Here is a 288,358-nt window from a genome sequence, read left to right on the forward strand (position 1 = left end):
AAGAACAAAATACAGTGAGGTTTTTTTTATATTATATATAATATACATAGTTAATTATACTTATTTATTCTAAGCATACATCCTCACTGTTATTATCATAAATACTCCTCCTTTCTAATAGTAGGTTGTGTTTGCTTTTTGATACTCTCATTTGGTGAAATGGAAAGTTAGCCACTCTGTGTTACTCCTTTACTTTTCAAATTTTACTCACTCCAGAAATCCAAGAGTCTGGAACCCTCCACAACAAAGTGGGGAAGCCCTGTCTTGTTTCCAGTCTACCTCAACATGATAGAGGCTTCCTTTCCTCCACGGCTATGAAGCCAATCATCTTGAGCATATCCAGGGTTCTTAAAGTACAGGCCTGACACAGCAAGGGTTCCCCCAGGTAATATAGGAGTACCTTTTCACTCCAACATCAAAGTATCAAGTTCAAACTTTTATTCTGAGGGCCATTTTATTATATGGTACTTAATTTTTTTAAAATATTGAATTGTGGAGTAGTGTTCAGAAGCCATTTGTCATCTGATGTGTTTGATTCTTTCCATATCCGTGTTGCCCTCCTTCATGTACAGATATGGAAAAGGCAAGAACAATCCAACCAGGATTGGAATTTTACTATGTTTGTACAACAGAGGGAGAGAGGATGAGAGTATTGAGAACATTTGGAAGGGAGAAATTATAATAATGGATCATGAAATCTAAGTTAGAAAGGAAGGGAAGTGATAGGAGAAATGACACAAAGGATTCTGAGTAAGCAAAGGGGTCAGTGGGTTGAATGCCATGAAGTGGGAAGTACCAGAATAATGGGAAGTTGTGGTTGGAGAGAAGGATACATGCATTTGAGACTTTGGAGTGAGTGGAAATGAAAGGTCACTGCAAAGAGAAACGAAGACACTGAGAAGCCAAGTTCCTAAGAATGGTGACAGGAGTGTAGAATGAAATAAAAATACGGAGGCCAGAATTTAATGAAAGAAAGAAAGTGGTTAGGAAGAGATCTGTAAATAATGGTCACAGGAAGAAGATGATGGTCTGTCTAGAGGACTGAGTCTCAAAGATGCAGGGTAGGAGAAAGGAGGGGAATCTTGGTCTAAAGATTGTAGAGGTGTAGAGGAGAACAATTACATCTCCTCCAGGTCCAGAAGGGCTGAGTGTGATAAGGAAACAAAAAACTCTCCAAAACAGCGAGTTTCTGAGTATCGAGATCCTCAGAGGACAGCCAGGTTTCAATCCAAGTGGTGAAGTGGACATTTATTGGAGAGTATGTGGATCTAGAGCTGTCTATCTCCCAAAAGAGAAGTCAAGACTTGAAAATGAGGGGAGTGGAGGGCTGAGCTAGAGTTGTTCAGGGATGAGAGTTGGAAGAATAGAGAATGAGAAGAACAGAACTGTGTGGTGTGATGGAATTGTTCCTAGGTACTGCGTTTTCCATAAACACAGCTACAGTGATGAATGTTATCAAGTATCTGCAACGTATGAGGTAGGCATTTTATATGCATTATCTCATTTAAACTTCACAACAAACTGTGAGGCAAGGTGATTCATTGTCCATTTTACAGAGGATGAGATTGAGATTCACAGAGAGACCATGTAACTTGCCCCAAAATATGCAGTTTTTAATGGCAGAGCTTAACCACTAGTTTATATTGCTCATCATTTGGTAACAGACGACTTTCTGAATGAGTTGATCATAATCTGAATTCTTATAAGTCAAGCCATAGTTGTAATTCATGAGAAGAATTCAACATTTCCAGGAATACTATTGTGAATTCTTTGTCAATGCAAAAATAACTGTCCCAAATGGACACCTCCTCAGTAATCTGTTTGGCCAATCCCAATTTTCTTGAAGCATGATTAATTTTTATTGAAGGGTGTAGTTACATAGTACTCTAGGCCAGAGATGATCAAAGCTTTTTACAGACAATAAGTTTTCTCTCTGATTTAGAAAAAAAAAAAAGGACCCAAAGGTCAGGGGCAAAAGCAAGAATTATACCAAGGCATTATGACACTACTCACTCTAAAAAATTGCAGTTTCTTACTCATTAGCAGAGTTTTATTTTTCATGGGATGTATTTCAAATGAGGATATGCTATAAGTAGAAAACAATACATACGGGTTCATTAGTCTTGCTCTTTTAAAGATAAATGCTGTATGTGGGATAAATGCTGTGAGCAAGAAATTATAAGCAGGTTCCCATATGCTAGATATCTATTTCCACAGCTCCTATCATCATGGTTTCTGGGCACTTTGACAGATAGATGAGGCTAATTCAGGCAACGCAGTACATTCAGAGAGTAGGTGAAAATCTTCTTTCTCTTTAGCTCCCTGCCTCAAAAAAAACAATAATTAATTGGATTATAAAAGAATAAAAGATTTTCTAGGATGGAAACCTAAGAGAAAAGCCATGCAGAAAGGGCAAGTTTTAATCTTTTGGTTAGAAGTAATAATGTTGACTGTATTACCCTTTGATCAAGGTGTTTGGGAATCTATCCTAAGTATATAATCCTCAGTGGGGAAAATGTAGATGCTAATTATCATAGCATTATATAGGGGAAAAATACAATAGCAAACTAGAAAGAAAAGTGTTCAGAAGTAGGAGATGATTTTAAATGACTTATATTTCTCAGAATATTATGCACTGTTAAAATTATATTTGTAAAAAACTATGGAATTCTTTGGAAAAATCCTTATAATGTTGAATGAAGAAAGTAGGCTACAATAGCATATTAATATGAAGAGTGTGATTACAACTGTAAAAAAGAAAAAATACAAAGCATAGAAAAAAGATTCAGCTTGGGTGTTGAGACAAGTACTAATTTTTTTATCCTTTTAACTTGTCTGTATTTTTCAAATTCCCATTAAGGAAAATGTCTTACTTTAAAATATAAATGATAATGTAATGAGTTGGAGGTTTAAGAGTTGAGAATTCTACCAATAATCACATTTTAAAAATCAGTCAGTATGGGTTGCCAATAAGTATAGCATTACTGGCTAACCCTGTAATATTTTTTAATTATCTTTTCATCAAATTTTTCTGATTTTTAAATACCTTAAACTACATTAAAATGTGGACAGTTTGGTGAATTTTGACAGTTGTACAGGGCTATGTAACCACATCACAATCAAGATATAGAATATGTCCATTATTCCAAAAAGTTTCCTTGTGGCTCTTCCCGGTCAAATCCTCCCACACTTCCAGAACAGGCAACTACTGATCTATTTTTTATCACTATAAATTATTCATTTATCCTGTTGTAGAATTTTTATGTATGTGGATCATACAGTTTGTACTCTTTTGTATCTGGCTCCCTCCGCTCAGCATAATGCTTTGAGATTAACCAATGTTGTTGCATATATCAGTACTGTGTTCCTTTCTATTACTGTGTATGCATATACCACATTGTATACATGTACCACATATTTTTATCCATTCACCTGTTGATGGTCATTGAGGTTGTTCCCATTCAAGGGCATTGTGGGTAAAGATGTTATGAACATTTGTGTTCAAATCTTTCTGTGGATATATGTTTTCATTTCTCTTAGCTAAAAAACACCTACCAGAGAAATTCCTGTGTTGTATGATAAGTGTGTGTTTAGGTTTATAAAAAAAACCTTCCAGCTGTGCATGGTGGTACGCCAGAATCGAGGTAGGAGGATTGCTGGAGCCCAGGAGTTTGAGACTGCAATGAGCCATGATCCCACATGTGAATGGTCACTGCACTCCAGCATGGGTGATATAATGAGACTCCATCTCTAACAACGACAAAAAAACCTTCCACGTAGTTTTCCAAAATGCTTTTAATCATAGAGCTTCTAGGAGAAAATCTTTCAACCTTAGAATAGGCAAAAAATTCTTAGAGGGGATACAAAAAGCACAAACCATAAAAGAAAATAATTATATATAGGACCTCATGAAAGTTAAAATTTTGTGTTCTTCTAAAGACAGCAATAAGGAAATAAAAAGACAAGCAGCAGACTGAAAGAAAATATTTACAATACATATATGTGAAAAAGGACTTGCATCTGAATATGTAAATAACTTTTATGACTCAATGATAAGAATTCAAACACCCAACAAAAACATGGGCAAAAGATTTGAACAGATATTTCTACAAAAAAGATAAACAGATGGCATAAAAAGCACATGAATAAATGCTCAATATCATTAGTCATCAGAGAAATGCAAATTAAAACCATGATGAAATGCCACTACACTTCTACTAACATGTCTAAAATTACAAAGATTGATAATACCAAATGTTAGTGAGTATGTGGAGCAACTGGAACTCACAGACATTGTGTTTTTTTAATGGGATGATTCATCTCACATTGGCATCTCAAACAAGTGGAGGGTTGCTTCTTTGAGTCAGGTTCTGAAATTAATTAATATTCATAGGTATTCCCTATCTCATTATGCCTTCAGACTTTGCTAATTTCCAAGGCTGAATTATTATATATAACATAGCTAAATATCAAATACTCTGTACATCAGGAATAAAACAATTATTATTGACCTGATAAGTTATTTTAGGACATCACCTCTAAAACACTACCAATTCTTACATTCAATACCTCATTTCAACTTTGTTCTATTTTAATTTTCATAAACCATTTTGGAAGCCATACTGTATCTCCTTCGTACCATGTAAATCTTGTAATGTTTTTGGCCAAAAGGAATAAAATTCAAACCAAAAACCATTAGCAATTCATGAGCTATCTTTCAGTTTATTCATCAATTCCAAAAGCTAACTTTCCCTTTGACTCAATTTATGGACTCAATTAGAATGTCAACTATGCTAGGTTGTAGGGTTTGAACTGTGAGATTGGGAAAGTTCAAATATGGCTTCATTTACTCTAGAATTTTAATTTCCTATAATCCTCTCACAATATGTAAGACAGCTCAATGGCCTCTTTGAAGTGAAAACAGAGGATTACTCCTAAATTTTAGTGATTATACTTCCCTACAAGTCGTATTTGCTCTATTTTTATGTTATTGTGATTTTCCAAACCTAAAATCAGGTATTTTAGATGCAACTGAGAAGAAAAAAAAATTTCAGATATGTTGTTTGTATGCCAGAATAATCAAATTTTGATGATTTATGGAGATAATTAAATGGACTATTTTAAATCCAATTCTTCCTGGGTCCTCAAAGCATATATCTGCTGGAGCTCAAGCCATACTGAATATTCTCATCACTTCATAGGAGAAATATGCTTTGACAATGTACTATTGAGATCTCCAAGTTTAGACATATCATATGTATTCTATGGTTTTCTAAATTTTCTGTGAATTCTACCCTTTATTAAGTAGTACCAATATTGATGGGCTCTGCTTCACTGTTCACTTATTCCTAAATTTCTTTAAAAGGTAGACAGAGACAGATTAAATCATATGGCAGAACTGTTCACGGTACAGCCTGTACCTTCTTGGAGAAACATATTTAATTAATTAAGGAAAAAATAATAGCGTTCTGCAGGAAAAGAAAAAAATGGCAAGATCAAAACTCCAGCTAAACTCTTTAAGCCATTATAAGTGACCTCTAAGCCACAAATAATGCTGAAGTTCTTGGGAAAACTTTGCTTAACTGGCACTCACAATGCATGTTAACTCAGAAGCACAACCCTGCCAAAAATGTAAACCAGTCACTGTATATAAATGTGAAAAGAAAATTAGCACATGAGCAAAAGGAAAAACACATCTTCGGTGTCAACCTTTCTGTGAACTTTTCTGCAGTTATTACAGTTGTGTTTGCTGGTTTTTGCAGAGGTGTGATGGACAGAGGGAAAGGTACACCTGGAGTGAATGGTGCAGCTGTTTATAGTTGCAGGCTGGAGCTATGGCAGGTAGGACTGTGTTCCTTGTTTGTAATTCCTGATTTACAGAGACCCTTAAAGTCACTGAAAAGGGCACAAATCTTGCAGAGATTCCCAACTCTGGCTGCACATTAGACTCACTACAGTGTTTCCAAAAAACTCCAATGTTTGATTCTTTCTGCAGGTCCACTAAATAAGAACCTCTGAGCATGGTGTCTGGGCATCAGTATTTCCCAATAACACCTGGTGTTCTGTCACACAGTTAGAGCTAAAATACCCTGTGTTAAAGCAAACATCAGCAGCTGTTTCCAATCTAGGATTCTATGCTAGAGAAAGTAGAGACAGGATTGAAGGGCCCAAAGCTATTTCCAATTTATCAAAAAATACGAGAGAACCATACATGAAACCTACAACATCCAGGTTTTTTGTTGGTTTGTGGGTTGTTTGGCTGTTTTGTTAGTCAGTTGGTCTATGATTATACTGGATCAATATTGTGTCATGAAAGACAGTTTCATTTTTTGATGAACATAAAATGAAGAAATGAATTATTATATAAGAAAAAAAATTTTAGTAGACAAATCTCTTTAACTCTGGACTCTATTTGGGCAAAACTAAAAAGAGGATCTCTTAGGGATAACCATGGCTTTTGCCTATATGACAACCATTCTCCTTCTTTGGGAAACAATACTTCAATTTTGTATTGGAGAAAGATTCTCCCCCAGTGTCTAGTTGAGCCTACCACCTGGTTTTAAGATAAGCATGTAACCCAGACCTGGATCATGACAATATCACAACCCCTCAACCAGGATTATTGGTTCAAGTCCATGAAGATGATCCTAGTCAGCCCATCAGAGTAATCAAAGGTCAGCCTGGGACTCCTGAGAGTAGCAAGAAGGAAACATGAGCCATCAAAACCACCGTGAGAGAAAAATCTATGTTAATAAGAAGGCAATGCAGACAAAAGCAGAGACTAGCAAAGAAGACAGATGAAACTGGTCTAGCGCTCACGGATTTGTCAGTTATGCAATAATATATTGAATAAATTTAATTTTGTTAAATTTGTTCATTCATTCAACAAATTTTGGGAGAGAAAATTTGAGTAGGGATTCTGTTACCAGAAGCCAAACAAGTTCTAATGAACATAAGATCCTGTGTTAGTGAAATTATCAGAACCATTAAGACATCTAGAGATGGTTTACTATTCTATGTTTATTAGTTTGTATGAGCAAACTAAAGCTTTAATTTTCCAGAACCAGAACCTCAAGGAAATTTCTAATCAACCACTCAATCCATCAACAAGTATTTAATGACCCTATCTGTGTCCCTCACTCTACTAGGAATGATAGGAAAGTAAAAATAAGTAGACAGTCTGGTCTCTGCCTCCAGTAAGCTTATAATCTAGTCAGAGAAACAAAGCAGGTATATTAAAAATTACTAGGGTGGGGGGTGGGGCAAAGCACATAAGCTCCAGTGGAAAGAAGTATTAACTGGCGTGCTTCAAGTGCTTTATGTGAGCCAATATATGAAATGTTGTAGAAGGAGCCTAAGATATAAATACTACAACCATTGGCCTCAAGGAACTTATAGTCAAGAACATAAAACACAAATACCAGAGATGATTAAGTGCATTACAAAGCAACATGCAGTAATATAATAAAAATGATACCTCAGTATTAAGGTTTTATTGAGTAGCATAGTAATTACTAAATTATTCTGAAAGTTCAACTTCTTCTATGGTTCCCAAGAGCCACCAACTTAAATGTTTACCCCTAAACATTGGATCTGTAGGACTGGGGATGTTCTCTCAACTGTACCACAGATTCTAAGACTTCTCTGTTGAAATATGTCATCCTCTAAAAAATGAAACAACTTTCCATCATTCTCCAATTCTCCATTATTCTCCAACTTTTCATCATTCTCCAATTCTTTGTCATCCTTTAAGTCTTCATCATTGTCTAACTCTCCACCCATTTTCCAAATTGTTTACAGCTCAGTTTCCCAAGTTATCCAAGTGTAGTGCAATCTAGTCTATGTACTGCATGCAGATAGAGAAGGAGGAAGTGGAAGGACGAGCACAGGACAATAGAACTGGATCCATGTTGGCACAAATCTCTGTTTGTTCTTCTTTTTCCTTTTGTTTTCTTTGTCCTTTAAACCTTCAAACCCAGACTTCTTCTTTATTCGCTGGATAAAGACTATCTTTTGTACTCCTGAAAGATTAGTTTGTTAATACGAATGACTCTCCAGCGTATGTGTGTCCATGCCTATGTGTACATGTATGTGTGTGCATGTATGTGCATGCATGCATATGCATTAAAGGTTAAGATTTCAGGGTTTGGAAGGGAGGGGTGCCGGGAAAGGTTGAGAATGAAATTTATCAAATATAGATCTTTGTTTACTTTATGTACTCTTATATCATTTCTTCAGGGGGTGGAAGAGATAGATTAGACTTGTGCTGCAAATATTCAAATACCAAGAACACAAAGAATATATTAATAATAGAATCAGCGGAAATTCAAGAATTAAAGATCCCCTAGTGTCTGTTCTGCTGCCTTACTTCCTTGATCTTCCCTTTGAATTCTTATTAACCCTTCTACTAATGCCTGGATAGGAGAACATGAGGCACTGAAATGGAAATCATATGGTTTGGCTACTTATAATTCATATTTTTAAATAAAAAGTTAATGTTTAATTGAGGGATGGAATAATGTTAAAATATTAGCCAACATGATTCCCACCCACACATCCTGAATGGTCTCTAACCATGTCTTTAGCTTAGTCTCTGCTTAGTCAGCTAGGCTGTCCCCATCTAATTGTTTCAAAGAAGGGATATGACAGCAGAAAACAGAGGAAAAAGTAATCACATCTTAGTTTGGAATTCAGAAGCCTAAACAATGAGGCAAAAAAGTAAAAAGGAGTCATAATATAGCAAAAGATTTAGGATAAAATATCACGAAGCACAAAGCTTTCCCTAGATCCCCGTGGCCAATCTAGAAAACAATGTTCGCTGGATGCTGATAGAAGTCAGAGCAAAGGAAATGCAATGCAAAGATAGACTTCAGTGTGTCCTCAAGGGAGGGGCACTGTCCATACTCCTAGGCCAGGTTCAAGGCAGGAGGCCAAAACCCTGAGAAGTTTGTGGAAGGTTGAACCAAAGGTGGCAAAATCTAAAGAAAAAAATGACTGCTGAGTGCATTTAGGCAGATAGAGTCCTGGACAATAGCAGAATTTCCCACTCTGTAGTGTGGCAGAGAAAAAGGAAAATGACTGACTTTGGCCAAGGGTGTCTCAAAGATAGCAGGAGAACCACTAGTCCTGAAGTGATCGTACATACTGGAAGAAGGCATACCTCCATGGTGACCCAGGTGGACTAACAGCTAAGATCCATACTGGACAAAGTTGCAGCCATTGTAAACAGAGATCATTGAGGATCAGATAAGGCAACGGATGTCTTCAAAGGTACCTGCATGGGCAAATGACATTGAGGACTGGATTTTGCCTTCCCCCACCTCTGCCCATGCAGAGTCACCCATAATGTAAGATCTTAACATTAAATAATTTATAAAGGCAGATGGAATATCTGTTAAGCTCTATAAAAAACTGACATATGTAAGCAATCAAAACCTATTATCCAGCTGAATAATAATGTTCAAGTGACTGTTTCTAATGCAAAAACTTCTCTTTCATATTGATGATCACAAATTTCTGTGAGTGATCTCTTTCTAAAATGAAGCTGATCAAAATTTTACAACTGACAAATATGATCAACAGTCACCACATAACCTTAGAGTAATAAAAGCTGAAACAGTCGCACTTCACCCTCTTAAAAACAGAGACATGACTGAAATATTTACAAGCCAACAGGCACCAAAGTCATCGCTTCAAACAATGCTCAATAATAGTGCCATTTTCCCCATCCCAGAGCAATGAGTGGGTGGCTTAAGACCAGAGCAGAGTAAACCTCTGAGCTTTTATGCTGGGAGTAAATTAAAAAGTATTTATAATGTCACTCATTTGATGTCCCCACACTTGTGTACCATTTACATCATATTGTACTGTGCTGCTTTAAAATGGCTTGTATATTTCCAGGATCTATGCTTTGTGCCAAAAGCTGTTTGAGGACAGGGATTGTGTGAAATTCAATGGATACCTTTTAATTTTATTAAACTTTTCTTTTGTATTTGATATTGTTGCCATTTACTCCTCATAAAGCTCTCTTAGTGCTTTGCTCCTTGTTATGAAACATTTGGTCATTTAATCATTCAATAAATAGTTACTGACCATTCCTTATGTGGGAGGTATGGCCTTAGGCCCTGGGAAAAACTTAGGTAAAGAAGAAAGACAAGGTTTTGACTCTCACTGAGTCTACATCACGGTGCAGAAAAAATGGGCAATTTTTTTTAACAAAGGAAATATATGAATTAAATTCAGATTGTGATGGGTGCTAGGAAGAAAATAAAATTGAACACTATAATAGGATAGTATGGAAAGGTTATTTTTATTTAGAGTTATCAGGAAAGGCTTCTCTGAAGAGGTGTCTTCTGAGTTGAGACTTAAAGGATTGTAATGAATCAGGCTTGCAATGATCTGGAAAGAAAGGTAATTGAAAATGCAAAGGCTCAGAGACAGGATCAATCATGGCTCATGTCAAGAAGACCAGTGTAGCGTAAGCTGGAAAGGCAGGGAGGGGCCAGCTCTTGTAGGGCCCTGCAGGGCGTGTTGCTACTCTCCTGACTCTCCTCCTTCTGACCATTCCATCTTCATCTCCTACATGAGCTCTTCCTGCTCTGCCTGGCTCTCAAATACAGGTGTTCTCCCAGTTTCAATCTTACCTCCATTCTTCCCCTCCTACGCTTTTCCCAGGTTATCAGCACCACCCACCGTTTTCCGAAAACTCCAGAATCATTATGTTCAGTTATATAGTGTATTATTTATGACTCTTAAGCCCCAGTGATGGACAGAGAACTGTATGGGTGTCAACATGTAAGAACTGTCTTTGTTACATATCTGTATGACCTACAGCCAGCTGAGTGGGGCTATCAGAGTCAATATATGTGGCAATGATATTTAGAATCAACATATAAGAGTTTCATATAGCAAGGTTAAGAATAATATCTCCCATAATGAAACCAGTCATGAAGAAAGAAATTTCCTAATATGGAACTGTCACGCATCTATGGCACTTCTCCCATGGCAGGGTACGTGCTTTCTCTCATCTCTTCTAACTCTCATGAAGGTCAAGCTTCCAGTGATGGAGAAAGTACCCATTCCTACAAAATGTATAATGGGCATCGATACTCATCCAGTCATTAAGGTAATGTGTCTTTGTACTCCTACCCCCAAAGAATTCAGAAGTTTAGATAGATGAATGGTTTTATATTGGAACATATCTGTAATGCTGAATAGTCCTATCATAACCACAAGTAGTTTGGAAAAGATGCTGCTGGTCGTTTCCACTTACTGCATGGAAGCTGGTAGAGTGCACACAACACTGTTCGCTGTAAGTCTTAGATTTTGACACCAGCCCTGAACTTTCCCCTGAGCTTTAGATTCATAAATCCAACTTCTTTCTGGGTCTATCCACTTTGATACAGCTAGGAAATGAAAACTCAACAAATCAAAAACTGTACTCATCACTCTTCTCCACAAACCTAACCCTACTCCTCCCATATACTGTTTTATTTTAATGCCAGGATTTTACTTTTAGTCAATCCCAATCAACCTCAGTTTTATACTTCTTAAATATTTCCCCAAATTTCTTTCTCTACATTTTCATGACCTCTGTTCAAGTTAGATCCCATCACCTGTCACTTCTAACTAGCTTCTTTACTTCCAGTTTTACCATCTCTGAATCCCATCTACATACTAATGTCAGACGGACTCACTGAAAACCACTCTCTGCACACACCATTCCCCTGTTGAAATCCTATTAATGATTCCTCATTTCCAACAAAATGTCCATACATCCTCCTATTGCATATAAGGCTCTCAGTGACTGGTCTCTACCCATTTTTCTAGCATCATTTCACCACAACTCTGTCTTACCCTTTATGTTAACAACAGATTCCTTGCATTTTTCCTTTACCTCATACTGTTCTTTATCTCCTTGGAACTATCTTTAATACCTCTATCATTATCCCTTTCATATAAACCATGTCTAATCCTTTAGGAAATTCTTCCAGCTCTACCGTTAGAATTTATCTAACTGCTTTACCCCATCTTCACTGCAATCCTTCTGTTCCAGAAATCATTACCTCTTACTAGATTATCGTGATAGCCTCCTAACTGGGCCTCCGATGCCACCCTTGGTCCCTGCAGTCCATTCTCTTCCAAGAAGTTAGAGTAATACTTTTCAAATGGCAGTCATATCATGTTTTCATCCAGTGTTTGCCCATTTTATTGAAGTATAATCTGAATTCTTTACAATGGTCCACAATCAGCCACCCTGAATTTTCAGATTTCATCTCCTCTTTCTCCCTTTTGCTCATTCTTGTCCAGCCACACTGGCCTCCCTACTCCTCCTTGAGCAAGCCAGGCAAGCCCTCACTCATGACTTTTTCACATGCTGTTCCATCTGCTTTAAAAGCTCTTCCCCTCCATATGCACATGGCTCACTCTCTAACTTCTTTCAGAGTCCTCATGAAAGAGTTCTTTTGTGACCCTCTCACATAAACTAGAACACAAACTCCCCTATCACTTTCTATGGCCCATGCTCTGCTTTATTTTTTCTTTATTACCTTTATTTCTCTCTTGCCAGCCCTTCTATATTAAGTAGGGTTTTTTTTTAATTATCTGTCTCCCTCACTGGCATATAAACTCTATGAGGACAGAGATTATTTTCTTAGTTATTTTCAGTCCTCTGCACCTACAGCAGTACCTAGCACAAAATAGTTGTTCAGTAAATATTCTTCAAATGAATGAGTGAATCTCCATGCCTGTACATAAGCTATTTTTTGTGTCTGACATATTGCACCTTTTCTCTTGTTTTGTTCAGATTAATTTTTCTCAGCATGGACATCATCCCCTACATAAGGCCTTTCCAGAAACTTCAGTTTGGGCTAATTGTTCCTTGTCTCTACACCGATAGCATTGAATGTGTCATCATCCAGCAATTATCTTTCTATTGAAGTGACATGGCTCTATGCCTGTCTCTTGCACTAGACTTCAGTATCCATCATAAAAGTAACCATGTCTTCATTTGACACATTCAATAAGCATACAGCAAGCATATAGTCATAGGCACTGGGAATACAACATTGAACAGACAGGCAAGACCCTCATATTCATGAAGCCTTGCAGTCAAATATCTTACCCTTGAATGTACTCCCAACACTTAACATTACTTGGCACACTAGAATGATTAATGAGTGTCTCTATTTGGACCTATTATCATATATCTTATTTTTGAAAAATGATCTCACCTTATATTACCTCTCTCTTTCAACAGGATAAAAGGCATAAAATTTGGAGATATTAACTTAGATTTTCATGTGTATGTTCTGCGGTTCTGCTCCCCCTCCCAAAAGTCAAAGGCGTTCATGCATTTTCCCCAGGAGAGGGAGGACCAAAAGAGTCTAAAGAGAATAAAGAAATAAAAGCTTCTGGTTTGCTTATTTTGAAATCAACTTTATAGATGTACAATTGACATATGCTAAACTGTACCCATTTTAAGTATACATTTCAATGAGTTTTGGCTAATTTATTAGTTCATGCAACCACCATCACAATGAAGACACAGAATATTTCCATCACCCCAGAAAGTTCCCTTACCTTTTTCCTAGCCAACCCCGTTAACACTCCCAGCCCCAGGCATCCAATAGTCTGCTTTCTGTTCATTTAAACTAGATTTGTTTTTTCTAGTTTTATATAAATGGAATCATTCACTATATATTCTTTTGGGCCTGTCTACTTTTGCATAGCCCAATGTTTTTGAGATGCATCTATACTATTGCTTGTTTCAGTATTTCTTTCCTTTTTATTGCTGAGTTGTACTCCATTATATAGATATAACACAATTTTTTAAATCCATTCATCGCTTGATGAAATTCAGGTTATTTTAATTGGAGTAATTATGAATAAAGCTGCCTAAACAGTTCTATACCTGTCTTTGGTAGATAACTATTTTTATTTCTCTTGGATGAATCATTAGACGTGAAAACGGTGGGTTACATAGTAAATGTGTGGTTAAGAAACTGCCAAACTGTTTTCCAAAGGGACTGAACCATTTTGAATTTCAGTTGCTTTGCATTTTTGCCAGCACTTGACACCATCATTTTTTAAAATTTATGTCCATCTATTTCTTATAGATTTCAGGGCAAGCTAGTGTCTTGATAACTAGGCAGAGTTTCGGGAATATACAAGCCCTGCAGAATATCAAGAACTAATCTGCAAACGTGTTCACATAAGCAGCTTGATGAAGCCTGTGCAGCCAAGCATGGGACAAAGAAGGTAGCCAAGACTTTCTGGGAGCTGAGAGCAAAATCAAAAGGATTTTAGGATTCAAAAAGATAAGGATGCAGAAGATAAGAATGCAAACAGAGATCATGGTCGGGCCACAAGCTGTAGTGAACACCAGCACCAAAACATGGGGAGGTAACGATCTGATTTATAACTCAGAGGAAGTCAAGGATAACTGAATACTGGAGAGAACCGAAAGCCTCCTCCAGACTGGTGCCATGTCCTCACAAAACTTAGATGTTATCCTAAGGAGCAGGGGAAGGGTAAAAAGATATTTTCCTTAGCTTAACTGACAGAGCTTAAATTCTAAGTCCACAAAGTTTATATTCTAAAGTGGCTGAATTTACTCAGGAGTAGCAATATTAAGCTATTGCCCAATAAGTAGCTTATGGGTAAAGAGAAATTAAGATTGTTTACTAAAAAAAAAAAAAACTTCATTTTTGCATACCTGTATTTTCTGTGTGAAAATTCACCCACATTATAGAATATATCTACTTATTTGCATTGTTTCTATTAAGCTGTCCACTTTTGAGTTCCATGTGTATTTTGGTAATGGTGGTGGTATAAATTAGAAAAATGTATAATAAAATAATTTGTTTCAATTAAGGCTTTAAAAACAACTTAACTCTAGTTTTCTGGTTTAGAAAGTATCCCTCCGCAATGGAAATGTTAAGAGATATTATAAAAGTAATAAACATAAGCCTGATGTTTATATAATTATAGTTGAAAAATATAAATCTATAAAGACTTTAAGACTTTATTTGTCAAGTATTTTCATGGATATACCTAAAATGAGAGATCTTAGTGTGTGATGCTTACCTTTGCAAAACAACAATTTTCTCCAAAATATTAGTATCAATCACTTATTATTATATAACCTGTTTGCCAAGCTTAGAAATCTTACTGCTTGGAGTTGGGTCTTTGTGGCCATTCCTTAAGAAACCTCCCAATTTAGGTCTATAAGATTCCTTGTTATATCATATTAATTAGCATCCAGTTTACCTTTTTACTTTCTAACCCCTCCCCAACTCCTTTTGGAAAAGGCCAATTCAATACCTTCCATAAACTTATGTAAATTTTTATCAAATATAAAACTATTTTTATAGTTTTAATATTTTTTCTTGTTGGCTCAGGGAAGATATATAATAATTGCCCATTCATTCACTTATTTTTAAAAATCCTTTAAGAAATGATGATTGAGTGACTATTATGTCCTTGACCAGGATCATGCTCTGTAAAGGAATCCATCATCTACTTAAATGCCATCCAGCCAGCTCTCTGCTAAGTCTAATAATCTTGATTCATATTTCCCAAACTTTCAGTCATCTTCATGTTTCTCTTTTATTACCTTCTTTCTTGTTCTGAAGATCTGCTTCCAACAAACTGAACTGACTCCAATAAACATCTGACCTAGTGCAGATTAAACCAACAAACAATAAAATATCTTGGTATGGAGACAAAAAAGGTATAAATTTTTCTAATTATAAAACTAATAAATTTTAGTGCCCCAAAATACTTTAAATAATAAACTTTCAAGAAAGAAAATAATACAAAATAATAGAAATCACCTCTAATCCCAACATGCAGAGATAATCCTCTTTATAATTTGTTGTATTTCCCTCCTATGCAAATTCTAAACAGTTCCAATAGACAATTTATGCATTTTCTTGCCTTTTCCATTGTCAATAATTTAAATTATTTTTAAATATAGTAATATTCTGTTTTATAATGACATCACAATTTAATCATTCCCTTGATGCAAATATATTTTTTGCAATTAAATGAAATTGCAAAGGATTCACATACTATCCAAGTAAAGCCTTAATCATTTTTGTAATTGTTGAATAGGGCCTGTTATTTCTGATTGGTATGTACAGTGTTAAATTTATTCTTGGAGAATATAATACTCTGTGTTTTTTTACTTCCATTTGTGTTTATCAAGGTCATTTCAAATTTATTTCTACCAAAGGTGTGAATTTAGCAATGAAACTTTAAATGACTATATTACAAATAAGAGACACTTGAACAGAAAATACATAGAAGGACATATCTGCTATAAACAAAACAAACAAAAAAAATACTCTTTTAAAAATAAAGAATGGTAGGATAATACTAAAAATGAGCAGGAAGCTTATGTAGGTTAGAGTTCGAATTGGCCAATGAGGGTAACAACATGGCCTATTTAGGGCAGTTCATTTCACAATAAATTATATATTTTACATCATGCATGATAATTTAAAAAAATAGAGCTTTTATTACTCAGAGCTGGTGCAAGAAGATCAACTTTTTCAAATGTAAACATTTACTTTATAATTTTAATCATAGCGACTATTCTCACCACTTAATATTTCTTGAGCCCCCCCATGTCACCCCAGCAGACATGGCAATGTACCAATTTGCTTCATATTTGCTGTAAATGGCAATTAACAAGTCAAGAGAATTTTTATTTTAAAGAAAATTGTTAATCCATTGCTAATAGGTAAAAGAATGTCTTCTGGAAAGCAATTAATGGGCAAGTGGTTATGAGACAAGCATAAAAACATAGTCATCAAGGAAGGAACACCAACTGGAATGTTGAAAAATATATAAATCTGGGTAATGTTACTTGGAAGCAAATCTCATCCATTATTCCCAGAACATGCACCTGGTAAAATTGTACTTCCCTGCCTCTTTGAAATGAGATGTGGTCATGTGACTTGCATGGGCCCATGAAACCTAAGAGTGTGTGTCACTTCTAGATGACAACTTGAAGAACCATTGCACAATTTGCCATGACTCCTCTTTCTTTCCACTGTGATTGTATATGCACATTTTGACATACAGCCTCTGTCTACCTAGGTTTCTGAGTGACTATAGTGATCAGAGTATCACTGCTAATTTGTTTTGAACATGTGGCATGCATAAGAAATAAACTTTTATTGTTTGAAGCCACTGAGATTTGGGGGTTGTTTCTTACTGTCGCATAACCCTAACTTATCATATCTGGTACCCCTACAAAAAAAATCTCCAGTAAAAAAAAAAATAAAATATTTATTATTTTTCCAGTAACTTCAGTTGAAAAGGATGAAGTAGAATTGTGGTAGGAAGTGGGGTCTTGTGACCCTGGTCATTTCTTCAAAATCAATGAACAGTTGATATTTGAAATTCTCTTTTAACAGACATTAGAAGTATGCTTAACTTTCCCTTATTCTATGAGGTAAAATCTCCTTCCTAATTAATTTTATTTTTTCCCTTTTTCATATCATGCACTCCACAAACATTTATTTGTTACTAATATAAGCAGGTGATCTGGAGAATTCAAAGATGACATGAACTTTATACTTGAGGACTTTATCACCTAAGGATAAGGATAAATATTTTTCATACATTCTTGCATAAAATAGGAAGTGAAGTTCGCCTCCCCGATAATCCCATACTTTGGAAATAATTATTAACTCTGCTATATAGCTTTCAGGATTTTAATGCACATATAAGTATCTTTTTCTTTTATATAATTGGAAATGTACCCTATGTGGTTTTCTGGAACCTGATATTTTCTCCCACTTCTAGAGCATCTTTCCATATGAATATACATAGATCAACTTTATTATTTTTAATAGCTATCTTGTATTACATTTAGAAATATCTCATGTGATTATAAAGTGGATAGTCTTATTATTTATACAATTGTTTTACTACAAAAGTATGTATATTTATTCAAACCGAACATAAGAATGTTAAAGGAAAATAAACCATCCCAGGTAGGTCCTAATTCGAAGTTGCCTAACAAAAAAAAAAAATGGCTTATTTATTTATTTGTTAGTTGACTTGTTTTGTTTAACTGAAACGTCTATGGCTCTAGCTCTGGATGTATCAGCTCTGCTGCTTCTTCATTGCCTGGTTTCCCTTCATAGCGTTCAGATGCTGCAGCAGTTCCAGCATACATCCTCCAGACTCACATCCAAAAGAAAAGTCTCCTATCATCCCAGGGGTTCACATTGGTGTCCCAAGATTCACTCAGATTTGACCAACTTTCAACTTATAACATCGCTGACCAGTCACCGTGGCTGGTAGAATTGGGTGGGCGCTTTGATCAAGCTTGAGTCTCAGGCTCCACCTCTGGAGCTGCGGTGATAAAGCTGCAGTCCCCAACCCTCAGGCCGCAGACCACACGGTCCATGGCCTGTTGGGAACTGGGCCGCACAGCAGAAGGTGAGCACAGGCAAGAGTGCGAAGCTCCATCTGTATTTACAGCCGCTCCCCATCACTCGCATCACCACATAAGCTCCGCCTCCTGTCAGATCAGCGGTGGCATTAGATTCTCATAGGAGCGTGAACCCTCTTGTTAACTGCACATGCGAGGGATCTAGGGATCCCTCCTTATGAGAATCCAATGCCTGATGTGGTGATGCTAGCGCTGGGGAGCAGCTGCAAATACAGATCATCATTAGCAGAGAGGTTTGCACAATAAATGTAATCCGCTTGAATCATCCCCAAACCATTCCCCCGGCCCCTGACCCCATCTGTCGAAAAATTGTTTTCCATGAAACCAGTCCCTGGTGCCAAAAAGGTTGGGAATTGCCGTGATAAGGTACCTCCTTCAAAGTGTGTTACATGATTGAGAGAGAAGGGTTTTTATAAAAAGAAGGAAGAATAAGTGTTCATGGCCAAAAAATAATTAACATTCACTACAGCCCCCATCTAACTCCCTGAATTCTTCTTAGTCCTCCCACAGGCTATCACTTGTTAAGAATATCTCTTGTATCTCTCATGTGTGCTTTCACAAATTTTCTATGCATTTACAAGACATACATAAACAGGATCACATTATAGATTTCTTTTGCTATTTGATTTTTTATTAATACTCCATTCTATATTTTACATAGCAGCCCACAAAAATCTGTCTCATGCTTTTCAAAGGCTACATAATATTGCATTGTAAGTATGTACTATAATTCATTCAGTTAGTCCCTTCTTTATGGACATTTGGGGGTTCTGGGGGGTGTTATAATGACAAATAATGTTTCATTTAACATATTTTACATAAATATGGATGCATTTGTTCAAGTTTATCTCCAGATTAAAATCCTAGACATAAAATTACTGGGTCAAAGAGGATGTGCATTTAAAACGTTAATGTTATATGTTCAAAAATACATAAAATACAATTGGAAGTTGAACCTCTTTGTACTCCCATCCACAGTATAGGAGAATGTATGGAGTCACATTATACCTTTACAGTTTTGTTCAAGTGATAACTGAAAAGCAATATTTCATTTTTATTTTATTTTACATGTCATATATGTTTATTAGCCAATGAATGCCATTATCTGTGAATTGCCTGTTTCTATGCTCATTTTTCTTCTGGGTACAAAATGTATCTTATTGAAGTCTTAGTATATTAAGAAAATTAGCACCTAATCTACTACATTAACACATTTTTTTAGACTTTTGACTGCTTTTTATGGCATTTTTGTCATATCAAACTTTTTTAAAGCTTTAAGCATTTAAATTTGTCAATCTCTTTCTTTTGTAGTTTCTGGATTTGTTCTGTTACTTAGAAATCATTTTAAATTTATACAAAAGTCATTCATGTTTTTTATTTCTTTAATGGCCACTTTTTTGTGTGAGTCATTGATTCATCTGAAATTATTGTTAGTCTTGGAATGTGGTTGTCATTAATCATTTGTTTCTCTCTACTTCCAGGTACTTGGTAGACAGTATGCACACACCTGGTGGTGGACGGGGAGCTGGTGACTATTAATAGTTCTGGGCAACCATTTGTGAGAAGTGGCATAGGTCACTACAGGGTGGACTATTAATTGGCAGTGGAGGACTTCCCGATTCCCTCTGATGCAGCATCAGGCCATGTTTGAGATGGTATTGTTCCATCAGCCTGCGTCTTTGAGTTACATAATCAATAGAGGTCTCCTGAGAAACATGAGTGAAAAGTAAATTTTCGTGTTATTGAGCCATTAATACTTGGTTGCTTGTTAACTGCGGCATAACAAACTCTATCACTTTTTTTCTTTTGGGCACAGTTTTGTAGCAGAGAGTGTAAATACTTCTCATATTACCTCCCTGGTAGGACTTGTTTCCACTTGACCCGACTTCCAACTTCTAGCACCAGCAGTTCTTTGTCGAGGATGTCCTCTCGCATCTGAAACTCACTCTGCCACCTGTTCAACAGGTTGGAAGTTTCTGGAATTAATGCTCCTAGGAACAACTCTCCAGCAATATTAGAGGAATGTTGGCATAAATTCTGTAGCTCCCATACCCCTTGGGTGGGATAACTCTAAGGTGGAATAGCTTATATGGCTTCCAGAGCTTCCCCAGCAGAACTATGCTTCAGTTGTTTCCTGGAACTGGAAGTTGGCTTGATAACACACTCTTTGAGAGTAACCTTCCCTTTCTTGTTTCACTTGCACATTCTCCTACCTCTACCTTCTAATAAACTACTTGATCTTAAAAGCTTATCTCAGTGTTTGCTTCCAGAGTAACCCAAAGTAAGCCAAATTTAAGCAGCAAAAATCTGGGGACAAGAAATGTCAGGGAGAAAAAGAATTATGAGAATAGATTTAGAGGTAGAAAAACAAAGCATTTGAAGAATAGCAAGTAATTTGGTTCATCTAGATTAAACTATTCACAAAGGGAATTAATATGGGACATAGCTGAAAAAATAGATTGGTAAGATCATAAAGGATCTTGAATAATAAACTTAAGTGTTTGGGCATTTAATTATGTGGACTCTTAGCCTATTATGATGTTGCACCTTCCCTCCGTCCTGTCATATTTTCTCCCATATTCTTTTTATCTCCTCTGTTATGGATCAAAAAGAAAAGGTCCTGTCTGCATTAAACACAGAAAAGCAAAGAGAAACAGTAGGCAATTTTCTTGATCAGTCAATCACTTGATAATATTCAACTAATATACAAGAGTCAGACTATAGCAGCTCTGTATTTCTAACCTTCAAGCTGTATTATCTCGCCTTTCAGTTGGAAAAGTATAAAAGGCATTATTCCTTAACAGAGTCACTAATAAAACTTCATACTCCAAAAAAAGAGAAAAAGATCTGACTTAAGAACTTGAGAAACACAGGGCTATTATAAACCCTTTAGGATAAGCAAGTACAAACTCAAGAAGAGAAAAAAAAAACCCTAAGAATTCCTTAGTTTGATGCATCAAAAAGCTAAAATCATCTCTCTCTGGAGATTATAGGCCTCAAAAAGGCAGCATACAGTAATCATAGAGCATTGGATACAACTCAAAAGACAAAGGATTCTAGTTTCTGTATGATCTTAACCAAATCACTTCTTTTCTTTGGGACTTGGTTTTTACATCTCTAAAATAATAGAGTAAGACTAAAAGAATACCTAGAAATTTTTCTCCCTCAAAAATGCTAGGCTTCCAAATAATTGTATTTTGTATATACTTTATTGACAAGCAGAGAAAACACATAAAAGCATTCCTATACCTTTAGCTGGTTCTGCAATTCCAAATTGTAGTGGCAGCTGTGTATATACGGCCTCTACTCTCTTAAATAACCTTTGTCCTCTCTGTTTGCCTTCCTATCCTTTAGACTCCTAGAAAAATGGTGTGCAAATATTTTCCCTAACCACCGTGTTTGAAGATTATGCTGTCCTTGTCCTCAATAAAATAGAAGCTAATGTTTTTAGTTGCTAATGATTGGGTCTTGGGGTTTAATAAGCCCTCTAAGTCTATTGGGAAAGAACAAGAGGATAATAGCTTTGAGAAGAGAGAGAACACCTCTACAGATCCTCCAAAAAGTGGAGTTGGGGTGCTATATAAGCCAAGAGTTACCAGATGAAGCTCCAGGAGTTTAGAACTTGCCAAGAACTTGCCTGAGAATCCCTTGTCTAAAAAGAGATGTGTAATAAGATCTAACTAATCTGCATTATTTGGGTGCCCAACAGTCCCATGGGAAGAGAAGGGGGTTTCTTGGGCAACCATTACCAGTATTCAGGGATCTCTCCATTGGTTCAACTTATCAACACAGTGACAAGAACTAAACTTAGTCAACCTCTGGCACTTAAGGATTTGAGCATCTGATAAAAGAGGCCCTTGACCACTCTTTGCCATAAGACTTTGCTCAGTATTTGTCTGATTACAACTGTGGTAACCCCATTCTCACAACAGCCCAGGATATCCACACTCCAAAAGAAATATGGAGGAGGGAAAATGGCATCTGCCATTGGAGGTTAATGTGAATTTAGACCTGGAAGGTTTCAAGTCTCAAAAAATAGAGTTGATTTTGAAAAATGTAAAAAGCCAGTCAATTATCCCATGCTTATTCACGTTTCTATTTATATTTAACCATTTTTGTTGTTGTTTCTAAATCTATTTGAAATTCTCTTCTAACAAAGATCTCCCAATTTTAAACTGAATGGTTAGATTTTAATAAAAGGTATATTTATGTAAATTAAGAACAGCTAGTATGCTCATGCCAGAAAAGCACTGATACAATCTAGAGATGATGCAGTAATTCTTGATGTGATATTAATTGAATTAAACATTTTAACATTTTTATTGGTGAGAAAAACCAAGAAATTTTTTCTAATGAAAGAGAATATGGTGGTATCCAAAGAATTGCATATTTATTTACATACAGTTAATTCAAAGTCTATTTAATGTCTCCCATGAGAAGAGCATTTCAAGAATGTAGAGGTCTGGGTTGTGAAATTGATACCTTTCTACCAGGAATTAATCAGCATCCTCAGAGTTGAACAGGTGTCAGATGAGAAAGTTCAGGCTTTACTGACCTGAGGCAGCAGGAAACCAACAAATTAAAATTCCTATGATCTATTCCCAGACTACAAATCAAAAATTGAAGCACTATTTCAAATTATGGTTTTTAGTTTTTTATCATTAGCCAATATTACTCTGTATTAGAGAAAAGGAGGCCTGAGAAACTCAGAGAATAAAATTCATTTTTGCAATTTACATGAGATTACAGCTATGGAAGGAATTTTTCCACTACTGGCAAAATTAGGGGAAAAAATCTTTGGTTTTTTTGTTTGTTTGGTTGGTTTTGGTTTTTGCAGATTTTGCAAAAACAATAACTTTAAATCAGCCTTCCCGATCTACCACAGGCTCTGGGTAATTATCCCCAATAGGTTCCTTTATTGAGTCAGTTTCTATTTTTTTCTTCCAAAGTAGTTTCTTTTTGACATTTTTATGCAGTCTTTCTGTTTGCTAAAATAATAGAAGTCTTCTATTACAAAAACATCAACTATTGTCAGGGATTTTGTTTCTCCAAGGCTCAGCTCTCAAGCCTTCTGATATAGTGGCTAATGTGGCAAACTGAACTGTGAATTTCATGCACATCCTTCTTTTTCGTTACCAGATTAATGAAACTGAAATTGAGACTGAGACTGACCTACTGCTCTATTTAATTGTCAAACACCCATGCTGCGTACCCGAGGTCTCTTTGTGAATTCCTAGAAGAATCCTGGAAAATTCTTTTATTTTTCATTCTGATCTTAAAGAATCCAGTGTACGCCAGAAAGAAAAACTAAATAAGGAGAATTTCTGCTTCCTGCTGAGATGGAGAAACAGGAACCAATTTACTCTTCCACCTGAAACAACAAAAAATTAGACAAAATATTTGAAGTAATGGTTTTTAAGACACTGGACCACCAGGCAATGAATGATACTGATCCCTGGAATATGAGAAACAAGTGAGCAGATTCTATTATTTCTCTACCTAACTACCTTAAGGAAATTTCCAGGCTGCAGCCCAGGGAGGGGGAATCCAGGTGGAGAGTAGAAGACTCCATGAGTTGAGAAAATAGAGTCTGTTGAGACCAAAGCAGCTAGGGTTCACAGAACAGAGTGCCAAAGAGCAAAGAGCTGCACACAGAGAGAACTAATCTCTGCAGAATGTCCCTCTTGAGTATGCAGCTGAGTACAGGTCACTGCATTCGTGTGAGAAACTACTTCGGACCAGAGAAAGAACCACCCCAAACAGTGCCCAGTTAACACTCAGTGGGGAGAATAGTGCCTGTACTCATCAGGCAGACTGAAAAATCTGAAGCCCCCCCAGGGTATTGAATACAGTGTTCAGAAGTGACTTTCCTCAACAGGAGGAAATAATTAGTCCATGACTAACACTAATCTGGTCTGCCTAGCAATTCTTAAAAGCAAGACCAGAAGGGATCAAATCGTTTCCAAGTAACTTAACTGAGTCCCGGAACAAAGCTCAAGAATATTTATAGGAACACAAAAATATTCAGCATCCAACAAGGTATAATTTACAATGTCTGGCATCCAATCAAAAATTTCCAGACACACAAAGAAACAGGAAAATATGATCCATAATGAGGAGATAAATCAATCAATTGAATCTGATTAAGAACTAACCACAGATGTTAGAGTTAGCAGAGAAGGATATTAAAATGGTTATTATAACTATATCCCATATGTTCAAAAAGTTAAGCAAAAACATGAGAGGTATAAAAATGATCCAAATCAAACTTGTAGTGATTAAAACTAAAATGTGTAAGATGAAAAATACACTTTCTAGGACTAATATCAGGTTAGACATTGAGGAAGGAAAGATTAGTGAACTTGAAGGCAGAGCAATAGATACAATCCAAAATGAAAAATACAGAAAACATAGCTTTAAAAAATTGGACAGAGTATTAGTGAGGTATTGGACCACTCGAGCAGCCTAATACATGAGTAATTGAAGTGATGATGGAGGGGAATATTTGAAGAAATTATAGATGAAAATTTTCCAAACTTGCTAAAAATTATGAACCCATATGTACAAAAAATTCAATAAATCCTAAGGAAAGAAACATATAGAAGGCAATACTAAGACAGAATAATCAAAGCTATCAAAAACAGTGATAAATATAAAACCTTACAAGCAGTAGGAGAAATAAATATGTACTGAGAAACAAAGATCGCAGTAGATTTATGTTATAAACAATACAACAACAAAAAACAGTAGGGCAACATCTTTAAAGTATTGAAAAAAATCGGTCATTCTAGAATTCTATACCCAGTGAAAAAAGTCTTTCAAAAATGAAAGCAAAACAAAGACTATTGCAGACACACAAAAGCTGAAAGAATTATCACTCTCTTTGATAAAACCCATAAAATTGATAAATCTCTAGCCAGAGAACCGGGAAAAAGAGAGAAGATGCGAATTGTCAATAATAGGAATGGGAGAAGTGATTTCACTGCATTTTAGAAATATTTAAAAGATATTAAGGGAAAAAAATATACAACCTTATACCAATAAACTCTACAATTTAAATAGAATGGACAAATTTCTTAAAAGGTACAAACTACCAAAGCTTACTCAAGAATAACATGAATAGCTCTCCATCTATTAAAGAAATTGAATTAAGAGTTATAAAACTTCACATAAAAATAATGCATAAGTCCAGATAGCTTCACTGGATACTTCTACCAAAGATTTAAGGAATATATAATACCAATTATATGCAAACAATTACAGATGATTTAAAAGGGGGAAATATTCTCTACTTCATTTGATGAAGCCAGAATTACCCTGATATCAAAAATACATGAAGATATTACAAGAATAGAAAACTGTACACCCACATCCTTCATGATCCGAGATGGAAAAGTTGTTGCTAAAATTTGAGCCAACAAAATCCAACACTGGGCAATAAGATAAGACATCATGACCAAGTGTGCAAGTTTGGTTTAACAATAGAAAGTTAATCAATGTGCTTCATTATATAACATTAACAAAGAAACAAACAAAAGAAATATAGAAAACCTATATGGCCATCTCAATAGATGCAGAAGAAAGCATTTGACAAATTTCAACATCCATTCTATATTTAAAAAAAAAAACTCAGACAACTAGGAATAGAAAGGAAATTTCTCAACTTGATAAAAGGTTTCTACAAAAATACAGGTAAAAAACTTTAAATATAGCTTTAAGATCACGAACAAAGCAGGATGTCCACTCTCACCACTTCTCTTTCATATTTTGTTGGAATTTCTAGTCAATGCAATAAAGAGAGAAAAAACAATAAAAGGCGTCTAGATTGAAAACGAAGGAATAAAACTGTCTTTATTCACAAATGATATAATGGTTCATGTAGAAAATCCACTGGAATCTATTCTAAAAGCCACTAGAACTGTTTGAGGTAATGTTCCAGGATAAAAGATCAATACATAAAACATATTGTGTTTATCAGAAATTAAAATTTTAGAGAAAAATGCCATTAAAGATAACTTCAAAAATATAAAATAATTTGGGATGAATCTGACAAAAGATGTGAAATATCTGTGCACCAAAAACTACAAAACATTACTGAGAGAAATTAAAGAAGACTTAAATAAATGGTGAGATATACTGGTTGAGTATCCTTTATCCAAAATGCTTAGGACCAGAAGTGTTTCAGATTTCTAATTGCTTCAGATTTCAGGATATTTGTATATGTGTAATGAGATATCTTAGCAATGGAACCTATGTCTAAACACAAAATTTATGTTCCCTATATACTTTATACAAATAGCCTAAAGGTAATTTTATATGATATTTTTCTTTTCTTTCTTTCTTTGTTTACTTATTTTTGAGACAGGGTCTCGCTCTGTTGCCTGGGCTAGAGTAGAGTGGTGTCATCATAGCTCATTGCAACCTCAAACTCCTGGGCTTGTGCAAGCCTCCTGCATAGCTAGGTCTACAGATTTGTGCCACAACACCCAGCTAACGTTTTTAAATTTTTTGTAGAGAGAGAGTCTCACTATGTTGCTCAGGCTGGTCTCCAACTCCTGGCCTCAAGTGATCCTCCTGCTTCAGCCTCCCAAAGTGGTAGGATTATCAGCATGAGGCATCATGCCTAGCCAATTTTCTACAATATTTTAAATAATTTTGTACATGAAACAAAGTTTTTGTACATTGAACCAGCAGAAAGCAAAGATGTCAGGTGTGGAATTCTCCACTTGTGGAGTCATGTCAGAGCTCAAAAAGCTTCACATTTAAGAGCATTTTGGATTTTGGATTTTCAGATTAAGAATGCTCAACCTGTACTGTGAGAAGACTCAATAATGCTAAGAAATCTATTCTCCCTAAACCAATCCATACATTTAAACCAATCCCAATTAAAATTTTAGCAGACTTTTTTGTAGAAATTAACTAGTTCTAAAATTGATATAAAAATTCAAAGGACCTAGAATAGCCAAAGGAACTTTGAAAAAAAAATGAACATATTTAGAGAACTAACATTTATTATGAGGCTGCAATAATCAAGACAGTTTGGTAGTGGTGTAAAGATAGACAAATAGACGAATGGAACAGAAGACAGTCCAGAAATAGATCCACACATACACAGACAAATGATTTTGACAAAGTTTCAAAGGCAATTCAGTAGAGAAAGATTAGTCTTTTCAACAAATGGTGCTGGAATAATTGGATATATATATATATGCAAGAAAAAAAATAAACTTTGATCCATATCTTGCACCATAAAATTAACTCAACATGATTCATAGACCTAAATGTGAAACTTAAACCTATAAAACTTCTAGGAGAAAACTTTTGCAACTTTGATTAGGTAAAGATTTCTTTAGACATGATGAGGTAAAGATTTCTTAGACATGATGACAAAATCACAATCTATAAAAGAAAATATTGATACATTGGGCATCATCGAAATTTAAAAACTTCTGCTTTTTGAAATACACTGTTAGCAGAATGCAAAGACAAGATACAGACCAGGAGAAAATATTTTCAAACCACATATCTGATTAAAGATTTTATATATATATATATATATATATATATATATACATACATATATATATATATACATATAAACTCAATAATAGACAACAGGCAAAAGATTTGAACAGACACTTCACCAAACAAGACATATAGATGGCAAATAAGCACATGAAAAGATTCTCAATTGCATTAAATTAAAAATCACAATGAGGTGGCATTACAGACCTATTAGAATGGCTAAAATTTAAAAAAAATTGACCATATCTGTTTTTAGCAAAGATTTGGAGCAACTGGAACTCTGATAGGTGCTGATAGGAATGTAAAATGGTTCAATGGCTTTGGAAAACCATTTGTCAGTTTTTTAAAAAGCAAAACATATAGGTACATACAATTCAGACAATCCACTTTCAGGTATTTCTCCAAGAAAATTAAAGTATACATCAATACAAAGACCTATACATAAATGCTCACAGTAAATTTATCTGTACTAGCCAAAACTATAAATAGCACACATGCTTAGCATAGCAAAATGGAAAAACAGCCATACAACAACACAGTGGAATACTACTCAGCAATGAAAAAGAATGACCCATTGATAAGCAACAACATGGATGAGCCTCAAAATAATCATTCTGTGTGAAAGAAGCCATACCCTTCCCCCAAAAAAATGCATACTGCTAGATTCCATTCATCTAAGTTTCTGGAAAACACAAACTAGCCTTATGTGACAAAAACACAGATCAGTGGTTGACCAGGGATGGGATAGGACCCCAAGGAGAGGCAGAAGAAAGGGATACAAAGGAGCATGAGGAAACTTCTAGGAGTAATGGAAATCTTCATTATCCTGATTATGTTGACATTTCATGAGTATAAACATATGTCAAAACTTATCAAATTGTATACTTTAAACATGCACTGTTTGTTTCATGTGAATTATTCCTCAACAATGCTGGTAAAAATATTTTAAATATGAAATGAGTAAATTTGAATCTTCCCTTTATTAATACATAAGGATAAAGACTTGAGGTGATGTCTATGGTGAACCCACAAATAATCATCAGGCAGTAATAGGATTTATTTAGAAGTTGAACTAATTCCTCTTTACCAAAAGCTTTAATAGGCCATGGGCAGAGGTGTCTGGGACTTGAATGTTAGTTTTAGAGGTCTTCTTTAAGAAAAGAAATACATTAGAAATACGATATCAGGTACAAAAGTGATTATTAATATAGAATAAGAAACCCATAAAAATCTTTCAAATGTTAAAAGACTGAAAAAACCCACAAGTAGTACAGAATTCCTAAAAATAAAATAATATTTTAACTAACCACTTAACACATTTCTTTTTTTACAGCTTTACTAAAGCATAACTGATATAAAATAACTGCATATTCTTAATGTATACAATTTGATATGTTTGGGAATATACATATGCCCATGATACCATCACCATAATCAGGGTAAAAAACACATCCATCATCTCCAAAGGTTTCCTTGTGTCCCTTTGCTTTTCTGTGTGTGATAATAACACTTAATGTAAGATCTACCCTTTTAACAAATTTTTAAGTACACAATACCATAATATTAACTATAGGTACTATGTTATATAGCAAATCTCTAAAACTTATCCATCTTGTGTAACTATAACTTTATGTTCATTGCACAACTTAAAAGTAGAAAATAGAATGGAGGTGTGTCCAGGGAATGGGGGAGGGGCAAATGGGAAGTTGTTACACTTCTCAATGCTTTTTTTGTGTGGACTGTTTGTTGACCTCTTCATAGGACAATGGTTTCATAACATTGTCTATAAGAAAATAAAAAGATAATTCAGCTTTTCTCTATATATACATAAAGCATCAATAATTCTATATGTAGTATTATTTATTATATTCCTGACAGGAGCAAACTTTCTGTTTCACTTCATATTGACCAGAGCCGAATCATCAGCTGGCAGCTTTGATAAAAAATGGAAGAATTTCCATAGACCAGCTTCTGTCTCTACATTTCAACTGAGATTTCTCCTTTCTACATATACCATGTCTGTCCGGAAAGTATTCAGCCATTGTTAATATTATGAGAATGGTTTGCCCAACATGGATGTTGCCTGGCAGCCAAGGAGAGTGGACTGGGGTGTGATGTGTGCATGTGTGAACAGTGATGACAACTTCACTGCACTAGTCAGTGGGGCGCTAGATGCCACTGAGTGAGCATGTGTACTGTGTGGCCATCCCATTCAAAGTGACCAAGCGAGTAGAGCAACGAATCTGCATGAAATTTTGCGTTAAGCTAAAACATTCCTCCGTGGAAACTATTCGGATGATTCAGAAAACTTTCAGAAATGATGCAATGAGTGCAGTGCAAATAAAAGTGTAGCACAAACGCTTCAAAGGTGGTTGAGAATCTATTGAAAGTGATCCATATTCTGGAAGGCCTGCAACAAGTAGAACACATGAGAATGTTGAACGTGTACCATGTAGTTTAAGTTAAAAGACGCTGGGAGAACTATGGGAGGTCCCAAGGTGGGTACTTTGAAGGAGACTGAGGCATCGTTGTCCTATGTACAATGTTTCTTGTATCTTGTATCTTCTTCAATAAATGTCTCTATTTTTCATATTACATGGCTGGATACTTTCCGGACAGACCTTGTATATTTCTAGTGCTGGACACCTTAGTATCCATTCATACCCTGATAAAATCTCTGACTAAGTAGGTTCTTGTCACAATGCCAGCTGAGTTGGCACAATGGACAGAATATGTCTTCTTAGAAGGCAATCCTACACTGAGATGCCTAGCAATACCCCAACTAAATATGGAAGTATACATAACCCATATAAATACTTTAATTGCATCCCTTAGCAATTCAATGGCATCCTAATGGAATTTTCCCTTAGCCAGATTCCAAAAATGTCCGTGGTCATCCTGATGCTACCCAACCCAAGCAGAAACATAATGGGGCAGGGAGGATTAGAATGGAGGAGAAAGACAGTAGTCCTGACCAATTACAGTTAAAATATCTAGCTTTTGAAAATTGTGAAAAACCATATAACTATATGAACACATTGCTAGGGTCTCTCTCATAGCCTTGGAAGGGCCTCTAACAAAGCTCCTCGTTCCATAGTGAAATGACTTCTGAAATGAGTCATTATTATCTCTTCCTACACCTTTCTATTTTCTCTGCACTGTTTGCTTTCTCCTTTACAGCCATTCTCCAGTTTTTTCCATTTCTTAGTTTTCTCAGAATATAGTGATAGAGATTTGGATTTATATGTGATCCACATGACACCTTGAGAATTATAACTACATATTCTTATCATACATAGGAGAAGGGACTGATGATAATGAGCAATTATCACAATAAATGGAAATGCATTTTGCTTGAGATATATTTATATATTTTAATCTATTGCCTCAGATGAGAAACTAATGTGTACATATATATTTTTAATTAAGCATATGTAAATAATTTTAAAACTTTGCTTCTCAGACAAACTAAGACCCTGGTTTTTCTTATTCCCACTGGAATTAAAACTTCAATTAACTAGAATTATCAGCGAAAGGCATAATTAAATTAATTCTTTTCTGTCTAACTTAAAATCATTAACCAAAACATTCTTTGTTTTTATTCTGTATTGTTCAGAATCTTTGTAAATTTTAAGTGGAAAACTTTTCTCACTTAGCAAGAATAGCCTGGATGTAATTTAATTTGATTAATTAGGTTGCTGAATTGTTTCAGAAGTGTGATTCTAGAAGTCAATTCTCATCACACCAGAGATTTGGAAGATACAAGAGTTTTCAATGAAGGTACATTTGCTGGGAAACACCTGTGTCACTTATAACTCTTTATGTTGAAAGAGTCACAAATCCCATAAAGCAATTCAAACTACAAATGGTAGTTTGAGCAAATATGTTTATATTGGGTCCAGAAGCAGCTCTTACTTAGGGTAAGGCTTGATGGAGGAGTTCAAAGGTGGTTGCCATGAACCTGAATTCCCTCTGTCTTCTGCCCTGGTAGCTTCAAACTAAGGCTCTGCACAGTGGTTACCACAGCAGAACCATGCTGTCTCCTGTAGGTAGGAAAATACTGCTACCATTTCAGAACTCACATTCTTATACAACACAGTTAAAGAAGGGAGCTTCTCATTCCTAGGGGACCAGCAAACATCTCCTTCTATCTCGTTGGCTTTGATTGAGCTCCCTACCTACCCATCTTTGAACCAGGCAATATGACAGGGGAAATGGGGGAGAGGAATATAATAATACAGTGGTTGACTAAGGTAATCTGGGCTAGTTCCTAAGGCAGGTGGGGGGGTCAATTCCACACAAACTAAATAGCTGTGGTAGGGTGTGCTGTAGGAGACAGGTAGTGAAGACTAAATTCCCCACAAGAAAATAATAGTAACACAAAACCAACAAAAGTCCACCACAGCATCCACTAAATGATTAGGCTTTAGAGTCAGACAGTCCAGAGCTCTTAGGTCATTTTGTGCTGTTATAACAAAATACCAAAGACAGAGTAATTTATAAAGAAAAATAATTTGGCCAGGCATGATAGCTCATGCCTGTAATCCTAGCACCTTGGGAGGTCAAAGCAAGAGCATCGCTTAAGGCCAAGAGTTGGAGACCAGCCTGAGCAACATAGCAAGACCCTGTCTCCACAAAAAATAGAAAAATTAGTCAGACACAGTGACGTGGACCTCTAGTCCCAGCTATTCAGGAGGCTGAGGCAGGAGGATCCTTGAGCCCAGGGGTTTGAGGCTGCAATGAGCTATGATAATGCCACTGCATTCTAACCTAGCAACACAACGAGACCCTGTCTCAAAAAAGAAAAAAAGGAAAGAAAGAAAGAAAGAAAGAAAGAAAGAAAGAAGGAAGGAAGGAAGGAAGGAAGGAAGGAAGGAAGGAAGGAAGGAAGGAAAGAAAGAAAGAAAGAAAGAAAGAAAGAAAGAAAGAAAGAAAGAAAGAAAGAAAGAAAGAAAGAAAGAAAGAAAGAAAGAAAGAAAGAAAAGAAAGAAAGAGAACTTATTTCTCATATTTCTAGAGTCTAACTTCAAGATCGCGAGGCTGGCATCTGGTGAGGCCCTTCTTGCAGCACCATGGCATGGTAGAAGGCAGAAGGGCAGGAGAGAATGAGAGAGAAAGAGGGCCAAACTTGCCCTTTTATAACAAACCCACTCCTATGATAATGGCATTAATCCAGTCATGAGGGCAGCACCCTCATGGCCTAATCTGCCTCTTTAAGATTCTATCCCTGGCCCTGTGTGGTGGCACATGACTTTAGTCCCAACTACCCTGGGAAGCTGAGACTGCAGGATTGCTTGAGCCCAGGAGTTTGAGGTTGCAATGAGCTATGATGACCCCACTGCACTCTAGCCAGAGCAAGACCTTGTCTCAAAAAAAAAAAAAAAGAAGAAGAAGAAGGGCAGGGGTCCTACCCCTTATTAGTGTTACAATGGCAATTAAATTTCAGCACAAATTTGGGAGGAGATATTCAAACCATAGCACAACCTGATTCCATCATCCAGTATTTATAGGACTTCAGGCAAGTTGACTCCTTTAAGTCAGCTTTCTCTTCTGTAAAATGGTGATAATAATACAACATCCCAAGATTGTTATGAAGGCTACCTAAGGTAATATACATATGATGTACTTTATAAATATATACAACTATTATGTACCCATGATAATTAAAAATAAAAAAAAAATTTAATCCTCTTACAAGCTTCAACTGAAAGGTATATTAGAATGGAAATATTCCTGGAATCCCAAATTCAATCTGGATTTCATTTTTCCAGAGAAACAGTAATCTGAATGATGATCATGTTCCTACAATAGCTCAGAAGTATCAATTTAGTTCACATTGTATCTGAAAAATAGTACCTTCACAGATAAATTTGGTGTGATTGCAATGATATTCTACCCAAAATCATAATTTCATCCATGTCAGAGTTTCTATGGGGAAAACACATTCGTAAGTAACTTCTAAATAATTTTTTAGTACACACCCCCAAATAATGAGATGGTTTAGTCTGGCTGCAGTACATATCATCCACATACATCATTAAGAGAGTCTGTGTGTGTGTGTGTGTATGTGTGTGTGTGTGTGTGTGTGTATGTAAGTGTATTTAAATTTAAGAGCTAAATGGAGTTATCCTACACAGAAAATCCTCAGAGGCAGGGGCTGTGGGTAGACAGAGTACACCAAGACATTAGATTATTCAAAGATATATACCACTTCACAAGGTAAACTTTCAAAAATCCTTTCCCTCTGCTATCCAGTCATTGGCTCTATGTCACATTGTAGCATCAATAAATGTTATTTCTCTTTATTTCTCCATAAAATGCTCTTTTACATATACATAATGGCATTTGAGATCTTTATCTTTGGGGGAGAAGGAACAAAGTGAAAAGAGAGCTCCCATTAAGAAGCAAACTACCAGACCAGACCAGTACATATTTCTTCCCTGGCACAAACAATTAACATGATAGTTTCTGGAAGGCCATCAGGTTCCCAAGCACCCTCAGCTACAATGAAGTTTACTGTTTTTTGTTTTTTGTCTTTTTTTTTTTTTTAATTCACAGCTCTCCCTCTGTGGAAGGTTGCAGGTGTAAAGCAGCTGTGTTCAAGGTAACATCTCATACATTTGCACAGCGTGGCAGACTGGGCTCACATATTTTCTTTTCTTCTGTTTTCTTTTCTTTCCTTTCTCTTTTTTTCTTTCTAATTTGTTATAGCATTTCACTCTAGTGCTCAACAGCCCTTTTAGCCATAGAACAATTCTTTCAATCCAACCTAAAATCCTCGTGTTATAATAGCAAGGAGTTTTCTTTTTTATTCTGCTACGTAGAGATTCGAGCACAGCTGGTCAATCTATTCTGTGTTAAAACCTTTCATGAACTTGCAGATCATTATTAAATTTCCTCTCAGTCTCTTCTCCAGGCCATAGAATAATTTCCACTGATTTGCTAGAGCATTTTTTAGTTATAAACTATTTTATCATCTGTTTTTCCTGTTCACCCTATTGCGAGTTCTCCTACCCCTTCCTGAACTGAACCCCCTCACTTTGGTTAGAAGGCTGACCATTAAGGAATGTAATAAGGCAGAAACGTAACTGTGGACATGGTCTTCGAATAGACCAGCATTGGAGACTTGGCTCTGTGGTTGACCTTTTTTGAAAGCTCTTACAATTACTGAACACTTTAGTTTCTCAGTACGTAAAATAGAGGTAATTCACAGGAACATTGTGACAACTAATTGGCATAGGACACACACATAAAAAAGTTTTCCAGGCACTAGCAAAGGCTCAATAAATGTTTTTGATAATGTGGCAGACACTGCACTGCCCCACCCAGATCCCCTTGAATTCCTTTGCTGTTTCCCTGCATGCCCTCCTGGATCCACGACTCTCACATCCAAAGGGCCGCGGATTTGTCTCTTCTTTAGGGGATTACCCTAGGGCTGCTAGAGCAGAAGTACCTGGGAGTTTACAAGGCCCTGGGGTGTCCTTAGCAGTGGCTGATGATTAGAGGGTACAAAAGCCTGGGTTCCTCCCAGTTGCCTTGTGGCAGACAACTCAATTCACCCTCTAGAATTCCCTTGTAGAATCAGGCGAAGCTTCCTGCTATGGGACTTGGCCTGAAATCACACACTTTGCTTGACCTCTCTTTTCCTGCCCTGATGCCCCCACTTCCTTGCTGATTTCTTCTGGAAGCACATCCTTAAATCACTTGTACACAAATTCTCCTCTCAAGATCTGCTTCTGGGTAATTATTAAGACAATTACCAATATAATTATCATTCTTGCTTCCTCATAGCGCAAGTTGTTCAAATGCCTCAGTTTAAGAAAGATAATATTGATTTTTTTCTTGTTCATTTTCCTGAGTTCTATATAGATTCTAGTTATCAGCCCTTTATCACATGTGTAGCATGCGAATATGTTCTCCCATTCTGTAGGTTGTCTGTTTAAGCTCATGATATTCACTCCTAATGGGTGTGGTATATGCTGTCTCAGGGATGGGTAGGCTTGTAGCTCTGACTTGGGCAGGGCAAAAGCAATAAATATAACCTAAACATTTGTATTCCCGTAATATTCTGAAATTTAAAAGATAAAAATTTTAAAAATTTAAAAAATTTTTTAAAGCAAGGTAATGTTGATTTTTGCTCAGGTGGTCAAATATTCTGAAAAAAATTTTCAACAGGGCAACTTCTTTAACTCATCACACCACAGACAAACTGTAGAGCACAGTTGATTATTTGGTGAATTACCAGAAGTAAAGGAAGCTTTAAGCAAGAGGCATGGGCATTTATAAGATAATTTACTCTTTAGAAATTGCTTTGCTTTTCCCTACCTATTTCTGTACTACTGAGCCTGCATGGATTAAATATTTCCTAGCCCATGGACTGGATTCCGCTCTGCATTAAGAAAATGTGGTTTCAATATAACTGATCTCCTTTCCTCCCTTGCAAGTCAGGTGGGACTAGAGAAGGGATCTTGAGTAGTTGAAACAAGGCCTCTTACCTGAGTCACCCTGGAAAAGGAGACATGAGAATCAAACACCTGAGAGACAAGTGCAAACACATGGTGGAGTTGAAATGCGAAGAAAAGAGTTTGAGGTCTTACAGAGCCAGGTTAAGGGCAAGAACAATGAAGAACATTCAAGAAGCATGTGGGGATGCTGTGCCAGGCAGTCTCTTGGGTCATTCATTGCATATGTGTTATGGGAGTATATCAGCCTGGCTTAAAAGTCCATACACAGAGATTTTAAAGCTAAAGACCACCCTGGATGGGAGTTTATTGAATCTCAATGTCAAGCCCACCACTGCTGAGGGGTCATTAAAGCACTTAAAATAAATTAAATTTTTCCTCTGATGGGCTCTTATCTTTGTTTCTACTCTCTCCACTGCACCCCACTCCTGGATTGGTCAGGAATTAGTTAGTAAATCTGCTGTCACTAACAATGAAGGGAAAGTCAAATACCCAACATAAATCCTTGAGTTTAATGTTCCCTTCTGCCCTGAGGGGTAACATCACACCTCTCCTATGTGAGCTTTGTGACAGCCTTCTCTTAAGAGGCTGAATTTCAGTCAGTTAAGACACTGCCAAAAATGCAATCCCAAATTTGTAGAGCCGTACCATCATTACTTTTCATATGTATTTGCCTTTCATGGGTTTTATGGGGAGAAGGTCTACATTTTTCCGCCTTTAAAATTAATCTGATCACTCCCTTTCCTCTTTCTCCCCTTTTACCAATTCTAGTTCAAATCAGATGGAGTTTGGGCTTTCCAAAAATTAAAGGGATATACTTTTGTTTTAGCCAAGATTACCTTCTACTCAGTAGCATAATTAGACTTCCTACCTAATTCACCCACACATCCGCAATCCCATCCATTTTTTTTGAATTGGGTTTTGACATTTAAATTGATAACTACAGAGACAATTTTTAACCACTTATATTAGGCCAGTTTTGTTTTTTTCCAAAAGATGATAAATCAGTTATTTTCTTTTCTCTAGTTCTTGCTCTTGCCAAGGCCATGGCATAATAAATACATTGCGAAAGCAGAGCACACACACACACACACACACACACACACAATTTTTTACAAGGTCTCTTTTCCCTGTTGTCATGGTTTCCAGTGAAGATTATTACCTATGGTAATATTATTCATGTGATGTTCTATCGTTTGTTTGCTTATTTGTTTGTTTTAAATATCACATCAGTTCAATACTTTAGTGTATAGGATGGTAGTGGTAAGAAATTTAGAACTCTCTTCTCAATATCTACTTCCCTCACTCCAAATAAAGTGCTTACATCTGAACACATTTCCTTACTTAATCCATAGAGGTTGATGAGTTGTCTTGAATTACTTCAAACCATGTGCTCAGCAGAAATAAATTCTTCCGAAGGTCACTAATTAACTCTACATTGTTAAATGCAATGGCTAAACCCCATTCAATGAGTCTAATCTTATTTGACCTTCCAGCAACATGTGACACAATTGATCACTCTATCTCCCTTGAAACATGTTTTTTCCTTGTCTTCTAGGACATCATACTCTTTTTGGCCATGTCTTCTCATCTTCATTGGCTGGTTTCTCCTCATCTCCCTGAACCCCAAGGTTTAGTCTATAGACCCCTTCTCTCGAGGTGATCTAAGTGATCTCATCCAGTCTCATGGCTTTAATTACCATCTATATGCTAATGATACTCAAGTTTCTACCCCAACTGGGCCTCTCTCCTCAACTACAGCTTCATATATACAAGTGCTTACCTGATACAGCCACTTGAATGCCTAATGGATATCTTACTCTTAACATGTCCAAAATCAGGATCTTTACACATACATGCCACGAAAATACCTCCTTCCTCAATCTTCCCCATATCAATTAATCAAATCTCCATTCTACCAATTACTCAGATCAATATCTTGGTGGTATCTATAACTCTACTTTTATTCTAACAACTATAATCAAATCCTATTGTCTCCACCTTCAAAATATGTCCAGAACTTGACCGCTTACCACCACCCTGGGCCAGTCCTGTCTTAATAATTTCAGTAACCTTCTAACTGATCTTCTTCTAGCTGCCTTTGTACTCCTTCCATCTATTCTCAGTCAACATAACATCTAGAGTGATCCTATTAAAACATAGATCTGGGCTGGGTGCGATGGCTCATGCCTATAATCCCAGCACTTTGGGAGTCCGAGGGAGGAGGATCACTCAAGGCCAGGAATTTGAAACCAGCCTGGGCAACATACCGAGACTCCATCTTTACAAAAAATTTTAAAAATTAGCTGGGAATGGTGGCCTGTATTCCTAGCTACTTGAGAGGCTAAGGCAGAAGGATCATTCAAGCCAAGGAGTTCAAAGCTACAGTGAGCTATGATCATGCCATTGTACTCCAGCCTAGGTGATAGGCTGTCTCAAAAAACAAAACAAACAAAAAAAACCACATAGCTCTGATCATGTCAGTATTCTGCACAAAACTTTCCAATGGCTTTCCAAGGGACTCAGAGCAAAAGCCAATGTCCTTTTAATGACTTACAAGGTCCTACATGGCCTGGTTTTCATTACCTCTGTGACATCATCTCTTATAATTCTCCCCCTCATTTACTCCACTCTATTAATCCCAGCCTCTTTGGTTTTCTCCACAAAAATGTCAAGCATGTCCCAGCCCCATGGCCTTTGCACTTGCTATTCTCTCTGCCAGGATTGCTAATCCACCAGATATCAGCATGGCTACTTCCCCCACTTTCTTTAGGTCTTTAATCAAAATCACCTTATCAGTGAAGCCACCCTTGGCTACCCAGTCTAAAATTTTCCCTTCTGCCTACTTTATTGACTATTAGCCCTTAGCACTATCTTACTTCACTTACTTTGTTTGCATATTTTGTTTATTATCCCTCTCACCTCACTAGAATGTAAGATCCAGGAAAGCAGAAGTTTTTTGTTCTGTTTTTTTTTTTTTTTTTCCTGTTCTATTCATTACTGAATCCCCAGCTCCTAGTACCTGAAGTATGGTAGATGCTCAATAAATATTTGTTAAATGAATAATGCTCAATAAATACAGAAATAGTTTTACCTAATCATCTCATTTACCTCAAACAAAAAGAAGGTAGGCAGGATAAGATTTGCTCTGGAAATGGATACAAGAGAGGCCACAGGAGGACTATGCCTGATCATTAATTAAGCCACATGAGCTATCAGACTGGCCCCTGTAGGCTTCCAACCTTAATATTGCTGCTGTATGCATCAGTCCTTGGATGCATGTGGTTGGGAAGAAATGGATTTCACCAAATCATCAGGCCTATTAGGCTTCTAAGAGCTGATTTTGTGCTAAATTATCTGCTGAGGCTTTACCAAGCCCTCAACATTCTTGCATGCAGTAGGCTTAGCAAATTTACTAATCGGTAGTGATGATTTGGTTAGAACCTATACTGTTGTCCCCTTCCTTGAGGTGCATGTAAACGTGAAATTTCTTGGCCTTCATATATTGAAAAGCATTATTGAGTTTTGTTTAAAAATGGGTTTTTCATAAACTCATGACAAGATTGATCCCATAGGTTGGAGATTCAAATCTCTCTGCCTGATCCCTCTACCTTTTCTACCCTTTGTTTTTCTGATTTTTACAATTCTCCTCCTTTTTTTTTTTTTTTTTTGCCCTCTCTTTTGTTGTTGTTATTATTATTTTTTAACTTGGAGGTACATCACAGGGATCCTACATAGTTCACCTGAGAGCTACAGGATATTAGTCAAGGAGTGAAGAAGTACCTGCAATTTTATTACTCAGTAGAGACCAATTTAGACAACTTTTCAGAATTGTGGCAAGTCTTCCAGTTTTGTTTGTTTGTTTGTTTGGTTGGTTGGCTGGTTACCTGTTTTTTCTGCTTCTCTGATTTCATCATACCTAAGACCAGGGGAGAACTTCCCTTCCCATATTGTATTACCTACAGGCATGAAGATACCTACAGGCACTTGTGTGTATTTTCTGTTCATTTGGGGATTTGGAATATTACTATTAGGGTGTGGAAGATTTGTTTCATACAGGGAGTTATGTAGCATCTTCAGGGGATCTGAGACCTAGAAAACAGCAGTCCTATTCAAGGAAGACCATGTTACCAGGGAGCCCAGTTATCAATCAATGTACCACAAAAATTAAACTGTCTCTTATAACAGCAGTTGAAGCACTGTGGGCAATGAATTCTTAGGGGGTGGCAAAACAGATGAAATCCAGTCATCACATTTTACAACAGATCTGCTGCTTGATAAAGTACAACTGGAGAGCAGACTGTTAGCAATAAGGCCATTTCTAAGAATAAAATGAGTTTGTAAAAGATCTGTTTGAATTATTAACTCCAAAAAGTGGCTGGAGAAGAAAATGGTTGCTGGTATCACTGGCTTTTCTCCTCACATGTATGATTAGAACAAAGGGAGGCACAGGAGAGCAGGGGAAAGAAGTGAAAGCAAATTTCCCTCCGACATAAGGAGGCACATTTTCACGCAGCGCCTCATCGATACATGGAGAGGCCACCTACCAGGTAAAGAAAAACACTGCGGCCATTGTGAGCGCAAGCAGATGCCGGAGCAGGGGAAAACGACACTCATTTTTACCAAATATTGTCTCTTTTTTTGCTTGCAAAAGCATTCCTTTAATACCAAGTGGACGCATCTAGCTTTCACTCTGCATCCTGTGGATTTCCACTCCCCACTCCCAGACACCCCAATCCAGATTCAATTTAAAATTCGAGCCATGTTGGAGGTCACAGGGAAGCAGCCAAGGTGACCATTAATATCTTCTTCTTGTTCTGAAGTTATAAATGGAAAATGAATCAATACAGAAAGACAATGTTAGTGTTTGCCAATTCAATATTTTTCACCACATTAATGATGAGATTTGAAATCTCTCATCCGAAGCGAAGCAGAGAAACATGTTAAACAGGTCACCGTAGTCAATGCTCTCCTTGGATTTTGTAAGCATGTTTTCTCTGTGTCGTAAGGAGACAAACAGATGCATTTTGACTTCAGAAAATAAGATGCTTAGTATGGAACTTAGTCTTGTGAAGGAAAACACAGCCATGCTACCACTGCTACTGAAGATTCTGGGATATTGTTTATCCCTTTTCTCTATAGAAAGCTGCTCTCAGTGTTACAGCAAGTGTTACAGCAAGTGTTACAGCAGGTGGCCCCCAGGACAAACCAAGCGGCACACGGAGAGTCTGACAATCAAAGTTTATTTGCCAGCGGGCTCCGAGGGGTCTCACCACCAAATTCTGAGCCCTGTCTACCTGATTTTTCACACTTTTATTAAGTTGGGATGGTCCCAGGGGTGGAGTCTCAGGTGGCTGCTGTGCTGAGTAATACATGGGGGTTTTCCTTATCATTGGGATCCTTCCAAGTCTTCCTGTTCAAATCCTTTCTGTAGAAAATCCCAAAGTCTTCTCTAAAAAATGTACAGCCTGACCTTTCAGAACATGTGGATCCCACTGATCATAAATACTCTCAATAATGTCAATGCTTCCTGTTTATTCCATTGTTAAAAATGCATTCCTTTCTTATATAATGCAGTTGAATAACATTTAGGACTGCTAAGGATGAAATTGCCCTTGTATTTTAAAAAAGGAATAGGAGTAGAGTTTACATCTCAAGTGTTGCAGATCTGGTCAGGAAATTTCAAGAAAGACATAGAAAAAGACCCAACATAAGAAAAAAGGAAAAGGCACTTAATGTAAAAATCTGAAAAGTGAGAGGCATATGATCAAAGGCTGAAAAATCACCCTGGATAAATAGACTGGTTTGCCAAATTCTGGAGTAACAAAACTAGAGTACTTGAAAGAAGTAGTTTTAGGTTAAATTATTGCTATTATTTGTCCTTGTTGTTGTTTTTCAAGGGAATTTTTTTATAGCAGGGTACACATAGATTTTAAAAGCCAATGTTTTCTATGAAGTTAAATGTATGATCCAAAGAAGATTTGGGTTTATTTTATTTGTATTTATTTACTATGTGCCAGCCAGTTTCCTAAGCACTTTTTAAAAATTAACTCATTAATCCCCATAAAAGTTCAGTAAGGTAGATATTCTTCTTATCTTCATTTCTAAGATAGAAGCTGAGGCTCAGCAAGGTTAAGTAACCTGGTTGACATCACACAGATGGTAGGTGGTAGAGTCTAGTCCTAAGGTCTGTAATCTTAACCACTCCATTACCTGTCATTCAATTACGCATTTAATAAATGTTTAGTGAGTACCTACTGACTGCAAGGGCCGTGCTATGGTAAATTAAATATTTCCTTTCTTGCAAATGTCTACAGATTTAGAAAAGAGATGAGAAATGGCCACAAATGCCTGCAGCCTAAGGAAGTGTGTGTCAAGCTACCCAACAGAGATCCCTGGAATGTATGAAGCAACTCCACAATCCCTACAGGTAGTACAAAGGAATGGGGAAGTGGGAGAAACAGAGGAGGGACCAACAATATGATGAGGATAATTATGAAGTGAGCCTATGATAATTCCCATTTAAATCTTGAGAAAAAGAAAGTTCTTCATGGGAGAAAAGTGAGTTCTTACAAAGGTGTAGGGTTTTGCCAGTTTCAACGTGCTGTCGTCTCAGGAAGGTCAGGTTTGTTGGAGCAAAACGTGACTCTTTCTTTTTCCCCCTGTGGACAGCAACAAAATTACCAAATATTTCTACATTTTAAAAATACAATTCATAAACCTTAAATGTATACAAAAATATGTGCAATAAAATCACAATTCATGTACTATACACACATGAGGATAGCGAAAATTAATAAAAAAATAGATTGTCAATGCCAAGTGTTGCCAAGAATATGGAGAAAATGGAACTTTCATAGGTTGTAGGTTGAAATGTAAGATGGTAAACCTCTCTGGAAAAAGTTTGAGAAGTTTTTTAAAAACTAGATAAACTAGATATGCCCTTTGACCCAGCAATTTTACTCATAGGTATTTTCCCAAGAGCAATAAAAACACAGGCCCACAAAAAGACTTGTACAAGAATGTTCATAGTACTGAAATGTGGAATAATCTAGATATCCATCAACAGGAAAATGGCTAAACAATCCATACTATATTCATATGATGATGATAAGGAAAACCCCCAACTATTACTCACCACAGCAGCCACCTGAGACCCCCACCCTTCACGGAAGACCCGCATCAGCATAATACTAACCTATTACCTGGCCCATCAACTGATCTATTACCTGGCGCATCAGCATGAGGCTAAACTTATTACCTGGTGCATCAACTAACCTATTACCTGGTGGGCATTAGCCACCTGAGACCCCACCGTTTGGATCACCCCAATTTAATAAAAGTGGGAAAATCAGGTAGACGGGGCTCAGAATTTGGTGGCGAGACCCCTCTGAGCCCGCTGGCGAATAAACTTTGATTGTCCGACTCTCCGTGTGCCACCCAGTTTGTCCTGGGGACCACCTGCTGTAACAATGAAATACAACTCAGCAATAAAAAGATACAAACTATTAAAACATACAACATGGATGAATTGCATAGACATTATGCTAAGTCAAAGTAGCCAGGCTCAAAAATTGTATGATTCCATTCATATGCAGTTCTAGACTGTGGAATGGAATCAGAACAGTGGTTGGCTCTAGGAGGTGCAATGCCAGGACTTCCTGGGAAGAAGCATTAGGGAATTTCCAGTTCTGCAGCTTGACGGGAGTTTGAGTGACACAGATACACATATTTGTCAAAACTCACTGAATGGCAACTAAAGATTTTTACATTCCACGACACATTGCTTACCCCAAAAGCAAGAAGAAAGTGAAAAATACTGAAATCTAGTTAAAGATATGCATGATATAGTATTTAGGAATAAAGCGTACTACTTACTTTGAAACACAAATAAGATGGACTGAGGGATAGATAAATATGTGATAAAAAAACAAATACATTAAAGTGTTAATTATAGAATCTAGCTGGTATAGTTGTTAGTATTCACTGTAATATTTTGTCAACCTTTCTGTGTTTGAAATTTTCCATAATAAAATGTTGAAAAAATACAACTCAAATATATATGTGTGTGTGTGTGTGTGTGTTTAAAGGGGTTTGAAGATTTGAATTACTAACAAGTTAAAGGTACTTTGCCATGAGGAAAGCTTAGGTTTTTTTGAAACTACTCTCCTTTATTAAAGCACAAAAAGAAATAACCAGAGAGGTAACACCACCATAAAGCACAGTTAACAGAGTCCATTGTTATGGGACAAGACATATGTCTTATCTGTATTTTAAAAATAATTTGACTATAGGCTTTTAATGGCTTTTAATTTAAAAAACTGGAATGGGTAAATCAGGGATGTTGGAATATAAGTATGGTCTCTGGGGGCACTGGGAATTTGTTAAAGACATTTTTTGCTTGTTGTGTAGAAAATTTGAAAAAGTTCATAAGTGCACAGAGAAGAAGGAAGAAACCATCCATAATCCTACCATCAAAAGAAAATCACTGTTAGTAGTTTGAAAAATTTATTTCCAATCATTTCTCTTTCCATATTTTAACAGAATTAAAATGGTAAATAAAATATTTCAGTATAGTATAAATATGTTTCATGTAAATAAAATTTTTTTCATAAACAATTTGAAGGACTACATAATAGCATTTTAAATGAGTATGTCACATTTTACTATGGAAATGTGGGCATATATATTATTTTCATTTTATTTTGCTATAAAAACAATGTTGAAAGGAAACATCTTTGGGCAAAAAATTCTTTACATTCCTATTATTTTATTTTTAGGACAAAGAATTTCTGGAGCTGTACATTTAACAGAGCACATTAGCTGGCCTATGGGTTAAGAAGTGTCCTCATGTACTCTTAACAAAGTGCCTTTATTGCTACAGACAGCTCAGTGATACTAAATATAGGTCTAAACCCCATCCTGAGTTTTGTCAGTATTCAGCAGCTCATGGAAAGAGCTCTGTCTACACCTGCAATTCGTACAAATACACACTAATGCACTGGACAGGGGGTAGAATGGGAGGTAGATGATGAACTCGTTTTGAAAGTGTCCTCGTCTTTCTCAGCAAGGGAGGAATAAAATATAATCTTAAATAAGGCAGGAGCCTAGCACTGGAAAAAGTACTGAGAAAATGAAGGGAAGAGGTGCTCTTCTCACTGTGTGAGGCTGTGCTTGAACTCCTCCCAGGTTGAGGCACCTAGGGGCCCCTGGGTATCTCTGGAAGAGCAGACCCTATTTTATGAAAGGGAAGTCCTCTTTAAAAGCAGTGGACATACAAGGATAAAGTATTTTTATACACAGCAGGAGAAAGGCATGAGCTGTAGACAGACACTCAGAAATGGGGATTCATAGCAAAAGAACTCAGTTAAACTCAAAGTATCCCACAGGCAAGAAAACCTGGTGCAAGATGAAAAAAGATTTCTCTCTCTCGTTCTTTGCTTCAGCAGATGACTCAGAACTAGTAGTTTGCCGGAGATGGCAGTCACCAGCTGGAGAAAGATGATTGGTAAATATTCAGGAACTTTGCAAACCGGTTTGGTAACTTGAAATTGGCCATGATGGCAGTATTTACAGCATGGAAATCAGCAAATGCTCTAAGTTATAGCTTTTTATTTTCCTGGTGATCTAGTTTATCAGCTCACCACACCTCAAATCCAAAGCTCCTTTTCTGATTTCTCTCCCAAATTCAAGTCCCATTATTGCCAACTACATTCGGGTCATCTCTACTTGTCTCAAATTCATTAGGTTCAAAAGAGAACTCATATTCACTCTCAGGTATGGTCTTAGTAGTGTGTTCTGGATTTCAGTTAACAATTTGGCATCTTCCCAAACACCAGTGCTCAAAAGCTCACAATCATATTTGACACTTTATTTAGTAACAAACAAGAAGAAAAAGAAAGAGAAGGAGAATTATTCAAGTGGCATTAATTTCTTAACACATAATGTCAGCCTTGTGATAAGCCCTTTACTATGTTCCCATAACATCTCTTAATAGAAGGTATTATTCTAATTCTGCACAGGGAAAACTGAAATTCAGGGAAATTATGTTATTTATTAGACTTTCACAGTTAATAAGTTTTAGAACTATGATTTGAACCCAGAGCCCTCTGAGTACAAAATCCATTCTTAAACCAATATGCCATGTTTCTAACCAATCAGCTGCTAAATTCTGCCTTCTAGGAATTTTTTTTATTGTTTTGTGGAGGTATTATTAACATAAAATGAAATGCACAAATAGTAAATATACATTTCCTGACTGTTGACAAATATAAACAGTTGTGTGACTCACACTCCTCTCAAGATATAGAGCATTTTCACCAGATATAGAACATTTCCTCCTTGCTTGTTCCAGTCAATCCCCCCTTGTCACAATCAATGTGATGCTGCTATAAGAAAATACTATAAATTGGGTAACTTATAAACAACAGAAATTTATTTCTCACAATTCTGAAGACTCGTAAATCCAAGAGAGAGGAGCCAGCAGATTCAGTGTCTGGTGAGGGCTTGCTTTCTGTTTCATAGATGATGCCTTCTTGCTGGGTCCTCACCTGGTGTAAGGGGAAAGGCAGCTTTCTGGGGCCTTTTATTGGAATTAAGTACACTAATCTCAATTATGACGGTTCTGCCCTCATGACCTAATCGCCTCCCAAAGGCCCCACTTCCTGGTGCCTTTACATTGGTCATTATATTTCAACATGTAAATTTGGAGGGACACAAACATTATGACCATAGCACCACTGCTTTGATTTATTTCATCACAGTTGAGTTTTACCTACTCTAGAACTTCATATAAATGAAATTACATAGCACATACTCTTTTGTGGAAGGCTTCTTTAGCTCTGCATTTTGAGAATAATCCATATTATTAATATTTGTATATCAGTAATTTGTATCTTTTTATTGCTGAGTAATATTCTATTGTATGAATAAACCAGTTTGTTTATTCTTTTACGGATGGACATTCTTTTACTGGTGGTTGGCTATTATGAATAAGGATTCTGTGAACATTCTTGTACAAGTCTTTTTTTTGACATTATCTTCATTTCTTTTGAGTAAAATCTACAAGTGTAAGTTCTGAGTCATAGCTTCGATATATATTTACCTATACAAGAAACTGCCAGACTAATTCCCAAAGTGCTTTTGTCATTTTATATTCTCATTAGCAGTGTCTGATGGTTCCACTTGCTCCACATCCTTAACAACACTTAGTATTGTCAGTCTTTTTAGTTTTAGCCATTCTAGTGAGCGTGTAGTAATAACTCATTGGTTTTAATTCACATTCCCCTACTGATACATTGTGTAGACCTAAACATGAAAGAAAACACAGGCATATATCCTAGTGACTTTAGAATAGGCAAAAATTCCTTCGACAAGACACAGAAAGCACTAGCTATAAAAAAAAAAAAAAGCAAAAAGATATAGTGGACTTCATAGAAATTAAAACCTTAAGAAAATAAGTAAACAAGTCACATACTGAAATAAATGTATATGCAAAGGACTTGAGCCCAAACTACATAAACAATTCCTACAACTCAGTAAAAAAAAAAAAATTCAGTGGGAAAATATGGCCAAAAGACTTTAACTCCTGTTCACAAAGGAAGATATGAAATGGCTAAAAATCACATGAGAAAATGCCTCATAGCATGTTATCTTTACCTTTTTTTAGGAGCCATCATTTTCTATTTTGTACTATAGTTTGTGCAGATTTGAGTCCCAACTCAAACTGTACACAACTTGAAAGCAGACTGAACATTTGAGGTATCTTTGTGCCCCCAAGGTATATATATATATATATATATATATATATATATATATATATATACACATTTAGAGACAAGAGAGACTAAGAAATATTTTAAGTGATTGACCAAATGAATTAACAATGTGTATCTGAAGACATTTTGGCAGACTGTTAAAATTGTAAGCAATTGAAGCAGTAATAATAGAGTAGTGCCTATCGAGGAAAAAGAAAACAGATAACAAGAGAAATAAAAAGGGGGAAAAGTACGTCTCACAGACAGATGAAATGACATTAAAATGCTAGTGTAAAATACAAGAGGAAAAAGCATTAGTAGAATAAAACGAAAAAGATAATGTGAAACAAAGCTCTCCAAAAATAAGACACCTACTCTTTTGCATGGGCAACCCAACTCTGTGTGGGTAATTTTGCATCTATGAAAGCCCAGGGGAAGCTATCAGACCAAAACAGGAAGCCGTGCATGTGCCCTCAGGCGGAAGTCACCAAGACAGGTCCCTTGTGTACTCTGATATGCATCCTGCTTGCCAGAAAACTCAGATTCCTTGTCTGAAATTAGACCCAGAAAACGCAGATGGCATCATTACTGCATCATAGTAGTGTTTTCAGATTCTGGTGACATCATCTAGGAATTCCCAGCACATCATAATTTTAACTCCTATATGGCATGTCCTTCCTAAAATAAAATTTGTTCTCTGAGGCATCTGTGAATGACTTGTGTGAAATTTGCTCATCCTCATGATTCATGAACTACTGTTCAGTATTTACAGTAACTCTGTAAGGAATTTTCTAGAACTATAGGCTTACTTGGGCCATCTTTGTAATTCTTTTTAAATAATAATTCACACGTTGTTTCAAATGATGACCTCAAGACCAAATTCTTTTTACTCAAAATCCCTGAATATATTCAAATGATCTTATTTCTATCCCAAATTTCAAAATAATTTGTATAAGTCATTCTATTCCCATGTGAAAGATATTTTTTCTTTCCTGATCAGATATAAATATGTCAGAACTTTGAAACATGTGGAAATTCTGACCAATAGAAGCAACCGTCATGACTTTTTCTTCTTGAAATTCTCAGGAGGAAAGAAATAACCTTACTGAATAAATTACTTTTCGTGACTAGAGCAGTAAACAAGAGTATTAGAGGTATACTCTGGGTGAAGTTCATACAGGTCTGGGAATAGAAAGGAAAACAGAAGTTTTATAAAAAGAGAAAAGAGTTAAAGAATTTAGAGGACCCCGTAAAAAATGGTATTACAGAGGGATATCTTATACTTAACTATAAATTGTGTGTGTGTATATGAGTGTGCGTGTTTGTGTGTGTATTTATGGAGGTGGGGTGGGGTATGGGAGGAGACAGAAAAAGAAAATCTTAAGTGAAAGTTACAATAAACCTTGAAGGCTGGATTTTTTGTCATGAAACCAACATGTAAAGCTACTTTATAAAGCACAGGAGATGGAGCCAGTTAGCTTATAAATAGACATAATTCACATACTCATTCATTCATAATTTAAACTCTCAAATAAGAAATATGAAATGTTCTAAACTTAATCTCCTCCCTGCTTCAATGCATTCTGAAACTCAAAAGACATAGTTTTAGGACAGATTATAGGCATTATCTTTATGTAAAAGATAAAGTTTGTTATTCTACAATATGGTACATAGGTTTGGCTGGTGTGCATCTTATCTTGTATTTTAGTCTCACCCAAAAGTCCTGTATATAAATCCAATGCACCCATAGAATGTCCATAACTACATGCTCACTGGATTTCAGTCTGGCTATGTGGACTTCAGCCCAAACTCTTACTCTTCTCAGCTTCCAGGTTCTACACCTCAGCTCCTGACATTGTGCTAAGTTCTCCTGAGTCTGATGCTCTCGTTTTAGCTCATTGTTCCCGCCATGCTCCCCAGACTTCAGCATTCACTCTGTCACGCCAGATCCCTGGGGTTAGAATCACCCACAAAGCAACCTGACCCAGGTGAAACCAATCAACAACATTTGCTAATTCCAATTGGTCTTCCTTATAGGGAAAGGGCTACGGACAACATTCAGTGATTCTCTTTTCTGTCTTTGTTATGAGTGCTCTTCATTTTCTAGAAAATAAACTCCCGGATACTTTAAATCAAAGGCAAGAGATGGCTTTGCAGTTACCAAGACAAGTCATAAAACTAACTGTTTCAAAGTTGGAAACTGTTGAGGAAGCAGAAACTAAGGACTGGCCATCTGATTTTTTTGTAAGGACTGAACTGAACAAATTTTTGAGCTATTGCTAAGAACTAGAAAGAGTAATTCATTCCATTATACCTTGATAAAGTTGGGAGATGTGAAAGAGTTGACATCAGCTAAAGAAATGAACATGCCCAGGAAGGTTTGAAATGACATTTCAGATTTCAGAGTGAATGTGTAGACACATAGGTGAGCTAAGTATGACATTAGGGTGTTAATATATTAATGATTCATAAAACAACAGCAAACTGTACAAAAATACTGCTTTCCTTGCATACCTTGCTCAAAGAGAATTTCTCATTTTACTTTTAACATTTGGATCCAATTGTTTTTATAGCCATCTTTTTGGTGTTAAAATGGAAGATAAATATATTTATATGCAAGTAAAATGTATCCCGGATTATAAGCAGAACTCCTTAAAAAATATGACACACCTGACATGGCACCTCAGAAGCATTATTCTCCAATTGAAAACCATGATCTAAAACACACACACACACATACACACACACACACACACACACACACACACACACACACACACACACTCTTTAATGCCAGACCTGAAGCCATAGAAACAGACATAAGAAAGAAGGTGGAAATAGCAAAATGGCAGAATGCTCTTCAACACTTCGGGTGAACATATTTAAAACCTTGAAACCACTCCCCAAAGTCTCACTTCTTTCTCAAGTTTTCGCAATGAATAGCTAAAAACAGATAAAAGTGATTGTGGCCAGGAATGGGAGAAAACAAAAGTAAAAGCTTCAAAGTTTTAGAATGACATCAAGGTAAAGGCAAATTGACCCCAGTTATCGCATTCTTGACCCTTTCCAATTTATGAGACATGGGCTCTGAGAATTCAGGCTTGGGGTTCTTCTGCTCTCACTGACTGCCCTCTCAGGGTAGATTAAATTTTCCCACAAATTTTATGCATTCTTATAAACATGTATGTATATCACTTTTTAGATCTGTCATATTTTTAAATACTCAAAAGAGAGCCTCTTATTTAAAGGACTCTCCCTAATTTATATATGTCTAAGTTCTAATTTTGGCGCTTGGGACTTGTATAAAGTGCAGCATATCAGAATAGCATTCCACTCCAGAATCAGTGAATGGGTTTGCTGCACCAGAATGTCAGGCTTCAGCATGTTATTTTTGTATTTTGTTTTACATCGCAATTCAGATCCTTTTTGTGACTACCTATCTCTTTCTATTTTGAATTTCGCTGGGTGGTTTAAAGCTTTTCTGTCCTTTTTCATCCATTCTTTAAGATGCTTAGTTTAGCATCTTACATTTTCCCCTCAGGGTTTTATTCGTGCTTAATTCTTTGGCACCCCAGGCAGCAAGCTCTGAAACAGTTGTTGGGCTTTCTGTGGCCCCAAAGCCTTCCCTAGGAATATGGGCAATTTGGGAGTGTCCTGGAGGATTTGGTGCCGGGGGGGGTAACGTGTGCTGTTTGTTTACTGAATTAGCACCTCAGAAAAAGATGTAAAGGAGGTGTTCCTGATGGCATGGACTGCAAAAATAGGAAGCTGATTCAATCTGTTTCAGCACTATTTGGTGCTCTGTCAGCACAATCAAATTTTAGACTCTGGTTTAAAATTGATAATCTAGAAGATATTTTAGCCATGTTTACAATATTTGAAAATACTATTTAGAAAACGTCAGCTGGAATCTGTGATTTCGGAGAAGATTTTAATGAGAGAGTGGTTTATTTGGTCATGGAGAATTCAGCCACCTAACTTGTTCTCTCAACTGTGCTCCATTGCTAGAATGTGGAGCAAATTTTTCAGGGACGTCAGTTCTGTTATAGATTTTTAAAAATTCTGTACTTTAGCAATAAACCTATAAATGACTATTTTAAGATCTAATACATGAAACAGGTGAAAAGGACACCTGCATTATTATGGCAGTAATAATAATAGCTACCAGTTATGCCACACTAACTACGGCACAGTCACGAGACTGAGCTATTTACATACATCTAATCTTTATAATAATGCTACAACTTAGATACTTTTATCTATATTTTTACAGATAAAGAAACTGAGCATTTATGTCACTAAAAATATATATCTCCTTGACTCCAAAGTCTAAGTTTTTGATCTTTACACTACACTGCCTCTCTCTATAATGCATTTAAGTATACTTTGAAAAGGTATAATATTCTCTATAAATGTCAGATGGTACTATTACCATGGCTGCTGGAAAAGAGTCTTAATCTTGCACTATTCTGACTGCTACCATCTAAAGGAAGTAATACCTTAAAGTGGTATGAATGGTACAGCAATCCTTGTGAGCCATTTAAGCAAGTGTAGTTATACCTTTGAAATTGGGTGCAGTAATACTTCAAAACCAGTGTTTTACAATTTCAAGAACTCAAGATATAGGCCAATGTCACCAGAAGCTGTTGCTACTTATTTCTGAGTGTGAGAAGGAAGAGCCTTGACAAAAAATAGCAAACAAAATAACTACTTCAAGCTTGGCGAAGGCCCACCTTGGATGCCTACATTTTTCTGTTGCCGTTGCAAAGAAAATGTTTGCATTCTGAGAGCACTTCAACATGAGTTCATTTATACGTGCCTTAGAAGATACCAATGTGTTAAGTTCTCTAAGGACAAGATCTTGTTCCCCTGACACCACAAGTTAAAGCTATTATGCATTGCTATTATTCTGAAGTAAGATAATCAATGGATGGTCAAATGTCAAGACTCCTGAAGCAGAAAAGTCAAACAATGGGTTTAGTACTTCAGTAACACTTCTCTAGTTTATGCGGATATGATAGCTCATAGTTTAAGGGTTATTGTTTTCTGATATATGTCTGTGAAAAAATATTATTTATCAGTCTTCCCTGAAGTAGAAGTACACAACACTATTGGGATACGAGATGGCTTTTGCTAACAAGTCGTTGATTTGGGAAGCAATAAGCAATTGCAGGTTATCAATAATTGCTTTGTTAAGCAAACAGATTTCAGCAATTTATCTCCAATAAAATACTGCTTTCACGACATCAATGCTTTAGCTGAAAAGAGGAATTAATCTGTTGTTGAGGCAACCAAAGGATCTTAATTATAGACGTGAATTTGGTTTCATCCACAGATTTGAAGATTTTGTTGATCTCAATGGACTCTTAAATTTTCAAGAATTCTTCTCTCCCTCTCTCCCTCTCTCTCTTTCTCACACACACACACACACACACACACACACACACACACACACACACACACACACATACACACACGCACACAATTATACAAGAATCCTCAGGCCTGAGCTGATGTAGTAAACTCCTACTTAGGAATTCAAATTACATACCCTCTCTACCATCATTAGTAAACACTGCTTTGAGAAAGGCACAACAACAGCCTCTGTCAGTTGAGAGGGGATGTCAATACATCCTTCTTGATGAGGTATGATACCTGCGATCACACACCTTCGGGAGGGAGCAAATGGGGTGTGTTTGGGTGAGAAAGGTGAATAAGCAAACTTGGTGACCATCCAAGCCAAGAGTAACCCAAGAACTGTAATTGGAATATGGAAAAGGGCTACAGTGAATAACTGGTTTCTATCCATCTCTATATTTTAAATTCTTATTTTAAAAACAGTGGGAAAATTGTCCTTGGTATCCTCTTTCAGCACTTTTATTTTTCTTTGCCCTAAGGAAATCTAATTTATTGTTGTATGCAATTCTAACTTGTTTTGTGTTTTCACTAATTTATCCCGTTTTGTTTTAAACTGCACTCTGTTTTATTCTGGAGAAGAAACTGAAATTTTCAGTTCTCCTAAGGACAATGTGGTAGAGAATCTTTAACTTCTATCAACCTATATCTAAACATACAGTTGGAAAAATCACAGGCTTCTATGTAAATTGTTATTGTTGGTTTAATGAGACAATGGCTTTGACCAATTAATACATACTTCCCTGCCTTTAAAACAATGTGGAAAAGTCCTTAAAAGATTTCTGACAAAAATAGCTAAAATATAGTGTGTGTATATTGCACACATGCACACACATCCCTTAGGTTTGGGTTAGAAGCCAGAAAGAGAGGTGAAATTAAAACTAATAGGCTAAGTCTCGAAAGTCTAAGTATTATTTTCAGCTTGAATCTTAAAGAAGGGTTTGAGTGGTTCATATTCTATCTAAAATGGTTTGCTCATAAATAATGAATGATATAAAGGCAGCTTCCATACCTAAAGTCCCTTTCCATCCAAAAGGAAATTTATGATCCCTTCAAAATTTTAAATCATTTTAGACTGTGTAAAAGGAATACCTTTAGGTATTATTCCTGACCAAAGTTCTGCTCAGGAAACTTGCTAGAATTATATTCCATATAAGGCAGGGCTACTCAACCTCAGCACATTTTGGACCAGATAACTCATTGTTGTAGGAAGCTGTCCTATGAATTATAGGATGTTTAGCATCATTCCTGGCCTCTACCCACTAGACACCAGTAGCAACTCTCAACACCAGTTGAGAATCAAAAATGCCTCCAGTTATTGTCAAATGTCCCTTGGGGGGGATAGGAACACAATCACAGGCAATTGAGAACCACTGATATAAGGAATAACTCTGTGGTATGTATGTATTTTGAGAGGAAGAGGGGGAGGCAGGGAGTGAAGTTTCTTACTAAGGAAACCTAATTGAAAGATTATTTCACCATTAAGGTGCTATTGTACATTGAAAGACATGGCCACAGCATTTGGCATCTCCTCTCATAAGAGGTGAAGTCTAGTTCCCCTCCCCCCGAATCTGGCCTTGCCTTGTGAAAAATTTTGACAAGAAGAATTTACAGAAGTGACATTGTGTGACACCTGAAGCTGGGCCTTAAAAGGTCTTGAGGTTTCCAATTTGTTGTATTAGGGTCTTGCCCTGACACCATCACGCAACGAAGCCATTCTAGCCTCCTAGAACATAAGAGGCACATGAAAGCAAAACATTATGCTCCAACCAACAGCAAGTGCCAACTGGCAGATGTGAATGTGGCCACCTTGGTCTTTGTAGGACAGCCAAGTGGTCCTCCTGCTAATTCAGCCACATGAGTGAACCAGATGAAACCAGTGGAGGAAATACCCAACCAACCTGTAGAATCTGGAGAAATACGGTATTATTATTATTTTAAGCCTCTAAGTTTTAGGGTGTTTTCTTATGCAGCAAAGACTAACAAACGGATGATTCCCTGGCTTGGGCCTGAAGTACGCAGCTACCGACAGACTCCCATATGAAGTGTGATGGGTCAGATCCAGAGAAGTGAATGACTGATGAAGGCGTGGTTCCTAGCGTCCTCAGAGATTTCATACAGCTCGTCAAGAGCATATTTATATATTAAAAAATACGTTTATAGAATATCAACAATGTACAAAGTACATAAGGGGAGGGAGGAGGCTATGGTTTCCTATCAGTTTTAAAGCAGGTTAAGACAAAAACCTTGTAATACTACTTTAAAAAGAAATGAAACATGATGTCCTAGAAAAAATAAGAATATATGCACTACACAGATAAAGACTGGGGAGGTTTTATATTGATAACTTATCAACTTGGCTATGCTGGAAGAACTTTTCCAGAATTTCCTTTCACTTATGGTTCCAGACTAAAGCTGACTGAAAGAGAAATTCGCGTGAGGTTTTTGAAAGGTGGAGGTGAAGGTGTAGTCATTCTGCTCTGAAGGTTTCCTTAGGTAGATGCAGCACAGGATGGAAGCAGAGACGCCTGTGGATTCCGGCTTGTTCTTGCTCTCTCCACCTCCACCCTGTGTCCAGCTCTTCTTCCTGTCTGCTGGTGCTGCTCATCTACAGCCGCCCCAGACCCACCGCCCGACACAGGCAACAGCTTTCCACAGCCTTCTCCATCAGCTCTCCTTCACCCTACAACTTCAGCGTCTGGACGTGCTTTGCCTCCCAGATTTTCTTATAAGCTATTAGTTCTCTCATATCAGTGTGTCCGAAGGGTTGGGTAATGGTTTTTATGGGATCCTTCAACTCTTCCTTTTGGACTTCTCTCCAACTTCTCCCCCACATTTGTGTAAGGTCTTCCTATTATGAATTCTGTATATCATTATACTCACAGTGGTTTTGCTTCTCAAGTGAACTCTGACAGATACACAACAGTTCAGAAAGAAGAGATGCTGAGGATTGAGATTTTGCTCTGGCATATTCGATGTGATCACACTTTATGTTGAGGACCCCATGTTAGTTTGATTTTCTAGCATCAATGATGCTGGAAAATGTCTTTACATTGTCACGTACACACAGCTCACCTGTTCTTCACCTGGCGTGGAGAAACAGAAGGTAAGAAAAAAACATTAACATCATTCCTGCCGCTTAGTTGCTCCAGTTATGAATCCAGGAGGATTCAGGAAGTATTTTTACAAAACATCAATGGGTCTCAAGCCACTGTCTAAAGAGACAAAGATCTCATGAGCAAAAACTGTATTGAGGAACAATAATGGAGATATTTTTTAAACAAGAAATAGAGAAAAAGTAACACTGGACATTTTGGTGAGATAAGGAAATGTTTATGGCATTTGAAGGAAAATGTATCTCAGAAATAATTTAAATAGGTTTCTGTGCCCATCGTAAATACCAGAATGCCAGAAGAAAAGTCTGTAGGCAAATGTAACATTGAGAGGTATAAATCACTAAAGAATAAGAAATTTTCTGTAAGACAAATTGAAACGTGTCAGGGAGAAATAAATGCTACAAGCTCTGTGCTTGATAAAATTGAGCTTGGACTTCTGAAAGTATTATATGTGCAGGAAAGTTTTGATGTTTGTGGTGTATTCCATAGTGGTTAGAAGGAGTTTTTGAAATTATAAAAATGAGGCTGCAAGACTGCAATTCTCAACTTTAGATAATTATTTTTATAATCAATGGATCAAGTAAAACAAACTTATGCTACTGGTTTTCACTTACTTTGGGCCCTAAATGCTTACCCCTGGGCCAAAACAGCTGCAAGAACTACACCAGTGATTCTCAAACTCTAAGGTGCACTAGAAATCACCTGGGGACTTACTGAAACTCTACCATCTAGGCTCACACCCAGAGACTCTGATTCAATAGCTCCTGAGCAGAACCAGGAAATTTATACTTTTTCAAAATGTTCTAGGTGATTTTGACCTAGAGAATCCAAGATCACACTTTGGGAAATAGTTATTTGGGTCCAGCAGAATGAAATCTAGTATGTTCTGAGCATACCAAATGAAAATATGTAAATGTTATTTAAAAGTATAAAATATCACATAGCGTCCACCATGCCACTTTGCTGAAGAAAAGAATACTCAAGAACCACACCATTTGGTTTTGTTACCAAGGAAAAGGCATATAAATTTATTGTTCCTGTGTGTGAGTGTGTGTGTCAACATCCTGTACTGATGTCCCTGATGCGGCTGGCAGTTCTGCTTCAGACACGAAGGCATGAGGGTCTCAAATTTGCTAGCAGGCCCAGGAAGATGGCCCCAGACAAAAACAAAATTTTCTCTCATCCTGTATTGCTAATTCCTAAAAAGAGCCTAAAATCAATCATGTGAATTTATGCAAGGAAAATCTATATTTTCGTTCTAATAGAGTATATTTAGGAAAATTATGGAAAACTTTGGTTAATTATAAAGTATTTACTTTCAGCAAAAGAGGTAATGTTCAAACATCCAGCTTTCATACACAGCAGAGGAGTACACATTTTGTGTGTAAGGATTTCTCAGTAATTCAGATGTGAACTGGGATATCAATTTTCCAAACTTGACATCTTGAGTTTGCTTATTTTTCAGTGAGTGAAAGTGGCATATCTGAAACGTCATTGCATTTAACAATGACAAGTGTTTCAAACATTCTTTCTGGCATCTTTGCTTTGTAGACTTTGTTCCCCTTGTCTGAAGTGTCTTCCCTATACCTTCACCTAATTAGGTCCTACTTTTCCTAGAAACTCAGCTCAGACTCCACCTCCTCCTGCGCCTCCCTACTGCCTCTCCCTCCGTGGTAGACATTTCTTCCCACAGGGCCTCATAGCGCCCAGCACTTCCCTCATTCAGTGCACTGTGACAAGGACTTGTGTAGCCCCTTTGCTTCCACCAATAACCTGGGGGCTCGATGAGATCAAAACCCTGCCCTGTTTGTTTCTGTATATTTCTAGGGCTGAGCAAATAGTAGAGGTTAAAAAATATCTGCATAATAAATGGATTTTAAAAATTGAAAATTATTTACCATGCAGTAAATCCTAATAAAGCATAACATTAGTGCCTGAGCATATTAGTTGCATGTATAAAAGAAAACCCAGGTCATTAGTTGTAAGATGTGTAACTATGTCAAGAAAAGCAACTATCATAATATATCACACAGCACCAGACATGTACATCAATACCTAAGTGAGTACCAAGACATGTTCAACTGCTGCACAGTTACAATGTGATTAGTATATGTTTTCCCCATTACACTACAAAATGCACACATATACACAGACACACAAAAGCAATAAAGTTTTCTGCCCTTTTTGTTTGCTATGCATAGCACTGAGCACAGAGCTGAGCAAACACTTGTCTTACTATTTCCTTTGGTCTTATTAGTAGGAACAATCCAGAACTATTCTTTGAGGTAAGTGTACAAATTCTCTTAATCAAAAATAAGAACACAAATAAGAGCTTGATTTTCAAAGAAAAGGCATAAAATATTTTCTTTCATTGATTGATTTATCTAAGATACAACTCTACCACTTAATTAGCATTGCTTATTTGGATATAATTTTTATGTTTGTTTTACTGTTTGGAATTTTTTCATTAATGAAAAAAGTTGCTTATTTGTTTTGTATTCTTTTCTCCCACTGCAAGTTGAGCTGTGCAATGCCAAGCAAACTCTGATTAAGAAAATGAGTTTTGCTTTTAATCAATTAAATTAAAAAGTTGGCACATGGAGCTTGTAGCTCCTTAAAATAATAACTAAATAAAGAAGAGGTAGTTTATTATTTAGCACAGTGAGACAATAATCAGAAGATAATAAAAACAGACATCTTTACATAGATAAAAGTGACAAACCTATATAATGTATAGGGTTTATTCCAACAACCTCCAAAATTAATATCTTATGAAAGTGCACCTTACTCAGTGCAATCGGATTGAATCTGCCATCTGACTATAAAACCATCATTGCAGAGGCATTTATATCCTCAGCAAACAAATATTGTTCAGGTAGGAAGATGAACACATGTGGAAGGGAAAAACATGTAGATATTTCAAAAGGAAAACTATTGAAATAAAAAAAAGACTTCAAATATTTGTGCCCTACATTCATTCAAAAATCTATATATCATTTTATATCATTCTTAGAAATCAAGAAGCTTTATGATTTCAAATATAGTCCAGGTTGAGATGTGAGTGAAGATGCATTTAATCTTTTCAGAGGTACAATACTTAGTTTGTTGGTATATATAAAAAATATGTTTAAAAAAGAGGGGAAACTACATCTCGGATTCTGAGATAGGCATGAACTAATGTGTTGATATAAATTATTCCAAAAGAAGTGGACATTTGTGTGAAAAGAACTTCATTATATTTTAGGGAATAGCTGTGGTAATATGAATTTGATATTTTAACTAATCAAAATAATTTGCCAATTTAAGTAGAAGACAATTTCAAATTTCCCTATAAAAACAAATTTTCCTTTGTGGGGTACTTAGGACTATTCTACTGTTTCACCTCCTTCATGACTTCACGGAAATGTTTCTTGCTCAATGAGGCCCACCCTGAAGACCAATGCAAAATTTAAAATTGAAATATCCCACCCACACTCCTGATCTCTTTCACTTTAGTTTCTTTTTCTGTTTTATTTTCTTCATAATACTTCTTTCTATTTAACTTATATACTATGTTTATTGCTTAGTCTGTCTCCCCACACAAAAATATAAATTCCTCAAGAGAGATGTTTTATCTGATTTGCTCAATAGTATATCCCAAATATCTAGAAAAGTGGCTGGTACGTGGTGGGCACACAATAAATATTAGTTGACTTTCAATTCATTTGTATACTATTTGATAAAATCAAAAATGTTTTAGTAAAACCCATTTTATCAATATATAGAAGTTGTACTTAAGTATTAATATTTTTTTACATCAATTCATGGTACACATTTCAAGCAATTTTTAAATTCTACTAAAATATTCAAAACATTTTTTCAAACATACTTTGTTAATATAAATATGCCAAAATTTCTGTACATTATACTGTAAAACAATTTTATTTACCAGTTTATAGACTTACAAATATGCATCAATGGGGAAATTCACTTTTACAAGAATGTCTTAACAAATCACATAAGTCTGATAAAACTGAAGACATGGTTCACTTTAGGGTCAAAATTCTGAATCCAACAACTTTGCCTTAAATCTGGTATCAGAAAACTTTTGAAAGAAAACAATTGAAAGGCATTTTTATAATGCATTGTTTTACACCCATTTCCTGGATGATCTATTCCATCTCCATTACTGATCTACTGTCTCTATACTATTTCTTCATCTGTTAAATTTCAACACCTGCTCCCAATCTGTCTTGTCAGGATAACCCCAATGCTTCGTCATACATAGGACTATGAGTAGAACAAGTACTTTTATTACTGCAACTTTTGTTAAATTTTCTCAGTGCCTACCATTCTACTCAAAGAAATGTGACTTTGTCAGTAAATTTTACTATAGTGATAGGGTTACCCTAAACCTAAAAATGCTCCTGTTCTTCCAGGGAACATTACGAACTTCAATCATGCAATACATATTTAGAAAGGAAATTTAGAATCTACCTTGGAGTTCAGGGATGAATTGCCTCATCCTCTCAATATCATATCTGGCTACTTCAGCTCATAATTTAGAATTAATACTGATTCCTCATTACCAATATTCAAGTACCCAAACAACCTTAATACAGCTTTATCTAGTAGCAGCCCACGATCCACCCATTATGCATGACATATGTGATCTAAATTTCATACAAAACATAATAGTACCAAAGTTATAGAACTTTACTGACACTACTGGTCCTGACTATAGTGTGGATAAGAAAAAAGTAGCAAAACGAAACAAAATACAAAAAAAAAAAAAAAAGGTGACCATTGTGGTTGTTGGTTAATGATGTAGCTCTTTACATGGGGTCTAATGCCATTTCTAATAAAAGTGCATATAGGGAAAGTATTGGGTCAAGTGTATCATGTTCCTCTTCCAATCTCTAATGCTGTTGCCGAAGCTTAGATGATAATGATCCGTCTGAACTACAGCAATCCCCTCCTAAAGGGTTTCCCCTATCCAGTTCTGCCTCCTTCCTTTTCATCTTTCATTGTATTGACAAAATTATCTTCCTGAAAACATTTAATCCCCTTCTAGCTACCTGCTGTGTATACAATAAAATCCAAATTTGGCCAGGCATGGTGGCTCACGCCTGTAATCCTAGCACTCTGGGAGGCTGAGGTGGCAGGTTCCCTTGAGGCCAGGAGTTGGAGACCAGCCTGAGAAAGAGCAAACACCTTCTCTACTAAAAATAGAAAAATTAGCCAGGCATGGTGTCACGTGCCTGTAGTTCTAGCTATTGGGGAGGCTGAGGCAGGAAGATGGCTTGAGCCCAGGAGCTTGAAGTTGCAGTGAGCTACAAGGATGCCTCTGCACTCTAGCCCAGGTGACAAAGAAAGACCCTGTTTCAAAAAAAAAAAAATCCAAACTCCTTCAGAAAGTATACAGAATGTTGGGGCCACCACTTGCTATTCAGACCACTTCTCTCTCTTCTGTCTCCCACCTTTTCTTGTGTGCCTTAGAGGAAATGCGTGGTGTTTGAAATGTTCATGACGTTCCACCTGACTGGGATCGAGATGTCTGCTTTGTCCATCCAGTGACTAACGTGGAACCTGACACATACAGGCACCGATAAACAGATTCCAGATTCAAGATGGTTGGTTAAAACTTTTAACTGCTACCTTCCATTCCAAATCACAGAAAAAAATAAGAGTAAAAATATATCTAGAGCAGCACTGGAATCACAGAAAGAGCATAAACAGCAAATGAGCTCAGTCAAAAATTTGAGAAAGAAAATAAACATTGCATATACAATCCAATAAAGCTGAGGAATCTGGGACCCAATATATTAATATGTTAAAGAGAAAGTGCTTGTAAATTTTTGTGATTTCCAATTTTTTAGAAAAATCTCAGGTTTTTTTTTAGTGTGGACTCAATGATAAACAGATTAGTGACCTGGCAGATCATTCTCAGAAGGCATTGGAGAGGGTAAAGATGTGGAAAGTGTAAGGAAACAGTTAAGAAAAATAAAGGATAGATTCAGAAATTCCACTTTCTATTTAATAGGGATTCCATAAAGACAGGATAAAGATGTAGGGTTGGAATAATTAAAGAATAATGGAAGAAAATTACCCCAAGCTGGAAAAATAAAAGATGCAAATTTTTTTTATTTCAGCATATTATGGGGATACAAAAGTTTAGGTTACATATATTGCCCTTGCCTCCTCCCAATCAGAGCTTCACGGGTGTCCAACCCCCAGACGGTGGTGCGCATCGCACTCATTATGTATGCATACACCCATCCCCTGCCCCCCAACATCTGCCCGACACCCAATTAATGTTATTCCTAAATGTGCTCTTAGGTGATGATCAGTGAAACCAAGTTGATGGTGAGTACATGTGGTGCTTATTTTTCCATTCTTGGGATATTTCACTTAGTTGAATGGGTTCCAGCTCTATCCAGGAAAATACAAGAGGTGCTGTATCACCATTGTTTCTTATAGCTGAGTAGTACTCCATGGTATACATGTACCACATTTTATTAATCCACTTATGTATTGATGGGCACTTGGGTTATTTCCACATCTTTGCAATTGTGAATTGTGCTGCTATTTAGAACTCAGAAAAATCTGCAAGAAAAAATCAAACAACCCTATCAAAAAGTGGGCAAAGGACATGAATAGAAATTTTTCAAAAGAAGACAGAAGTATGGCCAACAAACATCTGAAAAAATGCTCAACATCTCTAATCATCAGGGAAATGCAAATCAAAATCACAATGAGATATCACTTATCTCCAGTGAGAATGGCCTTTATCAAAAAGTCCCAAAACAACAAATATTGGTGTGAATGTGGAGAGATAGGAACACTCATACACTGCTGGTTGGGACTGCAAACTAGTGCAACCTCTGTGGAAAGCAATATGGAGATACCTTAAACAGATACAAGTAGTCTTACCATTTGATCCAGCAATTCCATTACTGGGCATCTACCCAAAAGAACAAAAGACATTCTATAAAAAAGACATATGCACTTGAAGATGCAAATTTTAATTTGAAAGGACCATCAATTGCCAAGCAGGGATGTTTATAACCTAGTGAAAATTCAAAATTTCAAAAATAAAGAAAAAAATCATAAAATGTTCATGGAAATATTTAAAGAGTTTTCTTCAGCTTCAAAGGAATGAAATTAAAACAAGAATGCAGAACTATCATCTGAAAATCTGAATGCTAGAAAACAATGGAAAAATTTCTTTTTGGGTTCTGAGATTAAATTATTTTGAACCTAGAATTCAATATCCAGAAAATTATCAGTCATGTAACAGGGTAAAAGAAAAACATTGGCAGGCATAAAAAACTCTGACAGCTTAAAATCCATAAACTCTTTCTGTAAGAATTACTTTATTCAGTACTCAAACAAAGCAAAATTTTATATGTATATATAAAATCAAGAAAAAAGCATAGAATAAAAAAAGTAGAAAAGAAAGCTGTTAAACTCTTGATTACTGAATCAAGAAATGATCATTTATTTTAAATGATCATTATTTATTAAGTAACTCAGACATTTAAGGCAATCATATAATTCTTATGCTCTAGAAATGTCAATATTTAAAAAATAGCAAATATATTCACATAAAATTAGAGAATATTATACTACATATTCCTTTATACTGATACATTGGTAAATCTAGAAATCTGGATTCTAGATTATAGTGGATCAATAATCTTGGATGGTAAAATAAATTACATATCCACTCACCTTTAACTGAAATTTAGCATGACCTTCAATTATGAATCTATGCAATAAACATAGTGGCATTAGCAATACCTGTGACTTTCATCAGTAAAAATCACAGAAACTTTTACAGGTGCTCCTCAACTTGCAAAGGGGCTACATCCCAATCAACCCACTGTAAGTGTAAAGTACAGTAAGTTGGAAATGCATCTAACGCACCTAACTGACCAAACACCATAGCTTAGCCTCGCCTACCTTAAACATGTTCAGAACACTTATTTAGCCTACAGTTGAGCAAAATCCTCTAACACAAAGCTTATTTTATAACAAAGTATTGAATATCTCATGTAGTTTATTGAACACTGTACTGAAAGTGAAAAACAGAATGGTTTTATGGGTGCTCAAAGTACAGTTTCTACTAAATGCATATCATTTTCACACCATTATAAAGTCAAAAAATCAGAAGCTAAAACATCGTAAATCGGGGACCATCTGTATATCACTTTTGAGTTGGTGCAGATATGTGAAACTATCATTTATGATAGTCATTAGATCAGCCTGTAGATTCCACATAATCTCTAAGTTCTTGTCTATAGATGCTCCTGCAAATGAGCTGACCACCCATCAGGCAGATGTGTGTACTTACCTGTGTTCTCACATTGGTGACACAGCCACCTAGTTTGCTTTCTAAAATTCTTGTCTACTTCTATTCATCAATACATGAAAGTAGGTGAGCTTTTTTCTATTACTTTTTAAAGTTTTGCAAAACAAGACAGTTGAAATGAGAATTTTTAACTCTCCATAAGGCAGTCTGGTGTATTATAATATAGATAACTGATGAGCTAAAAGTATAAGCCTTGCAAGTTCAAACAAATCACATGATTGAGATAACTGTTGAAGCACTATTTAAAGTAACATTATTATTCACAGATTGTGCAGTGATACAGGGCATGTGTGTTGCAAGTTCTATGGGTAGTACAGTTTCTTTTCTGCATTTGGCTTTCTCTTCAATTCCCTTTTTGAACACTGTGTTATGAGGTAAAGGCAAACACACAGAGTATATTATGCAAGCAGACTTTGTGCATTTTTATTCCATGAAATTACTGAGCATACTGATAATAGCATTGTGAGAAAACTATAAACATAATCAGAAAACACACACACGTAGAAAGGCACAGAAAGTCATGTGACTCCACTCACAAGAAGACTGTTTTTAAAATGATTTTGAGAAGAGGTCCATAGACTTCATCAACTGCCAAAAGGATTCCACATCAAAGAAAAAAAAAGAATCCCTTACCTAGATGAAGTAGATATTTTCTATGAGAATAAAAAGTACCAAAACTAACTACTTAGGAAGTAAGTTAGTCACTGAAATAGAACAATAATTACAAGACAAACTCATAGGAAAGGTAATCAAAGCTTTACAGACACACACACACACACACACACACACACACACACACACACACACACACACCATTACCCTTACCACTTTCCAAGGTGGCATTCCCAAAATGCTGCTACCAAACTTTCAAGAAACAGATCATTTCTATTATTTAAATTATTTGAGCACATAGAAAAAGGAAACAAACAAAAGAAAATTTCCCATTCATTCTACAAGTCAAGCAGAATAACCCTGATAATAAGACTAAGAAAAGCATGTGTATACGGAAAAACTACTAAAGTGATATTATGTATAAATGTGTACAAAATCCTAAATAAAATAACAACAAAGCAAATAAGTTTCCTCCAGTGTAGCAAGAAATAAGACAGAGATAAAATTTATACAATTGAGAAGGTTTAAAAATTGGTTTATGGAAGTTGAGGCTTCAATTTCTCTAAATTAGGAGACACCATCAAACTCTGACAGGGAAAGTTAGAGGAAATTGGGGGAAATTTGAATTTTGAGGGGAATGAGGCAGTTTGAAATAATTATGGCAGACAGTGGGAGGGTGAATTAACCAGGGGAAGGAAGTAGTAGGACTGCCAGGTTGTGTTGAGTGTCTATTTAAAGTGGGATGTAGCTGCTCTATGGCAAGATTTTCTTTAACAGAGCTTATCTGCTTGGTTCTAGGGCATTGAGAGTTGTGGTTTTACAGATAGGGGCAAAAAAGAGACAGAGTCTAATGAAATAACTATTTAAGCTGGAAAAAAAAAAGAGCAGTAAAGAACAGAAAGGAAATAGATCAATAATCTACAAATTCTGCTGTTGGAACAGAAAGGTAAGAATGGTAGTAGTGGATAAGGAAGTGTATTATACAATTCTATTATGGAATACTTTGCAGCAATTTAAAGAATAGAATAGATCTATATGCAATAAAATATAATACTTCCCAAGATATAATGTCAAATGAACAAACAAGAAATAGAAGTGTGTATGTGTGTGTGTATTTGTGTCTGCATGTGTGTTTTCTACCAAATGATGCAGTTGGAGGAAGAAGAGATTACAATTTTTATTTTATTTTCCTATAGTTTGAGATTTCTATACCTACTATGCATTTTAATTTTAAGCACATATAAATAAACAAGGAAATTTGAAAAAAAAATGGGATGCATAATTTTGTTAACATTTCTATTTGTTTTCATCCAATATTTTTTTGGTGCAAATATCTTCTTTTTCTTACAAAATGGAATCACATTGTGCATACTGTTTTTAGTCAGCTTTTTAAAACCTTTTTCATGGTATTAAATATTTCCCTAGTATCATTTCAAATGGCTGAATAGAGCCTGTTTGTTAAATATTTATATTTTATCCAGTTCTTATTTCTACCAAAAACACTTCCATAAAAATCTTGTAGCTATAATTTTGCAAACATCTATGACTATTTTCTTAGCGTGAATCCCCCAAAGTAAAAATGCTGGTTTAAAGGTTTTATGTAAAATTCTGAGGCACTCAATAGATATGGCCAAACTGCCTTCCAGAAAGATTTTAAAAATTTACACTCTCACCAGCAGCATATGACAGTGGTACTTTCCATACCATTTTGCCAACACTGAGATTATGATTTCTTCAAAAAATCTAGTTTTTAGTATCAGGTACCTAAAACTAGATTTATCATGAAGATAAGGATTTTTTCATTCTAACTCTATATTAAATTATATTTGCAAACCCAAATACTATAGTGATAATGACCTGAAAGTCAGTTTGATTCTGTTGGATATAGAAATCAGGAAAATATTTGTGTATCAATTGCAGACTTTTTTCCCCCTAAGCTTCTGTTCTTTGCCAATCAGTTACACTAAAAGATTGACGATTAGGTTTTGAAGAGTCTGGTTCCAACTGCCTCTGATGAGCAAAATTATTAAAATTTAAAGAACTTTAAAAACTGTGCATTGGACCTTTGTGCCATTGAAGAAGGTCAAGTTCAAGCCCCTTATTTAAAAAGACCTCTTCCTAAGAGATCACAAAAGGAAGCCTATTAACATTACATCTTTCTCCTTTCTTTTCCTCTTTGTTCTTTTTAAAACACAGCTAATACTGATTGAAAGCTAAAATTGCAGAAAACAGTCATGGCTTATACTATGTTGATGCAGCATTAAAATTGAGTGTGCTTTCACTGAACTTACTGGACATGATTATTAGTGGAAATCCTTGATGAATTATCCATCTAAACAAAGCCTAGCTGTTTTGTTTTCTAAACAATGCTAGAAAGGGCCCGTTAAATATTGCCATCTTAGGCACTGTGTGTTTTTATTTTCAAACAAGAAATTTAGAGTTTGGTATGGTTGGAGTTTGGTTATTACACCTTCTGTTATTCCTACAAAAGACAGCAGTAAGTTTTCAAACAGGACTGCTATTTGAAATGCTTCAACACTAAATTTCAAGATTCTGAAATGGTCTAATTTTTAAAAAATTATTTCTTTTGGAGGGACAAGATATTTGCTTGCTACTGCTACAGTCATGCTGCATACATGCAAATAAAATAATAATCTACTGAGAAAAAAATGAAGATGATGGTTGCAAATGGTTTTATTGTATAAACACAGCCATACTCTTCAAATTAATTATGACAGTGTTAACTTTTATTGTTTTCATTCTCACTTAAAAATTTCAAAAATGCTACAATGCTGAAAAAAGAGTAGCTGAGAGAGATCAAAGAGGATCAAAAACAATTGAAACCTCTGGTGTCTTAGCAGTTATCAAAGAAAATCACACAGCTCTCAAGACATTCAATACCTATTTATTTCACTGAAAACACACAGCTAAAGTAAAAAAAAAAAAAGAAAGAAAGAAAGAAAGAAAAAAGATACCACAGTAAAACACTATTTTTGCTCTGTAGTTTCACCCAGGATCTTTTCAAACATATAAAGACCTGCTTATCTTATTTAAAAAAATAATTACAAAAGCCTAAAACTGAACTCTTACTTTTTCTACTACTTACCTGGCCACTGACCTATTTCTTTCTTTCATTGCCAAGCTTCAATTATAAAAGGTCTACATTAACTATTTCTATCTCATTTTATTCCCAGTACAACGTTTGGTTCAGCTCTATGAAAATATTAAGTCGGTAGTTTCAGTTGAGTTACCACATTAGAGTGATACGCCATGTGATCAAGGCGGTGCTAGACCACGAGGAAGCCTGCAAAAGGAGATGTACTGAAACCTGGTTATGAGTTTCCTGGAACGCCTCACCCACCTCAAGGATATAAAAGTGTCAGGTTTGGGAGATCAAAGAGGAATTTGTGAAGAGGCTACCTGAAAAATGAACTGCTCTTGAGTCCAGCTTCCAAGGGGGAGGGGGAGACACTGCTACCTTCTTCCCACACCCAACAAGAGGGACTTCAGTGGGGCCTCTTAAGCTGAGGTTTGACACGTGTTCCTTACAGGTGGGGGGGGGTTGCTCCAGAGACCTTCACTTGACTCCCCCATGGGCAAGCTAAAGGAGTTTGGGCTGCACAGTGAGATGGAACACTGCTGGTGGGGCAGGTAATTGCATTTCCACTGACAACAGGTAAAAGGTGCATGAATCCCCCAGTAGGAGAGTCAGTAGAGGAATTTGAAATTCTCTTCCAGAGGACCTCAGAGAGAGTCTGTGTGTAGCAGACGCCAGGGGGCCAGGGCTGAGGGGGAGTGGCTGCAGAAGGAGACACTACCACATCAAGGGAGTTTCAGTCAGAGAGGCCCAGCAAGGAAACACCAAACAACCAAGCAGAGTGCCTGTGAGAGAAAGTGTCAGTTTTAAATGTCTGCAGGGTATAGAGAGGGAATGTCAGTTTTAAAATGGCACCAGTTAAATGGGTGGCCTGCTTCCCTTCTGCCTCTCTGCTCCAGCCCCTGGTGGGTCATACATGGCCACGGCAACGTGGAGGATGAGGAGTGGGGAAAGAAAGAATAGTTAACTTTAAATCAAGTTTGATACGTATCAGGACTGATACTCTAATTTCTGAGAAGAAATTCTGGCTAAAAGTGACCAGAGAGCTTTCAATTATATAAGAAGGACCAGAAAAGTCCATGAACCTTCCCAGGTTTTTAGCCAGGGGCACGGAAGGCTACCACCTGAGCAGGTTTAAAGGGCGTGTGGCGAATAAACATGAAGTTGTTTATTATAATTACATCGCAGGAGTTCTGAGTGCTCCATTGCTTCATTTGGTTTGAAACCACTTTCTCAATAATTGCCACAAATCTTTAAAAGGCAATGTATTACAGTGGGAAAATGAATGGACTTCAAATCATAAGCCCTGAAAATCAGATTCTAAATTCATAGCTAAATAGTTAAGTGGCCTTGACTAAGTCATTGTGCCTCTCTGAACCTTAGTTTTTCCCATCTATAAATTTAACAGGTTAGAATAGTTAATTTCTAATATTCCTTCCTGCTCTTAATGTTATTTTTCTTGGTTTGGGTTGTCTAGAAACAAAACCTGAGAGAAGGATTCTAATGCCAACCTGGGCGGTGATTCCAGGAAACCTAGCAGAGAATCAGGAATGTGAGACAAGGAAGCCAATAAAGGGTGTGTTATCAAGCCAGTTAAAACTGTGAGCAACCCAGGGAGTCCACGTAGACAAGAGCTGTCTAATAGAAACACAATACAAGCCAAATTGGTAGTTTTCAATTTTCTAGTAGCCGAATTAAAAAAGTAAAGAGAAACAGGTAGAATTAATTTTAATACTATATTTTATTTGACCCATGAAATTCATATATCACATTTCAACATGTAATCAATGTAAAAATGATTCATATGATATTCCAAAAAAATTTTTTTGACTAAGTCTTCGAAATCAGGTGTGTATTTTATGCTTACAGTACAGCTTGATTTGGACACTCAATTTTTATCTTGATTTGTATTTAGTTTTCATGAAATTTACAGTGGGAAAAGTAGATTCACAGAGCCAAGATATTTTTCAAAAGTACTTAAAAGTTTTCCAATAACTGAAACAAGTATCATTTTTAACATGGACATTAATTAAAATCAAATAACATTCAAAATTCCATTTCTTAGTCACACTGGTCACATTCCAGATGCTTAATAGCCTCACGTGGCCAGTGGGTACAATGCCGGACAGCACAGGTGTAGAACGTCTCAGAGCTATTCCACCCGAGGAGCAAAGAAGCTGGGGCGTTTATCCTTCTCATGGACCATCCTTGGTTAATGACTATTGCTGGGGCAGTTGACAGCTGTGCATGTGACCTTACCACCAGAACAAGGCTTCAAGCAGATGGTCACAGGTGTTCACAGTAAGAGGCTCTCTGCTCATAGAGGTGAATGCCCAGGGGATGTGGGCAGAACACTGACAGCGTCTGGGGCACTATGCCCATTTTGTCATATATTGTCATTTTATTTGGTCTCTTCTCCTTGATCTCTTGGAAGCATGTGACAAATCAATTTTTTGTTTCAAATATCTCTCACAGTCCACTCTGTCCTTCCACTGCCATGGACGATATACTGTGTGTCAGAGGCCCTGCCTTACCTAGCATGGTTTGCCATATTTGCAGCAATTCCCTTACAACTTAAGTCCAGTAATTCAGGCATGCTGCCAGATTTCGGGGCTGGGTATTTATTATGTGGCTGCCCCCACCCTCGTCTCCAGAACCTAAATTTGATTTTAGGGAGAAAGCATAAGCTCCAACTTAATTCTGTAGGACTTGACATTTATTTATATGTCTCAACACCTAGTTCAGCTCAGAGTTTGATCCTCAGACCCTTGTATGCACGAGAGCCATTCAAATTTATATCACAGTTTGTCTGATTTCTCAAGTCTCTTCCCCTGAGCCCAGCTTCACTAATGTCTCTATTTCCTAATCGTAGACAGAATGCAGTCCAGCCAGCTGACTTCCCTCGTCATTGTGCCCTACCTGCTTGCCCCATGGGCCTCTCAATGCCTGTGTCTCTTCCCCTACCCCTTTATTCCTGAGCACTTCTTGATCTCTGTTGCCCACTGCTTTCTGGGTTGTGTGAGACTAAACCTCCTGGACACCACGTCTGTCTGCCAGACTGAACCTCCTCCCATCTCCTCCCTCCTGGCCTACGCCACCTAACTGGGAGAATCTTATTCCAGTGCCCTGTCTCTACCACTTTATGCCATACCTCTGCACTTAAACAGACCACACAATATCACAGCCCAAAATAGGAGAGCATCTATCTGCAAGCCTAAATTAGTGCATATAAGCTATTATCATTCCTCTTTCTTTCTAGTCTATTCTGCACTGTGAAGTCAGATTCGTTTCCTAAAATCCTATACTTGACATGTCAAAATTTGCTAAAGAAATAATCCATAACTGTCCTACATGGAGTTGGGTGCCAGGGAGACAAAAGAAGTATATGACAATTTTCCAGGCTTCAAGTAGTCTTTAAGCAAATCTGAGAGGCAAGATTCATATGCATGACAGAGTTAGCACATAGTGTAGAACGAAGATTGGCAAACTTCACCTGCAAAGGACCAGGTAGTAAATATTTCAGTCATTGTGGGTCGTATGTTTTCTGTTGCGACTGCTCAGCTCTGTTGTAGCATGGAAGCAGCTATAGACGATACATAGATCAATGGGCATGGCTGCGTTTCAGTGAAACTTTACCGGACACATCATTTTTACATGTCATGAAATATTCTTCTTTTGGTTTTTTTCAACCATTTAAAAATTTAAGCATCATTCTTAGCTTGTGGATCATACAAAAACAGATAGCAGGGCAGGGTATGTTTGGCTTTCGTAGTTTCCCAACCCTTGGTGTAGAACATAAGTTAGTACTCACGTAGTTCAGATAAAATGATCTAGAAGTGAAAGGAAGAAAGAGGCATAGTTGAGATCCCTGCATAGAAAAATCAAAACTTAAACTGAATCTGGAAGGTAGTAAAAGAATTTGGACAATGAAAGAAAGTTTTATTTCCAGTCAGCAACAGCATAATCCAAGAGACATGAGTTGAGTGTGGTAGTTAGTAAGTGATGAGATTACTCTGAATGGAGCAGATGGTCCTTATTATCCACCAACTGTTGGGGATCTGTTACATATCTATATCTATCTTTATCTATCTATCTACATATATATGGCCATAAAGTTGAATAGATAAGATGTAAACATTGCTTCTCCTCTCTCTATTCTATTTTTGTAGAATTGCTTTTAGAAAAATATTGAACCTGCTCCTTCTTGCCTCCATGACTCTTAAACTCTCTTTTCAAAATTTTCTCCTCTGTATTTCTTTGATCTTTATTCTGGATGATTTCCTCAGATATGTTTTCTAGCACCTATTTCTTGTTCTCAATTGTGTCTAATCTACTGTGTAACACTTTCATTGAAGTTTTAATATCAATGGCTGTATCAGTTCTTTCTAAAATTCCATTATTCCCCCAAATCTTCCCTTTCTAGTTTCATATGGACCAATTCTTGAACTACAGTTCTATACTTTAATTTTTATCTTTAAACAAATTAAACATACTTCATAGTGTAGTTTAGATTGTTTTATTATCTCTAGTTTTTAGGATGCTAATTTTCTGGGCTCGTTGCTCATGACAATTTGTTTCTTTGGTTTATAAATTTTGATAGTTAACTGACATTCACTGGGGTTTTTACCTGAGAGAGCCTTGGGCTCAGGATTATGAAAGCATTCCTACAAAGTGGTTTTGCATTTGCCCCTGCTAAGCCCTTAGGATTCTTACCCATTCCATAACAGTTTCTACACTAATCTATTAGCTTCCATATCGTATAGGCAGTATAAATTTGGATCCTGCAACCCCAAAAAGGACAGACTTGAGTTTGATATTTTATGAGTGATTATTTTTCCCATTCGTATCCCCTAGCATAAGGCACACTTCCTTGACTCCTCCCCTAGCTAGTGACTGGCATTGTCCAGACTCTTCGTCTTGGAGTATGCAGAGCTTAGTTCTTGCTCCTTACCTCACTCAGGCCTAAAGCATTCTTCCCTCTCCCAGCAATGGCATTACAACTTCAGCCCCTGCCCTTAGATCCAAGATTTCATGTCTATGGACCATGGCTTTCTGCTCTGGCATTTGGGAATTTCTCTTCCATTTGAGTTTATCTTATGCATTTCTCACTTTTTTTTTTTTTTTTGAGACAGAGTGTCACTTTGTTCCCCGGGCTAGAGTGAGTGCCATGGCATCAGCCTAGCTCACAGCAACCTCAAACTCCTGGGCTTAAGCAATCCTACTGCCTCAGCCTCCCGAGTAGCTGGGACTACAGGCATGCGCTACCATGCCCAGCTAATTTTTTTTTTTCTATATAGATTTTTAGCTGTCCAAATCATTTCTTTCTATTTTTGGTAGAGACGGGGTCTCACTCTTGCTCAGGCTGGTCTCGAACTCCTGACCTCAAGCGATCCACCCGCCTCGGCCTCCCAGAGTGCTAGGATTATAGGCATGAGCCACCGCGCCCGGCCGCATTTCTCACATTTTAAAAATTATATTTTATCCAGTATTTACTTGGAGGGCAAAGGGAGCCTCACCATACACTTCCATCTGACAAATTATCCAGAGGACCCAGTGGTTTTATTTTTCAGATGAGAAGATAAAAGCATGTGAGGAAAAAGGGGGTGAAGATTTTAAATGTGGACAAGAAGAGAGTGAAGATTCTAAAAAGGAGGGAAAATAAGATCTCTCCAAAGACACCAAAGATTGATATTTCTCATATGTTTTCTGTGTATGTTTAATGTTTTTTAATGTTTTATTTTGAAATAATTTTACATTTATAGAAAATCTGCAAAGATATTACAGAGTTCTCATATGCCCTTCACCCAGCTTCTTCTAATGTTAGCATCTTACCTGACCATGGTACAATGATCAAAAGTAAGAAATCAGCATTGGCTCAATATCATTAACTAAATCACAGACTTTTTAAGATTTTGCCAGGTTTCCACTAATGTCAACTTTCTTTTCCTGGGTCCAATCCAGGATTCCACATTGTATTTAGTTGTTGTGTCTCCTTAGTCTCCTCCAATCTGGGACAGTTCTGCAGTTTATCATTGTGTCTCAGGGCACTCTTGGTGAGGACCTGTCAGGTATTTTGTAAAATACTCCTTGATTTGCATTTGTTTGATGTTTTTTCATGATCAGATTGAGGTGATGTATTAATGGGAAAGATACCACAGAGCTCAGTTCCCTTCTCAAGGCATCATATCAGTGGTACCAGTTGTCAGGATGTCTTATCTCTGGTGATGTTGACCCTGATCATTTGGTTAAGGTGGTATCTACCATGCTTTTTAATTACCTTAAAGTTATCCTTTTTTCCTTTGAAAATGATAAATATTTGGGAGGGAGAGACTTTGAGACTACCAAATATACATTTTCTCCTTAAACTTTTGCCCACTAATTTAAGCATGCATATGTGGATGCTCCTGCAGCAATTTTTGTCAATGTTTTAGTGTTCTAATGATCGTTTTCTATTTCCTTCTTCCCTTTTACATTTATTAATTGGAATTCTGTATTGTCCTTTCTCTACCGTTTACTTATATATTCAATCATTTTTTATATTGGTATGTATGGCCTTAAGGATGTTTATTCTGTTTCATAATTCAATATTTTATTTTGTTTTTGAAATTGTTCCGATTGGCCCTTGGGAGCTCTTTTAGTTTGATTCCTGTGTCCTTTCAGTGTGCCCCATGCTTTTCCTGAGTACTTCCTTACATTTGGGTACCACAAGATCCTCCTGGCTCACCCTGTATTATCCCTGCCCCAGTCCTTAGACTCGTGTTTCCAAGGAGCTTTGTAGATGTTTTAAACCATATTGATGGATAGTTTAGAACCCTCTACTCTCATTCAGGGAATGAGAACAGGGACAGAAAAGAAGAAGCTGAAGGAACTATGAGAACTTCAACTGTAAGAGCAAAGGTAACTCCATGACAGGTTAGGCTTCCTGGAGTAGGCCTAAGTTTCGGTTTCCCTGGAATAGGCCTAAGTTTCAGTTTCCCCGGAATAGGCCTAAGTTTCAGTTTCCCCCGGTGGCCCGAAATGACACCGATGACCACCAGAGGATCCTGAGACTTGGAGCTGACCAATCAGGAGTGAACACAACCATGGAACCGACCAATGAGGAGCCGACACGGTCAGCCAGTCTTGAAGGAACAAATGAACTGAGGGAGGGAGGGGGGGATGGTGTGCCCAGCGTATATAGCCCACTGGAAAGTATAAAAGCTTAGTTTTACCGCAGGGCGGGGTCCTAGTTCGTGGAGAGGCCACTGCGTTGGTGCTCTGGGACTTGGACTCTAGCTCGAGCTAGCCAGTAAACTCCTTTGCCTTTTGCAGCCTCGGTGACTCTGCCTCTCTGTTCCTGGGGCCCAGGGAAACTGGTTCTAACATTTTGGGGGCTCGTCCGGGATCCCAAAACCCCCGGAACAGAATCCAGACCCGAGGAGGAGCTGGAACTCTGAAAATCCCTACGGTGCAGGTAACTAGGCCCTGGGAAGTGCCCGGCAGAAGTCCTAGGTGGATGCACTGGAGGGTCGCTGGTCGGGAGCAGAGGGAGACGTCCCTGGCCCCCTCGGTAGGTTTCCGGCGTGGGCCCGATAAGGGTCCGTTTGGGAGGGAGACCAAGTTGGCCATAGGGCCAAGAATCAGGGATTTGTGAAACATCTTGTCATCATTGTCGATCCGTATTATTGTCTTGTTGCCATCATCGTTCCGTATTTGAGTTTTTGGTGTCAGTTTGTTGCTCGCCTCGTCGCTTTTGTCCGTGTTTTATGTTTCTTCTTCATTCATAGGACTGGACTGTGAACTTGATCCAATGTGCAGAGAGACGATTCCCAGTCCCGAAAATTCCTTGGTTAACAAAGGAGTTAGCTGTCCCTATTGTCGCAGAGGGAGCAAAGATGGGTGGACTAAGTCCCCTTCCCCAGTAACTTTTTCTCTTCCTCCGCAGCCTACTACATCACACAATCCTTGGCCTGCGACTTCACCAGGCCCCGGAACTCTGTCCCCTAAAGCCACTTCCTCGCCCTTCTGATATTCCTAACTCCTTTTATACTTGCAGGGATGGGACAGACTCAGATGACGCCTCTGTCTATCCTCATAGACCATTTTAAAGAAGTCAGGGACCGGGCTCATGATCTCTCTTTAGAAATCAGGAAAGGCAAATTTATTAAGTTTTGTGAGACTGAGTGGCCAACCTTTGGGGTTGGGTGGCCCCGGGATGGAACATTCGATCTTGGTATTATTTGTAAGGTGAAAGAAATTGTTTTCAATAAAGGGTCCCATGGCCGCCCTGACCAGATCCCGTACATCATTGTCTGACAGGACTTAGTCCAGGATCCCCCACCCTGGTTGAGGAAGATCCTGCCCCCAATAGGACACAGCAAGATCATGGTAGTGAAGGGGGCCAGGAAAGAGGCAGACTCCAAATCGGGACCCACAAATGGCGCTCCTTTGGACTCGCCCCCTGTTCTTCCGGATTCCACTCCACATCCTGACCTAATAGACCAGGAGTAGAATCCACCCCCTCCTTATAACCCTGCTGAGGCCCCAGCCCCAGCTGCTGCAGCTCCTCTTGTGGACAGCCCGGCGTACGGGACCTAGCAGCAGGCTGCTAGGACATCAGACCCAGAACCAGTAATGACTCTCCCCCTGCGTACAATAGGGCCCCCGCAAGCAGATGGGGAGCAGGCTTACCAATATTGGCCATTCTCGACTAGTGATCTCTGTAACTGGAAGTCTCAAAACGCCAACTTCTTGGAGAACCCTAAAGATCTGATTAACCTCTTAGATTCTGTTTTGTTCACTCACCAGCCCACCTGGGACGATTGTCAGCAACTACTAAAAGTTCTCTTCACTACTGAAGAGAGGGAAAGAATACAGGGGGAAGCACGGAAACTGGTTCCAGTAGATGACGGCAGACCCACTGCTAACCCAGGGATCATAGACCCAGCGTTTCCACTCAAAGGACCCCCCTGGGACTACAACGAGGCTGAAGGTAGGGAGCGTCTCCGGGTCTACCGCCAGACTCTAATGGCGGGTCTCCCAGCAGCGGCACGAAAGCCAACGAATTTGGCTAAGGTAGGAGATGTTCGCCAGGGGGCGGAGGAGAGCCCGGCGAACTATATAGAAAGGCTAATGGAAGCTTTTAGGCAGTATACGCCTATAGATCCCACTGCGGATGGGAGCAAGGCAGCAGTAATGATGGCCTTTGTAAACCAGGCAGCCCCCAATATAAGGAGGAAAGTACAGGAGATAGATAGGTTATGTGAGAAGACACTGCAGGATCTATTAGAGGTGGCTGAGAAGGTCTACAATAATAGGGAGACCCTGGAAGAAAGGCTAGAAAGAATTAGACAAGAGGATAGGAAATTCCAGGCTGGGGAAACTAGAAAAGCTAGCAAAGAGATGGCCAAAATTCTTCTAGCGGCTACAGGGAGCACGTTAGGGAGAAAAGAGTTCGACGAGGAAGGAAAGGGCTGCCCCCGTAGGGGAAGGCTAGACAAGATCAGTGTGCATATTGTAAGGAAAGGGGGCATTGGGCTAGAGAATGCCCCAAGAGAAAGGGGGGCCCAGGGAGGACAGCATCACCTGAGAGTCTTACTAGCAGGGCAAGAGGAAGATAGTGAATAGGGAAGACGGGGTTCGGATCCCCTCCCCGAGCCCAGGGTAACCTTAGATGTGGAGGAGAGCCCAGTCAGTTTCCTGGTAGACACAGAGGCAGAACATTTGGTAACTACTGAAACCACTGGAAAATTGTCCAACAAGACTAGTTGGGTGCAGGGGGCAACCGGAACCAGACCCTACCGGTGGACTACCCGGCGAAAGTTAGACCTGAGCTCAGGGCAAGTGAGCCATGCCTTTATGGTCATTCCGGAATGCCCCACCCCCTTGTTAGGAAGAGACATACTCGCAAAGCTAAGGGCCCGTATCTATTTTGAAGAGGAAGGAATAAAGTAACTGATGCTAAGGTGAACCTTATCAGCAGCCCTGGGGTTACTCAAGTCCTGACCCTGGCCCAGGCGGATGAATACCGACTGTATCAGCCCATGGGGATCCATCAAGAAGGAGAGATGGACCACTGGCTTCAAGAGTTTCCTAAAGCCTGGGCTGAGACAGGGGGAGCAGGATGGGCGAAACATCGGCCTCCTCTCTACATTGAGCTGAAACCAGGAGCTGAACCGGCGCGAGTTAGGCAGTACCCCATGCCCCAAGAAGCTAGAGTGGGAATAACACCCCACATTCGAAGGCTCCTAGATGCTGGGATTCTCTGGAGGTGTCAGTCAGCCTGGAGTACTCCCTTGCTGCCAGTGAGGAAACCGGATGGAAAGGATTATCGGCCTGTGCAGGACCTCAGGGTGGTCAACGCGTGTGTCCTAGACATCCACCCTACGGTTCCCAACCCCTACACCCTGCTAAGCTCCCTTTCTCCAACACAAACCTGGTATACCGTCCTGGATTTAAAGGATGCTTTTTTCAGCTTAGCAGTGGCCTCGTGCAGCCAGGAGATATTTGCTTTTGAGTGGCCGGATGAGGAGAGGGGAATCCAGGGGCAGTTGACATGGACAAGGCTACCCCAGGGGTTAAAGAACTCACCCACCTTGTTCAACCAAGCCCTCCACGATGACTTGGGTGAGTACCGTGCCAGCCATCCAGAGGTGACCCTGTTACAGTATGTAGATGATCTGCTACTAGCTGCCCCAACCCCAGAGACCTGCTTAGAGAGCACCAAGGACCTACTCAGGGTGCTGGGCCAGATGGGATACCGAGCTAGTGCTACGGAGGCGGCCGGTAGGGTACCTGTCCAAGAAGCTAGATCCGGTAGCAGCAGGATGGCTGGCATGCCTGCGAATCATTGCAGCTACTGCTTTGCTGGTCAAAGACGCCAACAAGCTCACCCTGGGTCAGCATTTGCACATTACCACCCCTCACGCCATAGAGGGGATCCTGAAGCAGCCGCCAGGACGATGGATTACAAATGCGAGGCTGGCTCACTACCAGGGACTTCTGTTGGACGCTCCTCGTATGGAGTTCGGACTCCTGCCATCCTGAACCCAGCCACGCTTCTGCCAGATCCTGAGCCGGCAACGCCGGATCATAGCTGCCTTGGGATCCTGGCCAAGACCCAGATGGCCCGGAGGGACCTGCAAGACCACCCCCTCGCGAACAGCGACCTGACCTGGTTCACGGATGGGAGCAGCTTCATCCGGGACGGACACAGGCACGCGGGGGCGGCTATAGTAGATGGACAAGGCAAGCTTATCTGGGCCACATGCCTTCCACAGGGGACGTCTGCCCAGAAGGCTGAGCTGGTTGCATTGATGGAAGCCCTTCACCGGGCCCAAGGGAAATGGCTGACGGCGTATACCGACAGCCGCTATGCCTTTGGGACAGTGCATATACATGGAGCCCTCTATAAGGAAAGGGGCTTCATCACAGCAGAGGGCAAAGAAATCAAGCATAAGCCTGAAATACTTCAATTGCTAGAAGCCACCCTGTTACCAGAGGCAGTGGCTGTAGTCCACACTCCGGGACACCAGAAGGGGGACTCCCTAGAAGCTTGAGGCAACCGGGCTGTGGACGCTGAGGCCAAGAGGGCGGCAGAAGGACCTACACTGACAGATGTCCTGCACTTGAGCCTGCCGCCCCCGGGGATGGGAGAGATACCCCCTCAACTGGACTATTCCAGTACAGACATGAACTGGGCCAGAGAAGAACTGCGGGCGACACAGGATAAGGACGGCTGGTTCCAGGATGGAGAGCACTGCCTAGTAGTTCCCAAAGCCTTGGGGAGCCACCTGCTAGGACACTTGCACCAGACAACGCATCTCAGCAAGAAGAAGATGCTACAGCTGCTGGACACTGCACAACTCCGGTTCAAATCACAAGGAAAGATAGCAGAAAGCATTGCCAGGAACTGTCGTGCCTGCCAGGTCATGCAGCCGGGGAAGATCAGAGGGACCCATGCAGGTACCAGGGAACGGGGGAGGCGGCCAGGATTGTTTTGGGAAATAGATTTTACGAAGGTAAGACCAGGGAAATATGGGTACAAGTACTTGCTGGTCATGGTAGACACCTTCTCAGGGTGAGTAGAGGCTTTTCTTACTAAAGGAGAAACTGCTTTAATAGTGGCAAAGAAAATGTTAAAGAAATAGTTCCCAGATATGGGCTGCCGGAGAGCATAGGGTCTGACAATGGGTCAGCCTTCACAAGTCAAGTTAGTCAGGGGCTAGCCCGGGCTCTGGGGGCAGATTGGAAATTACATTGTGCATATAATTCCCAGAGCTCAGGGCAGGTAGAAAGAACGAACAGAACCCTAAAGGAGACTTTGACTAAATTGGTTCTGGAGACTGGCGGAGACTGGGTGACCCTCCGTCCCTTCGCCCTGTTCCGAGCTCTGAACACCCCCTATCATTTAGGCCTAACCCCCTTTGAGATTGTATACGGCGCTCCTCCACCTGTAATACCAAAAATGATCTCTGGGGCTCTGCCTGAAAACCCTAAAGAAGTGCTGCAGGCTGTACAGGCCCTGCGACGGGTTCAGAGCCAGGTCTGGCCTGCCCTCCGAGCCTTTTACCAGGCAGCTCGACAGGAGGAAGAAAAGGCTAATGGACATCCCTACCAGCCAGGAGATTGGGTATGGGTAAAACGGCATAATAGCAAAACCCTGGAGCCCAGGTGGAAGGGACCTTTTCAGATTATTGTTGTTACCCCCACTGCCCTAAAGGTTGATGGAGTGGCGACCTGGGAACACCACTCCCATGTAAGACCTGCCAACAAGGACGAGCAGGAGCAGCAGCAAGCTCAGTGGAGAGCCTCGGCAGATCTACAGAATCCGCTGAAGACCAGACTGACTCGCGTGACAACCTGACTGACACAGGACTAATGATGAAGACACAGGATAAAAATGCTTGTGGTGACTGTTATATTCATAACCCTTATGGCGAAAGCAATGACTGACCCAGATCCCCACATACCCCATAACCTCACCTGGGAAATCTCTGACTTAGAAACCCATGAAGTTTATAACAGAACCTTTGGAACTGCCCCTCTTAACACCTGGTGGACAGATCTGTACTTCAATTTAGAACAAATAGCCCCGATTCCCCAAGACCATGAATTCACGGGACCGGGGCGGGACTGGTGGAGTAATAACTCATATGGGGGAGGTGGCAGTGGTATGAGGGAACAGAGAGCATCCATGAGTAGAAATGGGTTTTATGCATGTCCTGGGTTTAGGACAGGGGAAATGAGACGCACATGTGAGGAAATTGAGTCTCTTTACTGTGCAGCCTGGAGGTGTGTGACCACCAATGACGGGGAATGGAGATGGCAGGTACCGCCTCTTTTTATGGAAGTGTCTTTTGTCCGGCCATGCTCACAAACCAGGTATGCCTCTGACTGTAACCTGATACGTGTAAGGTTCACAGATGAAGGAAAACGGGACAGACGGTGGGTCTCAGGACCATCTTGGGGAGTTTTGCTCTATCAGCACCCATATTTTGGCACTGTGATACAGCTTGAACTAAGGGTCCCTCCCATCTCAAGCATTGTGGGACCCAATCTGGTGCTGGGGCAGATGCTAGGGGGACAACAAAACGGCCCCCGCCCAACTGTCGGCCCACTTTCACTTTCAACAACCCCCAATGACAGAGGCGGGAGCTCAAGTAGTCCCCAGAGCAGATGAAGCAGGAGCTCAGGTAGCCCCCAGAGCATATGAGTCAGGAGATCCTCTATGGAAAATGCTGACAGCAGCTTATGAGGCATTAAATCAATCCGACCACAACGCTACGGAAGCCTGTTGGTTATGCTATGATATCAGACCCCCTTTCTATGAAGCAGTAGGAGTGGATGCCCCTTTCCACTGTTCGGGAGAAGAGGTCCCTGGGGCCTGCGCGTGGGATTGCGAAGGCTCGGGGCTGACACTTCAGGCAGTCACAGGGAATGGAACCTGCATAGGAAAGTTGCCCCTAGCCATGCACAGTTCTGTAGACTGGACTGGAGGAACAAAATGGGTGGTCCCGGCACTCAGTGGATGGTGGATTTGTTCTAAAACACATCTGACACCATGCCTCAGCCTGTTTGTCTTTGAGGAGTTAGAGGAATTCTGCATCATGGTGCTAGTATTCCCTAGGGTTATTTACCACCAAGAAAATATAATATATGATGCATGGACAAAGGGCACAGAAGGTGCCGGGTTGGCTAGAAAAAAAGAGAGAGCCCTTTACAGCAATAACCTTAGCCCCCCTTTTTGGCCTGAGTGCAATAGGAGCAGGGACAGGTATCTCATCCTTAGCGGTGCAGCATACGAGGCTTGACAGTCTAAGGGCTGCCGTAGATGAAGATATAGCCAGAATCGAGGAGTCCATCTCCCATTTAGAAAAGTCGCTAACTGTCTGAAGTGGTGCTGCAGAACCAGAGGGGACTAGATCTAGTGTTCCCCCAACAGGGAGGGCTATGCACAGCTCTAGGAGAAGAGTGCTGCTTCTACACTGACCATACCGTAGTAAGAGAATCCATGGCTAAAATTAGGGAAGAACTGGCAAAGCGAAAAAGAGAGCGTGAACAAAGAGAAGAATGGTTTGAGTCATGGTTCAATAGCTCCCCTTGGCTGACCACTTTGCTTTCCACTTTGTTAGGACCCCTAATTGTGCTTCTGCTCATCCTCACTTTCGGACCGTGAATTCTGAATAGATTAGTGACATTTGTAAAAGAGCGAGTCAATACCGTGCAATTGATGGTACTGCGGCAACAGTACCAACAGCTGAGTCATGACTCCTACCTAGAAATGGGGGAAATACGGGACCCCATGTACGAGCAAGAATGCTCGCAGGAACAAGAAAAAGGGGGGAATGTAAGAGCAAAGGTAACTCCATGACAGGCTAGGCTTCCTGGAGTAGGCCTAAGTTTCGGTTTCCCCGGCCCATGACCACCGGAGGATCCCGAGACTTGGAGCCAACCAATCAGGAGTGAACACAACCATGGAACCGACCAATGAGGAGCCAATATGGTCAGCCAGTCTTGAAGGAACAAATGAACTGAGGGAGGGAGGGGGGATGGTGTGCCCAGTGTATGTAGCCCACTGGAAAGTATAAAAGCTTAGTTTTACCGCAGGGTGGGGTCCTAGTTCGTGGAGAGGCCACTGCGTTGGTGCTCTGGGACTTGGACCCTAGCTCGAGCTAGCCAGTAAACTCCTTTGCCTTTTGCAGCCTCGGTGACTCTGCCTCTCTGTTCCTGGGGTCGAGGGAAACCGGTTCTAACACAACATTCAGAATTTGAGTAGAGAAAGGATTGGGAGCCAGCAAAGGAGACAGAGAAGGAGCCATCAGAGGAATGCGAGGAAATCAGAGCATTTTATCAGAGAAGCTAAGAGATGATGTCCTCAGCTTTAACTTCAGGGTTCCCATAAAGTTTCCTCCCTAACCTCTGCCACTGTTATCTCACTATTCCCTCATCAGGAAAGCTGAGTCTTTCAGCCGGATATTTTTATTGTCCTGGACTAACCAAATCCCTAACTTTGCTAGGACTGCAGTAAACACAGCCACAACTAACAAATTCAGCTCTATGGGCTTTAGGGCTTCATCTCTCAAGCTGAAATGCTTTTCCCCTCCTCTCTCATACCCAAATCCCACTCATCTTTCCAAAGCCAGGGCAGCTTTTACCTGAACCTTTTATCAAACTCTCAGCCTACATTTATCTTTTGCTCTTTATAAATACCATACTATGGTTCTTATCTCTTCAGCCAATTTAGTACTTGGAAAAAATATATATGTATATGTATACACACACACACACACACACACACACACACACACATGCACACACTTTTTTTTTTTTTTTGAGACAGAGTCTCGCCCTGTTGCCCAGGCTAGAGTGAGTGCCGTGGCATCAGCCTAGCTCACAGCAACCTCAAACGCTTGGGCTTAAGCAATCCTTCTGCCTCAGCCTCCCAAGTAGCTGGGACTATAGGTGCTCACCACCTTGCCCAGCTAATTTTTTTTGTTTCTATTTTTAGTTGCCTGGTTAATTTTTTTTATTTTTATTAGAGATGGTCTCGCTTTTGTTCAGGCTGGTCTTGAACTCCTGACCTCAAGCTTTCCTCCCACTTTGGTCTCCCAGAGTGCTAGAATTACAGGCATGACCCACCATGCCCAGCCAATTATATTCTTTTTAAAAAATGTTCTATTTGTTTCATATTATTTATTCCCCAACAATAATACTGTAGTTCCTTTAGATCAGAGAGCATACCTCATACTCGCCAGCAGCTTAGCAATTAGTAAAATCTAACTACTAACTGACATTTAACAAATATATGTCAGTTTAACATACATATCAACAAATCAACCACTATAGTCATTCAAAAAAAAAAAAAATAGTTGAGCACTGGGAAGATTCCAGTAGCTATCTTATCTATGCAGGAATGTCAAAAACTACACCTTAAGATGCAAAGTTAAAATAGCTATCAAATTGCTTAGGGCTTTGGTGGTATTACAAGAAAATGTAACCCTGAGCCAGGGCAATTCTTATTTCTCACCAGGGAACAATTTACCACGATATTCATGGCTTATCTATTCATAAAGTAAGCACCATGATATTTTACATGACACTTTCTTGCTTTGTTTTAGAACATCTACCTGACCAACTCTATTTTTAAAATCAGGCCGGGCGTGGTGGCTCATTCCTGTAATCCTAGCACCCAGGGAGGCCAATGTGGGAGGATTGCTTGAGCCCAGGAGCTTGAAGTTGCAGTGAGCTATGATGATGCCACTGTACTCTAGCCAGGGAGACAGAACAAGACTCTACCTCAAAAAAAAAAAAGATATTTTAAAAAACAACTACCAGTTATAGAATTATTAGTATATAAAGTCATCAAATTTTCAAATAACAAATGGGAACTTATTAAGAGAATTCATTTTTAAAAAATAAATCATTGTTTTTCTCATTAAAAACAATATTTATTTGTTGGCAAATCAAGAAAGATAAGCAAAAAAAAAAAATCCCATAATTCCACACTCCAAACCAGATACGGTTAACATTTTATAGTATAACACACTATGTGTATATTTAAGGACTGTGCATATGAGACGGTTTTATACAAATTACTTTGTAACTTATCTTTTTCACTTAATGTTTAGTATTTTCTCACATTATTAAACATTTTTATACATTGTCTCTTTATGGTAGTGAATGGAATTTCAGATTGGATATACCATTATTTATTAAACTAGTCTCTATGTTTGGACCTTAGAGTGTTTCCAAATATCTTCAAATATATGCCATGCTGTGAAGAACATTCTTATGCTTGTGAACACAACCATAATTATTTCGTTAGCACAAATTTATAAAAGTGAATGTCTCTGTATGAATACCTTGATACAGCTTAAGGTGTTTTGTTTTGGTTTGTTTTGCTTTTAAATGACCAGTGCCCATCTGCCCACCAGAAAGTTTCTGCCAGTTTACACCCCCAATCATTACTAGTTAAATCACCTTTCAAATAATGTATCATTTCATATTCCTAAAGGAACTATGCATCCCTCTAAAGACTCTCTAAAAAGATGATGATATAATGCTGTATTTTCTTTCTTCTATTATGGGAGTATACTTTTCCCCAGTAACTTTTATAAATTTTTAAATATTTTGCTTCCTGATATAAAAAATGCAAAATGACACTCATTATTTAGTATTAGTTGCAAAGAAAGTATAAGGTCATCTGAAATTATATAGTCTAAGGAAACATTTCTACAGCTAAGAAGAACAATAATGAAATTTATTAATCAAGCTCCTATTTACAAAATCTCTTGTCAAGAAGAATTATTTTCAAGTCAGTTTTCCTGCTTTCTTTGGTATTATTAGTATACTTGAAGGAAAGATAATATTTTGCACTCTTATTTAATGTTTACCAATTTTTCTTATTAAAAATATCAGGTTCAGCCAACACTTGCATGTGTGCAAACCCATAACTGAGGGATAGTTGTCACATTTAAAGAAATAATGATGTTTCTCAGTAGAAATGTGATCATTATTTATTCATTTGTATTTGTTTATACACTCACCTTTACACAAAAAATTTGGAGACAGCGTACTTATGTTTAAATGACAGAATAACAAGTAAAATAATTGGTCAAATCTATTATTTCAAATAAACCAATAGGTCCAAGAAAAAGAGAATTACAAATATGTCAACATACTAACTCTGCTCTGCTTGAACTTCAAATGTGGTTTCCTGAATTGTTTGTTCCTATTTGAAACATAAGCCTTCATTGTTAATACACATGTCAAACTTATATAACATAAAACATTAAAATGACAGTTTAATAATTTTCAAGTATTATTTATTTCAAGAGAAAAATGAACAGGTACTTAAAAGAAACAAGTAGTTAATATATACACTTTCCCAATCTTGTAGATAAAAGTCAGAAGAGCAATGTAGACTAAGACTACATTCAAACAACTTTTCAAACAATTGATCAGGCTGCAGTGGAAGAAAGTAGCCCACTTTTCCCATCAAAGGTCTGAAACACAGGGGATAAAATCAACCTGCTTTTTTTTCCTACTTGCCCAGCATCAATCATGGGTGACTAAATCTCTACAAGGTTGCTTTAAGTTGAACAGTCTTTTTAACTAATACTGTATGCTTAAAGGGAGATGAAGTTGGCATCTAGGAAAAAAGAAACAGTGTGTTGGTCCCCAAAGAGACATTTAAAAAGCCAAAGGTCGCATAAGCAGTCTGGCAGTGGCAATAGCGCAAGGAAAAAGCCTTTACCAAACACAACGGAGGCCCATCAGGATGCAGGGATCTGCACACATAATCTCATTTTACTATTTGTAATATTATTTATATTTTCTGCAAATTGGACAATATATATATTTGGTAAGACAAGCAAAGTTGCATCTTAAAGAAATACAGGCTAAAAGAACTGATAAGGGATTAGCAAAGTCAAGTCTCCCCTGGTATATTTCTAAATCATGTAGAGTCTAAGATTTCTAGAGTGGTCACAGGACTATCGGGCAAGGGCTTGCATTCTAGAAAAATGCCTCACTGTTTAAATGCTAAGACAGTGACACTGTAAATGCATGTTACACCTTGGAAGCTCCTAATAGTGTGGAGTAAAAACACACACAAATACATGCAAAATGCTGTATTCTCTCATCATAATTTTCCAAATTTTAAAATGTATGTTTTTTGATTGGCATGGGTTGTCTCTATGATATAAGCAAATTGTCTGTTTTTCTAACTTAAACTTTTTTTTTTTCTTTTTTTTTTTTTCTATTATTTCATTGTTTGGCTGTACCATAGTTTTTTTTTTTTTTTTTTTTAATTTCAGCTCATCATGGGCTAACTTAAACTTTTGGAAGATTTTTTTGTTTGTGTTTGTTTTGTAGATTGAGTACGCATTGAAAAGTGAAATATTATTTTCCAGGAACCATAATCATTAGAAACTTTTGGAGGAAGGAAACTTTTTACATGAAACATACTCATGTAAATTGTCACTGTGCAACTCAGTAATGCTGGGAGCTTTAGTTCCTTCTTAGTAGAAAATGAACTTTTCCTCTTAAGTAAAGGGATATTACTAGACACAATGACTCTTACTGGGAACTTAAAATTAAACTTCAAAAGCAGCTTCAAGGTTGGGTGTGGTGGCTCATGCCTATAATCCTAGCACTTTGGGAGCCCAAGGCAGGAGGATCACTTGAGGTCAGGAGTTCGAGAACAGTCTGAGTAAGAGTGAGACCCCGTCTCTACTAAAAATGGAAAATTAGCCAGGCGTGGTGACGCATGCCTGTAGTCCCAGCTACTTGGGAGGCTGAGGCAGGAGGATCACTTGGGCCCAGAAGCCTGAGGTTGCTGTGAGCTAGGCTGATGCCATGGCACTCTAGCCAGGGCAACAGAGCATGAATCTGTCTCAAAAAAAAAAAAAAAACAAATTAGCTTCCGTTATATCCAGGGAATGCATAAATGCATAACTAGTTAATAATTCACTCCATCTCAGTGTGTGCAATAATGTGACATTATGATTAATGTGTTTCTTCTTTGTTTAATTTGTTTATTTTGTTTCTGGTCTTGTAGAAGTACTGTGTATTTCCTAGGTCTTTTAAGTCTCTGACCAGTAAGCACTTTCCTTTTGCTGAATGTACAGAGGGGAGAGAAGATGCTTCAGAAAGGACCCTAGACTCTTGCTACTCAGAGATCAGCAGCATGACACCATCTGGGAACTTGTTAAAAAATCAGAATATTGGGCCCCATTCCAAACCAGCTGAATCTGAATCTGCTTTTAAACAAGATCCCCAAGAGATGCAAAATAAATCAGAGTTTAAGAAGCATTGTCTTACAGTAGCTTTACTCCTCCTCATTTAAGTATTTTCTCCCTGACTATTCTTTCATTTAGAAAGAGATGTAGCTATATGAATACTGGCCCATTTTCAGATAGACATGAAAGAAAGGTAATACTTTTAATTTATATTAATCTACTTTGTTTATGACCTCTTTCATTGTCTGGAGACATCTACCTTCAGGGTAGGGGGATTAGAATTGCCAAAGCAAGACTGTGAGAAAAAAAAAGGAAAGAAGAAGTTAATGCTCAGCCTACAATATCCTAAATAGAATGATTTATTCTGCCAAAACATTAATAAAAGGCTTGAAAGTCAAGGTTTATTAAGAGAAATAATGTTTCTACCATCCTTATCTTTCCCCCATTTATCATGTCACAAAGCAGGTGATGTGGATCATGTTTTTTTCTATAGAATAGAGAAGATATCCATTCCACCTGTTACCTAGGCTGTAAATTTTTTCCTTTATTAGTTTTATTTTGAAATAATTTTATATTTACAGAAAAGTTGCAAAGATAGCACAAAGTTCCTGTATGCCTTTCACCCAGCTTTGCCTAAATTTTATATCTTATATAACCATGATACAATGATCAAAATTAAGAATTAACATTAGTACAATACTCAGATTCTATTCTGATGACCCCAGTTTTTCTACTAATGTCCTTTATCTTTTCAGTCCAATTTATGATACCATACTGAACTTAGTGCATCCGTCTTCTCCAGGTTATGATTGTTTCTTGGTCTCTCCTTGTCTTTCATGACCTTGACAGTTTTGAAAAGAATTTATTATATATTTGGTCCCCCAATTCAAGATTGTTTAATGTTTGTCATAATTAGACTATGCTTATAGATTTGGGGGAAGAAAACCAGAAAGGAGATATTAGGCCATAAATGTTTATCCTTAATGTATAAGGATAAGCTGGGGAGGAAATAAAAAGCCAGAAGTTTGCTCCTCTGCTCCCCAGAGATGTTAGGGAAGGCAGAGAGACTGAAGTAGGGCAAATAGATAAGATGATCTTAGGTTTCTAGTTTTCACCCCCTCCTCCACTCACACCCTTTTGGGACTAAGCCTCAGGGGAGAAGCAACTTCTAACATCTAGATAGGTATAGGGTGCCTAGAGGCAACTAAGTTAGTGGCTCACTTTCCCAGATGCCAGTAAATGTTTAACAAGTGCTTTAGGGTGGGGGTGGAGGGGTGGAGGTAAGGGAGGGTGGAGTCCTGATTTGTAATGTTTGCCAACTTCTATGATGTAAATATTCCTACTGTGGCTGATTTCAAGCTACCAAAGTGACATCACTGAATGCAGAGTTGGGAAGAGCTGTGTGGCAGGACACCATGATATAGTATTTCCACCATACACATACAATAAACATAGTAGTGAAGTGTAGAACAAGAAATAGGAAGTGATGATTTTTGACTTTTTGTTTTTAATATGATTTGTCTGAATGTAAGTGCATATCATTAAATTCAATAATGGCTATGTTTACTGGCTCACAAAATTCCTGACAACTGCCTCCAGCACTCCACTGCTTCTAGAAAACTGGCCCTTTGGCTCAGCATCATATCCCATGTAGCTCAGGAGGTACAGAAGTGGCAGTAAAAGGTGGGTAGATATATAGGACTTAGAACACATTCTTGTCTCATCACGGCCTCTGGGTGGTAAGCAGGAACCCTCAGGTTCCTCACCTTCCCACTGAGAGTGCTGGAAGGCTGGCAGAGAGGTCCGGGGGCTTTGACACCCGGGGAAATGTTCAGAACTATGGCGGCAGTAGTAAGGGCCAGCACACATCATCCCAAAAGATCGTATGGAATCTAGTTTACATTTCAGTGGCTAGTTTATATTCAGCCTCTCTATAGTAGACACCATTGGTTATCCAGAGGGCAGCATATGATCCAAGGGTGCCACAGAATACAATAAGACCCCCTCATGTACCCAGATGCTATATTGGGAATGAGAAAGAAGAGGGAGGAGGTAGAGAATCAGAGAAAGACTGCACATTTTCCCAAAAATACTGGGTCATCTACAACAATGTTACTCCCAATATGGTCCAAGGGCCAGTGCCAGTACAAAAACTGTTACTGGTCTGAGATGAGATAAATACAGGTGAGAGGTGATGTTTAGAAATTTTTATTGTAAATTGACATTGCCATGACATCCTAGTTTGTGATCAGTGGACTGTTCTTGTTGAACAGGATATAGACCAGTTCAGGTGTGTTGAACTGGCATGGTGAGTTGCTGGTGGCACAAGCTGAATACTGGTCATGCATAATAGGACTATGTATTTGGTCCATGATTAGAAAAATCAACTTGACAAGCATCATTCTAAAAGACTTTTTAAATCATCTCTTTTGGATGAGAAACTCAAATAGTTTGATTCAGAGGTTCTCGAAACGTGGTCTGTGGACCAACAATATCAGCATCACCTGGGAACTCATTAGAAATGTAAATGCTAGGGTTCCACCCTAGATTTACTGAATCAGAAACCCTGGGGGTGGACCCAGTAATCTGTGTTTTAACAAGTCCTCCAGGTGACTCTGATGGGTGTTTACGTAAATATTTAAGAACCATTGGTTTGAATGTTTAAAGTGAAAGAATTATGGTCAAGCTAGAGGAGAATGAAACACTATTAATTAAGTGTAAATTATCCTTGCTAAACTGCAGCACTGGAGCCAATGAAGATCAGACCTGGTAGAGTAAAAGAAGGAAAACTAAAGTTTCTTTGCATACTGTATTTGAATGATATGAAAGTTAAGGAGGCCAAGACCTAAAGTTGAATACTTTTAGTAGGTGATCATTTTTTATTCCTCTCTAAGTTTGCTGCTTGTGGCTCTACATTTCTAAGCATAACCCATTTCCCAGCACCCATCAGCCTAGAAGTGGTAAAAATAGGGTCACCGTACCAGTAACACAAAAATATTTATCTCGCTTTATTCTCACCACACAATTGTTGGATTTCTGGCTTTCCTCACATTCCCTTCAACAACTACTACTATTAATAGTTCAGGAGACCTCCTCTTGGCTAATCTGTGTCATCCATCCTTCTCCCTCTCTGCCTGGGGTGTTCTCCGTACCTAGTGTGTATTCTTCCCCAGTGCTTCTGCTCCTTCCCAGGGAAGGTTGATCTGGGTATTAGCCATATTGCAGCCAAGAAGAAAGTCTCTCTGCTCTCCATCTATCTTACATAATTTTATCAGAGGATAACACTCAGGGCTCATAGGATCTTCTAAGCTAGTCATTCTCAAACTCAAACATGTATACAAATCACTCAGGTCTCTTGCTAATGTGCAAATTCTGATTCAGCAAATCTAGGCTAGGCCTGAAGACCTGCATTTCTAACAAGCTCCCAGGTGAAGCCTATGCTGCCAGTTTGTGTACAATATTTTGAGAAGCAAGGTTGACAGCAGTGATTTTTCTACTTTTATCATGCCTTCTGCCAGGTATTGAACACAGGGCAGTGAGTGTACTCTTAGCGTTAACAATTGTCCTGGTTTGACAGGGATGGTCCTGAAAATCCTGTATCTCAGGATACTCCTTAGTCCTGGGCACACCAGGATGAATGGTCATCCCAGCAACCTGAACAGCTCACATCCTGAGCCCTCTCCTACCTCCTTCCTAACTGACCCACCCTGCCTCTGTGTCTGGACTCTTCCTTTTACCTTTCCCTTAAGATAAATATTTCCCTTGAGGCTTTTCCTTTCTCCTTCATGCAATGTTCCTCCCCTGTGACAGACCTGTATCCACCAGCCCTAAAGACACAGCTGTGTCTGCAGCCATGTAGTTTGCTTAGTTTTAGGAAGAGCTGCCCACACTTAAATCAGTTTGGAAGGTTCCATTTAATGTTTCCCCACAACTGGTCAGAATTAAGAGGCCTTCTTACTCTCTGCAGAAAGATTGGGGCCATTATTTGACAGTTTGCTCTCATTTTTTCACATAAACACTCTAATTCTCCCTGGGCTCTACAGACAAAGTGGGTTTCCCTGGTGCCTGGGAGCAATGCCTGTTCTGCTTTGCCTCTTAGGGGAGTTTGTGGCTATCTGGAATTAGAAGAAACCGAAATCTTCAACTCTGGAGCTTGGCAAATACAGTGTGTTTTCCAGTATTTTTAATTGTCCTTTCTAAGCTGGAGTCATAAATATTTTTAGGTGCAACCTCAGACCTTGTCATTATGTCCATCCACAGTTGAAAACCTTCATTAGCACATAATTTACAGAAGAAAAGTTTCCAAACTCACCTTAACACAAAGTCATTGTTCTCAAAAGTTTACTATGCATCAGAATGACCTAGAGAGATTGTTAAAAACACAGATTGCTGGGCTCCACCCTGGGTTTCAGATTAGTAGCTCTGGGTGGGGCCCAGGCTTTTGCATTTCTAACAAGTTCCCAGGTGGCTCTCCTGGTCCACAAACCACATAGTGAAAACCACTGGCCTAGGGCACCCATTCCAACTAGCCACATTCACATTGCTAACACCCAGTTCTAGTTCATGCTTCCAAAGAGAACCCCTTGTTCCCTGTTCATATTGTATGTCTTCCTACTCCAGGCCTTTGTTTTGTTTCATTTATTTATTCACTCAATGATTTATTATTTCATCATGCATTTTTTAAATACCACAGTGTCTGGCTCTGTCAAGTGCCACCATGAAGTTTAAGGTGTAAGGGAGAAAAGGAAGAAAACACATCTTTTTCATTTAGAGTGCTTCATGGTTTCCAAAGGACTTCCACATGCAAGCTCCCATTTGATCCTCTCTGGGGCCCTGAAAGACAGAGAGGGCAGGGATTATTCTAACCTCTCACAAGTGAAGAAACTGAAGGTCAGGGAGGGGAAGGGGTTCATCCAAGGTAATGCCAACCCATCTTCCACCCAGGACAATGTTTTTCCACCCAGTCACACTACAATCATCCCTTCCTTTGGTAACCATGGGGAATTGGTTCCAGGACCCTCACAGTATACCAAAATCCAGGTATACTCAAGTCCCTCAGTTAGCCCTGCGAAGCCCACATATACAAAAAGTTGGTCGTCTCTATATGCGGGATTTGCATCCAAGAACACTGTATTTTCCATCTGCTGTAAGTGGACTTGCGCAGTTCAAACCTGTGTTGTTAGGGGTCAACTGGACTTCAGTCCTGGCTCATTGTACTTCCTCTCTCCTTGCTGTCCAAATTGTACCCTTTCTTTAAAGCCCAATCGAACACTACCTCCTCCCTGAAACCTTTCCTGGTAACCCCAGTTAAAATAATTTTTCCCACTTATAAATTATGACAGTACTTTATTTTGTCTATTTTTTTTTTAAATAACCTCCCTTTCTAGGCACCAATCTTCTTGAAAATAGGATCAATTCATTTTGTCTCCCCTACAGCACCTAGATCTTAATTTATAGTAGAATCTGTATAAAGTACTGAGAAATGAAGGAATGAAAGATGAAGAGATGACAATTTCACCTGTTTTCTGAGTTTTATGCATAAGATAGTCAACAAAGAATATATTAGGTCATTATTTCATATTTAATGAAATGTTTATTTCATACTCAATGAAATAAATCAAAAGTTTAGTTTATTATATCTCAAACAAGAAGCAGTACAATCAAAGTATGCACCTAAACTACTGACACAATTTTGCCATCTTAACTGTAGCTTGCTTATGTCACTGGAGAAGAAGCCTGAAGAGTGAGTAGCGATGAAATCTCAAAGGTGTTTTCCACAGCTTGTTGAGAATTGATTATTTTTCCTTGTAAGAAGTGGTCCAAAGCCTGGAAGAAATGGTAGTCAGTTAGTGCAAAGTCTGGTGAATACGGTGGATGACAGAGTTTCCAAGTCCAGCTGCTATAGTTTGAGCAGCGTTGTTTGTGAGACATGTGGTCAAGCAATGTCTTGAAAGAGGATTGGCCTGTCCCTATTGACCAATCTCTGCTGCTTAATCAAAAGCAGTCTGATCATTTCATCCAATTGGTTGTAGTAGACATCTGCTGTAATTGACTGACCAGGTTTCATGAAGCTGTAGTGGATAATACCAGTGCTGGACCACCAAACAGACCCCATTAGCTTTTTTTGATGAATATTTGGTTTTGCACTGTGTTTCAGCACTTCATCTTTATCCAACCATTGTGCTGAACACTTGCGATAGTCAAAAAGAATCCATTTTTCATCACATGTAACAATACGGTATAAAAATGGTTTGCCTTTCTGTTGTGACAGTAAAGAAAGGCAAGCTTCAAGATGATTTCTCTTCTGAGGCTCATTTAATTCATGCGGTACCCATCTATCCAGCTTCTTTACCTTGCTGATTTGTTTCAAATGGTCCAATATTATTGGCATAGGAACATGAAACCTTGCTGCTAATTCCCACATAGGTTGAGATGGATTCATTTCCATTACAGCTTTCAGCTCATCATTATCCACCTTGGTCTCAGGTCACACATATGCCTCATTTTCAAGATTAAAATCACCAGAACGGAACTTCTCATACCATCGACATACTGTGTGTTCATTAGCCACATCCATCCCAAACACTTTGTTGATATTTTGAGCTGTCTGTGCTGCGTTGGTTCCACGACAGAACTCATATTTAAAAATAACATGAGTTTTTGACTTATCCATGGTTTCACAAAAATTGCTCTAAAAAAAAATTTGAAAGATAATCACAAGCCAAGCCATGCTTTTGAAAGAATGAGGATGTAGCTTTGCAATAAACATAAAATAAGAAGTGTCAGAGTGAAATGTCAGAGATTTCAACTGTTAAACTGAGTACTTAAGGAAATCGGACATTTCATACTTAATAACCTAAATATTTGAAAATAAAAGTGGAGTTGTCTGTTAACTCTTTTCTTTCTGTCTCCATAAATAGGGATGGGGAGGACTAGCATTAATTTAGTACTTGCTGGATGACAGTTGTCTTATGTTATGACATTTTTTCCCTCATAACCTAATAGATAAATCATGGATAAATACTATTATTCCAATTTTCAAGTGGATGTACTGAAGCCCAGAACTGTTAAGAAACTTGCTAATTTTAGACACTGAAGGCATGTTAGAGGGGACCACATCCAATTCCATTTAACCTCATGTGCCAACAAGAGTACATGAAATTGCATCAAATTATGCTATGACAATAAGAAACGGTCCAGTAGCTACCTACATAAGAAAGTAATTCATATATAGAAATAATTTTGAGATCACCTTTCAGTAACATTGTTTCTCACCTTGTTACTGCTTTTCATTGATTTACCACTTGCTGGTTGAATCCTTTAATCTGCTTTTTCAAGAGGGAAAAGGAATGCCACTATTGCCATACTCTTCTAGTTCTTCTGGTGACCATTTCTCACTGGTTGTGAAACACTAGCTTGAGACTTAGATGGTAAATCTGCCTTAAGGAGCAGTATTGTGTCATAATGTAACATGCCTGTTAGAAAAGAGAATGTAGAAAGTTTGGGGTAAATCCTGGAATGGGGTGGGGGATAAACCCAGAAATGCCTTCAGGGATAAGGCTGAAAGGAATAACAACTTTACCAAAAATGGAAAACTCATACACTAAATAATGTGTTAAACATTTACTATATGATAGAGCGGAGAATTATTAGGGCATTTAACCAAAAGACTTTGCCAGTGAATGTCAGATGGACTTGACAGCAGTCGTGAAATGGCGCACTCACCTAGGAGGATTCGCACGAGGGTTCTGCAGCTAAACTCCTACAAGAACAGAGGCCTGCAACATCCTGAAAAACAAACAGACACATCAAAGGTGATTGTTCTTACAAATGTAAGAAATGTCAGTTTGTATTTTTTCCTCTTATAGGTACTGCAGTTTCCTACCTGGTGAAAACTTTTCAGTTTAATTGGCAGAGATTATTAAAAAGTTCTTATCATTTTATTAGTCATTAAGATGGCTAACCATACATCTTGGTATCTTAACATATTTCTTAAAAATATATATTTCTTTTACAATTTTAATGAAACTGTTTCAAGTAATGAGGAAATTCAACCAAAAGCTTCCAAATTTTTTGAATCTGCCATGTGGAAAAAAGTTTTAAACCACACTTTCAGGCTCCTGGGAAGAGAGGGCTTTAATTCAGAAAAATCCCTTCATAGCAAATGTTCTATTTCTTAAATAGCTTTCTATCGTTATTCAGTCTGTTAGATAAAAAGTCGTGCATCTAGAGACAGGTGGAATTGGTAAAGTAAATAAACATTTTATCTAATCAGTGCTGAAGATGTTAATGTAATATTGGCTTCAATGGGCAGTTTCAATCACTCATATAGTATGTTCAGACATTTGACAGAAACAGGGAGCCCTGAGCTTCTTGAAAGTAAAAAAACACATCAGTTATTTTAATTTTGTCACTGCTTCTGGGAAAGAATTCAGAAGCAACCCTTCAACCAATAACAGGTAGATTCCTAGAAACCTCTGTATTGGGGAATTCATTGTAAGGGCTAAATAAGATCCACACAGAGAAATGAAATTCATTGCTAATGTGTGTGCCAATCTGGGGATCAGCTGGAGAGAACTGTCATTTTGCCTGGTTACCTAGGGGCTCTAAAACAATGAGGTTTGGTTGTGAAATAACAATAACATAGAATAGCTTGTGGTTGCATATTTTCCAAGGACCAAATACTGTTCAAAATAACATTTTAACGCATATTTAATACTCACACTCACCTTATTAGATTGTTACTATACCTATCCTCATTTTATAGGGTAAACTTGGAAACTTACAGAAACAAAAGGTCAGTAACTCGCCCAAGGTCACACACCTAATAAGGGGTGACTTAGGCAGTCTAGCTTCTGAGCCCATGTTCTTATTCAATATACCCTACTGCTTTTTATATATAGATAATATATTTTTCAACATAAGAAACACACATTACAAAAATTTGAGAAAATAAGAAAAAAACTATTATGCTACTAACCTCACATAATTGCTGTTAGTCTTTTGGGATATTTGCTTTCAATTGTATGTATATGCATATTTTTCCATTCACTATAGTTCTATGATTTTGATTTTTTTCTCTTCACATTATAACAGAAGTATTTCCCATGTTGCTGAAGTGTTCAGAATGTTCATTTTTAATACCTGCAAAATATTACAGATACCAGATATACTGTACTTATTTAGTAAGTCTCTAGTGTTAGTTATTTAGGTTGCTTCCAAAAGCCTAAAGCAGGTTAAAGTGCATGTAGAACCAGACAGCCTGGTTAAAATCCTTGCTATATAATGTTGAGCAAGTTACTTGACCTTTCAATGTTTCAGTTTTCTCATCTGTAGAAGGAGGATAGTAATAGTAACTACCTCCTTGGATTGTTGTAAGGATTAACTACATTAATTGAAAGAAATCACTTAAAACATTGTCTGCAGATACTTATTATTATCATAAATAAGTCTGTAGTCAATATTTTTATAAATGAGGCAATGTATGTTTTAAAAATTACTTTTTCTATTTTTAGTTGCCCAGCTAATTTCTATTTTAGTAGAGACGGGATCTTGCTCTTGCTGAGGCTGGTCTTGAACTCCTGACCTCAAGCAATCCTCCTGCCTCAGCCTCCCAGAATGCTAGGATTTAGGTGTGAGCCACCGCACCTGCCCTAAAAAATTACTTTCTTATGTCATAGTCCCAGAGATAAGATTACTGCATCAAAAAATATAAATATTTTTTGTTCAAATAATTTATTCATGTTGCCAAAGTATTTCCAAAAAGTGTTATATAGATTTATATATTACCAGTGATGTAAGAAGAAACCATTTTTCAAAGCACACTTTCTGAGTTCATTAGGTATTTACATTATATTTTCTATTGCTTTGACTTTCAATTCATAAATATGTTCTTCAACTGTTTCTAATCTGCTCTGCTATCCATCTATTAAGCTTTAATTTCCATCAGCTTATTTCTCAGTTCTGGACTTTCTATTTGATTGTTTATCATAGTTACCTGCTGAAATTTTCTATCTTCTCATCTAATTTTTTAACTTATCAATCATACATATTTTAAAGTCTGTTACTCCTATATCTGAATCTCCTGTAGCTCTGTTTTCAGTCATTTTGTTTTCTGGTATGCCTGGTAAGTATATTGAATGCTAGACATTGCATACAAAAAACTGTGAAGGTAACTTGAGCCTATGGAAGATCATATCTTCATGAGGTGATATTTTACTTTAGCTTCTGACAGGTGGTTAGGTGAGATTTCTCTTGAATTTCCTGCTCTCAGGCCCGCTCCACCGTGGAGCTCTCCAATGCCTTTAAACAAATCTTTGCTAGGTTTTATCCACCTTTTCTTTCCTTTTTGTTCAAAATAAAAACAGGGGCTCACTATGTTGCCCAGACTGAAGTGCAGTGGCTAGTCACAGGCATAGTCATCATGCACTACAGCCTTCAACTCCTGGGCTCAAGTGATCCTCCTGCTTCAGCCTCCTGAGTAGCTAGGACTATGGGCAAGCACCACCACACCCAGCTATCCAGGTTTTCTACTTGTCTTTGGAGGGTGTATTGATCTAAATGTAATAGCTGGGAGTGTAAGTCCTTGACGTTAATTTAAAATAATTGATTAAACCTAAATATAATTTATTTTTGTTTTAGTGTATATTCATTTGATTATTATTAAGGCTAGATGTTTTCATATGTTTGCAAATGTGTTGTATTTCATCTTTTGTGAAATGTGATTCTATTCTCATTTCATGTATTGGTTAAATGTGATTCTATTATTATTTCATATGTGGGTTGGGTGTTATTATGAGTTTGTATGAGTATCTGTGAAATAATCATATTAACTCTCTCTGTTAGTAAGTTCAAATAATTGCACGTAGGCTACTGTTTGCTTGTTATATTGTTGTTTTAATATAATCAAATCTATTTTATTGTTCACTGTGCAATTTGTTACAATAAAATAAAATCCCTTTAGACTTCCTATGATTTAAGTTTTATTTATTATGTATATAATGAGTGTAAAAGTTAATTTTTTTCCCCAAACTGTTACTCAGTCCCTGTATTGCAAAACATTTTCCTCTTCATTGATTTGTGCTACTGCCATTATCAAATATTTCATTTTATATATAACATATTTTGACCACATATTTTGCCTCATTAATCTATCTATTTTGGTGCCAGTTTCATGTGGTTTTAATTACTGTAACTTTATAATATATTTTGATATTTGACAAGACTAGTCTCTTCTCATAACTCTTCTTTCTCAAAACTGAATTTTGCTATTCTGGCCTATTTTTTCTTTCAGATTTATGTTAAAATCAAGTTCCCCTCATGACTACCTCAAAATATAAAAAACAAAAGAGAGATTGTTATTAGATTGCCATTAAACTTACACTTTGAAAAGAATTAACAATGTAAAAATGTTATATTGTAAATTTGAAAGCAGTCTTTTGATCAAGATTTTTATAGCTCTCAAAAAGGTGTGTTTAGATAGGTCATTTTTCTGGTTAAAATCTATCATATAGCTTTATATATTTTGTTGCTCTTGTAAAATGAATCTTTTAAAAGTTTATGTTTGAGTTAATGGTTGCTGATATTCAGAAATACTGTTGATTTATGTTAATGTTTATGTGTCTTCTAATATTTTACCAAATTATTATGTTTATTTATGTTTTCATTGACTCTTTTGGGTTTTCAAACTATAAAAATATTTTTCCAGTGCATAATGATAATGTGTTCTTTTCTTTTTTTCATTCTTGCTATTTTTTTTTTTGAGACAGAGTCTCACTCTCGCCCAGGCTGGAGTGTAGGAGCATGATCATAGCTCACTGCTACCTCAAACTCTTGGGCTTAAGCAATCCTCCCGTCTCAGCCTCTCAGGTAGCTGTGATTACAGCAGGTATGTACCACCATGTGTGGCTCTTGTCCATTCTTCATAGCTCCTCTTTTTTTAGTATATTTTATTACATTAATCCGAGTTTTTAAAATACTATTAAATAACATTATTAAGGCAAAACCATTATAGCACCTTTCATCCCACCCTGTTTTGAAATACGTATATTTTTAGTATTTGACATTTTTAATGTTGATAATAAGTATAAAATATTTATTATCATATTGAAGAAATATCTTATTTTTTCTATTTTTACCACTTTATCAGGAAGAATTATTACATTTTATCTAGTATTTTTAAAAACAACCTATTAAATTAATAATTTACTTTTTGAGGTATTTAACCTACTAACAATAAGTAATTCATTTGTATAGTTTCTAATTTTGTAAGCTTTTGTACTGCTTGGATACACATGGTTTTGCTGTGGTGAGTTCTATATCAAAAAACAGAATATACAAATTATTTTTCATTTAAAGTTATTCAATACATAATCTTTGAGTACTATTATTCCTCCAGTAGCATTACACTACTGCTTATAAAACAGTCCCTTTTGTTATGTTTACTGTTTTTAACAAAAAATTCTGCCTGGTTTGACATTCACATTGGTATGTCTGATTTGGATGTGAACATGTTAGGCTGGAAAAATCTTTGCCATGAAAATGTATTTCTGTGTCATTTTTCTTTAAGTATGACTCTTAAGCACCACCAAATCATTAGACTTTCATTTTAATTTAATATGAGGATCTTTCCATTTGAACTGGAGAATTTAAGCCATTTATACTTGTCATAATTTTTAAGCTTAATTGGACTTATTTTATACTTTCTTCTTCTCATCGTTTCCTTTCCATTTTGTCTTTTGCATGGACTGTTTTGTTTACTTTTTATCTTTGACAATTATTTAGAAAATACATATCCTGTTTCCAATTCAACTAGTGCCTATATTAAATTGTCCACAACTATTCTGAAATGCATACTTATCTAATGATTTTAAAATAAAGCAACAAACCTTTATCTTCAAATACTTTTGTTTCCTTCATCTCCTCTTTCCATATTATGATTAGGTACAGATAATTTATTTAAAAATGTAAAAACTTCCTTTTTAGAAATTTTATTGAAAATACTGCTCCTTTAGTAAAAAAGTATTTAGCTATCAGCATTGATTCTTAATTCACTTTGATTTCACTATACTGTATTCATTTATTATTTTTATCTTCAATGCTTAGCACTTATCTTTTTTACTGAAATTTCTTATGCTTGAGCTTTTATGCTGCCTCACCTTTAAGTGATCTGGATGTATATCTCTGCAATTTTCACAGAAAAGCCTCTTGGTTGTTATATTTTCTAATACCTGAAAGATTTTGTTATTCTGTTTCTTTTACACATAAGCCAATAATTGGGTAGGCATAAAACATTTTATGAAACAACTTTATTTCTACATCAATAGCTATAGGTCTAAATGTGCCATCATATGAAAACTAATAATGGCTGGTACAATGCAAATGATTTATCTTAATGTATCAGTGTTGTTATCTGCAATTCTATCTATAAAACTTCAGCAAGTAGGAGAAGTTATTGAACTCTCATATGGAAACAACCAGAGTTTCTGGTATACTTCAAACTTGTTTCTCTTAAAAATTATGGAGAAATCTACCTGTGTTCTTTAAAAAGTTCTTGTTCTACATAAGAAATATGACAGCAATCTATAAAAGCACATATTTTTTCCTTCATATATACATGAAAACATTTTCTTTGTCCTAGAAATTTAAAAGTTTACTAATCTATGGCTGGCATTTATATCTGTTCCTTTATTTTTGCTCAAAAGAAACTTTACTACTACTTTACAATGTAGTTTTTATATATGGAAAGTTTTCTTCTGTTATAACTTTGATTTTTACTTCTGATCCATCTGCTTTATTTTTTAGAATAACACTTATTATTTTATTTATAAATTCAAGAAATGTTTATTTAATACTGTAGTATATATGTTAAGCCCTCCATTAGGAGTAGGGTTGCAATAAGATGTTTATTGCCCTTAAGGAGCTTACATTCTACATTACTTTACAATTTCTCTATTTAATTTCCTCTTACCCATTTAACTCCTATTCATTTCTTTAGATGTTTAGACTAGTTATGAAGTTTTTCCACTGTATCTCTGATTTATATTTTTGCAAAACAGAAATTTCACCTATTGTATTTTTTCATTAGCCATGATCCATTTTATTTTTAACCATTCTTATTTAATTAAAAACAATATAGTCTGTCCTATCATTTGTTAAAATTACATTCCTGAGAAGACTCATATTATCAAAAGGTTATTATAAAAATAATTATTTCAAAGGGAGTAGGGGATGGGACTAGTTTCAAATGGACAACAGAAGATAATTTTTGCTACGTTAATCTTAATAATAAATGTGTTTTTATATTTCTGTTTTTAACTCAAATTACAACTGATAAATTGGTCTATCAAAACCAATAAATATTACTGATCAAGTAATGTAATACAATGTAAGGTAAGATTAAGTCTTAGACAAGGAGTTTCTAGGACCATAAATAAATTACATCACAGTTTGCAACTGCCCATGGTAAAGAACAGTGTATAACACTAATTGAGTAACCAGCCATTCAAACAAATCAATTCCAAATTTTTTAACAGAAGAACTTCACTTTTTTTTTCATTTTTTTTTTGAGAAAGGGTCTCACTCTGTTGCCTGGGCTAGAGTGTGGTGGTGTCATCAGAGCTCACTGCAACCTCAAACTCCTGGGTTCAAGCAATCCTCCTGCCGCAACCTCCCCAGTACTCTGGGACTACAGGTGTGCACTACAACACCTGGCTAATTTTCCTATTTTTTGTAGAGACAGGGTCTCACTATTACCCTGATCCTCCCACTTCTGCCTCCCAAAGTGCTAGGATTACAGGTGTGTGCCACCACGCTCAGCCAGAACTTAATTTCTACATCAGTGGTTCTAGTTATAAATATGCCATCATGTTAAAACTAGTAATAGCTGGTACAATGCAAATGATGTATCTTAATATATCAATGGTGTTATCTCCTACTTCATCTATAAAAATCTCAGGAAGTAGAAGTGATTGAACTCTCATATGGAAAAAAAAACCAGTTTCTGGTAAACTTCATGTATTGGGGAATGTTAACTGCTCCACCTCCAGAAACTGCAAGGAGACACAACTAAGTAGAAATCCAAGAGGAAGGGCCCTCTGCTTTTGGTGTGCTTCCACAAAATATCCCTTTTCCCATAAGCTCACAGAGTCAGCTTCTAGCACTTACAACCAGAAAGCAAAGGATAAAACAAAAGACCAAAGAAAAACATATTTTGTGGTGCTAACCTATTTCAAGTCACTGGTACATAAGGCTCAAGAAGGTATCAGAGGAGGAAGCTTTGACCATTACACTGCAGAAATAAAGTTCTAGCCAGGAGCAACTTTCATTTTGCTAGCATAGGAAATTCCCAAGGTATGTCAGGATCAGCAACATAGAAGACCACAGGAGCATGTTAGAGAGCAATCTGGATTTGAAGAAGCAGACCATTCATTACTTCCAATAAGTAGAATATGCTTGTTTCTTATATTTTTATTGTTAAATTTTTTTCAGATGGTTCTAAAGCTTTTTAAGAAGTAGTATTTGGAAAAGTGTTCACACACTACAACTCACTTGGTGTCTTTCCAGAAGTTCCCTAAATTGGAATCTTAAAATATGAATATAGGGATGAAAAACCAGCTTAAAAACAGTTTTGTTAAATAAGTCTGTTTTTTTAATTCAATGAATGATTTTAAAAATTAGCTTCATTGTTTTTTAATTTACCATCTGCTAACTCAATAAATATGAGTTCTTAAAGTTAACCTAATTGTCTTGGAATTTGCTGTTTTTGAAGTTGATTAAAGTTATTTAAATTAATTTTATTGTATATCCAGACTAGAACAAAGCATGTCTGCATTTGAATAGATCTTGGCTAATAATTTACAAATAAATGTACCCATTTGTAAAATGAACATTTCTGTTTATAGCACTTAATATACATTAGTTGACATGTAGAATTCAGAGAAGAGATGCTGATATTAGATAATTAGAGATAGTATATAAACACATCAAAAAATGTAGCCACTAAAAACTGTGCCCAAGTACAAAATTTTCATGAACTCCAATCCATCTCATGTCTAATGAGGAGGAAATGTAGAGTGGGCATCATCTGGGATGCAATTTCTTTTCACCCTACATTCCCATGGATGAAAGAAACTGCTATGTTTCTTTAAATATTATCCTGCCTCTGGTCACAGTTTATTGGACTAAGGGTGGTTACTGGACCCAAGTGGGCCAATGAGACTCTTCCCTGAGAATTGTGAAAGATAGAAAGATGGTCCTTTCTCTGCATAGCTTGACTGGAACATCCATGGCTCAAAAACAACTGGAAACCATGATTTTCTGTGTGAACTGAGAACAGGGGGAGAGCTGGACTACTATGAGGAAGAAAAAGATAAGTTATGGAGAAAAAGGCTTGACTTGCTTCCCAATGGTGGTTAAATACTTCTCCTATTCCTGAGGTCCCTTTGCATCCCTGACTTTGGATTACAAGAAAATCCCCCTCCCTTCCTTTTTTTTCTGAGACAGGGTCTTGATCTGTTGCCTGGGCTGGAGTAGTGGAATTGTCATAGCTCACTGCAGGCCTCCAACTCTTGGGCTCAAGCAATCCTCCTGGCTCAGCCTCCCAAATAGCTGGGACCACAGGAACACACCACCACATCAAGCTAATTTTCTTATTTTTTGTAGAGATGGGGTTTATCTATGTTGTTCAGGCTGAAAATCCCTGCTTTGCTTAAGCTTACAGAGCCAGCACCTATCACTTATAGGTCAAAATAGCTTGAACTAAATGCATAAGAGAGGAAATCCTTCTGGCAGTAATGATAGTTTGTTTAATCAGGGATTTCCAGTCTTTGCTCCTCACTCTGTTTTTCTTCAGATAAACATAAATTTTTAATTTTAACCTGTAACTTACCTGTTTTTTCTTTTATGGTTATTGTTTTCTATGGCTTATCAACGAAATCTTTGTCTACAAGTTACATTATGTTTTCCTCTAAAATATTTATATTTTTGTTTTTGTTTCTACATTTAGTCCTATAATCTCTTGCACAGTAGTGGATGGAGATCTATAGTTTTGGCTAACAAGCATCCATTTTCCTTATTTCTGGAAAAATTACCTGCAATTTATCTTGGATAACCATCCCTTTCTCACTCTCAGCCTTGATTTGTGTAGGGTGACTATACCCCCAAATCCAAGGGTGGGCATTTGACCCAAGGCTGCAGAGTTAGAGAATCACAGGTGCTGAGCATCGTGATGACTGCAGGTATGGGTACATGATACCATCTGATGCAGGCACAATCAGGCATGGCTCCTGAGCTGGAAATTCTGAGAAACAAGAATGCTCTTTGTGCTAAGGTGTCTACGGAAGCCAGGAGGAAAGCCAGACTAAGAATGAAGTTAAAACAGGAGTTAACACAGAAGAAGGAAGAACCAAGAGATGATTAGTGACAATTTGAGCAGCTAGAACTAATTATGCCTGAAGCGGTCCTTACATTATATTTTCCAGTTTATGTGTTGGAAGGGGAGGAGAAGTAGGACAAAAAGTGAAGCCAAATCAAAAATAAAACTTTCCTTTATGAGTTGGATTTCTGCTCCTTAAAATCCAAGTCTCCCAAATCCTTGTGGATTATTGAATCCTCCTGGTTCTATCAAACCTGAATTTCTGGCATGGACCCAAGGAATCTGCATTTTTAACAAGCACTTCATCTAATTCCTATATACACTAAAGTTTGAGATCAACTGATCCAACCTCTTTGTTTTATGCCTAAGGAAACTGAGACTTATAAAGACTAAGTGTTTTTCCCAAGATCATTCACCAACATCTGTTTATTCTAGGTGCATAGGGATTCCCAGTGAAACAACAAGGATTTCTGCCCTCATGGACAACAACAAGCCCACTGGCAAGTAGCAGAACAGGACCTAGAATTCAGTTCAGCTCTTTTCTTTGTGGTGACTTGATTTCCCCAAGGTCATGCTCTAATACTTTTCTTCCTTACACCAAAATATTTCTGGTTTAAAATCTGAACATGTACTAATAGCAAAGATTCCACACTTGGGTGGTATTCATAGTACATAAAAATAAAAGATACTTTCACAATTGTAAGGTAAATGTTACCAGTGTAATGGTCTGGTATTCATAAACATTTCCACCAAAGTGGTAGAGGAGAGAAAGCAGCAGAAGGAAGCACATGCAGTACCCACCCTTCCCCCAAAGTCTCAAATAGCCAAAGGTCTTTATAGACTCTTGTTTTTGTTAAAAATTCATGCACAGTGTTGCAGTCAATTCCATTATATGTGTAACTGCTTTAATAGAAAAATAGTTTCTTCTAAAACCTTTAAGTAAAAAAATAAATATTCCAGAAATAGAGGTCATCACTATCCTTTGGCTTGTGCACCTCCAGCACACTAGTATCCAGGAGTACTTACTTATGCCCCACTTACATCCCAGTAAATTCATTTTTTTCTTCTTGTTTATATCCCAGGAGTTCTTTTTTATTAGAACAATAATGACAACAGTATTAACAATAACAATAGAAACAATTGTTGGTCGAAGCACTGTGATCTACTAACTCTGAGAGGTGGGTACTATTAATATCCCTATCACATGGATGAGGAAATTGAGGCAGAAGGAAATTAGGAGACTTGCTCAAGGTCATGCAAGCAGTAACTAGCTTAACCAGGATTAGAATCCAGGCAGTTAGACCTTTAAGGCTGCTTTGTGTACATTATTTACTCTGAAGTTTACTTAAAATATAATTTACTCATGCTGCCCCTTCATATTCAAAACTCATGTAACACATAAAATGGAGGAGTTTTACTGTATATAAATTATATAATAAAAGTCAAGAAAGTTGATTTTCTTTTAGTCAAGAAAGTTGAATAAAAATTTACAAACTGTCAAGCCAAGTTGTTAAGAATTTAAAGACCTGATGGTCCAGTGAATTGAATGACTTTAAGAATATGGATGTGCCCATGGGACCAAACCTACATGAAAATGGTCCGCATGCCTTATGAGAGGATACCTAGTGTTTCCAACATTTTAAAGTTTATAAGACAGTGTGGGATGTTACATACTTCTGACTGTTGAGTGGCAAGCAAGAGTGGCGTCGAAGCAAGAGAGGAGCTAGAAGAATAAGCAATTAGTGGACTCCATTTTTAAAACAACAACAAAAATTAAATATCCTCAAGACACCTGGCTTGGTACCTGGCTAATGGGTAGACTGAACTAAAATATAAATTAGTCCTGTATCTATAGTTTTGCTTTCCAGGGTTTTAGTTACCCGAGGTCAACCATGATCTGAAAATAAGTGAGTGCAGTACAATAAGATATTTTGAAAGAGAGAGAGAGAGACCCCACATTCACATAACTTTTATTATAGTATAATTGTTCAATTTTATTAGTTATCAGATATTAATATCCTACTGTGCCTAATTTACAAATTAAACCTTATCATAGGTATATATGTACAGCAAAAAACAGTATATATGGGGCATCCACTGGGAGTCTTAGAACATATCCTTCATGGATAAGAGGGGACCTACCATATTCTGATGGGTATTAATAAATATTTTTGCCTTCACTAGAAATATACATACATAAGCTATAACAAACATGTCTGCAGGCCAAAATCAGCTTAAGGACTAGAGGCATACTTTAAAATGTGGGTAAGTCATCCACATTTAATATTCAATTTTTCATATAAATCTGAATTTTTAGCCTTTCTCTTGAAATTGGAGATCTGACATTTGATATCACTGGCATTTACTATCCCATTTAGACAGAGAATATATTCTTCAGATTGCCATAGTCCTCACCACTGCTTATAGTCTTTACTTGCTCTGCTTGGTCACATAAATCCACGCCTGGCCCAAGGTAGACATCAGAGTTTGCAATCCCTGATGAACAGAATAACGTCCAAACTCCAGAGAATGTCTGCAAGGTCCTTCACAATTGTCAGCCTTTACAAAGACTCCATGTTCCAGTCTCACTGGATTCCTTAGAGTTCTGTAAACAAGCTTTGCCATCCTCAGTGCCTTTGTCCAGGCTGGTCTCCCTGCTTAAAATATCCTCCCTCCATCTTCCCTTTCTGCCTAAAGAAGTCTCACTTATCCTCACCACTTAGTTCTAGTGTCAGTTCTTCTATGGAACTTTCCTAAATCCTGCCAGCTAGCTATTTGCTTCTTCCTAAGTGTTCCCACAATACTTTCTGCCTCTATTAGCATTGTAATGACTTTTTATGTCTGTTTGCCCAATTGGAAAATACGTTTCATGAAGAGAAAAACTCTTAATCATCTCCATATCCTCAGTCCTTAATAGAGTACCTGGCACCTACTAGGTATGCAATGAATATTTATTGAATGAAAAAGTAGGATAAATGAATGAATGAATGAATTTTTAAAATTTGTGTTACAAGATTATAAAATGCATTTGATCTTTACAATAAGAGAAGTAACTACTCAAGACCACATTTCAAATTAGGTAATAATCATGCTATTTTCAGATATTAGTTGTTAAAGTTCCTGTTTATTATGCCCTTGCCAGGAAAACAAGCCTTGAGAAAATAAAATCTATATAATATTAGCAAATATAAAAGAGTGTACTCAAAAATTGAAGGAGTGCTACACTTTGTGGGGGGTGGTGGTGTGTTGTAGAGCTGCATTCAAAGAGAAGATGGTGAAAGAAGTCATATCGTGTCGGCATTTAAGCTGGTGGCCACTCTGGCAAGGTTTACCCTAAAAAATGGAAGACTTGGGGCATAGGGTGGCAAGAAGGGATTGTTTAGCTGGCAGGGTATCATATGGACACGGGTTACTACCAGTATAGTAGTCAGCTCTCTAACCTTGAGCACAAGATAGGCTGCACTACCTGATCTCCTTGTGATGATTCTTTAGAGCTACACAACTAGTTCTAGTTGTGAGCCCAAAGGACATATATCATTTCTGGGCCACAACATTTAAATGTTAGCATGAAACCCTCTACAGTGATCTTTATTTTTCCATAGCAACATGAAATATTCAAAATGGTGACTCTTCCATTAGCCAGGAATCTAGAATGAGAGACATGGAACAGAGCAGCTGACCTGCAATGAACTCCTAGCACAACCAAAAAAACAACTTTTGCTATATTAGGCCACTAAAAATTGGAATTGTCTGTTATTCACCACAATATAGCCTATCCTGATGGATACAACAGATTTATGTTTGGTTGCAAATGACAGAACTAAGGCTAAGGGTTGGAAGTTTCAGGAAGATCAAGTCTGTGTAACGTAAGAAAAAAAAAAATAAAGTGTACAAAGATGGAATGAACTGCTTTGGAAATTATTCATTCATTCACACAATATATATTTAACTACTCTGTGGTAAGCATTCTGTAGATAAAATCCCTGACTTAATGGAGGTAAGTGGTGAGTTCCCCTTCACCCAAGACGTCTGCCTTGAATGGCCCTTACCCAAGATATCTGAATGGCACTTAAAGGTCGGTTTGACCGGACAAAATAACTTTAGCAATATCTTTCAACTCAGAGTTTCAGGATCCCTACTCCCTCTGGTCTAAAAAGAGAAAGAAAATCTATTTTCTCAAGTATTTCTTTGATTCAAATCACTTACTGATATATTGAGTTGTCTTTTCACATTTTAATGTCATTTTCCCAGCAAATAAGTTCCTTGAAGACCAATACTGATTTATCCCCTACCATTACATCTTTCTCATGTGATTTAGTAGGCAATATTTTATTGTCTATTTTTTAGGGAAATAATCAGTGTAGCTTTTTATATTATTATTGACCATTTGGTATGTTTCAGATTTGTCTTTCAGCCATTTCAGCTAGATTTGGACTTGTTAAAAAATATGGTAGCACAAATGTATTACTGCCTTAGTTCATTCTGGATGCTATAACAAAGTATCTTAGACTCGGTAATTTATAAAGAAAATAAATTTATTGCTAACAGTTCTGGAGGCTGGGAAGTCCAAGATCAAGGCACCAGCAGATTCAGTGTCTGGTGAAGGCTTGCTTTCTGCTTCATAGATGGTGCCCTGTTGCTGTGTCCTCACATGGTGGAAGGGACAAGGTAGATAGCTCAAGCTTCTTTTATAAAGGCACAATCCCATTTGTGCAGGTGGAGCCCTCATGACTCAGTCACTTCCCAAAGGCCCTACCTTTTAATACTATCACACTGGATATTAGGTTCTAACACATGAGTTTTGGGGGAACACCAACACTCAAACCATAAGAATTAACTGATTTACTTTCAGGCAAAATGCCTTTTCTTCTGAAAAATGGTCTTAGCTTTGTGCTCTTAAATTTGTGGCCAACCACACTATTTTATTAATGTCTTAACATTTAATGAATTCCTACTATGTGCTAGGAGTAAAGCTCACATAAGAGCTTACCAAACTATGTCATTTAATGCACTGCACCCAGAATTACATAATTCTGTATTAAAATAGAGCCTGAGCTCTCTGTAAAAGACTACTTGGGAGAAAAAAAGTAAACTCAAAAGGTTGGGGGCAAAATGTTCTCTTGGTTCAACTCAGGGGAGCACAAGGAACCTTAAATTCTGGGGGCTTAGCTGATAACTTGGGAAACCAGATGAGTAAATAAGTGTGTAAGGAAGAAACAATAATCCTTTTTTTAAATATCAAATTTCTGATAAGCTTCATTTCAGGCATTCAGAATTGGAGAATCAGCTGCCTGCTACAAGAAATTACTATTAAGCAGTAATTAAAGACTGAGAATGCATTTTTCCATTTCAAACCTGATGCCTTTCTCAGATGGAGATACTGGTACTGGTTAGGCAACTCAGCATTTTGGTAAACCAAGGCAGGAGAATTTGATGTCTCCTGGAAATTATTGGGACAGAAAGTGATCCTGGAAGTAAAATTTGTGTTTTACTTTGTTTTGCCCATTACAAGTATTTGTATTTTTTGCTTTGCTTTACAGAACTAAGAGTTGAGGTAGGCACTTGTGTCGTAAAAAAAGCAAGGTTAGTTTCCTGAAAGAACACTAACCCATAAATGCTTTATATTCTTGTGTCTTTGGAATTGTTTGCATAAAATGATGATCAACTGAAAAAGATGGATAAATTCCAGTGAATTCAACATCCATTGACAGAAGGAAAAAAGGGCATATCAGAAAGCAGCATGGATATGTATGCAATTCTCCTTTATTTAGAAAAACCACGCAAAAATACAGCACAGTTGATGTTTGTTATCAGGGCTTCAAAGTCAAATCAACCACTGTGTAATAGATAAAATAAGACTGCACGGATATCAGGATTTTCCCAGCGTGCTTTATTCACAGCCATCTGACAGAAGAGGACCTAACAGAGCTTTTAGGAAAAACTGAATTCTCAGCCCACAGTTACTTTCCAGGAACTTCCCTGTAAACAGAGCTCTGTGCTGGCAGGATGGAAATCTTAGCAATCTCCCTCCTGCTTCCATAGTTTCCTCCTCCCTAAATACAATTATTTATGGGGACTTAATGAGAGAGCAAGCCTGGTGTGAAAGGAACTCAAGAAAGTGCAGCTTCTAAAAATACACCTAGGCAGCTCTACGGTCCTTGTTGTTACACCTGACGGTTTGCAGTTCATGCCATGAACCTAACTACACTCTTGCCAAATACACACACACACACACACACACACACGACAAAAAGTAAAAACTGTTTTCTCTTTCTGCAATCCCTTTAACTTTGAGTAAAGAGTAATGATTTTCCGTTGTCATACTCAATGCAAATTTCCCAAAGGCAACACGACACAAAACAAAAGACCTGTTAGCTTCCTCAGAGCTGGGGCAGGAATGGCAGGGGGAGAGGAATAAAGTTGATCGAGTTCCAGTTTCTGCTTAGCTTGGGGTCCTGAACCTCCAGTCACCCTGCTCTAGTACAGGTGTTTGGAGTTTCGGTCTCCCTTTGGAAAGGTTCTCTGGCCTCTTCTCTCCCCTGTCATTGAAATCATCATCTCTTTCCCTTTTTGCACCCCGCTTTTTGGGGGGAAATTGGACCTCAGATTAGGCATCTCACTCCCAGTGGGCTGAAAGAAGTACAGCTGCTGACATGAGAATAAATATTGAAACAACTGGGCTGGGTCACAGCATGAGGGTCTTCAAGGGAGGAGCCCCCTCCTTCCTCCACGTGCTCCTCCGTTGGGGTGCAGCGCTCCTAGATGGGGGTTTAAGAGGGACGAGGGTGGGATGAAGGAGATGGACAGACCAGGCTGTGAGGGAAGGAGGCCCTCTAGGAAAGAACATCTCAACCGAACACTGAGGACGAAAAGAAATTGGCCCACATGCCCCTAGCGGGGGGCGATACACCCCACGTAGGCTAGGTTGGGGCAGGGGGGTGCTTCGAGGCCTCTCACCTGACTTCCTCCTCCGCTGGCACACACTCTACAGTCACCCTCTCTATCCACCGCCCCCCCTCAAAAACCCAGCCAAACAGCGAACAACAAGAGGAAGCCGCAGGCAGCCAGAGGAGGGGTGCGCGCGGTGGGGGCCCCGGAGAGGTGAGGGGGCAGGGTTGGCGGGCGTCGAGAACCGCGCCGCGCACCCCCGGCGCACCCCCAAGCGCCCACACTTACCCCTCGCGTCTGGGAGTCCGGTCCTCGGCGCCAACCCCTGTGCGCGCCCCCTCGCCCACCCTCGCCCCTCCGGCCCGCCGCCCTCCACGCCCGGGCCGGCACGCGGAGAGGGAGCCCGGGAGCAGCGCGCAGCGGCGGCGGTGGCGGTGGCGGCAGCGGCTCGGGCTCGGCTCGGCTCGGGCTCCAGTGCGCTCAGTGTCGCCGGCGGCCGCCGAGGCTCCCACCGCCAGGGGGAGAAGCCGGGCGGGCGCTGGGGAGGCGGGCCCGGCCCTGGCCGCCCCGCCGGCCAGCCCGCGCCGCACAATCTCTGAAGCGGCGGCGGCGCGGGGTCTGCTGAGCCCCCGGGCGCAGCGTGCCCGGCCCGAGGCGCCGCGGCTGGATGCGCGCCCCGGGCGGCTGCGGGCTCCCGCGGGGGGCGCCCCGGCCGCCCCGGTGCGCCTCTAGTCTGCGGGCGCGGCGACCGCCGAGCGGAGAGCAGCTCCCGCCGGCCCCTTCCCCCTCCCGCCCCCGCCGCCCCCTCCCTCTCCCCCTCCCCCCCGCTAACATCTCCTCCCTCCCCCTCCTGCTCTTCCTTCCCTCGGCCCCGCGCGCTCGATCGCTCGCTCCTCGCCTCGCTCTCCCCTTTAAACGCCCACTTCGGATGGGGAAAGAAGACAACTTGAAGTCAAGTTGCAATTAACTTCCGCGGCAGCCGCAGCTCCGGCGGCGGCGGCAGAAGAGGCAGAAGCCGCCGCCTGGGAAGTCCGACGCCGACGCGCCCGCCCGGGGAGCCGTTCCCGGTCTACGGCCCGCACTCGACAGCCACTGCCGCCCCCAACGCCCATGCCTGAGTAAGTTCTGCTCTTTTGCCTCCCCTTCCCCCCTGCTACTCTTGCTCTTTTATCTCCATCTCTCTCTTTCCCCGGAATCCTTGCAAACTTCTCTGTAGCACCCACCCTGCGCTCCTCGTTGGCTCCCCTCTCGGGGGCGCCTGGCGGCAGGGGTCTTCCAAGCCCCTTCTCTCGCACTCAGACCGGTCTCAGAGCAGCGGGGTGATAGAGTGAGGGAGAGCGGTCGGGATGGGGGACTTGAATAAGCCATTCGTTCTCTGTCACTGTAGGAACACATTAGCACACCTGCCCAACAGTCCCTGGCTGAACAAACTCCTTCTGGGCATCGGAATGGCCCCTTTTAGAAGAGAAAAGGGGAGTGGAAATGACCGAAAGAAGCAAATGGGGACGGGGGAGCCTGTCTGTGTGCCCGGAGCCGGGCGGGCAGAGAAGTGCCCGGCGGAGCGGGTGGGGGAGTGGAGACGTTCCCCCGCCGGGTCGCGGGTCCGCTCAGCATCCTTCCCCTGTCCGTCCCCGCCGTCCTCCGCTCCCCGCCGGCGCGGCTGGGTGGAAGCGTCTGCGGAGAGGGGCCTGGGAAGTTTGTGGCAACTTCTCCATCCCGGAGCCACTCGGGCGCCGAGGCGCTCAAGTTGGAGCCCGGAGTTTGAAAGCGGCGGCGCTCCGCGTTTCGAGACTTCGCCGGCTCGAGCGAGGTCGGTGCTGGCGTGACTGTGCCTTTGGAGTTGGGCTGGAGGCAGAAGGACGGGCGGCCTTCTTAGCGAAGGCCGGGACATCACAGGTGCAGCCTCGGGGTCCGCACCGCATTTCCCTCCTGCGGTCCGGACCCGAGTGCGGTGGCCTTCTCCGAGAGCTCCCCTGCCAAGGCTCCCGGGGCGGCGGAACCGGGGTTTGGGAAACCGTGACGAAAGGGACAAAGCAGGTAGGTGGCAGGTCTGGGGAGTGCCACGTGCGTACTGGGGAAACGCAGTGAGCAGAACCCTCTTAGGATGACCCCAGAAGACCGAGAGGGGAGAGGAGTGGAGGGCTGTTGTTGGAGGTTTTGGCCCTGGCCTTCCCTAGGGCGTTGCAAATTTCACTTACAAGTGTCAGCCACCGGGTCGTCTCTCAGAGTGTCCTGGCTGGCAACTTTGACCTCTGCGCCCTTCCTCAGCGAACTTTCTCAGCGGCAATATGGATTTCCAGGCAAATGTTGTATGACTCGGACTCCACATGATTGTAAAAGAGACAGGGAAAACAGAAAGACACCCTATTCCCGGGAGAGAACCTTTCTGCCCTGACTGACTGAAGTTCCATGCTTGCATCCTTGGAGGCCAGGGGACCTGACTTTCTTAAGAGGACAGAGGAAGGGGGTAAGAATGAGTAAAATGCGACTGCTCCTGTCAGGTTTTGTCCTAAGCAATCCCTGAAATTTACAGTGTTTGTGCTGCTGAGGGAGTAGCTCATCCCGTTGGAACTTAATTGAAATTTACACCCTATCTAAAGTGGATTTTTCTGAGATGTCAGGAATGTGAGATTTATTCTATAGTCAAATGTAGCTGCAAAAAAACAAAAACAAAAACACATACTTTAAGTCTGGAGAAAGTAAGGTTGAGGTGTTTGCACTAAAAACCTTTAATCTCGTGTGTAGTACTAGTGCTATGATTTAGCAGCAGTCCTTTATTTCTATTGCATATTATTTTGGTAGAACAGTAGTACATTGATATACTGGCTGCTCCAGTCTGCTGGCAAACATTAGCATTCAAGCTTACATTTTTGACAAATGTGCAGACAGGAATAGCATGAATAGGCATCTTAAATATTAACAACCTAAGCATCTGTTGTGAAACAAATTTAATATATTTACTCTGTTTTTCTCACATTGTTAGAAAAGGTTATAATAAGTGCATAATTTCAACTTTAGTTAGCAGAAGTAACTGGCTGTATCTTTCACTACCTCTCCAAGTGTTTAACACAATCACCAGACATAAATACTTTAATTAACTTGGTTAAGCACATTATTAAATACACTTTAGACAATGGCATAGTATGTAAAATGTAACAGTAGCAAAATATGTATCCTATTTGTGCACATTTTAAATGACCATGCATTTTATAAATATGCCAACTATGTTTATTCTTCATCTTCATTTGACACTTATTACTTCATATTTTTTATAGTGGAAACTATTTTAAATGTAGAATTGTTCAGTCATATGTAATACATAATATGTAAACAGTAGCTATAAAATACAAACCATTGTTAAATTTGAATATGGCTACATGTAACAAGATTATACAAGAGAAATAAAATCACTACTCAATTTTGTATTCCTTTCTGAATTATGAATACAAATGATGGATGAAAAAAGAACATATACGGATTTCCCTCCTAAAGTACTAGCTCCTTAAAATGTGTGTGGGGGGTAGAGAGTAGGGGGGAAAGAGACAGAGAAAGAAGACCTAAAGAACTTCCAAAAGACTGAATAGTTATTTCCAGAATCAATGCATTCCTCACTTTCCCACAAGCTGAAATATGTAATAAATAATAGTGCTTTGTATGTAAAAGTATTCAAAAGGAATGCCTTTTGTTCAGTTGTTGTAATAAATTAATATATTCTTTGGTTGATAATCTACAAAAGTAGTTCTTTTGTATCCCAGCATCTTTAACAAGAACAACAAAATGAATATTGGTTTATTTCTGCAAACAAATCTGTTGCCAGCTATATGAACCTGTGATTGAATAACATATGATATGCTGCATGATGGGTAAGAAATACTACATTAAATTAGTAAAGAGTGAAATATCTGGAGGAGAATTTCAATTATTTTTTTCATGTGACAGGTTGTGGATTGTAAATTAGGCCTAAAAGGTCAGGTGACAGGCACCTGTTCCTCATTATTGTAAAAATCTTTTGGTTACAAACACTATTAAGCTAAACACAACATGGATATACAGCAGGGACTCTATATAGCACTCTAGTGGTTTTTCATCTGCTCTCTAAATTTTCATAAGGGCCATATATAGATATGCCCTTTACACAAATACATCGTTTCTTCCATTCATGTTATCTTGGATGACTGTAACTAATATTATATTAGTGTTTGGAATTGATGAAGTATATAAAATAAATGCTTATGACTAAATCAATCTTCAGACTATGTCTAGACACATTATATTCAAATGCAAAAATATTCTTTTTAAACCCTTCTTTTTCCTTTACAATATATTGATTATTAGAATTTTGTTTGTTTTAAATAGAAACTTCCTCAAATTGCCTTTTATATTTCTTAGATGAGTTCCCATTTTAAATGATGCCATGAAATATTTTGCTCAGTACTCATAAATAAAAAGAAAATTAGTTGCTATATAATGTCATAGCTTTATGGCACACATAAAATAGAAAAAAATACATTTTACATGAATGCTGTTAGGAAGGGTATCATCATTTGATCTCTAAACTTGCTGCTTCTCTCAGGAGAGTTCAGCAATATTTCTATTAGAATTAAAGAGTGTGGTTTTATTTTTATGAATGGTTTGCTTTTAGGTATTTCGGAAAGCAGAATAAGCATACATATTGAAAAGATTAAACTAGCACAAGGTTGCAAAATATTAAAGGTGCCAGTTGCTTTTAATTAGCAAATGAGGAAGATTTTGAGTAAATTAGATAACTTAGATTATTAAATTTTATGTTATTTAAATATGCTTTTGTCTTTTTGGTTTTGTATAGTTTATGCTTATTATATTAAGTATTCATTTTTAGCATTTGTGATCAGATTACAGAATAGTCATTACTCTTGCTTTTCAAATTGATTTGGTTTTCAAACTCCAAAACTCTGTGATGATTTTTACAAATTGGTTTACATTTTGACAGAACAGAGTTAAGTTAATTAATCGATCAGGCACGAAAAATCATCCACAGTAGGGTGTATTTTCTGGTAAAATGAAAGTTATGTTTCAGCATGATGAGCATCAGGCTTCAGTAATCTGTTCCTCGTATGGAATGAACACTTCCTACTTCGAGCTAGCAGGCACCTACTGTTTATTTACGCTGCATTAAACTGACAGCTCAGCAATCAGAGGAAAAATATTACTTACCTTCCTGAAGTAAATACCAGTTTATAGGTTAGTGCACGTATTTATATTCCTGTCACCACTAAATAACGGCTCTGTCTCCGTTTTAATATCTACCTGTGCTATAATCCAAGGCTTCAGACTCTTCCTGGTTGGGGATAGGGGTCGAGAGGAGTTTTTCTTATTTCCCAGTGGCAAAACTTGAAAGAAGAGTAATTTTCATCGTCTCTTTTCTGTCATGTGAGAACCAGTTGAAAGACATGTTATACACTTTTACTTTGCACACCTCAACTATAACATCAAAAGCCCGAAAGAATCAGCATGCCACTTAAAATAGTCATCTTAAAGCAACCCCAGGACAAATATGTTCAAACACATTCAAGTGTGTGTTTGCTAAATTAACTTTCTACAAAGTTTCAAATAGATTATGCTATTTGATTCCTTAGGTAATAACTTCAATGAAGTGTCTTCCTTTCCAAGTCTTAGATGGAATGTTGGAGTTTTTAATGGAGTTCTGAAAATGAATACAAAGGGGGCTCATTGTTTTATTAATTGATTGATTCTCCTATCTTTTCTCTGGAAGTATTCTTGCCTCCTTTATTTGTCTGCTTGTTAATCTGGCATCCTCAAGGTAAGGGAGATTTCTACTTATAATACTAAATGTATTTGTTGTTTTCTTTTAAAAGTCCCTCTCTTTCAAGACCCCCTTAAAATGTCAAAATACTGTTAAAGTTGAGTTCCAAAACTCATTATTAACTTGAGAAAATGCTTATGTTTATCTAAATTATCTAAAAATCTCTCGTACTCATTGTCCGTACACAGTTGTCAATCTCTAATCATATATTTTGCTGACATCAGAGTAGAATATGGTCTTAGTACAGCATATAAATCAAATCTGTTACACAAGATTCTTCTTCACTATACCAAAGAAAAAGTGTCTACTATGGTAATTTATATTTCATTTCTAACTGCTGTTCTCAATGGTAAGTCTATTTAAACTTGATGTCTTCATAGAGTGTGATCAACACATTAACACACATTATTTTGTACTTTTGAACTTATGCCAATGGTACCTTGTGCTGTTTATTTTTTTTAAAGTCTTTTTTAAGATCAGATATTTCATTTCAGAGTAAATAGATACAGATTGTGTGTATATATATTCAGGGTGAGATTTAGTAGTGTAGCAGTTCTCCAGCATATTGGCCTATTTTTATTCTTTCAAGTTATTCTGTATCATTTCCACAGTTGTTGCTGTCTGAAAGTTCATAATAGAAATTCTAATGACCTCTTTCAATGGACTTTCAAGGAGGTAATTCAGTTTATGCGGTGATCTAGTTTAGTTACAAGAGATGAAAATTAGTTAACGGGTACTTCAGGATTTATGTCCCTAGTTTCTGCCGAAATTTATCCAGTCCAGTTATTTGACATTTGGTAGAGAAGTGTCTTGTAATCAAAAATTGAGTTGGTTCAGTTTCCAGTGGAGGAAAGATCTTGCTGGATAAAACATTTAACTGTGCAATATTTTATTACACTCATCACTCATTTTAGAGCTTGCTTATTGTTCCATGCATTTTTGAGTACCTAGGGGTGCAGGTCCCCCAAATGAGGCTGAAATGCTTGCAGAGGAAGCAGATGTCAGGCTGCACCTGGTTGTGCCTTTACTAGTAAGACTGTGGCCCTAAGCTGGCCCCCTCCTCTGTACCCCTTCCCCCCAGGTGTGCAGGAAGTAGAGGGCGTTATACTGGGTGAAGTGGGTGGACTCTACCCAGAGCTATGACCTGATTTGTGACGCACCCTCAGAACTGCAGTAATGGTCCAGCTGCTTCACAGGCAACTGGTAACCACCTCATTTGGGGATGTTTCTGCCTTGCTAGCAGTGCCAGAGAGAACTTCATCATTGTCACCTCATCAAAGACTACTTTTTCAGACCTCTCCTGTAGGGCTGGATTCAGAGAGCAGCCTCTGGTATTTGGAGGGTAAGTGCCAGAAAGTTCCTACAGTCAGTTCCATACAGAGAATCAGAGCTTTAGCCACAGTGAAAGATAGGCGTTTAGTGTTCCGGGGAGGTCTTTCTGTTGGGATATTGCTTTTTCTCAGCTATAGATGATTTAGGACCAGATACCAAGAAAAATTCTTCAGTGGACATTCTTTTTGGCTATGGTAGCAAGCTGGCTCCCAGGGGGAATTATTAGACCTTCTTTCCTTGCGATACTTAAAGAAAAGGTAGTCAGTAAATCTGCGTGAGGGGGACTTCCTTAGATGCAATTTTCCTGGAAGCAAGGTGTGTAGCAGAGTTGATTGCTAGAAATTCCTCTGTAGTCTTATTCAATGGTTTCTAATATACCGTTAAGGGCATGTAAATGACAATTTGGACTTTTAATGTTTATAACGCTAAGGATTTTAAGGTAAAAGAGGTTTTATATTATAAATATTTTATTGTAATAATTATTATAAATAAAATAGAACCTAGTATATGCAGATATCTTTGAAATGGAGATAGTCTTGAATATACCGTATCCATAATTAGCTGGTTGACATTGAATGCAATTGAGTTTTCCTGTAGTGAACCAGACAATAGAAATCATTGAGGATTAACAAAAGGGCTATGTTATTCTTGATATAACAAGCCTTTCTTTCTCCCAGAAAATATTTTATCAGTGAATGAAGTACTGAATTAATGCTTTTAATAAATTAAAATGCTTGCCGTTTTAAATTTTAAGAAATCTATCTGTAGAATTGATAAAATAATCCAAATGTTTTTCATTGTATTTTCACCAACAGAAATGATACTTACATGTCCTATTTAATGGTAGACAGATTTCTCCAGACTGTGGGAGGAAAGAACAATGTTTTAATAACCATGCTTCTTTTAAAAAAATTTTTTTCTTAGAGATGGGCTCCCTTTTGGGTGGTTTAAGAGGACTTGAAACAATTTAGAACATTGTCTTAAAAGTTTAAAAATGACAGCCTCAGTTTGTATTGAGGTACTATATTTTAATAATACTGTATGTTTATTGGTGTTATTAGAGCAGTAGACAGTTAATTACAGCCTTTTCTGAGACATGTTAACTATATTTTACCAATCAGATTAAAAAAGAATGATGTATACTCTTACATGCAAGCTGCTGCTTGCTGAACTCTTCAAAAAAATTATTTTAGAATGTATGGAGTCTGACTTTTGGTCCAGAATCATCAAAGGTTTTCTACTAAAACAACTTAATTTTAAAACTTTTCACTGAGTTATAAAATTTTTCTCTCTTTTTTCCTTTGCAATTAATGTTGCCTTGATACCTTTTGCCAGTGTCATTAGAAATTGTTGCCCCTCAGCGGTTTCAGCTTTGCTATATCATATTTTGAGGTGCCCATATCTTGTCTTTTGATGACTGGCCAACATAAACCATTAAAAGCTTATTGAGTCAATTTAGCACCTCTTTATACTTCTTTTTGTGGAATCATTTTAGTTGTTGTTTCTTTAGCCAAATTATGTTTACTTAAAATTCTATATAACCTAATTTTAAAATACATTTCAGCAGTTGATCACAGTGGTAATTCTAAGATTATTTCATTATCCAAATCTCAAACCTGACTTTTGGCTCTGACAAGGCAAAACAATGGGTGACTGACACAAGAGAGATTTCAAGCTGAACTTAGCCTTACTTACAGGTTTCTAACAGATTGGTTAACTATTTGAATTCCCGTAGTTAATTTGAATTTGTAGACCTTGTAACCTTGTAATATGGCACTTAAAAATGCACTAGTATTCCCACTTTCTGAAGTTTGTAAGTGCTGCTCTTATTTATTTCTACAAGGTGTTAAACTACAGAGAAGAAATTAATTATAAGGTACATGTCTGTGTTATATGAAATAGTAGGAACTTCACAGTATTCTGTGCCTTGCGCATACATAGTAAGCACTCATTAATTGCTAAATTAATGATAAAATATTAAATGTAGCTTGTGCTAAGAAAGATTTATTGGGAACGGAGACTTTTCTTCCAAATTTGCTGTCTTTACTGTGGTTACCTGAACACTTAGTCTACACATGCCCCCGTTTTCTGGATAATTGGATGTTTTTTTTTTTTTAACTATGTACTTTTTTTTTTTTTTTTTTTAACAATAGCACTGGAGTCTCTGCTTTATCCTCATTGTCTGACCTTCAGTATTAGGTTGAGTATCTCTGTTGAGGTTCATGGTTCTTTGGTGTTTGATTGTGGTAACAAACTATATTGCAGTCAACACAGAGCACTCCCCTGAGTTCCTTGCAGTTTAGCAGCCATTAGAAGTCTTTCTGATATTCCAGAACCAAAAATGCTATGCACTAATAGTGGCTCAAGACTGATTGACCTTTGTTTCTTTCCTGCAATGGTGATTTTTTTTCAGGATACCATTGAATAAATATCGACCATGTTTATGGCATAAAAAGACATTTTCCATTGTAGCTATATACACTTTTAAAAAATAGTCTAAGTTAGGGCGTTTATATTAATGAAGATTTCACTCCATTCCTTAAAGCTAACACTAGAGTTGCAATAAGGTTATGTTATCTACATCTAAAACATTCTGAAAAGTTTGGGGTATTCTATGAAAGTTATCTAAAAAAGACACTTCCTTTTAAAATCTATTTTCTTTTTAAAATGTGTGTGGGGCTATGTGCAAGACACCTATTTAATTACACCAAAGAAAGTATTCCTTAAGTAGTGCGCTGCTGTGTGACCTATTACATTATCATGCACATTCTGTCTCTTTAAAAACAGTCTCCTCTATTTGCCCTATTAATTGTTGATATGTTGCCATCCACGAGAAAAAAATTAGAGCTGTAATTAAATAATCATGTGATGCTCCTTAGTGCCAGTGAGAGCAAACTCATTTTTCCAGGCCTTGATGGTCACTGATTATTGTATTACTACTGGCTTGCTTTATTTTTTTTAATGATTCTCTATCTGTAGATTACCTAACCACTGTCCTTCTTTTTAAAATTAAAGAAAGTAGAAAACATTCAGCCAGTTAATTGGCTAGAGGTCCTCAGGGACATAAGGTAGACATACCTTTTTTGCTTTTGGTCACCTGGTAGGTTCTTTGGGGAGGCTACGTCAGTGGTATGGTTGCCTGCCATTTAATTTACACTGGTGTTTTGGCTGGGATGGAGGCATATGGGGAATGCCAGGAGAATTACAAAAGGAGACGGGTATTAAAATTCAGAAATGATTAAAATTGAAATAAAAGGATGCTGCTTCTTTGCCAGTACTCTGGCAGTCATAATGACACATAGAGATTAGTTTCCACCTTCATCTTTTCCTTCTTTCTCATTTCCTCTTGTTTATTGTTGACACATTTTCCTTATGTCTGTCTCCCGTCTCTGTGTCTCTGTATCTTTTTGCACCATTATGCATTCCTACTTCTCTCTCTTTCCGTAAGCATGGAGAAGCCTACTTAACCTTATTATAACAATAACAGAATAGGTTATTAATATTTAATATGCACATGATTAAAATTTCTCTCCCTTAAACATAGGTCAGCTGTATTATTATTAACCAGCATGTAATTTTTCATTTAAAATTTTCTTATTCTGGCCCTTGCTGTTTCTCAAATGCAGTTTACTTTAGTAGTGATTTAATACATAACGTTTAGAAAACTGTGGTCGGCTAGTGAGAAAAGAACTTACCAGTCATGGATAATCAATTATGCATGAACTGAGATGTAACAGATGGAATCTGGTGAGTTAAAGTTTCTCTTTGCCTTAGTGGTTTTTTTTTTTTTTAATTTGTTTGTTTGACACCTGTCTCTTATATAGAGATAAACATCTAACATAGTATGTAAGAAATTTCCTTATATTTTTATTTTCTCTTTAAAGTGAACTTAATTTTTTAAATTAAATTTAAAAACAGAATTTTTATGTGGTCTTAAAGATTATTAGATTTGGACTCACAATTTTATAGTTACGGAACCTGAGCCTGCTTAACTAATGAATGATCACTCAGCTAGCAAGTAGAGTAAGAAGAGGCAAGACCCAAATCTAGCTTCCCTATCTTTTCTCCGCTACTTTTCCCACTATGCCCTTCATCCTCTCTTTTGTGGGAGTTGTTTTATAATGGGGTATTAACACTAACTCTGGGTTATAAAGGCTTTCTAATGAAAACCGTGGTAGACTAGTTTTAAATTGTGTAATACTCTCTTGCATGACATGCAAATATTATCTTTGTACATATATCATGTTATACTATATGTATATTATACATACATTTATTCATACTTGGATGTTGGCCAAACAATTGGATTTCTTACTACTGAGAATGCCAAAGATTGGTTTTACATCCTAAACTGCAGCATATGCCAGCCTTGAAGATGCATTTACACTTGCTTGCAGTGTTGTAAATTTTTAGTGACAAAACTCCTTTGTGCAAAGTGAAGTAAGTTATTTTTGAGAGCCTTGTTACCTCCAAGGAGAGATAAGGCGTTTAATTTTCATTAAACATAATGTGAATATATGGTATTTCTTCAACTGTTAAAGTAATAAAAGAACAGTAGATATTGACCATCTTTAAAGCAATACAGTCTCAAAACAGTTACAAGCTGGTACCCATCAAAAATTTTTCATAAATATGCTGTTTGTTTCTCTCTCAAATGTATTTATGTATAAAAAAATACAAATGAAAATAGTCTTTACAAAATAAATGAAATGAAATGATTAAAAAATAGCCTCGAGGCTCTCTAGTTCTTTTTTTAAAGTTATACTGTAGCATTATTTATCAACTTTTTGCTTCATATCAGCTGGAAATTTGCATGAATTTTTATAGTCCATATTAGTTATCTAATGAATTAAATTTCACAATAAACACACTAATAAAGAAAAAGGCACCTGCAAGACAGGTAACCGGGTATGCTTTAGCTGCAGCTATAAGCTATTTTTTTGTATTTTATTTAATGCTTTTACACATAATAAATATATCTTCTTAATGTGGCTTCGCTATGTATTAATATTCCTTAATCATGCATATCAGAAAAAAATGCACATACGTAGGTATGAACTTTAATAAAATATGATTTATACATGAATTTCCAATTCATTAAAACCTCCATTATTAATATAAAAGCCCCTAATATAAAATCAGTAGGAACAGAGAATATAAAACAGAATATAGAACAGTATATTGTAGGAAAAGATGATATTTCAAGTTATTATATATAGAAGTAAATACTTTAATCCTTATTACTATCACAAAAAGTAACTCACAAAATTAAATTTGAAAGCCTTTTGATTTTTGCAACAAAAATTATTTTCTTTTATTTAAAAAAATAGAATCTGAAGTCTTTATATGTAGACAATTTGTAAATTATTAGTTTATACAATTGTTGCAGTTGCAGCTGTGCTGCATGTGTGTGACACTCTAAGTACTGTTGAACTGAAAGGTTCTACTATTTCATGAATCTAGTTAATTTTTACCATTTTGAAAAACATCCAAAAAGCATTTTTGGACTTAAGGTACTCTTATTTGCTTGTTTTTGTCTATGCTTCTTTCTCTCTTTCTGCTAAGATATTATATCAAATAAAACCTGAAAAGAGAACCATTTTCTTACATTGGAGGACCCTCAAATTGGGTGGGATCTTGATCTCTAATTACCAATCCATGTTAATTATCCTTGGGTTAGGTATTTATAATATGAATTAATTATCAAGCATAGACTGGACTGTAGCTGTTAGCAGGTAAGGACAAAGCAATGGAAGGTTGTGGGTGGAGATGGGTTTGTTCAATGGATTGTAGCTCATTATTTTTCTGAAGCTTGGCATAATATTTTCATGATAATATCTACCAATCTTAGGAATAGATGAAATAATTGTTTTGCTTCAGATTTTTTGTTTTTAAAAAATTTTTATTGTGGTAAAATATATATAACATAAAGTATGCCATTTTGACAATTTTTAAAGTGTAAAATTCAGTGACATTAATTACATTCACACTGTCGTGCAATGATCACCACAATCTGCTTCCAACTCTTTTCCATCAGCCCAAATAGAATGTACTTTAGTTTTGAATTAAACTTCTCCTTCGATTCAACAAATTTCAAGAGTAATGGTGATATTTGATCATTGTCCAGGTGTGGAGCATGTATTTCTAATGGTAGCTTTCCTTCCCAATGGACAAGCCCTGGTCCAGTGCCTCATGGCAATGGGCATAGCAGCATAATATCAGATATTGCCTTTGGCTGATGTTTCCACAAAAATGACCTGGATTAAGATTCAGGCACATCCTAACCTCAAACTCTTTGTCCCTCCAATTATGCTAGGAAAGATTAGCTATAACTTTCACATCGCTAAGGAAATTTGGATGATATGTACATCTTGGCTAAAGCTTGATTGGGAACAGTTGCTGTTTGACTTCACTGGAATTAAAAATCAAGGGATTTTACCCTAAGCTTCCTGAGAGTATTAAAGGCACAGTAGCTAGGACTGAGAATGCCCTGCAGTTGTCTCCTTGGCATGGTCAATCTGAATACTTTGGTTCTGCTTAAGTGCAATGACTCGGTCTGGAAATAAGTTGAACGGTTTTCAGCTGTTTAAGAAGCCCACTCAAGGTTGAACAGTTTTTTTGGGAGAAAAATCAAGCTCAACTATATTGAAAAAAGAATTAGAGGAAACTCAGATGGTTCTGGCTCCAGTAAATAATACACTGGTTTTAGAACTGTACTTCCATGGGTAATTTTGTGGTTAGTTGCTTATGTCTGTGATGATAAATCACATACCTGCACAGGATTTCTGGCACCCCAGTAAATCTCTCGCAAGTGCCCAAATGCTAATTTATTATGATTCCTCAAATAGCATACCCATATTTGCCAAATCAATGATCTAATAGCTTACCCTACTTCCATTTTTAATCTTGTTTGTTTGTTTGAAACAAGCGGTTTGTCTGCACATACATTTTTTAAATTTGGGGCCATTGCTGGTTCTTAGAACAACCTTAACTTTTCCAAGTGATCCTGGGATTGGGTTAAGAACTTCACCTCTGGAGTGTCCTAGCAGGCATATTTGATTCCCTATATCCAAAACATTACCTAAGCCAGTAGATGCCAAACCTGGCTGTATATAGAATCACCTTGGGAGCTTCAAAAAACTAAATGCCTGGCCCCTGCCTCAGCCATTCTAATTTAATGGACATCTGGATTGTGATCCCACCACCTGGTTTTACTTCTTAAGACTGTCAATAAGCATTCTTAGGAACACTCACTTATCAAAAAAAGTTATTGGATTTCCTCCCCCTGGTTGCAGGCACAGTGAGAGACTCCAGGGGGGAAAAATATATATATATATATATGTATATGTGTATATATAAGTAAACCTTCAAGTGCTTACAATATTGAAGTTTGGAGGGGCAGACATAAATATGGAATGTCATGTTGCATGCAGGACAGGTAGTGTGATGGAGCATCGAGAAGGAAATAAGTAACAGCTGGAGAACGCTTTGGATAGAAGAGGTGAAATCAATCATTAAAGGAGATGGGAGAAGGGAGGACCCCACATAAGAAGAGGCAGGAAGGGCACTCCAGGAGCCATGGGGGGAAAATGAGGTATCCTGGCAGACTCAATGGCATTTGCAGAAATCCTTCCTGCTCCCTACTCAATTTTGGATCGGTGTCTAGATAATTCCACCAATTTTGATGGAATTATCATCATTGTGCCATGTCAAAAAAATGATCCATACTGACATCTATGGAAGGAAAGGTAACTTAAAAAATTTTTTTCAAATAAATTTTTGCTAATAAAACAGTAATATTTCTGGGTAAAAGGCCTGGATATCCTATCAGTTTCTAAATGCCAACTACAATGGCTGCTCATTTCCTTTATCCAGATCTCCCAAAACTAATGTAAATATTGGCTTTCTTTTTGCTCAGCTATAATAATGACCTTTGTCTATTAAAACTATGTTATAAATCACCACTGGGTATTTACATCACTGGAAACTAATTTTAGAAAACAACTTTTGATCACTATTAGTCTGGCTGTAACTGAACTTATATCCCCAACTTATTAGGGGAAGAAAAGAAAACCAAAAAATCTTAAGTCCTACATTTACAGTGCATTATCATTACTCTTTTATCTCCCCTGCAACATTTTGAAGCCTTTTGCCATTATTTTCTGCAGTACATTATTATTTGTTTGGTGTCTGGATGCCCTCCTAGTTTGAGTAGGTATCTACATTAAGGCTTCCAAAAGAGCCATTTCTAAAGGCAGCTATGCTTATTTAATGTAGGTAAGGGTGGGGAATAACTGTGGTTTTAAACTTCACCTATGAGATACTTAAATGTTCATGGAAAGGAGCTTTTGGAGTAAATGCATATTATTCCAAATGTATTACAGAACTCTTTCAAGTACAGACATGTCTATAAAGTTGTCTTAAATTTGTATTCAGCAGTAGACAAGTCTCATTCCATGAAGCTTTACAGATCTACGGGCTAATTCTAAAATAGAAAATTATCTCGATTCAGACATTATTAGAATGTCTCAAAGCCATTCAGCACCTCTAAGACTCCTGGCCAAATCTTGGATTCCCTTAGTCAACTTTTATAGGAGTTCTGTAGGTAAACGCTGTCCGGTGGAACTTTCGGCAACCATTGAGTGTTCTATAATCTACACTGTCTCTTATGATGGCAGCTACCCACATGAGGCTATTGGGCACTGGAAATGTGACTGAGGAATTAAATTATAATTTTTATTTAATTTTTATTAATTCAAATTTAAATGATATGGCCACCTTTTCCAATGTTCCCTCCTCCTACAGTCTGTAAAAAAAAAAAATTGTCAATGCAATTAGTAGTGGAAATTGGTTGCAAGTGACACTGCGAGCTTTTTATTCCCATTTATTTATTGTTAATATAAATATTACAAGGACACTGTATAAGTTCCTGGTAATGTGCCAGTGAGCAAGACAAAGTCTCTGCTCTCATAGGGATTACAGTCTAATAAGGGAGACATTTATTAAACCAATAATTATCCAAATTGTTGATTGATTAAGACTATGATGACTGTTACAAAGGAGAACTACAAGATGCTATGAAAGTATATAATGGGGGCCAGAACTTGTATAATTAGTCAGAGAGTTTAATCAGAGTTCTGATTATTAACTTAACAAGAAAAGCATGCGGCAGCTTCTCTCCGCCCCCCCCCCCCCAAGTTCAAGGCTAGGTCAGGTTGGCTGCAGGACCCACATCTTTCAGAGTAGGGCAGCTAGCATGTGCCATGCCATGACCTCCAAAGACGTGGGATCTGTTTAAGACGGGGGATCTTAATCTGATTAAGCTGCGTGCACACACATACGCTGCAAACTTGGGAACTTGAGCAAGTAGATTCTTTCCTAAACCGTATGCAGTTGTGATGATGTTGGTCACAGATAATACGTGAGAAGAAGGGTGCAAATGTTTACAGGATATTGCATTTCCTTTCTGATACATATTTTGACAAAGTTGTTTGGGCTGCAGCCCCAGTTTTTCCTCCCTGTTCTTAAAAATTGGTATTTGGTCCATTCAAGAAACGATATGGAAATCAGTCCTGACATCCAAGACAGACAAAACGAGACACATGACAGCAAAACATATGGCTCGAATAGACATCCTTATATGGCCAACACAGACCATATTCCCAGAAATTCATATATGGAAAACACCACCTGCAGCTAAAGCCAAAAAACAAAGAGTTGACATGACAAAAAGAGCAATATGTTACATAAATTGTGCTGCTTTAAAAGTGTAGAGAGATAGCCAACTGTATTTGAATTAAAAAAGATGAAAAAAAAAAAAACCTTGTCCTTAGAAAGTGTTATGGTGGTAAGCATTGCTTTGCTAACATAGTCACTGGCGGAGTTGCCATATCTTAAAAGCATTCGAATTCTAAATGCTTTCTCTGTTTATTACAAATGTATGTGCTATTCAGAACTCTGAATGTGTTTTAATGCTTTCGGATATCTGCCTGCATATTTATCTTAATACATTGCCATCTGAAACATGCAGTAGTCCATTCATTAAGTTTTAAAAAATCTTGTGGGTAGCCAGTATAATGCCTTCTCCTCATGTGATAGAAAATGGATGCACTCTGTTTTAAATGTATGTCCACATGTTAAATAATAGTTCATGTATTTGAGTTGCAATAATTTATGTTCTTGAGATTTTTCTATTTTGATAGCGAAATTTATAAAGTTATTTTGTTTTAACTTTTTTCAATACTTACTTGCATCTTTATTGCTAAATATAAGATGCCTTTGTAGAATCAGTTGATGTTTTTTCCTCTCACCATGATAGTTTATGCTCTGATATGCTATCAAGGTGGTATTTTCTTAACTACTGCTATGGTTTGAGTATTTGTCCCCTCCAAAACTCATGTTGAAATTTAATCCCCAATGTAGCAGTATTGAGAGGTGGGGCCTTTAAGAGGTGATTGGGTCATGAGGGCTCTGCCCTCGTGAATAGATTAATCCATTCATGGATTAATGGGTTAATGGATTAATGGGTTATCATGGGAGTAGGACTGGTGGCTTTATAAGAAGAGGAAGAGAGACCTGAGCTAGCACACTCAGCCCCCTCACCATGTGATGCCCTGTGCCTCCTTGGGACTCTGCAGAGAGTTCCCACCAGCAAGAAGGCCCTCACCAGATAAGCCCCCCCAACCTTGAACACCTCAGCCTTCATAACTGTAAGAGATAAATAATTTTTCTTTCTAAATTACCCAGTTTCAGGTATGATGTTATAGGCAACAGAAAACAGACTAAGACAATTATCTTTCTTTTTATGTTCTGTATTTTGATATGGGTTTATGTGGCCAATACTCAGTGGCTATAATGAATATCCTAAAGGGGTAGATAATATATAGTAATTAAGCTCATCAGTGTAGTACACCACTAGGGCATAAGCCTCTATGTGCCATTTTACTTATATCATTTCTTATAATCATACAGTTCTGGGGAAAATATGCTTGAGGGAAAATTAATATGTATATGTGATTAATACATTCATAATTGTATTATATTGTTATTCTTTATGATAAAGCCATTATTAGATGCCATTATGCTTATGTATTCTGTTTATCATTTTCCAAGGCCATGTCAATCCTTATTACATACTTTCATGTTTTGTGTTATGAATAGGTTTATGATTCCTGGATAAAAGGTGCCATTCAAATTTAAAGTTACTATATTACTTCCCATGTTACATTAGCATTTACCAGGTCATCAGGAAGCTAAAGTAGTCAGGATGCATTTTGTCTTATTTATTTGTGTAAAATGATGGGATAAACATTTATAATATTTTATTCCAGTGTATCTTAATAGTGATACCTTCAATAATCTTTGTTTAGTATTCTTTTCTCTTAGCTCAAATTTTGTAAAACGGCTTTTTTTCTTTTTCAACATTCAGAATGAGGTGAAGATGCATGGGCACATGACTTTTTTTTGTGGTCCAGTATAATTTTTCTTTATTTTTAAATTTTGCCATTGTTTGCAAATTTGTACAACATGATACTAGAGTCCCTACTGAAAACAAAGCAGGTTTCAAGGAAACATGTCAGGCATTGCCAGTTTGAAGCAACTAATAAACTATCCATATTAGAAATTTCAAAGATAACCTATTATATTGTAAATATCATTGTCATTGAGATAATTGTTTTTTCTTTTAAATATCAAATACCTTTTTAAAATAAGTTTTAAGTACCTCCATCCACACTACTCTGACACAAGTGCTCCATTTTGCCATGTTTGTATATTTCCTTATTGATTATTTTTCTTATACTTTAAACAGCCTCATCCATATTTCCTCACATTTCAACTTTTAAAAATTTAGTATCATTAGAGCTTTTTACTAAAGATTGCCTTAAATTTCATTTCTTATTTTTGATGTTGTTTTGTGTTTAATTATCACATGTTCTTTCTTTTGCTCAAGGCTTGGATTTGTGTGCCAACATTCAAGGTTGCCTTCCTCGAATTTTGACTAACCTTTCTGGTTTGTGGGTGAAACTTGGGTGCTATTAGGGTGCTATATTTTCATTGTTTTTCTCCTAAACTTGTCCTCCCCCAGGAAGCCATCATTTCCTATACTTTACCTTCTGCTTTTCTTAGATTTTTAATGTAAACAGTGTGTCTAAGAGTGTATTGGTAGCGTTAAAGAGCTTAATTTGCATATTCCCTCTTATCTCAGTAACTTGTGCGAACTTGTTGCTTTTTTATCTGTAAGAAAATGTTTATCTGACTGATTTTTCCCTTTTCCCTACCAGTGTATTCTGAAAAAATAACTCTTACAACATTTTTTGTTGTTTAATGATTAACTGTTTTCAGTGTGCCAAAGTGGTAATACTAAAACCTAAACGATAAATGGTACATTTCTATTTTGGGTGAGATTGTAATGTTCTTTATTTTTATATGAACTATATTTAATAGATTATCTAAATAAGAGGATCATACTTATGTGCTAATGACCATTTATCTAACTGGGTAACTTACCCTAGATTACAGCGTAAGTATTTATTGCTACATCAGATGTATTTACCAACCCAAACTTTTCTGTTTTGCCCAGTGTAAATTATTTTTAGAATGATGGCATCTTTTCCTTTATAATAACAAGTCAGGTCTCTTTTCAAGTGACCCACATTTTGTTTAACTCGGCCACGTATTTCTTCCTCCAAAGTGTTCTATGGCTCAGAAGTGAGGGCGTTTTGAACCAAAGTCTGACTACTACAGAAAGCTCTTACCCAAGTTCTTTTTAATGTTGGCTTTTAATAGTTTAGGGACACTCTCCTTTAAGGATAAATATTCAGGAGAGCGTCTCAAGGCTTCTGGCCTTTATTGCTCTACAAATGTTTCTGCAGCTTTGGCGCTTCTCCGGAGAGATCCACCTTCCGACTACCCCGTTAGCCACTTCCTGAAGTCTCCCTGCATCAGTCCTGGCGCCTGTCACCTGCATGCCTGGGCCCCTCTCCCGCGGGGCCGGTGTTCCTCCTCCCCCCGCCTCGCCTGTCCCTCGGGTGCCCGCCTGCGACGCTCCCAGCGTATTCCTTTTTGTGGCTTTTGTGGTGTGTGGGTGTTTGGTTAGTTTTTTCCCCTGGCCCTCGCCCCCTCCTCCCCATCACTTTCATTGCCCCCGCCTCTCGTGCCAGTGCTGCCCCTCCTCCCTCCCGCTCTCTCTCGCACACCTGCCCCTGCCGCCCGCGCGCCGCGCGCTCCCCTCCCCGCGCGGCGGCCGCTGCCAGGGAAGCCCCCTCTCCTCCTCCCCTCTGCGCCCTCCCCGGCGCGTCTGGCGGCGGCCGGCGCTGGCCCTCGCGCAGCGCCCTGTTATTCTGGGTATTGTGTGTAATAAATGTCGGGCCGCCTCACTCTAATCAAGCTCATTACAAATTCTTGCGCGCCCGGGGCCGGAAATCGTGCGCTCCCCCCCTTCCCTCACTCATTCACTAGTTACTTGTCTTTCGGCTTTTTAACTCGCCGCCCCCGCCCCCTCCCCCAATCCCGGCCCTCCAGCCCGGGTTTTAATCCCCATCCCTTTTCCGCCTTCTCCGTGCACCCTGCACCTCCCCCCCCCCGTCGCCTTCCTCCTCTGCTCCGCACCCCCTTCCTCCTCCTCTCCCTCCCCCTCCGCCGCCGCCGCCGCCGCCACTTTCTCGCTCGCTCCCGTTCCCCGGACGCGGCGGATGAGCCGGCCCCGCTGGGGAAGGCTCCGGGCGGCGGCGGGCGGCCGGGAGGAGGCTGCGTGCTCGGGGCTGGGGCTGCGAGCGGGGTGATTTTGTATTAAAATGAGGAGGAGGAAGAAGAGGCACCCACAGCGGCGGCGGCAGCGGCGGCAACAGCAGCAGCGGGAGCAGCGGCGTTCAGGGCTGCAGCTCGGGCGGACGCGCGGAGCCGAGCTGGGCACGGCGGCGGCGGCGACAGCGGCCGGGATGAGTCAACTAATAATTTAATGGGGGCAGAGACGGCAGCGAGGGGGAGAGCGAGCGAGGGGGAGAGAGAGAGAGAAGCAGCCCCGTCCGGGGACTCGCGCGCACACACACGCACACACACACACAAACAGACACACACCTCTCCCTGGGCCACCCAGCAACAACCGGCCTCGTCACAACAACAGCAGCAACAGCCGCCCTCTAGCCTGCCCGGGGACCCAGCATAAAGCCAGGGCGACTCCAGAGGACGCTTTCCGCCCCCCTCTTTCATTTCGGGAAACTCCTGATCAGTTTTGTTGGGGTTTCTGGGTTTCGTTTTTCCCCAAGTCCTAGTGCCATTGTGGTGCTCGTTGTTTACCTCGGACTCCGGCTGAGTGAGAGCTTGGCGACTTTTGGGGGGAGGGGGCGGGGAGTTTGTCGCTGCCGAGGCGGTAGAGGTGGCTGGGGGTGCCTTCTGGTCTTCCCCTCCCCCTCCCCCATCCCTCTTTCTCTCCCTCACTCACTGGGACCCCAGACGCTCACAGCCCCGCGTCAATGGGCAGGGAGAGGGTCCTTGGGGCTGTTGTCAGCGAGGGCGGAATCAAAAGTGGCATTTTAGTGTTTTTCCGGGGCTTTTTTCGCGACTCTCTGCTTCCCCACCCTCGCTGTCCCCCGGTAGATGCCCTCGTTAGGGGTGCGAGGCTGTGGGGAAAAGTTTAAGGTTTGTTAATATCAGTCGCAATTGTTGGGGAGGGGGTGGGGGTGATTGGAAGGGAGGCGAGGTGGCCTTCCCCTCTCTGCGTTCCCCGGGGTTATTGGAGAATAATATTGCAAGTGACAGCCAGAAGTAGACTTTCTGTCCTCACGCCGAAGAACCCGAGCGAGCAGCAGGGAGGGAGGGAGGCAAGCGGACCTTTTTATTTCCTTTTTGGAGACCTTGTCCGCAGTGATTTTTTTTTTTTTTCTTTTTAAGAGAATCCTCAGTCACCACCTCGCTTCCCCGGCACCACCACAGTGTACAGCTCATAACGGGTTTTGCTTTGTTTTTACGATTTCCCCCCAACGAATCACTTGTCAGATCAATTTTATCTTCTTCCTCCTCCCGGCTTCCCACACTCCCCTCCTCCCCATCGAAAACCCCGTTCTCTGAGGTTAGACATTTTACAAACCCATATATGTTGTACGAATTGTGATTTTTTTTTTTAAACCCCCTCTCCCATGGCTACTCTTCTAGACGTTTATTTCTGCCCTTCCCCCGCTTAGGGGGGCGGGGGTAGGGGAAGGGAAAATAATACAATTTCAGGGGAAGTCGCCTTCAGGTCTGCTGCCTTTTTTTTTTTTTTAATTAAAAAAAAAAAGGACATAGAAAACATCAGTCTTGAACTTCTCTTCAAGAACCGGGCTGCAAAGGAAATCTCCTTTGTTTTTGTTATTTATATGCTGTCAAGTTTTGAAGTGGTGAGTTTCAGGTCGGTTTTGCTAATTTCACTCAGTAAAACTGCAGTGTTTCTGTTTCTAGATAGTACTTTGCTTCTTTGTCTCTTTAAAAGGTCACAGTGAAAGCTTGGCCTGGATCGTGCCGGCCATATGGAATGGATAAGGGCACAATCTTAAAATGTGATTATAGGGTTCTGTGGGGGCGAGGGAGGCGATCTAGCTAGGAACTCATTGAAAAGGATCCCACATTGAGAAAAATAGGTTCTTGAAGCCGGAATTTCGTGCTTTTCTTTCTTTCCTTTTAAAGGAAATAATTGCTGTGACTGAGTTCACTGTCTTATTCAGTAATTATCATATATGGTCTTAGTTTATGGGCAGGAAAATGGGATTTTTAGAAAGTAGCTTGTATTCTGTATGCCAACCAGACGTTACACTAAAATAGGTTTTAACATGTGTAACTCAAAAGAAACTCTTCAGCTGGCGTGTGTTGAGACCATAGTTAGTTCCCGCTGATGTCAGTCCAGGCAGGCCTGTTGAAGGTTGCTCTTTTCAATCCCAAACTGAGGTTTGGTGAACTTTAGCCTTGGGCATGGAGTTTAAATGAGGAAATTGGGTGTTTTATGTGCATGTAATTTTGCTTTATAATGTAAAGCTTTTTACGGGATGACTTAGTGTTTAATAGATGCTTATAAGTGGGTATTCAAAGGACAATTTTGCATGACCTATATGATATTTTGATTGTCAATACATTAAATTATATCTACCACTTTAATTTGCTGTATAGTTTATAGTGCTCTTAAGCCTCATGATTACTTAATATGTTTTATAGCATTAACTTTGATGCTGTGGTTTACTTTTTCCTCCTTTTTTTTTCCTCTTAAATTGCTCCAAGGGTTAAAGATTTTCTTTTCAAATCGTATGTTTTAAAATTCATCTTCTGCTCTAGGATAAAGCAACCAATTTCAGAAAAAGCAGCTCTGTATTATAATCCACATGAAACATTGTAAAGAGTGTTTTGAATGAGTTAATAATCATTGCTCTCTAATTTTGGCTTTACACTGTAGTTTAATATAATGGAAAAGAGTAATCTTGATAAAAAGTGGTTAAAAAAGGCACATTTATTGTTAATGAACCTCATAACCAAAAACAGATGGGACCTCGATCAGCGGTAAACCTTTAGTTCTCAGTGTGCCACTCTGGAGTACAAAGATAAATAGCTATTATTATTTCTCAAACTTTATAGTTCTTCAGTTGGCATTCTTAAGGTTGCTTTTAAACCTCCGGATTTAACATTGCTACCCCTCTTTCCTTGATTATATGGAAAGAAGTAGTCTATGGTTAAACAGAAGAAAAAAGTGTTTACAGAGAAGCCGTGCTATTACAAACTGGCTTTTAATAAATTCAAATCCAGATTTGGTATAATAATTTTTTAAAAACACAAGCTATGTCAAATTACTAGGCAACTGGAAGAAATGGTAATTATCATATTTTCTCCGATTTTTTAAAATATGATCCCCTTAGTTTGGTAAGCTCAATATCTCAAGTACCATGAAAGTTCATAAAATAATTCTTGTTCATATCAGTTCTAGTTAAAACTGTATTTTAGAATTGACTTTGATATTGTACTAATTACTTTATAATAAACAGTATGACAACTAATGTCTAGTGTATAATATAACTGAAAATAATTTTTTCTGAAGTTAATTACCATGTTGGCTTCATTGCATACTGAGATTATTTTTGAATACTGGAGATTGTGTTTTACCAGTATCATCAAGATTTCTTTTTAAAAGTGAGCCTGGCACTTCAACCTAATGTGCATATCACAAAATATGTATGAGTTTTTTGCTATTTAAATTGTTAACAGCATTCTATTACTAATGGAAACCTGAATATTAACTCTAAAACACATGAGTTGTAATGCCTCAGCACCTGAGATATTTGAAGAAACCCTCCACTTCTTCCTGTTTGCTTAGGGGTGAAATGATCCAATCACATGTTTGACCCAAGACTTGACTAGATCTTTAACAGATCACATAACTCTTGAAACTTTGATAGTAGAAAACTTTTTCTATGCATTAACTTAAGAAAGCCAATTTAAGAAGCAGGTAGGTGTTTGTCACCTTCATTGGAGATGTTTTATGTATTTTTTCTCGTAAGAATTAAAATATATGTAAAAGTGTAAACACATCCATTACATTTAACTAATATTTTGGGCTATGATAATCTTTTCATCCTTTATTAAAGTGTTACTATTGTATTCTATAATGAGTTTCTAATTTTTAAAAATGGGGATACATAAATATAATTTATTTTCTTTTTAGCTATACTTGTAATTCTTGTTCTAAAAGTAACCCCATTTCTCCCCACTTCGTTTTGTTTGTAGATGAAAAATTACCTTTTTATTCATATGTATTGGTACAGTTTCCATAAATTCTGTTAATTTGAATAAAAATGTAGTGCTCTTATCTAGAAATATAGTAACATCTGTATTATGTCTAGTTATGCAATTTTACAGATACATTGTATTTGTGGAAAGATACCTGGAGGTAAAATATTTACAAGGGACACATATATAGATATAGATCCCCACCCAATTATAACATGTCGTCTTTTTAAATTCTGGCAGGTGATCTTTAGACAGTGACTGAGTATGGATCATTTGAACGAGGCAACTCAGGGGAAAGAACATTCAGAAATGTCTAACAATGTGAGCGATCCGAAGGGTCCACCAGCCAAGATTGCCCGCCTGGAGCAGAACGGGAGCCCGCTAGGAAGAGGAAGGCTTGGGAGTACAGGTGCAAAAATGCAGGGAGTGCCTTTAAAACACTCGGGCCATCTGATGAAAACCAACCTTAGGAAAGGTAAATACTTCTGAGCCAAATCCTGGAAAGCTGCAAGCCCTGGTGTCTCCCCAAGGCCACATTGTGTGAAGGTGGAGTGGCAGAATATGATTTGTGTATTCTTTTCCTTCTCTATTTGATCTGAAATTAGTTACATTCTAAGTTGTTAGTATCAATTACATTTTGAAAGTATAGACCTTTATACTTGGGTGGAGCATCTTTACTATAGACTGGACTCATTGGATTTTTTGGAAAATAAAGACTGAATTAAGTATAATGGTCTTACTTTATGCGAGGGTCCATTCATAAGGTATTATTGTAGTAGAAGATATATAGGTGGCTGTTGCTTAAACTTACCCTGATTAAGACTAAGACGTTTAGATTGTTTGGAAAATGCCCTAGCTTTTTTTGTGAGATTATTAGGTGGAAGGCAGTTTCAGAGATTATGGAAATCTTATATAAAATGATGCAGAAGTGTTGTGATGTCATTTTTTTGTGGTTTATTTTCTTAAGGGCAAATATATCAGCTAACAGTGAAAAATATGATGAGTTTAGTTTTAATTTTTGCTATAATTGGGTATTTTTAATAAAGGAAGAGCAGATTTAGGCAAGTTTATAAGAGGAAAATGTGTAACTGTGTGACTCTTTTCTACCAGTATTGATGAAGTTTAACAACTTTGTGTTTGACACTGTCGTTTTATAGAGCAGCGCCTATCCTGGGTATAATACATGTGCCTCATAAGGGGGTTTATTTTGTCTCTGAATAACATGTATAGGAATCAGATTTTCCTTACATTTGCTAAGCAATGGGTAAAAATGCCATATTTTAGCGACCAAGAATATTAAGTAGATAAAGTTAGAAGGCAGAGGAATTTCATTGTGTTTGATGCATAACATTTATCATACAATCATTTATTTTTTCCTTGGTTTGGCGAAAACAAAGAATATATTGATCCTGAAATGAACAGACACAGCAGTCCGTATTGTTAGATCTTTATCTATTAAAAATGGAAAAACAGCACTTCAGCAAATTCTTTGGCCTCTACTCATGATTACCCTATTTATTGATTGTTTGCCAAGAATGTATGCATCTTAAGAAAGCCAGGATAAGAGCATTAAAAATATAATTTATTATGGCTTTTCAAACAGAGTGCATTAATATTGTACTGTGAAGCACTGGGGCTCTATAAAAAAGACTTTCTGACGCCTGCAAACATATAAGTTCCATAAATTCCTAAATAGGAGATTTCAGCTGTCTCTGGTATTATGTGATATTTGCACAGCAAACTTTAATGCCAGGACAGTTTTAGACAAGGATTCTACAGACTTCACTGCTCCTTATGGCAGACGTGCTGTTTACACAGGCTCATAAACCTTCAGCAAAAGCTTCTAAGACTGCCTTCAGGTTTAAATCATGTGATATTTTTAGCATTCAGCAGTGACCAGTGCTCTCCCCTTTAAATGCTGGAAGGTTATGAAGTTGCTGTAGTTGGAAGTCTCGCCAAACACCAGCAGGAATAATCAGACAGTTCAGAGAAGGCTTCTGTTCAGCATTACTCTTTAGTAACAGGAGGGCAACTGGCAACAGTTTGCTAGAAGATGTAGCAACTAGATTTGTAATTAGATGGTACAGTTGTTACTTTATAGCCACCTTTATTACCTTTAGACTACCTGTAAATTTGATCGATAAAGTCCAAAATAAATCCAATATATTTCAATATTTTGAAAAGCCTAGAGTTATTTCACAGGTCCAAGGGGCAACATATAGTAGAACACATCTGTTTCATCCTATGAGAGGAAAAATCAATGTGTATGTTTTTGTTGTACTAACTCAACTCTTTGAAGACATCAAGATGGGGGAGGAGGAACCAAAGCACAGTAATTTCACTTCCTGCTCAAATGCTTTTTTTTTTAATTTGATGTATTGTGTTCATAGTGACTTATTCTAAAAATGCAGTTTAATTGTAAAAAGGCCTCTGCTTACTCCAAACAACAAAACTACTAAAGCATTTTGGTGGGTTTTTTTTTTCTATTTTTTATGTGCATGGTTTCTGTTTGACAGGTGCTAGATAAAAATTGTGGCTGAGATGAGAAAGCACTACTAAGAAAAGGGGGTTGAATGTTTTTATTTGTTTAGGAAATTTTGCCAAAATACCTTCAAGCCAAGGAAGAAATCACCAGTTTGCATATTGCTATTTTTGCTGTGGTCTCCCCAAGTCATCTTCTGATCCCTTACGGGTTCTCTCTCTCGTATAAAACAGCTGAATGAATGACAAAAATATTGGCAAGCTCTGCGGCTTGTTTTTCATGCCTAGCCTGTTGGTACCTTTGAATGAGTTTGTGAGCTTTTCTAAGTAAACCTAAAGGGGTTTATTTGTCAGAGGTAGAATCTCTTGTGAACAATTCACTGAAGCTTTGGTGAAGACACACATGTAGAAAAATGTAGCTGTTTTATTGCCGGCTTTTGTTCACCAGAAACAAGCAAACAGAGAATTTTTAAAGGTCCTCTCTGGTATCAGTAGGAAATCCTGAATTTTAGCTACGGTTGGTATGCACTGGACATCTTCAGAAGTTGTTAGGATTCTGTGAATCCGGAGGGCAGAGCTCATAGAGGCATTAATGCTGTAGGACTAATTGGGGATCCTGGGTGCCCTGTTAAAGTAACCCTTGTCATCATTTATGCTAAAGATGATACCCTCCTGGCAGTTTGCCATAGTACAATTCAGATGCATCTGCTTTTAACCCTTTTCTGCTATCATTAGAAATCTGACAGTGCGCTGCGTAAACACCTTGAGTACCACAGCATTCTGTGATTTCAGTTTCTGAAAGAAGCCTCTTTCTAATTGTGGTGTGGCCTGTGCTTATTAATCATCTAGCTACTGAGTTATTATGTTGGATTAAGTAAATAGAGAACATATCAAATCTATACAGACTCCTTTATCCTAATAATGTCCTGATGAGGCCAGTTTCCTTTTCTCTCTCTCATTTTTATCGCATTTACTGTAACAAAGATTGTTGATTTTAAAGACTTAAGGTTCCTGTGATATCTCTTTAGTAAGGTAGATTAAATGAGTAGTCACAAACCCAAATATTATTGATCTACATTAGGTACATATTGAAATTATTATGGGCATCAGTTTGGTTAAGTTTTATGTTTCTTTTATGGAACCAATTAGAGTAAATATCTAAAAAAGTAAGAAAACAATAATTTATAGTCAAATATACATTGTTTGGACACAAACAAGAAAAGTTTATTATTAACAAGATCGTATAGGCGGCAGGAAGGTGGGTTCTTAAGACAACTGTAGTGAGTTATGTTTGCATACTGTATACTACTCACAGCAAATCAGAGAAGACTCACTTATTTCTCTCTCGTCAGCGTTATTTGATCAAAGAGGCAATTCTGTTTTCATTGCGTTTGGGAAATGCACTGTTAATATTAGAGCAGAGCCCAAGTTACCTTAGGACCAAGTTCATATTCTATTTAAGTATTTCTCTTACAACTGTATAAAATAAAAAAATAATATGTATGTTTGTGTGCCTGTGCCTGTATTTCTATACCCAGTCTGCCTTGGAAACAGTCTCCCCTTATCTCACTCTTGTGAAGATTTATTTTCATGGCTTAGTTTTCTCTCCCCCTAGACTGTATTTCTGAAGACTGTTGGTTTTCCATCTCTTTTTCTCCATCTTTTTGATAGGAACCATGCTACCAGTTTTCTGCGTGGTAGAACATTATGAAAACGCCATTGAATATGATTGCAAGGAGGAACATGCGGAATTTGTGTTGGTGAGAAAGGATATGCTTTTCAACCAACTGATAGAAATGGCATTGCTGTCTCTAGGTTATTCGCATAGCTCTGCTGCCCAGGCCAAAGGTAAATAATGCATATGTGGGGTTGGAAAAATTGCTTGGTATTCTTTGTTTACCTTGCAGAGAAAGCACTGAATATTTTTATTCAAAGAACTGTAGTCCGTGTATTACATTGGTTCCTTATAGACTGTGGCTTTAAAAAATTGGCTTAATTCAGTTTGGTTTAGTTAACACACATTTTGCTCATGTGGAATGTCGAGGTAGATTTTTTTTTTAAATTACTTCAGCTGAATCATTAGTATGCTTATTGACCTTAATAATCTGCTCCACTGAGGACCCACAAGGAAGTGAGGAGCGTATTTGAGCAGATGGACTGTTGAGAGTCAATTTGCATTTATGACTGAATATCTAGTTCTGTTTCTTTTATTCTGTTTCTGATGGTTTTATGGGCTGTAAAGTATTTTTCAATGCTGATTCCCACTGCAATAGAGAATCTTATCTAAATCGTAAAGCCATTTAGAGCTGGTTCAGCTATGTCTTATTAGAACTTCCTGTAAGTTAGGAAAATGTGGCCTTATGCATAGGTTTTATTGATGGGGTTTTATTTCCAAAATAATAAACAACCCTACAGTCATTTACATAATTTCACAATTTGGAAAGCTAAGCTGTGAATATTTTCATTGACCTGCCTTTTAGAGGGAAGGGAATCATTCAAACAGAAATAACAATATTGCTTGTGGTGGGGGCAATAGAAAAAAAAAAACCCTTCTACTAGATATATTCATCTGAGGGTAAAATATTTAGTAACATATTCTCTGTATCTGGAATAGGGCTAATCCAGGTTGGAAAGTGGAATCCAGTTCCACTGTCTTATGTGACAGATGCCCCTGATGCTACAGTAGCAGATATGCTTCAAGACGTGTATCATGTGGTCACACTGAAAATTCAGTTACACAGGTGAGTCAAGACAGCAATTCTATGCAAAATGTTCTTCTTACCTGGTCTTTTGAAATAAAGCATCTCTCGTCAACCGTCAATTTTTATTTACCCTGTGTTTCAGAAAGATTAATCCAAATCAATTTTGTTACCTTATCCCTTTTGCTTTTAATGTATAATTTAAAAGCAGCTCCCCTACGCCAAATTTGTAGGTTTATGCAGGTTATCAAAAGGCAAGACTTTTTACATTTAGTCAATTAAATGATGCATTATGAGAAGGCATTTTACATAAAGTTTACTTAAGAAAAAAATATTTTTGCATATCATGAACATTGCCATCTGTGTACATTTTCTGAAAGAATGTCTTATTCACTCTTGCCACGATCTTATTTATTTATATATTTTTTTTACCATTTTAATTCGTATGAACAGAGTAGTGAAAGGAAATCAGTTAATACGTTAATGCTTTTCACGATGGCTCGTGAGAAAGCAGTACACCTTAAATTGTCTTCCCAAGCGCATCAGAGCAGGAAGGTAGAAGTAACATGAAAAAATAGCCACCACAGGCAGCTGATGTATAATTCATGCATCGATACAGCAGATGTGTTGTATAAAGTAATTAACTAATCGGAACAATCAGGAGACCGAGAGCAATCTCCAGATGCATCTGTTTGATGCGCAAAATGAAATCTGTCTGTCTTAAAGGAATGTTCTGCAGCGGGATGCAATCTTGTAATAATCCCCTTTCTAATCTATGTCTCCAATAGTTGCCCCAAACTAGAAGACTTGCCTCCCGAACAATGGTCGCACACCACAGTGAGGAATGCTCTGAAGGACTTACTGAAAGATATGAATCAGAGTTCGTTGGCCAAGGAGTGCCCCCTTTCACAGGTACTTAACATAGCATGTAATAAATAATACGACATCATGGGCAGCCCCGATTCGAGGTTTGGTGGGGCTCCCTAGTTTAATGGAATTGGTATCTGAAGCAAGAATCTGCCAAAAATGCATAATGACTTGACCACTGGTGTGACCTTTGAAAATATGCCTGATTCATTCTGAACAGAACCTATACACTTTTTCTCACTTGGGGGAAGAGGCAAAGGGCTGTTTACAGGGAAAATAGTTCAGCAGAAGACTTGCTGGCTAGTTTTATACTCCTTGTTTGAGTGTTCTGAGCATGGTAGCTATGTTCTCTTGAATGCCCTTATTTAAGAAAGAGTCAAGGTGGTTCTCCTTCCACAAAGCTTCGGTGAATGGGAATGGCAGTGTCAATGTTAACATGCAAAACTTCAGCATGCTATCTAATAAAATAAGAATACTGTTCTTGGATACTTTATTCATTACCCAAAAAATCGAAAAGTGTTTAGTGAAAATAATTATAAAAATAATCTCTTACCCATCACTAAAGGTTGAATAGTTATTGTTTGTTAGGATTTTGTAACCAGTTTTGTGGCATTGGTTCTCTTTTCTTCTTTTAAACTGGAATCTTACCTTTTTCCTCTGAGATGCCTGTCATACCATCAGGGATTTTTGAAATGAGACATAGATTTATTGTAATTGTTCTAGGTTTTTTAGAATGAATTTTGGTGGAGGGCAACTAAAACTCTACATAGAGACTGCCTACCTGTTTCTAAATTTAAAACCAAACACCATTTTAGATAAAGCTCAGCTGATTTCAAATAAAAAAGAAAGAAAACGGATGCTGGGAACGTGCTCTAATGGGCTGCTCATGTGGATACCACGTAAATGTGTTATAATGCTGTCCCCTCAGTGCCCAAAGCCATTTTAAAGCCATTCCATGATATAGTGTCATTGTAGTGCTGGTCTAACTAGATTTTTACTAAATTTTTAAAGTTTTCTCTTTTTAAATGTAATTCTGAGTATTAGTCTGTCAGTCATTTGAACATGAACTGTATGACTTTGCTATAAACATTTCTACAACTGAGAGATTCTCAAAGTGTATTTCTACTGTATTTTGAATAGTAGACATTCTTAAAATGTATTTCTAAGGTGAGGCTCATGAAGATTACTGGGAACCTTTGGAAGGAAACTTGTGGGCTTTTGTGCTACTGTTTCATAGAAACGTGGTGCATTTCAGGTTTATTATATTACAGTCCAACATTTTTTATTTTGATGTTTGCTTTAGCAATTTTAGGAACAAAGAAAATGAATTAAGTTTATAATTAATGGCTTTCTATATTTTTCTAAGGGAAGCTATAGCCATAGGTTAAATATTCTGTTGTGTCCATTTCTTGCAATTCAGAGCAAACTCTTTTTGTCATTTCAGTTATACCTTTAGCTAATCTCCTTTTCTCTTTCACACTTGGAATAAAGAGGTTATGAATTTATAACCATTGAACAAAAGTAATTTAAATTAATTAAACACAGTTAAATCAATAGGATGATATAGTAAAGCAAGGCAACTCTTCTGGGACTTTGTGTTTTGTAGACAACTCTAGGTAACATGTTACTTGGTTACCAGTATTTGAACATTTGAAATGACATAGAAATAATTTTTTTTTTTTTTGCATAGTTAAACTATAATATAAATACCCAGTATAGGAGTCTCCCATGTACCTTCATGTTACTAAATGTCCTGTTATTTTGGAAGTAAATTCAAAGACTTAAGACATTCACTGTGAGCTGGAGAAGAGGATGATAGTGCAAATATTTATTGATAGAGTCAGTGAGAACTAATTGCTAAATGACATCAACATTCAGCCAATAAACTCCACCTCACTGTAGCTTATAAATATAATTGTGATTTACTTAATGTTATCATGGAAAATGAATACAGACAATTATAACATTAAATAGAATGACAAAATGAAATTCGGGACTTGGTCTTAGAGTCATACGTTGGTGAATTTCTGCAGAGGTCTTCAGAACAACACATGGCCTTGTGTAGCTGGAGACCCCACTGTAATCATTAAGGGATGGAACTAGGCTGTAACTTCAACATCAGTTATGATTATAGTCTTCCTTTCTTTAAAAAAATCTTTTGAAAAAAATTACATGTAATTTAGCAGTGGCAGCAAATATTTGAAATTAATTTATATTTAATAATATGAAAAAATTAACTTAAGGAGTTTTATATTTTGTACATCATTTATTCCTTTCTCTAGAGTGAATACATGAATCTGATATTCTACTCAGAATGTTTTCAATGTGAACTATTTTGTGTATGCTTCTTTATTTTTTTAATGTCTAATGTTATTAAAGATGAAAGATGCAGGCTCCCTAAAACCTATGCCCAAAATATATGCTGAATTTGACAAAACTACTCTTTCTTTCTTTTGTGGTTGAGATTTGGTGATGGAGATGTTATGGTGAAAAAGCTAGCGAATAAATACTGCCTCAGCCTTCTATAAAATGGGACCTAACACCAAGAAATGCTAAGTGTTAAAGGCTTTACTTCCATGTGAGAACTTTTAGCATACAATTCAACGTCTACGTTTTACTGCACATGAAAGGTTTTCTTTTGTTTAACATGATAATAATAAACCAGTAGTAAGTATGGCTACAGGGTTTCTAAATATTTTGCTTAGCAGAAAGTCCCCCCCCCCCCCAGTGGACAAGGAGACTCCCTTTGCAGAGTAGAGGCTAGAGGAATGGGACTAGGAAGCCACTGGGAATTTGCCTGGGGTGTTTGACAAGCTCTGCATCCAGTGCTCTTAGGAGGATTGTCTGATACTTGCTAAGCTAATGTCATTTGGACTTGGATTCTTAGAAGTAGAAGGGATTATCCTTCCCAGGCTCCTCCTTTGACAAATGAAGGAGCCAGTGTCCCTAGAGATAAACGTCAAGATAGATGCTGGTTAATGACTGACCCAAAAGTCCTGACTTGCTTAGCCTATGTCCTTGCCCAGTGATAAATTTTAAAGTAAGTATTGATTTTAAAATGAATACTTAACATTTTGGTGCAAAAATGTTTTCTTTGATAATATTTGTAAGGTTTTCTCCAGCTGCAGAAATTCCGTAAGTGGGCATGTGGTTTGATTTACAACTCATAACTTTATTTCTGTTACCTCTTTCTTATCGTAAATGACCATAGATTGGTCATTTATTAAGTTCTTTGTATCACATGTTCATTTTTGGAAAATATTTTAAGACATAAGAAATGCTTAGCTCATTATAGATCTCAGGTTAGGTGTTTTGTTGTTAACTTTTGCTTTTTTCAGTGGATGTGGTTAGGAAAGTTGGATGTTGCATTCTGAACTGCAACCAGGGAGGACACAATAAAGTCTGACTGGGGACAAGAAAGCCTGTAGTTGTGAAACTTTTGAGGGTATGGATTTGGGAGGTAAATTGGGAATTAAACATTTTGAAATAAAACATTACATTTTGGTACTAGTTTTCCCTGGAGTTTTAGGAATTAAATATTGGATGAATATATATACATTCTGATATAGAGATAGATTCATTTTGTTAAAAGCGCCATAAGTAAAAGGTCAACTATTACTTCTACCAGCCTAATGTCTTCTTTCTAAAAATGTTTAAGTCAGATATTCCTGAGAGATTTTAATGTATCATGTGCATTATTGCCTCCCCGCCCTCACCACACCCATGAGTGCATGCACATATAACACACAGTCACCCCACACCTTTGACGTTGTTAAGGCATTGGATTGTTTTCTATTTTGTTTCTCACGTGGAAAAGGTATCTCCAAGCCAGGTCATACAATGTGAGAATTGTCATTTTTTTTATTTTCAAGTAGCAAAATATATATAAAATAAATAAATGTTAATATTCCATTTAAAAGCAATATTGAGAAAGATTTTTCAACTCTTTCTCATGACATCTGAGGTTCTAATGTATGTTAGACTTTTTATTAATTACTGGCAAAACAGGTTTAAAAAAGAAACTGTCTTGCCCTCCTGAAGCTTAGCATTTAGCCATAATGATTCTCTGAAACTTGACAGTCATTTCCATAGGTATTTAATACACTTAGGTGTTCAGTTGATTTTCAGTCTGTATTACAAGTAACACTTGTGTGCAAAAATTAGAAAATCTATTATGTTACAGAAATGTTTTTTTAAAAAACTATACTTGCTGTGTAATTTTTGGACTGAAATGACATTTCTTAAAATTTTTAATAAACAATAATCACATTCTCTCATGAGAATATCTAGCATCAGTATTCACATATTGTACTTCATATGAGAGTCTGACCTATGAAGTTTATTCACACATTCATATAGTTACTCACTCAAAAATATGTATTGACAGTCTGCTGTGTGCCAGGCATCCCATTTCCTATGTAGTAATAAGGATAACACATCTTCATAGTTGAGATAATATTTAACTTTCATTTAGTGCTTCGATATATAAAGAGTGCTCCTATCTCCCTAAGTAGTTGATAGTTTTATATTCCCATTTTCAAATGAGGACCCTAAGGCACAGAATGTTTAAATGAGTGTCCATAGCTACGTAGCTGCTAAAGTAGATGGAGGGGTTAGATTTCATACCCAGAGCCTGTAAGCATAATCAAGTGTCCTTCTTGGTCACATACATGGACAAAAGAGGTTTAAAAAAAAAAATTAAAGTCATTCTCATATTAATTTGATGGGTTTCGTAATATGCTTTGATTTCTCTGAAGTACTGATGATTGCTTTAGTTTTTAATATTGTTTTTATACTCACTACTGAAAATTTTCTTTAACAGAACTGTTTTGGTTTTGTGCCTTTGATTTGTTGTTTGTGTACTGACTTGTTTTAAACCTATAGTACCATCATTTCATGCCCCTAATGGGGTGATCTAGACCATAGGGACTGACTGCTGGGATAATCTGGCATTTAGGAGGTTCCAGAAGATTTGACTGCATAGCACAGTCACTTCTGTGCAGTCACACCTCTTTCCTGTCCGCTTACCCCCTCAAGACCAGTAGGTATAATTGAGCTAATAGCCCTTTGTTTGGAACCCCAAGGTAATGTTAGACATTTTCACTGGAAATAGTGGGCAGTTGAATTTCTCAGGCCTATTTGAAAGTACAGAGCGTAGTCATCAGACTGGCCTGATGTGATAGACAAGGCTATAACTGGCAGCTCCACTTAAAAATAGAAAGTTTCCTGTTTGAGATGTGCACAGAGGATTTTGTACTTGCCTCTTCCCAGTATAAAATTATAAATTGGTTGAACACCATACATTTTGAGGAAAAGCTCTATAGAGAATCTTCTTTCCTTTTTAGAATTATGAAACTTTCCCCAGTTCTTACCCTACTGACTGTGGGAATCCTACGTTATGAATATCTGCTTTGCCAGGCACTGAAGTACTTGATACTAATTGAATGTTATTACTACTTTCAGCAATTGTATTACTGAAGTGGCAGGATCCATAAAGGAAAAGGCAAACCAGTCTTATATGGGTAGTTACATGAATTGCAAAACTTGTACCAAATAGTTTTATTTTGCCTGCTTTCCCAAAGCAGTCATGACATCATTCTAGTTCCTTTTTCAACTTAGTGAGATGTCTGCTTTGTGTTAATATTATGATATACATAATCTACAATGGAAGTGTTCTTCAAATTGCAAGTTTTCCTTTTTAAAATCTAATATATTGGCTCATTTTTAGCTGACTTAGATACATAAGGATTTTATTGTAGCTTGATGTTAGCTCCCTATAACCTTTCAGATATATTAATCAAAAAAAGCCAAACTTAATAAAGCATCTAATGTAAAGTGGATTGATCTCAAATATTTTATAACCACTATCTTTTCAGAATAGTAAAGCATAAAAGAGTTTAAGCCATGCCAATTTAGAGTGCTTAACGATGTGTAAGTACTTTATTTTCACTTGATAGATTTTTACCTGTGCCTTGTTTTAGATCTGAACAGGTTTCCTTTGACCTCAGAGTCACTAATCCAAGGGAAATTACCATATCATGAGAGTATTTCGCTGCTTTTTTCTTCTGATGCATAGAATCATAAATACTCCCAAAGCATAGGAGTGGACATGGCCTGAGAGAAAGCCTAGTAAATGCTATTTTCTAATTGTTTTTAAAAAAAGTTAACCAAATCATGCTAATCAAACTGATTTTCTTGCTAAAACAGAACTAGTTTTAGAGTGTTTTGTGATTGTCTTTTTTTTCCTCAGTTACTACTTAAATTTCAAGTTGGGCTCTTTCTGGATTTGCTTTTTAGCTCTGCTATAATTCATGCCAGATTTGGGCCCCAAACAAACTCATAAACAAACAAAACCCTCCGAAATTCAGATAATCAAAACAAATGGATACACGAACCCAATTTTTCCCTCTTTCATTGGAAACTGCTTGATTATAGCATGCTCTGAGTATAAAAAACATAAGAGAGCCTTTAACATAACAGGAAAGCGCCGCAGCCCGAGTTCTGCAGCTCGTTGCCAATTGAAGTAAGGAACGCTTTGGCTGCTGGGACTTTTAAATCTAGGCTTAAAAGTTATTTGTTCTGTTTAGCATTTTTAAAATGATTCTACTAGGAATTGTATGTGCTTCAGTTTTAATTTTAACTCATAATGATTGTAAAGCACCCTGGGATGCTTGCATGAAGGGCGCTACAGAAATATAAGATTGTATTGTGTTCCAATATGCAGTATTATTATGGGGTGCTAGAGTTCCATCATGGACAATTCATAAGGTTGCAGAATTCCTGATTGTAGAGAAGGTGGCTGATTTCCTTTAGCAGTCTTTTTTCTTTCCCTCATTCTTACTCTAAAGCTTTATTCTCTTTAGTCATCATCATTTTCTTTTAAAAAATATTGATTATTTAGAATTGTAATATTTCCCATAAAAATACTAATCTAATTTAGTTTAATCAGATGGGTTAAAGATGCAAACCAAATAACATATTGGAAGTTAAGAAAAGACGAAAGCTTTAATTGCTAGTGCCATTTGAGATCACATTCTTATCTGGATAACAAGACATGGTACTTCATTATCGGGTACCACCGACTATCCCAGGCTTGTCTCATTTTACTGTCAGTCTGGCATTTGTTTCAAGGCGGTTCAAAAATGTGGAACTAAACCAAAACAAGTATTAACTTTGTGAAATGTCACAATGGGAATTTCCCTTGTATTGAAACTCCTGGGTTATGTTAACAAATATGACAGAGTTCGATTTCATTTTCTTTTTATTTTGTAATGGGATTATTTCTTGGAGTAATGTATTCCTTCAACAATTTCATTCCATTACTTTTTGCATGTGTTTCTGTGTGTCATTGGTATTTACCATCACTTTAATTTGTGAGCTCCTAGCATTGTAAGAGTCAGGAACGTGAGCTCTATCATAACCAGCTGTATGAGCTTGGGTGACTGACTCCATGCCTCAATTTTCTTATCTGTAAATAGGGAGATAATAGTACCAGTTTCTCAGTACTGTCATGAGAATTAAATGACCAAATACTTATAAAACATTCAGAAGAGTTCTCAGTTCTAAAATGTGTAATATCTTTAGTTGTTTTTCTAAAATATGGGCGTTGAGAGTTTGACATGACACTTGTGCATGCCACATGGTCTCAGAACCTTTGTGGTTACATGGAAGATTTTAACGCAAGCTTCATTTTTAGTGGAAACAACCAAAAATTTTTCATTTGTGAAAAAATTAAAGGACCATATTATAACTGATTCTCACCTTTTAAGCAACACTTTTAGCACTACCTTTACAATCATTATAAAGATCTGATGTATTTTAACGTGGAAGTGGGGGAAGATTCAAGATTTGTTTTTTAAATAAATTCTTTTGCAAGCTTAGCAAATACGATACCTTAGACTAGATAACGTCAAACAGAATAAAGATGTCTCATGGGACTGTCATCAGGATGTGAGCTTTTCCCAATGTCTTTTCTATAAGCAACCTTCACTGCTACTCCCGAGCACCCAACCCTGTCCTCCCTGTATGTAGCCATCATAGCACTTTATACCTTGTCCTGAAATTATCTGTAGACTAACTAGGCTATCTGTGCACACTGTAATTGACTGTTCCAAAAGAACTAAATTTTATTTGTTTTCACAGTCATAGACCCTGGCACATAGAAGGAAGTCAGGAATATTTGTTAAACTGAAACAACCTCATAGGATTTGCACCATGTTTATTTTATGAACCAATACACTATGTCAGTAATTTTATTAGTGGTACTTTATAGATATTCTTATCTCTAATATCCTACATTACAAAATATTTTCCTATTATATTCTGCAAGTTTAGCTTATCTAACAAAGGCCAAATTCGTGGATTTTTCAAGAAAACCTACTGATATTCTAAGCTGTCTCATACTGTTGTATATTTTATAATGTTCTTGAATATTTGTACAAAACTCACATGTTTCTAAGCAGAACAATAGTCTTGGAAGGTACAAGGGACCCAGAGATCTGAAAAATGCTAAAAACAAACAAACAAAAAAAGACCTAGTTATACATCATAGTTAAGCAAAAGTTTTTTAACAACATATTTCCAGCATTTTTGTGCACATTTTATATTTTCCTTCCATAATTATATATGTATTTCAGCATGGCTAATAATTTTCATTTTGTCTCAATTGTGTTATGTTTGAGAACCACACTTTTTTACTGTCACTTTTATTTGTCCATTTTCTTCTCATTTCTAAGAGTAAAATAAGGAAGGAACATTTCAGTAACAAGGCCAAATGATTTATAGCCAAAGGTGCTGATGCTGCCAATATGGAAGTGTTAACTGTCAGTATCACCCCATGTTTGCTCACTGTGTCCATTCCTCAGTTGAGGTTCTGAAGTCCACATTTGGCCTTGGAGACTCCATTTAGGGCTATAAACATGTAATGTTTTAAACTCAGCTATATAAAGGCCCAGAATCACCTGAATTTAGAGAGCGCTGCAAATGTAGATAACTGTTCAGCCATTCCAGAGTGGGCCTCAGGGACTTGGTTTGTCCACTCGTCTGCATGAGCACCAGCTCAGCCTAGAGCACACACATCTAGGGATGGACAGAGCTCTTTATTTCATGATGTGCAACCCACCCCAACTTATTTTTGCCATTTCACCATAACTTCTAAAGAGATGATTACCAGTGGGTGGCATTTTCCTAAACTGTGAAGGAGTTTCATAATATTGATAGAGATGAAGCCAGATTAATTTGATTTTTCTTTATGACCTAATCCACAGACTACATTCGTTTGTAGTTATCTAGTAGACATGGGAAGTCTTAGTTAAAAGCTAACAGTGATGAATCAAATGCAGAAATCACAGCCTTAGTCTCCTGTGAAGTCTTGGATCAGATCTAAGGTGGGGTCTGTGGACCCCACAATGGGCTTCCAAGGTTTTTTTGTAGACTTTCACGTTATAGGCCTGTTTTGGAATGTATGGGGGAGAGCTTCTGTAGCTTTCATGAGATTCCCAAAGGGAGTTCTGTGGCCCCATAAAAGGCTAAAAGACAGGACTGTGTCCCCCCCCCCAATTTTTAGGTAGTGTGGCTTAAAATCTAATAGTGTTCATATAAAGAAAGAATGCAAAAAGGTTATATAAACTCTCCTGTGAAGAGTTAGAGCCTAATTTGCTTTTGGAAAAATGAATTGTTCAAAGTACTTTAGTTCTTGTTTTCACTCTGTAGTTTAAAGTTTTTTCAAAATGCCCTGATTAAGACCTCTAGAATTAACACAAATTTGGTATCTTTTCCCTTCTATGTCTAAGTACAGATACCACAAATTTTAATCTCTGGTGAGGATAAGAGATTTAACCACAGAAGGGCTTCAGAGAGTGAGTAAGCAAGCATTCCCTAAATGTGTACATTGGTACAGAGTGCCTAAGATTTAGAATGTTAGGAAATACTTTTTGATATAAAATCACATGGGACCCTTGGATTCAGATTTATCTAAGGGAAAACTTGTGAAAATTCTATTTGGATTAGCATAATGCTTAACTTAATAATGAATATATTTTAAATAATCATATTATAAGCCAGATGCCAAAGGGGCTTTAACCTTCCTAAAAATAAAACTCTGATTGGAGATGTTTGCACAGTGAGTGCCTTAGAATGAATGATGCGCATTGTAATTGAATCTTTATCACTATGTTTGGGAAGACATATAGCTTTCATAGAATCTTAAAGCTGTCAGAAGGGACATCGGATGGAGCTTATGTAGTTCAATTCCCTTCATATAGACTCTGTGCACAGTTAATTTGAAATATATGCCCTTGTAATAATGCACTTTTTAACAAATATTTTGTAATTTAAACCCTTTACTAACATGTTCAATTGTTTTGAGTAAGAAGATTCATTGTGGTAAGAAAAATCTAGATAGGTGCTCATACAAAAGGACAGAATAGAGAATCTGGTTGAAACACTATCTGGGCATTATATAAAATTAGTTCTATAGAAGAACCTTATCAACTGTAAGCTAACATTTTCTTTAAAAGTTATGAATTGAGTATTTAAATAATTAAATAAAATATCTGTTTTGAAATGATCGCATTTTCATCTTTGGGAAATTTAGTAGGAAAATTAAAACAGAGTTGGACGTATTCTCTTTGTGCTTCCTTTTGTATTTCTTTGGAGCTTTGTACTGAGTTTCCATTTTTAGTGATGTGCCAGGGTGACTTTGTGTGAAAATGCCATTTTCAGGCACTAGGATTGATCAAGATGGCAAGAGCCATAACTATGACAACTGGAGTTTAAGTAAAATTTAGAAGTGATTAGTCTCTTCTCAACAAATTGAGATTCCAAATATGCCCCGGTTGTATCTCCCAAGAGAATAGCTTAGAAAGCAATAGAGGATCCAGAGGGAAAGATTTGGGAAACATAAGCTAACAAGCACAAACAGAATATTACACTTAGAAATCCTACCATTCGCTCTCATAAATTGAAGCCCATTTCCCGTCCTTCCCACCCCCAAATACCAGATGGGGACTACCTGTTAATTTTCAGCAAATTCGTTTCATGTCAGTTGTCTCATATGATGCCTATTAGAGTTTGTTTGTAATGTTTGGTGTCCTTTGGGATTAAAAGAAAACCCAATTTATGGAGCATCCCTGCTAAAATTGTATTTGAATGTGGAGTTGTTCTGAAGTTAAAGTTTGACCTTTGAATTTTCCACAAGCACATAAAAAACTGCTATAAAAATTTAAGCCATAGGTAGTCAAGACATGCACCAAGGAGAGGGAGATCAGAGTGTATAAAGTTGTACTTTTCAAAAAATAAAAATATAAAATAATAAAAGCCAGTAGTTTGACAGATTGTTCAGTAAATTCTCATTTTATTGAAAATTATAAAAAGATGTTAATGCCTCTGTGCCATTAATACAATAAATCAAAAGGTTACTATCAAGATTAGTGTTCCATCCCTGAAAATTAACTATAGGGCATTGTATATCACTCTGCATAGACTGAGAAGTTAAAGGTTTTTTATATATATATGTTAATATATCTTGCATTGTGTGGGCATTTATTTCACAAAACAATTATTTTAAACTTTATCCCAAAGACATAAGCAATGATGTGCTTTCATTTAAAACATGGACTTAACAGATATATATTATGAATAAGGTAAAACCATGAAATTTGCCTTGTAGAATTAAACCTGTGCAAGATTATTTCTCTTGCTGTCTCTCTAGAGTATTCCAATTCAAAACATACATTCCTTCCTACAGAAAAAGATATTCAGATTCCTTAGTTGAAATTAATTAGCATTCAGAAACCAGATAGCATGTTTTTGGGTATTCATGAGATCTCTGTTTGAAAAAAATGTTTTTAACTTGTAGAAATGTGTTGCAACACACAGATGGGAAGAAAAAGAAAAAAAAATCTCTTTAGCAAGCACTGTGTGTAAAAGGAATATTACATTTTGCACGCTCCTGATTGCTCTGTGTAAACAGTTTTTGACATCTGTCTTTATAGTTTTCGAGGAGAGGAAGACTTTGTTAAAAGAATCATTTTTATACAGCAGTCACCATTTCAGTCTTGCTTTACCTGTATTATGAAAGCAGATGGTCTGCATGTCTTTTGAATATTTATAACTATCAAAAACAATCTCTTGCTATTCACCCTTAGGCTTATGAGATGTCAGGACTGTTCTGGTTGAAAAAAATCATCTTGGGTGTTTACAGAAAGAGGATTACATTAAGCTGAAATGACTATACATTTTCCAGTTTAATATTTGTCCATCAGCTGTTTAATCGTATTTAGATAATTGTGTAAATAAGATGTTGTAGCCCTTGCCCTCTCTGCTGGTGGAGCCTGAAAGCTTTAAACGTGGGTGAACCACCATTTTGTAGATGCTATTGCTACCTCCTCCCACCTCAGTTAAACCATCAGCAAGTCTTCAGTAAGTTTTGATCATGATATCACAGTCTTGCTTAAAAAAAAAAGTAACGCACAAAAAGCCAGTATGGAGATCATATGAAATACTAGGGAGCTGCTGGCTTCCGGTACAGGCTGTTTAGTTTATTAGAGTATATTGTAATATGCAAATATGGTACAGCACTCCAATTACCCTTTAAAGCTGACATGGTTTTCTCTTTATTCTCCACGAGCACGCAGAGCTCCGAGGGTATTTTGGAAAACTTTTGGTATAGTGGGGGTTAACTGTTTTTTGACTGGAAGCTGAGCAATCAGAGATAACAGATTTTGCTGTGGTTGGTTGATTTGGCAGAAAAGCATGAACAGTTTTGGTTTAAATGATTGAATAACCTGATTAGCATTGTTTTGGGGTGGGTTTTTTTGGTTGTTGTTAAAGGCACAACAAAGCAATTTTAAGGGTAATCAGATCACTGCCTTTCCCTAAGCTGATGAATCTTTTTTTGAGAAGGCCTCACCTCTTCTAAAACCTCTTCATTGGCTACTAAGATGACCAAGTAGAAAAATAAAACTATCTTTCTTCATTTTCTAAATGTGTTATAAATACATACCTACAGTGTCTATGACAGGGGGTTTGAAAGAAAATAGTATTTTTAAAAGGTGTATAACCTCAATCAATTTCTTGCCTTTTTTGTTTGTTTTTAAAATTTAAGAGACCTGCAGTATTTTAGAGCAAAGGTTCAGAATGTTCTAACTATATCTAAGTTAGGCTTTAGAAAAATTCCACCCTTACCTTTTCACAATTAGAAAGGTTATAAATAATGTATTTGGCTGAAAAGGAAGCTCAGCCTGTGGCAGATGGTATCATTCTAGAGTACCGGGGTTTCTGTGAAGATGGCATTCTTTCAGATCGGAACTTCAGCAGACTCTCAGAAAGAACCGAAGCTCCTCGTAGGGAGTAGACATGTGCTTTATGGATCTTAGAAAAGCTTACAACTTGGCTCCTAGGATGAGAATATTGTGTCACACCGGGGTTATGAGAGCCACAGCCAATTTCTGCCGACTTTGAAATTGTATTTCCCAACATTGGAAGCTGTGGCCTATTTATTGGTTGGTATAATGTGTAGCATTTGAATTTGGGATTTCAACTGACTGAGTTTTGTTAGTTGGATTATTTTATTCCCTGAACATTGATGTTTTATACAGACCAGCCACTGAATAGGAAACTTGCCATATAAGTTGTGTCTTTTTCAAAGTGATTTGGAGAGCTCATATAAATAGACACTGAGAGAGAACTGGAATAACATAACCACCGAGCACTGCAACTTCCGAGACATCTGTGTGGATGTATTTTGAAAAACCTGGGAAGGGATCTCTTTGCAAATTAATGAACAAAGGTTCTTGAAACTACAATTTCTATCATGACAGCTAAAAGTGATGGATTTTAAAGATTCATGTGACAATTAAGCTGCTGTTACCTTTGACCTTTAAGGGATAAAAAGGGAAGAGGATTTTCTGGTGGCCTACAGTAACAACTTGTTTCATTGACCTTTTTTATTTTTTATTCTTCACCTAATATATGTCCAACCCTGTGATGAGGCCAGGCTGTACTGAAATAATACCTAAGACTCACAGTCTAGTAGAAAATAAACAGCATGGCAGCAGGGCAAGCGCTATGGTGGCAGCATGTGCAGGATGTTTGAGAAGTTAGGAAAGGCCTCACCGAAGTGAGGATACCTGAAATGTGTCCTGAAGGACGAGCAGCTGTCAGCTAGAAGTGGGAGAGGGCATGGGTCTCACCCGTCCACGTCAGAGGAGCGGTGTGCCTTCCTGATGCCTTCTGCCAGATACAGGCCAGCTCCAGAAAATGCTGCCAAACTGGAATATCGCAAAAAATAGAAATACTTTTTTTTGGTGTTTCCTCTTGTTGTTCCTTGACCTGACTTGTAACTTAATAATTTAATTAATATACTCTTTGTTCTACATAAAAAAAATTTATTTGACTTAAGATACTGTATATCATTTAAAAATTTTATCTGATAGTCTTTGGTTACTTAAAGCATAGTTGACTGATGTGAAATGTTACCATATAATAGAAGCCCAATGAGGAGGAGGAGGAGGCAGAGGGTTGTCATAGTAATTAACATCTCTTAAGTTCATACTTGATATGTTCCAGGCTCTGTGCTAATTGCATCACATCCATTATTTTTTTTATTGTCTGTCTGCGGGTAGATAGTATGTCTCTTCAAGTCATCATTTTTCCAGTGACTTGCCCAGTGCTTGGCACATAGTAGGAGTTCAATAAATATGTGCTGAATTAATGAAAAGTAACATGTGAATAAGTGGAACAACCCCATGAGGTGAATGCTACTATCATTCCCATTTAGCGTGGGAAATTGTGATAGAATGAGCAATTAATTACCCAAGGTCATACTACCAGTGTGTGACACATCCTGCACTTGAATGCAGATTTATTTCTATTCTGTTTTGTCAGATGAACGTTTAGTGTATTTAATATATGCCAGGCATTGGGCTGGAAAATAATATGGAGCCCCAGACCTGCATGACCTCCAGGTTTAGTGCAATCTTTTTTAAACCAGTGCTCCTTTTGATTGAAATAAGAATCTTAAGCCTTTCTCCTTTAAAACATGGACCTTGGACTCCTGTCTATATATCCCTACCACCTGGAAAAATATTCCTAATCTTGACTTTCTGTTATTTGTACTATCAAAACAATAGGTTTTTCCTGATTTTCCAGGTTTAATATTACACTATTGAATATGATCTTTCAAATGCCACATGCACAAGATTCTGCAATCTCTCTTCCCTGCCATCAAAACTCACTAGTCTACTGCAATACCATGCCTAAGCCTTCCATAGGGATTTTACCACCCGAAAAAGAAACCATCATGAAGTGGCTATATGACAATTTAATTGTACAGGTTACTGCGTACTGTTACAATAAAAACAGAGGTGACCTCAAGTTACCTGAATTATGGACTATTTCCCAGACTCCCCAAAACACCAAAAGATACGGAATCCAAAAAGTTGCTTTGGCATGCACTATAACTTGTGGATTATTAGCCTTTTGATTTATGTCTTCATTAGGCAAATATTTACATTAATCATAGTTTTCCTAAGCACATACCACAGGACAGAGTAGAAAATATCCAGAAAAATCACATAAGGGCAGAGCTTACCAATTTAGGGTTAAACAAGGGCAGGGGGAAGCTTTGATGGTAATATACATATAGATATTATTTATCACATGTGGATAGTAATGAACTACATAGCACTACCCCATGTTGGCTCTAGTTTTATAAAAATATTTCAGACATTTATCTCACACATACTATAGATTTTTCTGCCCACTTCCATGTATTTTGCACTGTTGGTGCACTGAATCACATTAAATTGAAATGGTCTGTTTACACATCTATCTTCCTAATAGATGGTAAATTTTTTATAGGCAGAGGCTGTGTCCTATCCATCTTTGTGTCCTTAGTACCAGCCAGGCACATAGTAAGTGTGCAGTAAAGAGCAAATTTCATATGTAGGAACTATTGGCAAAACTGAAGTAGATTGGATGTTTGTCAGAAACTTCAGGAAAATTTAGATATCCCATTTATTTCTAAAAAGTAAGACATAAATGATGTCTAAAACATATATGTACTATTATACTAACGTTTAAGAAACTGCCAGAATGTCTAGGTGAAAAATAATAATTTTTAAAAAATTGGACCAAAGTAGGACATCAGCTGTCATCCATTTGCAGAATCACCATTATCCATCAGCGATCTCAGTAGTTTTATTAGTGTCTGACTTTATTGATCCTTGATTACAATAGAGTAAGTGAGATTGAAGCTGACGGATTGTTAACTGGATCAGGTAATCTTCTGGCTCTGGTTTTGGCAACCTTGCTAAGTGTCTTTGTGGACTGTGGGAGGCTCTTAGTGAAATTGCAAGCTATTGGATTAATGGCAGAGCATCATGAGCACATTAAGAATGTCTTTTTACAGAAGTAAAATGTGAAAATGACTATAAAGTAGAAAGTGTCAAAAAAAAGATATCATCGTAGTGCCTCTTAGGAAAGATAGCCGTATTTTACATAAATAATGTGACTCTAGCTTAGTCTTCTCTGAAGGTTCTTCAGAGATCTCCCAGATTTACATATTACGGAAATGTGTTCATGCTACAAAATTAACACTGATAATGGATGTTGAGAGGATTAATAATAACCAAAAGAGCTTTTTATATTAGAAGTAGCTTAAAGAAGATAATGAGATAAAAATACTTTTGTCCCCAAACTGGCTTTTCTGGTTGTTCACTGCCTCCGAACAATGCTGCCTTCTGTAAACTATTTCACTGTAGACTGACTGAAGTCTGAAATGTAAGTTCTCATGTTTCTACACATAGAGGTGAGGGGCGAATTGGTGCTGTAAAGTTTAATTATTCCCAAGACTCAGTAGAAAATTAATGTAGCTGCTACTAGAGAATATGGGTGTTAGGATTAAAAAGGACTGTGAATTGTTGAAATGACCATAACCAAAATTTGCTGGGGAGTAAATATTTTTCTTTGTTGAAAACGAATTTTTATAAACCCCTCTTCCTAGCAATACATTAAAATTATGTCTTTATTTTTGTATGTTACATGGTTGAATCTGTTTTCAAGGCTTTTGTGAAAAGCAGGATGAAGAAAAGTGACAAAATAGGTCATTTTCTTTTTTGTGGTATCCTTCAGAAATTTAGTAAGCATGAAGTATGTATTATTAAAAATTTTATGGTCAGTTTGAAATTCAGAACTCAAGCTTTACTGAAGATGAAGCCAGCAATAAGATTGTAGAATGTTTTTCTCCTGACAGAGGATCTCTGTGAATAGTTAGTTTCTTCTCAAATTTGGTCAGTTTACCTTTGATCAGTGTTAATGCACCTCCAGTTGAAATCCTAATAATAGGCTGGAAAGTACAAGTGGTGTTTCTCAAACTTTAATGTGCATGTATATTCCCTGAGAATCTCAGTAAAAATGCAGGTGCTGATTGCCTAGGTCTGGGGTAGGTCTGGGTTCTGTGTTTCTAACAAGCTTCCAGGTGATGCCTGTATTACTTGGTCCCTGGACCATACATCAAGTAGCAAGGACGTAGAGTCCGGTCACTAAACCACAAAGTAACATATATTTGTGAATTCCAATTATAAAGTCGTTTTCACGTATTTGGGTTTATTGGGATCAGTGAGTTTGTCAGCCAAGAAATAGATGACATTGATGGGGATTCGACAAATGCTAGAATGAAGTCTGTGGGTTTGATAGCTTTATGCTGGTCTCAGTGGGCTGTTGATTTCTACTTAAATAAGATTTTGATGATGTACTTAATGAATTTTAAGAAATTGAGGCTTTAGGCTAACGTGGGAAAAATGTACCAATGTACTCAGTTGTTTTAAAAAATACAGTTTCCATAATCGAAATCATTTCTGTGTTCCATCTTGTGCAGCTATGTATTACAAATGTTCTTTCCCCCCCTTCATGCAGAGTATGATCTCTTCCATTGTGAACAGCACTTACTATGCAAATGTCTCAGCAGCAAAATGTCAAGAATTTGGAAGGTGGTACAAACATTTCAAGAAGACAAAAGATATGATGGGTAAGCAAAAAACCGTTGCAGCGGTAGTGGCTACATACCATTACGTGTCATTTGGGGGTTTATCAAAGTCACATCTAAAGCCAGGTCTTTTGATTGCCCAATTAGAGATCAATTTAGAATGTTTCTTCGGGGGTGGGGAGTGGGTATGACTATAATGAGATAATTAAATTCAATAAATGTTTGTGTTTAAATCAGCCAAACTGACTTGGTTGTCAGACATGCAGGAAATCGAGGTGTGAGGAGGGGAGCTGTCATTTTTTAACATCTCAGTGAAGACCTCACCAGGCCTTGAATAACTAATATTAGCTGCGATTTCTCTCAGAGATAAATCATGCTTTTAGGTTTTCAGTTTTTGTTTGCGAGAAAGGGAAAGTGCCTATTTTTAAGGAAACTCAGCTGTATTAAACTTACTAAATTAAACTGTATTTATAGTCCCACAGTTGAGATCAAGTGATTCTTGTAGCTGTCTCCCTTAGCCCCCACCGACAGGCACTTTGGTGAGCAGCACACTGCTTTACTGTCCATACCAGAAAAATCAGTGCATCGTTTCTAAACTTTTAATTCCAGTGTAGCATCCTATCTTAGCATGCAACTTTAGGTCAATATGTGTTATGCAGGAAATACATTAAAATTATCTGCAGTGTAAAATGACAGATAAAAGTTGTATGTTGTACCTAAGCATTTAGATTATGGCATTTTCTCCTTATTGAGATTGTTAGTGTTCACAAAAGCAAGCACTGTGATTAAGGTTAATGTTTTAATTTCTATTAATGTTTTCTTTCACATACTTGTAGCTTCCATATTTTAAAATAATATAGGAATGGGATGTTTAATATGCATAGCATTATGGCCTGTTTTAAATCTATTTCTGTTTACCGCCATTACATTCATTTAATAATAACAACAATAATTTTTCCTAAAGATTTTAAGAAACAAGAGAAGCCGAATTTTGCGCATGTTTTAGCTTTTAATATTTGAAGAAAAACCATCCATCTACCAAAACAGATTCTTTGCCTTTTATAGCTTAGGGCTGTAATGAAGACAATGCATCATTTTTGGAATAATTGCTTGAATTACTATTCTATGTGAATGGCCCACTTGGGCTGATATCACGGGTAGAAATGGAAGGTTTCTTCCCCAATTCTTAGTTATATTCTGCATATATCAGTGACGATAGCAATATGATAAGTTCCTCTAAATATAAAACCTGCATATTTAATGGTAAGAGAAATGATGATTAAAATCAAATCAGAGTCTATACATGGGAAGTCAGTGTCAATTTGGAAAGACCTAAACACATGCAGCTCCATGCTCAGCCTTGCCAGTCAAGAGCATCAAGCCAGTTTCCTTCTCATAGCAGCAAAGCATTTACACCCTTAGAGCTGATGTTTAGCCGATCCACCTGAGGGATCTAGCTAAGCGAGAAACATTCATCCTGGGTAGGTGGGAGTAAATTGCAAAATCTTGACAGCATCAACATTGTACCAGCTCAATTCCCCACCCCTTACTTGCAAGATTGTCTTTAGTATCTGGTAATAGCCATAGCTTCTTGAGAAAATATTTGGGTCTTAGCAACACTGGGTATACTCTGGGTATACTGGCTTACTATATAATAAATTTACTCGCTTTATTCGAAAAAATACTTGCAGATACACCTGCTACCCCCCATGATGGTTAGACTTAAATGAAACAAGCCATATGAGATACTGAGCACAGCGTTCAATATACACTCAGTTATTATTACTTATTGTTATGCCCATTTTTTGATTTCTTTATTATATTGACATCTTTATATTCACTGCTAGGTAAAAATTGAATGTAGAACATTTTATATCACCTTTTTTATTTCACATCTCTTGCCTAGAGTACTGAAGTTAATATGTATCATGAGAAAATATTTTTAAATTTCTTTGGTTGCTTATTATCATAAGCTTATTTTCTTAACTCACTGTTTCTTGTTGCCATTAAGCAAATGACATTTTTCTAGCAGCCATTTTAAAATAAATATCATTGCTTATGAGCCTTCTCGGGGTCATAAGTGAGAGTGAATAACTAAGCACAAAGAATTTGAATATAATTGATTTTATGTCTTAAATTTAAACCACATTTTTAAAAATGAAATCAAAGGTGTTGTCCTACTTTCAAAGTTTGTGGAATTGTTCAGAAGAGGAAAACAAAAAGCCTGGTGAGTTCCATCTTGAAATGGTCTTGGTTTCATTGGATCTTTGGTGTGCCCTGTGTCTACTGTACTGTCACTTTTTATTTAGGAAGTGATCAGCAATCCTTATCAATGCCCATCATTGTTGGCTGAATACTATTTTACTTTTTGTCCACTTTAGTTGAAATGGATAGTCTGTCTGAACTATCCCAGCAAGGTGCCAACCACGTCAATTTTGGCCAGCAGCCGGTCCCAGGGAACACAGCTGAGCAGCCTCCGTCCCCCGCGCAGCTCTCCCATGGCAGCCAGCCCTCTGTCCGGACCCCTCTTCCAAACCTGCACCCTGGGCTTGTATCAACGCCTATCAGTCCTCAATTGGTCAACCAGCAGCTGGTGATGGCTCAGCTGCTGAACCAGCAGTATGCAGTGAATAGACTTTTAGCCCAGCAGTCCTTAAACCAACAATACTTGAACCACCCTCCCCCTGTCAGTAGATCTATGAATAAACCTTTGGAGCAACAGGTTTCAACCAACACAGAGGTGTCTTCCGAAATCTACCAGTGGGTACGTGATGAACTGAAACGAGCAGGAATCTCCCAGGCAGTATTTGCACGTGTGGCTTTTAACAGAACTCAGGTCAGTTTTTTTTCTATTTGTAAATGGTTTTGCTCTCTTTTCTCTCTTCCCTCTCTTCCTTTTTTAGTCCCATCCATACTGGTGTTCATTCTTTTGCTCTGTACTAACATTTTATCTTTCTCTTTATGGGATCATATTGCCTGTTCTGGTGGTGTCTCAAGTTTATTACTCCTTTCCCTATGATACACCTCCTATATCAAGGGACAGCTGTGTACATATTGATCCCAATTCAGGGGCATTGAAAAAATAAATATAAAAAATGTTTCAAACTGACATCTCTTAGGCTTTTATATAATGGAATTATAAACTGTTAGAAGGTTAAGAAAAGCTTCATGCCTTGGGCAAGGCCATTGGCAGGGATTCCAGGCTTTCTAGCCTAATGTCTTTTTCATGTTACCACCCGTATCAAACTTAAGTATATAAATGTCCCCTGTTGAAGTTCTTCTACAGCTTTGTTTTTTAACACCTTGGAAAGCAATTTCTGGCATTTAATTTTAAGCAGCCATTTTGCAAATGTTATATGGCTTATCACATAAAATGTTTCTTAGCTTTATCCCTCATGTTATTGTTAGTGTTCTTCCAAACCTGATTCTCTAGACCAGAGATCAGTAAACTTTGTTCTGTAATAGACCAGATAATAAATATTTTAGGCATTGAAGGACATAAATTCTCTGTCACACTGTGGAGTAATAAGCAGCCACAGACAATAAATAAATGGGTGTAGGTGTGATGAGATTTCAATAAAACTATTTATACAACAGGCTCGGGTTGTGTATTTATACCTTTGTCCTTCTGGACAAATTCCTCTGAAGATATTATCTATCAGCATGGGAGATTAAAATTAAAGAGGGACATACAGAAAAGGTGATACACGATATGAGAGAAGTCATAAGGTGAAGACAGATTTTTGAGAAGCCCTAAACAAATTGATTCTGTTAAATTGTGAATGAGAGGAATTTTTTTTCTTTGTTTGGAAACTAGTATGATATATATGGTGTTTATTTTTGGCCAGGCACACTCAAGAAACAAAAGAGCATGTAACTTTGATGATAATGAAGACGTTAAATCTTTTCAACTTTCTTGTTTTACCACTGTTCTTTCTTTTGTCGATTTATTTTTGGGTTTTGGCCTCACTCATACTTTCCTCTCATATTTAAGTTATTTTTTTATTACATGATTATAAGAATAAAATTCTGGTACAAAAATAATCTAGTATTAATTCCTTGTTGGCAGAGTTTCCATACCTAGGAGAATCCCAGCTGTGACTTATTTTTGGCTTGCCTTAACTAGATTGGGAGTTAGGAGACCTGACAAAGCCTTTAATTCAGTGTTTGTTTTCAGTTTCTTCATCTGTTTTTTGTACATCATTTGTCTATTTTTAAAAAGGCAGTTGCACAAGGTTATGCCTCAGGTTAAAATTGTATGGTTTTACCTGCTTCCATATTTTTACAGCTTAAAAAGCTGTGTTCATTATTAGCTGGTAAACTTAATATGACAGCTATATTCAGTTGGGGGGCAATTATTGAAAAAAAATGAATGAATCAAAAGTCAGCTTTCTAGCTATTCCTGTATCTGGCAGCATTCTTTTTTTTTTTTTTTTTTTAATACAGTAACTAGTAGTTTTCAGCACTAAGCAAAAAAAAAAAAAACAAAAAACAAATCTCTATATTAAAGTCCAATAATGCTTGTTGAATCGAGTTAAAAGCCCAAAAAGACCAGGTGTGGTGGATTGCACCTGTAATCTTACCAGTTTGGGAGGCTGAGATGGGAGGATCAATTGAGCCCAGGAGTTTAAGAGCAGCCTGGATAACATAGCGAGACCCCATCTCTACAAAAACTTTTTAAAAATTAACTGGATGTGGTGACACTTGCCTGTAGTCCTAGCTAGTCGGGGGTCTGAAGCAGGAGGATCGTTTGAGTCCAGGAGTTCAAGGCTGCAGTGACCTATGATCATGCCACTGCACTTTAGCCTGGGCAACAAAGCAAGAACCTGTCTTTATTATAAAAAAAAAAAAAAAGCCCAAAAATACAACATCGACATAGACACAAATGACGTATATGTTTACTGATAAGCATTTTAAAAATTGAGCAAATGAAAGAATTTTCTTTTTTTATACCATATTAATCTCTTTGAAAAGGGTCATCTCTGTGGTTAACATCAAAAACAGTGACTTCATTTTTCTGAGGGTGAGCAGAAAATGAAAACCTGGTACAACTTGATACAGCTACCTCTTTATTAATAATAGCCAATTTAGAAAAAAGTCATTACCAAAAAATTATTTAGACCCCTGGGTTATAAAGGGATTTGGTTTTAAACCTTTATATTGATAATTAGCACTCATCAGTAGAAATAGATGTTGGGCCATATTTGAAGCTGTTTGATTTAAATAAGAGTAATTTTGTATGTATATTTAAATGTTCACTCTTTTGAGTACTAGCTTTTGCACATGCCTGCATGTGTGTATTTTCAGTGGTCATACTTAACCACACACACAGCTGCATTTACTTTAATGATTATGCATTCATATGAATGCATGTAGTGTGTTTATTTCAAAGTGTATGCATTTCAATAAAAGCAGGTGCAGAGTGAGTATGGTGTGAGTGTGGAGTACGAAAATACACATGCTAATGCATATGTATGGACAAGGAGCTTTGCAGAGTTAAACTGCACATCACACATTGTGTGCACTTATTACGACGTGCAATTCCAACTCCAAGTTTAAAAATATTAATGTAAAATGTGTACATACAAAGCTATATGATGTGGTCAGATAAAGACATTATACTTTATAAACAGTATGTTAAAACATTAAAATAATAGGTAACACTGTTTTTAATTGAGAATTATTTTAGTCGTTGACAGCTCTATATAACTTTAAAATGCTGTGTCTCGTATTTTGTAACTCTCAATTGAGAATTTTCTCATCATCTTAATAGGGGCCACTAAATTAAAACATAACCCTCTCTTAAGACTTTCACACGTGACTATTTTTTTAAATCTATCTTTTCTGAAAATTTATGGTGAAATTTATAGAATTACTTGTTTTAAGAAATTTTCCCTCTTCTGAATTGATGGGGCATATGTTCTTTAATTGCTATTGAAGATATCAGCTTTCAGCATATGTCATTCATTCAGTTATGCCTACTTGATGTCTTTTTAATGGAAACCTATGGCTAAAAGTAATTGCCAAGGCTTCTGGATTTATACTTTTTAATTCACCTCTCTGTATTATTGCTATTTAAAGGTTGTGATAAATGAAGATATATTCGTTAGGCCCTTTGGCTTTTGAAAAAATAAAACCCATAGTTTAACTCTGGTCCCACTCTATGGCTTTTCTCCCTTTTTTTCCTCCCTCCTCTTGTGTTTGGCACACTTTATTTTCCAGTAAAATAAAGAATGAAGATGGATTATTCAAAACTGATAACAGTAATGGACCATCATGTAATGTTTTATTGAATTTGAGTTCTGTAAATTATGTGGTGGAGAGAAATTTGCCTGCTTAAGTATAACAGAAATTGCTACTGTGTTCCTATAATTCTTCACAGTGTAATTTAAGAAAAGTCCACTATCCATATCACTATTGAATAAAAGGTAAAAAGGTGCTATTACCCCAACATGACAGCTCTCGATTAGCCTACCAAACGACAGAGATAAATGTGCCTACTTACAACTTACTTGGCACAACTCCAAGGTAGTGGGTGGAGTTTGAAAATCGTCTTTTACCTGAACATGTGATTAAAAATTCACCAAACAACAGAGGCAGGTAGCCTTGAACAGTGTTCTATGTATTTTCTTTTTTGGAGGGAGGTTTCATCAAATCATATTTTCTTTCTGAAGGCTTTGAAGTTCCATGAAGCTGATAAAATCTATTTGAATCAGTGATTATGTTCAAAGAGGAGACAAACGGGAGGCCAGACAGGCTTTTTGTTCAGATTGGCAGTCTCTTTTGCTTATCTGCTGTTTTAAAGAATTCATAATTAGCTTTTGGAAGTACTGATAATATTTATTGAAGGTTTTTTTCTTTCTTTTACAATTACTAATGAATTTTACTTGTAATAACTTGTAAACTCTTTTTGGAATGTAAAAAAAGCTAGGAATTCATCAGTAAATTCATTCTTTAATTGAAAAAAATGAGAATTCTCACTTAACCACTATGTGATAACAATGCAAAATAATTTTAAATTTTCATATATATAGCACACAGCACACATATAATTATTTCTAAGATGTGAAGTCCCAATGAAAGGCAGCTTCTTATTTCCAGTAAAATTATTAATATTCATGATATGCTAGTAACTTCCTACATAACATACAAGTTCTCAAGTTCTTTTCAGAAACAAGAGTGACTAACAGTTTTGTTAAATTTAGTTCAAATTTATTGAGCACCTATGATGGAAAATATTGATATATTTTAGTCCTGGTGTTTCAGTATATTTTATGACATGACAAGTAAGGTACGTGATGGCCTTGACATACTATTTTTTAGCATGAAGAAGTTTTGGTAAGAGGCCCCTCTTACTATGCACTATGGGAGATTACTACAAATGACCTTAGCAATTCAGTACTATACATTCAACTATAGGAAATAGAAAGTGGGGGCCACACACATCTTGAATCCATAAATGCGGCAATTCAAATAATAATGACCTGAACAGGAAAGGAACATATATTCCCAGATCTGGGTTCTGAAAGCAGTCATTTTTCATCCAGAATTATTCTAAAGTGACTGAATTTTTTTTTTTTTTATGTAATTAACACAGATCAAAGTGTTTTCTAACAATATTTTCAAGCATTTCCACCAGGGGGCACTCCCCTCATTGAAAGCTCTGGGCCAAAAGAAAAAAAAAAAAAAAACCCGAAGGTTTTTAAAAATACCTGAGACTGTCTACACTGGCTACTTTAAAGCTCTTTGAGTGTTCCAGGGTTTGAAACGTTGCTTCAGACCATCAACATATTTCAGGCAAAAAAACTGCACTTGTTCCAGTAGAATAATTAATTTAAGTGGAAATAAAATGCTTTGCCCCTAAAACACTTGTATGCTCAAATGGAAGGTCACACCAACATGGAAATGTGGATAGAGAACTTATTAAACTCTCTCCTAAGGGACATGCTATCTTCTACTGTAAGCCATACAGGGAATGACTTAGTTTCATGTTAGCAAGACTTGAGAAAGAATATTATTGTGTATTTTTTCATGTATAGGTCTTTGCTGCCTCAGGAAATATTTTTGATAGAAATATGTGATATATTACTATGTTGTTTAAGATTTTCAAATACCTTATTTCAAGTTTCCCAAATATAATAACATCCTAAATATTTATAGGCTATATTTGGCCCTCATCTATTTTTTTTAATTGTTAACCAATTAGTGTAGATGAATATTTTACAAAATGCCACATAACTTTTCACTGAAGGCCCCCCATGATGCTAATAGTTACCATTAGAATTTACCCATGGGATAATATATCTTCTTAAGGTTCTATCACCTGTCTGTGAATTTTTCCTTTTGTGGTTCAATACACATAATCTATTTAGTGAACAGTTATCAAACATTTTTGTGGTAGGCATTGTGTTGGGACGACAAAATGAATATTAGATTATACTCAATCAATTTATAAGATTGTATTTATGTATACTGAATGTTTGTACCTATCTTCCTATTTCTGTGTATTTGATATGTATTGCTTTGCCAAGAGCATTTTTTAATGCATAATGTTTGGTACAGAGGGCTGGAGAGCAAGGGCTATTTAATTATACCCATTTTCAAAATTCTTTTTTAAGACCTGTATGTTTTGGTTCCAATATGACACGTCAGGAACACAGTCAATCTAATTAGTTGGCCTTGTGCAAATTAAATAACTGAATGATTGACTGCCTGTTTGACTGAGTTTTAGTTAAATTGACTCAATGTTTTGCTCTTGTGTAGACACAGTTGCAGCATTTCTCGTTAGTCCTGTGAGTGAAAGGACACGTGCCCTTCATTCTTCCGTCACATTTCTTAGGGTAAAACCAAAAGTTCAGGTCCAATTTCCAAGCTTTGGTTTCAATAAACCAAGAGAGAGACAACTTTAAAATTGACTATTAAGCCTCCTGCTCTTGTTGGAGGTTCTTTTTAAATACCAGTTTATAAATCATTTTAACAGGTGGACAGTGCTTTTATATTATCTGCACCCAACTGTTATATTTAGGCAATATGTTACATTATCCTTGAGGAATTGGAAACAAAGCCAGGTTCTAGGAAACCATGAAGGAAAAAAAACCCAGCTGTTATAGCTCTGGGCCTCTGTTGTTTTGACATGACACTCCCTACCTTTCTTCCCCCAGGGTACACTTTAACCGTTTCTGCAGGTTATTGGAAAGTGGATTTGCAAATTATATAGAAATTTTGACAAAATTTTATTATGAGTTATATTGTGAGAAGCTGATATTCTGGCTAAGAAGCCAAATGTGTCTTGGTATTCCAAGCGTTATTTCATGTACAAGGTTGAATAGATAAGGGCTGCTTAGCTGTTATAAAATGGACAGAAAATTTTTCTAGTATTTTTGTTTCATATTATCTCCCAAACATGGTGGGGAAAACCACCCATTTTTGAAAGAGTTCTTCTAAAAGTTAAAACAAAATTAGTTGAAAGCTAATGCTTTATTATTTTGGGGAAAGATACCTTAAAAAGGTTTTCTAATGATTTGTAAATTTCTATCACTAATAATTTTTATTCCTTAAGAAATATGATACTTACAGAATTTGATAATATTCTTTTCCTTGGCATGCTATGATGGATTTCTGCAGTGAGGAAAAGTGGTTATGTATTTCAGATTTATGTATGGTTTCTGAAGATCAAAGTTTTAACCTGTTACCCAGCAGTATCATATAACAATAATAGTATTTAGAATCATTTGGGATAGTCAGTGTGGTTCCCTTTAAATGGTAAATTGAAAGGGTCACCTGGTGTCATTTACTTTGATAATTTGAAGATTAAGGAATAACTTAAAACATTGCCTGTGAAAAGGTAACATAAATCTTAGGTAATGCTTTGGTAATATTCTTCTTTTTCCAATATATTACAATTCATTTTCTGGTATTTTCTTTGAAAGTTCTACTTCTCTAGAAATGGCTTCGTATCTTTACATATTGGGCTGCTGGCATTCCCCTGCCTTTGTTTAGGCAGCTTGAGAACTATACAGTTCAATGCTGTTGTATTATGAGGATTTCATTTATTCCTAACTTCCCTGGATCTCTGTGAAAGATTTCATGGCAAGTTAAGCTACTCAAAGCAAGGAGACCAATTAGGCAGTTTCAGTTTATGTTATATGTAAAGCAGATGCTTAATAAAATTAAGAATACAATTGAGGCTCTCTTCTCCACCACTTCAATTGTAACTAATATATTCCTATGCAGAATTAATGCCTCTGACTGTTCATTTTCTAAACAGTGGAGAAGAAAAGGGAAGCAAGCTCACCCTGTGCCTTTCATTCCCCGCAGGGCTTGCTTTCAGAAATCCTCCGAAAGGAAGAGGACCCCAAGACTGCATCCCAGTCTTTGCTGGTAAACCTTCGGGCTATGCAGAATTTCTTGCAGTTACCAGAAGCTGAAAGAGACCGAATATACCAGGACGAAAGGGAAAGGAGCTTGAATGCTGCCTCAGCCATGGGACCTGCCCCCCTGATAAGCACACCACCCAGCCGCCCTCCCCAGGTGCAGTCTCCTCTTCCTCTTTGCCGTTCTTCTCTGTTTTGCCTTTTTTTTTTTTAACGTTTGAGAAAGAATATTAACAAGAAATTAGATAGATACATAGATTTAGATTAAAAAAAAAAAACTCGTAGAGTTGCTTGAGTAGAATTTCATCCCAAATCACTAATTCTGATATAAAGACAATAAGCTACTAATTAGATAGAAGAAAGAAAATTACTTTGTGTTGCTTCATTCCTTGGGTTCTTTGGGGGTGAAAGTAGTCTTTAAATGGGATATTTGTCTCTACTTCTGTTATTAAGTAAAGAACTATTTTAAACTCAATAGGGATTAAAAAAACAGAATAAAGTCAGTTTTATCACGGCCAGTTTTAGAACTGCCATTTGAATAGTAAATAAATAAAAATAAATAATTGCATTTGTATGTGTGCTTTCCAATACAAACTGCAGCTGGTACCAATTACACATCATCTCATTTGTAATCTTTCATAATTAAGTTTAATACAATCCTTGAAGACAGCTTTAAATGGGCCTGATAAGGAATTCTGTCCATAGTCCCAGAAATGGGCACATTTTCTGTTTCTCCAAATTTTAAACTTTTTAGGAAGGAAAAAAGTCACCTTCCAGGTAATTTGTATGTGTATCTGTATTGTTATTCTTTAAATGAAGTTTAAAGAGTAGCCTCATAACTATTATGAGAATTCAAGAAATTAATTTTTGGTATGAACTATTAGATAAAAGTTAGATAGTTAGTAGATAAGACTCAAAATCCACAAGCAAATATATTTTCTTAAATGTTTAATTTATGGCATGCACAACTCTTAAAAAAGTAAGGTCAGTTAAAACTGGATAAAGATTGAATATAGAAAACAAATTCAAAGTATTCATATACCATAATGTCATAATGAAATTATATCTTGATGTTAATTTCTTTTCATCAATGGTAAAAACTAATCATGCATTTCTAAGTATAGAAATCTAGAAAAATCCTATTCAACACTAAAGAAAGAAACTGCTACAGATATTCCAAAAATAAGAAATAGATATTCAGCCACTTGTTGAGGGTCTTAAACTGCTTATCATAGTGTTCTGAAATGATTATTTTTTAGAAACATCACAAAAATCTATTTTCTTCATTTTATTTGATGAAAATCAATCTGGTCTTGATATCTATAGGAGCAGGCTAGAAGGAAATCATTGCTGTAATTATGCATAAGAAAGTCATGTTTCTTTAGGAGAAAAGAATGGCATCTATATACATATACACATCTGCCTGCCTGCACACACACACAGTTATTGAGTTTGATCTGTAAAGCCTCCTATAAAATATTTCCTAAGGTAAAGAATGAGGAACTCTTTATATATATGTGTGTGTGACTTGTAACAGTGATTAAACAGAAAATAGTATACTTTGGATTTGGGTTAATATTTTTTCTGCAGTGTTTAGTGTTAATACACACACCTTTATTAGTTAACTTTGCTCCTGTAGTCATCACTGACAGGGCCTTTGGGCAAAGAGTTATTTTACTTACCACTTAATCTGCAATACTAATAAAAGAATTGCTAATTTAAGACCAATGTGAACTGCAACGTTGAACTTTTTTTTTTTTTAATCTAGCTAAATATTTGACTTAGTGGTTCCCTGATACAGCTTTTGTTTTCTAATTTTTGTAGAATTTTAATGGTTTTGTTTTCCAAATGTGGTTCTGCTGTCCGTATTCATCAGGTTTTTTCTTGAGCCAAAGTTATGCTGATTCTGATTATTAATTGATATCTCCTTTCATATACCATAGGTTTCCTATGAATGTGTTTAAAGGCCTTATTGGCTAGTAAGTTGGGATAGAAAATGTATATAATTTATTTTAGCTCAGATTATTGATTAACTGGTTGAGCCACCCTTAGCCTTACTTGTTTGTTCTCAAGAGGAGCTGAGACCAAAGCTATGAGTGTCCTGGCAATGATGAACATATACAGTATGTAGATATTATAGATTTTTTAGTGAAACTTTCAAAGAAATTGTTTCTATTAATGCCATATTATTGGCCATCTAACCAGATTCCAAAATGATTATCCGATGTGTGTGTGTTTTATTTCACTACTGTAATATAAATCTTTAAGGTATCTTATTTGCCTCACAGAGAATCTCTTTGCATTACTTAATGTTGTTATAATAGAACTAACTACCAATTTGTTCACATTTTACCATTTAACAATAATTTGGTGAATTAAATTTTAAGAAATTCTAATGTATTAAAGGTATTGTCAATGCAAAATGAGTACTTTAGATTTGGAAAAACATTTTATAGAGCAGTTGAATTAGTAGTATTTTTCAGCAGTTGAAATCAAATGCTTAAACTGGAACCAATATATCACACATAAGATTTTAATATGCTTATTACAAATAACTAAAATGAAGGGGGAAAATGGAGGAAATCACAGATACAGAAACAGACTGCAAAATTTTGTCTTAATTTTATATTTTACCATGGAGGAATCTATATGAAATTACTATGCATTGTATTTCCCCCAAAATGAAAAGATTTGAAACATATTTTGAGACAAATCTTGAGCTTCGGTTCAATTTTAACCCTGATTTCTTTCTAAAGAACTGCATGTTAAAGACAGAGAGGCTGTTAGTATTTCACAGAAAACCCAGGCCACCTTTAGGCCTGAGAGACTTCCAGCTCCTTGTAGAGTGTAAGTCATATATAAGGTGATTTTGGAATGCCCCCAGGGCATACCAGACTAAGGACCCTAACTATTGAGAGGCTTGGATTCTAAGTCATCTTCAAAAAGGGACTTCCCTGGCTATGCAGGCCCCAGTTAATAGTTCGAGGAATACCTCACCTGGGCACACCTAGACCAGCTTCAGAAAACACCAGAGCTCTTGGCTGGTCCAGCCCAGGTGAGATGCTGCTTATGCAGAGGTATCCCTTGTTTGTACTCCATGCCATGTGCTTTGTCCTCTGCCTGGGGCACTAGGCTCTGGGCCAGACCTGCTTGCTAAAAGCATATTTTCACAACTTTACATGCTCTGATTTGAGCAGTAAGAATATCTTGCACTTGATAATGGTTCACAGTTTTCTAAGCACCTTTACATACATTAATTTGTTGAATCCTCATACCAACCTTTTGCTAGGAGAAAAATGAGAAAACCAAGTCTAGGGTTTAGTAAAAGTTTTGAAATCCCCTGTTAGGTCCGTTGCTCTTTCCTCTACCTCAAACAACCTCCTCAAAATACAAACAAATCTACTTTAGCAAGGGGGAAATGAAACTTGAGGTTTTTTTTCTGTTTGTCATAGAGGATAGGAAGTTTTATTGTTAGATTGGGAAGAGGAACAGATAGGAGAGCATTGTCCTGATGAAATAAATGTTTAACAAATGATTCACTTGGGAAGACTTTGGACAATGGTGTTTCTGAGATTGTGGATAAAATAGCCCCTTCCAAACTTTGTTCATATAAAAATATCTGGGAGAACTGGGAGAACCACCCACTCCTGTAGGGTTCCCTGGTCTTCTAAAAGGTTTCTTTTCTGACTGTGCTTTGCAAACTTTCCTGATGAATTTATTAGAAGAATTTTATTAATAATAATTAATGATTATTTTCTGAAAACGATCTGTTCTACACAATAGTTCAGTTTTAAGTGATAATTTCTACCTTAGGTATATGCTTATCTTGGTTTTATTTGTGTATTTTAATATGTGTGACTTTTGGGAGTTAATTTAACAATTTCTGTTACCATAAGGACTGTTTGAAAGCATATAACTATCAAGTTAGAATTTTTACATGAATTATACAACTCTTTTTTTTCCTTCATTTTATACATCTCTTTATGTCTTTAGTTCCTTCTAAAGTGAGATACGTTGTTTTACAACAAATGCTTTAGAAAATTTATAAAGGTCATGTAAGGAATACACAATCTGATAGTTGCACTGTTCCATCTCTTTACAACAAATCCTTGTATATTCTAATGAAACATAGGTTCATCTTGATTTCAAGTTCAGTTACAGGCAGGAACTTCACACTTGATAAAAGTTTTATTTATTATGAATCCTTTGAACAATATCATTTTAAGATCTCACTTATGTGCTTGTGAAATGCTTCCCATTAATAGTCATCTTTTAAAAGCTAGAGGACTTCTAAAGTCTAGATTTAGAAAATAATTATTATTGTTCCTAAAGAATAAAGAAATCTCTAAGAAGATTAAACCATGGCCCTAAAGACAATGTTAATATATAAAAATTTGAGAGTGGAAAATATTTTTCATCACCAATAAACATCCACAGAATACACACTACTTGGAAAACACACTACTTTCTTACACACTACTAAGAAAACATTTATAGTTTGCATACCTTGGAAAATAAATTCAGGTTGGATCTTAATTAAAAATTAGACATTAATGAGCTAGATTTACCAAAGGACCACCAAAAAGCAAATCCAGCCTATTTTGAAAAGTAAGAATTTTTTCCAAGTAAAGAAGGCCTGTATAACATCATGAACTCGGTACAACTCTGTGGTTTCTAAGATAAGCACTAGCATCAGACAAACTTAAGTTCAGATCTCAGCCTTACCCCGTGGACAAATTATTTACCCTCTTTGTTTTAAGAGTTTTCTCAGTTTTAAAATAGGGCAATCATAGTACCTACTTAGGGTTGTTATGCAGGTTAAGAAGTTAACATACATTAACACAATGTCCAGCACATAATAGACAACTAATAAATGTCAGCCTTCATTATCATAATTATTGAAACTGCATAAAACTTTAATTTCATACATTTGAGAGCAGTGTGCTTGCAGGCATTTCCTCATGCATCAGTGAGTAGTACATTGACCAAGCAAGGCCAGAGAAGAGTTCATCTTTTGTAACCTAAAAGTTTGATTTGGTGCTTTTAGCAACCCATGAAGAAGCAAAAGAATTTTCATGGAAGATTTGTGTTTTACTGCAGAATTTCAGCGAAATAAAAAGCAGACCCTGGTGCTGCACCCTCTCCCCACATGGAAGGATAAATAGTAGAAGCTCCAATTCTTAACTGCTTCTCCGGCGCCACCTTAATAATGGAGTAGTACACCCTACCTTGATAAAAGCTATTCTGAAAGCAACTGCATTTATTTTACCTCTTGAGCTATTTGCGGAGAAGAACTGAAGAGTAGTTTGTTTTGCCTGGAATGAACTACTTTATGAATTTTAATGTGTGATATAATATTAAAAGCTAAACCAGGATTAAAGAAGATTTTTTTTGTACTAAGCTAAAATAGTACTTAGTAGAGTGAGGTATAAAAGATTTTTGTTTCCATTTTTACCTGGGGAAAAATTCAGCTTTCATATTTTTGAAAAGCTATCCAAGTCAGTTCCCCTTAAGCAATAGCTTGTGTTTAGGAAAAAAATGTGATTCCAGAATCCTAATAGCTTATCTTTGATAAGATGCATATCTGAGCCAACAAGATGGTAAAGAAGAGCTTTTTAAATATTTTTAAAATGAGTAATACAGAGAGACTTTTTAACTTTATAGTTTTTAAAGTTTTCATATGTACTTGTTTTCCACTTCTGTTTTGACAGTGTGAGCTATTAGGAAATGATTATTTGATTTTTTTTATGATTTAGGATTCTTGCTTTTTGGCTCAGGGTATAATTGTTCATAATAAAAAAAATTAACCAAAGAAATTTTTAGAAAGAAGATCACAGGGTTAAGATAAATGATTATAGCCCACCTCAAAGATAAATTCCTCAACATAGTTTTTACAAAAGAATGAAAATTATTTTAAAAGCAGAACGAAACACCAAGTCCCCAAAGCCTGCTGCTCTTAGCTATTGCTAAGCAGATTGCTACCAAGGACCTGTTTTCTTCCAAGGCACTGGACTTGGTGCCCCCATTTCCATAACATTCAATTTTCAAAGCGATTGAAATGGCTTTTCTTTTCTCTTTCATTTAAGCAGTGAGAAAAATAGGTATTAAAAGGGACCCCATGGTGTGATCAAATTTATCCCTCTGCCTCAAAGCAAGACCACCCCAGAGCAAAGTTTCGAATCTCACCAAAGCAACTTTGTGGGCAATTTATGGTAATGCGGTAACTCTTCTGGCTCCTAAAGTGGTGTTTAGCAGATTATTGCTTCAAAGCCCTATGTGTGTTCTTCGTGGCCTCCAGTCATTAATACACCTCTGTGAGTGCCCTTGCTTACTACAGTCACAGAGCAAGCAAGCGAACACTGGAGATCTAGCCTAAACTCTTGCCTTGTTCCTGTCTCCAGTTGATAGTTTAAGGGAGGCAGTGGAGGCCTCATGGGTTGGTCCTGCCTCATCTGCTGTGTCCTCTTCAGGCCTGTGGTCCAGCCAGTTTATGACATTGTCTTTTCAGTGCTTAGAAGGGTAGTGTCATGGTGGAGGAAATGACCTCCCTTCTCAAGATAACCAAGAGGTGAATTATTTTGCTAACCGGCTAGAAGTTAAAGGGATTTAGAAGGTACATTTTAAAGGGGACTCGTATTTACCCTCTGAGTACAGAGAATTGAATGGAGTAACGTTGGCCCCTCTTTTCATACCAAATATTTTGGGGACAGGGTGAAATAAACTTGGAAGACTTGTGGCTTGACTAGAAGGTTATGTCATTTAATGCCAAAAAATTATTTGTTTATCCTAAAATGCAGTTCATTTTCTATTGTTCATAGTTTATGTGAGAAGCTGTCCAGGATGGTAAGTTTCTAGAGGACAAAAAACCTGAGTTCTGTAAAGTACCCTAAGAAGTGAGATCCTTAATTGGAGCATTTTGCTGAAAGAAACATGGTTCTCTATCTGTAGTAATTTTTCATTTATATTTTCATCGATTTCCCAGTAAAAAATTAGCTACATAGCTCATATGTAAGTTTTCCAGGCTGGTTCATACACTGAATAATAAAAATTAAATTTGGAGTTTTAAAAATTAATAATAGTATCAATAAATTTTGAGGTTGATTTTATTTTTCCCCTAAAATTTTGTGGCATTTTCCTGGGTTATCTGCTTATCATTATTACCAAAGGCACTGATTTAATTTTTCACTCAAGATTATACATTTTGAATATATTTGTAAAGTCACTGATTATATATTTTGTGTAACTTACAGTATTGTTCTATTAAATATTGTGAAACATTTTCTTATTGTCTGATTCCACAAGTCAAAAGGAAATAGTTATATACAGGGGTGCCAGAAAAAGATGAAATAATTATACAGAACAGCTTGGACATGCACGTGTAAAATGCAACCAGCCTTTATGATAATTAAGCAAGGCACTGTACCTGCTTCATGGATGGATAGAAGATTTAAATATGCAGTTCTGCAAATGGCTTTGTTATGGAAGATTTTTAAAATGAAACATAAGAGGAAAAGGCATAAAAAAGAGTCTAAAATTAAAAAGGCCATAGTATGTAATAGCTATTAGTGATGCAATTGTCTGTTAGGCACTGGGTACCCAGCGAAGATACAGTACTGTGCATTATAATTTTAATTGTGAATTTCCTTTGTTAGGATTGCAATGCAAGGTAATTGGGAGACAATTAGTTTAGGGTTTTCAAGTCTTTGAAACTATTCTGTTTTCCAGAAAACTTACTTTATGGCATTGTAATTCCTGGTTGTCAGCTGGCAGTTGCTGTCATATTACAGATGCAATCACCTGTGACAATGTGACTTCCTTAACTTAAGCAATCTGATCTCAGGGCAATAACTAAGGTTGAATGACTGCACTGTTGATCACCTTGATCATAAAAGGAGCAACAATGTCCAGTTTGGATGCTGAGCCTGAGAAGCTTCAAAACAATTTGGCCAATGAAAAATGACAGCCATGTTCAAAATGTTTTGTAGGTGAAAACAGCTACTATTGCCACTGAGAGGAATGGGAAACCAGAGAACAATACCATGAACATTAATGCTTCCATTTATGATGAGATTCAGCAGGAAATGAAGCGTGCTAAAGTGTCCCAAGCACTGTTTGCAAAGGTTGCGGCAACCAAAAGCCAGGTAAGAGCCTCTACTAGGCATTGAGAATGTTTATCTGTGATGTTATTGGAATTTTCATTAAAATAAGTATCTATTTTCAATATGAACTTACAACTGAGAGGCCACTATCTCCAGGATTATTTACAGAGCTCTAAAATGGAACAGTCTTCAAATTCAGGTCATAGATATTTGGTCAACAGCCACTCCTCAAACCAAGGATTTCTCAGTAATCCCTGAATCAATTAAATAGTTGTTTCAGAAGAAGGATATTATAATGTTTAGAAAGTTTCTCATTCTGGTCTATTGTAATAGAATAGATAACTTGAATTAATATTGTTTCATTATTATTTAGATGGCCTGGATTTCCATTCTAAAGTACTACAAACATAGTTTCTTCTGTTCCAACTTGGCTATCTGTAACTACTAGGTGCACTTACTAACATTAACTGGCATACACACACGTATCTTTGCATAGTAATGATTTTAGTTTTTCTATAAGACACAAAAATTGAATTATAATTAGAAAAGTTGTCCAACTCTGATGAATTATAACTGAATAAACTTGAATTGGAAAAGTTGCAAATTTCTACAAAACAAGATAAAAACAAAGGATAGATAATGTAGTCTTTTATCAGCATAATCATCATATTTTGATAATTTATGTTCATCAGAAGTAGAATCATCTATGTGAACAAAGTTACAATTATCTATAAACCCTTCCCCAAGGCCAAGAATACTTTTTAAACGTCCAGAAGAACACTAAACTCTCTTCCCCTTCAAAAAGGATTTGATAATACTCTCAAGGTGAGATTTAGAGGCAATCAAGGGCTCCAGGTGAGATTTTAACAACTTGGAATTTTACACAAGTGTATTTTCATTATCATTAATGAAACTTCTTTTATAAAACAGCCTGGCTGTTGTGAACTTCTGACAAAATATGTAATCCTGGGAGTGTTTACGATATGAGGTAGTTATGATATAATACCTTTTTGGCTTTTCTTAAAATTTTACTCTGTCAATGTTAATAGTGTTACTTGATGGGAGTTTTGCTTTAGGAAAATGTTGTTCTTGTTTAAGTTATAGGCTGGATGAAATACTTAAGGGATATCTTGGAAATGTTATATAAAAATGATTAAACTCAAGCTGTGGACTGTAAAAATTATAGCTTTATAGGCCACATGCCTGCCTACCCTTCAATCACTGTCAAAGTGATAATTTCTACAATAATATGTTTCTTTTATTGTGAGATTCTAAACATCAAGTGCTGTTTAAACATTAAACTGAATTGTTTATGTTAGTGCTGTACTCAGCGTGTCATACATCAGGCCACCGTAATCTCTCATGGAATGTAAAATTCTGTCATGAATCATGGCTTGTATATCGGAAATTACTGTAATTTTGATTGGAAATTACAGGGCTCTTGAAATGTTTCTAATTATGATAGAATGTTAGAGCCGCTTTAAACCTGTGTGCTTCTTCAGATGTCTTCATTTACATGCCAAGACTATGCATTAAGGAGAAATGTCCTATTCTCACTTTACCCCCCCACCTCCCCACCCACCCCGCACATTCTTGTTTTGGCTGTTTAGTCTAATTATGATGAGGATCTCATATTTAAATATATATTATCTTGCCTTTCTTTCTGATCCTACATCTTTTTCCCCCTGACCTGTCCAATTATCAAGAATAACAGATTGTATTCCTGCAAGGAACAGACACTTTCCCCAAATCTACAAAATGGAGAAACTAAACATGTATATTATTATGATAAGGGTCAGCCTTAAAACAAACAAAATTTAATATTAAAACTTTTCAGTAATTGTCATTTAGTTGCCTGTCATCTGTCATTTAATTCAACCAATCCCCTCTCCCCATTTTCCTTTCTGACTGTAGCATAGCTCCCTGTGGTTAACAGCTCCTTTGCTACCTTTGAATTCATTCTTTTAAATGATACCCCAGATTCTCCCCACCTGGGCTGAATTACTGATTTTGGAACTGTCCAGACCATAGCAGCGGTTGGGTGATAATGTCATGTAAGTGATGTTCTGAGGAGTTTTTAAACATCCTTGCTCTTTGTACCCTGTCCTGGACAGCCGCTCCTGAGGCTCTGTGTCACAGTGTCAAGGGCAGCTTCTAAGCATCTGCTGTCATGGTGTGTTTCCCAAAACCATGAAAGCTTTTAGCTGATCTCCTAAGTGGTCGAGAGAGAATCCAAGGGGTCAGTTGTAGGCTGTGAGTCAGGCAGACTGTTAACTTTCATCCCCCTGGACAGTTTTTCCTAAATTCTCATTGACTCTAACTTCCCGGCAGAGCATTTTTGTAGTCTTCTTAGTTGTTCAGTTTAGATGTTAGCACTACCCTCTTTTTGAGAATATGTACAAAGATTGACGATTACTTAAAAAGGAGACAGTCTAAAACCTGTATATATTACTAAGAGAGGAAACCTGGCTTAATAAGGAATGGTGCTCATTGACTTAAGTTCTGTTCTCCTGCCATGATGTTTGTGAAGGAAACAGAAAAAACATGAAAATCTTCAAATCTGAGTGACCCTTTTCATGGTCAAAATTCTAAAATGGTTATTGACGCCTCAGATACATGTACCAGGGCTTGTCAGAATGCAGCTGCCGCCCCCCAGGAGGAAGTGCATGTGCAGCGGAAGGAACCAGAGTCACTTCTGTCTCAGCCCATCTACCTCCAGCTGCTTCTGTGTCTCACCCTGGTTGTCTGGGTTGGCTTAGCCATCAGCTTTTTCATGCTAGACCCTATCATGCATTATATGTTATCTACATTTAATTTAGTAACCCTATCATTATATTTCTCATTTTACACATGAGGGTCATTCAACTAATAAATACTCAAGCCAACTCCAACTTCTCTGCATTTCCCTCCTATTTTAGTATTTCTTCAGGGTTCAAGGCAGTATCCGTAGTGAGGTTATACCCTGCTCCAGGAAAGAGGAATTAGGATTGCTGGACTAATTGATAGAAACAGAGAAACAGTGAGGGCTTTCCCGTCTTCAGTGACGTGGTCATGGAACACAGGTTCTTACCAACACAGAGCCCTCAGAGTCCAGGCTTTATGCCTGATAGAAGTGGGTGTACATGGTGGAGAAATCAGAGGAGGCTAACTATAACCCAGGGTCTGTCGCTGACGCTATAGTATTAAGAAAATGTAACTTTTTTGAGCCTAAGAGTCTTTCATCATGGGAGGAGATCACATGCTATAACGTTTGCAAAAGAGCTTTTAAGTTATACAGCACTATATACAAATGGTAACATTTTATAAAGTGCTAAGCAAGATGTTCAGTCCTCCACATGGGTAAGGGTGATTTATTTATCATGTATCTATGTATCTAAAATATCTTTCATTTTAAAAGGTAAAGCGTGCCTGCAGTGACTAATGCACAAAGTATTTTCAGTAAAAGAAACCAACTCATGTAGATTCCACCATTTCACATGTGTTATATTATCTCTTCTCTTCAATGAATAATAGATATGAGATTGTTTTTAACTCTAATAGAAACGTCTGAATAAAATATGCAAGTAAAACCTGAAGGTAGGCTACTTTTTGTGCTTGGTTAGGAAAGCAAGCTAATGCAAACTTTAAAAAGATGATATGCTTTAAACATAATGTGAATAGCTACAAATGAATACACTTTATATTCTGGGTATTCAAATAAGCAGCAGTTTTTCCAAGTGAATCATATTGGAATTTTATCAAACATTTAGTCTGATAACATTCAAATAATTATGAGAGCAGAATTTGCTAATTTTACTGTTTTAAAAAAATAGTTGATTTCGGTAATAACCATTACGGTATCAAGGTTCAGTTACTGTTCATTGGTTATAGTGTTTTCATATGGGAGATGGAAATGGAATTCTTTCCTTAATGGTGGCAGATGTTGGAATCTAATTTTATTCCACAGCAAACCCCTTGAGAGCTTTGAGACTTAAGGTGTGTGTCCAGCAAGGGGACATTAGCAGTGCTGTAGGCCTTGCCTTGTATATCGAATTGTTACATTGATTTTCGTGTTTGCATAGGTGGAGCTTGCAGATACAGTAGTGCAGTGAGAGAGTAAAGGGCTTTTACTGAGCTGCACTGCATCACCACTTGTGTTTAGAAAATGATTTCTCTCTAGTGCTTTATTGAACAGGGTATTTCTGTTAGGTAAAGCAGCTAGATGATGAAAATTCTATTTGACTGAACGTACTTTCAGTATAATTGTTTGCAGTCTCTACGAGTTAGAGGACACTTTGGCTGCTGCAACTTCAACTGATTGATAGGTAGGGTTTTCAACACTAAAAAAAGAGGATTTCTGACTCTGCAAAAAGAGCACAACTAGTAGAAGACAGTAAATAACTTAAAAGCCTTTTTCTTTCTTCCATCTACTTTTCACTTTTGTCATTGAGATTCAGGCCCTCTAGGATGAGAGAGAAAGAGGGAAATAGAAAAAGAACATTTCAGTGCTCCTTGGGTTTGTAGGTTAAAAAAAGCATCATTCTGACCTTTAGGTTTTTAAATTCTTAGATGGTAATTGGATGTCTTAAATACAAGTAAGACATATGTCACAAATCAATGTGGCTAGAAATAGGGCTAAAAATGTAATTTTCATTGCTGGCAATAGGAATCTATAGTGACAAAATCCAGAAATAAAATCACGAAAGCAGTGACATTGCATTCTGTATTTCTAGCATGTTAGCGAAGGCATCTTTTATTTTGTTAGAATTAAATTACACTTCATGGAAGCTATAGTTTGAAGCTCTGTGCTGATTCATTCTTTTGGAAGATTCATGTAACAGACTTTGCTACAACAGGATTTCACCTGTGTAGCTTCCTATTTAAGGCACTGCTGTGCAGATTTGAGAGTCACGGTTTCTGTTATTCCTGGTGCCACATCCTTTTGTAGCAGTCTGTGGAAAGATCTTTACGTTGTGACCTCAGAGCCCCTTCCCTTGGGCAAACAAAGTTTTCCTCAGCCAGGGTATGAAGAGAGAGCTGTCGCTTTTGCCTTCTCCGGTGGGTCCTTTTCTTTTTTTTTTTTTTCCTAAGCTTAGTAGAGGAGACCATGAGGGGGGGATACAGCTTAGGTTTCCCTTGGATCTATTTGCCTGAGTTGGTAAGAGGAGCATTTTTAGGGAGAAAGAGGAGAGAGATAAGACAGCCCAGAGTGTACCCCTTTATCTCAGCAATCTGTCCTCTGTCCTTGTTAAATTTAACATACCTTTTTGGAGGCCCATGTGCTATATTCTTGAGTGAGAAGGTTGTAAAATTAATTGTTCTTCTATTTTAAGGTATTCTGTATTAGTAGCCATCTCTAAAAGTCTCTATGTCTTAATGTTGGGGATCCATATTGGATTCAGTTTTCTAAAATGTTGACCTGTCTTTATAGTTTTAGTTGAATGCCAGACAGGACTGTTAAAATTAGTGGCTTTAAATATTGACATAATCTAATAGTTTGAAGGCACATGATTGTGTTATATGATTTTTTTAAGAGCTAAATTTGTGGATCTTCATGAATATAAGTCCTTTTCAGATTCTACTTCCTAAAAATAAGCATATGTTTTTTAGAAAAATCTAGAGTTTGATCAAGAATGTCCAGAATTACTAAATAGAACACTTGCCCACCATATTTTTGGCTAAAAGGTCATGTAAAGAAATGTTTTATCCCCTAGACACTTGGTATTATCTACTTTAATAAGTTCAACAGAAGATCTTTGGTTATCTTTTTACTACTTTCAAATAATTTAAAATTTTCACTTTTTCCCCCAAATTAAAAATTGATTAACTGAAAGTCATAAATGCATTTTTCTCTTCGACTCACTTAATAAATTTAGCTGTTACAAATATAGTCATAACTCATGAAACCTAGTTTCTCCATCTTTAGTAAATGTCACAAGAAAAATTTCAGATAAGATTTGAAGGGAATCAATGTGTGAATATTGGGCCAATTCTTTAAAGAGGGTCACCATGTGAGGACATGCAAGGAAGGTCACTACAGGAGTGGTCACTTTACAGCAGTTCAGTCAGCGTATATGTTCTGATACGTGGGTATACCAATTATGTATTGATAAAATCTGCTTTAACCTGAGACCACCTTTGGTCCTAAAATATTAGCATAAGCTGAAAAATATAAACTAAGAGCATTCTACGAAGGTTTCTCTTTTTGCAAGTTCTTCTATATTCAATGTTGACAGTTGAAGAGTTAGTTCTTCAGGACAGAATGAGATATTAACAAAAATGGGAGTAGAAAGCAAACCAACAGAGTTTTGTTCTTAATAGGAATTATTCTTAAAACTGAATGTCATTCAGTTAAACTTAGCACAGAAACTATCACATTGATATAATCCTTTAACAGTCTATCTAGTTAAAAGACAAAGTGTTTTCTCAGAACTCTCAATAGTTGCTGTTTATGTTTTTGATAATGAAGGTAGGTTTTATTTTAACTTTATCTTCTTTTTTCCTCACATGAAGAATGAAAATAAAGATCTTATGAAATGAATGAGCTATGAAAATGCATTTATGCAAAATGAAAATAGAAAAATATCTCTGGAAGAAACTGTACCATTAAAATTTCACATCAATGAAAGGTGCTAAGAGAAGGATGGAAGAACTTATGTTGGTAATAAGAATCTAGTGTAGATTTTTTTCTGCCCTGCCAAGAGTACCTTCAGTATCTTAAAAAATAATGTTAGAGATTATTCATTTTTCTAAGTGTACTTGTTATGCTTTTAAACATGCAATTCTTTTGCTTAGCAAAATGACACAATTAAATCATAGACCACCCATTTAAAAATATATATCTGTATTTTAGAGATTAGTAGACATATAACTACTCTATAATTTATAATTAAATATCTTGTAAAAATACAAGTTCCAGACCATTTGTGGAGTTGACGTACAATTGTTGAATTGATGAAGTTGTTTTTTTTCCCTAAGTCTTAATCTACTTCTGTTGTATGCTAATAGAAAATCTATTCTCCTTTGATTTCGTGATTCAACTATTCCAGTTGCCTTTGTGTATTTTTTTTTTTTAACAATTCCCTTTTCAACCACTATGCTTCAGGAATTGGGTTTAAACACACTGTTTCATAAACTGCCAGCCTCCTCGGCCGCCTCAGTGCCTCTGATTCTGTAAATCAGATCATAGGCAGCATGCTGTCATATAATAAGGTGTCTGATCCTTATTACCAGTTTGTTGATGCACAGACTCCTTCAAATTGACCATTGCAACACATGGTTTCCCCTGAAACTAGCTGTGATAATTAGCGTGGTTCTAATGAGACAGAATGTCACTGATCTTGTGCTGAACTGTCGAGTATCGACGCTACGGATGGGAACTGTCAGAGCCTGCCATCTGTGACAGCGCTTGGCATATTCCAGTGGCAAGGTAGAGCATGCTCAATAGAGTATTTTCAAACAAATGGCCCTTTTCTTGACGAGGGCTCTGTTTTCTGTGCCACTGGAATAACGTGTGTCCCAACTTTGTCCTATGCTAAAGCCATTTTGAGATCCAAATTGGAATAAATACTTAAATCTATGTTATGTGTTACATAAGAGAGGAATCTTTTGTTTAGCAGGTGAATTTCAAGTGGCATTCCTTCCCCTGTTTTTTTCGTTTTTGCCTCTCCCAATTGTCCCATATAGTCAGTTAACAGTAAAGCAGTCATTTCAGATACTTTTCCCCAATTTTAAAATTGCCTTATTTAGACGAGATTTGTTGGGGAGTTGGGGATGGTTCTTAGTGATAAAGCAGTCTGATTTAACAGAAGAAAAGGAGAAACGTAAGAAATAGTTCAGAATGTGTATAAGAATACACAAGTTGAATAGAAGAATTTAAATGGACAGGACAGTTAGATCTGTAGGCTCCAGAGAGAAGTAGAGATTTTTTGCTGGAGTAAAAGTCCAGCGCTGCTTATCATTCCAAAATATGCTTTGTTGCTTTTTATTTCCTCCTCTCTGGCAGACCACACAGGGCTTGTTCTGAAGAACATTTTCACTAATCTGATCAGGCAGCCAAATACGCCGGGAAAACTGCTTTAATGATCCCACTAATTACCTCAAGTCAATATGAACTGTATTATTAGACTGAGGGAAAATATTCCATTAGGTCTCCCCCTTGGGAGTTTCTCCGCTTTGTGATGTCACTGAAGCCTTCACCCTCTCGCTTGTAATTAATTTTATTTACACACGCAGGCACGCACAAGGTCACACCTGCACAACCGGCGCTGGCCAGGGAGCTTGTGGCACTCCGGCTTAATCAGATCTGTCATAATTACCATTCTGCATGTTTCTGACACACGCTGTGAAATATTTCAATTTAACTGCCGCTACCAGCACAACCAGATGTAGTGCGAGTGTGGCTGCATTGGAAATATTATTCCTCAGGATAAACTCTCTCCTCCTCCTTTTTCCTCCCACCCCCCCCCCCTTTTTACAGCTAATGTGGCACAGAAGCTGATGTATCCTGTAAATCTTGAATGCAGTGCTAGATTGATAACAGGCGATTAGACAGTTTAACCACAAACAGCTTGTTCATTTTTCACAAATGAAAACCACATGTGGTGTAACTAAAATTTCGGGCCCTTTTTTTTTTTTTTTTTTTTTTTTTAAGGGTTGGGGTATGTATGTGTGAGTAAGATGTGCTTAAATAAAAATAAAATGCAATCAAAAGAAATTAAGTGTCTAGAAAAAGGAAGAAGTTGCCTACTTTTTTCCAGGTTCTTTTATCAAAACCTTCATCAAATTCCATTTTTTCACGTTTACCAAAATTCAAATGGGAAAAAGACTGTATTCTCCACTGAGCTTTCCATTTTTTTCTGTTTCTTTTTTTTTTCTTTTTGGTAGAGGGCATCATGTCCCTTTGACCCTATGCCTTTTTATTTTTTCAGTGTTACGTCTTTTATTTGAACATAAATTCTGAAAGGATTTCTAAGATTGGGCATGTGTAGTTTTCTAAAGGACAGTTCCCCTTATTTTGTTTTTTAATGAAAAGTCCTTACTTTAGGCTTTATAGTCAGATACCAGACAATCCAAAAACAAAAATGGCCCCAATTAGGAACTTTGTTTCATAGTGAGGTTTGCTGATTTGCAGAATCATTGTGAAAGGTAGAGTTAAAAACCACTGAGTTCTGTGTTTATAGAAATGTTGGAGAGACCTGGAAGAATGTGCAGGCACAATAGGTAAGTGTATAAGGCAGAGTTACCATCAGCCTCAGAAGACTCCAGTCATAAAAAAATTAAAGTATTAGAGCCATAATAAGGTAAATAAGCTGGTGGAAAACTAATGCTAACAGAGGAGAAAGAGTCAGGATCAGTGGTGATTTAGAACCATACCTCTGGAGAAGAATCACAACAATCCACTTTAGAGAACATTTAAAACATAGACATAGCCTAGTGTCTTTTAGTGCCAAATAAAATACAGTCTTTTTCTTTTTATCTTTATTTTTGTTTTACTACTTCGGTTATGAACGTAGCTCAGAAGCTTCCTAGAATTTTGTGGTGATTCCTATTATCTGATGAGAGGTACAATTTTCCAAAGAATAGTGGGTTTTTTCTTTTGTTTCCTTTCTTCATTTTCCCTCTTGCTTAGTAATTTCCTCATGTTCTTTTTCTTTTCTTTTCTTTTCTATATTTGCTTCCTAATTTTTCTCTGGAACTTTCTTCTGTCTCAGCCCAGCTATTTTTCATGTGTTTTATGTTTACTGCATGATACTTTCCAACTTTAAAATCTAACATTTCTCTGCCTATTCTTTCTTTCTTTTGCCTTGAATATCACTTTAATGGGAAAATAAAGTACTGCATTTGCCTTTTAGTTAAAACCCTTCTTCCATCTAAGCTGCTAAAAGTACACATGGTAATTTAGGTCTTTTCTTTTTTTTTTAACACAGTCTTAATCTAACTTTGTAGTCATTTTACAAGATGCAGTTACTGTTGAAGATTTGATTCAATCCCCCATCTATCACAACATTCTCCTGCAGAGTACAGGTATCACCACAGAATCCTTCCTAACCCAGAAACGAAGGTACTCCTCGTTCATCAGTGAGAGAAAGCCATCCCTACCGCAGTCACTTGTATTTTAGGATTCCCAAGATGGAATTTGCTATCCATAGTATAATTGTGTGGCGATGAGTCTAAGGAATAAGAAAAATGGCAGTAAATAAAGCTTATGACTTCATTATTACTTCCCTTGCTTTAATAACCCCACAGTTTTTGCACAGCTACTTCAAGATATCTTAAGGATGGGCCAGCATGCAAGTTGAATTACATTTTGTGATCACTGGTAAAGCTCGCCATTAAAAATAACCCTGAGTTATTCCTTTGCAAATGAAAGATTTCACTTACAAGGTGAAAAATTATCCCCTAGTTTTTCATGTTTGCAAGCTAGTTTGTGTGTTTGGATTTCTTTGTGCATAGTACACCTGTTGATACAAAAGGGAGCAGAAAACAGGGCAAAAAGCACTGCTGTTTAGGAATACTGTGGTATATATGGAATTTGAGCATATTCAGTATTCTGAGTACAAGGGAAGAATGCATATTTTCATTAAATTTTATTAGACTACAAAAATCCTACTTTCCAAAGAAAATATTTTAATTTTATTTATGGACCCTGCAAGGTCCCTATTTAATAAGTGGATGCTTTTCATGTGTCTGTTAACAAGTCACAGATAAGGATTCCATAGAAGTGTAGTTGACAAATTTTATCCTGCCCCAACTCAATCCGCTGTCTCAGGCATTCTGCTACTGCGCTTCTCCAGTGCTCTCAGATCTTCATGAAAATATACAGGAGGAAAAGTGGTTCCCTTTAATACACTTCATTCTTCTGGTCCCACTGTCTTCATTTTTCATCATCATTGTTGAAGTCATCAATATCATTTACAGTGTAGCTCACGTTTTTTTGCAAGCTGAAAGGAATTAGAGGGCATGGCTCCTGATTATCTACAGCTGATAGAAATAGGGTAATGGTAGCTAATTTACAAACTCACAGATGATTTACCTAACAACTTGTGCATGTACTACATTTTTCAGAGAAAACATTGAGAATTGCAGAGTGGTGGTCCCAGTTTCTCTGTTAACACTCTGTGTAGCCCCAGGCAAATTGTTTTAACCTCTTAGACTTTGAACTTCCCCTTCGGGCAAGTAAAATAGATTGGGTCATATTAGTCTAACATTCCTTGCAGTTCCAGGTTCTATGAATTTGTGACTGAGACAGGTGCACAAGTATGAAATAGGATGCTATTTTGATTGAAGGTACTGCTGACAGGTGTTTGAGAATGAGTCACAGAGGAGGTAAGGTTTTGAATAATGGAAGGGCTTAGTTTTGGGGTATGGCAAAGTGCTATTTGGGGGTCCATAGCCAAGAAAGTTTATTTATGGATGGTATATAGTTAGTAGAATTGATTGTTGGAATCCAGGGTTTGAATTCCATGTTACACAGTGTGAAATGAGCTCAGAATTGATATGTTCTTCATCTGGACTTGATAATAGATGACTGGAAGATCTCCCTTTTATCATCCAGGGACCTAGCAGAGTCGCTACAGTATAGGGTATGAGATGATCTGAACTCAGTTGGGAAGTGGACTTGGCTTAATTTGTGGTGGGACAATGATTGCCAGCATGGTATGATTCAAAGGTTGCTAAAGAATCTCCTTAAATGTGTCTTTTTTGTTTTTTTAACTGATGCTAAAGATCCACCCTTAACTATTTTTTAAATGTTTTGATTAATAGAAGTTTTCCTGGCACATTAAAAACTTGAATAGCACATTAAAGAGGAAAAAATGGGACATTGTGAGAATACTAGATCCATGAGAAATCATAGGTTTGGGAGAGGTTAGGGAAATATGAAGTAAACACAAAGAAAAGGGAAGCAGGGAATGACAGTTCATTTGAGAGACTATCTTGAGACTCATATTTGCAAGTTTATAAATTGGCACCTGTAACATCTAATAGCTGCTAAGAAGTGCTCATCCCCAAATGTCTCCTGTAAATGTTTACCCATTTTACTTACGGTACCAACACAAGTGTGCTACTTGTCATGGGTGCTATTTGACTGGTTTGTTGATGGAGTATTTGGTGGTTTAAATGAAATGCAGATTAGGTAAAAATAAATTACTTTCAATAAGGTCACGGAAGTGAAGGCTGTAAATAAAGTATACATCCACAAACAGACAAATGCTATTAGGAAATCCAGCTCAGTCCATGCCAAGCTGTTACTGTCTAAATTGCCTTCTTTCTTCCTGGCTTGCAATTAATTTTTGCTTGTATATTTGGAGATTGGGGGCAGGGTAATAGCCTAATGGGTAATGATTTTATTTTAGTATTTTGATTAAAGAGACTAAATAACGTGGACCCTGGGTAACCATGAGGGCTAAAGTCTTATCCATCAAGCTTAATTTCTAGACAGAAGGTTGTGTTTATATTTCTGTGTAAATTTAGCATATATTGTAAAGTTCTGTGCTCAGTTTTTTTCTACCTATCTCTCCCTTTACCGTCTTTCCTACTCACTTTCTTTTCCTTCTTTCTTCCTCCATTTGACCAGCTGCCTTCTGCTTTGTCCTCCAGTCTGACAGGCAAATACTTCATAGCCATTTGCTCTTTGAGAAGTGGCGATGAGAACAAGGACCAGTATTTGATGGGGGCTGGTTTCCTAGCATTTGCAGAGCCGCTCCCCCCCCCACCGCACATGGAATGCCCATGCCCCTGTTCCATTCCTGACTCTGCCTCCATCCTGTATCTGCCCTGCTTCCTTATCTCCTTATATTTGAGAAACCCCTGTGTCTTTGGAAAAACTTACTAGTAGTGTTCCTCTCCTGGCAGATAGCCATTTATCAAAGGATACTCTGCTAATCTTACTTACCTTTAAAGTTACTTGGATGGTTTGGAGTTAATAACCAAGTTAGAATTCAGTTGCTTTATTCAGAGATTGCAAACACATTCTCTGAGGTTGTAACAGGACTAGGAAAACAATGAGGTATGTATGTACTAGTGCAGTTATCAACCAAAAAATGTTAAGCTGTAGAACCATTAATGAATGTAATCTCATCCAGAACTGAAACATATAAATCAGACAAAAGTCTTCTCCCATTTTGATTGACCTGAGAATTGGTTTGGGGCAGGGACCTTTTTATCAACCCCCCCACCCTATACATACACAACCAGGGTACTGCTGGAAGAGAACTCAGGGCTCCTCAGGACACAGTCTAGGTACCACTATGGTAGTGGTTAACTGTTTTCCTCTAATCCATTTCTAAGAGGCATGATCCTTTAGTGCCAAAAAGAAATGATAAGGAAATTTGTTTCACAAACCCATAAATACTAAGGTTTTCTAATCTAGGAACTTATTTAAGATAGTTCTGGAACAATGTTTAAAATGTGAGTATATGTGTGTGTGTGTATATATTTGGTATATATGTATGTATGTATATGTGCACACACATATACACATACATGTGGGAGAGCAGGGAGGCATCTTATATAGGGGGTCCTTAACCTGTGGCCCACCTTCCCTAAGTGGACCATGGACTTGGATGGAAAATAAAATGTCTTTATTTTTTCTAACCTCTTGCTGAACGTTGGCATTTTATTCAATTATCAATATAGGCAACAAATCACAGTAGTGTTAGCAGCAACTATGAATTTGTCACTAATAAAAATCACAAATATTTTCATATCTCTTTAAGTTGTTGCAGATATCTTAAAATATCATTTATGCTCATCACTATAAAATTACGGTAGTTATTAGATCTGTTGCTAGATCTTGTTATTTAGTGTGTTAATAAAGAAGCACATGTATTACTATATCACAAATTTTTGATAGCCATATTTTAGTGTAATTAGTTTTGTTTGTAATCTTAATTCATTTTATTTCAGGAACATAAAAACAGTGTTCTGAAAGGCCTCATTCATGGGCCTCACCAGACTGCCAAAAGGGTCCATGGCACAAAAGAGATGAGCTCAGTGATTAGATAAATTGTGCGGAGGGGGGAAAATATATTTTTTAAAACACATTAACTGAGAAATTCTTGACTTTACCTGGGAAACATTTATTTTTTATTGATGTTTAGAATGCTTATTTTTCAAGTGGCCTTTGCTCCAAAGCACCTAAGCAGAGGTTGCAATAATTGCAGTAACATTTAAAACAACAAAAACCAAAACCTGGTGAACAACATTTTCTCCAGCATTCGGATGCCCACATACAGCGCTGGCCTTTGTGAGAGAATGCCTTTGCCTCTAGATTAGAAAGGTTTTGCCATTCAGACTACACCTTTAGTATTCTGGGAGAAATGAATCTCCATTGTATCTGTTCCCACATCTCCTCTTAGCCTGCGTAGTAGCCGGCGCATAGATGGCACTCAGGAATTATTTGTGGAAGGACGGAATGATTCAGAAGCAAATTTCCTCTGTTCACAATTTTGCCCTCACAAAATACCAGCGTATTCCTGAGGGAGTTGGTGTGGGGCACTGGGAGAAGGAACAGGAGTGTACTCAGAAGGATAAAGTAGGGTCGTACTTTGCTCCAGCCTGTCTCCTGGAGCCTTGTCTGAGGTTGCTTCCCCCAGATGTAAAATGGAATCAGAGGATTAACTGAGATAGCCTCTGCAGAGCCCCAGCCTCCCTCGTCTCCTTTTATTGGTAAAATTATAACCCAGCCGTTGTCCCCAGGACCCATATGATGTTTCTAGAAATATTTATGCTTGCTTTTTTTAATGCCTACTTGTGAATCACAAGATTTGGGTCTCTCAAATTAAGCCAACTTCTGATTAGCAGGTTGGCATAATGGATAAAATGCTGTGGTTTAGGCCACAAAATGGGTGTTACTTTATCAGCAAAATCATAAGCAAGTTGGGAGTTCATAATGACCCTGTTCGCTTGATTGTTCATCTTAGAATATGATTCCCATAACTTTTACAATCCCAAACTGCCTTCCCCTGGTTTTAAAAATTCTTTGTTATCTCTCCTAGAACATCATAGAAGGAAGATTTAAATTTTTAATTCCCAGCCCCTAAATATGCATAATAGGGAATATAGCTCATTTTAGGGGATATCTGCAGTGTTGAGAAGTTTTATATAAATCAGTTAAAAATGCAGTGGCAGAAATATTTTTTTAAGACAACCTTATAGTAAATTACTTTTGTAAGCAAATAAACCACCCTATCAGGTAAATCATCACCTTAAAATTATTCATTTTACAAGTTCTTATTTTTATTTGGCTTTTTTTATTTTTTTGCACATGGCATATACAGATATTCAGCAACATTTTTTTCCTTAATGATCTTCATTATGTTTAGCAGGAAAATAAATACTGTAAATTTTTAAATGACTTTTGGAAACAGTATAATAAGAATTTACCTCGTAACATTGTAATATAAGAACACATATTCATTTGGGTTGAGGGGTTTGGGAAAAGTGAAGTTTCCTATCATAAGTTGCTTTTTTAAAGGACCAAATGTATTTGTCTTTGACAGAAGCCTTTCATGATGGTTCCCTGCCTTCTTAAACCTAGTATGCTAAGCTCAGTTTGAACTTTATTTCTTTGAAATACAGCAACATCATTATGAATATAAATTGTTGGACTTTGCTACTATCCACGAGCCCTCAGGAATTACAGAGGTGTGCACAGTTTCTTACCACTAACTAAATGGCCCAGATTGGGCCATTTTTATATCTTTCTCTGTCTTCTCAATTTACTGCCACTTTAGTTTGTTGTGTTAAATCTTTGCCACATTTTTACACTTACTCATTAAAGTGTGAGACTCAGGGTATTTCCAGGCCTTTTGGGTAAAGGAAAGTGAAGAGTTTACCACTCAAAGTGCTATTAGTGTTCACATTTGTTTGTGATAAATGTAACTCAGATAGCAGAGTTGGACTTAAACTGGAATAAAGAAACCCATCAGTATTAGATCATGGAAGCAATGCTGTGGGAACCAGAGCAGCAGGAGTGGAAAAGAGGGAATAAATTCAAGAGATGCCTGAGTGGGTAGAATTGACAGGAATTCATGATTGTTTGGATGTGGAAGAAACCGACAAGAAAAATTAGATTTTTAGCTAAAGCTGATTGCTGTGTTTTTTTATTACAAAAGCAGTACATAGAGCCACTATCAAAAAATTAGAAAAGATAAGCAAAAGGAAGAACATAAAAATATCCATAATCCCAATTACCTAGAGATAGCCAATTCTAATATCCTGATTTGTGTTCTTTATAGGCACATGTATCTATATGTATGTATACATATGTGTGCATATGCATGTATGTCTTACATTGATTGGTATTGTATACATACCATTTAATTCCTTATTGAGGTGCATTTGGGTTATATTTAAATTTTGCTATTATAAATAATGTGAATTTAAATATTATTGTAGTTAAATATTTGTACATATCTTTAGTTATAATTCCCTTAACCTATCCAAGGTTACAGGGCTGATAAGTGGTAGAATATGTATTTAAAGTAAAACCCAGGTTTCTTAACAGATCTTTGAAGTACAGTCTATAGAGGAGATGAGGTTATAGTAACTAAATTATTATTACCTAGAAAGTATGTTAAGGAGTTATCAAAAGGATGATAGGCAGTCAATTCAAAAGCAACTGATCTACCTGTTGTTCCCAGCACTCTGCTAATTCATCCTGTTTTTTATTCATTATTCTTCGTACTTCTTTAAATATTCCCCATTCTTCAAAGCCAAGCCAGTATCACTCTTCATCAGTGAAGACTTCATTGACTACCCCACCCCTTCTCTTCTTCCTCTCCACTTGGTTCCAACTTGATGTCTGCCCATCAGTGACCTTTATCACATGCTGCCTTGCACTGATAGTTATCTTTGAATGCCAGGTCTCTTTGAAAATACTAAGAGTAGGCCGGGCACGGTGGCTCACGAGGCCTGTAATCCTAGCACTCTGGGAGGCCGAGGCGGGTGGATTGCTCAAGGTCAGGAGTTCGAGACCAGCCTGAGCGAGACCCCGTCTCTACTAAAAATAGAAAGAAATTATCTGGCCAACTAAAAATATATATAGAAAAAATTAGCCGGGCATGGTGGCGCATGCCTGTAGTCCCAGCTACTCGGGAGGCTGAGGCAGTAGGATCGCTTAAGCCCAGGAGTTTGAGGTTGCTGTGAGCTAGGCTGACGCCACAGCACTCACTCTAGCCTGGGCAACAAAGTGAGACTCTGACTCAAAAAAAAAAAAAAAAAAAAGAAAAGAAAATACTAAGAGCCATTTAAGGCAAGTGCTTCCATTTAAGTTCATCCGACCTTTCTGTAGTTATCTTGACCAGGCATTGGGCTGAATGTTTTGTATGTCATGTGTACCAGCCCAAATCCTGTGAGATTAACGCCATTATTATCTGCATTTTGTAGAGGAGGAATCTGAGGCCCAGGAAGGTAATTTGCTCAAATTCGCTTAGATAAATGCCTCTACAGGATGTAACCCTTTATTGGTATACAGAAATGCTTGAGCATGACACGAAGGAGTAATATTTGGACAGGCAGAAAAACAGGAGAAAGGGCTTCCCCATTAGAGAGAATCCTATGAGGAGTGGAGAATAGAATGTGGGGCAGTGTTAGGCAATAGCTAATAAACGGTCCAACAAATTAGAATATGAGTATGATTGGGAGGAACCTTGAATGCAGCCCTCAGGAATGTGAACTTTTCCCCTGCATTGGGAAGTCATTGAAGGTTATATTGAGTGGTAGGATAACTGGATAGCTGTGGGCAGTTTGAAAGTAGAAGACCAGTGCAGTAATTTTCATTCTGAGATCCCATTTCCAAGGGCATCACAAAGATCGGTAAGGATATTTAAGAAAGCTTAATGAAATCTGTATGTTTACCTATCAGGGAGCTCCATAGGCTAAATTAAACCAGATTAATTTGCTTGTTATAGGAATCACATCAACTCTGTATGATAACAGTCGTTCTCTATTCTTCATCAAAGCTCTGATCATCATTGATGTACTTTTCCCCCTTAGTTAAGAGAAGAAAAGGAAAGGTTACTTAAAAGTTTTTTGTTCATAAATCAAAACAGTTGTCCATTGGAAGTAATTAAAAAGAATGTTTATTGTCTAAGAGAGTAATTCAAGGAAGAGATGCCCAAGCTCTGACCAATGTTGGGGAGACTAGGAGGGAGTGGCCAATTCTTTATGATAGAAGCAGAGATGAACATTGATGAAAAGGAAGTATTGAGTTTTCTGTTTTTAAATGACACTAGCTGTGAAGAATGAGGAGAAAATTAAAATTTAAGATTTGAAGAAAGAGAGCTTAAGTGTTAAACGGGAGCCAGATCATATCACTGAAATTTATGTAATGCCAAAAATTTATTTTAGGCTAAGGGGTTAAAATAAAAGGTAGGAAATTCTTTTTCAGAGTCCTTATTCAAGTATCAAACGTATAAGCCAAATTTTTGTTTTCCACTTTGAAGAAACTATCCTGAAAGCAAGTTTAAAGTATCTGTAAAAATTAAACTTTTTAATGAGGTATTTTCCAAATCTAATGTTTTAAAAATAAATTCAGGCCTCCTTTGGAAATTCTCTATTTCAATCAAATTAAGAGATAGTCTTCTTGCTAACTAGTTTAATAGGTTATCTAGAATTTTGTACTTTTATCTTCATTTCTCTTTTTCCCTTTCTCAAATTCTCCCTCTGAAAATGTTCTTTAAAAGTGAGATCTCCGTGCCTGATGGCCTTTTTCAGTGAGAATCATTATCTCCTCTGGCCAGGTTGTCATCTGATAGTCTTGTTTTAAACCAAACAATTTGTAGCAATAAACCACACATAAAACCACCATCTTTATATGTGTCCTAAAGTCAGTGACTCTGAGAAAGTAGAAAAGAGGTAAACATAAAAAACCTTAGAAAACAAATGATTTTCACTATTTTATCTGATTAGATTTTAAATGAAATTGAAAAAATAAATATCATTTACTAGTGATTCTGAGTATTCCTTCTAAATTCACTAAATTTTAACAGAAACTTTTCCCCAGATTGTATAAACATTATTTCTTTATGCTAAAAATAAAACTCTAGAAACTCTGCTAGAGATGTTTAGTCTGTAATGACAAAGTGGCAGAAATTTACTCAAGTGAGAAATATCTTGATATCCATTTTATGTCTTATTATTACCCCAAAATGGAAACCCACAAATTTTTCACTAAGATGGAGGGTCTGGAGAGAATTTAAAAACAGTAACAGTTTTGGATTTTAAAAATACAACCATTTAAAACATAATTATGATTATTTTTCTTTGCAGCAAATACTAGTGTCAGAAACCACACCTTGACAATAAATATATTGTGAGATACACAAACACAAATGCCTTTAAGAATATATTTTTTTCAAACCTATCTTTGAATGAAGTGTATGTAATGTGCTACTTTTAGAATGGAAGATGCATTTACTGATACATCTCTGTTTGAATTTATTTTCTGTGTTTTCTTTAATAAGACCAATGTTAACAGGAAAAGTTACTCATAGTGTCTGCTGAGATTCCCTTCACTTTGCACAAAGTAGATGTTATTAAGCTGGGGGAAAGATTAATGCATTTCCTACTAATTCCATAGAGGAGAACATGTATCTTTATTAATGTTAATGGTGGGGGCCTCTCATTATGTTATAGAACAATCTGCTTTAGCAAAGGTTTTTCTTCTAAAGAACTTCATAACATTTAAAGGTTAATATGTTAGGTAAAGAACAATATCTTAAGACAAGCGTTTTTATTACAGGACATGATGGGATGGTTTTTATTAAATTATATGATGATTTGAATGAGGAAGAAGAAAAAGTGCATCACTTCTTGCCCTCAACTTTAATGCCTTTAATCAAATAATGACCTTCTGGAAAATAGTTAATTTTAAGCATTTGGAAAGATCAATACCACTTTGCCACCAAGAAATGGCCTAGATGATGAAATTTGATGTATTTAAAGTATCATTTCACCCTTTTAACCTAGTAAATAATTTAAAATGCTTTCAGTATTGCTTTGCCACTGTTTTGTTTCTCACTATTCAGAGTGTTATGATTGTTCATGAAAAAACGGTTGGAAGTTGGTATGTGAAGCATTCAGGCCTCACACCTAGAAGTGGTGGTGTATCTCCATTAGGTCTTGAATGTCTCTGCGTTAGGGCTCCCTAAAAAGTAATATGTTTTAAATACATTTGTGGTAGTGTGTGTATAAAGCATAAAAGGTATGAAAATGGAACCCTTGTCTAATGCCAAATGGGTGAGTTTTTTTTTTTTTCACACAGAAAAAGGGGTGGTTTAAAACATCATTAGTCACTTTGCATCTTTTGTGATATCTTTAAACCTTTACGCTAAAGGTGAGGGATTCAGTAGCTCTGACAATTAGAACCCATTTTCCCCCCCGGCTTATGGAACACTGATATGAAATTACCCTTGAGTGCCGACAGCTTTGTAAATAAAAAAAAAATGCCCTCTATTAGCATGTTTGTGGGCAGATTAAAAACTGTCTTCATTAGCATAAGTAATACTTACGAATTCTTTTAAAAGTAGAAAATTATTTGCTGAATGATAAATTGCTAGCTTTATAGTTAGTTGTTGAAAATGTACTCATTCAAAATGCCTGGTGTAGTTTAGTCTGCAATACTGAATTTTTTGTTAGAAGTACTATTTAATGGATTATGTACTTAATCCTTCTTCCTATTACTTGCTAGAATGTAATTCATGCTTTCCACTAAAATGTTTGTATCAAATACTTTCCTATTTAGATTGATTTCTTTTAATATCATATATTATTATACTATATGCCCCAGAGATTGGAACAAAATACTCCTGCAAATAACACATAAGAGATGAGGGTGAGGGGGAATAAATACAGTCTATAAAATGTTTTGCTTTTTAGAACTCAAATTACCATTCTATTTTTTTAAAATGTATTTTTCCTTCTTAGTTGCAGCAAGAATTATTTGTCATTTTCTTTCTCTTTTTATAGCTCTTAGTTTTAAAATGTATATGTACATAATGATAATATATACATATATGTATATTGCATTAAATGACTTTTTTTCTCAGAGAATACTGAAGTCTATTTTCTTCTGGAAAACTAGTTCCATTACGTACCCCCAGCTTTATCACAGACCTGGCTTGTAAGAATTCTCTTTTTATGTGTAGGAGACTTTATAGGTACAATAAATTCATTTGTGAAAGGAGGTTCCTTTCCTGACTCAATTAAAATCATTGTGTACCCCTTATCTGTTAAAATGTTAGAAGTGAATTGACTTGAATTAACTGTTCTAAAAAGAGTGGAGTGGAAATCAGAGATTGAGTTTGGTTGGAAATTAGCAGCTGAGAGATGAAGGTGCCAGGATTTTTATTTAAATGTGGTACAACAAGATTCTGTCAGTGAAGCACATCATTAGAATATTGAGTTTAGAACTGCTAATTTTTCCTTTAAAATGAGCATACAGTCATGTGTTTCATGGACCATAATAAATTGCCATTGTGTTGTCATTGAGTTTGTTTTGCTTTTTTTGCAGTGCTGGTTTGGCAGTTGTTCTGCGTTTTCTCTTTTCCTTTTTTTTTTTTTTCTCCCTCCAATCTTACATTTCTTTAATAGATCTCTAACCAAAACCAGTCAAAAGAATGTTATTTATTTCATGCATCTTAGGTTTAGCATCTTTTGCACCATTTTCTTGCTTACGGTAGCAAGACATTTGCAGATGGTTCTTGGTTACTATAAAGTACATAACAGTATTTCCTTTGTGGCAGATGGATTTAAGACTTTTAGTTCTCAATAAATGTAGGTTTACAATACATAACTTTACAGGATTTGTGTTGTATATAACAGGTTTGAACATATTATCTCAGAATTCATCTGCATGGCATTTTCAGCTTATTCAGGGTCCATGCCAGTTTTTTTAAGTAATAGGGGAGCGCTGTGATTGATAGCAACAGCTCAAGGCGTGATTTTGAATAGAAACAAAGGGTTTAGAACAGAAGGTGTCAAATTAAACTTTGTCAGTTTGAAAAGTAGTAACATCCTGAAAGTTTTACTAATTTATTTACATGTGGCTACTGTTTATATTTTGCCCTTTTTATATGCAGCGTAATGTTGCTTGGCAAATTTACCACATTTAAAGTTTAGGTTGTTCCTTGTACCATTTTAGTTTTCTGAGGATGGATCGGTCTCATTATTTTAAGGCTGTTTGTCCCCTCTTCTGCTCAAAACAGTTGTGATCTAATTTAATTTGAGAGTAGTTCCCTATTCTGCCTATGGTCCTATAATATATCAAGTCCCAGGGACCTCTCTTAAAAATGTAATTATGTTCACATTTTGCAACAAAGCACTGCATTTCATTCCTCATCTTTCTTTTCCCAAGTAAATCTATACGGTTATCATTTAAAAGCCAGTACAGCACTTTGGGGAATGATTATTTTTATTTGTCAAACATTGAAAATACTCTGACATATTCATTGTCTTCCCAAGTTTATTTGCTCAAACAATATCACTTCTGGAAAACTGACCTGGAAAAGAGGTATTGGGGAATTAGAAAGCATTTGGCTTCTTTAGTCACTTTTTGCAAAACAGAGATCAGATTACTGTCATCATTAATAGAGTCACAATCAATAGGATTTGAGGTAGTCAAAATATTCCAAGATATTTAAATAGTATTAGAATAAATTAATCTTATTTTTGCCAGTGTAAATTGGGAATGAGCCAATTTGTCTCTACACCGACAAAGAACTAACATGTCAAAATGTCTGTTTTCCATTATTTCTTAAGAGATAAGCGCATCAAGAAAAGCGGCACCTCCCCCCCCTTTTTGTTTTTTTGGAATACCCTTGTAGAGCTAACAGTTCCCAGCTGCACCGTTAAATATTTTTCTAAGAAGCATCTGATTTCAGTCTCTTAAAATCATCATGTCTCTTGAAAGGCTAGCGGAGACATGCTTCAACTTATAATTCATCAAATTATTTTTAGATAAGGAATTAGAAGTATTATTTAAGGGCAGAGGTTAATAGCAAACTACTGGAAATGTTATGTTAGTCATGGGCAATTAATAAAAATAAAGATCCATCTCGTAAGTCTAGAGACACAGAAGTGACAATATGAGCAAAATATTTGTTGAATGAGTCAGGGCTCTTTCTGAAATATTTGTTAAACCAGCATGAGTGTGATTGTTTAGGAATTAGCTATCATTATTAGCCATTTTAAAAGAACTAATGATTTTCTTTTCCAAAGAACATCTGTGATCCACATGTTTTTTCACATATATCCAAGTGCTAACTGATCTCTGCATTACTTTAAAAAGTTTCTAAAGGATGTGAAAAATCACTGGAGTTTTTCAGCGCTCTCCAAGAAGCTTTTCTTATATGAATCATTCTTAATTTAACTTTTAGCAATTTTTAGTTACAAGCATTTATTTCTAAAACAAAAAAAAATCCTTAAATGCTCACTTATTGCACTTACTGCAATAGTAGAATACTCATTAAGTTTAAAATGTTTTCTGCTCTGTTCTTTATGAACCTCCTGGCTTCTCTTGAAAGGTAAATAAAATTGTGTGATTTGCCGTGTTGAAGAATAGGTGTCCTGTCAATTGCTATAGCTGAAGAAGGCAGACAAGGAGAGAGGGAAAGTAATTTTACCCACAGTTAATATTCAAGCCTATCGAAAGATACATATTTGAAACCTACATGGCAACAAAATTTAGAGGTAAAATGTAAAGAAATAGCTTAGATGTAAGAAAAAGTATAATATTTTCATGGCTTAATCCAGATAGTAAATATTTACCAGTAAGAGATAAGTCAGCATCTCCAGGGCACCATATGCAAGTGGGTCTGAAATACTTCAAATACTCAATACTGTTTTACAGTTAATATTATAGTCACATAAATACAGCTGAAATATGCTATATTATAGTATTTTGGAAATAAGCATAGAATTGCCATGGTTAGAAGCATGTTCAGTGACACATTAGTCACAATGATGATTATGTTTCATTTAGCAAATATTCTTTCAGGTAAATCTTCAGTTTATTGCCTACTCTCTTAACCTTGAATTATGTATTGAGTGGCATCGAATGAGTGCATGGTTACATGGCCATCCCATGTATATATCTGTTTAATTAAAAGACCTACTGAGTAGAGAATCAAAACTCTCAGAAAAATTACTAGATCTCCTGAGATTTAGCAGCAGTCACCGTTGGCTGGTTAATAGGTAGGTCTTGGGAAGCTAATGTATCAGTTCTTTATCTTTTCTTTTAAAATGTCTCCACTAAGCCATTTTGGGGAGACCAGGCCTTGCTTCTTTTCACTGTATATGGCAATCAGAAGAACTTTCTGTCTAATGATTCAGTTTGAGAAAGGAAAGAAAGTCATGCTATCCTCCGGTTTTACCCCCAATAACATGACAAAACCCTCCTTGGCTAGATTTAAACATCAAATAATAAAAAAACTGTACTATTTTCATTCCTATCCAACCTATTTGCTTGAAATTTCCAAGAAACTCCTTTGTCTTAGGTCAGGACCCGTAATAGCAGAGCCTAGGATGGAGAATCAGGTCTCCCTGGAAGGAGTCGCAGAGAGTGGGGTAAAGGAAAGGGTCCGATAAGAATGTGGCTTCAGGTGAAGTCTAGCCTAGATTGATGAGGAAGGGAGCAAGAAGAATGGCAATAACCTTCCCTAGAGAGTAAACTGAAGGGTAGAGTCAGTTGTCCACTTTGAGAAAAGGGGGCAGGGACTTTGTACCCCTGGGTTGGCCAATCACTGGCCACCTGGGGTGAGGGGGTCAGTGAGGAGGTGGTGTAGCCTTTTAAGCATCTCCAGGTAATATGGCTCCAAGACATTTCTCCAGAGCAGAGAACAGCTGAGAGGTGGCTGCCTTGGCTGGGGGAGTCTGAGTGGGACACCCTCACTCTTCCTCCCCACCCCATTGCTTAGTGGTGTCCATCATGGCAGCCAAGATGAAGGTTTGAGATGATGGCTAGAGAATGTAGTCTGATGGACCACTCAGTTCTTGATAGATAATACCAGGATCAAAAACTGGGCCTGGGGCTGGGCGCGGTGGCTCACGCCTGTAATCCTAGCACTCTGGGAGGCCGAGGCGGGTGGATCGCTCGAGGTCAGGGGTTCGAGACCAGCAAGAGCCAGATCCCATCTCTACTAAAAATAGAAAGAAATTATCTGGCCAACTAAAATATATATAGAAAAAAAATTAGCCGGGCATGGTGGCGCATGCCTGTAGTCCCAGCTACTCGGGAGGCTGAGGCAGTAGGATCGCTTAAGCCCAGGAGTTTGAGGTTGCTGTGAGCTAGGCTGACGCCATGGCACTCACTCTAGCCCGGGCAACAAAGCGACACTCTGTCTCAAAAAAAAAAAAAAAAAAAAAAAACTGGGCCTGGGGAGAACATTTCTTTGCCTCTTAATCCAGGAAACCTATTAAAATTCTTGCCTGACAAATCATATGCTCACACTGCAGTAGGCAGAAAAATAGGACTCCAAAATCTTTTTTTTTTTTTTTTTTTTTTGGCGAATTCTCTCCTAGAGAATTCTTCTAATGCTCATTCTTATTATTGTACCTTATACTGGACAACGTTCTTGCTGACACAATTGAATATGTCCTGTCTCTTTCATACACACACATACTGAAATATTCACACATTGTGTTCTTCCTGATACAAAAATTTTAAGCTTAGGAAAGAAAAGATATATTTCTAAAATCTGTCCTACTCCTTCTGAAGTACCTTCAGTATCCTCCGATGGCCACTCATCAGACAAGAAAGTTAGGTAAGACTAGAAGCACACTCAACTTTGCTTTTCTTCTATTTCATGTATTGCAAAGTCCATGATAAATGCTCTGTGGCCCTTGGAGTCTGAAAAACATGGCCCTCCTTTAAGATGCAAATCAGAACATTTATTAGAAATGGAGGCTGCCTCCTCAACAGCCACAGCTATCCTCTCTTAACAGGTTTTAAAAAATTATTTAAAGCAGATTGGAGTGCTCTGAGTTTATGAAAAAGTTAATTCATAGGGTCTTTCCTTTTTGGCTCCTAATGGAAAATGCCAGCCCCCCTAATAGCCAGGAACTGACCTATTATGCCCTTGTCTCTAAGGGATGGTTGTGCGAGCTGTTACGCTGGAAAGAAGATCCTTCTCCAGAAAACAGGACCCTGTGGGAGAACCTCTCCATGATCCGAAGGTTCCTCAGTCTTCCTCAGCCAGAACGTGATGCCATTTATGAGCAGGAGAGCAACGCGGTGCATCACCATGGCGACAGGCCGCCCCACATTATCCATGTTCCAGCAGAGCAGATTCAGGTTCGTTTACCTTGGCCAATTCAATATAGCAATAAGTAAATAAAGCTTTAAACTTAGCAGGGAAATTAGCGTTTCTCTTCTTCCTGCCAGTCTAAACATAGGCTTTTTAGCAAGAGATAACAATACACTGCCATCTTGCTCAGGGGGATAAAAGGAAAATTAACATACCTTTTCCAGAATATGCACTGTGTTCCTCTCCTCTCATGTCCCTGCTCCCAGGGTGACAGGAACCCCCTTTTTACATTTCTTGCTTGGTAAGTGTGTCTTTGTTAGTATTGGGTTTTATGTGTGAGAGCTTAACATTTTTGTGTGTTTTTTAAAATTCAGAATTTAAAATACTACCTATTTTTTAATTAATACCTTACTGCCCCTGAGGAAAAGAATTACTGCTGTTGCTGTAGAGGAAGTTTGTAGAATCACAATTTTACACCTTGGTTTCTGTCCAAAAAGTGGAGGGGAGGGATGCCTGTTTGGAATCTTGCTATGTACTCGTTGGTGGCCCTTCCTTCACCTTGTAGCTGTCTCCCCACACCCTCATGGAACGCAGGTTAGGGGTGAGTCATATCTGTTTGTCTTTCCTTTAGAGCCCCTCTCCCACCACCCTTGGGAAAGGAGAGTCTAGAGGCGTTTTCTTACCAGGCCTGCCGACCCCTGCACCATGGCTCGGTGCTGCTCCTCAGGTGAGCGGGCACAAGTTACCTATGCCAGCAAGAAAGGGAGACACAGAGGGGGTGGCATAAAGACCAGCTCCCTGGGTCAGGATTTTCAGACTTGGAAAGGACATACTAACCTTGGCTGTGGCCAAAGACCACTGGCCATCAGATTCAGCCTTGAATTGGTTTGTCATGTCACAGGACTTGTCTCTGCATCTACTGAAAGAACTAACCTATGAATTTAGATTGGAAAATTCTGGGATCAGGTAGTTTATTGGTATTCTTATGGCCTCGATTGCTTAGGAAGTGTGTTGTAATTGAACTTGTGCTGTATAACTTATTTCTGTTAAATCTAAGGGGATGTGTTTAGCTTTTTCCGTGAAAGTAAAATGCCATTGCCTTCCAGAGTCCTAAAATTCTGCTATCTTTATTGAATCACCTGCATTATATCTTGATATTAACATGAAAAAATATATATATATAGCTAAAAACAATAATAGAGTTATTCATCCACCAGGACAAAAACATCATCGAGTGTGTATTAAAGATAAAACAAATTGACAAAGAGCATCCCTTTAGGATATCAAGCACTAAAATAATCATGAAAGCCTGAAAAACTCACTGTTTAGCAAAAACAAGAAGGAGAAAGATATATGTTAAGTAATAAAAAATAGTACTTGTTTGAAAATGTAAAGTATTTTTAATAAAATTGCTTCTTAGGGGAATAAAAGGAAATGCTTAGGCACAGTATAAACATTCTAATATTTTGTGACTTAGGTTGATTCGCTCTGCTGGTAAGAATTATGGATATCAAGTGTCCAGTATGTGCCTGTGTCACACATTTGTTATGTATAATTGTGTATGGAAATTACAGCACATATACAGATACTAATTATGAAAAAATGTCTGTATACACTAAATTTAAATCCTAATCACATCTGAGTTTGCTGTAGACAAAACAATTCACTAGCCGTCATGTAGTGGATTGAACCTTTGATTTTGGGTAAGAAAAAAACGTGCAGTGTCAGCCTAGTGCAGTTTGGTAAAAAAGAATATGTGTGTATTAAATTGGAAGTGTCTGATAGAAAATTCACAAATGTAAAAATCTCAAAAATCCTCCGGACTATAAGAGATAAAACTGAGTAAGAGCAGACACTTATCTTCTATTCTTGTTCCATGTTTTAGCCATCCGATGAAAGGGAGCAGAACACAGATTTCTTTCCCCACTGCTCTGTGGCTCCCCTTTCTAAAATGTCTTTGAAATCTCTGCTTCTCAATCTTCGTTTTAAATCTTTGTTAATTATTTACATCATAATTTGATTTGCTGTCTTTGCCTTTGATGCGTGTCCTTTTGGTGAAGTTTATGGCTTACGTTTTCAGAGCGCTGAGTTCTCTCTTCCTCCACTGATCCCTGATAAGTAAGCACAGTAGACCCCCAAAGCTATATTAATTCATAGCTCCCTAGTTCATATCATTTTGATTTTTTCTCTAAATGCTGCGGGCCTTTCAGCTGGCCTGCCTTTTCCTTCTGCATCTCTGTCCCCATCCCAGAAGCTATATGTGGGATTCGTAACCACATGTGTTCTAATTCTAGACGGCTTTGTGTGGCACTCCCGAGAAAGCGGAGCTCTGATTGTCTGCTTGTTTCTTTGCAGCAGCAGCAGCAGCAGCAACAGCAGCAGCAGCAGCAGCAGCAGCAGGCACCGCCACCGCCACAGCCACCGCAGCAGCCACAGGCTGGCCCCCGGCTCCCCCCACGGCAACCCACCGTGGCCTCGTCCGCAGAGTCAGACGAGGAGAACCGGCAGAAGACCCGGCCACGAACAAAAATTTCCGTGGAAGCCCTGGGAATCCTTCAGAGTTTCATACAAGATGTAGGCCTGTACCCGGACGAAGAGGCCATCCAGACTCTGTCCGCCCAGCTTGACCTTCCCAAGTACACCATCATCAAGTTCTTTCAGAACCAGCGGTACTATCTCAAGCACCATGGCAAACTGAAGGACAACTCCGGTTTGGAGGTGGATGTGGCAGAGTATAAAGAAGAGGAGTTGCTTAAGGATTTAGAAGAGAGCGTCCAAGATAAAAATGCTAACACCCTTTTTTCGGTGAAACTAGAAGAGGAGCTGTCAGTGGAAGGAAATACAGACATTAATGCTGATTTGAAAGACTGAGATAAAAGTATTATTTTCATTCAACAGTGCCACTGGTATTTACTAACAAAATGAAAAGTCCATCTTGTATTCTCTCAGAAAACCTTTGTTGTTCATTGTTTGGCCAATGAATCTTCAGAAACTTGCACAAACAGAAAAGTTGGGAAAGGATAATCCAGACTGCACTAAATGTTTTACTCTGTTTTACAAACTGCTTGGCAGCCCCAGGTGAAGCATCGAGGATTGTTTGGTATTAAAATTTGTGTTCACGGGACGCACCAAGGTGTGTACCCCGTAAGCATGAAACCAGTGATTTTTTTTTTAATTATTATTATTCTGGAGCCTCAAACAAGCATTATAATTTCTGTGATTATGATTTCCTCTCCTTTAATTATTTCTGTAGCACTCCACACTGATCTTTGGAAACTTGCCCCTTATTTTAAAAATAAAGAAAAAAAGAGTTTGTTACTCTATTGTATGTTACAGAAGAACTATAGACTGTGGAATGCAGTTTAAAGATGACATATGCCAACAAATGCCTTGTATTATATGGCACTGCCGTAATTCAAATTTGTTTTTATTTTGGAAATAAAAGTTCACTGTAAGTTTTTTTCATTCTCATTGTTACATGATTTTTTTTAAAAAAATGGAAAAGAAAATGTGAAACACAAGTTAGTCCTCATTATTTATTTGTAGATCCTGCAGCATCATGTTGTAATTAATTTTTTGGAAGTTTCCGTTAAATGTAATATTGCTTCTCTTGTTACCATACTGATTCTTTTCTATTTATAAATGTATTTTGATGGGCAGTAAAACAAAGTGTCTTAAAAGTTTTAAATAGAGAAAATGTGCTTTACACAGTTGCCTATAAAAAGTGCTCTATGTTATCCAAGCAATTCATACTATAAGCTTCACTCTTATTGTTGTATGCAATTTTTACTATCATGCAAATAAGCTTAGGTAAATAAAACTAATAGATCACCTTAGAAAATTATGCAATTAATGTGAAAATAATTGATGTTTGCAATGTGTCTTCCTTTGGTTTACAATCAATTTTAAAGCTACATCTGTATAAAATTTCTGTATAAAGGTGTATTTCTTTTTTATGAGTTTATGGCTATGAAAACACCAGCTATTTTGTTACAGCTGGCTGTTTTTATAAGTGTATCACAATTTTCTTTATGCAGAAATGTTCTGATTAGGAGTGGTTATTGACTGTAACTACACAATTAAAATTGTTTGTATGGTATGACATAGTAGGGTTTGTCTGCTTATGTGAAATAACTTTAAAAAAGAGTCGAAGGATGGCCCTCTCGTTTAGGTGCATGTTAATACTTAACCTGATGATATTTTACTGATTTTAAAAAGAGCAACTGAAAAGTCACTTAACACTGTAAATTTAATTCACAAACACATGCTTATTTTTAAATAGGTATGAAATTTCACAATGAAGATGATAACCTGTTTTTGGTTAACATTTTGCTTAATAAACAGAGATAGGATGATCAAAAGACTCTCCAACAACAATATAAATCCAGTCTCTCACAGTTATATGCTTAGAATGGATTCATCTGCATTTATTTCACAATACTTCAATTTTGGCAACACTTTTTGTTAGGCTAATGTACAAATATTTTTAAAGGCCATTAATAGTAACAGAAAATAAGTAGGGAGAAAATGGACCTTCTGTATAAAAACCCCCTAGTCAGCATCGTTTTATTTTAACAAGTTATAGATGGAATAAGTTAATAACTCTGAGCTCATCTGGTTGTGTATAACTCTTAAGAACTACATGAAGAAAACACACCTGGAATTTAAACACAGTTTTCAAAATTCTTGCAACATGAAACTTAATAAATGCCTGGATATAAAATGAAGTGTGCTAATGATCACAGAAAGGATTGAGGCCAATGTTGCAGTTTTGGATGATTTTTTTTTTTTTTTTGGTATTTTATTCTCTTTATCTTTTGCTTCCTCTTTGTAAGTTTTCCTAGATGTTAATAGGGGTGGGTATCTGTAATTGTTCTTTTTCTTTCTGCCTACCGTTTCCTCAGGCCCCATCAGCTCATTGGTAGGCAATGGGGCAGCTTTAGTATTGAACTTTTGCTTAAGAAATTGAAATGGGATCATTGAAAACTCCCAATAAAGCTTTAAAGTTGCATTTACTTTTGAAGCATAGCTGAGCTGCTCTGAAGGCAGCTGGTTTGTTGCAAACTTAAAATTGTATTGAAAAAGTTCCCAATTCTTTCTATTAAACTAGAAAACAATTTTTTAAATGTTCTTGCTCACTAGAGTTCAAAAAAGTAATCATTTCAGCCAAAGGAATTAGAGGTAAGAAAATAGAAACCAGATTTCATGTATTAAAAAATAGAAAATAAAATAGAAACTAGTATACCATTAAGTTAAAATAAAAAGTATCTTCCTCTTCCTTTTCCCCAAGACTCAGGGAAAAGACTAGGTACAGCAGAGTGTAGAATTAATGTCTTTTTTTAAACCAGCCTAACACTTAACATAAGGTGTCAAATAGGTATGAAATTTAGTAATTTTTTTGGAAGGAGAAATTGGGTTGCAAAAAAGATTTTTCATTCCTAATAACCTCCTAAATTCTTTTGAAATAATGTTTTTGATGAAATGATGGATGTGTGTTGGAAACCAACAGCAATGTCAACAGGATTCTCATTCAGATCTTTTAACTTGTTAAAGTCAGCATGGTTTGGTAATTTGATATTTTAACCCCTCTTGCCCTAACCCCAGCATATGTGATGGAGTGAGCAAGACTGTTTTCAGGAAAGATAGCACATTTTTGAAAGACTTCCCCAGGTGATCTTCCATATCACTCCCCCAAAGTCATTTATTGCTCATGCCTGTCCTCCTCTTATTGCCTGTGGCTACGGTAAAATTCCTGTAAAAAGCTCCATTGTGTCCAAGTATTTCAGAGACTTTTAAAAGCTGGGCATGACATAGCGCTTTGTGCTGTTAAGACCTTAGCAGAGTCAGGTAGTTTACGGGTAATAGTCAACCTTGTGCATCTGAATCTGACATGGATTCCTTCACTCAGCACTTTGCCACTAATTTGCATTACATTCTGTGGCCATATAATACTTGCACATTATGCAAAAAATAATGTTGATAGTATCTCCTTGCCACACAATATGCAGAGTTGACACATAACCTTTGAAAACCAAGGTAACTAATATGTGTGCCCTAGTTGTGTGGCACTTGATAACAAAGTCTGTACATATTATGTATAAATTGTGTGTTGATTAGCATTTAGTACTAAGAAATTCTGAGCTTAAAAGAAGTGGGTTTTTTTTTTCCAAAGTAGTGATATCTATATGTGTTTATCTAAAGATACATAGCCTGACTAGAAAACATTTTCAGATGGTTCAAGATTGACTAAAATGAGAAAGAATCGTATACATTCCACTATTAAAGTCTGCCCTATTCCCAATTGTTAGCATCTGGCTGATTAAGATCCTTGATTGTCACAATATTCTCAATAAATGAGATATTCTGAGCTGCCTGTTGGTATTTTCAAAAAAGAGTAATTCAACTGTGTATTCCCTATAATACAGTTCATAGAACTAGGGCTACTGTGTTAAAGAAACTTGGAAATTTGCATGATAGTGTGAAAACCAATGGAGGTCCAAAAATACTAATTATATCTAAAATATCAGAAAATATCTATACTATAGTCTACCTTATAAATAAATAATTTTTACTTTTTAAGGGGGCATATGATGGATTCAGTGTTTCTTCTGAGGCAATCCTTTTAATGTAAATACTAAATACTTGCATGTCTTTTGACAAAGGCTAAACTACAATCTATTAATATGCACATTTTTAATAAAATATAAAGTACCCTAATTAAAGAAATGTGATGGAAGGTGTATGTCCAGAATACCATACCTGTTTAACAAATGTTAAATAAAAATAGTTTGAAATTAATGTTTAAAAGATGAGCAACATTTTTAAGACTTTCTTACATTACCCTACTTATGTGGAACATATATGTCTCAAAATTTATCAAAAGAACAATACCAAAATTCAATTACAACTTCTTGTCTTGTACCAAGGTTGTGTACTAAGTCACCTTTTCTTGTCAAATTATTTTCAGCTGCTGATATACCCACTTTGATCAAAAGCACTTCACTTGGGCCTTGTTCTCTCTGACAATGGTTGATGAGGTAATGTGCCACAACAGTATATTGGTTGCCTTGCAACGTAAATACAAACTCTAAAAGTGACGTATTTTGTACCAAGTTAAATATTAACATTTTTTACTCTGAGTTCAATCTGAAATACTTCTTGTGGTATGCAAATAAGTTTTCATTATGGTGACTGAGTCTTTAATTCATGTCCTTACATCCACCTCGCGCCCCCGAAAATGATGTCCCACGTGCTGTTCTGATTTGCCACTCACAAAAGAACCAACAATACCTCCTTGATGAGAATGTTGAAGAATGTTCAAATATTAAAATGTGTCCATTAATTCTTTGAGTATGTGACAATGTGATGCAAAAGGAGCATTTCTCCAGAGTACAAACCTGCCGGACAGCATCTTAACATGGGGACCAGTTTCACCTACTCCACCCTTGTTTCCACATTTAATTTCTAAACATTTGTTTTGCTAGACCTAGCACAAAGGCTTTCTCCTTCGGAGGCCCCTTCCTAGCATTGCCCTTAAACATGTTATTTAAATATAACAAAAGCATTTGTAGAATGCCACAGACATATCTTGTTTAAACCTTTCCACTCCGCTACGACGGCTTAAGGCAGGCACTGACATCCCCACTTCAAATAGGTTAACTGGTTTGTTCCGCTAGGTGGCCATGTTAGTATCAAACCCAGGTCTTTCATCTACACATTTCTTTCTCTATTTTCTCCTTAATAAAAGCTTTCTCAAATGCAAAAAACAAAACAAACAAACCCCTCAAAATCCCAACTGCAGTTCAACATTTTCAGGAATACATTGTAATGTATATTTTGCTAATATGAAAAAGTTGATTGCTAAGTAATCAACTTGAAATCAAGTCCATGGATCATTTCATCACAAAATATTAACCTCAAGATTCTACTGTCCAGGTATAAGATCTATACACACCAAATATTTTGTAAAAAACAGTTTATTGTGAAAATTTTCAAAAACACAAAAAAGGAGAGATCATGAACTCCCAAGGGTGTATCACCCATTTCAACAATTGTAACATTTTTCCATTAAATATTTTGTGAAACTCATTAAAATTAAGGTAAAACTTCGATAAAATTATTCAAACTGTTTAATGGTTTTTGCCCATGATGATGTTATGACATCATTTTGTTTTTTTCAAAGTAATGAATTTTATGATTTCCAGAGAAAACATTACAACTTGAAATTTTTCTCAGAGCTCTCTGAGCATTTTCAAATAGCCAAGTTTTAGAAAGAGAACATGTGAGAATTCCACAAATATTTGTAATATAAAAAATAGAGACAAACCAGCCTCTATTTATAAACAATACATGCTTTCATATCATTGTTGAAACTAAAGTACATAATTTTCAGTTATGCATAATAAAATATGTAATTAAGCAACATTCCATGGTGGATTAAAGAATTAAAAGCTTCAGGTGCAGAAAAGAATTTGTTGGCATTTTCTTTTTCAAGGTGGTATTTTGAGGTGTTACTTTTCATTTTCCTTTGACATCTTATACACAAATAAATAGACAGAAACAGGTGAGAAGCAGAGAAAATGAAGCATTGGCTCCACTACAATAGAAAAACATAGCAGGGTAGAATATTTGCAACATGCCCAAGAAGGCTAAATTTAAAAGGACAGAAATCTTCTTAGCCTGGGGAGAAAAAAAAATCTCTAAACAGAGATGCATGCTTCAAGAAAAAGAAAAAACATAATAAAAGTTAACTGGATTTCATAATTCCTATATTTCAAACTACATTAGATTAATTCACACTCCACTTGATACAGTCCAGTAAACTTATTTTTCAAATGAAGAGCTAAATTTAATTAATAATTCTGTGCTATATATACAGAAGTTCATAGAGGCATTTGGCATTTATCCCATGTTTTTTAAAAGTGTAATACATCAAATAAAATCAAACCACTCAAATGTCAGGATGTGTCATGATGATTTTGAAAATAAATTATTCTACTGAGCATCTAAGAAGAAAATAATGTTATAGAGACGAAACTTTACATCTAACATCAGTAGGACTTTCTATCTAGTGACTAAAATTTTTCATATAATGCTTAAACCACAGTTATAATCAAACCTATAAAATCAAGTACATTCAATATCATGTACTTGTATTATTCAAATCCTGCCACAGAAATATGTGTTTGGCAAATCAATGAATGAATGAGATCAGACAATGTAAAAGAACTGTTGAAAGTACAGTATGGGATGATCCCACAAACAATCCTCTTAGTGGTGCATTTTAAATTGACATATGTAAACAGGCTTTTGTTAACCTTTAAAATATCACATCTCATGGTCCTGTTGAAATATACCATTGTACATATTTTTAAAAAAAGAATTTGCTAAGACTTTCATATATACCACAATAACATAGGGTAGGAAAGAAAAGTAAAATAAAAATAATGCAAAATTTGTATAGAAAATAACACAAATTCACTTAGTAGAATGGGCTCCAGCTCTATCCAGGATAATGCAAGAGATGTTAGATCACCATTGTTTTTTGTGGCTGAGTAGAACTCCATGGTATACATACACCACATTTTATTAATCCACTTATATATTGATGGGCACTTGGGTTGTTTGCACATCTTTGCAATTGTGAATTGTGCTGCTATAAACAGTCTAGTGCAGATGTCTTTTTTATAGAATGTCTTTTTTTCCTTTGGGTAGATGCCCAGTAATGGGATTGCTGGATCAAATGGTAGTTCTACTTGCAGCTCTCTGAGGTATCTCCATATTACTTTCCACAGAGGCTGTACTAGTTTTCAGTTCCACCAGCAGTGTATGAGTGTTCCTAAATCTTACATCCATGTCAACATTTATTGTTTTGGGACTTTTTGATAAAAGCCATTCTCACTGGAATTAAGTGATATCTTATTGTGGTTTTGATTTGCATTTCCCTGATGATTAGAGATATGAAGTATCACAAGAATGGAAAAACAAGCACCACATGTACTCACCATCAAATTGGTATTAACTGAGCAACACTTATGTGCACATATAGTAGTAACATTCATCCAGAGTTGGGCAGGTCGGGAGGAGGGGAGATGATTATATTCACACCTAATCAGTAGGATGTGCAACCGTCTAGGAGATGGACACACTTGAATCTCTGATTCTGGTGGGGCAAAGGCAATATATGTAACTTAAACATGTGTACCCCTGTAATATTCTGAAAAAAAATAAAAGAAAATAATACAAATTAAAAAGTAAGCTTGACACACAGAAATGCATACATGAGATCCTATACAATTTATTAGAGATGCCTACTGAAATTACCGAGATATGATTAACATAAAATAAACTTTATATATTTAAATTATACAATTTGATGTTTTGACATATATATGTAAAAAATATATATGAAGTATCTGTGTATACACACAAATACACACACACACAACCGGGAACATAATAAACATATCCGTCATCCCAGTAGTTTGCTTGTGCTCTTTTGTAATAATCCCTCCTTCCTTTTCTTCCCATCCTTTTCTATCACCATCCTCATAAAACCACTGATCTGCTTTATAATGAGTATGAGATTTAAGTAGTCTAAGTCTTCTAAATTTATTCTTCTTCAGATTTGTTTTGGTAATTCTAGGTATGTCCATTTCCCTATGAATTTTAGATTCAGCTTGTCAATTTCTAAAAAATAAAAAAATCTGCTGAATTTTGCTTGAGATTGCTTTAAGTCCATTTTGGGGAGAAGTGGCATATTAACAATATTGCATCTTTGGATCCACAATACATTTCTCCATTTATTTGGCTCTTCTTTAATTTCATATAGCAATGTTTTGCAGTTTCCAAGTATAGTTCTAGCACATCTTTGTCAAATTTATTTCATATCGCTATCAATACTAAATTATTCTGTATTTTTGTTTCATTGCAAATGGTATTTTTTAAATTTTTGATTTCCAACTGTTTGTTCCTAGTATATGGGAACACAATTGAATTTTTTTATATTGATCTTTTTATTCTGCAACCTAATCTAAACTCACTCAATAGTTCTATTAGCTTTTTTGTAGATTCCATCATTATATTTTCTACATAGACAATCATGTTATCTATGAATAAAGACAATTTTATTTCTTCCTTCCTATCTAAATATCTTCTTCCTTTCTTTTATTTTATTTTCTACAATGCTCAGTACAATGTTGAATAGAAATAGAGCAGATATCCTTGCTTTGTTCCTGAAGTTAATGCCAGCACTGTTCTAAGACCATTACGATACAAATTCACTTAATCTGTATCACAACCATGTAAGGTAGATACATTATTATCACAATATTATTAATGATAAAAATAAGGCACAGAGAGATTATGTAACTGGCCCCTGTGGATATGTCTTTCACCTCTAAAAATGCAGTTAGAGGTTTTGCATTGGCACTCACTACTCCGTCCTTACTTGGCACAAAGGACATAGCTTTAACACCCAGCCCCCAATTAGGTTTCAGCCTAGTCTACAAAATCCTGTTTGACCAAATTGAAATTGAAATTGAAATATGGAAAAAGGAGTACAAAGAACATTGTGCAAAAGAATAAAATTAAGGGAATAGGAGAAGAGAACTAGGAGAAGGAAGAGGGACACAGGAAGAGAAAGGACATGTTGGGGAGAAGATTTCTATCTTCTAGACTTTCTAATCTTCCTAGACTTTGGCTAGTGAGATTACTCAGAGGGGAAGCATACTTTCTGCATACGTCCATATTATGAGTAAAAATAATTCTGAGAACCACATGGAAAACTGACTTCTTTTAATGATTCTTAAGATACTACCTATTTATAAGTTTGGTGCTTCCAATAAATGTCTTAATTTTGGAAAAATATGTATTTCTATAAATAGTTGATCATTGAACAATGAGAAGGTTAGGGGTGCAGACACCCTGCAGAGTCAAAAATCCACATACAACTTTTGACTTCCCAAAAACTTATTGACTAGAACGCTTACCAACGTCACAGTCAATTGACACATATTTTGAATGTTGTATGTATTATATGTGGTATTCTTACAATAAAGTAAGCAAGAGAAAAGCAAATGTTATTAAGAAAATCATAAGGAAGAGAAAATACATTTACAGCACTGTATTTATTGATACCATAAGTTTACATCGTCTGTTTACAAGAGGAATCGTCTGCCTAAAATGGTGAGCAGCCACGTCTGCAGACCTCAATCTACAGCACGTATTAAGAAATTCACCTTTTTCTTGTAACGTCATGACTGTTCCCTGCCTCTTGGAAGCACTTCCACCATCACTAGTGGCACTTTGTATGGCTCCCATGATGCTGTTCAAGGTTTACGGTATTGCGGTAAACCTGATGAAAAATCATGAGAATCCTGAGAGATCCCCTTTAACTGTGATATGTAATTTACTGGAGACACAAACTGCCCCAGTGAAGGTGATTAGTGTCACATGGTGGGCATTTTAAGTGGATACTCGGATACTCACAACACTTGAGGTCACCACAACAGCAACAGGAGGTGGCTATAAAATTATTACAGCAGTACAGTAGGTACTGTAGTTAATTTTATGCAGTTGTGATAATACTGCATCTTTTGTTTACATTTCTCTAGACTGTTAATGGCACCATGTATAGTCTGTGTTTGTGTGTGTAAATTTTGACACATTTTAACTTTTTCTAATAGATTTGTGTATATTTTACGGTAATAAATGATAAAATAGACTAGCATCTACATACGTTTTATTCATTCATAAATACCTAAATTTTTCTTAATTTTTTTGATATTAATATTTCTAGGCTATGTGTCCAATATATTGGAAAAATCCAGATATAAGTGGACCTACACAGTCCAAACCCAAGTTGTTCAGGGTCAACTATATAATGTTAGAGGAGATGGAATGATAGTAGGAGTGCCCTAGATCAGGGATCAGCAAGCTCTGGTTCCTGGGCCAAATCTGGCCTGCCACCTGTTTTGTAAACAAAGTTCTGTTGGAACACAGCCACGCCCATCATTTACATATCCTCTATGGCTGCTTTTGTGCTTCAGCAATAAAGTTAGAGTGATTGTAAAAGAGACCATATGACCCACCAAGCCTAAAATATTTACTCTCTGGTCCGTTATAGAAAATGTTTGTCAACCTCTACCCTAGATCATTAAACTGTGCCTAGGTTTGTAAAGGTAAAGAATGAAAGCAATTTTCTAGATAGCTTGTATCAAAACAAAATAATCATTTCAGTATTTTTCAGAAGAGTTGGAGCATATATTAACCAGAAAACTCTTTCATTCTGAATTCTACATTTCACTTGATGTGCATAAAGAACCTAATTCTTTCATTTCATTAATTACCTTGGCCTACCCAAGAGCATAAGACCAGAGATCCTACACCCTGTTGCTCACCAGTAAATGTTCTATAAATTTAGAAAATTATTGAGTAGAAACTTCACCCCTTCTTGATAAACTCTAGAAGTGTTAATATTCTTGGAAAAATTGTTTTTGCACTAATTGCCGTATCCATCTGCTCTGTGAGATTGATTAGACTGTGAGAGCATTTGCTCTCTCCTGCAATCAGTGCTTCCTGGCCCAGCAGAAAGCTAGAGCTGTTTTATTTCCATCCTGAGAAGGACAAGCCACTGACAACTGTAAGCTTTTCCTTTGAGGATTTGAGATTAAATTGGCACTTGGCTTGATGGCCCTTCGGGCAATGATTCGTCTAGAGAGAGTTCCATTGAAGTAAACCAAGACCATGAAGATTTAAATGATTTCCTTCTTACATAGAGCACCTCCACTATTTGAGAAACGCTGTTTTTTCCAACCCATTGGTTGGGTGCCATGTTCCAGAGAAATGTTTTCCTGACCCCTGGTAAACCAAGGAGGAACAAAGGGTTCTGCTCTCGTCTTGCTTAACTCTGTGGCTCACGAAACCTGCAGAGACTGAGTAATGTTGTCAGTGTGTCTAGAGGAAAGCAGCTGCACTGCCTAATTCTGTCTGGATTGGACCCAATATTTATTTGAATTTTATTTATTTATATATATATTTATTTATTTATTGCTAAAAATACACCCATCACAATAGCCTCTGGGTAAAAAATATGGGGAAAACATAAGAAAGAAAAAAAGTGAAGTTTTATGCAAAAATAGCAAGAAACTTATGCCCTTATAGTCCCCCTCATGGACCTGTCATAACACCATAGTAGACAATCGTTCCAGAATCCGAGTATATGTGGTGCAGTGCCCTGCACAGAACAAGCAACTTGATTTTACAGATCAAATGTGAAAAGATACCTTTCTCTACAAGCCCTACAAAGTAAATGTGGAAAGTATTCCATGTAACAGAATTTTATATTCTCCTTTCTATCGGAGAACATAGTGTTAGTTTAAAATCCCCATTGACAGAAAGGTAAACTAGGAGTTCTCATGTGCTTGTATGGGTGCCTATATAAAGTTGAGTTTCCACTGGACCAGAAAAAGGTAAGAAAAAATTTTTTTTAAATGGAGGTAAAATTTTTTACAATACTAAATTTGTACATTTCAAAGGACAGTAACTTCCTCTGAGATTTTTGGTTTCTTGCTTTTTGTGGTAAAATTCCTCTTTTGTGAAAAAATGGTGATAAATTATGAGAGGACCTTATTTTCTACTATCTTTATGTGGTGCAATAAGTAGAAAGTAAACTTTTTGAGCCCACCTTTAAAAATCTTTTATTTTATGACCGACCTGAGCAACATAGTGAGACCCTGTCTTTACAAAAAAATAGAAAAATTAGCCAGGCCTGGTGGCACATGCTTGTAGTCCCAGCTACTCAGGAGACTGAGGCAGGAGGATCACTTGAGCCCAGGAGTCTGAGGTTGCAGTGAGCTATGATGACGCCACTGCATTCTAGCCTGGGCAACAGAGCAAGACTCTGTCTGGAAAAAAAAATCTTTTATTTTGTTTTGCATATTTATGAAATCTAAAAATTAAGAACCCTTGAATTTGACCAGCAGTTCTCAAACATTTTGGTCTTAGAATTTCTTTACATTCTTAAAAATTATTGAGACTTCCACTTCTGAGAAAATGGAGTAGACATAATTTTCCTTGTTCCTCCTTCTAAGAACAAGTAAAAACCCTGGACATTATATATAAAACAAACACTAATCTCTGAGAGTGGGCAAGAAGGAGACAGATGAGGTAAGGACTTCAGGACCCAAGGAAAAACATAGTGGTAAGTTCCCTGAGTTTTCTTTGTGCCTCATATATCCCAGACTTGAAGCCAAAGAGGCCAGTAATCCAGAAATACCAATGGCTACAGACATATAAAGTCCCCCAAATCCTGTTCTCTCAAGCTCAAGGGAAAAAAACGACAGCCTAGCAATACAGAAAACCTTTAGACAATCACTTCTCTACTCCAGCCAAACACCACAGAAAAACTGTGGCCCTATTCCTATGCACGGTGGGAAAGCTGAGTGGAGAGCCTAGATTTCTACCCTCAACAGCCCATAACAAGGTTCTCCAGCATTCCCAGGAGGTGGTGTCAGAGGAGGCCTAGGGGACAGTCAAGACTTACATCACTACTTAGTTGTGACAAAGCCATGCCACCAATGCTGTCAGTGGAGGCCACTGACACCCAGCCAGGGAAATATCACCAGAGTCCTCGTGGGGAACTAGGACTCCTACCTCCACTTAATAGTAAAAAGGTGGCATCCCCACTTCCCTTCCCAGAGCTAGTGTCAAAAAATGACAGCTAAAATAGAGGATTTAAATAAGATCCAGAGTCGAAAATCTCAAACTGATATAAAAAGGAAATCAATAGGGGTTAAGGGAGAGGGAAGGATGAATCAGTGGAGCGCAGAGGATACCTAGGGCAGTAAAACTACTCCATATAATACCGTAATGGTGGATACGTGTCATTATAAATTTGTCTAAACCCATAAAATGTGCAACACCTAGAATAAACTCTAATATAAAGGATGGACTCTGGGTGGTGACGATGTGTCAGTATAGGTCCATCAAGTGTACCACTCTCACGGGGGAGTTGATGATGAGGCTGTGCATGAGTGATAATGAGGGCAAGGTATATGGAAAATCTCTGTACCTTCCACTCAATTCTGCTGTGAACCTACAACTGCTCTACAAAATAAAGTCCATTACATTCTTTTAAAAACCTAAGTATTATTTATTTAGTTAATATAACTTGTCAGCAGATAAAGTTTTAAAGTTTTCACAACTGTTGGAAACAATGAACAATGTTTTCGATTGAAAAATGTATAGACCATTGCTGTACTCCACAATGAAATCAAGACATGCAGGATATATTTACTTTATTTACCAACTTTTAGAAAAAAGATTGAAATAGAAAAGAATTTACATATTCCTTTTGAAAAGACCATCTCTATAAAATAAACATATTAATATTAAGCATGAAAAAGGCAATCGATATATATGAACATTGAGATTACAGACATGTTAGAGTTATCCAACAAAGATTTTGAAGCAGTCACAAAAATGGCTTCAGTGAGCAATTATAGACATGTTTAAAACAAATGAAGAAATGGAAAGTCTCAGCAAAGCAATAGAAGATATAAACAAGAACTAAATGGAAATTTTAGAATTGAAAAGTACAAAAACTGAAATTAAAAGAAACTGAGAAGATGGGTCCAATAGCAGACTAGAGAAAACAAAAGGGGAAAAAAATCAATGTATGGGAAGACAGAACAATATATGTCACCAATTCTGAGCAACAGAGAGAAAAAGACTACCCTCAGAACAAATGAACAAACAAAGCTTCAGAGATCTGTGAGACTATAATAAAAGCATGTTATTTGTGTCTTAGAAAAAAGACAATGAAGGGAAGGCTGAAAAAGTACTTAAAGAAAAAATGGCTGAAAACTTCCCAGATTTAGCAAAAGACATAAAACTACAGATTCAATAAGCTGAGCAAAACATAAACACAATAAACCCAAAGAAATCTGCACCAAGACACGTTACAGTCAAAATTCTGAGTATAGACTGAGATTATCTTGAAAACAGCCAGGAAACACTACTAAGGTATACCCAGCAAGGATGAAGCTCTCTTTTCTTGCATGGGGAAGAAACTTGGACTGAACCTCACTGAAGACTCTTGGGAGCCATGTAGAATGAAGCCCAGAATTGCCCTTCTAGAGATGGAAAGGTGTGGGTATTTATCCACTGATTTCTACCTTTACTGGTGGTGAGATGCCTCTGGGTTTGTTAAATCTCTATCACCACGGTAGTTATTCCTAATAGAACTTTGTGGACAAAGAGTTACCACTTCAGCAAGAAATACTAGAAACGTGATTGGGATGGGACAGGCAAGCAGAACATATTCCAGATAACCACATACCTAGGAGTATTAATAATCCACATGTTGATTAAGCCATGCCTTTCACAGTGTAGTCCAGAGGAGAATGCCCTTGGTGCTTCTTAGAAATGTAGATTCCTAAATCTCTGATGGTGACTCTCATAGCAATGAAATGTCAGGAGATTCATTTAGACTGAAATTTAAGAGCTATGCCTTGGGATGCCTCAGCCCCTGAAGAAATAGTCTATTGACAGGGTATGTGTAGGACACTGGAGAAAGATTATTTTCTCATTCTAGAAAAAATGTATATGAGAGTCTACTAATTTCCAGACTGAATTCCCACCCACACATATCTTTATATCTTTCATTTTATTCTATTGTCCCCAACAACTGCATGGGTTTTGGAACAGTATGGAGAACTTACAAGGACATCTTAAAGCTGATGTCAAATAAATCACCAGTACAAAAGCCTGTAATGAGGAAAATACCACCATGATACAGAGAAAAAAATATCTCTCCAGGACATGCAGCACAAACCTTTATTCTTCAGATGGTTTCACATGGTTTGTTTCTAAAATGTATTTTCCCTTTCTATTATGTAATAGGTTGAAGATAGGGTGGAATGGAAATTCTATTCACAAACCAAAGTGCATCACCCACATGACTCTTCAAACAATAAGCCTCTTATATTTGAAAATTTTCATTCAAATATTTCAATTGAAGATAAGCATACAAAACAAGTTCACTTTAATTACAAACATAGGCTAGGAAAGTATCTTTACCAGTGGGACTTAAGTATCATATTGACCTGATTTTAATCTATTCCAGTGTATATTTCCACGTTCAGAACATTTGTTTTGCTGCAGTAGAGATTGCTGGTTAGGTGACAAGTTGAAAAGTTAAGAAGGCCTAAATTTAAGAGAATCAAAATTATACAGAGTATGTCTTCAGACATAATAGAATTAAACTATAAAACCAGTAACAGAAAGATAATAGGAAAGTCTCTGAAAAAGAGTTAAACAACATACTTATAAAGTATCCGTGGGTGAGTGAGGAAATCTCAAAGTACATTAGAAAATATTTTGAAGTGAACAAAAATTAAAATACACTACAGATAAAGCAGTGCTTAGAAAAAATGTATAGCATTAAACACTTATATTAAAAAAGAAGAAAGTTTCAAAGAAATAACCTAAGTATAGTAGAAAAAGTAGAGCAAAATAAACCCAGCTGAACTGAGGAAGAAAATAATGAACAGAAATAAAAAAAAAAAATTAGAAAAATAAATAAAACCAAAGCATATTCTTTGAAAATATCAATAAAACTGATAAACCTCTATCAAAAATGACAAAGAAAAAAAAACCAAATTAGGCATATCAGGAATGAAAGAGGGAATATTAATACAGACTCAGCAGATGGTAAAAGGATAATAAAGGAATGCTTATCAACAACTCTGCACACATAAATTCAAAAACTGTAAAGAAGTGGACTAATTTCTCAAAATCCACAAGTTACCAAAACTCACTCTAAATGAAATGGGTAACCTGAATAGCTCTATAACTACTAAAGAAATTAATTCAGGGTTTTAAAAAAATTCTAAATAGAAATCTCCAGGCTCAAGTGATTTCATTGGTGAATTCCACCAAGCGTTTAAAAAAGAAATAATACTAAATCTACGTAACCATTTTCACAAAATAGAAGGGGAGGAGATATTTCTCATTCACCTTAGGAGGCTAGCATCATCCTCATATGAAACTGAAGACATTAAAAGAAAACTAAGAACCAGTATCTCTCTAAAAAACATAGACACAAAAATCCTCAAAAAAAAAAAAAAAAGAGCAAATGGAATTCAGCAGCATATAAAAAGAATAATATATTATAAATAAGTGAGGTTTGTCCAGAGAATGCAACACTGGTTCGACATTTGGGACTTAATCAATACAATCTACTATATTAGCAATCAAAAGAAGAAAACCCACATGATCATATCAATGCAGAAAAACATTTGAGAAAATTCTACTGTCAGTAAACTAGAAATAGAAGTACTTACTCAACCTGATAAAGGGCATCTACCAAAAAACCTTGCAACTCACATCGAAATGTGGAAAGGCTGAATGCTTTCCACTTAAGATCAGGAAAAAAAACAAGGATGTCCACTCTCACCACCCCTATTTTTTGTAATAGGGCAAGAAAAATAAAAGGCAAACAGTTTGGGAAGGAAAACATTAAACTATCCCTACTTGCAGATAATATGATTTTTATGTAGAAAACTCTAAGGAATCTGCTTAAAACTTCTAGGAAAAGTAAGTAAACTTAGCAAAGTCACAGGAATGAAGGTCAACAAACAAAAATCAATCGTATTTCTGCAAATAACAATGTAAAATTGGAAACTGAAATTTAAAAAGTAATACCATTTACAATCGCTTCAAAAAATAAAATACTTAGGTGTATATTTATCAAAATATGTTCAGGATCCATATACTAAAAACTATAAAACACCAATGAAAGAAATCAAAGAAGTCATAAACAATAGACTTGCACAAATATGATCAACCGATTTTTGATAAATGTGTAAAAGCAATTCAATGAAGAAAATATATCCTTTTCAAAAAATGGTGTTGGAACAATTAAATATCCATAGGCAAAAAAATATTAACCTCAACCTAAACTTCATCCGTTTTATAAAATTAATCCAAAATGGAACATGTAAAATTATACAAGTGTTAGGAAAAAAAGAAGAAAAAATCTATGTGATCTTGGATTTGGCAATAAGAAACCCAATGGTGGCAATGAGCATGGCACCAAAACCACAAACCATAAAAGAAAAATAATAAATTGGACATAGGAAAATTTTTTTTTTAAATTTAAACATTCTTCATAATGGTTAAAAAACAAAATTAAAATTAAAAATTTTGTTCTACAAAAGATACTGTTCGGAAAAGACAAGCTACAGATTGATTGAAAATATTCATAAATCTCATATTCAACAAAAGATTTGTATCCAGAATATATGAATGCTCAAAACTCAACAAGAAAATAAGCAACCCAATTTTTTAAAAAGAGCAAAAGATATGAACAGACACTTCAAGAAATAGTATACCAGCATGTTGAAAGGAAGTTCAACATCATTCTCCATCAGGGAAATACTAATTGAAATCACAACGAGACATGGTGCTACCCCCATTAAAATAGCAAATATAAAATATACTGAAAATATCAAGTGCTGGAGAGGAGCAACTGGAACTCTGATACATTGATGGTGGAAATGCAAAATGATACAGTCACTTTGCAAAAGTGGCTGTCAGTTTCTTATAAATTTAAATGTATGCAAGTCTTCTGATCTGACAATACTATGAATATCTACTCTAATAAAATGAAAATTTATGTCCACACAAAAATCTGTACACAAATGTTTATAGGTGCTCTATTCATAATTGTCAAAAACTGGTAACAATCCAGATGTCCTTCAGACTAGTAAATTCATACGAGAGACTACTATTAAACAGTTAAAAAGAATGAAATTTTGATAAATGAAACAAGTTGGATGTATCACAAAAGCATTATACTGAGTGAATAAAGCCAGTCTCAAAAAGGTTACATTCTGTATGATTCTATTTACAGTTGATCCTCATTATTCATGAATTCTTTATTTGCAAATTCACCTACTTGCTAAAGTTATTTGTAACCCCAAAATAAATACTTGGAGTATTTTCAGGGTCATTTGTGGACATGGGCAGAGAGCACATTCCTAGCTGAGGTAGAATAAGACAATATTCTGCTTTCTTGTTTCAGCTCTCATATCTTAAACAAGTGCCCTTTTCAAAGCATATTTAGTGCCAAGTTTTTCACGTTTTCATGCATTCCGTTGGTGATTTTGCTGTTTAAATTGGCCCTGAAGCATAGTGCTGAAATGCTGTCTAGTGTTCCTAAATGCAAGAAGTCTGTGATGTGCCTTACAGAGAAAATACGTATGTTAGATGAGCTTCATCCAGGCATGAGTTGCAGTGCTACTGGCTTGAGTTCAATGTTAATGAATCAACTATATACAGTCGGCCCTTTGTATCCACGGGTTCCAAATCCATGGTTTCAACCAACCACAGATCAAAAATATTCAGAAAAAAATTGCACGTGTACTAAACATGTACAGACTTTTTGTCATTATTCCCTCAAGAATACAACTACTTACGTAGCATTTACATTGTACTAGGTATTATAAGTAATCTATAGATGATTTAAAGTATATTGAAGAATATGCATAGGTTATACGCAAATACTAGCCATTTTATATTAGGGACTTGAGCGTCCATGGACTTTGGTATCTGAGGGAAGTCTGGGGACCAATCCACCCCAGACACCACGGGATGATTATATACTGAATAAAGTATCTAAACAGAAAAACATATAAAACAAGATTATGTAGTGATCAGTTGATGAATATGTTGTGACCAGAGGCTCACTGGAACCTAACTCTGTTTTTCTCTGGTACAATAGTTCAGTATTTACTAATTCAGTGCTCACAGCAACTTCATAGAAGGTAACTACTGAAAATAACAAGAATTGACTATACATGACATTCTGAAAAGGCTAAACTGTAGGGATGGCAAACAGACCAGTGGTTCCGTGGAAGTGTATAGGGTAGATGCGGTGACAAACGAACAGTACAAGGACGATTTCTGAGGAGAGGGAACTGTTGTGTCTTCACTAATGGTGGTGAATACAGGAACCTGTACATGTGTTAAATCCATACATCTGCATATTAAAAAAGAACAAAAGTCATTTTACTGTATGATAATTTAAAGAATAAAAATTTTAAATGTAATTTTAAAAGGGTTAAGGGAGGCAAAGTCCTTATGTACGGCTGCCCTCTCCTGATTACAATATATAAAACTTATATTCTGTGGCTCTTCCTACATTGACCAACTAATAATCGATGACTTGTAGACCTTCAAATGATTATGACTTTGAACTCACATAGCTACAATCTGCAAATTCAAACATTAAGAATACTGCACTTCCCTGAGTATTTATGAAATTTGTACTCTTGTCCCTGGGACTCTTCCAAAAAGACACATTTACTTTCACTTAAAGTCAAATGTTTTCAAATGAGATAAAAAGGTCAATATTCTTCATTCATGTGAGGGGAGATTTTCAAAGTAGTGGTAAAGGCCAGTATTTCATCACCTGCTTCCTCACCTCCCCACAGCCACCATCACCACCAAAGCCTGGAAATGTTAGGAGCATTGGAACTAAACTAACTTACTAGTTCTTCATAATTAAGGTAAAAATATTAACCCCCAATATCTCATTATTGATCAAATTAATATCTTACCTTCCAGAAAACAGATGTCAAGGTTTGTTATGCGTATTTAAAATCTGTACACGAAACATTATCACTAACCAATGTTTATTTTATTTATTTATTTATTTATTTATTTATTTATTTATTTATTTATTTATTTTTGAGACAGAGTCTTGCTTTGTTGCCCAGGCTAGAGTGCCGTGGCTTCAGCCTAGCTCACAGCAACCTCAAACTCCCAGGCTCAAGCTATCCTCCAGCTTCAGCCTCCCGAGTAGCTGGGACTACAGGCTTGAGCCACCACACCTGGTTAATTTTTTCTATTTTTAATTGCCTGGCTAATTTCTTTCTATTTTTAGTAGAGACGAGGGTCTCACTCTTGCTGAGACTGGTCTCGAACTCCTGACCTCAAGCAATCTTCCCGCCTCGGCCTCTCAGAGTGCTAGGATTACAGGCATGAGCTACCTCGCCCGGGCACTAACTGATATTTAAGAGCTTCCCCCACTTCATTAATTTAAAACTATGTAGTATAAGTTATGAAATATCATACATTTATTTCTAACTTTTTTATCAACTTACCTTGAAGTAGTATATAAATGATATTTTTCACACTAAAACCACCAAAGAGAGTGGAAATGTTTTTACATAAGATCTTTGGTGATTAAGGCAATGTCTAGAAAAAATAGAGCATTCTCTTTAGGAGACTAACAATGTCAGGACTATGAGAAGACTGTAAATCCAGAAGAAATCTTTTTGCCCCTCAAGGACAAAATTTAGGGGCTAAGATAGTATGAAAACATAAACAGGAAATGGGATTGTTGTACTGATGAAATCATAGCTGAGATCAACAGACTGCTTGGGGTGTTCTGGGGCTTTCTCCTGGTGAGGTGGGTCCGGCACCATCTGCACAAGGGGATAAACTGTTTTGCCTCCTTTCCCTTTTCTTCAGGCAGTCCTATTTATGTTGTGCTGGCAGGTACCTTTTGGGGGTGCTGATCAGCTCAATAGACAATGTAGAACAGAAGAAACAGTGATTTAGAGAACAGTCACTGGCTTTTGAAAAGCAGGGACTGTGTGATCCAGTCACTTTACTCCTAGGTATTCACCTAAGAGAAATGAAAACATATGTCCACACAAAGACTTATAACCCAAATGTTCATAGCAGCTTTAATCATGATTTCCCTAAACTGTAAGCAACCTAAATGACCATCACCTGGTGAAGGGTAAACAAGTTTGTCATATCCATACTGTGGAATACTACTCAGCACAAAAGGGGATGAATTACAGATCTACACTACAGTGTGGATGAACCATAGAACGTCACACTGAATAAAAAAAGCCAGATGCAAAAGAGTATACACCGTATGATTCTGTTTATACGTAATTATACAAGAAACAAAATCAGTCTACAGTGACACAAAGCAGATTAGTGGTTGCCTGGGGCAGGCATGGGCAGGATTGGCTAGAAGGGGGCATGAGGGAATCTTTTGGGGTGATGGAAGTGTTCTATCTGTTGTAGTGGTGGGTAAACTGATACATAAATGGAAATTGTTCCACTTAAAATGGGTGCATTTTAATTTATGTCAATTTTGTCTCATTACTGTTGATTTTTTTTTTTTTGAGACAGAGTCTCACTTTATTGCCCAGGCTAGAGTGAGTGCCGTGGCATCAGCCTACCTCACAACAACCTCAAACTCCTGGGCTTAAGGGATCCTACTGCCTCAGCCTCCCGAGTAGCTGGGACTACAGGTATGCACCACCATGCCCGGCTAATTTTTTTCTATATATATTTTAGTTGGCCAGATAATTTCTTTCTATTTTTAGTAGAGACGGGGTCTCGCTCTTGCTAAGGCTGGTCTCGAACTCCTGACTTCGAGCGATCCACCCGCCCCGGCCTCCCAGAGTGCTAGGATTACAGGCGTGAGCCACCACGCCCGGCCTGATTTTTAAAAATAGACAACTACTTTTCTTTATCACCTCTACCAACTATCTGTCCCACAACTGTTACTGTCTTTTTCCTTCCTTCCTTCTCTCCTTCCTTTCCCTTCTTTCTTTCTTTTCCTTTGTCTGTTTCTGTCTTCTCTCCTTTATTTTTATTGTTGTTATTTTTTAAACTTAGATGCTTTTCAAGCAGTAGGTGGTTCCACTAATCTAGGGATGACAAGGAAATCAATATCCTCCAGTCAATACCCTGAAATATGAAAAAAAGGTTAACAGGATGCTGGAACTTTTTGGAATTGGGTGTGATGAAAACAATATGCAGTCAACAGGTTGAAGGCATTTCTGAAGCAAGCTTAAAATTAGTGTAAAAAATGGTAGACAGACTCCCGGACGCAGTCCCTCTGGCAAAAGGTAAAGCTTTCTGGCTGTCAAAGACAGCAGGGGAAGAAAAATGTTTTGGAGGGAAAAGGTATTGCCAATAGTGACCATACTCATTGAATTATCCTAATGGAAGAGACAAAAAAAGCACTTCCTCTTATTATCACACTGGGCTCACCACCAGAACGAAAGAAATTGACAGGGAGAATTTCTCTTCTGAGACGCAATGGACACAAAATAGGACATTTAGACTCTTGCTTTATATTATTCTGATGTTTGGAATCTAATTCCTATCCTGACATAAATTTTATTTGGATCAATGAAGAATTATTACTTTAGAGAGGAAAACCTCTGCTTGCTCCATTGGGATAATAGTCTTCTTTTAGCTTTTTTAATCATAGAGATTAGGGCTCTTCCAAAGGACAACTCATTAAACAGCTAAAGTTTTACTCAGAGAACTATGTTGACATCATTTAAAACAGAAATTAAGCCAATATAAATTCTTTTCATTTTCAACAAATTATATCTGAAGGCACAATCTAAAACCCATCTCTCTGTCTAAAGTTTGCTAAGCAAAGGGGAACCAGGAAGATTGTATCAGTACATCCATGTGGGTGTACAAATCAATCTGGCCATGGCAGACAGGATGGAGTATGAATATGGGTCACCATGATAAGATCAGTAGTGTTCTTTTCTAGTTCAGTGGACAAAGCACACAGTGGTTGAATGGTTTGACCAAGCACCCCAAGGAAGTTGGTACAAGTGCAAGACACAGACACAAGCATGTATGTGTTTGTAATGTTTTCATGCTCCCATAGGTTAATGGCTATGTCTTGAAGCAACAGTCACCAAAATTTTGAAATGTCTATTTACTTATGTTAGCTACACCCCACTAAAAATAGCCAAAAGCTTGATAGAGTATTCTAGAAATTAACAGAATGACATTATTTGCTAGAATGACATTATTTGCCAGGCACATAGAGAAAAATTTAATTTCTGTACAAAGTTATTTTAATTATAAAAATAATGTATTGACAAAAAGTTATTTTGAAAGATAAAAGCCTAATCCTAATATATGTTGTATCTTCCTTTACTATTGGTTCATATAAATATTTATTTATTGAAGTCTTAGGTTACTTATAATTTTGCTTTCTGATTTTCTTGTTTGGTAATAATTTTTATAAAGCCTAAAAATATTATTTTAAAAGAATTCTCATAGCTGGAAACAGCCATATGCATCATTTAATATATCCTTTCTTAAGGTGTTTTATCTAAATTTTAATAGGTGTTAACCTGGAAAAAGGATTTCATGATTAAAGAAGTTTGTTGATTTGTGATAATGGTCACATATGTTGATATTTTCCAAACCTATTTGATTGCAGGCTCCTTTTGAAAAGGAGCATCTCGTAGGATTTGTGTTTCACATAATTTGTGCTTTACAAAACACTATTTAGATCAATTTCTCTATCAGGAAACTGAGGCCCAGAGAGATTAATTAAGACTCAACATTTGCAGCTAATTTGTGATAAAATTCAGACCAGAATTTTAAATACATTTCCAGAAATAGAACTTCTACCAAAATCTCTTTATTCTACAGTAAGTAGTATATTTACTATTTTGGCTAAAATTATCTCTCACTGCTACCAAAAATTCTCAGCTATTGACAATTTCATGAACATATTCTACATGATAATATCCTTCTGTTGAGTCAATAGTACAAATGGAAGCCCCCTTTGACCTCAGAGAAAAATGAAGTGTAGCAGATGGAGTGACAAACCTTGGGAAATATATTGACTGAATGAGGCCTGGAAACTCAGAGCCCTGGAGAAGATGGTAGCAAATCAATGCCTGCATAAATGTAGATGCATGCAAATTGTTAATAAGTTTTGTGCCATGGGAAAACAAAACACTGCTATTGAGAAACTACACCGGGAACATTTTTAAGAAAAAATTCCATTTTTTGGTGTTATTTCTACATGTCCTAGAATAACACTATTACATTTCTTCAATAGACCATACCTCACAAGGAAAAGAATGGTTCTAGTGAAAGAATGGGTTTTTCTTAGTTCTATAATGCTTTAATTTTGATTCTGAAACTCTAAAAAATACCTGATATGCTTACCAGAATTGGTTGATGAAATCCCACTATATTATAAAAGAATACATTCTTGGTATCACATATAGTTGTTTATTAACTATTCTACCAGCTCACACACTAATGTTATCTAGGGGCACTCCATGAGTAATGTCTAAGCCCAAAGCACTGCTACCTAAATGATATGGGTTAAGGGTTATTTCTGTTTGTTAAAAAAAAAAAAGTATTCCTTCCCTAATCATCAAAATGGCAGACAATATTCCCAAAGTTAAGTCTGTATTTCTTTTATCTTAATACTTGATCCATATGTCATGCTAATATGACCTCATCAGTTTGTATATGCAAATGAATTTTCAAGAACTCAAAGTTCTCATCCATGCCCCTGTCTGCCCAGACTAGAACTCTCCTGTCTGTCAAAATCTCTGTTTCTGGGAATCTCCAAAAGGCTGAACTTTATCTGGCACATACTGGGGCACCAGTTATTTACAGCTGGCTTCTAGTCTAATTGGCTGTCATGGTGTCATGCTGTACAGCTTGGTAAATATTTTGCCTTGATCCCCCGTATCTGCTGACAAACTAGGTTATTTGGAATGCACAACTATTGACCCTGTTTCTCCTCCTACCCACTTTGCACAGGGAGCTTCCCGTCTCTTGAAAAACCACTCTCAAGTTTCATTCTTGTCATTGCCAGTGCAGATGACTTTGAAAAAGTCCAACCTCTATGCTCCCAAAGCTACCAGTCTTTTGACATGTCATGACAGACTTTGCAAAGAAAGGGAAAATGACTCTTGCCCTAACTCCATGACACACGTTGTCACCTGTAACCTAAAGCACATTTGCTTCTATCCAGAGCTTCATGAAGTTCCTCATGAAAGGAGCCATGTGGTCCTCAGATACTTCACCAGACAGACCCAAACCCAAACCCAGCCCCTTAGAGCTAGGCAAGTCTTAGCTGCTTCATCATCTCTGCCAGAGCACTCACTCCTCTCCACATTTTGTGAATTCTTCCCTCAAACAATTTGCCCATTTTCCAATAGTCACAAAAGGAAAATTCCCATGAATATCAGTGAATGCCACCTGATACTGGTGGTGACTTGGGAGTGAGAGTTATTCCCACCAGTTTTCCCCTGGATCCCAAGTCAAGTCAGAAAAATACTCCTTCGTGATTATCAAAAAGCATCAGCCCTTGGAGAGATAAATGTGCACATTAGTGTGTATAAAAAGACTTGTATAAGTAACAATGGAGAGTGTGGAGGGGTGGGAAACTGGGATGAAGCCATCTGGAGCATTTATATTGAAATAGCTATATCTTGGGTATTTACCGAAAGCATTGCCTGTTGACAACATAGACTCTTCTATCTTTACTGCGCAATGACTTCCTTCTTAATTCCACATAGCAAAAAGTCACCAGTACCTTTCATTTTTGTTCCAAATGACAGGAATTTAAGTGATAGGCCTAGGCCTTCAGATTTAGAGCTCCAACAAAAATATGACCTTTGATATTTCCAGTTTCAAAACATGGATTCTATGAAAGAATGGGAACACTGATGGGTGAGCAGCCACATTCAATTAAAAACTTTAATAATATTGGTCAAATTATATTGCAAAAATTCTCTTTAAACAATCAGATATGATACAGTCTTTCAAATAAATTATGAAGTCCCCATCAGTAGAGCTGGAATATTTCCAAGATTAAAAAGTGGTGACAATCCAAAGCTGATTTCACATATTCAATCATGTATCAATGAACTGTGGTAACTCATATGATTTTTACTCTGGTTTTTGTAAGTGTCCATGCTAAAAGAAATACTCAAAAAATTAAAACAGCCCAAAAGTAATTTTACTGCTTATTGGGAATTTTCTTCAATGTAAACTTATATTATGATTATAGCTCCAAAATATATTATTGTGTGAGCAGCAGTAATTGTCAGTTTCTCTAGTTTGATATAAAGATACTGACTCCCGTAGTTTCTTGCTTAAAAAATATACTACAACAAAGGCATGCTTCCTCAAAACCTCTCATCAGGTTTGGTTTGAAGATGAACAGTTGTATGGATGGCTTCCATAAGCTTATCATTCATCAACTCCGTATTTGAATCTTTATTTTTTATTTTTTATTTATTTTTATTTTTTTTTGTAAGTGGCGTCTCTGCCCCAGTTCTCTCTGTTGTAAGCAGGAATAATTATAATACCTGTACCATCAATTTGTTGGAAGAACAAACATGATAAGTCATATAAAGTCCTGTGCAGTATCTGATACACAATGAAAGCTCAAAAAGGTCAATGATTTTGTTATCTACCAAGGAACTAGGTGGGGGCATTCTTTTTTTTTTTATTATTTCACCATATTATGCGGGTACAAAAGTTTAGGTTATGTATATTGCCCTTGCCTCCCCCTCACCCCCCAATCAGAGCTTCAAGCATATCCATCCCTTAGATGGTGCACATAGCACTCGTTTTGTATGTATATACCCATCGCCTCCCCCCCCACATCTGCCAAACACCTGGTTAATGTTATTCCTAAATGTGCTCTTAGGTGATGAGCAGTGAAACCAATTTGATGGTGAGTACACGTGGTGCTTATTTTTCCATTCTTGGGATACTTCACTTAGTAGAATGGGTTTCAGTTCTATCCAGAAAAATACAAGAGGTGCTATATCACCATTGTTGCTTATAGCAACATGTAGTACTCCATGCTATACATATACCAAATTTTATTAATCCACTCATGTATTGATGGCCACTTGGATTGTTTCCACATCGTTGCAATTGTGAATTGAGCTGCTATAAACATTCGGGTGCAGGTGTCTTTTTTATAGAATGTCTTTTGTTCTTTGGGGTAGATGCCCAATAATGGGATTGCTGGATCAAATGGTAGGTCTACTTGTATCTGTTTAAGGTATCTCCATATTGCTTTCCACAGAGGTTGCACTAGTTTGCAGTCCCACCAGCAGTGTATGAGTATTCCTATCTCTATTTCAATCTTTAGACAGGTGAGGCAGCTGTTATTATTTTATAGATGAAAAAAACAAAATGTTAGAGAAGATAAAGTATTTAGAGCTACAGAACTAGGATTAGAAACCAAATATTCTAACTCCAGTTTATGTTTTCTCCACTGTACCATCTCCGAGAAGACCAGGATGATCTCCATAGGTCATGGTAGTGAAATCGGTCACTTCAATAATAAAAGGGTCAAGAAAGAAGTCATAATTTAAGCATCTTGTAAGTTCTTGCTTTTAAAATAAGGATTTCACATGGGATAGTGAATAGATTTATGCTCAGATACCAACTGATTTCTGGGTGGTGACTTCTGGAACGCTCCTTTGAGAAGGATTCTGGCATTGTGAGCCAGATCACTGTAGTGGTCAGGTAGTGATTTGCCATGATCCACAGGGAAGAGAAGGTGATATTAAGTGCTAAATATTTCTGGTACCTAGATTATATTCTCACTTGATGTGGCAGATGCTGTTCACCAAAATCTTGGTGCTTTTCTTCCTAAGCACAGAGTTATGCTATGTTTCCCAGACTTCTTTGTAGTTAGATGTGACCATGGGACCCAGTTCCAACCAAAGAGGTGTGTGTAAAAGTGATGTGAGCCATTGCTGGGCCAAGGCTTTTAAGAAGTGGCTATATTTTCCCCATATTCTCATCTTCCTTTTATAGGCTGAATATAGATAATGACAAGATGTTACAGTGGGAAGGGATATTTAATGACTCACGGGTGTGAAAGAGTATAGTGGGTGAAGGGGATTGCAATCATGCATATGGCAGGAACACAGACTGACACGTAGGACTGTCAAGATGGGAGGGTCTACATCATGTAGGACTATTTTTGCCATACCATCATGTACTGGTTGGGGAGCTATGGAAGAGCTCTTAAGGAAGGAATCAACTTGTATTTAGAAAGAGTAGTCCAGCAACAGTAGAGAGAATGGACTGAAGGCACAAAAGTCTGAAGGTAGAGAGACAAGTAAGGAGATGATTGCAAAGTCTTTATAAAGAGGACAAGAACTTTGTCAGTGTGAATAAAGTGCAATTGAATGTTCAGGAACGTCTCAGAGACACAATTCACAAGACCTGGTGAATAGATGGATATAAATAATGATGAGAAGAGATAATGCACTTGTACCAAGTTCACCTGAGATGACTTGTCCCTAATAATTTTCCAGTTTCCTAATTATTTTTCCCAATAAATTCTCTTTTACTTAAGATAGCCAAGATAGAATTAAATGAGTTATACCTAAAAAGATAATCTATAACAGTTTCACTGTAGAGATAAATTAGTAAACTCAGGTTCAATAAAATTAAAATCACACAAGGTCACAGAGTTAATTACATTATAGATGGGACTAGAACTCATGTCTTTTAACATCTAGGCTAAGGTGTTGTGTTTTTGTTTTTTAATTTCTAATTGTGGTAAAATATACAGAACATAAAATTCACTGTCTTAACCCTTCTTAAGTATTAAGTATTAATATATTCACAATGTGCAACCACTCTCTTTTCATCTAAGGCTAAAATATTTTCTATCATACCACTCTCATAGGTACTTCTGCACTCCCCAGCATTCATTTTCTCCTTCTCTTTCATGGCAAAAGGACTCCTCCAATTCCTGCAATTTTAGCTGGGAACATGGTCACTCAAAACAGACCCATTTTCTGAGCATTCCTTGTAGGTAGGTCCGGTTGATGGAGGTGAGAAGATACAAACTTGTGCAACCTACAGGTTGCATTGAAAAAGAACAACTCTTCTTTTTCCTGTTTTCCGCTAACAGAAATGTGAACTATGGGCCATGATACTGAAGGCAAGCCTCAAAGATGAAGACAGAACAAGAGTGAAGAAAGCCCTGACAACTTCACAGAGCAGAGCAGCTCCATAGATCAAACTATTACATGCTAAAAAAACCCCCCAAATCCCCATACTATTTAAGGCACTGTGACTTTGGGTGTTTCTGTAGAACTAATTGCACCAGATACAATCACACTGAACATTTTTTTCTCTTATCCTTCTAAAGCACCACAAGAAAAATGCCAAAGCTTTAGGTTCTTTTTTTCTGCAATGTTAGATAGACAGAGACTCATATTTAATATCTTCGAGCCCAAAATCCAAGGAGATTGACATTTACTTTTTCTTGTTATCAAGGTCAAGTTGATAGAGACAACATGCATATAATGCCACAATTTAGTGGATGGGGAAAGCTGGGAGGAAATCTATTTTGGGCAATGTGTTTGAAGTGAGACCTTTGTAATAAAACAGCTTACCAGATAAATAAAGGAAAAAAGTAACCATCTCTTATTCAGATTTATTTTTAGGAGATAAGTGAGTGCAGGTGGGGTGAGGGATGAGGAACAAGAATAATGCACAAACAGTTTAACATATTCTTACACATGTGAAAACTAGGAATATTCACTCAGGAGCTGGTGGTTCCCCCAGCTAGTAGGGATGCTGGATAAAGAATTCAGGAAAGAATGTTTAAGTTTTGTATTTAGCAAACTGTGGAGTGCACTATAAGCATTATTCATTCTAATTCACAAAAGCCTACAATTCTTATGAAATACTCACTTTATATAAAGATGAATTATAATGCTGAACACTTTTGTTCTTGAGACCTCTTGGATAGATAAATCAATCACATACTATTTCAAAGAATGACAACAAAACTATGTAGTATTTCCCTGAGTAAGGTAACTTAGCGTATTCAATATAGTTGCTGAGTGCCTTAAAATCACTTGTCAAGGAATCAGATAGACTGTGGTACAAATCCTGCCTCAATCACATAATAGTATATGATTTGGAAAAAGTTATCTAACTTTTCTGAGCCTCAATTTACTCATCTGAAATTGGACATAATCATGTTTTTACTACAAGATTGCTATATTGATTAGAGAATATAATTGTGTAAAGTGATTAGCATATTAACAAGTGCTCAGTAAATGGTGCATGCTGCTATTGTTCATTGTTGTAATTATTACTACTTCTAAATAATAATTTCATTATAATAAAGCTTGCTAGCTGTGAGTACCTCCTCTCATCACGTTTCTTCTTGAATATTCAGTAGCCCAGTGATTTCATATATGTTTTTGAATATTGAATTTCAAATTAGAAAAATTCCAATTTGAAAAAATTTAAGGGGAAATTCTACTGGAATTAGAATCAGAATGATATATTCTTAAAAGAACAGAGAGCAGGGATAAGGAGAGGGAGAGAGAGAGAGAGTCCAACTCATATAGAAAAATGCAGAAGGCAAAAGAATCAAAAGGAAATCTAAACAGTAAAAAACTAAGATACCTAGTATTTCATTGTTCCTCGATAAATATTAGGTATCACTAGCATGAAATATTATTGAAAAGTATTGCATCAACATAGATAGAGCAAAAGCTTTTGGAAATACAAAGAATAATACACAAAACACTATTTTACCAAATTACTTAATCTACTCAGTCTTAAACAGATAATACAGGTAAATAGTAAATAATGGCATATGGGAGCTGTTATATAACTTGTATAATTGAATAGAGTTAGCGTTTTATATATACATGTATATATATAAATCTTTAGACTTTTCAGAAATGTAAAATGTGTTTAAGGCAACTATAGGACATATACAAATTTTATGTGTCATAAAGGATATTCACTGCTTCTAAAAAGCTAAATTTATACAGGCTATAAATTTCAATGCAAAGAAAATATAAATTAGTACTTCAAGCTAAAATTTAAATTTAAAATTTAACTTTCAAAAAGTTAAATTAAAAAACCTCAACTTTTGTGGCAAAAATTATGATTACAAAAATATTTAGAGAACAGTGATGGCAACACTATGTATTTATAACTGTGCATTGTGGCCAAAGGCATACTCAGAGGAAAATTCATATACTTTCACTTTTGAGAAAGAAAGAATTTAAAAAGACAAAGAAGATGTTTAACCCTGGGGAGAGTGGGATTTGCTGAAACCCTGAATAGATTTAATAAGCTAATATTCACTTTAACCAAATAATGTATACCCTGTATCAGTCATCTGAAATTAAGATATGTTGAAGTAACAAATAACTAAAAATATTATAGTGGTTTGTAATACCAAAGGTTTATTTTGAAATGACTTACATGGTTATCATGAGTTGGCTGCAGCTCCATGCCTTCAATCCCACCTCCAGGATGATGGAGAAGACCCTGGAGAGATGGCTCATGAAATAGGGAAAAGAGAGCAGGTTGGAACTATATACAACACTCCTTAAAAGGTCTGTTCAGTGGTTGCACGTGTGTTTTCTGCACACATATCACAGCCAAAACTGACTTTAATCAATGGAATGTGAATGCATAATTCAACCACAGGGAAGGACAGCAAATAATTTGAACAATAATACAATTTTACCACAATCATCCATCTTGGACACAAATATTTTTTTCCTTCCTTTCAGCATACAAAATGTACTCAGTTCATCCTTAAAGGAGACAACACAAAAATCTCTTCCAAATCATAGTATCAGGCTCAAAGAACAGAATTCTTATGATCATCTGCACAAGGTGTACATGTGAGTCCTTCTGATCTGGAGATGTATGAACTAAAAAGAAACCAGGGACAGGATAACCAAAATAAACACACCGTTTTGGAAAAGGAAAGAGTGAGAGGCCTACAGCAGCCATTGATCCATAATAATGCTGAAAGCCCACAAGACAGACAGAGCCAGGACCCTGAACGATGACACTGGAAAATTTCCCTTAATAGGTTCTGGTTCTGCCACTGCAGTTACTGCCCAGTCCATTATTTTCCACAGCTCTTGGTTCCATCTCTGGAAGGCCCTGCCTTTTCCATTTTCCCTCTTAGCCACATATAAACACCTCAGGGAACACATCCTCCTTGGGTGCTGAGCAGATCTCTTTGACGTACTTCTTGGTCCCAAAAACATGAGGATCTGAGTACAATCTTCCTGGGGTGTCAGTGAAGTGGGTAGAAAATATTTTGTATGATAATAGAATCTACCACACAGACTCCATCTTTATTTTTGTTGAAACCTTCCGTGGAAAAACTAGTCCTACTAACTTGGCGCTATACTGGATTCTTTTTAGAACATGTGTTTCAGGTTCTAAGTTTTGTTTTGATTTGTTTTTATGAGGTCACAACTTGCCAATAGGCAACTATTGTTTAGTATGCCTGAATAGTTATGTTGAATTGGGGTTATGAGCAGCATAAGTGGATCCGCAGCTTCTAGGAATACAGTCCACGTTTCTGCACCTGTCTATCAGGTCAGAGGAAAATGAAATTTATCAAGGTATGATGGCTCTTCTTGTCTTGCTGTAACAGATTTGGAATATTCTACCTGCAGTGAAGAAGGGCTTCCCATTGAAATACCATAGCCTTTTTAAAAAATTAGTCTCAGTCTTAAATCTTATCCCTCAAAATTAGGAAATATGAGTGATAGTTTTAGAATTTTTTAAAAAGCATTTCCTTCACATTATGGTGCTTTCTTGAAGGTCATTGTGAATTGCTTCATGGTTTCATATTTCAATTTGATTCAAAATTTGCATTTCATTTTCAAAATGGACATATATTTATTCTTTTTTCTGACTGTAAAAATAACACATGCTCATTATAAAAAAATGTTAAGCAATATGAAATTAACTAACCTTGACCTGGTCACCTTACCTCCTGGGAAGTGAAAATTTCTATTTGGACACCTCATATATGAGGCAGAGGCAGCTGGATGCCACAATCCCAAGATGGGCTCCATGTGTGTAGCAGATCATCTCCAGCCAGCCTGTGCTTACTCAACCAAGTGCAGTTCATCACCAGCTAATCAACAGCACTCAGAGATTTTGCTTTCTTAACATGGGACAGAGAGGATACCTTGAGCCCTGGTGTTCGAGGTTGTAGTGAGCTATGATCATGCCACTGCACTCTAGCCTGGGTGACAGAGTTTGACCCTGTTTCTAAAAACAATAAAGGAGAAGGGGACACAAAGTAATCTCCAGATTCAATGCAATTCCTATCAGAATACCAGAATTAGAAAAAACAATCCTAAATCTTATATGGAACCATAGAAGAGTCCGAATAGCCAAAGCAATCTTAAGCAAAAAGAACAAATCTAGAGGCATCACATGACTTGACTTCAAATTATACTACAGGATCCTACAAGGCTAACCAAAACAGCATGATACTGGTATAAAAGTAGACACATAGACCATAGAACAGAATAGAGAAACCAGAAATAAAACTCCATACCTACAACCAACTGACTGACCTTCAACAAAGCAGATAAAAACATACACTGGGGAAAGGACACCCTATTCAATAAATGGTGCTTGGAAAATTAGATAGCCACATGCAGAAGAATGAAACTGGATCCCTATTTCTCACTGTATATAAAAATTAATTCAAGATGGCTTAAAGACTTAAATGTGAGACCTGAAACCATAAAAATTCTAGAGGAAAACCTAGGAAAACCTCTTCTGGGCATTGGCCTAGGCAAACAGTTTATGATAAATACCCTGAAAGCAAATGCAAGAAAAACAAAAATAAACAAATGGGACTTCATTAAACTAAAAAACTTCTACACAGCAAAAGCAAAAAACAACAGAATAAATAGACAACCTACAGAATGGGAGAAAATATTCACAAACTATACATACAACAAAGGACTGCTATCTAGAATCTATGAAGACCTCAAATAACTCAGCAAGAAAAAAAAACACTCTATTTTAAAATATATTTTTCATAAAGTAATTTTTGCATCAATTTAATAAATTCATAGTTCAAAAATAGTTCCAGGGTGTGTTAACTATCTATTGATGTATAAAACAATTACCCCAAAATTTAGGTGCTTAAAAACTAAGCATTTGTTATCTCATCATTTCTGTAGGTCAGAATGCAGTAGAGACTTAGCTGTGTAACTGTGGCCCAGGGCCTCTGTGGTCATGATTTTGGCTAGGGATATAATCATCTGAAGGCTTACCTGAGGCTGAAGGACCTACTTCTAAGATGACTCACTCACATTGCTATTGGCTGTTGGCTGGAGACCTCAGTGCCTTGCTAGTTGTCATCAGAATGCTTTAGTTTCTCACTACATGAAATTCTTCTTAGGGCTGCCTAACATGGCAGCTGACTTCCCCCAAAATAAGTGGAGAGAGAGTGAGAGAGGAAGAGAAGGCAGTTGTGATGCCTTTTATGTCCAGTCACACAATGTCATTTCCAACTTTTTCTATTAGAAGGAAGTCACTAAATCTGGACACTCAAAGGAAAAGAAACTAAACTCTTAAAGAGGAAAATATAAAAGATATGCCATAATTTGCCATTTTTTTTAACACATTAACTGACATGTGAATTGTATTTAACTAACACTAGTTTTGAGCCCAGGGCCTCGTGAAGCATATGAAGACTCAATTCTCTGAAACAAATTCAATAACTATGTCGTGAGTCACATACAACTCAAGTGGCGTGCAGTATAGAAATTGATTCTAGTGTCACATGAGTTGCACATAACTCACACACAGAAAACAATAAAAATAACAAATTTTTCATTAAATCGGAAAGGATAGTTTTGTTTTTGAAATTTTTATTCTATTTTTATAATAAAACACTGTGGCCCCAGGAAAAATTATTTTTTCTAATGTAGTAGTCAATGCATTAAAAAATTACCACACAGAATAAATCCAATTGTGGGTACGATTTCAGTAGATTTGTTTTTTTTCCTGAAAATTATTAGCTCATGAAAGCTCATCTTTCTTTTGTTTGGGAAGATTTTTTGTTCCAATAATATCTTTGGTATTTTCTTCTGTTGTATTTAATATTTGCTTTAGCTTTTCCTCATGAATTCTAATTATTCTACAATATATATTTCAGGTTTCTGTTCTCTGTAGTTGCATCTCTTTTGTAACTTTTACATCTGTGTTCTTTTCCTTTGTAATCAGGGAAAAGATCCCAAGTTTGTGCTGTGCATAAATTCTACTGTATTTGACCTCCAATATCATTTTAAATTCTGTAATATCGTTTATCTGCAATACTTTCCCATCTCATCCACATCTGTTTTTATCTCATACTGTTGCCTTTTCATGTCAACTTGTTGACTTTCTTCCTGGATTATTCTCACCATGCACATTTCAGCTCTTCTCCATCAAAATAATTTTTCTTTATATCAATTGGAGATGCCAAACAGTTTAATGATTTTTTTATGAACTAGAAATTGATAATTTTCATAGTTGCAACTTCACCATCTAAACCTTCCAGATTGATGTTATTTTCTATAGGCTCATGGATGTTTTCTTTTCACTTTCATTATGACTTTGGCATATGTCAACAAACAAGATGTGTGGGTTCCCTTACTTATGTCCACTTATAAACAGATGGTAGTTTCTTATTCATCATAACAACTAAAGGGAAGCTTGATGAATTCACTCCAAGTCCAATACCTACCTCTTAGGGGGCACTCATCTATTACCGCTCTGCTTTCTTGAGACCTACTGTCTGGCTTTAGGATCCTATGAACAGACAGAATACCTAAAACACAATATTTTTTGATACACCTTTCCCAGCAATCTGCCTGTTTCTGCCTATGACTTACAGATTTTGTTTATGGGGCTACATCTACTAGAATGGGAGGGATTACCACCTATATCCCATTTGTTTCATCTGTTGCATTCTGGGTGCAGCTGTTTACATAGAGGGCTACGATAAAGGGGTATTGAAAGGAAAGAGTAGCATCCTTCAGAAACAAACGCTGTAGTGCCAAGAATTGCTTATCATTTTCTGTTTAGTGAAGATCTTGGATTCTGAGTAGGGGACAGACAGTGAGAGTACATATAGAATCTTTTCTTTTTCTCAGATGGCTTCTGTTTTACAGGGCATGAAGGTTGGGCATTTTATGAGGTAAAACTTAAATAGCTTTGTTTTTTGCCCAGGGATTTTTTTTTTTTTTTTGCCTATTCTTAGTAGGTAGCCCTTGCAGATTCTAGCATTAAATTGTTCATAAATTAAAATTTTTACAATTTCTGTGAATTTTCAATTGTTTTTTGGCCTTTACAGTTATTTTAGTTGGATATAATAGATAAAATTGTATTGTGGCAACCAGCCAGGATGGCATTTTAACCTGGAAATCTCCCATGGCATTATCTATATTAGCAAAAAAGAAAATACTTTAAACATTAACAATAGGGGATAAACAAATTATGGTATAGCTTTGTGAAAAAACACTTTGCAGTTATTAGAAATCATATTGTCGAAGCATTTTCAATGGCATGGGGAAATGCCCACAATTCATCACTTGATAAAAAAATTACAAAACTGTATGTACAATGTGGTTCCAGTTTCATAAAACAACTAAAGCAGGAAAACAAAAAAGGCAAGAAAGTTATATAACATTAACAGAGGTTGTCTAGGCAATGGGATTAATGGTAACTTTTATGTTTTATTTTTAATATTTTTCTTCATTTCTTTAAAATTTTTTAAATTTAGTTTTATTTTCCTTACTTCTAAATTTATTAAAATATGTATTACTTATTAAAATATGAAAAAAATTATATTTTTAAATTATCAGTTTATAACTGTAAGTTAATTTTTTTTGCAAAGGTTCTATTTTCTCTAAGTATTAATATTATATTTAATGGTTTGGGAGTAGAAAGGGAAATATATTCTCAGGTATAGAGAGAAATTTCTGCATCCAACTAAGAGCAAAGATATGTGAAAACCACAGTTTTCTACCTTTTTTTTTTTTTTTTGAGACAGAATCTCGCTCTGTTGCCTGGGCTAGAGTGCCGTGGCGTCAGCCTAGCTCACAGCAACCTCAAACTCCTCGGCTTAAGTGATCCTTCTGCCTCAGCCTCCTGAGGCAGGCATGCGCCACCATGCCTGGCTAATTTTTTTCTATATATATTTTTAGCTGTCCAAATAATTTCTTTCTATTTTTAGTAAAGACGGGGGTCTCGCTGTTGTTCAGGTTGGTCTCGAATTCCTGACCTCAAGCGATCCTCCCACCTGGGCCTCCCAGAGTGCTAGGATTATAGGTGCGAGCCACCACACCTGGCCTCTAACTTTAATATAATAGTAGTTAGTATGGATTTATTGTCTTTCAAAGTAATTGATGTGTAAATATTCTAATGTGTGCCACACACTTGTGTATGTCTTCTAAGACTGATTTGAGGGTATCCAATGGCCACGTTAATAGAATACTGGTATCTTGTATGTGTGAAAGGACAACATTTGGCCACAGTAAGAAAGATTGATCTATAGCCCAGGGGTTCTCAAAGTGTGGTCCTTGGACCAGAAACAGCAGCATCACTTGGGCCTGTACTACAAATGCAAATCCTCGAGCTTCACTTCAGACCTATAGAATCAGAGACTCTGCGGTTTAATAAGCCCTCCAGATGATTCTAATATATGCAAATTTGAGAACCAGTGCCATGGTCATGGAAATGTGGACATTATCCAAAGAGCAGAAGCCTTTTACAGGTATGGTCACAAAGAAACAAAAACACTCTGAGAAGCAAAACCCTCTGGTGCTCAGGTAGATAAATATTCAAAAGATATGATCTATGGACAGTACCACATTGACCAATAGGAAACTGAGGATTTGATCTTATTTCCTCCATCATTCTAGTAAGCCACATGTATTTATTGTGGAAAATAAAGAATAAAAAAATGCAAAGCCTACCATATACAGTGTTCTTGTGAACCCCTTAACTCATGTATCATCATGATATAAGAATTAGCAGAGGCCCAGAAATATGGTGCCCTGTGCTCCAGGGGAAATGATTTGCCATCACTCCAGCCCTGCAGGAGACGGGTGCTGATGTTACTGAGCCACATCTAAGGTCATTTGTTGAACCACAGTGCTTAGTGGGGAAGATTTTGGTGTAAAGATTGACAGTATCAGAACTCAGAGACTCTGAAGAAGGCTGGCTCTTCCTAGGCTCCCTTATATGCAGTGACATGGTAGACCGGCCATAGGCCACCTTGCATTTGGGAGGAAGCATCTTTGTGGGGAAGCCTGTGCTGAAAAGGCTGCTGTAGACTTTAGGAAGAAAATCTCTTTTCTGCACTTTTGTAACTTGCGGTGTCCTTTGCCAGCTAGTGGGCTAGCAACAATGAAAGTTACTGAGGTTGGATACGGGTCCAAGTGACAGGGGCTAAGAAGGGCATTTGCCTTAGGCTTGCAGGTAGCCCAGGTCCTGGGAGTCCTTTTCTTAGTAGGGTTGCCAGATTTAGCAAAAACAAAACAAACCTCAATACCCCCAATGCCCAGTTAAGTTTGAATTTTATATGTCCCATGCAATATCTGGGACTTACTATAGAGTATAAGTTTTTTCATGTTTTAAATATATATATTTTATAGTATAATATTTAGTATGTTATTTTAGCATAATTAAAATTTCATTATGTCTACATATCTTATCTCATTAGATTGGATGTTTTAGGGGATATGGATTATACTTTATACCTCTTGCATGCAATATTTGAGCCATACTTATACAACCTATTTGCTGTTCATCTGAAATTCAGATTAATGGGGTGTCCTGTATTTTATCTGGCAGCCCTACTAGGCACACTTAGCTCACTAGGAGACTTCACTAGCATTGGGGAAAAAGCCTTACAAGGCAAAAAAAGATTTTACCTGAATGTTCATCCTCCTTCAGGAATGTGGCCTGGTAATGGGCAAATGGCTGAAGATTTGGGTGCTCAGCATTCCTGTGTTTCAGCCATCCTAACACTACCTTAATGTGACTCACAAATAGCAGTGGTACACACCTGACCAGCTATATGTTTAAGCCATTATTTTCCTTCAGTAATGTCAAACTGTGTCAAGGATGTTGAAAAAAGATGAGGGCAAGAGTGGAACTAGTTCTTTTGCATGACCCATCATTAATTTCTTTTGAGAAATGTATTTTCCTGGTTCACAAATTGCAGAAAATACAATCATGGTTTCTTTGCCTACAATTTTCAAATAGAAGTAACAGTATTACTGATGAATGGGTCCATCTCTAGGTCTAGCAGTCAAATTCAGCCAGGAGGTCAGTAAAGCAGTTGTGATTTATACTTGGTTTTCACATTCCTGTCTCCATGACAGTTTACTGAAAAACAAACAAACAAACAAAACAGGCAGGAGTTTCAATAAAAGAAAACTGCCATTTTATAAAAAAATCAAGTCCAAAGCTCATTAAAGAAGGTTAAAGGAATTTATTTCATGTTCTCCAACTTGGCCTATTTGTCAGTCTGGAAGCACTGTTCTATGCAAAGCCTTTGTATACTGCTGGTTTTCAGCTGGGGAAGTTGTGTATGAGCTATTGCTCCTCTCCCAGGTGAGAACAGGTGTACACCACTTTAAATTTCCCGTGGATCTGATTGCATCATTTGTTATATTATCCAACATAATGACATGAAATACGTAAATAATAAAATGCCAGTTGCTTGCTGAAAATTTAAAGTGGCAGATCCTCTTGCTTCTGTTGGAGAGGCTGCTATCTGTTGACGGAGCTTTCACCGCTGAAAAATGAAAAGCAAGCTGAAGGAAGCCACAGGGGAAAACGCACTCCTCTGTCTGGTAAAGTGAATACGAAAAGGAACAGCAGGACATTGCCCCAACTCCATTCTGCACAATTGCCATATCTTCCTGCAGTTATCATATGCATGACAAAACAGGTTAACTTTAAAGCATGCATTTAAATCAGAAGACTGTGGGAGCGAGTCTATGCAAAGGTCAAAGGCTCTGCTATAAAGAAAGAGTAAAAGAAGCTGCAACATTTTCCACTGTGTGTCTGTTTAAATACATATGGTTACTTTTGCTTATCTTTTTATACAAGTGTCAAGTTGATAAGTAAGTGCTCATTTTGGGTAGAATCTATAGTTTGGGGGAGGGAGTGCAAATGTATAATATGTTGATTAAAATATTTCCCACAGATTTGGGAACTCAAGGCACAACTTTTCCAAGCTTATTCCACAAACTGTCTTGCTACCCAAATTCTTTAAAAGCCCAGAAATTTTCCCTAAACTTGGGTAACATTATCAGCAGATTTCTGTCTGCAACATAAACAAAATGAACCACAATTTTTTATTCAGTTAAATTCAACACAAACATACTGAGGCCCCATTCCGGAAGCTTTGTGTGAAGTGCAAGGAATCTGAACACCGTTTAGTGAGTAAAACACACAGTTTCTGCTCCCAAGGCCCTTACGGTCTTGTGGATCATTTTATTATGAATCCAGGGTTTCAAATCTATGATGTCATTTATAGCCAAGAGATAAAAAAGCTTCATAAAATTTTAAGTCTTCACTTCTAAATTCCTTTTTTAAAAACACAAAAGGTATAATTTTCAGCTAGTGTTCTTTAACCGTTGGTACAGAAATGACAATTAAATTTTAACTCAGGAATGTCTCTAGATAGTAACACCAGGACAAGAGTTGTAAGGGATATATATATATTTATATATGGAATATGAGAATAAATAACACATTAACAGACTAATGTTTTGTCCTAACCAATATTGCTGGGTTTCTAGTTCTGGATGAGCAAAAACTAGATTCACAAAATATATTCTGGAGACCCTACAGAAGACATAAACAGTGTGGTGCAGGACTTAACGGGGGATTTGGCTATGGAGCAGTTGCTGGTGTGTTGGATAAGGAATGGATGCCAGCACTGTACACAGTTATGAGACTTGCCAGCTCAAAGTATTATCTGCTTATGAATTAAGAATGCATTTTGATGGAGCTCTGCTAATTTGCCTAAAGGAATGAGGGCCATAAGAATAGAAAAATCTCCCAGATTGGTGAGACACTGATGACCTCAACTCTATGTCAGTTGTAGTTGAATATGTATGTGGGAGGAGAAAACATTATGTATTTATATTGTTACCATTCTGGGCAATGTTTTGGATGGTGTACCATCTGACTATAACTATTCTGACTTAAAACTTGTCATTTGCAACAAAAGTGAAAATGAGTTTTTGAGATATTTATTCAGAACTATCATGGTGTCTTATGCCTGTTTTTTTTTGCATATACATTAGCATCCCTTCTATGCTTCATCTCTACCCTTCCTGTCCTTCCCCTTTCAACTCAATTCCTCTTAGCATGAGAGTAAATATGTATTTCAAACTGATGAAGGCTTAAAATTGTGAATCTGGATTAATGAAATGTAAATGGTATTTCCCCTAAAATGGAATGATTGCACAAAGTTCCATCATGATTATAGATGTACAGGTCTTATCTCATTTATTTTTGTTTTTGAGGGCATGGATTTTACCTTATACCTCCATGAGCCCTCTCTTGTGCCTTAAAAACAATGGATGCTTACTAAGCATTTACTGGATAAATGAATAAATGAATGATTCTAGAGACTTGTTTACAGTCCTATGCAAAATGATACATAATATCAAATGCTTCTATGGACTAAATGTTAAAAAAAAAAAACAACTGAGGAACAGAAGCACCAAAATGTGTGCATTCATAACAAATAGTGCTCTCTAGTTCCAAAACTGCCCAATTAATCACCATTATTATTATTAATAGATCTCAGTTTTGCCAACAACATAGTAGAACATCAACTAAAGTTTGTAGAATGAATTGATATTCTTTTTCCTTAAATCCTGTCTCTACTTGATTGTGGTCTTTCTATTCAAAGAGTTCACATTTGTTTTTTGATTTTTTTTTTTTGCTTTCAAAAATCTTATTTATTTATTTATTTTTTAATTTTATTTATTTCAGCATATTACAGGAGTACAAATGTTTAGGTTACATATATGGCCTTTGCCCCACCTGAGTCAGAGCTTCAAGCATGTCCATTCCCCAGACAGCACTCACCGCACCCATTAGGTGTGTAGATACCCATTCCCTCCTCCCCCCTCCCACCTGCCTGTCACCCAATGAATGTTACTCTATACGTGCACTTAAGTGTTGATAGTTAATAGTAATTTGATAGTGAGTACATGTGGTGCTAGTTTTTCCATTCTTGTGATACTTCACTTAGTAAAATGGATAATACAAGAGGTGCTAGATCACCATTGTTTTTTGTGGCTGAGTAGAACTCCATGGTATACATATACCACATTTTATTAATCCACTCATGTATTGATGGGCACTTGGATTGTTTCCACATCTTTGCAATTGTGAATTGTGCTGCTATAAACATTCTAGTGCAGATATCTTTTTTATAGAATGTCTTTTGTTCTTTTGGGTAGATGCCCAGTAATGGGATTGCTGGATCAAATGGTAGTTCTACTTGTATCTCTTTGAGGTATCTCCATCTTACTTTCCACGGGGGTTGTACTAGTTTGTAGTCCCACCAGCAGTGTATGAGTGTTCCTATCTCTCCACATACACACCAACATTTACTGTTTTGGGACTTTTTGATAAAAGCCATTCTCACTGGAGATAAGTTATATCTCATTGTGGTTTTGATTTGCATTTCCCTGATGATTAGAGATGTTAAACATTTTTTCATATGTTTGTTGGCCATTAGTTTATCTTCTTTTGAAAAGTTTCTGTTCATGTCCTTTGCCCATTTTTTGACAGGGTTGTTTAAATTTTCTTGCTGATTTCCTGAGTTCTATATAGATTCTAGTTATTCACCCTGTAGCAGATGTATAACACGTGAATATTTTCTCCTATTCTGTAGGTTGTGTGTTCACATTTTATGGCATAAATGTACATCTACAAAACTAGTTCTGATATGCTTGGATGGTAGAGACCAGATAGCTAGAAAATAAAATAGCTAAGACACAGTGTCTGCAATCAGATGTTCTTGAGTTTGAATCTCAGCTCTGCTAATTGGCTCTCATTTCCTTCCTTTGTAAAAATTCTCACATAGTTGTGGGAATTAAGCTAGATAAATGCATATAAAGTATATGGCACATGGTAAGCACTTATATGTGATAAAGTTATAGACGACTAGGAAAGATGTGGTAATTTTTCCTTACGTAAGTTGGAAGTAGATTTTCAGCTAGACCTTGAAGGATGAGCCAGTGTTTATTATTTTATTTTATTTTATCTTATACATAGAAATAAGAGAATGAGATTCCAGAGAGAGGAAACAGCATGAACAAAGGCACTAAGGTTGGAAAATATCTATGTTCAGAGATCAAAAGGCCACCCACATACAATCCATAGGTGTTCCCTAGAGCACAGTGAATAGTATATAAGAATGGCCAGGAGGATATTTAAAGCCATGGGCTTGTTCATAGTGTAGGTGATGATTAGAACCTCTCTCTTGACTTTCAATGAATGAGTTCTTTAATAAATACCAATCTTTCTGAACCCAAAATTTAAATTTCTAACAGTTTTCAGTGTCTCCAAGGATGTTTAAATTCAGTCTCCACAGATTGCTGGGTAGAGGATCTTTATTCAACACCCTGAAAGCCAAGAGCCTACCTGTTCTGGGTGAATATTAAAGTCTTCTCAGTATGTGTTGACAATGAGGGCAGATGTTGCTGCCAATATTTTTAGACAGAATTCAGAGACCTGCTAAGAATTCTGAGCAGCTGAGCATTTCACTTTCCATATAGGCTATTAGTCATCCACAGACATATCTTTAAATGCCCTAGTATGAAGTTTGCTCATCTTGATCATGCAATTCCAACATCAGCTGTTTGTGGATGGTTATTTAGTAATTGTGATTTAAAGAAGTGCAGTGGGGTCCATTTAGAGTGGACCAACCTATTTATAGACAGGAAGCCCAGAATTACTGCCATGCTTTGGGAAAATTATAGTTCTACTTATAATGATTTCTTACTTTCCATTACATTCAGCTAGAGGAAAATAACAACTGTAAGTTTTTCACTTGGTTGTTTGATTCTCTGGGTAGGAGTGCAGTTATTGGCATAAAATGTTCAATAGCATATAGATGGTTAGCATAGTAGATGTTCCATGGTGCTTGGTAGGCATATTTTCAATAAATATTTGTGAATAAATGAATGAAATCAGCTGACCCATACTTTTAAATTATATCTCAGAATGTGTAAAGCATTAGTTAAAGCTGACATCTATGGCCCCGCTGTGACATGCAAGAAAAAAAAGTGAGATATTGTCTAGGAGATTCATAGGCTGGTGTCAGTTTGTTGACCTTGACCTAGTCATTTAACCTCTTTTATTTCCTCTTTAGAATAATGAAGGGTTTGAACTCAGTGGTAACTCATGTTCCTTCTAGCTCCAAAGCCCTATGATCTAAATTCTGATTTGCCTGATACCAAAAGACATGAAATGGTCCCTTGTAACATTTGCCCAAAGTTGAACTATTTTGTTTCACATTTGAAGCATTGCAATACATCTTAAATTTTTTTTATGACAATAATGTTTCCTTTAATGGTTTGCTGCCTTATTTGAAATTTTTTCTTCTATGTTCCCATTGCACTTTGTACATCTTTTTCTTGTACTGAGCTGTTTCTGATTCTGCTCTCTCCCTCTCTAGCCAGGAAGTCCTGAGAGGTAGAAAGTATGCCTTATTCATCTCTGGTACCCTTTAAGCACCTAGTACAATACCATGCATCATGGAATCCCTTTTTTACAATCCCAGCCTTATTTGTTTAACAGTCATCCTGGAATAATGGTTCCACCCTAATTTGTGGGTTTAATAAAATGCAGCTGCTGTAGCAGCCAACCCATTTTATCTCTCCCTCCCTCGTTTCATTCTAGCCACGTGGCTGCCTTTTGAGTCCTCAAAAATGCCAAGTTTATTCTGGCTTCTGGGACTATGTCCTGGCTGGAATGCTTTTTCCTGAGGTTCTCGTTCAGGTCTCAGTACCAAAGTCGCCATTTTAGGAAGAATTTCCTGCTCAAACCCCCAGCCACCCTCATCGGGTTGCTCAGGAAATGTTGCCTTCTCCTTATTACTCCACTACCTGAAATGACCATAGTTTTTAAGCTTGTTTTGTTTGTCTCTCCCACTAGAATATAAGATCCACAAAAGCACAGAGCGTGTCTGTTTTGTTTTTCACTCTATTGCCACCAGCTAGAACAGTGCCTGGCCTGTGGTAGGTGCTTGTTGAATATTAGTGGAATAACCTAAGTGCCCTGTCCCTCCTTCTGCACCAGCTCCTTGTCACCTGCTGCCCGTTTCCCCTGGTCTCCACCACCTTCTGCCCCTTTGCCCATGGCACACCTCAGTCACTGGCCGTCACTCAGCACCTTCATGAAATATTTCCCGTATTTTTTTTGCTATCTTCAATGCTACCAAACAGAAACTTCCTTGTATCTGCCTCATTTTTATGACTAAAAATAGAAAGTATAATCTGTAAACAAGTAAAGATTTTATTTTGTCAGGGAACAGAGAAAAATTCTTTGAAATTTTAATGTGATGTTATTGCTAGACATTACGTGATTATAATAATGGGAAGGGAGTTGAAGGCGTACCGGAAACTTGCCAGTTTATAGAATAAGAGCATGCTAATAATAATTGTTATTATAAGACTTCATTAGCACTGATACTATCTTGGGTTCTATATATAAAAGAAAGAAAATAAATAGCTCATCACAGGGCACGGCAAATCAACTAATATTTAAAAAATAACTATAATCTGATGACATAAGACAATGTTTTATTTTGTGAGTATTATCAGAACAGCTTTTCCTAAAATGAGACCCCTCACAGAACCGCTGCTTGCTGAAGGCCCTGTTAAATAACTTCTAGGCAGAAGAACAAGTGGAAGCAGTTTCAGGCAAAATCCTGCTGTAGTTCTGAACTTTCCCTTAGGTTGCTGCAGCGGTCTCGTTGGACTGTCCCTCTTTAACCAGTTTCCTACCCTTCCCTCCCTTTCCCCTGCTCTGCTATTCGTCACCAAGGACGGAAACCGGGAGTTCCCAGGTCCTTTTGCCAACTGACTTTCCGTTAGACTCTGTCTATGGGAGTTCCTGGCAGGAAATTGGACGTGAAAGGAGGGGAAAAGCCAATGCATCTCTCCCTTGTGTCTCAGCTCTCCACTGAGTGGCTGCGTCTTCTCCCTGGCTCCAGGGCTCTTGTTGCACCACCTCTTTCATTTGTCCTTCCAGCCAGAGAGATGACAGCAACTTTCTGCTGTTGTCAATATCTGGGCTACCTCACCATTTCCTATTTTCCTTTTTGTTATTCCAACATATTTCTAATTATTACCTAATACAAACTGCCCTCTGTGGAAAGATCTGCAGTGAGTTCTCTTGTCCTGAGTAAATACTGATTGATACAATAGTCTGGTAGTCATTAGTTTTGGCAGTTTTAAATTTAAATTTCTGAACCTATAGTCTTTAGGGAGGCCTCAAGAAAGAGAAAACATATCTCCACTAACTTGGGCCACATTCTTTTCAGACACTTTATACAGTGCTTAATCTCCATTGAAAAAAAGTAATTGAAGTTTAGGAATGACAGATAATTCATACATAATAATAATGAAAGTATGATTTAAATATAATAATGGGAACTTTAGTTTTTTAAAACCCATTTAAGTAGCTAATTAATAAAAGAACAAGGAAGGGTAATAGAAGGTTCTCAACAAAAAGCAATTCAACAGAGAGCAAAAACAAAAATAGCTTTCTTAGAAACCAAGAATATTTTCCTATTCTTAGGGCATGGATATCTCGAAACTCATTTTACTGATCCTTGAGAACAATCTAAATGCAAAGTCAAATGACATTCAACAAAACATTTCTAGAGAGTTATACAAGTCTAAACAACATGTGGGGAAGATAAGCAAGAAGGGATTCAAAAGACTTCAGTAATGACGCCAGCCAGAAGAATCTCTGATACCAAAAAATAGAGCTGTGTGTTCTAAAAGTAGACACAGCCATAATGGCAGACAAGAGGCAGACAATATTATTATAAAACTAGAAACAAACTAGACAATATTTTATTTTAAAAGTCTAATATACCTGACTGAATCCCTAAGATGTAGACCTGCACCTCTTTCACAAAGATACAGTGGCTTGGGCATTTTTCATATCACCTACCATGGTATTCTCTGATTTTCAGGCTAAGTTTTTTGCAAAAAGCATGACCTGAATGAATATGTCTCAGACTGAAGTTTCTAAAAAAATTGGTTTAACCTGGAAAACTTTGCATTGCACATTTATTCTCCTCCTTCTATCCATTCTCAGACTATTTCAGATCTTTCTTTTCTTCTCTGGTTTTTGCAGTGCAACTCCAGAGACCCAGGAAAACACTTTCCTTTTATGACTTATTTTCTTTTCTCACAACATATTATGTACTCATGGTCTAAAAACTTGTCATTAAAAAAGATCAGAGGCCGGGTGCGATGGCTCACGCCTGTAATCCTAACACTCTGGGAGGCCAAAGCAGGAGGATAGCTTGAGGTCAGGAGTTCGAGACCAGCCTGAGCAAGAGCGAGACCCTGTCTCTACTAAAAAAATAGAAAGAAATTATCTGGCCAACTAAAAATATATAGGAAAATATTTGCCGGGCATGGTGGCACATGCCTGTAGTCCCAGCTACTTGGGAGGCTGAGGCAGGAGGATTGCTTGAGCCCAGGAGTTTGAGGTTGCTGTGAGCTAAGCTGATGCCACAGCACTCTAGACAAGGCAAAAGAGCTAGACTCTGTCTCCAAAAAAATAAAAAATAAAGATAAATAAATAAATAAATGAAAAAGATCAGAAACAAATGCATAGTGAGGAATATGTGATTGTTAACAATTCAAAATGTTATCTATTCTACGGAGAAAAGTTAAAAATATGAAGTATTTAAAAGCCACTCATTTGAATTTTAGCTCTAAGACTGATTTACTCTTTGTGTGATATTAGGTGAATTACTTAACTTCTATGTGCCTCAATTTATTTCATCCTTTACAATCATGAGTTGCTTAACAACAGGGATACGTTCTAAGAAATGTGTCAGTGGGTGATTTTGTCATTGTGTGAATATCACAGTGTGTACCTACACAAACCTAGATGGTATAGCCAACTACACACCTAGGCTATATGTACAATCATATTGCTAGGCTACAAACCTGTACAGCATGTTATTGAACTAAAGACTGTAGGCACTATAATGCAATGAGAAGTATTTGTGTATCTAATCATAGAAAAGGTACAATAAAAATATATATTATAATCTTATAGACCACCATCGTATATATGGTTGGTCATTCATTGACTGAAACGTCATTATAGGGTGAATGACTTTGCTAATAGTACTGTATTTGTCAGATTTCTTAGTAGCAAACAATGGAATCTACTTTGGCGATTTTAAGGTGAAATCAAAAATTTTAAAGGATATTAGGCAGCTCATAGAATCAGTAGGAGCAATGCAGGAGCAGGATCAATTTTAAAATTTCAGGACAAATGAACAATGCCCTAAGCCATGATGAAGAATTGGGTGGATGATGAAACTACCACTACAGCTGCCTTCTAAGTCCAAGTGGACAGGAGTTCTGCATTCACCATTGCCACACATTTAAAACACATGCATGCTCTTCCCCGTCCATGCAGAGCCTCTTACCTTAGGCTGCTCAACTCCAATTGAAGTCTTGCATGGGTGGACCGGTTAGGTTGAAATTACGGCACATCTCCACCTTAGCTGCAAGGGAGCCTGGGGGAACCAAATGTTTGTGTACACCTTGGAAAGGTGGGACTCATATAGGGAATTATGAAAACAACAGATGTCTACTGTAAGTGCTCACCTCATATAACTGGAGTAAGGTATACTTGTGCTGATGCACATAAAATGTTTAGTAGGTGTTCGGTTCATAAAGCACTCTACAGAAAAAGATAGATTTTATTAATGGTTGTTATAAGAAGCTGGGAATGATCTGGATACCCAAACTAAGCACCAACTAATGGTTTGTCAGGGAAAAACTAGCTCCCATGTGATTAACTCAATATTTGCTTTAATGAGATCAAGAGCAAGGCGTCAACCACAAAATATGGAGACCACAGGCTAGATATAGGGTAAGGACCTGGAAAGCAGGTATGAGGATTCTGTAGATTAATGTGAATAGACACAAGGGAACCCTGGGAAGAAGAAATTTGATCAGACAAGAGAAAATCATGAGAGATTTAATTGTAAATAAAATCCTACTTACAAATTATAAATAAGACCTAGTATTACATAGATTTTTAGGATGACTATAGTTCACAATAATCTATTATATATTTTAAAATACCTAGAAGAGAAGAGTTTGAATGGTTCTAGCATAAAGAAAAGACAAATATTTAAGGTTATGGATATCCTAATAACACTGATTTGATCTTTGCAAATTATATGAATGTACTAAATTATCACATGTACCCTGAAACTATGTACATTGATTATGTATTAGTTAAAAGTAACAAAAATGCAAAACAAATGAAAAAGATTTCGTGGCTTTATGTGACTCTGTTTTTGTCCACTTATTTGTATACAAAAGATATTTGTGATTCTTTATACTTTGGTTGAACAGTACTTATGAAAAGAGGCTATTATTTTTTATTGGTACTTGTCAAAATATAAAACATAGAATATGTAACTCAAGAAACTTAAGACCCATACATTAACTTCTCTTCCTGTTCAAACTCTATTTAGAATTATACACCATTGTGTACTACAGATGTTATTTTTCCAACATCAAATAAGGTAAGTAGTGGTTTGCACAAAAGCTTGGATGCTGCACAACCATTTTCCTTAGCTCCCAGAAGATGTGCTCATATGCTGCTTCCCTTTAGCATATGAGGCACACTTCAGTTTAAAATGCAGATGTTCTTGGTTACAGTTGCTATGTGAAATGTTATGAGATAGAAATTACTGTCATAATTAATAATAGGTAAAGGTTTTACCTTTGATGTGCTGCATTCTACATTTGATTGAGCCTTTTTGATTGTATTTATTGTACATCTCTGTCATCCCATTGGTTTTCTGACTGTTTGTGCGCTTAGCTTGATGTCTGTTTCTATTTAGTCAAGGCTATTATACCTTTCAGACTTATTTTCAACTGCTCTGTAAACCCATATGGTTTACGTTTAAAGGGAGATTTACACCATTACACTCCTGGATATTAAAATCTACTTGTGTCTTTATTCGTTTTGCTATTCTTAAAAAGATGCTCTAATTTATTGAGAAGATGTATATAATTTTGTACTTATAGTAGCTAAAATCAGAACAAAGACAACCCAGAAAATAGGCTGTCCTAAAGTCAAAAATTTTAGTAAAATAAAAACCCCAAATATATGTGATGTTATTACAACTTAAAAATCCTGTTCACATATGGCAAGGAGGAACCTAATATAACACTTTGGTGTTATGTTAAGTTGGATTTTATGACAGGGGAGGACATAGTATACTTTTACTTGTCCAGCATCTTTTCCCCTTTCTTCTGAAAATAACACCTTTATTTTGCTTTAGGAAATGTCTCTTCCCCGGTGGAATACAATATTGATGAGACTGTTCATCAAGGTGACCCAACCTCTCCTGGAAAATGGGTGGGCACATGATTAAGGAGACCTTAGTAACCCTCCCCCTGGAATGTGAATGTTGAACATAATTCCTCAGACATCAAAAATAGTTACAGGTCATTCATTTTGATCATTTACCCCTAAAGAGACTGCCTATTCATTTCTTCTACTTAGCCAGTCAGAGCTGTTCTGGTTTTAGTACTTTTCAAAGCTTAAATTTTCATCTCCTCCAATTCTAAGGGCTACCTGATATCCATTTTGTAAGATCATGCACTCTTTTTTTTCTTAGGATCCTTTGTTTGCAACCAAAGAACCCTGATGCAAAAATTGGGACATGGAATAAAGAATTCTGAGACTGGGGTGAAGTTGGCATTGGCTGTCATTAAGGTAAAATGATGGCAAATTGGAATAGGTAAATTCTTGCCTCAAAGCCCCAAATGAAAGTCAGAGGCTGTCCTGACCGTGCTGAAAGAAATCTCTTGCCTCATTCAGATAAGAGCTAAGATTACCAAAAAACCAAGCCCAGAGTAAGACTCACAGGTTGCTGAATTATAATGATGGTAGAATTCACAACCACATAAAACCTTTTATGTGAAGCTTAAGTAGTGATCTGACTCCTGACAATAGGAATGGTGATATCTGGAGAAAATCCACTGTTTGTACTACTCTGAACCCACAAGAACTCTCTGAAAAACTCCCATGAAATATTCCCTTACCTCATGAGATATTCCCCACATTGCCTGAGGAAGCAGAGACTCTTTTTTTGCAGGAAGAGACAAATAAAAGCTTCCCTAAACCCAGCCATTACTGTAGGCAAATATCCAGAATCTGATCTGGATAGATCACATAGACTAGACTGAGGAATTTGGAATCAGGGCAAAGAAAAGCATTGCAGAAATTTGCTAACATATATCATAAAACTCTGTGGTTTATGGCGGCAGATTTTGAAGGTATTTAATAAAAAGGCATACATTGGTTTGAATGCTTTAATATGAATGTGCCTTCAGAATGTTTGCTCTCAATGTGTTAGTTCAGACAGCTGGCTATAGTTCTAAAAGCTTCCTAGGCTGGTCAATGCAAACATGGATCTAATACTTTCTTCAGTAATTAAGCTGAAAGGCCAGAAATCCTATGGCATAATGTAGAACAGTGGTTTTCAAACTGTGGTTCCTAGACCAGCAGCATCAGCATAATTTGGGAACTTCTTAGAAATAAAGGCTCCCAGACTCCACCCTAGACGTGCTGAATCCAAAACTCTAGGGTCGGGGCACAACTAACTGTGGTTTTAACATGCCTTCCGGGTGATTCTGCATGCTCAAGTTTATGAACCACAAACGTAAAGGAATAAATTTAAAGACTGGGAAGCTGGTTGTTTCAATCAGGTACTCTCTTCCCACTCACTCCCTACCAATGCCCTTCTAGAGGGCCTGGAAGATTTTCTTGTTCAGGAGGGCCTTGAGCAGAAGGTCCTAGAAAGAACTCTCTTGGCTCTTCTCCCCAGGATGGCAACACTTGTGCAAAGGACTGCAGTGGGAACTTCCCTGACTTTAGTGGGCACAATCTCACAGTGACAGAGAGAACAGATGCCAATCATAATAGGCATCAAGGCTAGTGATGTAACCAAAATTTTTGAGGCTACTCTGAGCCACAGATCTCTCTGGGTGTTCTTAATTAAACATGAGCTTGCAAGGATTAAAATTAATAAGCAAGCACCCTTAAGTCTTTCTTGATTTATTTAATGAACAAACCAACAAAACTACTCCAGGTCTGGTGAATAGAGATCCAACCTGAGCCATCACCCTAGAGACCCACAGCCCCTCACCAGGTCTCAGATCTGAGTCAGTTCATAGACCCAGGGTATCAACCAAGAAAGAACAGCAGGACCTGGGGAAGAGAAAGTCTGCAGCTATACTCTCAGTTCTTATTACATTCTTTCTGTGTAACCCTCCCTGAAAGGGACCTGCAAACATGTATTGAGGTACCTGTGTACTGGAAAAAGGAAACATTTGGGGAGAGTTTGACTCAACTCTGCCTGATAATATATCCAATAGGATCTTGAATATTAATTCCCCAGATTTTTAATATACACTTGATATAGATGTTGCTGGCAACTATCAAAATTCCTTCTTTGGATCATTCAGAAAATCAGGACTATTACAGAAAGGGGCTAGTTGAACTGATGCTGCTCCCTCTCCATACCAAGGAAGCAGATCAAAAGCCATTGAGCCTTCTTGAAGGGAATATTAGAGCCTCTGTCAAAGACTTCATAAGTAAACCACAGAAATTTATTTCTTACAATTTTGGAGGCAGGAAATTTGAGATCAAGGCACTGGCATATATGATGTCTGGTGAGAGCCCTCTTTTTGGTTCAAAGTTGGTGACTTCTTGCTGTGTCCTCACATGGTGGAAGGGGCAAGGCAGCTCCTCTGGGCACTAATCACATGAGGGCTCCACCCTTATGACCTAGTCGCCTCCCAAAGACCACACCTCCTAATTCCATCACATTGCTGATTAAGTTTCAACATACGAGTCTGGGGGGACACAGGCATTCAGAACACAGCATATGGGAAGTGTACCATTCACATATGAATCACTAAAACTAAAGGTGGTGTTAGAGCATTCGTGATAAATGATGTCCATCCTAAGATACCTTGGCATTGTGCAGCAGTCAAAAGAAGCATGGACTCCAACACCAGAGTACCTGGTATAAATCCTAGCTCTGCTGCTTACTGTGTGACCATGGGTGTCACTCAATCTCTATGTGTCTAAATTTCCACCTGTATAAAATAAAGATAGCAGTAATAATTCCTAATAACAGCACATGTACTCACTATTAAATGGAAACTAATTGATCAACACTCATGTGCACATATGGAAGTAAAACTCAATGGAAATCAAGGAGGTGGGAAGGGGAGGAAGGAACAGGTAAAATCACACCTAACAGGTACAATGCACACTATCTGGTGACGGGCACATTTATAACTTTGACTCAAACTGTACAAAAGCAATTCATGTAGCCAAAACATTTGTACCCTCATAATATTCTAAAATTTTAAAAAATTCCTAATAAATAGAATTATAATGAAGAATGAATGAGTTAATATTTACAAAACCCTTGGACAGGGTCTAGAACACACTAAATACTCTATAAGTTGTTTTATAAAATCAGAGAAACTCAGAACTATGCCTTGGTTTCCTTTTATTTATTCATGCTCGGTGACTATATTTGTCCTGAAGATCATTGTGTCAGGATTTAAGTTGGTTCAAATCAACTATATTTGATATGTTCATTTAGACAAAGGATGCATCCTTTCAGTGCATCTGTACTAGTTTCCTGGGGCTGCTGAAGAAGAATACCGCAAACTGAGTGTGGCATAAAAATAAAATAAATTTATTCTCTCACAGTTATGGAAACTAGAAGTCCAAAATCAAGGTGTTTGTAGGGCCATCCTCCCTCTGAAGCTTGTAAGGAATCTTTCTTTACCTTTTCCTTGATTCTGGCAGTTGTTTGTTGGCAATATGTAGCATTCCTTGGCTTGTGGATGCATCACTCCAACCTTCTGTCTTCACATGGCATTCTCCCTGTGTCCCCACCTGTGTCTCTTCTCTTTTGAGTATGCCTGCCATATTGGATTAGGGGCCCACCATATTCCTATATGTCCTATTCTTAACTTATGTCTGCAGCAAACCTATTTCCAAATATGGTCACATTTTCAGGTACTGGGGGTCAGGACTTCAAAATATCTCTTGCATAGACATAGTTGAACCCATAACAGTATTTTTAAATGAACTTTAATGCCTCTGGATATGCAAATGTTTTTTATTTTGCCACAGACCCCACGACTCCATATTGTCTCACACCTAATTTGCTTTATTTATTTGCATGACTTACTTTCCATTTGGCCTAGACCATGAATATTAACTGACAATTGGCTCAGAAAAAGAGAAACAAATTCATTTAAATGTCACATTCAAAACTAGATCATATTCCACACACCTAGAAACTCCCACGTATCTATATTTGAGTGCTGTAGCGAATACCAGACTTTGAACTTTTTTCTTTTTAAGAGTACAAGCTTTTGAGTCAGATTTTTTTTGGGGGGGTGGCAGATTGCAGCTCCATCACTCATTAGCAATGAGTCTAAATTGAGCTTGTCTCATCATCTACAAAATGGAAAAATTAGTGCTCATCATATAGAATTGATCTGATGATCAAATAGAATCATGTATGTGAAGTATTTAGTATAGTTTCTGGCACCTAGTAGGCTTTCAAAAACTGTAGCATTGCAACGGCACAGTAGTAATAATAGTAAAAGCAATAATAATGTAGTTATTCTCCGGTGTTAATATCAAAAAGGGCAAAGTTGTACTTCAGCCGTGAATTCTGGTTTTAATTATATTTATTGCTTGTATATTCTTATTCATCTTTTTTTTTACTTATTGCATGTTTAATTTGGCATCTTTTCCCAAGAAAGCAAGTCCTCAAAACTTATCTGTCCTTGTACCACAGGGTCTCACCTGCTCTTGGCACAGATTGACCCTGTCTGTACCCAGTGACGTTAGTACACCATTTGAAAATTAATTCCAAATATTTTTTATATTCAGCTACATCTTTTGCATGCTCTTAGCATTCAGACTTCATGTATCCTTGGGTCTATGTTTGCATTATTTGTTCACCCCTAGAGAAGAAAGCCAAAGAAAGATTAATTCATAAAAAATGAATGATTGTTGAAACTCTTCAAAGCCTTGATTTACTGCATAATTAGTAGACAACACTAGAAAACAGAATATCTTTCTGCCTGTGAATTAAGAAAATTGATTAATTCATTAATTGTGTATGATAACTCCATAGATAGCACAATTGTATCACTGGTTAACAAAACACAGCAAAAGAACCAAGCATGTTTTCAACATGGTCAAAAATCTAATTTACAATATCAGGTCCCTCTCTTGGAATCCTAATTAAAGATGTTAGGAAAGCCATATGTAGTCCAAGCACATTTCTGAAAGGAGAGTTGTATTACTTACAAGGCATGCTATCATTAACAACAATTTTTTTTTCTCCATGAATTTCATCCCAACCAGAAATCATTCATTCATTCATTCATTTATTCATTAAACAAATATTACTCAGCATCTTCTGTGTTTCAGTACTCTTATAAGCATTGGATATACAACAGTGAAAAAATTAGACAAAGATCCTGTCCTCATGGAGTATACATTTTAGCACTGTTCTGTTCATTATGGTAGCCACTAGACATATGGGACTATTGACACATTAAGTTAATTAAGATTAAAAGTTCAGTTCCTCAGTCTCACTAGTCAAATTTCAAGTGATTGATAACCATGTGTGATGAGTAGTTACCATATCAGACAACACAGAAGAACATTTTCAACATTGCAGAAAGTTCTCTCAAACAGTGTTATTCTAGAGAGTGAAGACAGACAACAAACAACAAATAATTAAGTAAAAAAGACACTTTTAGACTGCGATTAAGAGCTCTGAAGGAAATAAACAGGGAGATGTGATAGAGAGCATTTGGGGACTAGGAAGGCCACTTTTTACAAGGTGGTTGGGACAGACATCTCTGATGAGAGCGCATTTTAACTGAAACTTAAAGAATCCCACCATGTGAAAAGCTGTCAAGACAGAGGGTCAGCATGTGTGCAGCCTCTGAGGCATGAAAGAACTGGATGTGTTCAAGGACAAGAAAGCACGTTGATGTGGCAGGAGCACTGCCAGAAAGGGGGAAGGGGCACAAGATGGAGCAGGGGGGGAAGCCACGATGAGAAGGAGGGTTTTGTGCTAAGTTCCATGGGAAGTCACTGAGGGATTTAAAGGAAATGACATGTTCACAAGGGTGAAGGACAGATTGCATGGGGCAAGAGTGAAAAGTGAGATACCTGTTCAAAGGTAAGATATGAGGGCAAATGCAAGTAGAATTATGGCAGTAGAATGTAGGATGGAGTTGAAATATAATTTGGAGGAGAAATGACTGGGCTTGCTGATGGATTAGAAGTTGGGAATGGGAAAAAGGGAGGTATCAATGATGATTTCTGAATTTCTGCACTGAGCAGCTGAGACAGGGAAGGTTACTGAAGGGCAACTTTGAGGTAAATTTGCATGATTTCTCATTTGTCTTTGTTAAGTCTAAAATGCCAGCCTAACATCTGAATCAGGATGTTGAACAATAGAGAACTGTATAGATAAATCTGGAGGCTGGAGAAAAAACTGATATATATGAATTTGAGATTGATTATCAAATATGTAGTATTAAAATCAACAGGATTATATGAAACCCTCAATGATGAGTGGGTAGGTAGGAAATAAAAGAGAGCCAAAGAGCAAACCCTGGGACATTCCAATGTTTAATAGTGAGGTAGAGGAAAGAGAGCCATAGAGGGGACTGGGAAGGAGCAGCCAGGGAGGGAGGAGGAAGAGTGTGGCAACTTGGAAGCAAATGAGGGAGTAGGAAGCTGCTAAGTGGTAGAGCAGGATGAGGACAGGAAGGTTTCACTGAAGCCAGCTCCAGGAAGCGTGTAAAGACCTTGTCAAGAGTAGTTTCAGTTGAGTAGTGGGGACATAGGTAGAACATAATTTAGGTTGAAATGTAAAGAAGAGGTGGAGAGATTGAGAGAGTTGTGTGCAGACTTTCTCCAGAAATGGGCAGAAGTTGCAACGAACCGTGGTCTCAAAAGAGGGACTCTTTTAGAATGGGAAGGAGCACAACATGCTTGCATGCTTAGGAAGCTGACGCAGTAGAGAGGGGGGAAATGACAGAACTAGGAAGGAGAGGGAAAGACCATAAATAGGCCACACAAGAGAGATACAGAACATAAATGGAAGATGTTGTTCTACCGTACTAGAAGGAAAAGCAGAAAATATGGGTGCAGATGCAGACAGATTTGTAGATTCAATGGCTGGCTTGGAAGGTAAGAGAGTTCCAGTAATATTGCTTGTGGTTTCACAAACAATTAAAAAAAACTAGAATTAAAAAAAAAATCTTGAAGGCACAGTTATAGGATGCAATGGAATGAGTCCAGTTTTCATCACCTTGAGTTCTGAGAAGAAATCTCTCAGAGTCCTCTGAAGTCATAAGTAAAAGACTATACAGCACAAGGCACTTTGGAGTTAGACCTGGTATTAAATCTTGGCTCCATCTTGAATATGAGGTACGTGTCTCTGAGCAACTTATTTGACTTCTCTCAGCCTCTGCCTCTTCATCTGTAAACTGGTAATTATCACATATTTTTCCCATTAAGGTTCTGAATAATATATATGAAACATATATACATATAAAGTGTTTTTGAAAAGATGAGCAAAGGATACACAGAAGTACCAATCAGAACTTGCAATCAGTGACTGAAGAACAGGAGGGGGACAGTATCACGAAGGTCAAGGGAGGAGAGAATTTCAAGAATGGGAAGTGATCATAGGTTCACATCATGCAAAATGATGAAAGGAGATTCAAGCCAAGAGAAGGCTGCTATATTTGCTCATGAAAATGTCACTGATGAGCTTCAGCATAATGGTTTCCATGAAATGGTAGGCACCAAAATCAGAATGTATGGGCTTTGTACATAAGTGAGCAGTGAGGAAACAGGCAGATACTGTGGAGCATTCTCTCAACAGTGTGAGTGGTTAAGTAAGGAGAAATAGATACAACAATAGATGGAACAAGAGAAGGCCCTCTTTTAGTGTGAAGGAACTGGAGCTGTGCTGTACGCAGACGGGGAGGAGCTGTGCCAGGGGAGAGAAGATGCAAGAGAGAATGCCCATGGAAACAAAGAACAGAGTACCTCAAGGGCTACATGGAACTAGGACTTTAGGAAAGCAAATACATTTCTGTTTTTGTAGAAAGAAGGGAAGGAGAGGATAGGAGCTAAAGGAACCAGGTCACTGGGTGGTATAACCTCTAAGTAGAAAAGAAGCAGAGGAGTGAATGCCAAATGCAAATCGGAGTTACTAGGAAATCAGAGAAATTGAGAAATGAAATGGCAGGTTTAAGAGCATCAGATTTGGGGCGATTAGTTTTCAGGATTAGGATTTACCTACCCAGAAGATGGATTTCCCCAATAGCCTAATAGAGGACACCCTTTTTGTCTGGCAGGATACAGAAATGACAACTTCTTGATTTTTGGTTTTTCTTTTTACATGATCTGTTCTCAAACAAGATCCATTATACCTGATCAGATCTCTCCTTCCTAGCTTGCAATTGAGTTTCTGATCCATCATTCTGAGATGTCTCCCAGGTCACTCTGTTACTGTGACTAATATTTCTTTAGGTATTCCCAAACTCTTGAGTCACAAATGTGTAGATATTCCTACAGTTGGCTAATCAAACTACAGAGAATGGAATTTATTCAGTAAATTCGTTTTTTTTTTAATTTCAGCTCTTCATGGGGATACAAAAGCTCAGGTTATATACATTGTCCATGTCCACTCATTCCCCTGAGTCAGAGCCTCAAGCGTGTCCATTCTCCAGACAGTGCGCCTGGCACTCACCATGTAGTCATACCTCCATCCCCTCCCCCAACCCCCCACCTCCCCGAGTCAGCACCTTCAAGCATGACCATTCCCCAGACGGTGCGCAACGCACTCATCTTGTAGGCATACACCCATCCCCTCCCTCCACCCCCCGTCTCAGTCTGATATCCAATTGGTATCCTTCCCCGATGTGCTTTTAGGTGATGATCAGGGAAACCAATTTTAAATTCTTAATAGGACACCTTAGCCTGTTGCCTCTATGAACATCACTAACAGGACATAGCTAAAAATCAACCAATTCACAGATTGATGTAACAGGTGCTCATATGGGGATGAACTGCCCATCAGCGTCCTCTTATTATCCCCATTCATTCTCTCCCTCTCCCTCTCCACTGTCTGCACCCCACAGAAGGCCTGAGCTGTACGATGGAAATGATTGTAAGACAAGTTCTCTCCATCGTGGTCCCTGAGCCCATACACCATTTCATTAATCAGCTGGCATTTCCAAAACCTCCAGGTTGTAAAAAAAGTCTATTTATTAAATATCTGGCTACGATGTATAATAAACAATGCCAGAGTGAACTAAAAACAGACTAATTTAATAAACAATTCCTTTCTCCTACACTGTTTAAATTTACATAATCAACTGGCTATAATATTTAGCATACTTTTAATGTTTCTCATTTGTTTACACTACATTTCTGTGCTTCAGACTTCTCCATTCACCAAAATATTGATTGGGCTATAAAGGGTACAAAACAGCAAATATTCCACTGGTAATCATTATGTGAATATGAAGGAAGTGAGAAGTGGAGCTACTGTATTTTTCTTGTTAATTACAAACCTAATATTCTATTAAAATGTATGAGATGACAAAATCTCAACAAACTCTTTAAAGCTATTACTGGCAGATAAAGTATTCTACCAAAGTATTAATATTAGCATCATTAAAATAGTTTTATCAAGTGTGAGTTTATCTCCAGATTGGAAACAATAGCAGGCTGAAGGAGAGAAATGCCCTTGAGTATTGTGGTATGAAAACCAATGGCAGTTTTACAGCCATATAGAGTCTTCTTGTGGCTTCACAACTAAAGAAAAAAAAATTCTGGAAGCCACAGTTATAAGATGTAATAGAGTAAATGAGTCTATTTTTCATCACCTTGGGCTGTGAGAAGAAAACATCACAGTTATATTGATAAGGAAAGAGCTCAGATATTAAAATACATTAACTTTAATTGATTTAAAGAGATCCAGAGCTTTCTTAATGCATGTGATGCTATTTCTGCATTAGTGGACAAAATAGATCTGCGTTAGATTGCAAAGCTCCATCTCTCTATCTCTGTCTGGTATGCAGAGAAAAACCTCTCCATCTCTGAGTCTGTCTTAAAAAACAAAACAAAACAACACAGGAAACCATACATATTTATTAGCTCTAGCGAAATAATTTCTTTCTGTATCCTTTCCTTAAAATGCCTTTGGTAGCATCAATACATTGTTTTCCTTTGACTCAGAATGCTGTAGTCAGGGAACACTAGCAATAAACGGACACACAGTTCTATACACCATGAAGATCAAACCCTTACTTCAACTCCTCCAAAGCTCCCACTGAAATAGTTTCTTTCATTAGTTTTTGCCTCTCTGTTATTCTTTTTGTCCCTGTAACATGGTTTGAAAAAAGTCAGAGATGGATTTCTGAAGGGTAGAGCTAACTGGAAAGACTCCCCAGACATTACATCCAATCTCCCATTCACAGATGAGCAAACTGAAGCTCCAAGAGGGGAAGTGACTTATCACTGAACGTGTTTGTGGCAGAGTTCACTCTAGACTCTAGAACCCTTTATAGTGTTTGAAACATTGTTATGGGGTCCAAGGGGAAGAAATGAAAAGTGTAAGTATAGGCTTTCATTTTAACAATTTTTAAATTTAAAGTATTTAATTTTTGGTCAGTAACCTCCAACGATCCCCTGTTCTGATATGAGAAGAATGTGGGAATTTTGTAGATGTTTCCCTGGCAGTCAAATTAAATGATGAAGCTTCCTCTTTGTCTCTTGGTTCATACAAAATATTTTCTTCTAGAGTCTCTGCAGACTGGAGTCCTGCTTTTAATCTCGGGTTCACTAAGCACCAGTCAAGACCATAAAAATAATATCAGAAACATATGCCGATTCTCAGGAAGGTAAAGTCCAAGGTGATGAAGAAAGATCCCACTGTCACCCCCACTGTCAACACCCCACCGCACATGCAAGGATCAGCAAATGAAAGAATTCATATTAGCACATTGTATGAAAGCCAAAACTCTGTATTTCTTTAATAATCCTAAAACAAGTGCTATTGAATGGACTGCTTTAAGTGCTTTGTTTATTTTAGGTAAATATTTCCAAGGAAGCCTTCCTATGTGGGGCCATGAAAAGGCTTTTATAAAAGTATATTAATTATATGCTGAAAGTTGAAAGTATCATTGAGCAAGAGTACCACTGGATAAAACACCAATATACTACCACACAGATCTACTGATTTAGGCTAGTCTTGATCCTAGATTTCCAGCTGAGAACTGGAATTATTTAGCAATTATTTAGCTGAGCATAAATATTTAGAGACAGTTTTTGCTAACAAATCTTGCCTCTAGGAGCCAGGCCCATAACAATATTCTTGGCGCTAGTTTTCCACACATAAATCAAGCATCTAACTTCACACCTTCTCTATTTCATTTTTACTATTCTGTATGGTACCATTGCTCCTTTTTTATTTCTGATCTCTTTTTGCACTACCCTGTAGAATGGAAACCTGGCTGACCTCACAGAGCCTGTACTGAGAGTCTGAAAAACTCTTCAAGAGAAATAGATTGGGTTCCTTTTGAGTATTCTATTTTGGATTTGTAAAGTTTATGAGAGTTTGGGATTTTCCAGGTCTAAGATCTTACTGTTTTAAAAAACGTGCTACCTGTTAAACATTCTCTCTTTCTATTGTTTTGTGTCTGTGCACACGTATGCACAAGTGTGTGCCCCTGATCTATGGCATGGGAGGCCATGGAAAGCACAAGGATATTTCTCAATCTGCAAGAGATTCCCTTGCTTCGAATAATGAGCCAATTGTGAATATGAAATCAAGTGTTCAAAGCATGATGCACCCTTTGGTGGAGTGGGGTAGACTTTCCTGCAGCTTGTAGTTTTTAAGCACCATGGCTCTTGTTAACTTTTATCCTTTGAAAATGCACTTCCTCTTAGGAAAGCGTTTCACCGCTTTTCCAATTCTCTGCTAAAATTTCATTGGGAGAAATCATTGACAGCAACACTCCAGCTGAGTTCTCTATATATGGTAAATAAATCATGTGAACAACAGTCCCCAATTTCACATTAATTGTTTTGAAATCTCCACAACATCAAACATTTTGTTAAAAGTCTAGAAAGAAATAAGTGTAGCTCTTTTGTTGTTGTTGTTGTTTTGCTTTGGAGTGATTTGTTCTAAATACAGCTTAACAGGCAGATGACTGGTTTGTGACTAGAGTATCTTTTCTGAGATGAAAAAGCAATACAAATGCTTCCCAAAAGGATGCCAACCAGGCATGCAGCATCATGGGGACCACGCAATGGGTGCACTTGGGGAAATCCTTATCACAAATTGGATTGACAGGGAGGACTCGGTGCTTTTCCCAGTACACGTGCCTGTGAAAAGCTGAAAGGGAATCACAATGCTTTAGGAACGAGATCTGGGAATTGTGTAAATATGAGAGTTTCAAATTGCTCAGGCATTAAGAGAATAAAAACATGAAATGCAAATATTGCAGGAATAAAGGGGGAGAAGACATGGAACAAAACTCGTAATCACTGAGAAATGGAAGCAGTATCTGAAGCCATACTTCAGGATTGGATTTAGGAAGACTGTTTGCTCCTTGTGGAGGGCAACATTCATCCCTCCTTTTCACAGTTGATTTCTGCACATGAGACCTGAACAGAAAAGGAAGACGGGTATTTCTTCACAATTCAGTTGAGCATAGAAGAGGAAAATCTATTTAGACTTTTGTTGGTCAATATATCTTTCTCACTTGTGAAAAAAGCTACCAGACTAAAGCTATAAGTGAAAGCCAAAGATGTAGGTGTCTGCAAGAGTCACTATACAGTTCCTTAAACCCTATTCCCATTTCCATTTCAGAGTCTGCTTTGCAGGTAAGGTCATGTCAAATTATACCCATGTTTTTATTTTTATAGGATGGGTTCCAAAATCCCTGTTTTAAAGGGTTTTTATTCAATCAATTATGCTCCCCTAAATAAAATAATCATTGTATTATTATTATGATAAGCCGACTCATCCAAGCTGTGGGCATGGGCATGGGCCTTGAGTTTTGATTTTTAAAGTTGTATGAACTCTTAGACATTATTTCACACAAAGACTTCCAGAGGTGAGAACACCGAGGTGAAAGGACTCACTAAAGATCACAAAGGCAATTTTCTGGCCACTCTGAAGGGCAGAAAGATGAGCCTAGATTCTCTCACCATTACATTTCTCACTCTATGCTCTCAGGCTCAAAGCAGAATTGAGATATTTGTATAGATCAGTGTCAATGGAAGCTTAAACCCTGGGGTATCAGGATCAAAGAAATCAATCCTGTTGACTCCTCTCAACAGAAAATAAGGAGAGACCGGGCCTGGTGGCTCACGCCTGTAATCCTAGCACTCTGGGAGGCCGAGGCGGGTGGATCGTTTGAGCTCAGGAGTTCGAGACCAGCCTGAGCAAGAGCGAGACCCCGTCTCTACTAAAAATAGAAAGAAATTAGCTGGACAGCTAAAAATATATATAGAAAAAATTATCCAGGCATGGTGGTGCATGCCTGTAGTCCCAGCTACTTGGGAGGCTGAGGCAGGAGGATTGCTTGAGCCTAGGAGTTTGAGGTTGCTGTGAGTGAGGCTGACGACATGGCACTCTAGCCCGGGCAACAGAGTGACACTCTGTCAAAAAAAAAAAAAAAAGAAAGAAAGAAAGAAAGAAAGAAAAGAAAGGAAGGAAGGAAGGAAGGAAGGAAGGAAGGAAGGAAGGAAGGAAGGAAGGAAGGAAGGAAGGAAGGAAGGAAGAAAGAAAGAAAGAAAGAAAGAAAGAAAGAAAGAAAGAAAGAAAGAAAGAAAGAAAGAAAGAAAGAAAGAAAAAGAAAGAAGAAAATAAGAAGAGCTTGTTTATAAAATGATCATGGTGTTTCCCCCTGAAGTACTGTCTCCTATATTTTCTCTTCCTCCCCACTCTGTATCGCATATTAAATCTTCTTAAGAAGAAGTAAAATGTTCCTTTCACAGAGCTGTGGTTGATAAACTGATTAGCATGAGAGTGGGAGGCAGGAGAACTGGATCAAGAGGTTACACTGTGCCCATGGCCTTTAGGCAGCACGGGCTGGCTCATTACCCTCCATCGAGACCTAGATTGTTGCTTTCTAGAATGGGAACAACCCTAACCCACTGTATTGCTGATTTGACTTCCTTTCTTCATAATGGCGTTATTTACAAATCCCACAGAACTCTTTCCAAGGGCCTCCTTCTGCATATAATGTACACAGTGCCTTCTGGACCACCACACTACATTGAAAAGAGGAAGTTTACTGTTTTTATTAAAAGTGAGGGCTCTGCTACTAGTTAAACCTTAGTTGGCTCTTGAGCAAGTTGCTGAAGTTTTCTAAACCTCAGTTGCCTCATATGTAACATGGAGCTAATACTGCTGTCTCCAAGAGTGATTAGAAATATTGAATGAGAGAGTGCATGTAGCACAATCTGAAAAATGCCTGGCTTGTAATAAAAAACTTGCAACAATGCTTGCTGTTGCCATCATTATTATTAAAAGATGCTCAATAATATATCTGGAATAGTAACCTGACCAAATAGGTAACAAGTAGGCAAAGGCTTCTGTCCTTAAAGTTGAAAGTGCTTTTCCTTAAAAGGTTAATCCATGTTTCCACCCGTGGCTCTGTAAACATTTGTATATCCCCTAAGGTTCTAATGTTCTACATGCAGCTGGCCCTTAAGTGAGATGGGCTCCTACCCTGGAATTCTTTGTCTTTTTACCGGAAGCTAAAAATGAAAGGGCTCAGATTTACTAGTGATCCCTGGAAGAGCAAAGCAAAAACAGTAATACTAATTAGTAGCTACCAGAGCTGTTCAGCATGGCAATAAGCTGTGAATTTATGGTTTTGTTAAGAGTCAGGATACATTTGAAATCTTTTATATAATATTAGATATGAAAATATACACCATCTGGACCTCTTGCTGGTAGCCTTGAAATGTCTGCATCTCACAGGAATCAAACCCATTTTACCTGCTAGGGAATAAAACACCTGTTTCACATATTACTTCACACTGGGTGATGAACATTTCCACCATCTCCAGCCAGAAAGAAAAAATGAAACTGTGGCTTCACATTGTTTAGTAGATTTTAAAAAGCTAGCAGAGTTGGGGACTGTTTTACTATCTGATTGGAGGAAGGCTCTGCAAATTGCCCCTGTAACAACCCCTAATAATTGGGGGGAGTTCTCTGCATCCCTGCTTACTATCAATAAAAATGCATTTTCTTCTCATTATAAATCTGCTTATGAAAACACTTAGTGAGATGAGCCAACTGCATCTTGGCTGCTGGTTGTATCTTGTAATAGATGGTCCCAAAGCGGATAGAGGGCTGTAATTCACTGGAGAAACTCTGCTGATGACATAAAATAGTTGAACAGTTTATGAATAGCCCTCGAATCTTGAGGGAGAATGAGGCTTTGCATTCTTTCCTAGGACATCTGTTGTTATTCTATAGATATCCTTCTGCACACTTGGGGGAGGGCAGGCAGGAGCTTCCTTAACATGTCTTCCCTTTTCACTTTCCATAAATCCTTTTGTTCTCCAGCTAAAACCAAACTGCCCTCATAGGGAATCAGGTTGCTTTTGTTTTTTTAAACATAATCAAATTACCATTGTCTCCCTTAAAGATATTACAACAACTCCTTAATATCTTCGAATGTCTAATCAGTGTTCACGTTTCCAGTTGCCTCATGATTCTTGAAGTTTATTTGTTTGAATCAGCATCCAAATAATATCTGTATGTTGCTATTTTCTTACAATGTATTTTCTTCCCATTTATTCCTAGCATGATTATTTGTTTTATAGAGGTTCCCGTAGTCTGGATTTTGCCGATTGCATCCCTGTGGTGTTATTTAACATGTTCTTATGTCCTCTGTATTTTTTGTGTATTAGGATATAGTATATACAGTATATTCTGTATATTAAAGGCATGATCCACTTCAGGTTTAATATTTTTGGCAAGACGGTAATATTTCTTCTTCTACCAGGAGGCATGTATTGTCTGGTGGCTTATGTTTTTGTCATGCTAGCAGTCATTAATGATCAATATTGAGATTCATTAGTTCATTCCTTGAAAAATACTGTTATTCTAATCTTATCACATCTTCCTTGTATATTAGCTGCAATGATTCTTTAAAGAGAAATATTCCCCTGGTCAATTCTTGGTTGCTCAGTGGCATAGTTCACTTAGGAAAGGCAGGCTAACCACTTGATTTTTTCCTTTATATATCAGTAGTCACAATAGTGAGGTGGTGTTTTAGCTTGCCTAAAGTTATCTATTTTTTTTAAAGTATCACTACAAACTCATGGATTTAAGCATATTTGAAATGTTTCAATCAATTAAAGTTTTATACATTTTTGTGTTTTTTCCTGAAGAGGAGGCTTTTCACAAGACTCTAGTAAACTTCAGTAGCTTCCTTACTGTTTGCTGCAACATGGCTTATTTTGTACACATGCTGTCTCAGACCCGGAGTCAACAATTTCTTAAAGGTGTCCAGGCTCCTCTTAGTTGGAAATGGTATTGAGACAACATAATCTGGACACTAGGACTAATCATTGTTACTGGGTTGGTAAATATTTCTAGACCATTTCAGGGGATGCAGCTTGGTAATATATACCTATACTATTAGTTCGTAGAGATGCTTTCAATTCTAATTCAGGACCACATAATTTTTATATACACTCTTCAGTCTTAAATCTATGTCCTCTTTCCCTTGCCAAGAATCCCAGTTTTCAACAATGACAGCAAGGATAGAATAGGAATATCCCATAATGATTCAGTTGCTTTATCCCACGATATACTCACAGCAGGGTCAGAATAGTAATACCTACCCGACCCATGATAATATGATTACTGAACATCATTTATGTTTTTTTTCACTTCTTGTACATAACATACATCCCATTAGAGATGGCAAATTACAGTGTTTTACTATCACATAGAATTGTTTCTCTTTGTTGTTCTGTCACCAATTGCACATGCAGTAGGTCTATTTGTTTCATTTTATTTTCCTTTCTAAAAATTACTTTTTATATTTTATTTTTGTTTTATAATTCTGTAAAATATTTACATAGTGTGAAAGACAAGTATACAAATAAGACAATTACAGAAGAGTCTATTCCTGTCCCTCTGTCTTTCCATAAACCATAGGTCATGGTTTTTTAAAAATTACTTCCTCCGTAGGTTGCTACATGTTTTTTAAAAAATGAAATTTTGGCATAACCCTTCAGTTGCTTGTTTGTCAAATATATAAGTTGATATACTATATATATGTATATGCACACACATATTTATCCCTCTTTTTAGAGAAACAGTAGCTAACTATACACTTTTTTATCTACTTTGTTTTTTTCACTTCAAGTACAGCTTGAAGATTTCCTCATAGTAGCATACAGAGATATTTTTATTCCCCTAAATTGCATAGTACCCCATTCTATGACTATACTACAGTTTATTCAACCAGTCTCCTATTTTTAGCTATTTGAGTTAGTCTTTAGACCTTTGCTATCAAACACAGTTCCGTAACAAATATGCTAGTGCATAGATATTTTTCATATTTTTACCAGAATAGTTTTGGAATAGATACCTAGAAATGGGATTGCTGGGTCAAAGGGTAAATGGTCATGAAATTTTGTTAATTATTGCCAAATTCCCCTCACATAGTTCTCATACTATCTTTGCACTCCCAGCAATGACACAAAAGAGTAAGGCTCTGTTTTTATGGCCAACATCTTCCTTGCTCAGTAGAGTAGCAATTGTTATTTTACCTTATTCCCTTTATTTCAGGAACAAGATGAAAGGATAGTCATTCCACTTAAGTGACATTTGTGGGAAAAAGTTTCAGTACAGCAACAATCTAGAGAGATTTATAATTAACACTTGCCTGCCTCCAGTTAATCAAGGAATAAAATATTAAACTTAAAGAAACCATCAACTTATGAAAATGGTCACACTCTTTTTTCCTTTAATGTTTGTTGGCTGAGTTGTTTCTTCCATTTAATTCTGTTTTCATTTGATTTACAAATGGTTTGGCCTCCTCTGCATCCTGCTAATCATCAGTGTAAGTTAGCATGTCTTATTTATCTATCTATCTATTTATTTTTTAGAGACGACATCTACCTATGTTGCCCAGGCTGGACACAGACTCCTGGGATTAAGTAATTCTGCCTCAGTCTCCTGAGTAGCTGGGTTTACAGGCACAACCCGCGTGCCCAGCCTATCTTTTCTAAAACATTCTGCATTGAGAGAATGATGCACCAAATTTACATCCCCAACTTCCCATCCTCTATGGCAAAGTTACTCAAAGTATACTCCACAGGCAGTGCCAGACCACAAATTGTTTGCTACCACAATGAGATAAGCACACAAATTAGAATAAGCATAACAAAACTCTTATAGTAATTTGACATGTTGACGCCGAGTGCATGATCGGCAGACTTTTACAAAGATATTGATCTATGATGGATTAGAAATGTTTAACAAACGGCCTTTCACCACAGATGGCTTAAGAAGCACTGCTTTGTGACACTGTTTTTTCTTCTATCATTATCCTGAGCCAATAGTTCTGCATCTTACGTGTTAGCAGAGTCTCCTCTCATCTGATTTAATCTTCTAACAAAAATTTCCCCATTGGTTTGATTCGGGGCTTTCCAAAGTAGCCATAGTGTAGAGTTATATAGATTTCATTTACGTCTTCCCTGCAGAACTTCTCAGGGCCTTTATATGCTAATGTGTATTGTCAGTCTCTCAGAGGTAATATCCCAGTGGTAGCTACCTATCGAGGCCTTTTTTGTGAAGCATTTCATGGGATCAGGTTTACAGAGGAGACGCACAGGGAAATCCTAGGATTTCCTAGGCTCATAATTTTCTTTCTACAAAAAATAGTGTCAAAATTTTATAATTCCAGCAAATATTCAAGGCACTAAATAAAGGCAGGGCAAAAACAAATAAGCAAAAACCATCCCCAGACGTTAAATCACCAGATATGTCTTATCCTCTAAACTTAACTTTCATTCCATGCCTTAAGAATACCTGATTATTCATTTGATGCTGACAGATTACTCAGAAATGAGATCCTACACATTTTAATAGCCTGCTTAATAATTTTCATTTTTAATGATAATTATTTTAATTATTATTTTAAATTTAATAATTTCCATTTGCTGGAAGGTCTCTCACGTGACTGACTACTCTAAATCTCACTGGCTTCAGTATGGATTCCATTACAACTGAAATTATCTTCTCCGTGTCTCTAAAGTACTTCAAAATATTTTCCATTTTAAATAATTCCAAGCTAGAACTCTATACATTTAATCTTTGTTTTCCAAGAGTAGAATATTTCCATAGTAGCTTTCAATGCACACAGTATAGACATAAAGACTTCCATATAGACATAGAAGCAACCACACCTGGACACGGGTGGTGTGAAGAAGATGTCTGAAGAGACATTGATTACTCCAAGCAGATTTTGCCTTGATGAGTTGAACATCTGTGATCGGCCCCCTAATCTCCATCTCTTTAACACTAATTATGTCCAGTTATGTCCTATTCTCAAGAGGAATTCTAGGGGCCACTTCCCTCCTCTCTTTCAGTAAGTTTTTTCAATTAATATTTATTATTGTTCCTCCTCAATACCAAAGACATATTCATTGCAGAAACTTCAGAGAATATGGGAAATTAAGTATAAAAAAACCCCCAAATAATCCCCAATACATCATTTGACATAAAGACCATATTCTGATGTTCCTCCTTCTAATACTTTCCCCCAGAATACATATAATCTATACATGCAATATATATACAACATATACAAATTGTATACATATTACATATATGTATTGCTATGTGATACATATATGATATGACATGTATAATGTAGGTTTACATATTGCAAATTATCTGTTATCATTATTATATTTTATTTTATGAATCTTGTTTGTGACTGCATAACTGTCCATTTTATAGATTTACCATACTTTATTTACATTAATTGCTATTGTTGGACATTTAAGTTGTCAGGTCTTTACACGTTAAAGTTTTTTCCTTTTTGAAACACTCTTCTTTTACTTTTTAAAAATGTTTAAAAATTAATATTTATGATATAGTATTTAATATTTGTTATAGAATAGACATAACATATGTGAGTTATGCCGTATAATAATACACTTGTACCCATCACCCAACGTAAGATAAGAAATACAAAATTATTCCATTGTATTGGCTTATGTGTGTCTTTCTTAACCAATCCCCTTTCTCAATATGGTTTTTTAGTTTGGGCTGTTTTGAGCTGCATAAAAATAATATCATACAATATGTAACATTCAGGATTATGTTCTAAGATTCTCCATTTTGTTGTACATAGCTGGGGATTTATTTTTATTTTTTACCCCATATAATATTCGGTTGTGTGAATATACCAGTATTTATTTATGCAATCTCTTCTCAGTGGGATTTTAGGATGTTTCAATACATTTGCTATGATTTTCTAGTGCATGTACAAGAATGTCTCAGGCTAGGAGTGGTATTCATGGTCGAATGGTATGTGCATGTTCAATTTTATAAGACAATGACAAATTATTTTCTCAAGTGGTTATATAAATTTATATTTCTATTAACAGAATATGAGAGTTCCATTTAGTCCACATTCTGATCAATATTTGGTTTTACTAGACTTTAAATTTTTTTATTCTGAGATATTCACAATGCTTATCAACCTATTAAGGACTCTGAGAAGTTCTACACAAAAGAAAGCTGTTTTGTTGTATCTAGAATTTCTCAAATTCTTTGACAATATTGTTTTTTTAAATTCTCTTATTTCTAATAAATTCTTGGTAAATTTTTGAAAGGTTTTATGTTGAAAACCACTTCCTCTTTGAAAAATGACAATTTTATTTCTTCCTCTGTGTTCCTTATATCTTTTTATCTTTCTTCTTGTTTTACTCTACTTGCTAGGAATTCAAATTCAGTCTTGAATAAAAGTGGTGAGTGGTGGGCATTGTTCTCTTGTTCCTGATTTTAGAGGAACGTTCTCGCCATTAAGAAAGATATTTATTTTAATTTTTTGGTGACAGCCTTTATCAAGCTAAAGTACAAGTTTACTTCTAAGGGAATTTTTTTATTATTATTATTGCTGAATGCTGAAATTTATCAGATGCCTCTTTTGGCTATATCAGGAAGATCATATGTATTTTTATTTAATCTTCTAATGGTATAATTGATATAAATTTTTCTAACATTATACTGTTCTTGTATAAGTGTGACAAATCCAACTTGGTCATGACATATTATCTATTTTATATGTTTCTTGAATAATTTTGTCCATTTTTTTAAAGTTTGTATCTGTGTTCAGATATAAGAATGGCTTCTTTTACACTCACCTTTATCTGGCTTTAATATCAAAGTTTTACTGTATCCATAAATTGAATTGGAAAATATTTCCTCTTTTTCTATATTCCAGAAAGTTTTGTGTAAGTTTGAAATGATTTTTTTTTAAAGTTTTGTAGAACTCATTTTAAAAAAACATCTGGAACTGGTGTTTTCTTTGTAGATGATTTTAAAATACAAGGGGGGGGAGGGGATGAGTTATTCACACCTAATGGGTACAGTGCACACTGTCTGGGGGATGGGCATGCTTATAGCTCTGACTCGGGCAGGGCAGAGGCAATATATGTAACCTAAGCATTTGTACCCCCATAATATTCTAATATAAAAAATAAAAAAGATAAAAAAAACTGATAAAAAAATAAAAAATAAAATACTAATTAATTTTTTAGAACTCATAGGGTTATGCAGGCTTTGTAATTTTTCCTGAGAAAGTTTAGTGTCTTAGTCCTTTTTGTGCTGCTATAACAGAATACTATAGATGTGATAATTTATAATGAACAGAAATTTACTGGCTTACGGTGCTGGAGATTGGGAAGTCCAAGACTGAGAGGCCGGTACCTGGCAAGGGCATTGTTACTATATCGTCCCATGGCAGAAGGCAGAAGTGGTGGACTGTGTAAGAGGAGGTCTAACTTCCCCTTTTATAATGAGCCCACTCCCACAATAATAGCATTAGTCTATTCATGACAGTGGAGCCCTCATGACCTCAATACATCCTAAAAGTCCCACATCACAAAACCATTATAGTGGCAATTACATTTCCAACACATGCTTTTTGAGGCAACACATTCAAACGGTAGTATTTAGTAAGTTATATTTTTCTAGGAATTCTCACATTTTGTCTGAGGTTTAAGTATATTGTTGAAGTTGTTTATAATATTGTCTTATTTTTTAAATGTCTGATGGGGTATGTGTTGTGTTTCTTTTTATTTTCTTGCATTATTTTTACTGTCATCTCTTTTTCTTTATCATTCATGGACATATTTCTCTACTTGATTATTCTTCTCAATGAGCCAACTTTTGGCTTTTTGGTCCCTCTCTATTGTGTTGTATTTTCTTTCTTTTTTATTTTTTTTCTACTTTCTTTCTTATACTGTTGAAGCTTTTCTAACTTCTTAAGTTGGACACTTATTTATTTTCAGCCTTTCTTTTTTTAACATAAGCATTTAAGGATATAAATCTCCCTATAGGTACTGTTTTAGCAAAATCCTACAAGTTTTTTTCTTTAGTATTTGCATTATTGTTGAGCTCTGGTATATTTTTATATTCCATACAAGTCCATCTTACTTGACTGCTTATTTGGATTAATATTATTTTGTTTCCAAATATATGTTTTTTCTTTTGTTACTTCTAATTTACTTGTATTTATAGAGAATGTGATCTTTTTAATAATTCTTTAAAATTAATTAAAAGACTTATGCTGCGACCTAGTACATAGTAGTTTCATGTTTATTTGAAAAGAAAGTGTATTCATTGATTGCAATATTCCATACATGTCCACTATCACAAGTTCCTTTACTGTGCTTTTCAAATAGTCTCAATTTACTGATTGGTCATTTAGAAGAGGTATATTGAAATACCTCACTATGATCATGGATTTGTAATTTAGTCCCTGATTTCTACCAAGTATTGATCTATTTATTTTGAGATCTTTTAATGATGCATAGACATTTAGATTTTTATATTGCCCTGGAAAATTGAAACTTTCAGTCTGAGATTAGGTTCCCTTTCCTGGCATAGCGTATAACCGATGACTATAGTGCCCTTTGCAGAAAGCAGAATTCTAAAATGGCCCCTAGATTTCCCATCCCTATGCTGTACACACACTACATAATCCCCGGGACTATGAGTTTCATGGCTCTTACCCCACGGTTATGTTACGGCACAGTTGGGAGATGATCCGGGTGGACCTAAACTAATCACATGAACTTTCTAAAAGCAGAGTTTTCACTGGCTGGAGGCATAAGCAGAAGACAGAAAGATTTGAAACATGAAGAGAGATTTGATGCAAGGGAGGTTCTCTGTTGCTGAGATGGAAGAGATCCAGAGCAAAAACCTGAGAATAGCCTCTAAGAGCTGAAAACTGTCATTGGTTGACAGCTAGTAAGACAATGGAGACCTCAATCCTATAGCAACAAGAAAACAAATTCTGCCAACAACCAGAAGGTGGTTGAAACAAATCTCTCCTGCGTCGAGCCTCCAGGTGAAGATTCAGCCTGCCAACACCTTAATATCAGCTTTGTGACGCCCTGAGCGTGGAGCCTAGCGATGATGTGCCAGACTTCTGACCCAGGTTGACTGGGAGATAATAAATCGGTGTTTTTGAAGCCCAAGTTTGTGGTACTTTTTACACAGCAATAGAAAACTTATACACCCTCTTTACCCTTAAAAACGCTTTTCATTTCAACATCTGTTTTGTTTGTTATGATTATAATTATACCAGTTTCCTTTTGTTAGTATTTTGGGTGTATATTTTCCATCCCTTTATTTCCAGGCTATGTTGTTATTTATTGAATGTTGTTTTATAAGCAGCCTATACTAAATTTTCAAAATCTAAACAGCAGATCTCTATGTTTTAACTGAAGAATTTTGTCCGAATGCATTTATTATAATTACTAACATGTTTAAACTTGGATCAACCATCTTTTTCTCTGTGCTTTTTCTATGCTTTTTTCTCCTTTCTTGCCTTTAAAAATGGTTTAGCATTTTCTTTTTGTTTTTTTTAATTCAATATTTAACTTTTTATTGGTTTGGAAGTTATACATTTTAATTTGATTCTTTTAGTGGTTACTCTTGAAATTTTACTATGAATATTTAATAAAAATGTGGGAATTATGAATTTGCATGTCATTCTTGCACATGGAATCATGAAAATTTTCCTAGGTTATTTAAATTTACTAAACATGTGACCAAAGTGAGAAGTTGCCAAGTGATTCTTTGCCTTCTCAGTTCACCTCTTCTGAAAAAAGGAGGGGGGATGTCTTGCTGTTCTTCCCAACATTGCCCTGTCCATACTGATGTCATCTTACGCCACAGAGTTCAGATTCCAGAATTCCTACATGTTATGTCCTTTTAGGCAAGTTACTTACCCTCTTTGAGCTTTACTTTGCTAATCTATAGAGTGAGAATAGCAAAACCTAGGTTATTGGAGTTTTTGTGAGAAGTAAATAATATATGTATAGCACTTAGGTAAATGCTAACACTCAATAAAATCATTATTTTTATTTATTAAGTGTATTGATTTTATTTTTTGTATCATAGCTTTCTTTTCTTAAATAACTTCTCTCTTCCCAAGGGTACATCTGTGTTTGTATATGACTGTGTTCACATTTTGTCTCATTAAATTACACCCCAAATCAGACACAGTAGTGTCTTAAAAGGCTTCTCCATACAGGGTTCAGAGTGCGAAGGCCATCTCGGTCAAGTGGTCCCCATGGAGCACCATTCTGTACATTCTCATGATACTTTTGAATGTCATGTGCCATGGAAAGAGTGAGCAGCAATAAATGATAACCCTAAAAAAAGTTACCATCATTAACAGCCAAGAAGCACAGGGCAACTTCAGAAAGCTTATGTAAATCAAATACCATATAATTTTTAACCTATGTATTTGGACTTCAGTAATAGGCAAGTGGAGAGCATTGCTCCAAATAGACTTTCAAAAAGAGTTCATGAGATTTTAGTAGCTTTCTAAATTTGACCATGGATGCTTATACCTTTTAATTTAGTGGATTTGAAATGCTTGGCTTCAAGTAGCATGTTGTAAGAAGGTTATTTCTGGACCTTCTCCATGTGTAATGTATAAAATTAGCATCCGTCTTTGGCAATTGAACTTCTTCCTTTCAAAGCTAACCCAACTCATCAGATTGTTGTAAATGAAGACTAATTAAATGTTCTTCTGCTTTAAGTTTAAACTCCTTATTGGCACAGATACCTAGAGGTCAGATTTTCCTGGCATGAGTCAAATAAATGAACAGCAGTATTAAAATTACATTAGAGTACATAAAGTTTAAAAAACAAGAGAATTACCTCTTTATGATCACATTAAAGCCCCAATGTAACTGTAATTGTTGAACCTCAAAGATTCCCACCCAAGTGTGAAAAGAAGAAAGTCTGCTTGAAGAATGTCTCGGACCTTCACACTTCTTTCTTTTCTGAAGTTGAGCAGCTGCAATGGAAGCTGCCAAAAAGTCTGCCTTCCACAAGAACAAGGAAAAGTATCCTCACTATTTCCAAGGTAGCTAGAATCCATGTGGGTGGAAAGGCCAATGCTGTTTAAAAGCATATGAATCTTCACTAAACGATGGCTTAAAGCTGCGTTCCCCAACCCCCAGGCCATGGACTGGTACTGGTCAGTGGGCTGTTAGGAAATGGGCAGCACAGCAGGAGGTGAGTGGCAGGTGAGTGAGCAAAGCTTCCTCTGTATTTATAGCCGCTCCCCATTGCTCACATCACCGCCTGAGCTCTGCCTCTCCCCCACCCAACCCCCTGTCCATGGCAAAGTTGTCTTCTGTGAAACTGGTCCCTGGTGCCAAAAAGGTTGGAGATCACTGGCTTAAAGTGACATGTCCAAGGTCACCACTACCAGAGGCAGGCAGCAGAGTTCTTCAAAGACTGAAAGACACACAGAAGACCATATTGTTTTCATTTTTCAAGAAACTGGGAACATTACAGGCAGGAAAATGTTGAATGTGGGAATAGACAAGCCATATCACAAAGTTTCATTGTATTTCTCCTTTCAAAAAGTTCCACCAAAATGAGAAAATTGAATCATTCTGCATCAAGGCCTCAAGAAAAAATATTGATGGGGCACTTGAGGCAGATGCTCTGTGTGCACATGCTATGCTTGTTTTGTTTTTAAAAATCTATATAGTGTGGGTGCCTTCTCTTCGAGGAACTTTGAATTATTAATAGTATTTAATTATTCTTACCAATAGCCTTTGTGAGGCAAAACCATTTTACAAGGAAATTTCCTTATTTTATAAGGAAATAAAGGTAAGGAAGATTTAAGATATAATAATCATAATACCTCTATCATTCATCAGGTATCATTGATGCACCAGACATTGAATTAGTGAATTAGAAAACATTTCGCTAAATACAGACAACAATCACATGGCTAGGTCACATAATCTCAGTGTTAGAAGTTAGAAATGGAAACTCAGAGAAGTGTAATAATTTATCCCCAAGGGCAAGTTGCAAGGGAATGACAGAGTCAGAATTTCAACCCAAGCTTGTTGGCTTCCAAAGCTATGTTCTATTTTTCAAAATTCTCTAAGATGACTTAATGGGTACAATATACATTCTTAGAGTGATGGATACCCTAAAAGCCCTGACTTCATTCACCACTACACAATATATGCATATAACAAAATTGCACATGTACCCCATATAGTTCTACAAATAATTTTTTTTAATTTTAAAAAATTTCTCTAATGAAAAGCTCTCCCCATGTACTATGTTGTTGAGTCTAGGAAACTCCAAGGGTGACCACAAGTGTACAGTAATAATAAACAGTCCTGTTTGTCTCACATCAATAGTACAACCATCACACAGATGAACCTACCGAGCCTGAAGGACCACACTGCTCTGGGGAACTGGTAGCTCTGTAATGAGCTACTGTCACTGCTGGTGGCCTGGTGTCAAAACAGGAACTGAGATGGCCCCAACAGATCCTCCCTTTGTGGCTGCTACCACAGGTACTAGAGCCCGTGTGTGGCCCACCACAGTGAGCTTGAACTTCCTGCCCTGGCTGCTGTCACTGCCACTGGTGTGCGTTTGCACTCAGGCCCCTGTGTCTTTTTACAAGGTAAGGGAGGAAAATACTCAGCTTAAAACATTTGCCAGAAACTCCAGTGTTCTTTACATTCATCCATATGGCTCTTTCCCCAAGGTACAAGCCTGCCCTCAGCATGGCTGTTAAAATGCAAGCTTCAGGTCCCATCCTCCTTAAGCCACTCAGCGCAAGTCAGCCCCAGGTCTCCCTACCCTCATGGCGATTTATCTCAGAGACCTGCTTACAGTTGCTAACTGTGCTTTATATCTCAGAGCAAGGGGAGAATTTGAATCCTGTTTACACCACCGTTTGATCTTGGGCAAGTTACCGAACCTCTCTGTGTCTCAGATTTTTCATTTGTCAAATGGAGATAATAATGATACCTTCCTCATATGACTGTTGTGAGGATTAAGTGAGTTAAAACATATGAAGTGTTTAGAGAAGGTTTTGACTTACAATAGGTGCTACATCGTGTCTGTTTAACAATATAAAGAGGAGTTCTTTTAGAGTGTTTCTGTCATATTATCATAAAGGAGGCTGTGTACTTCAAAAATTAATAAGAACATTAGCCTGACTCTGGATGATTCTGGAGACTAAGAAGGGAAGACAAAAAACTGTGAGTAATACAGGGACAGCGAACAAGTTGCCATGTGAGCCACCACATGAGGTTGGCTGCATGGCACCCATATAGGCTGGGCCTTCGGGCCCCACAACCTTAAAGGTTCCAGAGGCTGAGCCTGGTGTGGAGACAGTGGAGTGACAACAGATCTGGAATTTTAAATAATCCATGCAGGCCTGAACAACAAACTACACAGTGCCCTGAGACCCTCGATCCTCCTTCATTACTCTGGATTGTGTAAACCCCTAAGATATTCTATGAATAAAGATACAGGAAAGGAGTCCTTGAAATTGAAAATTGACCAATATTGGGTTTCTCATCAATTTTATGGAGTGAAGGCTAGATGTAGATTTAATTTCATTTATTTAAAACAAACAAAAGAGGGAATGTGACCTTTTTTTCTTTTGCTCTCAGATCTATCAGTTATATTGATCTCTTCTATTCTTTAATCTGGCTGCTTTGTAAGTATTAGGGAAAATTGTGATGTTTGGAGAGTTTGCCAAGAACTATGGAACTTTATCACGAATTGTGGGAAGCAGGAAG

At 36.9% G+C, this 288,358-nt stretch overlaps 1 protein-coding gene and 1 long non-coding RNA gene across 11 annotated transcripts; one reads left to right on the top strand and one right to left on the bottom strand.

The window, feature by feature from the left end:
* Positions 1-93,225: 93,225 nt before the first annotated feature.
* LOC123628432 lies at positions 93,226-113,624 on the bottom strand. 2 transcript variants are annotated; one of them, XR_006731639.1, is made up of 5 exons: positions 113,581-113,624; positions 98,011-98,174; positions 96,756-96,818; positions 96,306-96,505; positions 93,226-93,863 (listed from the first exon to the last, which is right to left on the bottom strand). It is a non-coding gene; the product is annotated as an uncharacterized LOC123628432 (long non-coding RNA). The 2 variants fall into 2 exon arrangements; XR_006731643.1 differs by lacking the exons at positions 93,226-93,863; positions 113,581-113,624 and adding an exon at positions 95,682-95,721 and having other exon boundaries at positions 98,011-98,338.
* A 515-nt stretch (positions 113,625-114,139) lies between these two features.
* On the top strand, positions 114,140-211,004 carry SATB1 (SATB homeobox 1). 9 transcript variants are annotated; one of them, XM_045538177.1, is made up of 13 exons: positions 115,667-115,759; positions 117,048-117,155; positions 138,410-138,644; positions 142,322-142,498; positions 143,265-143,391; positions 144,138-144,261; positions 162,133-162,244; positions 164,584-165,038; positions 172,520-172,732; positions 180,561-180,716; positions 206,746-206,949; positions 207,534-207,629; positions 209,258-211,004. In XM_045538177.1, exons 3-13 carry the CDS (start codon positions 138,434-138,436, stop codon positions 209,771-209,773), a joined length of 2,391 nt encoding a protein of 796 aa, XP_045394133.1. In that variant the 5' UTR covers positions 115,667-115,759; positions 117,048-117,155; positions 138,410-138,433; the 3' UTR covers positions 209,774-211,004. The 9 variants fall into 9 exon arrangements, with proteins under 9 accessions (XP_045394125.1, XP_045394151.1, XP_045394178.1 ...); XM_045538169.1 differs by lacking the exons at positions 115,667-115,759; positions 117,048-117,155 and adding an exon at positions 114,140-114,410; XM_045538156.1 differs by lacking the exons at positions 115,667-115,759; positions 117,048-117,155 and adding an exon at positions 119,938-120,437.
* Positions 211,005-288,358: the final 77,354 nt, after the last annotated feature.

The sequence above is a fragment of the Lemur catta genome, chromosome 1, assembly GCF_020740605.2.
Source record: "Lemur catta isolate mLemCat1 chromosome 1, mLemCat1.pri, whole genome shotgun sequence".
NCBI classification, from domain to species: Eukaryota; Metazoa; Chordata; class Mammalia; order Primates; family Lemuridae; genus Lemur; species Lemur catta.

Coding starts and splice junctions, on each gene's coding strand:
- SATB1 (XM_045538169.1), top strand. CDS start 138,434: ATGGATCATTTGAACGAGGCAACTCAGGGGAAAGAACATTCAGAAATG. Junction 165,039..172,519: donor TGGCTTTTAACAGAACTCAG/GTCAGTTTTTTT, acceptor CATTCCCCGCAG/GGCTTGCTTTCAGAAATCCT. Junction 180,717..206,745: donor TTGCGGCAACCAAAAGCCAG/GTAAGAGCCTCT, acceptor CTTGTCTCTAAG/GGATGGTTGTGCGAGCTGTT.